Source organism: Caloenas nicobarica, chromosome 2, assembly GCF_036013445.1.
Source record: "Caloenas nicobarica isolate bCalNic1 chromosome 2, bCalNic1.hap1, whole genome shotgun sequence".
In the NCBI taxonomy this organism is placed as follows: domain Eukaryota; kingdom Metazoa; phylum Chordata; class Aves; order Columbiformes; family Columbidae; genus Caloenas; species Caloenas nicobarica.
This window is the reverse complement of record NC_088246.1, coordinates 152,481,843-152,689,593: the sequence shown is the minus strand read 5'-3', so window position 1 is coordinate 152,689,593 and position 207,751 is coordinate 152,481,843. Positions and strand designations below refer to the sequence as shown.

At 44.8% G+C, this 207,751-nt stretch overlaps 5 protein-coding genes and 1 non-coding gene across 10 annotated transcripts; 3 read left to right on the top strand and 3 right to left on the bottom strand.

Moving 5' to 3' along the window:
• The first annotated feature begins 5,985 nt into the window (after nucleotides 1-5,985).
• C2H8orf76 (chromosome 2 C8orf76 homolog) lies at nucleotides 5,986-14,942 on the top strand. Its single transcript, XM_065630193.1, has 6 exons — nucleotides 5,986-6,099; nucleotides 6,188-6,283; nucleotides 9,698-9,841; nucleotides 10,637-11,154; nucleotides 13,420-13,552; nucleotides 14,684-14,942. The coding sequence occupies exons 1-6, from the start codon at nucleotides 5,986-5,988 to the stop codon at nucleotides 14,888-14,890; spliced, it is 1,212 nt and encodes a 403-aa protein (XP_065486265.1). The 3' UTR covers nucleotides 14,891-14,942.
• A 5,303-nt stretch (nucleotides 14,943-20,245) lies between these two features.
• FAM83A (family with sequence similarity 83 member A) lies at nucleotides 20,246-34,387 on the bottom strand. The gene is made up of 6 exons (XM_065628802.1): nucleotides 34,119-34,387; nucleotides 32,860-33,877; nucleotides 32,024-32,630; nucleotides 28,974-29,141; nucleotides 27,467-27,591; nucleotides 20,246-22,345 (listed from the first exon to the last, which is right to left on the bottom strand). Exons 3-6 carry the CDS (start codon nucleotides 32,594-32,596, stop codon nucleotides 21,799-21,801), a joined length of 1,413 nt encoding a protein of 470 aa, XP_065484874.1. The 5' UTR covers nucleotides 32,597-32,630; nucleotides 32,860-33,877; nucleotides 34,119-34,387; the 3' UTR covers nucleotides 20,246-21,798.
• Nucleotides 34,388-34,512: 125 nt separating this feature from the next.
• TRNAM-CAU (transfer RNA methionine (anticodon CAU)) lies at nucleotides 34,513-34,585 on the top strand. Its single transcript has one exon. It is a non-coding gene; the product is annotated as a tRNA-Met (tRNA).
• Nucleotides 34,586-35,839: 1,254 nt separating this feature from the next.
• Nucleotides 35,840-60,339, bottom strand: TBC1D31 (TBC1 domain family member 31). Of its 2 annotated transcripts, none has more exons than XM_065628083.1 (22): nucleotides 60,243-60,339; nucleotides 58,376-58,522; nucleotides 57,705-57,820; nucleotides 55,655-55,833; nucleotides 53,240-53,391; nucleotides 52,666-52,825; nucleotides 52,238-52,438; nucleotides 50,874-51,050; nucleotides 49,959-50,038; nucleotides 49,710-49,856; nucleotides 49,306-49,439; nucleotides 48,179-48,312; nucleotides 47,403-47,582; nucleotides 45,364-45,596; nucleotides 44,592-44,744; nucleotides 43,303-43,438; nucleotides 42,697-42,789; nucleotides 40,241-40,381; nucleotides 39,064-39,258; nucleotides 38,304-38,454; nucleotides 37,281-37,397; nucleotides 35,840-36,145 (listed from the first exon to the last, which is right to left on the bottom strand). In XM_065628083.1, the coding sequence occupies exons 1-22, from the start codon at nucleotides 60,317-60,319 to the stop codon at nucleotides 36,003-36,005; spliced, it is 3,246 nt and encodes a 1,081-aa protein (XP_065484155.1). In that variant the 5' UTR covers nucleotides 60,320-60,339; the 3' UTR covers nucleotides 35,840-36,002. The 2 variants fall into 2 exon arrangements, with proteins under 2 accessions (XP_065484155.1, XP_065484156.1); XM_065628084.1 differs by having other exon boundaries at nucleotides 38,364-38,454.
• Nucleotides 60,340-60,892: 553 nt separating this feature from the next.
• DERL1 (derlin 1) lies at nucleotides 60,893-77,840 on the top strand. The gene is made up of 8 exons (XM_065628407.1): nucleotides 60,893-61,230; nucleotides 63,115-63,226; nucleotides 66,089-66,153; nucleotides 68,930-68,956; nucleotides 71,261-71,356; nucleotides 72,042-72,094; nucleotides 73,252-73,362; nucleotides 75,134-77,840. Exons 1-8 carry the CDS (start codon nucleotides 61,078-61,080, stop codon nucleotides 75,270-75,272), a joined length of 756 nt encoding a protein of 251 aa, XP_065484479.1. The 5' UTR covers nucleotides 60,893-61,077; the 3' UTR covers nucleotides 75,273-77,840.
• Nucleotides 77,841-91,370: 13,530 nt separating this feature from the next.
• On the bottom strand, nucleotides 91,371-166,701 carry ZHX2 (zinc fingers and homeoboxes 2). Of its 4 annotated transcripts, XM_065629932.1 has the most exons (5): nucleotides 166,359-166,448; nucleotides 136,275-136,367; nucleotides 135,674-135,745; nucleotides 97,815-100,507; nucleotides 91,371-92,618 (listed from the first exon to the last, which is right to left on the bottom strand). In XM_065629932.1, exon 4 carries the CDS (start codon nucleotides 100,315-100,317, stop codon nucleotides 97,819-97,821), a length of 2,499 nt encoding a protein of 832 aa, XP_065486004.1. In that variant the 5' UTR covers nucleotides 100,318-100,507; nucleotides 135,674-135,745; nucleotides 136,275-136,367; nucleotides 166,359-166,448; the 3' UTR covers nucleotides 91,371-92,618; nucleotides 97,815-97,818. The 4 variants fall into 4 exon arrangements, with proteins under 4 accessions (XP_065486004.1, XP_065486006.1, XP_065486005.1 ...); XM_065629934.1 differs by lacking the exons at nucleotides 136,275-136,367; nucleotides 166,359-166,448 and adding an exon at nucleotides 166,647-166,701; XM_065629933.1 differs by lacking the exon at nucleotides 136,275-136,367.
• Between the last annotated feature and the right edge of the window lie 41,050 nt (nucleotides 166,702-207,751).

Below are 207,751 nucleotides of genomic sequence, written 5' to 3'. Positions count from 1 at the left end.
GAAAGCCAAATAGGAAAAAAACATAATTGCAGTGAAGCCTGTCTTAAGGGACTAACATGGAAGAGGGCCCACAAAACAGCCACTAATAATGACGTGTTCTGAACCAGAGGAGATGATACAAATAATATTGCAATTGTAAGTGCTTTCGGTCCTGCAGTTTCATCGCCGCGGCTGGCCAGAGCCGCCAGGGGACGTCCAGCTCAAGGATTCCTGCGCAGGCATCGCTCCCGCCACCCACAAAGGCCAGAACAGCCCACAGAAGCCCTGTGATGGAAGTGACTCCTTTTTTTCAGCGACACCACAGAGTTAAAAACAGCATCGCTGACGGATGTTTTACGGTGTTCTTTGCTCTAAATTCATTTCACTAGCAATGATTTGGGGAAGGGAGCAAGCGTGGGCAAAGTCCGTTCTTTTTCTGCATTTTGTTTGCGTTCCTTCATTGAGCAGCGCTTTCCCTCCGCTTCGCCTCACGCTTTCTGCCGGCACTGATACTTGCACAAGGCAAATATGAAGCCATAGAAGCCAAATTTAATAGCAGTTTCCACTGGTCCTTTCCAGCAGTGCAAAAGCTGCATGGGAAACGAGGCACGGGAGAATGGTGGAGGCGGCCTCCCCTGCCAGCCTGCTGTGGAAAACGAGAGCAGGACTGGAAAAGCCCACGAGTTACGAGGGTCACTCAAGGGCAAGCCTGAAGCGCCGGGTATATTTCTTCAGTGTAGCTTTTTTTTTTTTTTTCCCTAATTCTTCAGGTTTGCTTCTCTGTGTTCCTGCAGGACGGCAATATTGCAGGAAGTCAGCTCAGTTCAATGCACGTTATTACAAGTGAGGTCTGTAGCAGCCAAGGTTGTTTACGTGGTGTCCTAGAGGAGGTGCCACCAGTGTTACTTAGTCCTGCCCAGTCGTGGAAACTACTCGGTACTGAAGTTTTAACCTTTAACGAATCTGCTGTGGTCTCCATGGCCTGGTTTCATCATAAGTAGCAATTACGCAACGAGTATTAACTGTGGCCAGGGGAAGTTAATGAGATTTCAGAGACACACTGAAAAAAGGGCATAGAAGGAGGCATACAAACTTCCCCGCACCTGACAGCGAGTCTGCTCGGGTTTTTTCCAGTCGCAGCAGCAGATCGGAGATACCACCGCTTACGATGACTTCTGCATCGAGCTGGTGCCCACAGACCGTCAAGTTACAGCCTCAGTGCTTCTAATACGTGGCTGAGTGAAGCAGGTCAGACAGGTGACTGGCGGCAGGACTGGGAATGTGCAGCCTTGCACAGGACGGTCACTGCTTTAGGATTCTCCCCAGCTTCTGATCCCTTTCTTTCTGTCTTTCCAGAAAGCTTTTTTCCTCTTTTCAACAACATTCTGGTCAAACCCAAGGGCATGCTCATTCTGTTCACCATTTTTCTTACTAGACAGAAAGTAGTTACAAACCCCATTAATAGCTGAACACATCTGTGTGTAGTGCACCCTTTTGGCAATAAGGACTTTATTGGGTTTTGTGAGGCCTGAGGGGGAAGGATTATGGCCCAGTTAATATGGCTTGCCAGGGGTTTGAAAGGTTGCACTGTTTAAAGCTAGAGCAGGCAAATGAACCACCTTTTGGGGGACTTGTCCTCTCCTATCTGTCCTAAGGACCCCTAAAAAGCTTTTGGCTTCTGTTACCAACAAAGAATTCTTACTCTTTGATTTCTATGATTCATGACCCTTCATTCCCCCCACTCATTTTTGTCGTGTGTTACTAGAAGCGTGGGGTGGCTTGCTAGTTTACAAAGAAGGTGTTGTTCCATCATTTTACTCTTCTAAGGCAAAAGGCGACTCCCCGCGCGCGGGGCCGAGCGGCTGGTTGGAGCGGTGCTGCTGCTCTGGCTGTGTCCACCTCCCTGGGCACCTCTCCCTGCCTGGGTTTGTGCCTGATGCTTTTCTTCTGCTCAGCCACCGGCCCCTGCGCTCTCATGTTAATTCTGCTCTGGTTTCAACATACTCTTCTCCTTCTGCAGTGCGTGAGGGTGCCAGAGCACTTTTCCCCTTTCAGAGTCATTTTGGTTCCCGCATTTGCCTTTCCTCAGTCCTGGTTTTACCTTCCTCAGGAAAAGATCTGGATTTAGCAAATGGAGCGTCCTCTTGGTCACATTAGGCGGAACTGGTCTCTCAGCTAGCTTGAGATGGATGGAGGTTCATGCCAGTTCTACCAGCACTTGTTTAAAGATGTACTGAGTTAGAGACAAGTATTATTTTTCCAAAATTTGGTTAAGTAGCTTCTGGGAGCTTTGGCTCGGGGGGATGGGCTTTTGCTGCCCTCACTGTGACAACTTACCATTCCAGGAGGATTGCTCTTGAGCTCTGCGGTTGCATCTCAGACCATCATCATAAGATTTGCTAGAGCTCATCTGAGCTCCTCAGAGCTTTAACTGCAGCCTTGCGTGCAGTTTGTAGTGGCGATAACCTCTGTATGCCCCTAGTCATGAAACGTTATTTGTATTACCCTCCTGCCTTAGTCATGGACATTATCCCCTTATGTGTGATACCTTGCAAAGAAGATGAAAGATGGTCTCAACTATAAAGAACCTGTGATCTAAATAAAAGGCAAGAGGCAAGGACACGGTGAGACAATGTCAGCAAATAAAGAGCTGCTCCTTTTCATGACCTTGTTTAGGGAAGAGCCTATGTTATGACTGTCACAAAAGACAACTAATCTTCTTCCCTAAAGGTATGAATATTTCACAATGTCTGGAAGAATCCACTTAATGACTCAGGGGCCACCCGTCCTTTGAGGAATGCTGCCTGTGCTGCAGACAGCTCTGCTGCTTTGAGCAGGGAACTGCTCTCTCTATTGCTTCCTTCCAAGGGCAGCTCCTTTCCAGCGTATTTTAATAAAGCTATAAACCATGGGAGAGCTGCATTATTCCTTAGCCGACGCGTGTGGGTAGTGCCCACCAAGACAAGGCCCTCATTGCCGAGCAAGGTTTCTTGTTTCTACTGCGTGTGCTTGATGGTGGTGTTGCCTTCTGGCACCAGAGTGGCCAGGCTGTGGTGAGGACCCATGGAGGCTATCACAATACAAATAATAACAGCAGTAATTAAAGTAGCACTGGGGGAGAATTCTTCTGAATTAATTTTGCCTCAAAGTAGATTGGGAAGCAGGGCTGGGAGAAGGGCTGGCGGGTGGGACCAAGACAAGCTCTGTCGGCCATGCCGTATTTTCCTGGCCGAAAGGCTCAGGCAATAGGGCAGCGTCACAAATTCCTGCCTATCGCTTGCATTGTCTTCACTGCCCAAGCTTTCTCTGGGCTCCCCCTGACTGCAAGGTGAAGCACGCCAGCCTGCCCCCCGTTCACCGAGGCTGAAGCTCCATCACAGCACCTCACCGCCGGCGTGGCGAGGCACGCTCGTGTGAACAGCTACAACAGCTTTGCTGATGCGCAGGAGCTTGCTCAGCGACCGCAACTTGCTGGAGCCTGCTAGTTTTATTGGTCTGATGTTCACATAATGAGCCGGTGGTTTAGGCGGGCGGTGGCGTGGGACCTTGGCTGCCTTTAGGAAGAGATTCAGCTACAGCTTCTTCTTACCCCCGAAGCTGGCTATGCAGAGCAGCTGCAGCAGCGCAGGCTCTCATAGGGCTCGTGTATCTGTGAGCCCCCTCAAAGCTGCCTCTTCCAGCGACGACATTTTCTCCTGCGTGCAGCCAAGGTTAACAGCACCATGGCAAATCATGCCATGCAAACCCAGGCAAACAGCTTTACTTAGGCACAGTGGGAATTTGTGTTCTGGCAGCTACACTGATGACTCGGGTCTTAGGGGAGAAATTTAGCAAATCTCTGGTGCTGACAAGGCACTGGAATTTCTTAAAGTTGCATTTTTTCATTTCTGTAACTAATACACGAGGAGCCTTTTAAACATCTGAGGGGAGGCAAGGGAGGGCAGAGCCAGGCAAGGGAGGAAGAAAGAAGAGAGGCAATATTATCCCCGTGACTTATGACAGAAACCATGCAGTCGGCTGCTAGGCCCCCCGTGTGGTGCTCGGGAATTGCTGCTCTCCTGTCACTGATTTACCAGACAAAGGCATTTTCTGCATTGCAACACAGAGCCTTTGCAGACCACGTTGGTATCCTCTGAGGTGGCGATGGCTGAAACCCCCAGCCCTGAGGACTCCGCAATCCAAGCTGGCAGCCAACCGGCTGCTCTGGGATTTGCCCCTGGGAGCGCCTTGCTCTTTGTGTGTTTTACTTCAAGCTGGGGCCACATTTCACTTTGATTACTCATGTTGCTTTTTTGGTTTTTCTTCTCTTTGATTTGCTCTTAATCGTCTTGCTGGATTTTTGTGCTTTGCTCATTCGGCTGATATGTTGCAGCGTGACCGGCAGTCCTGGAGCGGGAAAGGAACACGTGTGTCCAGTGCACGTGAGCAGAAGCGCAGACGCTGTCACCGCTCAGACGCTGCTCGGCTCCGCAGCCCGACTCCTGCGCGCTCGGCCTCTGTACCGCAGCAGCTCGCCGCGCGGGTCTGCAGGCAGCGGGAAGCCAGATGGTTTTGGTGTGCACAAACAAGCAGCTCTGACTGCGCTCGCCTACCTTGACGCCTGTAACAAGAAGACTGAATCATGTCAAGCAAACTGCTGTTCTCTCCAGACTTACACGCTAAGCAGTTTCCTGTGTTCAGGAGGGCTTGTTTGCCAAACAGCAAATTTAAAGGAAAAGAAACCTCAATCCCCTTTTATTTTCTGAGCGAATCTACTTGTCAAAGTTGAGTTTCTACCCAGGGATTTATGCCAGCTGGTGCTACATCCAGTCATAGCTATGCTGGTATGGAAGGACATTTTGAGCATGTATCCACTTAGAACAAATAAACCAAACCCAGAACCTGTATTTTATATTTCTATTAGAAGGAAAACTTTAAAATCATTGACATGAGCAGTGCTTTGGCCTGAAAAGCTGTTCTGGTATAGGCAGGTTCATTAGTCCATTTTTCAGGTTAAGGAAGCACAAGGATGGCTTTTCAGCTCCCCTTCTCCAAACCTGGATGGTGATCAGACGGGACAAAAGGGACCTTCCTGGATGAATGGGTGGGCAAGGAAGAGAAAGGAGACAGCGCTGCAGGGCACTAACAGCTCGGCCTGTGCATGGTAATGGGAGGACGGGTGTTGTACAGCTGGTGGGTACAGCTTCACCGGTAATGGGAGGACGGGTGTTGTACAGCTGGTGGGTACGGCTTCACCGGTAATGGGAGGACAGGTGTTGTACAGCCGGTGGGTACAGCTTCACCGGTAATGGGAGGCCGGGTGTTGTACAGCCGGTGGCTCCAGCTTCACCGAGGACTGGTGTGCCCGAGAGTCTTTGCCTTGACAAAGCTCTAGGATCAGTCTTTACTTTGCCATGTGCCCTTTTCCACCAGCACAGTGCGGGGCCCTTCGGGAAATCCTGTCTTGGAAAGCTCGAGATTTCACAAGTTTCCTCTTCTGCTTTGGGACAGAACCAAAACCAAACGGAACAGTTACCGAAATGCACTCCCGCCCGCCCCCGCGCCGGCACCGGGCCCAGGCACTGACAGCGCCTCTGCAACCGCGCCGTTAATTTGTCCAGGCACGGGACACTTCGGTTCAAGCGTTTGTTACAGGATCTTACAACATTTCCATTACAGCGGCTTGTGACCGGACTCCTCGCCGCAGCCGGGAGCACAAACCCGTTTAAGCACCACGGGCAACCTCCGGGAACGAGGCGCCACACGCTGCCCCGGGCGGGCCCCCCTCGGCTCCCGGGCCCTCCCGGGCTCGCCCTCGGCCGCCCCGGCTCCAGCCGGCGCCCCGGCCTGGCGGGCGGACAGCGCTGCCGCCGCCCCTCACACCGCCCAGCCCGCTCTAGCCCGCGCCGCCGCCAACTCGCTGATCCCCGGAGGCTCCCGCCGCCGCGCCGCCGCCCGCCTTGGACCTCCCGGAGCGGCGGCCCGGCAGGGGGCGCGCTGCCGCCGCGCAGCGGGCGGAGCGGCGGGATGGAGCCGCTGCCGGGCTGGCAGTTCGAGGAGTCCCTGTTCGCCCCGAGCCGGGAGCGGGGCCCGGGCGGCGGGGACGGGCCGCCCCGCGGCGCCAGGCACTGCGAGCCCCGCGTGAGGAGCCGGGGCCGGCGGGGGGCGGCGGGCGGGAGCGGCCCCGGGGCGGCCCGAGCCCCCTGACGGGCCTGTGCTCTGCCCGCAGTGGTTTCGCAGCGAGGCGGGCGGCGGGGACGGCGCCGGCGGGCTGACGGGCGGCAAGTTCCGGGCGGACTGGGCCTACCGGCAGCGCGACTTCGAGGTATTTCCAGGCCTCTCGCACGGGCTCGGGCCGGGGAGTTGAGGGGATGTAAACCGGGGTGATCTGCGGCCCCCGCTGTGCTGGGGGAATGTGTGTATAGTGTATATAATGAGGGAATGTGTGTGTATATAGTGTATATAATGAGGGAATGTGTGTGTATATAGTGTATATAATGAGGGAATGTGTGTGTATATAGTGTATATAGTGTATATAATGAGGGAATGTGTGTGTATATAGTGTATATAATGAGGGAATGTGTGTGTATATAGTGTATATAGTGTATATAATGAGGGAATGTGTGTGCGTGTAGTGTATATAGTGTATATAATGAGGGAATGTGTGTGCGTGTAGTGTATATAGTGTATATGAGGGAATGTGTCTGTGTATATAGTGTATATGAGGGGATGTGTCTGTGTATGGTGTATGTAATGAGGGAATGTGTGTGTATAAAAGCTTCCCGGCTGAGCCACGGCCCGGAGGTGCTGGAGCCTGTGTCACGGTCCCGTGCAGCGGGACGGCTCCTGGTTTGTGCCGAAGGGGTGACAGCCCCGCGGGAGCCACGCCGGCCTGGGGAAGAACCGTCCTGCTGGCTGAGTCACAGAATTAATCACAGAATGGCTGGGGTTGGAAGGCACCTCTGGAGATCATCCAGTCCAACCCACCTGCTAAAGCAGGTTCACCTGGAGCAGATCGCACAGGAATGTCTCCAGGCGGGTCTTGAATGTCTCCAGAGGAGGAGACTCCACAACCTCTCATCATTTTGGTTGGAAGAGACCCTTAGGATCATTGAGTCCATGGGCAGCTGTGTCCTGGCAAGCTCCCCCAGCCAGATGTCTCCTCTCTAGGAGTCAGCGTGAAGTCAGTGTGAACTGGCCAGAAATGCTGCCTCTGCACCCGGCGCTGATTCAGATCGGGCTTGCGCATCTGAGAGGTTCTGCAGTGAGCAGAGCTGGTGTTTGTGTTCATGGAAGTCATAGCCAGAGTTAAGCATGTGGATTTATCTGCTCCTGGGGATAATTCCATGTCCCACACAGGCTGTCACATCGCTGGCAGACACCTGGCTGCCACTCACCTTTCTCAGAGCTCCCCCCGCTGTCAGGTGAAAGCTGAGTGTAGTTGTTGGGCTCCTGACGGGTGGTTTATGAGCCTCATCGCTGATTTGTCCCACCGCTCTGCTGCCTCCCCCCATTCTGGATGGCTGGTTGTGCCTTTGGGTGTACTTATGTTCCCTGTTTCTGTTCCTGCTGGCTGTAGTCCTACACCCTGTCCTCACTGCCTACTTTCTGAGCCGCATTCACAGAATCACAGGATGTTAGGGATTGGAAGGAAGCTCGAAAGATCATCCAGTTCAATCCCCCTGCCAGAGCAGGAACACCCAGATGAGGTTACACAGGAAGGCGTCCAGGCAGGTTTTGAATGTCTCCAGAGAAGGAGACTCCACAACCTCCCTAGGCAGCCTGTTCCAGTGTTCTGTTACCCTCACTGTGAAGAAGTTTCTTCTCATATTTAAGTGGAACCTCCTGTGTTCCAGTTTGTACCCATTACCCCTTGTCCTATCATTGGTTGTCACCGAGAAGAGCCTGGCTCCATCCTCCTGACAGTCAGCCTTTACATATTTATAAACATTAATGAGGTCGCTCTCCTGCCTCTGTAGTTGTAGTTGCAGGATCCAGTCTTTCGTTACCTTGTTTCCTGGTTGAATCAGCCACTTCTGCTCTTATTTCAACTGCAATAGCTTATTGTTCCAGGCTATGGTTTGCATTACAGGCTCCCTGATTGCAAAACCCTCAGGCTAACTTCTGACTCCACTCCTTTTGCCTTGCCCACTGAATTTGTGGATCTTTTTGTACCTCAGTTGGCACTGACTTCTTCTTTTTAGTGTTATTCCAGCGCTAATGCTGCTTTGTCTGTACCTGACAGATGCTTTCCAGTCTCAGCTGAGACGCCCTGAAGGGATTCATAAAAGTGTGCTGAGAAGAAAGATGCCTCAGGCTGCGGTCAGACGTGGCTGCTGACCCTCAGGAAGAGCAGCCTGCTCCTTGCTGTGTGCTGTGGTGCCCTCCCAGGAGAGAATGACACCCCTCAGGCCTGCTAGTGGAACAGGCTGTTGCTTTCTAACCCTTTTGTGTCGCAGGGACCCACGTTAAAAATGTCCAGTCTTCAGTCTTATTGCTAACCTGGATCACTGTAATGGAGCCAGAAGCAGAACTAGACTGTACATAAAATTATAGATTTTGGAGCTGACCTTAGAAAAGGCGCTGGAAATAAGTAAATGGAGGTAGTAATCTTCTCACTTGTGAACACTTTTTTACGTCAGCCTAGGCCAATTGATAGGAAATGCCAAGGGCAGCAGTGATATAAGCTGTGCCCGTTTCTAGGATATAGATGACTGTAATCTGTTTGGGATTCACGATGCCTGATCCTTGCCAGGCCATATCTCTTTGTCACATAATAAGGCAAACAGGGGTGTCCTGCAACCCTCCTCTGATCCGTTTCCACCAGCAGCTGCTGCACTCGCTGGGCAGAGGGGAGCTCCCTCTTTTGCATGAGAAGGAATGCAAGCTTAACAGCAGGGAAGAAAAATATTTCAGCCATTTTGCTAGGAACTATTTAGGGCGTATTGCCTGGAAGCTCTTTCTGTTATAACCATTCAAGATTGCAAGGAAAAATTAAATATTCATTTTTAGAGATGGCGGGATGAGCACTGCTCTTTAGTCTTCTGGTCTGAGCACTCGGAGGCGGAGGAACCAAAATTCAGGTCTTAGCTTCACTGAATACTTAATGTATTTAAATAATAATTGGAGTCCTGTTGAGTGCCCTGAGCATTAAGCTGCAGAAGTATTGCTCATTCCTGTCTTTTTCCTTAGCTCAATTAATACTTAATTATTTCTTGCAAATTAGAACCACCCTACAGGAATGATGGAGATTCACCTTCCTTGCGGTGTTCTCTGACTTGCTGATTTCTCATGTCAGGTGAGGTTCTTGCAGGTTGAAACCTTCCTGTGAAGCATGTCACTGATTTGAAACAAAGTCCCCCAAATTTAGGATGAGTGCTCTGATCATTGAGTTGGTAGCAGGGGGAGAGATGCCTTGTGCCATATATTGCCCAGGTTGGTAGATGATCCCCTCTGGATCAGCCCTTGTTGGGGAGGGGTGGACAGATGTATGGTGAATCCTGCCAGAGCTTAAACACGAGTTAGGACTGAGGTTGCTCATCACCGTCTGGACTTGCATGTGTAGTACTGGGGTCCTCGTGTGCTGCTGGAAACTGAGTCTGGAGAAATGAAAATGTGGACTTCAGCTCCTGAATTCCCTTTGTCACTGTAGTCATAAACAGAACATACCATCAGGCTTGCCTTCAAATGAAAATCTCTCACTGTTTTGTTTGGTTTTTCTTTTTGTCGACGCTACTAGAAAGCCCTGTGTGAATACTCCAACTGCTTACTGCTCTTACCTCCCAGTAACATTGCAATGAGACGGGATGTCCAGGAGGGCCAGGCTCGGTGTTTATCTCGTCTGGGAAGGCACAAAGAGGCACTGGATATCGCAGAAAAAATGGTAAATAATGCAAAAATCTTTATTTTAGGTTTCGGACACCAAAATATTGGCAGTAGTTTTTTTATATGGGCATTTTCTGGAAAAATAATCTTCATGTATATAATCCTTCAGGATGTTCAGTGCTCAGAGTATTTGGTAAACAGAGGGTAACTGTCACTGCAGATATAATCACTCTTTAGAAATCAGAACACCCTGTACCACAATGAGCTCTCTGTGCAGGGAGGCTGGTAGTCCTGGAAGGGACTGAATATCATGCTCTGCCAGGCAGAATTAATGTAATGTAATAGGAATTATAAGAAAGGGGATAAATGAGTGCTTAAATCTTTCCACTGTAAAAGTGATGGTTCAAAACTCCCTTTTATTTCCATCTACTTGCTGCCAACCTGCCACCAAGAAGAGTATCTAATCACAAATTGGGTTTTTCCCATAAAGGAAAAAGTCCAGAGGCTCTGAAGTCTGCTAGAATTTTACTGTTGCTGTTTATTTTAGATAAAAGGTGTTTATACTACAGAAGAACAGCAGCTGTATAAAAATCTGAAGGCAAATAAACAAATAACAGCATTCAGGGCCTTCTTGCTTTTCAGACTGGGACAAGACAGCTAGAAGGAATGCTGTCAGCTTGATCATGCATCATCTGTATCATGTTGTATTATTTAAAATTAAGAGCACAGTCTTGTACAATTTAAAAATTACTTTTAGTGATATTTGTGTCGTTATTCATGGAAACATATTCTCAGGCTCTGAAGGGTGACTCTGTTCTGCTCCTGTTTTTAATCTGTTCTCTTTTGTTTCTAGAGAAACGGCGCTACTAACACAGATCACTTAACGACGGTTCTCAACCTGCAGTTTGCCATTTACCAGGGTCTGGAAAATGTAGAAAAAAAGATCACGTGTCTGCAGCAACTGATCTGTTTACATCCTTTCAACCCTTGGTACTGGAAATTGCTTGCTGAAGCTTATGTGAGCCTTTTACAGAGTTTGTCTCCGCTAGCTGCTCCAGAAACAAATCTGAATCAGTCTGAAGAGGTTAGTGTAAGTGATAGTAGCTTCAAAACATCAACTGGAAGAGAGATTAATTTGCAGCCTCACAGATCAGAGAGCCAGAAAGAAGGCACTTGGTCCAGCCTTGCTACAGACACAAAGAGGCAGGATGCAGTGACTTGTCGGGGCAGCCGAGCTGCGCAGGAATTCCTCAGCACTTCGGAAGAACCGGAAAGGACGGATGAAGGGAAACGTGCAGCCTCCAAGTCCTGGGAACAGAACCTGTCACAGGAGGTTGGGGTGAAGGCATGTGCCTCATTCATTAGAGCAAGGTAACTAAACGTATTCTTAGAATAATGTTAACTTCTCCCAGTCGAGAACAATTTAAAGCATACTTTTCCCAGCCTTACTATTTTCAGCTTACATTTTCAATTTAAATTTTTGTTTCAGTGTTGGCAACACTAACTTAGAAGTACCCTGCTGTTGCTTCACATCTAAAAAGCAAAATCCACTGGCATGGTCGCTGTGAACAACCTAAATCTGAGTGTACAGAATAAACCGGTGTCCTGCACTGTTGAGAGGCATTTTTTAGTGACCTTATGATATGAAACTTGACAAGTAATGGCTGTTTGCTGGTGTGGTATTACAGATGCAGCAGCAGAAGTGCCCCAAAGGGAAGGCCAGCCAGTCTTCCTTCTGCGAGTGCCACCTGGCTTATTTGCTTGAAGCCTCATGCTTGAGCAAAAATGTATTTTATAATAATACCCCAAGCTGCATAATGCATGAGGTTGAAAAATGAACTCTGTGACAGCTGATTGACAGGGCTGCATTAAAATGCTCTTTCCTTTTCTTCCCTCTCTTCCTAAAACTCTTGTACACAACAAAAATCCCTAAAACATAATCTTTCAAAGAGGTAATTAGGAACTGTTTTTGTTAAAATAGTCTTGGATTTTTTCCCTTGTTGCCTCTCAGTAAGGTATTAGTCACCAAATGTATTTAAAGCCGTTTTAGGAACTTCCAAAAATGTTCACAGAGAACACTTTATAACTGTTCTGTTAGGGCAAGATTTAAGAAATGTAAAAAAAGATGTAGTACCTTTTAGCTGTACTCAGACTAAAAGGTGATGACTTTAATTGCTACTTGGGAGAAGTTAATAGATGTAGTACAGATATTGAATATTAAAGCCACATTCATATTAAAATAATTTCTGTTGATTGTTTTGGTGGGTATGGTTCAGCACAGAGACAATTATAAATTGTGAGGTTTCCTTGCTTGGCTGAACAGTTTCACAAAGTGTTATTGCGGTTTATATTTGCAGATACGCTTGTCCAGGATAAGCTTCTCCCCTGCCCAGGGCTTATGCATTAAATAGGTTGTCTAATATTTTCAGGTCTGTTGGATTTTGAGTGAGATGCAGATGTTACATAAACACATGTGCAGGGTAAATTGCACCTGGAAAAGGGATGTTAATATCTCTTTTTGTAGGAAATAAGGTTCTGTGTTAAAGCATCATGAATAATTGACTTTTCTAGTTTTTTTTTAAAAAAAAGGAGAAATGGTTTTGTTTAATTTTCATTCTTTCTTACATTATATTGATGCAAAATTTGAAACAAAAACTCTTTACAAATGAAAAATAATTTCTATTTTGCTTTGAATTTCCCAGTAAAAACTTCACTGAATTTGCACTGAGTTTGTTGACTCAGACTTGTAAATTTTGATGCTTATAATGCTCAAATGAAAACTTTCATCTAAGATCTTAAGTCTTCTCTTCATAAAAATATACACCTTCATTGTAACACCTGCTTCATTTAACTTTGGTAAATGTTATAAAAATATTTGTTGTTGTTCTTTATGAGTAAAGCTTGAATTAAACATAGTTTCAGTAGTGATACTACTAAGTCTAGTGGTCCTTTGATTGAATATATGTAGATATCTCCTCTGCTGACCTGTTTTACAGGCCTGGTGTGAGGAGGACTCTGGAAGCTGCTCTCTGCTGGAGCAACTGGTGATGGGTCCCTCTGTGACATGAAGCCACGTTGTGAGCACAGCGTCTCACTTTCACCCCATCGTGGTGGTGACTTCTGGGGCACTGACTGGAACCTAAAACTGTGATGAAAGATTTTAGAAAATATTCCAGGGTTGGCCTGTGTGGGGAGGATGTTTGACACTTGTCCAAACTCCCCAAAGTTCTAGCTTTTCAGGTGACAATCACTGCCAGAGGCAGCAATGCGCTGCTGTCCTGTCAGGCCTTCCTAAGGCTGTGGGACACCTGAGGTCCTGCAGTTAATGCTCACGGATCTGAGCTTCACTTTTGAATTGCGACATGAATACACGAGGAGAAAAGTGTTTGCGCAAAGCAACCGGAGATACTCGGCATGTTGTTTTTCAAAAGTACTTCTCTGTACATTTGTCATATCACAGGTGTACTGTACACATAGTAGATTGATACAGGTATATTTGTTTCTTTGAAGTTTTTTGCAGTTGGCAAAAGTCAGGAAGAAGAGCTGTTTTTAAAGTATTATATTTTGTTTGGGTTCAGGTCTGCTGGCTTACTCTTTTGCCAGCTGTGCCTTTTTTAACTGCCTTTTTCATTTCAGGCTTTTACTTCAGCTTACCCAGTTGCAACAGTCGTCCTTTGTGCTAGAGAGCAACATAAAAGGCCAAAAAGAAATTGATGACCAAGTGGCACGACTTGGTTTCAGTGACAGCTCCTTGCTGTTGATGACCAAGGTGAGGGGATGTTTCATTACGTGCAAGTTCTCAGGGGCTGGTTGAGGTACCTGAGCTGGTTCAGGCACAAAGTCCTGTAAGCGTGACAATCCCCTGAGCTAATTAAATATGCTAGGACACAAGGTAAATTAGCTGGGGTGGGTTGCCCTGGTAGCGTGTTATCTGGAACTGTCAGTGATACGTATGGAGCGCTGGCTTGTGTCATGCAGTTGGATCTCTGTTCTGCTGAGATCCTCCTTTTGGGAATGTGCAGGGTTGTTAAATTTCTCACTGGAGTTGTATTTGCAGCTGCGTCATCGCTCTGCGTTTCCGGGGATGCAGCTTTTATCTCAGGAATTTCACATGCCACAAAGCGAATCACAAGTATGAAATGGGAGTGGAGATTACTTTGATGGCCACAGTAGTATTGAACACTTCCAGGAACATACAAAACGTATTCAGAAAGAGTCAGAGACATCCTTTTACATGATTTCTTCATTCTGTTTGATGTAATGGTTTCTAGTTTTTAAGAAATACAAAGGAGTAGAATAACATCGCATGACTTTATTCATAGAGATTTAACATTTTTAGTGCTATTTATAGAGTTTCTGACTTTTAAGGCACAAAAGGAAGCCAGCGAGATTCTACCTTTGCTGTCAGTATTATGGATTTAAGTGAGTAGCAGCCGAGCCATTGCCGGGCTGGCAGCTTGTGGGATTCCCTCCATCAGAGGGCAGTAGCACGCAAACTATCTGGGGTTTTGAAAAGGTTGGGAGAAGAAACTTCTCTCCTGGCTTCCCTTGGTCTGACACCCCTCAGGAGGAGATCGGGGTGTTGGTGCTGTCTCAAGGTGAGCACTGAATACAGAATTGGTGTTGAGATTTCTGCTGCTATTCAGAGAGTAAAAATCCCCCTGTACTAGCGTAGCCAGTTTGACGGGGTCGTGCGGCCATGCAGCTTGGGGTCTCAGAGAGAGAGAGCAAGAACACGGCAGGCAGACAACTTGGTCGTGACTTGGAAGCTTCTCCTGCTTGGCATGTGGTTCATGTGTCAAGGGCTTTTCTTGTAAATATCTGCTATCAATGTCCTGTTTGCTGTTTTGTCTGCAAGTTATTTTCTTGTCTTCCATCTTATTTCTTACTCTCTTTGCAGGTTATGGGGCAGGATCTTATACCAGAAAAACTAAAAGAGGAGTTTCAGAGTGAGGTGAAATGCATAGGCCCTTCAGCACTGTCATCATTGGTAACTGCATCAGCCGCAGAATTTGAAATCAAATGGTTCGGTAATCTCCAGGATGATTTATGTCACTTTGACAGTCAATTTTACTCAAATATAGATCTCCCACCTTCACTAACTTAAAGGTTTTGTTGTATTTATTTTTGTATCTCCAAATGATTATGGAACGATGTATGCAATAAAGTTCACATTACATTTTTTAAGAATTCTTATTGTGTATCTTTTAAGAGTATACATGAATCTCTGCATTTAAACTCTTAACATCTCATCCTTTGCTGGATGTTGGTCTCTTCTCCCAAGTAACAAGTGATAGGACTAGAGGAAATGGCCTCAAGTTGCACTGGGGTGGGGGCTAGATTGGATATTAGGAAAAAATGCTTCACAGAAGGGGTTGTCAGGCATTGGAACAGGCTGCCCAAGGAAGTGGTGGAGTCACCATCCCTGGAGGGGTTTAAAAGACATGTAGATGAAGTTCTTGGGGACATGGTTTAGTGGTGGACTTGGCGCTGTTAACAGTTGGACTTGATCTTAAAGATCATTTCCAGCCTAACAATTCTATGATTTTCTTTGTTCACTGGTTTGTTTGTATTTAAAATAATAAGGAATCCAGTATAAATTCAAGCTTTCAGTTCAGCTCTCAGAGGTAACTTTTCTTCATAAGCCTCACCATGCCATGCTTGAAGCACCTGTGATTTTTTGGGGCCTGCGATGCCGGTGGGATGGAAGGCTTCCTTTATGATGTCCAGTTTGAAAGTTCCTTGGTTATCAAATTCTACATTGTTGCATTTAGAGCCATGAAATCAGCCATTTTCTTAATTCATTTTTTTAATACTTCTTGATTAATCGACATTATAGCAATTTCCTGTTCAGAGCTGGATAGCTAGAAATCTAAAATATATTTATGATGAGAAACTGTCAACAAGAATAATTCCATATGTTTTAGGAAAAAAATTAAGTGGTAAAAACTTAGAACTGGAAAGAGATTTTCTTTCTTCAAAGTGAAGTGTTTTGTTGCAGGCGTCGAACTAACTATAGTCTTCAGTGTGCTTAGATGAGGGAGGAAAAAAACTGTGAAGGGTGTTTATATGTACTGAAGAGTGTTTAGTCAGATCGTATCCTTTCTAAACCCTGCAAGGAAGATGCTCTTTGCTGTGAAAACTGGCAGTGTTGTTTCTGCATCACATAGCTCCTCATGTTACGCTTTCAGCTGATAATGACACCACTTTGCTTTATTTTCTGAAGCGTCAGTGCTACATGCTTTGGGCTTCCACAGAAAAAGGCCGAGATTATCCTGTAGTTTCTTTTGCTTGGAAGAATTTACATTTGAGGCAAACAAGGCATGCTCTTCCCTGTCTTCTCTTAACCGAGACACTTAAATGCTTTGTAGCTTTCTGTAAAAGTGTTCTTTAATGGATACAGTTTAAAACCAGGAATCTCTTAGACATAATTTGCTGTGCCTTTTCTTCACGTTTTCCCACGTTTGCTTTCTGAAGTATTAAAGAGTGCTGAAACCTTAAATAACTCAGAATTGAATGGTAATTCATCACATGTGAACACACTTTTTCTCTGCTACTTTGAGGTGAATTTTAAAGCTTTAAGATACTAGTTAGGGAACCTGTCAATAACCCTTGGTATGGTATAGCTCTCTGCTAAGTTGACTGTGAAGTCTCTCCGGAAAAATGGAATATCGCCTTCAGCCATGTCAAATTATCTTTGATAGTTTGGTGACTTAACGCGATTAAACCACATCCTGGTCAGCTTGTTACGAAAGATGATGACTTGGCAAGTATACTTGGGGAAGCATTCATGCACTCATTATGTGTTACAGAATATTTGGTTTAGTCATGCTTGTGCTTTGCTAGGTGGGAATTTTTGTGTGTGTGTGTAGAGCATGATATTCGGATGACCACGAACCCCGCCTGAAGGACTAACTGCTGTCACAAGTTTTCAGTAGGGACTGTCCATAATGCACTGTAAATTAATTACCATGTAGCCATCAACAGAGGATGTCTTACAGCAAAGACACGGAATGCTTTATGTCAGCAAAAACCGGAACAGGGACTTCTCACGGTTTCTTCATAGACTTAAGGTCCTGAGTAGCCACATACAAAGGCTGTAATTTGTTTCTCCACAGCTCTCGAGTAGGTTCAGCAGGTAGGACACCAGAACATGACTTCTGTGGAACCAGGTCTGTATAGGTATTTAATGGGAACTCGCCAAATGATTTGGCTCCACAGTTGAGAAAGCAGAGGTCGCTTTGGAGCTGTTTCGGCAGCAAATTAAATACTTGCCCAATACCATTTTGTGAGTGAGATGTCCAGAAAACACAGCAGCTAGCCAAGGTGATTTGGAAGTTTCTTGGTGTGTGTGCAGATTGTTTGACTTGAGGTTGTCTCTTAGACTGGCAACACAACAGTTAACTCCCTGCTGGCTCTGGGAGTGGAAGGCAAGTGGCAGTTCTTAAGAACAGGCAGTATTTTGTCGAACATAACGATAAAGCAAAAATGTTGTTTTTAACTACTGCGAAGAAAACAACATGAATGTTGTTCTGAATGTGTCGCATTCAAATTGTTCCAAATAACCCGTGTTTATTGCACTGGGGCTATGAAATATTCCTTTGTCCCATTTGTGCCTGGCTATCTCTCATCTCAGCTACTTCAGTTCCTCCTTTTTTGGCCTGCTCCTCCCTTTTTTGGCATGCCACTTCCAACTACAGTTTTCTGTTTCTGATTGTATCTCAGGAGGGGCTTTGCCTTTCCATCTTGCATTTGAATGCCTCGTTGTTGCTTCTACATTCTGCATAATTTTACATCTGCCTCTAATAGATTTCTTCATGTTTTGGCTCTTACGATATTATTATTAGTACATGCACCAGTACTCCACACAAATTTTAGTATTGCAGACTGCGAGAACCTGTTAACAGTTACTGAGGTTTCATTTTGTTATTTTATCACTTGCTCATGTTACAGACGCTTTGGGAAGGACCCTCTGACCCTGTTTGTGATGCTTCTGAAGTGATTGCCATGTACAAACACCATCTAATTGCGCATCTTGCTATTGAGTGTTTGGATACTGCTGGCTTTGAGGTGAGACAGCACGTTAGTGCTGTAACTAGCAACACTGATACAGTTTTCTGCATCACAGAATAGTAGAATGGCTTGGGTCAGAAGGGATCTTCAAAGATCATCTAGTCCAACCCCCCCTTGCTATGGGCAGGGACATCTTGCACTAGATCAGGTGGGTCAAAGCCCCATCCAACCTGGCCTTGAACACTCCCAGGGTCAGAGGGAAAGGGAGCCCCAGGCACATGGCGCACTCTAGTTCTTCCTCATTGACCAGGGGGAGGACATGAGGGAGTGGGATGGTGAACCCACCATTGAGCTGGAAGCTCATGTATGCGAACTGAGATTCGGATCCTCACCCGGATCCTCACCGGGGCCTTTGCATTTGTGGAGATTCACCTTTAATCAGACAACCTAAGAACAGTGATTCAGTCTGTCCACTATAATCCATAATATGGAATGAGTAATATCAGGACCAGAATGAACTGAGAGCTAGGTGACATTCATATGTTGGTGTGTGTAACAGGTAACAGCTGTTAAGAAGGGGCCACCCGAGAAGTCTGTCAGCTTAGTTGCTGTAGAGACACAAGAAGGCAATCAGCAATCTCCCAGACACAGGAGGACTGAGATTACCTCCCTTGATCCTGGTGAGGGGACTTCTGGTCTGGCACTGAAAAGGTCAGAGTGAAAACTCCAACCAAGAACAGGACTAGAGGGTCCCTGCCGTTGGCCTGGAAGAAGAAAGGGATGACCAGGTGTACTGGATTGTGCAGATTCAGTGGCCTGGGTTGTGGTTTAACCTTGGTCTGCAACTGAGCCCCACACAGCCACTCGCTCACTCCACCCCATTGGGATGAGGGAGAGAATTGGAAGGGTAAAAGTGAGAAAACTTGTGGGTTGAGATAAACATGGTTTAATAGGTAAAGCAAAAGCCACATGCACAAGCGAAGCAAAAAAAAAAAAGAGAATTCATTCACTGTTTCCCTCCAGCTGGCAGGTGTTCAGAGCCCTCTCCAGGAAAGCCAGGCTCCAGCACGTATAATGGTTACTTGGGAAGACACCATCACTTTGAATGTCCCCCCTTCGTTCATCTTCCCCAAGCTTCCACTGCTGAACATGTCATATGGTATGGAATATCATAGAACAGTTTGGGTTGGAAGGGACCTTCAAAGCCCATCTAGTCCAATCCCCCTGCAGTGAGCAGGGACATCTTCAACCAGATCAGGTTGCTCAGAGCCCCGTCCAGCCTGGCCTTGAATGTCTCCAGGGATGGGGCATCTACCACCTCTCTGGGCAACCACAGAAAAAAAATAATCAGACAACGGGACTCATTTCTGAAATAACCTCATAACCTCCTGGGCCAAGAAACACGGCACTGAGTGGGTGTGTGTGTCACACCCCCTGCCAGCCAGAAGCCTCTGGAATGACAGAGGCATAATGGGCTGCTAAAGACCATGGTGAGAGCATTGGGCAATGGGGCATAGAAGCAGTGAGATGTAAATTTAGCAAAAGCCACTTAATGTGTTGGTAAGAAGGGTCCTTCTGGGTGGCATCGCTTCCCTCAGGTGAATCAACTGCACCACTCAGCTTGGTGTCATCTGCAAACTTGCTGAGGGTGCGTTGTGTGGGAGCAGCGTTCATTCCAGCCCTTCCCATGCAGCAGATGGACGAGGTCTGGCAGCATCCTGGGTGACCTTCCTGCCAGCTACTTGTGAACACGTTCCCCTCATCACCGAGCAATCAACCTTGTGGGGCCTGTTGGGATTTTTGACATAACTCATTGCTCAAACTGTAAACTCTGATTGTTTTCCATCAAAACTGAAATTCCAATCATTTGATGTTCTAGTTCAGCTGTTGTCTGAACCAGCACAAGCTGTATCCCTGATGTGGGGCTGAAATCAGCTCTTCTCAACTCACAGTGCTCGTTCTGAGTTACTAGCTTGTTCCTGCTCTACTTTTCATTAGCCATGTTCTCCAAAACTTCCGCAGGCAAACTGCCTGACCCCCCAGAGATGAGAAAAGCTCCTTCATGGGTTTCCTGGGTCATGGCCTGAGGAAATGGCGGCTTCAGAGCCCGTAGCCTCCTCTGTGCCACCCCTGTTGAGCCACAACAGTCAAGGAACTGAACCAAATAATTAAGAAAAATCTTAATTAGTCTGAGGGGACACCTATATTTAGTTCTGTTTCTGCTGATTTCAGAAGAAACAAATGTGTTTCCTCTTCACCTGGGCTCTGACTGCATGGAACTCATTTAGCTCTTGGAAGAGAAGAGAGTAAGATGCACAAGTCAAGAGAGTATGAAGAAACAAAATGATTCTCAATGGGATTTTAATTAAAGTCTTCTCTTTTATTTGAAGGGTTGCTATATTTAGATAATTAAGTAGAATTGTCAAAGGAATGAAAATCAACTTCCACTTCTTCCCAAGGAATCCTAAAAATGTTGCTATGTACAGAATTTACAATTATATGCAATAGGTTGTTGTTATTCTGAACTCTAAAACTTGGTATCGCAGGTAAAAACGTCCACACCAAAACTAGAGCAGGATGTGTCCATCCTGTTCTTTTCAAAATGTTCTATAAAGTTCACCGGTACACCTTCAAAATGATTGCTCTTCCAAAGACAAGAAACTTTCCTCACCTGAGATCTTGCTGCTGCATACAATTTTCATCATCCGCAGACTAAATAATGAAATTGCTTTCCCTTTTGAGCAGGTGAGGTCAAGCAGAATGGGCCAGATCTGCAAATATTTTCAGGTTTCTGGTTTCTGTTGGAGTCAGATGAAAGATGATACAAAGCAGGTGTAAAAAGTAATCTACTGATAAATTAATAGATGTTAGGCATCTAGTAACTTTGGGATTTGGTTGGAAATCCTTTGTTTCATGAATTTTCTTACTATTTTTTGCCTTTCACTTACAGAAGCTTCCTTTGTTTCCATGGATTATTTGGCAGAAAGATTTTCTGCTTTTGGTTCAAGCTGCTGAACCTCCATAACTTCCTCTGTACCTGTATTCAATGGGCACTACAGACACCCAGTTTCTCTTCAACAATTAGAAACCTCGAAGAACTCTGAAATAAAGTATCATTATCTCTAACTTAACATTCCATCAGATGACCACTGAGAGGATTTCTGAGATCCACGTCCCATTAAATGAAAAGGGACTCATTCCTGGGAAAGTGTGTTACTGGTATGACTTTGCTTCTTTACTCAGCTTCACTTTCCAGTCTGAATCTACACAGCTGCTCCACAAAGAGGAAAATCGAGCTGGTGGGATTGGAGGTTTGTAACAACGTGTGCTGGAATGAGCCTGTGGTGCTAATGAGTGGAAGTGAGCATATGGTGCCAGCAAGATGGTCTCTGTAACCCGAATTGTTGGTCTTGGTCCACGTCACGGTCAGCAGGTCCCTTCCTAGAAGCCCTGTGAGCAGATGTCCTTGCTGCGCACCTCATGCTGTCAGCTCTGAGACGGTGTGGTGGCAGAACCTGTGCTTCCCTGTCAGCCCTAAAGGAGTCCTCCTAAATCCAGAGTACGGTGTGATGACAGCGCCAAGGTAAACAGCTGCTGCCGGCACTGCCTCGGTTTGGCACGGAAATCTCCCTCAGTCTCCTTATGCAAGTGCAGAAAATACAGAGTGATAAACTGTGACTGATGCCACTTTTACGTGTGTAGCCATATGAAAAACAGTTAACGCTGAAACCAAGGGCAGGTGACAGGCAGCAGCAGTGTCGCACGGTGAGCTGCATTATTTAGGTGTCTTCTTCCTGGGATCGTGATGCACCCAAGGTTTACATGTTCGCAGGCTTGTCTTTTTAATTAGGGAAACGAAGCATTCACAAAAAGCAAAACAAAACAAGAGGCTTGAAATCATCCTCATTTTGTATTATACAGAATTTCTATATTCATCAGTATACAAGCGATTGCTAAACAGGTCCTCACTGCGTTCCCTTGCAATTCAAAACGAGGTGGTTATTATGCAAACAGGTTAGCTTTGTGGAGGCATCTCCAGGGTGAGCTTAACCCTGTCCTGTTCGGTTCCTCCTGTCTAAGTCTTACAGGTCTGTAAACATTCATGTTGTTATACAGAACAGCGGAGTTATCACCCACGTAGTGCGGCTGGTAGTAGTTGGCCTGGATGGTCTTCGGTGGTGGTGGGGGTGTGAATGAGACGAAGCCGTGGAAGGAATTAACTCTGTGCAGAGGTGACGGGGGGGTGAAGTTGCTGCCGAACATAAGAGTTCTTGGGGTTTGCTTGGTCTGGTGGGTGCTGCTGGCTGAGAGGCTGCTGAAGGGGTCGGACAGGGTGTTGGCGCTTCCCTCGTCGCTGTCGGGGAGGCTGCGCTGGGGCGCCCAGCTCTTGCGGAACAGGAAGGGCATGGTGCGCGGTGGAGACTTCGGTCCCCTCACGGGCTTGGACAGCGCGTAAAGGTGTCGGAACTCCTCGTCAAACAGCTCCACGACTTGACCCGTGAACTTGGAGAGGAGGTTGCGGTGAACCTGGCCACATAACCACGTGAAGCTGGGAGGAGAGACAAGGTGAGCGTTAGCGATAACCTCAGCCGTGAGGAACGGGAGATCCCCGCAGGGGTGGTGTGAGAGGCAAATGTGTTTTACTGCTGAAGCTTCTTGTCCAAACACAGGATGAAGATGGTGTCGCAGTTGAATTTCAGGTCAGTTCACATCACTGCTCTTTGCCTTGGATCAAGCTTTGTTATTACAGCTGCCTCTAAAACCTTCAAGAAACCTTGTGAAGTTATACAACTTCCTGAAGGGAGCAGTGCTACAGACCCACTGCAGGACTGCATGTCGGATACAATACCCGCTGCCTGGGTGTCTGCTCCACGGGAAGGAGTTTAGACCCCGATTTTGGGTACCTCTCTTCCATGCACAATGATTAAATTAAGGTCTTAGCCTGTCTTGTCTGCACACACATCAATTGTACCTTCCCTGCAGAATGCTGTACCAGTTGGTAACTCTCACCCACTCAAAACTGACATGAGAAAGACTAGCGAAAATAACCATGCTTTGTTTTCATTTTGCTGTACTTCTTCTGCATTGGTCAAGAGAAACACGTAAAAACCCAACCTTCCTGTCACATCCCACTCCCACAAAACAAACTGCCACACCTGACAAATGGGCTTTTTCTACAAAGAAAATAAAATCATAAATATTTCCTACAGCCTTTCCAAAAATAAAAATGCTACTTTACTATAAAGTAAGGGAGAAACACCACAATAGTTTTCACTCTTGTAGTCCAGCGACACACCTTAGGATACCCCATAGTTTTAAAATTATTTTTCTTTTATATGCTTCCCTAATTCACTTGGCAAACAGAAATTTGTGCTCTTCTACAAAACCACAAGCCAGCTTGATTGTGCGGTGCAGGCTGCCTTGTCTGAGCAGCAGTGGCATCAATAAAATGAGCACAGTTGAGAGAATGAAATGTAATTACTCCCTGAGCTGACCGGGGCTCAGGCTGAGCAGCAGAGGATGCAGAGCAGCGCTGGATTTGAACCCGAGGTTGGCAAAACTCTGCCCCAGTTATTCCTGCGTGACTTTGTTGGCTACGCTGGATTAGCACGAGGACTGCTGAGAGCTGTAGGTTGGTGCACTTTACGTCTTGTTCTTGTCATGTTTTGACACAGCTCCAGTGAAACTCTGTGGGACTGACAGCCTGAGCTGACACTGAGGGAGTAAAGACAGATGATTTGCATCTGCTGTTCGGGGCTTTCCTAAAGTGGGCTGCGTTTGGGGCACTCAGTGGTTTTATACTGTTGCTTCAGGAGCAACAGGAGGAGTGAAGAAATCACTAGTTCAATGCCACCGGGCAACCTTACAATATATACTATACATTTTATGATTAGACATGAAAATATACAGTAAGTTACTAGAATACAGGTACTTCTCAGCCCCTTTCTTCATTCTAAATACTGAGAAAACCTTGGGAGTCAAGGTCAGCAGCACAACAAGCTTACTCTCCACTGTGTGGGTAACATCTGCTGTGCCAGCTCAACATCACCTTCATTTACTAGGAAGCATGCTCTAAACCTTTGCATGTTCTTCATCTAACTGTTAAGGAGATGATAAGTCAGAAACAAATACAAAAACATACACAATTAGTCTGGGATATCTATGCTGAAGGTTACAAACTCACGAAAGGGCTGAGGCTGCGGGGTGACAGGGTTATACTTCATGTGTTAGAGATGTCTAGTTTATAAAAGAAGGTTTAAAAAGAAATCAAAATCAATTACACTTACAAATGGCTTTAAAAAAAACACACAAGAAACTGGGAGGAAAAAACTGTTGGGCCTGATTTTTATAATTTACTCCCACATGTAACTTTGTGGAAGACCTAATGGACAGACATTCTTTGTGGCTCATTGATCTTAACTCTAACCCTTGTAAGCAGAGAAATCTGGATCAAATTAATAGCCCAAAGATTCCTCATGGACTGATGGCAAACAGGTCAGCTGTAAAGTTACAAGGTGAGATCTGTGTGATTTGAGAGAAGCTTTGGTGGACTTCAAGTAGTGAGTCACAGCAATTTGCATCCTGTGCACTCGGCTGGAGAACAAAGCAGAACCTGACATAAAGACTTAACAGGTTTTCATTGGCTTCATCCTAAGAGGAAATTCGTTGTATAGGTTTTAGGCCCTGTTTTGCTCCTTAGTTTACAGTTCTGAGAGCTCTTTTGAGAAAGGCTCAGAAATCTGTGATTGTCACTATCTGCCCAGAAGGATCATTTTTCTATCAGGCCTCTTTGAGTGAAGCTCATCAAAAAGAAGAGAAAGCACACAGAAGTACTGCGTAGCTTGGGGCCAAAGCTGCAGCACAAATTCAGTCATTAATAAATACTTCTCAGCCATCTTTCCAGGTCTTTGTCCCAAAACCTACATCCTATCCCACACCCTCTCATTTATGATTATCTGAATCAAAAGCCACCTCTCATGTGCAATCTTTATTTGCACTGGACTTGTTTTTTTATTTTCTGAGTGTACCCTCTGCATTCCTGCAGCTGCAGCTCTCATCCCTGGGGTTTACAACGCTACAGTAACATGTAGCATCACACACATTTAATCTGAAATGTTTTTTTTTCAGCTGAGCTTAGGTTTAAATTAATTTATGGGTTAGTGTTGCCTGCAGGTGGGATAACCTCTGTGGCACAATCCTGCCCCACCTGAACCCGTGTTCTTGGCAAAGCACCCCGGTGTTAGATACTGGCTCTGAAGAGGCTGGTGGCTTTTGAGTGGCAGCTGGGGACTTACTCAGCTGGCCCTGAGGATCACAGTCGTAGAATCATACAATAGTTTGGGTTGGAAAGGACCTTCAAAGCTTATCTAGTCCAACCCCCCTGCCATAAGCAGGGACATCTTCAACCAGATCAGTCTACGCTTTCTGCTGTTTTCATTTTGCCTTCTTTAGGAGAACTGAGTTCACACACTATCTGACTTTGAATTCATTTAAAGTAAAAAGGAATAACATCAGTTATCATGAGATGGGGTAGAGTAACAGAGACAGCAAAAAGAAATACTACATCTGAACCCCACACATCGGCAATAAAAACAAGAGGAAAACTGTAACTTAAACCACTTGCTCATGCCCGCGCTTGTGCAGACACATGGCTGGAACAGCCTTCAGAGGCTCCTCAGCTCCAGTCTGCCCCATGCAGCAAGACCATACTTATCCCCACTGGCCCAAGCAATGGCTTTTAAATGTGGTTTTAAAAACACTCCAGAGTGGGAGATGCCACAGATGCGGTGGTGGTTCTTTTGCCTCTAACTAGTAACCAGCTTCAGTCCTCTTCGGTGTTCATTAGGCAAATATATTTTCTCCCCAAACAGTTCGGGCAGGAACACTGATTCAGGGTCCCTTTCAGAGCAGTACGGCCTGAAGGGCCATTTTATTTCCTCAGTCCGTGCCTCTCCCCCCGTCCTGCTATTACAAAGTCATGCAGAGCACAGCACTTAGGTGAAATGTCCTTGTTATACTGGTTTCAAGATCTTTTGTATCGTCTTAAGATCTATTCCCATCTGATTTCCAATAAATGCATTGCAGAAGAGTTTGAGTCTGTTTTACTCAACATCATTCTTGTTTTTACCTGCAGAGATGGGTGGATAAGATTGAGGGATAACAGAAAACTTTCAGATTAGTAAAGTGAGAGCAGCAAGCCTACAGAAATGCCATGTACTGACAGCCAACTATAATCCCTGTGACTCTGCAAACTGGTTCTGAGAATGCTGAAGTTAAATAGTGCAGAGTTGTTCCTCACCACCCTCTGCTTGCTTGCTGGATAGGGGATTATATGGTTTAACAAGGCTCTTGACGTTAGAAGATATTGCAACAGCAGTAGGGAATGACAGAAGTGACTCTGCACAGGACTTTGAGGGTTGGTTGGTTTTGGTTTTCTTTTTCAGGACTGAGAAGCCGAAAGGAAGTTTCTTGGCTAAAGAAAACAGATCTTGTTCTGTCTCTCTTCTCCTACACATCCTTCACTTCTACTCTATACTAATTTGCTGTTGCATTTCTACACGTCTCTGGTGAGGGATTAAAGAAACCCTGAAAGAACAAGAAAACCACAAGCCAATAAAAAAAACACTCTAGGTGTTCACTCATTTTTGTCTGATGGTTCATTTGGAAACTGAATAAACACTTGACTTGCCTCTGTGAACAGCTGAGCTCCTGCAGCCTATGCTAACCCCACATATCCATCTTTACATTTGTTACTGCAGTTAAGTAGTCTTCCTGGTGGCACAGTTTTATTGGACTAGAGGTGTTTCAGTTTCCAAATCATAAACTGGGATTAAGAAAAGCAATCTTATCCTTTTAATTAAATAATTACCTCTGTAGTTTTTTTCCTCTGGTCTTTTTGTACCTGGATTTCTAGGACACACTTTGGTCATTTGTGAAGCTTATCTATGTAGCCATGAGGCTTAGGAACTTCATTTATTTGATGCAGGTTCAGAGTCTACTGAAATTCCCTGATTTGAGGATCTTGATTCTTAATTAAAAACCCAGTTACTGTGATGCTGCATCTTCTATCTGAAATAATTACAGCAGCACAAAAGTGGAGAGCATATTACAAACTCAACTCACAGGAAAAAAAAAAAAAAAAGAAAGAAAAAATAGGGAAGGTACAACAGTTGTGTAGACACACACTGCCTGCCTGTTAATGAAACACAAGACGAAACCAGAAGTCTCTGAAGTATTTCTGTTTTCCCTTTAATCACTAAACTTGTCACATGGAAAACAAATCCCCACATAAGCTGAGTGACGTATGCTACATTAAGGGATCCCGAGGGAGATGGAAATGTATCATGTCTCATGATCACATCATCTGACGACCCAAACAATGAGGAAAGCACAATATTAAGCTATACACATTTCCAGTTCTGCTCCAGGGCTGCACCAGTAAAGTTGTGTACATCAGTTTCTGAACATTTAATTTAAATACCACACTCCATAAAGAACCAATATCAGCTTTAAAGCAACTTAAATGGATTATTGAAAAATAGCATATGTTTGAAACCATGAGGGGTTTTTGTTCAAAGAAACTTCTCACCCCTACAAAAATTTCTGTAGCACTGTTTTTGTGAAGTGATATTAAAATTCATAACAGAGCACCTGAAACAGCTTATCTCACCTGTAAGATCCAGAGAGCACATATTTCCAGTCAGAGATAAGAAATTTTTCTTGTATTTGCCCTGAAAATTTCCTGCCTGATTTTGCACAGTAAACCTCTCCAGTAACACTGCGAACTGAAATATTCTGTAAAGGAAAAAAACAAAAGAAAAAATAAGAGAGTCAATTACATTTTTTAAAAATTAAAAATCAGAAGGAAAAGGCCCTTTTCCCCCACTGCCTTTAGCTCAATTCCCCAATGTCTGCTACGATCCGTTCGCGGACTCTCCAATGTTATTTTTGAAGGTTTGGGGTTAGAGGAACCTGAGCTGAGCTCTCTCACCTGCCACAGGGTTATTCGTTTCAATGGGGATATAAACCTGCGTAAGCTCTCTCGTTTTACGTTGGCTACGGCACAATGCAGTGGGGCAAAACCTCTGCTCTTCCAGTCCAGCTGGGCTTGCAAAGGCGCACATGCTGCTCTCTAGCGCAGCCCAGACGAATCCTGTCCTGCAGGATCAGACGCAGGCACACGAGTGAGTGGAGGAGCAGGTCAGCTTGGCCCACGCGATGCTCTGCACTGTCCTTGTACCTCAGCGGGAGCATTTAAGGCAGACCAGGCACCCAGACCTGACTCCGTTGTCCCTACGTGCACTTTGCAGAATCAAGGCCTTAGTAAATGAGTGGCACCAAGGATTTAGCTCACACATCGTCGAACCCTGTGTATTGTAGCAGCTTACTTATAAAAACAGCACAGGAGTGTTCTTCCTAAGGAGTGGGGGTTTACAGACATGCAAACGTTGTTATGAGCATGTTTTATTAATTTCAGTTTCTTTGTATGTTTGAGGTGGAATTCAGCTGTTGAAACGCAGGTGTCTGGTGCATATGAGATGCTCTCAAGCCTCCTGCACACCCTCCAGCTGCTGTTCCCAAAGGCTGTTGCCTCTGCGGTATCAGCCATCTGCAAAAAGATGCCACAGGTGCCCTACAGCATCTCAAGCAAAAACTGAAATGGTCCCTAGGAAGTTATTTTTAAGGTCAGTTCCCTCTGGCAGAGATGAAGGCAAGCTAAGCTAACAGCCAGCTACATTTGAGGCAGTATCTTTAAAACAGAGCTTTAAAACCATGTTTTATCAGAAATTACCAAGGTATTGCCATGCAAAAGAATTTTGTGCACCCGCTACCCATCGCTGCCAAACCACAGCTGCAACAGAGCTGTTAGACACAAGCAGTTGTAACGTTTACGTTACATACCTCTATTAGGGGTCTTAAACTCTGTTTTAAGACTTCAGGGCCCAGAGTAGTTTCATCTAAGGACCTAATGGAAATGCCTTAACTTCCTATAACATCCATGGAAAAATGTAGGCATCTTCAGAGGGGAATTAAGTGCGCTGACACTACCTCTGGAAATCTCTTGCTCCCTTTTAATTACAAGGTGGACTGACCCTAGCATCACCACGCGTCTACCTCAGACTGCCTAAAGTTAGGCAGACGAACCTGAGCCTAAGAGCTTCACAGAGCCACAGTACCTTGAAGAGGTCCTCAGCAATTTGCAACTTGTCACACATCTCCGAGAAGAGATTTATATTGCCATGATCAAGCAACAGGTAGACAAACACCATGCGCTTGTTAGCTGCCTCCAGGAGGTCACAGAGAATCTCGGTGTCTGTGAACACGTCCATCACGATAGCCAGCACCTACGGGAAAAAACCAGAGGCGTCAGCAGAGTTAGTTTACATAACTTAAGGTAGCCTGTGAGGCTGCTGAAATGTAGTTTAATAAAAAAAAAAAACACACAACAAACAGGAATCTTTGGAGATATATTTCTTCTGGTTTTCTCCCTGAGTGCCTGAATCAGTAAATTGCTGAGACACGCTGCATCATCATTTTATTGCTTGTATAAAGCCAATATAACATGCAACATACATACTTCGGTTAAGCTCTTTTAATCATAAAACACAAGATTACCTAAGAATTTGTACATGAGATTTCAGCACTAGGAAATATATTGAACCACTAATCAGAGAATAATAAGGACATAGCTAAAATAAGAGACTGCAGCCCTTGCCAAATGGCTGACTAGCTTTGGTAGGTCGCATTTAGGAAGAATCACTGGATGATGCTTTCTCTGTTATGACTTACATCTGGAACGGTCCTGGCTTTAAATCTTCATTCTGCCATTGGTGCTGGGGTGACAGACTGCAACAGCTCCAGCTTTTGTTGGTTTTTTTTTGTTTTAATCATGATTTATAAAATGTCTCACTTTAACCATACATTCAGGTATGGTTACATTCAGGTTTCCCAAGTCCTAACTGGCAGAACACTGTGTAAAAATCTCATGACTGGGCATGAAAGCCCCAATAGCTACTTAACTGCACATCCCCCAGCCAGCATGGATCGAGGGAACAGTAAATGTGATATAAACCCAGTTCCTCCATGCTCCAGCCCTATGCTCAGTACTGGACATGGCCTCATGAAGGTGCTGGTCCTTGATGATGGCTGCTGTTGTCCATGGGAAGGGTCATCTCCCCAGGGCAGTTCAGCCCAGCTCACACCTGATTTGTCTTCAGAAGGTGCCTGTTTCCCCACTGACTAGCAAGGGAACCCTCGATAATTGCACTCACGGGTTATCACCTTCAAACAAAACAAACTTTGCAGTATCTCTGCAGATCTGTCTTACTAATTGCTTCCATCTTGCACTCAATCTTCCTCCAAAGCCTGTGCCCACACCTGAGTTGATTCCCTTCACCCCGCCTAGGAAATCCCACAAGACCCAGCACATCCAGTGCTGCCAGCACCGTGTTCGGGCAAGCCAAATTATTCATGGCGTGGCGAGGATCCCACACCTTCCTTCTGCTGCCAAACCACGGTGCTGCAGAAAGGGCCTTGCCAGCACTAGGTAAGTGGTACAATTATGTCCAATATATCACATCCGCACGTACTGTTAACTCACCTCAGCTTTTTAAAACGGCACAACACCGCATCCAGCCTCACCATAGCTCCAGACCACTCGCTCTAGTTCTGCTTTTTTCACCAGCTGTTCCCAATTTTTATTTCTGCACCTGAATTTCCTCTCCTACTCGCAGTACTTCTTGCTTCTTTTGCCCAAAGTTCATTTTATGATTCATGCCTATTCCACAAACGTGTTAAGATCATAGCACCACTCTCCAGTTCTTTGCAGCTTGATGTCATCCACAAACACAGTCTTTATTCTGTTGTTTACAGAGATCTCAAATACAAGGCTATCCAGGATAGACCCTTATCAGAGCCTAATTAATAAATGCTGCCATTGAAAAACTGCACTCAAAAAGCAGTCGCCCAATTTATATTTTAAGTGTTGCTCTAGCACCCTCTTGTAATGTAAATTAGATGGTTAAGAAGGTCATGTGAACCATGGATTTATAGTACATTTCCCACTTCTTCCCCTACAAGTTTTCTCCTCTTGGGACCGAAAATTGGCCTGGGTCGATACTTCACCTGATGCTTATTTTATTATTCCAGAGACATTTCTTCTGTTACACTATCTTTCTGATGCCGCCAACTTAAAATGACTGATCTATAATTCCCCTGATGTGCTGTGCACTTGTAGCCCAATGTAAATTCTCCTCCCCTGCAGTTACACTCCGGGTTACCAGACCCAGCACTTGCAGGAGAACAATAAAGCAAAAGTCTGTAACTCCAGCGGGCCTGTGCCGCGCAGCAGGCACTGCCACCTGGGCTTGTTCCTGACCGTTCCCCTGTGAAAACACCAGTGGCCTCTCGAGTTTATACAGGGGGAAAACTCCCGTATGATGGTAAACACAACCCTGAAATGTCAACTATTTTTTTTCCAGGAAAGGAGGCGAGCTGCCAGAATGCACAAGACAGAAGCTTTTGTCCCCCTCCAGCTGCTCAGCTTCTGGTTTCCCAGCGCGCGGGCAGCCTGGCTTGTGGCTGGCACCTCTCTGCAACCCCCCAACGCTTTGGTTGTCGTCAGGAGCATCATCCGCATCTTTCCCAGGTGTCAAGTTATGCTGCAGATCCCCTACAGGGAGCCCACGTGGCATTTTTAGTGACACTGACAACATACTAGGGATGAAAGGTCTTTTTTTTTCAAGAATTTCCTTCCTCTGGGGACAGCTGCTGGCACACCAGACATGTGCCCTTCTCCAAGATCCCCTTCACCCACAAATCCCCTAAAACAACCGCTAATGGCTCAGAGCTCACTTTCCTTAACTTTCATTACTGGTGCAATGTTTTGAACGCAGCAAACTCTTCTGCTGGTGATGCAGAAGAGACAGAGCCCAGCTGCCCTTTCTATGGCACATTTGCTCCACTGGCTTAATAGGAGTTTAAAAGGAGAGGAAATGCCTTTTTTTTTTTTTTAAGTCATCAATATAAAAACGTGTTGGTGTGAGTACAAAAAAAAACCAAAACCAACACTGCCTGTCTTCAAACACAGGCTTGTTACAGCAACTTTCTAGAGCGAAGCCACAGTGCAACACAACAGGCTGGCCCAGATCAAACACCACGTTTACCTGATCTTTTTAAGAGCAGGAAGACAACAGAGCACAGAGGGAACAGCAATTCTCTCCCGTACCTGAGTGGACTTGTTGATGTACCGGCGTATGATGTCTCTAATGTTGTTGTTCTTCTCTGTTTGGAAATACACGGTGGCGGTGGATTTTTCCTTTAAATAGGGCTTCTCCGCTGTAATCCATGTGTGCAGCAGAGCTGGCTCGCTGCTGTCAGAAATGGTGGGGAAATAGGTCCCTGAAGGGAGTGACCCAGCATCGTTCTGCTTTGGTGCAGCCGCCCCGTCGCCAGCCAGGGACTCCTGTGCATAATAAGACTCCCTGGCGTGATCCTTGATGTACTGAGCTTCCACCGAGGAGAGGAAATCCACCTCCCCCTCTTTGCTTAAAGTTTCCAGGTAAGAGGCTGTCCCACCGTCCAGAAAGGCATCAGTGGCCAACCTTACGCTTTCGTTGTGGCTGAAATCTGCTTTCGTCGACTTCGAGGACTTGTTCTTGATATCCTCCAGCCTTTTCCTGATCTTGCCCATGTGTTTGGAGTGGCTCATGGCTCTTTGTCGCAGCAGCCGCTCTGCCGAGCAGGCACCATGCATATGGGTGGCACAGGCAGCGCAACCGTCCTTGTTTGGAGCCTGCATTCTGGCGTGAAATCACCTCGGCTAAACGAATTAACTATGAATAAAAATAAAGAGATCTTATTACCTCAGGCAAATTCACACTCCCTGATTTTGTTAGTACAATTATCTTCAAAAAAACCCCGAAGGAAGCTTGCTTCTCAGCTGGTGGTGTACTTCGGCAACAATCTGTTTCCAGATGGGACAAGTGCAAAACCAATTAGATTGCTTATCTGAGAGGCATCCACCTCACCCCCAGGGCTTTCGAAGGATTTGAGTCCAATTACCAGTGCTGTCCGATTCGGTCGTATTTCCCTTCCTGTTGCATCCTGCGAACTGTGAGGGAGGAAAGCGCTCAAGCAAAAGCAGGTAGGCTCCCAAGCGTCATTGCACAATCTTCAAAACAGCTTGAGGCTTCTCTGTCTTCGCATAGTATGCATTGGGAAGCAAAAACAACTCTGACATTGAACTGCGACAGAGACATCGGCCATGTCCATAGCTTCAGAACAGCAGAAAGGGTCACGGACTCGTCTGCACCTACATGCTGCCAGGCAGGCTTAAAAATAGACTTGAACTTCGTCACTGTGCCCCGTTCGTAGCATGTTGCTATTACCATAGACGATTTACTCATTTATTTCTTTAAAGCTCTGTGACTACGCCATCCTATTAAAAGAAAACTACCCCTTCCTAAACATCCTGAATATTATGTGGAGGGAGGGTTGTGAGCTGGCCTCAAAGCATCAGAAATACAAACACTCATCACTTGATTGTGCACACTTAAGGCTGTTGGTTGGGGGTTTTTTTTTCGTTTTGTTTTTTTTTTGTTGTTGTTTGTTTTGGTTTGGTTTTTTTTCCAGGCAGCAGCTTCTGGAGTCACGTTGTCCCTGTGGCAGCTGGGCTGCTGTGTCATTAGCAGGACAGGGGCAGGTCGGCAGAGGGGAGAGAGGCGCAGCGCCCCGGGGGAGCCGGGCCGGCTGGGATGACTGTGCAGGGGCGAGGAGAGGCAGGGCGGGAAGGCAGCCTGCCTGAGGTTGGCCATGCATACCTGCGTGCGTGCTTGGACGCAGAGGCACGTGTTTTCTCACGCAGGTTGAGTTCGCCTTCGCCTTGTTCGGTGCTGCATCCATGAGCCGGTGGGGAGCGCAGGACGAAGGGGACACACACACAGGTCTGGGCTCCTGCACGGGGTCCGGGTGCTGAGAAGGTCCCGTCGCTCCGGCCAAGGCGCTCGGGCATGGGCGTCCTCGGGGTGACACAGGCCCAGGGCAGCTTCCCACATTTGGGGTCTGTGTCCATGTCAGATGCCTTATGGGAGGAAAAAAAAAAAAAAGTATAAGTAAGGGTGACACAAACGTATATGTGTGACAAGAGACAAGGGTGTGAAACGGCTCAGATTTTAATCCCGGAGCCGCGGAGGGCACGAAACCCCCACGCGGGGCGGGCGCGGGCTCTGCTGGGACTGTGGGAGCCGCCGCGGCCGCCCCCCGCCCCCAACATCCGCCCGCAGCCGCGGGACGCGGCCGCAAGTCACTAATTGTCCGCTGACCTGTTCCGCGCAATTAACGCCGAAAATGATGCCGCCCAATTAACCCGACGTGCCGGATCGCGCCCTGTCAACGCCGGCCGGGGCCTCCCTGCGGCGCGGCCGGGGCCGGCGCTGCCACCTCGGGTCCCACAGGGTTACCCGCTGTCCCACACAGTCACCCTCGTCCCCACAGCACGGCCCCGCGCAGGCCACCCAGGCTGTCGCCATGGGGTCCCGCACGGTCACCCCGAGGCCCCAGGCGGCCACCGCGGGGCCCTCCGGCAGGGAGCGCGCTGGAGCAGCCTGAGGAAGGGCCGGGCCGCGGGTCGGGCTGAGGCGGCCGCCGGGCACCCGGCCGGGGCGGGAGGCGGGAGGGGCAGCGGCGAGAGCCCGCGCGGAAGCCCTGTGCACAGCCGCCTCGTTAGCGCAGTAGGTAGCGCGTCAGTCTCATAATCTGAAGGTCGTGAGTTCGATCCTCACACGGGGCAAAGGCGGGCGACTGTTTTTCTTTCCGTCCCCGGGAACGGCGGGACGAGCTGCGCTGGCTTGGGCACGTTTGACATGTGAGGATTTTATGAACCCCAAGTGTGCACACGTGTGGGCGGAGGTGCTTGCCGACAATTAAACAGTATTCCCTGAAAATAAAAAAATGAAACAAAGAGTTTCAGAACAAATATGAGGCCTCGGTACTTATTTTAAAATGTTCTTTAAGCTTCAATGATTGTTTGCTGCTACCCTTATCTACAGTCATGCTGAATATAGCTAAATGTTAAATGTATCCACAAGGTGTTAATGTCTACATCTTATTATTTGCAGTCTCTTAGAGAAAGCAAAAGTAACTACAAATAGCGCTATGCCAGAAACTGCTTTCTTGACCAACAATGTTGCTTCAGCATGCAATGAACTGGTTCATTCTAAAGTGGCCACAGTTGTTGACAAGAGGCTTTGTATTTGAATACGGCACGTCTTTTGGTCCGTGTGAAAACAAGCTTGAATGTTAAATATTTTCTGACACTTTGGAGTCACTGTTGCTCTTCTCATTTTCTTTAGGTCAACATATGGTTCTTGGCAATACTGCACAGGTCTGAAATCTCTTTACAGGAAGTAGTCTGGGGTGCGACAAGTAACATGCGGTTCACCTCTACGCATGTAAACTCCCACTCATCAGAACAAGGCTCTTTTCTCATCTACTCCTTCTGCCTCCCTCAGATGATCTTTGCCTGTTGTGATTTTCTCCTTTTGAAAAGGAACGATGCTTCTTCCCCACGCTCTGCCACGAATTTCTGTGGATCCCCGTCGCTGCTAATGTGACTGGTTCTAGACGCAGAGGACGCTAACATGACAGCCAGTGAAAATCAGCCTAGCAGCACAAAAATGATTATTTAGATCCTTTGTCCTCTTTATCATTAAATGTACCTGCTAATATATATAACAACTATATGTATCTCCAGCGATGGAGCTTCCACAGCCTCTCTGGGCCTTATTTTCAGTGTTCAGCTCTCAAGGGAAGAGATTTTTTTTTCTCTAATTTCTCATTTCCCTGCTGCAACTTGTAGAATCCACTTATACATCACTGACAAAACCAACATTTTAACAGTGGTTTGTTTCTTCAAGTCATGGCATTCACCAGAACAAATAAAGTACACAAATACTGCAAGTGTAATAAATTAATGGTATAAAATGAGTTTATTTTAGAATTTAAAGAAGTATTACAGTTACCAGAAAATAATGAGAAGGTTACAAACAACACACGTTTTTCTAGCTAGCATTTTATTTTTATATAAAAATACTTCCAAAAACCTTTATAATAAACAATCTATGATCAGTCCTTAATCACACTGTACATATTTAGCATTTTACTGATTACTAATTGGACAGTACAGATGAGGTTCAGAGCAAACCACCTCAAGGTGTCCACTTTGTAGCTTGGAAACGTGTTGGAGGCCGCCCAGCTCGAGCCTGCGCGCTGAGCTTCTGCCGGAGCCGCCGGACTTCTGCCATCAGCTCCCGCTCCTGGCACACCAGCTCTTCTCTTCTGATTAAAGACACTTAAATGCAAGAAACTCGGACTTAATACTGCAACTAACAGTTTTCCATAAATATCATGAATGTTTCTTGGAAAAACTGATACTTCCTGCATAGAAACGTGATGTTTCGTTGGTACCACTGTATGCGAGACAGCCCTAAGACCTGTAGCAGTAAGGAACAACTCCTCCTAAATGCTTTGAAAGCAGTACCCATGTTTTGTGAAGGGTCAGATGCCGATGGGTCGCTGTGTGCTGGAGCACAAATCTTGTGAGGAGCAGCTGAGGGAACTGGGGCTGTTCAGCCTGGAGAAAAGGAGGCTGAGGGGAGACCTTACCACTGTTTGCAACTACCTGAAAGTAGGTGGTAGCATGGAGGGGGTTGGTCTGTTCTCCCAAGCAACAAGCGACAGGACAAGAGGAAATGGCCTCAGGTTGCACCAGGGGAGGTTTAGACTGGATATTAGGAAAAAATTCTTCCCGGAAACGGTTGTCAGGTATTGGAACAGGTTGCCCAGGGAAGTGGTTGAGTCACCATCCCTGGAGGTGTTTAAAAGGTGTTTAGACAAGGTTCTTAGGGACATGGTTTAGTGCCAGAGTTAGGTTATGGTTGGACTCAATGATCCTGAGGGTGTCTTCCAACTGAAATGATTCTATGATAAATTCTATGGCAGGTGCATAGATACACGTTTCCCACTGCATGCGGTTTTGCACATAAGATGCACATGATTTTAAAATGTGCTTTTTCCCTGGCTGTAACAGCAATGACAGCCCAGAGGAAATGATTACAGACTCATTCGTGACTATAATTCTCAGTAAGATTTTGGTGAAAGACAGTTCTACATCTTCTCAACATCCCTGAATCATGCAAAGACAGAAATAGGATATGTAAAATGATCAGGTCAGAATGAGATTAAACTAGGCTGAGGTTTAATATGACCATTCTTACAATGTGACACACTTCAGGCACTTCCCATCTGTGCTGCCCCGGTAGTGAAGACATTTTTTAAGGTGTGAAATAGAATACAACAATAAACTGGTTTACTGTCCACTAAACTCCTACACAACTAATGATGACTCAATCGCACAGTGAGGTGTTCCAGTAACGCTTCTGAAATTAAATGTGAAATAAAGGAGGGTCCCAACACTAGAAACTTACTGTGTGATGATGACTCTGATGCCGACAGATCATTCAGACAGATGTTTCCAGACCTTGGCACCTGCTGGAGTTCTGCCCCTCTCTCTGGACATCTGGCCTTTAAATCACGCAGTCTCTCTGTGGGAAATGGAGAGAAGAATTCTTTGTAAATGAAAACTGTTTAAATTTCTAGTGAATTTTTCTAGCTTGAGGTGAAACAGTTTTTCTCCAGGAAGCAAAACTGCAACAATCACTCACTCCAGCTAATGGCAAGTACAGTTTGCTCAGAATTAGAAGTCAGTGTTTCTACTCTATGGGTCAAAGGTATGTATCACTGCATTTCATTTTAAGAAATTACAGCTCCACATGTGCTATATCTTCCTATATAATTAATCTCCTGACAAATGGGCCACTACAATTGTGTGGAATATGGCTACTCCTACTTGCAGTTTCATGAGGAGACACCCATTTTAATAATCTGCTGTTGCAAATTACTCTGTATTAAAAACATTAGGCAAATAAGAGCAAAGTCTGAAAAAGTTCACCCAAAGGAATATTAATCTCCTGGTCTTGTGTGAGCCTTGCAGAGATGGGGGAGTAGGAGAAATATCTGTAAAAACACAAAAATGCAGCATTTGAGAAGGATGTACTGGCCAGTTCTGGAAGCGCAAAAATGTTTTGTTTTGGTTTGTTTTTTTTCCTGTGAACAAACACTTGGCAAAGTGACTTGCTGGCAGTGAGTTTGCGGTTCTTTATATTGACAGAGGATTTCTAAGGGATGTGACTTTACCATCAGCTAAGCTGATCTAAACCTGTGCTCCTACCAAAAAAGCCATTTATATTGCTGCAGCTGACAGATACCAAACCAAGAGTCCTTTCCAAGTCTGGCCTGATCCACTGGTTTCGTGAAAGGATACTACCAAAAAGTACTTACGTAAAAGAATTAAGCTTAAGTTTATCCCTAATACTGGACACTCATTTTGTATTCAGTTGCCAAATGCTTCATACCAACATCACACAGAACTGCATTATCCACATGCTCACCAAAACAGACATCTTCTCTTTGAAACTTTTCAGTCAATTCCAATGCGTCATTGATTTCACCTTCTAAAAACTGCTTCCTGTGCTCATCTGCAGCAGCAGCAGCTTTCTGTTTTTCTTCCAGTTGTGCTTTTTTCTGTATAACTTCTTCCCACTGTGCAACAGAGATATTAAGTGTGTCCTCAACAGATGTGTTGCAAGGAAAAAGCAACAAGTAAAACCATCTGGATTATTACAGACTAAACTTCGCCCTTAAATCAAAATATAAGTTATTAAGCTGAGTGAATGTTTCTTTTGGAAAAATTTCTCATTCAAACACCTGAAGACAGGTAAAAGTCTTGGGTTGGAGAAAAAAAAATGAGAGGAACTTACAGGATTAAGAATATGCTGTCCTAAGCCTAAAATCATAGAATCATATTGGTTGGAAGAGACGCTCAAGATCATAGAGTCCAAAACCATAACCTAACTCTAGCACTAAACCATGTCCATAAGAACCTCGTCTAAACGCCTTTTAAACACCCCAAGGGATGGTGACTCCACCACTTCCCTGGGCAGTTTGTTGCAATGCCTGACAACCCTCTCCATGAAGAATTTTTTCCTAATATCCTCACCGATGTGCTTCTAGAAACTTCCAATCAAAACAGGAAAGGAGATTCCTAACAAAATATTTCAATACCTTTCAGATTTATGCTTTACTATGTTATGGGAAAAAGACAGCTACGTTTGTGCCAGTCCCACTTAGAAAAAGAAATAATGCAAATACCTTTTTTTCTTCTGCTTCCCTCATGGCATTCAGCAGTTCAGCTTCTTTCACCCTGTTGTCGTGCAGTAGCTTGGCAATCTCTTCATAACGCTTCTCACGGTCCCGATCATCACGTCTTAGTTTATGCAACGCTTGCAACCTCCAGTCGGTGCCAACGCATTTCTGCTCTGCTTTGGCTAAATTTTCTTCAGACACCTAATAAAACATCTTCCTTACCAGGAATCCGTTCACTCTAGTTCATTGATGTACAGATAAGGTAAGATGAACTGAAGTGTTCTCCAGTCTGGGAGACTGCACCTGCAGTGCCACTCCTCCATTCATCACAGCGGGCTGTCTCCTCTACCAGGGCTTTCTTCTGCTTCTCTATCCTTCTTATTCTTTCCCTTACTGAGGGTCTTTTTTTAATATCTTTTGGAAAGAGACATCAACTCTCTCCATGATTTCGGGGATTTTGCTTTCCTAGCATGGATTTAATATGATTTACAGGTGCAATTAACATAAGATTGATAACTCGATGCCAATACTTCCACCCACATCCATCTGTTTCCAAAAATCGAAGGCTGTTTACAAAAATTCAGACCCATATGTTTATTTCTAGACAAAATATAAATGCAGATGCCAAGCATATGGGCGGTGGGCTAGCTGCAACTATTTTTCCAACTGTGCAGTTACAAGTTCTGAGCTTGAAAATCTGAACAATTCCTAATGTCAAGCTATATGTTCATTACTGTGATCTAGAAGACAGCTGAATTTCCTGCCAAGTACTACCAGCTGAAAGTTCATTTGAGGTTTACTTTTGTTTTATTACGGTTACAAATAAAACATGTTCCTTAACAGGAGGACGACTTATTCTGAAAAGTACTTTTGAGTCTTGTGTGCCTTCTAAGTTCTGAAAAGTAATGGAAAGTTAATATTCATGGCAGCAGGCCCAGAGAATTTCAGTATTACTGTTTGGATAGCTGTTTGGATAATTCAGTTAGATTTTTGCAAACCTCAAAATTTTAAGCATACTATCATAATCGATTAATATGGGTATCTAGACAATAGATCTCTTTAGAAAATATTTTCAGATTAACTTGAACTAGATAATCGCAATTAAAATACTATTAACTAGTACTACTTGTACTAGTTAGCATACTAATTTCCCAAAATATATGTTAAAATCCAATCATCTTACTATCTGAGCTTTCTGGTTTTCTTCTCTTTCTATTTCCATCAATCTCTGAACAAGATGATCTTCTTGATCCACCTTTCTTCGATGGGCATCCACCTTTTCTTTCATTTCCTTTGTAACTGCCTCTTGATCTTTGATTAGGTGCTGCAAAACACACAGACAAATTATTGTTGCTAAGCTACTAACCTACATTTGTAATTCTGTCTCTTTAACATTTATTAACATTTCATTTGAATATATCCATACATCTCATCCCACTACATATTATAACTGTCCAAGAAAGTGATAGTCCCTGCTGTTTTATCCTCTTGGAATTACACTAAGCCTGAGTCATCACAGAGTCATCACAGTGGTCTCACAGGTTGATACTGATGTAATTCCATTCCCTGGATTACAGTGGAGCATAAAAGCAGAATTCCAACTTAAATAAATTAGATTCATCGTGAAAATATTCTGCACTTTTATGGCATATTTTAGCCAAAACCTCAAAACGTTTCACAAATATAAATCATGTTTCATGGTACAGGGACTTATAATAAACACATAAGCAGCTGGAACGCAGAGATGATTTGCCAAAGTAGTATAAATCACCAGTAGACCTAGAAATAGAATTTTAACTCTCACCACCTTTTCTTCACATTCATCAGGACACATCTACAGCTTTCTGCAGAAGACAGAACCCCTTCCCAGGCCTGCGGCAATCTGCTGAGCTGTGCCAGCAGGGCACTGAAGCAAAGTTAACACACAAGCCTTCTAAGCTTGAATACAGCCCCCCACTGATGGCAGGAAAACAGCCAGTCTGGGGCATGGCAGGGAAAACCTTTCTACACAGACTCTTGTGGGCAGACGTTTATCCTCAGTTAAAGAATCGCTGCCTTTCTAGCCTAAAGAGGATGATCACTGTAGAATTAGTTCTCTTAAACAGCTGAATTTACATGTACAGGAACACAAATGAGCTCGGCCTGGTTTGCATTATGTAGTCACAATACAGCCGGCTGTGTATTTAATAAATAAATGCTAAAAGAAATTTAGCCCAGTTATGCTTAGCATGGGTTATAAAAAGTCTACAGCCAAAAGCTTCAAAAAGCCAAATACAAGCAGACACATGCTTCAAAATCAGGGTTAGCTCTCTGGATGTCCACTGATGCTTGCATTCCATCGGATCTGCACATATGCAAGATGGGCACATGTAGCTGTGATTTCTAAACCCTTAATTTACTATTTCCAACCAAAATGGACATTACTAAAGCCTTCCATTGGCAGCCTTGCTTTTCAGTAATATATAAAAATTATTTATAAAAATTAACTCATAATTAGCTTTAAGCAGTACTATTGATTAAAACCCTTTATTACTGTACAGTGATCTTTCTGATTTATAAGTCAATCATTTGAGAAAGGAACTGCACATTCCCCACGAACCATCCATTCCTTTTTAGTTAATGATGTTGTTGGCAATTAGACATTTTTTCATCACCTACACCAATCTGCTATACTGTTCTTTCCAGAAAATGTAGATATATCTGGATATCACAGATGAAAAGGTGGGAGTTTCTGGGATGAGGAACATATTGCTACAGACTTATTTCTTATTTCTTATTTACACATTCTTCGCTTCTCTCAACCAGCTGAGCACACAGCTAAACCCTGCGGAAACCAAGCGATACCTCTGCACAGGAGAAGAAAATCACAGAATCACAGAATCACAGAATGTTAGGGATTGGAAGGGACCTCAAAAGATCATCTAGTCCAATCCCCCTGCCAGAGCAGGAACACCTAGGTGAGGTTACACAGGAAGGCGTCCAGGCGGGTTTTGAATGTCTGCAGAGAAGGAGAATCCACAACCTCCCTGGGCAGCCTGTTCCAGTGTTCCGTCACCCTCACTGAGAAGAAGTTTCTTCTCAAATTTAAGTGGAACCTCTTGTGTTCCAGCTTGAACCCATTACCCCTTGTCTTACTGTTGGTTGTCACCGAGAAGAGCCTGGCTCCATCCTCGTGACACCCACCCTTTATATATTTATAAACATTGATGAGGTCACCCCTCAGTCTCCTCTTCTCCAAGCTAAAGAGCCCCAGCTCCCTCAGCCTTTCCTCATAAGGGAGATGCTCCACTCCCTTCATCATCTTTGTTGCCCTGCGCTGGACTCTCTCCAGCAGTTCCCTGTCCTTCTTGAACTGAGGGGCCCAGAACTGGACACAATATTCCAGATGAGGAATGGGGAGAAAATGGGGAAACGGAAAATGGGGAGAATACAGATATTTTCTCACAGAAAAACAAGGAACAGTGAGTTCTACTAATGCTTTTATCAACAGAGGGGCTTATTGTAAAACAGATATCAGAGAGAAAAAAAAAAGGCCTCCTTTTTCCTCACAAAGTCCAGTTGAATTAACACAACCGAATCTGAGAACCGCAAAGGATGAACCATTAAGTATCAACATCTGTATAGTTCCCTAGTAATTACCTGTTCAAAAAGCTGTCTTTGTGATTCAAGTTCCATCCGTCGTACCTCTACATCTTGAAGAGTAGCAGCTGTTTCCTGCTCTCTTATGGATGCCTTGAGGAGAAGAGAAACACATGAACATGCAGTAAAGGAGAAATTCCCCCCTAAAAAACTCATATCAAGAAGAATGTCGAAAACCCCAAGCCACACCCTACTTCTAAAATCTAGTTAACCCTCTGTCATACCATAAATACTGGAAAGTATGGCCACTGCAGAGGCCCTCAATCAATGGCAGAGTTAATTTGTGATCTGGACATACAGCCCATAGACAGCTGAGAATTCACTAGTCCTTTAAGAAGCTCATCACATTTTTGAATGCTGCCAATATACAGATGAATTTGGCTTTTCTCAGGAATTTTGCCAGTTGAAGCAAGCCAGTGGCACATAGTAATTGCCAAACAAAATGTTAAATTATGCAATTACCACTTAAATTAGTCCATCTCATGCTAAACACACCTCTGGGCTCACAAATCACAGTATATCAACTGAAATTTTAGTTATGCTTTTTTCCTTGTTTATTTTCACTTATAAACCTTCCAGAAAAGAGTTGCTTGAGCAATACTCAGCCTTTCTCGCAATTTCATCGTCAAGACGTTTCAGTTCCATTTGACGCTGATCTTGCTGGTATTTCAGAAAACGCCTTCTTGAAGCATCTAGAAATTGTAGTTCCTTTACTTTCAGCTCTTTTTTCACAGCAGCTAGTCTTCAAAGCCAAAACAAACAGAAACAAGGGAACTTGTATATCCAAGAAGTCAGTACCAAAGAGCGCACACTTGCACTGCAGTTATCCATCAGTTACTATGAGCTAATCTTTAACTTATAAAGCTTAAGAGAGTTGCTTTCATTCTTGTAGATGATCCAGTTTTCATTTTCAAGACAAAATTAAATTCTCAGACACACAGATACCATCTAATGGCTGTGTCACTAAATTAAGCTTTGAAGTGCTCTGTTACTGTTCTATTTTAATAAGCACTAGTTTACTCTCGCAATGATCCAGAACTGAAAACTATTCCTTAGAATAATTGCTATTATCTCTTTCTGCACAAAATTAGTCCTAAGTTTATTTGGAAAATACCAAACCCTTTCACGAACAAAACCACAGACTCAAGAATTAGTTTGCAAAGAAAGGCTCACTGCCCTCTTTTTTTTAAAAAACAAACTAACTAACTAACTAACTTATTCTGTAGGCTACAGAGGTTTAAGAGAAGTGCCTGTAGATGTGGCACTTAGGGACATGGTTTAGTGGTGGACTTCGTAGCATTAGTTTAACGGTTGGACTTGATCTTAAGGGTCTTTTCCAACTTAAATGATTCTATGATTATTTGTAGTTGATCTAAAAAAACTATGGAGATATTGAAATTTTCTTAAACCTTCACAACTGCAAAAAGTACAAACTAACAGTTCAGCTTCAGTACTATCACAGCTCTTTCCTCAGCAACTGATACATAAAGCAGTCTTTTCCCTAAATCCACCACAAATACAAGAATGCGTACAGTCACTGATACAGTGACTTCTCTTTGCAGTGTGAGTCTGACCACAGTGCAAGCCTGAAGCCTCAGTGTGCAAACACAGCAATCGACTGTTTAAGAGCATTCACAATCCAAAGAGAACAGACAAAAGGCTGAGAGCTGAGACAAAAAAATGAAGTGACTTGGCCTCTAATCTGCTGTATTCCCTCAGGCAAGGCAGTAATACAACCCAGATCACTTCATTCCCACACCAAAATCTGACCCACCAGACCACACTGTTTTCCCACATTACAATTTATACAAATTAGCAGCTATTTCTCCTTTACTCATGGTCAGAAATATAATAACAGGATACGGTAGCCAGGTCCCTAATGCTTCTTATAATACCTCTGCCTCTGTTCTGCCAGCTTCTCTTCTTCTTCCAGTAGGATTTTTCGCCTCTGTTCTTCAGCTTCCCGAAGTAATTCCTGCTTTCGATACCAGGCTTCTTCTTCTGCTTTCCGCTCCTGTGCTTTAGCTTCTAATTCATGCACTAATTGTCTAAAGGGAAGGAGAGCACACGTTAATAATTCAAGCCAAGTATCAAGAAATTACTTGATTACTTAGAAATGGATGACTGCACTAGCAATGACCTGCTGAAATGCAACGTCATGGAAGAGTGTGGCATCCCCTTTATGTAGGGATAAAGTACATGAGGAAGAGTTACAATGCTGACTGTTACAGACAACAGGGCATTTCAGATGAGTGCAAATATTTTCTTCCTCGCATTCTTAACAAAACCTAGTTTCTAAAGGTGCCCTGGCGTCATGGTACCCACTGACTTCAACAGTGAGCTGAGAACTCCTGGCCCTTCACAAAGTTGGGCACTACAAGGTCAATGGAGGTTTAGGCTCTGATTTAAAAGCTTTCAAGTTTGAAGACCTGCAGCCCAGTATTTTCTGTGAATTAACAAACTTTTTTTTTAAGATAAAGAATACCAATTTAACTTAAAAATGTGTCAAACCAAATAACATCTTAACCTTTAGCAGCTATTTAAAGTCATCTTCCTGAATTTTCTTAATCGTCTCTCTTTGCAACATACCCATTACAACAGGAAAAGGCAACTGTGTCCACCTGTCCCCCCCCAGTCTGATACTGTCTTCAACTTTCCCATCAATACCTTTCTCGTAAGTATTCAATTTCATCCTGTCTGATCCTCTCCCATTCCTGGATTTGATAATCCACAATGAACTTGGGATATTTATTAAATACAGGATACTGTCCTTTTGTAAGTGGTACAAAGCCATCAAGCATACGTTGTGGATGGATATCTAATGGTGTAGCCTCCATTAGATGATAAGCTTCCTTAATCACGACGTTGATGTCCAGGTTGTGACGATGATGGAAGAAATACTGTAAGAGACATGCTTGCACTTACATTCTGTGAAAGATTAAGCCAGTTTTTACTATACCTATTTCAGAATAATAAGGTAAATTAGCAAGATCTATGTTCAAAAAGTTGTTTTAAAAAGGGATTATTAAGTTAGCCCTACTAATTAGTAAAATATCATCAGCTCAAATGACTTGACCCAAACCTCTTTAAGTTCTAAAAGGATGTTCTGGTTCTTTTTCTTGTCTTCAAATGGCAGTTGTGTGAGGGATCTGGAAAGCTAGGTGTGAATCGAGACTGTCCAACTGCCACACATGCATTCCTGCCGGAACCCTTTGTTTGACTACAGAGATGTTTTCATATGGGAAAAAACTCCTCCTCCCATGGGAAGATAAACGTAAGGAAACATTTTCCTTCAGCTTCAGAGACAATAATACTGCCTAATTTTGCAAATCTGAGAGCAAAATAATGAAACAATGTGACAGAATGACTGTGTCTGGTCTCCACAAGCAGAAGTCCATATTAGATCCCAAAAAAAGAAGCAGAATTATTTTGTGCTTGATCACAGAATCATAGAACAGTTTGGGTTGGAAGTGACCTTCAGTGGTCATCTAGTCCAACCCTCCTGCAATGACCAGGGACATCTTCAACCAGATCAGGTTGCTCAGAGCCCCGTCCAGCCTGGCCTTGAATGTCTCCAGGGATGGGGCATCTACCACCCCGCTGGGCAACCTGGGCCAGTGTCTTACCACCCTCATTGTAAAAAATTTCTTCCTTGTGTCTAACCTGCATTTACCCTTCCTTTAGTTTTAAACCATTACCCCTTGTCCTGTTGTAACAGGCCCTACTAAAAGTCTGTCCCCATCTTTCTCATAGGCCCCTTTTAAGTACTGAAAGGCCACAATAAGGTCTCCCCGGAGCCTTCTCTTCTCCAGGCTGAACAACCCCAACTCTCTCAGCCTGTCCTCACAGCAGAGCTGTTCCAGCCCTCTGACCATTTTTGTGGCCTCCTCTGTCTCCTCTCCAACAGGTCCATGTCTGTCCTGCGCTGAGGGCTCCAGAGCTGGACACAGGACTCCAGGTGGGGTCTCACCAGAGCGGAGCAGACGGGCAGAATCACCTCCCTTGACCTGCTGGCCATGCTCCTTTTGATGCAGCCCAGGGTACGATTGGCCTTCTGGGCTGCCAGCGCACATTGCCGGCTCATGTCCAGCTTTTCCTCCACCAGTATCCCCAAGTCCTTCTCCACAGGGCTGTTCTCCATCCGTTCATCCCCCAGCCTATATTGATACCAGGGGTTGCCCTGACCCAGGTGCAGGACCTTGCACTTGGGCTTGTTGAACATCCTGAGGTTTGCAGGGGCCCACTTCTTGAGCTTGTCCAGGTCCCTTTGGATGGCATCCTGTCCCTTGGGCACGTCAACTGCACCACTCAGCTTGATGTCATCTGTGAACTTGCTTAGAGTGCACTCAGTCCCACTGTCTATGTCATTGACGAAGATATTAAACAGTACTGGTCCCAGTATGGACCTCTGAGGGACACCACTTCTCACCAGTGTCCATCCAGACATTGATGAACTATTGACTTTTACAAAATGGCTTTCAGTGGCATTAGAAAGCTTATGAAAACTTTTAAACATGTTCTTGCATGAAACTGCAGGATGTTGTTCAATATTTACTCATTTGTTGTATATTTGTCAGGTACTAGGTAATGTTCAGAAATGTAATAATGGAACATCTCCTTCTTGTCTCTTTAGCAACAAATGCCATGTTTTATACACCTCTGCAGGTACACTTTCACATGACCGGCTTAAATATGAAGATGTTTACCTCAAAATCCGCTGTTTGATTACAGTGAAGTAAGGGAGCTCTGGAACATATAATGTAGGCAACAGCAACCATTAGAAAGTATGAAGGATGGTTTGAGAATATATTGTCAAAGACTTTCAGCCATTCTTCTCTTGTTAGAACCTCAGAGAACAGTGTTTCTAGGAGAGGCCACGCGTAAACCTACATTATTTGAGCAAATTGACAAAATAATCCATTAGTACAATTTTACCATTCGTTTTAAAGAAATAATATGACATTTTCTTGCCTTATATCAAGAATCTACTGATATATGAAAGAAGCAGTAACTAAATCAGAATATTTGAAGGTAAGTTTTATCACCCACTATAAACATTCAAAATGAATATGGGGTGATTATAAATATATTTCTTATTTCAGTGGACGTCTAAATCTTGTGTTTAGATTTGTGAAGCTAAAATCATCCCTAATGATAAACAGAGATTACAAAATTAATTAATCATACCTACGTCCACTTGAAAAAAATTAAAGTACATTTATAATTTGATGAGTAAATATTCAAGCAATGTAAACTTGAAAGCAAAGGACTTCTAAGAACTACAGTGGCACATATGTGAGATTTATGATCACAGAAAAGGAAAAGCTGCAGGAAACTAATGATGCATTCTTTACTCTCGTGTACCATTCACTGTTATTTAATGAAACCTCCCCCCCAAAAAGAATTATGTCAAAATAAAGGACTAGTGCGCTATCAAACACTGTAGTGACATTTTATATGCGAAAGTTGGCTAGAATATTACCTGTGAAGTCACACTGTATTTTACTAAATGCTGAAGAAGTTCTTTGTCATGATGTGCCAAAACATTTTCCATCATACTAAGGACATTAACTGGAGGATTGGGAAAATACTCAAACCAGTGCTGACAAAAATTAACTGAAAGAGAATAAAAAAGCCCAACACAATCCACTGTAATCGAGTGACAGATTCTTGACAACCTTAAGGTTTGGCTATAAAGGCTATGAACTTCAGAGGTGATTTTAGGCAGCAAAACCTATTTAGGATATTCCCATCTCTCCTTTCCCAGCATTTATTGCTCAACCACTCCCACAGTACCCTGCTCCTCCAGCTGCACTGGCATGAGTGTTTGTGTCAGTACACTGTGAACCAGACTGGGGAACTAATCTGGCTCAAAAATAAAATGAAAAAGAAGTCTGTGTGCTGCGGGACTAAGCAGTTGGAGGCAGATGGGAATACTTAAAACTGGTATTTCTGTCTCATGAAACTGCAGCCTGTATCAAGTAATTTTTAACATACTAAGAATAATTTCTGTAAACTTGGATACTTATTCGCTACCAGCATGTGTTTGCAAAGTGGGTATGTATGCTTGGCAGCACATATCTTCTGTAGACTGAGTAGCAGCTGCAACAACTAATTTAAGTGTAAAACACTTTAATTTAGAATGTTTCTTCAGAAGACAGCCATAGCCAGCTTTCAGCCAAATGTCTAATTTTGAGTTACCACATGCTTAGGACAACTAAACACAGTGAAACTTCAAAAGAGATAATTCCCTTTTGACTGGGAATGGGTGAGGGGGGAGTGTGACCACTTATCCCATTTCTCAGAGATTTTAGTTATTATGATATTATTATGCTAGATACATTTGTCTTTGCTGATTAGACTTTATGAAAGCAAATGCTAACTTTCTGCTAGAAACACTGCAAAAGGAAGTCTAGTATCTTGCTTTACCTATAAGCTGTTTTTTGTTTTAAGCATACAGTTGCTACATATTAATTCTGGCAACACCTTTAGAAGAGAGCTTGGTGACCTGTTAGGAAATACCTCATTAATTTCATCAGGGAAATCTCTTTTGCGTGGGAAAGCTTAAACATACTGCAGCATATTTGAGTTTTTAGAATCATTGCTTACCTACTACTGTAGCAACAACTTCAAAGCAGATCAGCTGGTTGTTCTGGAATAATTTTACAAATGGGAATGCTAGCAAAGGAATATAAGGTGTCTCAGCAAAGATAGCAGACCAGTGAGCTAGAGCTGATAAGGTCCTATAGGCAAAGGCAAACAAAGGCTTAGAAAACATCGATTCAAAACCAAACAAAAATATAATATGCATTTTAGAACCACAACATAGAAAGACTGTAAACTTCAAAACAGATGCAGGATTATATAAGTTATAAAAACAAACCTGCATGAGGGCACTACTATTTCATTTCAGAATTTTCCTTACAGCTGATTCCAGCTATTAGATACATTTCAGATGACTATCTGAAAATAAAAGTCTATAATATTTAAATAAATATAAATCTATATTTTACCTCTGTAAAACTCTTAGCAGTTTCCTACTTTTTATGGGATATTCATTTTGAATATTCACAAATGCGCTGTGGGTACCTTTATCTATTAGGCTACTGAATGCCAGGTGGTTTTCAGGAAGTTGTAATAAGGAACGCCAAACAAACATCCTGCAATTAAAATGCAGACGTAGTCAAGCAACTTCTCCTTCATAGGCCAGTAAACACAAGCAATTTCATTTTGTGCAAGCATGAACATGCACACAAACATACCTGTACTTTGCTGGATATTCTCCAAAGCCTTTCAATAAGGCCCGCAGACGTTTCTTGTTTAACCCACCTGGTAATTCGTTCTACAAAATAGGGAATCAACAATAAATGTAAGCATTTGTCTTTCATAAGCTATTTCCTTGCACTCTGACTGATAATTGCTAAATACTGAAGTTCCTAACATAATATTTAAAAAAATATTAAAATATAAACTACGCACTGCTATAGGTTACATAATTCTAGGTATTTCAACAACAAAAAAGATAATTCAAAAGATCATTCACCTACCAAACTCAAAGAACAGCTGCCATTGATTCCAGCCAGAAGCAAATCGGACCCTAACTGACTAAACTATAGATAATTAAATGATGGATATAGCCACACCATAAAGAATATTGGCATAAGAAACAGATCATATAGTGAACAGGAGGATATATAGATATATGTAAATATATGTGTGTGTGTGTGTATATATGAGAGTACATATCAGATGCAAGATAAAAAAAGAGAGAAGATGGCACAGTGATGACAAGGGAAATAAATGTAACAGTAATGCATCTTCTAAATAATTAATAAAAATCGAAATGGCTTCTAGGCAGACATTTTAGAGGTGCCAGTTTGCTAACAGGGAAGCAGATCAGATTTAGCAAATATCCAAATGTGTTACAAGTTGCTTGAACAACTTCAGAGATACCCCAAGCTGACTGGAAGCAGTTCTGGCTGTGTCACAAAATTCTGGAGTATGGACTAAACTGAGAGAGGAAATGGTACTAAAACTTCCTCGATCCCCTCTCTGCTCAAACATCCAAGTGAATCAGTGTCTGAACTTATTCTTCAAAGTAAGTGGCTAACTATTTTTTTGCAACGAAATTTAAATCCTGCAGACTGGAGAACAAAATATTTGCAACTTTCTCCTACCTCTTTGTTTTCAAGTGATGTGTTCGTTTGCAGTTTCAGCAATCTGGTTTGAATTTTCCTTCCTTTAGATTTCCAAGGTTGCTCTGACCTTCCTGAAGTCACTCTCATTGTCAGTGTATTTGCCTCTGATGTGCACTTGGACCCATTGTCTACTACTTTGAATGTGGGTGGTGGAGGCTAATATTAAGTGAAAATACCTCAGTTAACATCTCATAAGACAGATTAAATAACACTATAATTTGATGTTTATTTTAGATGCCATATTTTTGAGTTAGATTTTCATAGCAAAAAGAACAGAGACATATTTATACCATAAATAAATATATATGGACTGTATACTCCTCAACAAGTGTGCCAGTGAATAAAACTGCAGTAATTAACTAGAAAGACTGTGAGAAGGTTTATGTAACTTCCAAACCAGCTCAAACATCATGTTATTTCCTTGTTTAGCAAACACTAAAATATAACCGGGATGGTATAAATGTGTATCATGTACTGTTCAGGTTATTTACTTTCCTGTGTTTCTCAATGTCACTAAAATATTTTGCATTTCTACAGCACCAGTTAAAAATAATACAAAAGACCTTTACAAGCTTTAATTAGTCTTCAGTGTCAGGGAGGTATTAATTCAGTGTTGGAGATTGGGAAAGCAAGTAACAAAGTGGATATCCCAGTTCATGTCAAACCGGCAGCAAAAGTGCCAATGGAATGCATGTGTGACATCTTTACACATCCTTCCTCAGCTCCAACTCCATCATTATCCAAAGGTGGTTACTGTTTACTTCAAAGACATGGTGATTAAAGATATATGGAATTCTGGATTTAGAAACCCGACTCTCATTAATAAATTACTTTAATAAAATAAGAACTGGTATTTAGAATGTTTGTTATTGTATTTAGGAAGGATTAGGAGTATGATTGTGCCATAATGATGGATGCTGGTATCCAATAACACAGTAAGAAGAACAAAATCACAGTAACAAAAACACCATTCATGCCTGCAGTTTAAGATGGCATCAGCTGTGACATGTTTCCCATAGGAAACGGAACAGAAGTAGCACAATTATCCTGTTTCCATCTCCCCCAAAATGTCATTACAAAGGGAAATTGGTCCATACAAATTGCTTTAGAAAGAAATAACATCTCCAACACCAGAAACACCGTGATACATATACTTTAAAAACATATTACCTGACTGGCTGGAGTAACTATGAAAGGAACTCTACAAACCATTTTTTATTTATTTGTAGTGTTAAATACAGCACTACAACACATTTGCAAACTACTGCTGATACAAACGTTACATAGACAAGTGTCAACTTAATGAGATTTACTGCTGTTTTAAGAAATGTAAACCACTTTACCTTATTTTCTTCTTGAGTCAAAGCTTGGACACTGTATAAATTAAGGCTACCATTTTCCATTACTGATGCAATATACCGTCCATTGGGGCTAATCGCTGCTGTACTAATTCCTTCCTCATGACTCCCAATGTCAAAAAGAAGTTTGCATGTTTCTATATGGATAAATCGCATAATATTATCTTGACTTAACACTCCAAGGACCTATAAGTTAAAAGGATTCATCAGTTAATATTGTCAGTGTAAAAGAAAGAGGAATACCGAACTCAGCTATGACATTCCATTAAGCTAATAGAGCAACTGAGCAAACATTTAGCACAGTAATTTCCTTTGGTATGGTACAGGCCCATATACCCAGTGTCCCCCAAAAGTCCTCAAATTATGTGTGTTAAATCAGCTCATTCAGTCTTAAGCTTTCTGAGAAAACTGACCTGATTGGAGCCCCCATCAAAACTGTCCGGGAGGAATTCCAGGTGACGGACAGCTCGTACTTTTGCAGGCATCTGGATTATTCGTATCAATTGCCTTGATTCTAAACACCACAAGTGAAGATGATTTGATTTTCCACCAGCTACAAAAATCCGGCCATCTCTGAATCACAGATGAGGGGAAGTTTCATCAGAATACTATAATTTAACTTAGTGTTAGCTAAAAAGAGAAAGATCGTACATTTCCTTTTATGCCCTCAAATCACATCGGAATCTGTCATTATTCCTGTCATACTCTCCTGAAAGAACAAAATAACTCCTAAATAATAAAATGGGCTCTTGTAAAGGATAGTTTAAACCTTATTTTAATGGTCATTAAAAATCAACTTATTTTATTTCAACTGCTATCAGACTGTAATAAAACTTACTATTGATCCTTCCTGAAACTATCAGTTACAGCAGAGTTCAAAAGCTTATCATAGTATATAACTCAATACTTCCATAAAACATTACAAATAAGGAAAGAAAACTACACTTTTTGTAGTCTGCCCTTAGAATGTTTAAAATAACAATTTACCTGGTTACTGCAAAGACCTTATAAAGTAATACAGAACCTTCTACAGGAGTTGGCAACCGGTATTTACAGTGAAGAGTATCAAATTCCCATGCAAAAACAGAATTATCTTTGAAACAGCTGATGATGGTGTTACTCAATGGAAGAAAAAAAACCTGGAAGAATATGGAAAAGAAAAAAAATGGATCATGTTGTCAAGGAAGTACCCTTTAAATTGGACCAAAGTGCATGATGGAATAAAATCCAGCAAGAAAGCAGGACAGGATGGTTATTGCTGTGCAATGCAGCTGCAGCACAAGGCTCAGAGCCGACGGGCAGCAGGTCCCTTCCCTGTCACAGCCCAGGCAGTCCTCTCTGCCTCGCACCACTTCAGAACTCGTTGTACCTTCTGCTAAGCCAGTTTCACTCACCAAAATGACACAAATCTTTTTATGACTGTTGAACTTCTTTTGGAGGTTTCTGAGGAGTGCCAGAGAGGATCATCAAATCATAGAATCATTTTGGTTGGAAGAGACCCTCAAGATCATCAAGTCCAACCATAACCTAACACTGTCACTAAACTATGTCCCTAAGAACCTCATCTGTACGTCTTTCAAATCCCTCCAGGGATGGTGACTCCACCACTTCCCTGGGCAGCCTGCTCCAGTGCTTGACAACCCTTTCTGTAAAGAAATTTTTCCTAATATCCAATCTGGATGTAAAATAAATGGTAGGAACGTGAACCCAGGAGGAGGAGGGGATGGGAGAACACAAGCCAGAACTGCTCACTGAGCAACTGCTTGTTGCATCTTCTACAAACCAGCCTCAGCATTCAAGCAGTACCAAGAGCCTGAAAATGCACTCTACGAAGCATTCATCTTTAAACTCCTTAGTTTTCTGTACAACTATTAGAGGTAAAAAATATTGTAGAAAGTTTAACAATGTATTCTCCAACTACTGTGAAGATGAACGAAGATAAAACCAAAAAGCCTGTAAATATATTTTTTTGGTTATTCTGAACATGTTTATGTGTAATCTCTTTTGATTAGAAAAAAAATTGGATTCTTCACATTTTTGGATGTCATCAGATACATTCTTGCTTAATGACAAGGAATTTGTTCAGACCAGAAGTTCTATTTTGGCAGCAGCACATGCAGCTTCAGCAAATTCCCTGTACTTAAAATTTTGAGGGTTAAATTGAAAATGTCTTTTAGTATCTGAACATTGAGGGACTACTGAAAGGACTCACTGGCTGAGATTTACAGTCAGCACTATGAAGTTCAGAGTTTTGGTCTAGAATGGTCTCTTGAGGCCTTGAAAATCTGTAAATCTGGACACGTGTGATGGGATTCATCTTGCTGCATGTTAATGACTGAAAGTTGGATATTCAGGCCCAATTAGTCACTTGACAGTGAGCAAAAGCTACCTCTTTGGAGGGAAGACATGATAATTATTTTAGCAACATGCACGACACAACGATTTTAATAAAACAAATAAACAAACAGAAATTTATGCATGATCTTCCATAGCAATTGCTAGGTGACTGTTTCAGGCTGACAAAACTTCTGCCTGACCTAGAACACGGTGAAGACACTCAAATGAATAAGCCTTGTTCTCTGCAAAATCAGCATGGCTTTTGAGTGCTGATGTGAACTTTGGTTTGAAGTGGTGTTTGTAAGACTATTCACCGCAGGGCAGCACGTGTGTAAGCAATGCTCAGGCACGGTGTCAGTACTTGCTGTAGCACTCATGCCAAAGTTTGACATTTGGTGGCGCAGGCAGACCTGTTTAAAGCAGCATAATGCTAAGGAAGATCTATTTAAACCACTCCCTGACATAAACATGTCATCCCTCTCATCCCCTGTGTTGTTCCAGTATAAATGTATGTGCAGTAAACCTAAGCAAAGAAACCATGAGGCTGACAAGCAGTAATTTCTTTTTGCTGAGTTACTTTGCAGCTTTGTTTGTTCCCACATTCAGCGCTCAGCATGCACAGAAAGAAGAGCAGCTTTGGAATAAGCAGCTAAATGGGGTAGGTGGTGGTGACTGAATTATGACTACCAAAACTGTTTTTTTAACAACACCCTTAAATCCCAGGTTGGAATCAGTCTCCCTAAGTCCTTTGAGCCCACACCCAGGTCAAAGCAAGGACAACCTAGAAGGCGGTTCAAATTTCCAGGTTAAACTGGGTTAGTCAAGGTCATATCCAACCAAGTTTTGCGTGTCTCTAAAGATCGGGGTTTCTTAAAAGTTTCCAGCAGATCTCTGCAACTACTGAGTCGTGATTCCAGGGGTCCAGATAACATGACAGGAGGACAGTTAAGTGAATTGCTCAAAGAACATAGAAAAGATTCAGCTGTATTTTAAAAACATTTTAAAGTAGTGTGATTTTAACATGGTTACTCCTTGTTCACCCTTTAGCAATTGCCCTTCACTCACCTTCTGTATACCCACAGACTGACGAACGTTCAGCTTCCTTTTTCTTTGAAAGGTGTCCAAGTCCCACAGTTGTGCCGTATCAGTAGATGTGGTGATGGCGTACCTGCCCGAGCCATGGACAGAGATGGAGGACACCGCAGAATCGTGTCCCCTCATCCAACTAACAAGCTCCTTTGTTTCTGCAGGAGTTGATGGAAAAAAAGAAAAGGATATGAAAGCCATTCAGTGTGAAACAACTATGACTTTAGACTTTATTGCCAACACTATGCTGTGAAAGAGACTTTTAGGCATACCTAGTATACGACCATTTACCATCACAGCCCAACAAATAAGTAACAAAGGTGTCAGTCTTCATGGAGTTACTATACCTTAGAGAAACATAACCATCTCCTCAAGTAACAGATTTCGTAAGTTATTCTCAGTTCCACACAGAAAGCCAACTTGCACAGACTTGTTTAATGTAGCCTAAGAATTCAAGCTTAAAAAGTCATGACCACTGTGATCAGTTAAGTTCAGCATGCCTTGTAGGCAGATTATCCAATGTGAACACCTGCACTAATCTCTACAAGTTGAGACTGAATGTTCTTGTTAGAACTCTCCACTTGTTTTGACTTGAGGACAATATGTACAAATGATTACTCAGCTGTTTACAGGTGCAAGGAAGATTTAATGACAACGGCCCATGACTATAGAAAGGCACAGTCAGAAAGCAACACCTCATTAATTCTTTTAGAGTCCAAAACATTTTTATGCTGTGCACTAAGGAAATGTTTCCTCTGACTACATCATCTCCCACTTGTGACTGCACGACCACTAATCTTCCCTCAGCAAACAAACCGTATTTGTGGCAGTTACGCTGTTTACGTTGGGTACTTCGCCTGACAGCCCATCGGTTGGTTCTAGCTGACCTACTGCTGTGGCACCAAGGATAGGAAATGGCTATAAAGCAGCTCGTAAAGCCCAACAGTCAAACTTTCTGCTGTGCTTTCAGAAAATTAAGTGCTTAAAGGTGTCGTCACATGGTGGGATGACATGTGATTACAGGCTATGGCTTCTAAAGGAGGGGATGGAGCCCACCAACTAAGTATTATCTAATACATCTCTAAAGATAATTCACCCAATACTGACTTATGTGAAGAGCATTTATATTTTAAACCGTTCTTCAGTATGACTTGGTATCTGGGAACAGCACCATATAAACATGTAGAACTCCATGGAGTAACTGAGAAGATTCCTCTAAGTGCATTGCAAATCTAATTTGGGTCTTACTGTGCTTGAAAAGAGGAGAAAAGGCAGAGAATTTCAGACCCTAACTATGACTCTTTCTCTTTTGGGAAACAGTGTGTTACATTAAAAACTTGTCTAATAATATCAGACCCTCAAACTGCAGATGAGTGATTCCCAAGGCTTTTAAAAAATATTTAAGTCCAGATGATGAGAGGCACTACAACTGCACTTTTTGATAGGTTAAAATTAACTTAAGAAGAATGAATTCTCAATGCCTTTTACCATTTAACTTCTAACAAGACAGACACATAGCTGGTCAATGAAGTTAATTTTCGATATCGCTTTTGAATAAGGATACAGATCTACTTGCATGCTCAAAAGTACTGTCAGTTCTTTTAGTATACATTGTCACTTTGTTCAAATATGTTACTGTAAATATAGTTAAAAACTGGTTCAGTTGCAAACTAAGATACTATTGACAGGTTTTGGTTTGATTTTACATACAGCACCTCATTCTAAGCAAACATGAAGAACTGCTTTAAAAAGGTAACATATATAATTGGGATCCTGTGCTGGACTTCAGTTAAACAGGCACCTGTGTGATTCAGTGGGAACAAAAAAGTTTGAAAAGCAAAGGGTTTGTTTACCCACAGGACCATAACCCCTATGGGCCCAAACTGTGGGTTTTTTGGGGGAAGAACAGATGCCACGAAATACACAATAGGATTTCCATCAAAAAACTTACCAAAAAATTGAGATCAAAACTAAAATGATATCGTTTTTTAGAACAAACCAGATAGTAAGCCTTTCAATTTCCCCTTACCTGTATCAAAGCACTTGACGGAATTATCTGCCAAAGCCACCAGGAATTCTGTCTTTCTGCGAAGATTAAATGCCAAAGCAGTGCAAGCCTGCATGGTTCGCTGAACAAGGTTGAATCTATTCAAAAATGTAAGTTCTCATTGAGTTTGGAAACTTTGGTTCATAATAACAAGTGAAGTAATAACTTAATCAGTTTCAATATATTTCACTGAGAGAAAAAAATAACTCAAACCAAAGTAATAATATCTAACTATGATAAATATAAAAATATTAAAACTCAGTAGTGTAAAATTGAAAAGACTGATTAATATATTTCTGCAAAGGCCAATACTAGGTCTAATTTATTATAATTCATGGTTCATTATTAATTGATTGGTGTTGTTCAAGGAATGACTTCTTGTGCTAGTATTTAACCACTTACGTTCTATGAAATTGCTGTTTCTTCAGCTTAGAGTTACAAACTATGGAGCTTTTGAAGCAAGTAAACTAATAAAGTAATATTTAGGGAGCCTAGAGGGGCTTGCAGTTTCAGTTCTGAGAAAACCAGTGTCTGTTTGCACATTCATGGAAAACTGAGGGTTAAAACCCGACCTGTGGCATGCTGTCCTGGCAAAGTGAATCATGCATCTGAATGTTAAGATAATTAAAATGTCTTGCTAGAAATGCTCTTACCTGTTCCCATTCAAGTCAAAACCATATATATTCCCTTGTTGGTCTCCAGCGAGTAGAGAATCTCCGGAAACATCAAAAGCCACGTTCAGAAAACGTACTGTCTTTGAATGGTATCCTTTGACGCTATGAATTATGTTTACTATAACTCTGTGAAGAAAGCAAGCAAGACAACCATGCTTAGAACTGCTTTATTATCACATATTTCTCCAAGATCCAGGAATAAAATGTTCCTACCTTATGGTTTTACAATACTAATCATTCACAGTGTTCTATGAAAAATCTTCTTCCATGAAAAATACATATTTCTAATATAAAAAATATACTAAACAAAGCAAGCAATTCACTATGTTGGAAGGTAGGAGACATGCAAGGCAGAAGGGAGAAATCCACCATTCATGATTCTTTTATGTGGCTCATAGTTACCTGATTTTGAATTATATTAATGAATAACACTAACATAAACGCTGATGTATCATCTACCAACATATCTGAAAGCCCAAGTCAGCACTCAGCAAGGAATCTAGCTCTTCATTATCGCTGTGAATAAACACACTAGAAAACTGAGAAGCCATCAATTACTGTAAGAAACCACTTGGATTAGATTGGAGTGGGAGAAAAAACAGTTTTAATACCACTTCTTTCCAGAGCCTTCAAAAGCCTAAAGCAAGCCATTTTTATCATTATTCTCCAAGATATTATGGAACAAAAGTTGCCATTTTTTTACATTGTATCCTTGTACCGCTCTGTTAGTATAAAATTGAGCTGGATGTAGAACAAGCTATAAGAGGAAGGCTTTTCGAGGAAGCATGATATCAACATTTGGGAGAGGTGCTAAACTTGGACTTCTCAGATAGCAATGGTCTAACCTATTATTTTCTATCATCAGTTGGATGTAAATTTAGAGTCTAAAACTGCACAGGATGTTGGCAGGCTGATTAAAGACTGCAGGGCACTCGCAGAAGACTGTGACCATTGCCATATAAGATGATGATAGCTATCTGAGCCAGCAATGCCAAGGGAGTAGAATAAGCAACCAGCGTGCAGCTGTTGGCATATGTACAAAGTGCAAGTGAATCACAGAATCACAGAATGTTAGAGATTGGAAAGGACCTCGAAAAGATCATCTAGTCCATGCGGCCATGGTACAGACTAAACTAATTTTACCTCCAACTGCTAAGACCGTTCTTTTCTGCAATGAAACCGAAGGGCCATAAAAATGAAATGAGAAAGATGTTAAGCTAATTTGTTTAAATTATAATTAAAATTTAGCAATGCTAGGATCTTTAGGGTCATAAAACACACAAGCTATGATTTCTGATTCTAAAAGCACACTGAGATGTGAGTACTTATCAGTGTCATTACAGCGTCTCCCAGCCTTAACACTGCTCTCTGCCTTTCAAAAGTTCCTTCGCCACTTAAAATAACCCCGGAGAGTAAAGTCGGGAGTTCACAGAGCTACATCCAGGTCCCCTGCGACAAACACTCCCCAGGCACTCCAAAGCAGCATTCATACTGCGGCCAGACATTTAACATTTTAATTAAACTCTCGTGGAAATTCACCTATGGTATTTTGCTCAATGCAATTAAAGAGAGGGAAAAAAAAAAAAAAAGCTAAATCGGGAGAGTTGCGCAGGCCCTTGCCCAGCCCAGGCGTGAGCATCTCTGAGCACGGAGGTGTCACAGCCTCCCTGGGGATCTGCTCCACCTCCGTTATCCAACTGGGCACCCCCGGGCTGCACCTCCAGCCTGCAGGACCTCAGCTGGGCCTCGGTTGCCCCTGCCCCCCCTGCCCCGGGCCTGCCCGCTCCCTCCGCGCCTCAGCGCTGGGTCCGGCTCTGCCCCGCCGTCACCCCTGCCCCGCCGTTACCCCCGCGGCGCCGCCGGGCCGGGCCTGCGGTGCCAGATGGGGCCGTGCTGGCGGCCGCCCAGGTCGCAGCTCTCCATCCTCAGCCCGGCGCCGCCGTTCCCGCGCCCGCCGCTTCCCCTCAGGGCTCCTCCAACGGCCCGCCCGCCGCGGGGGGCGCAGCACGGATGGTACAGTCCGCTCCCGCTTCACCAATGGAAGGCAGTAGGAAAGAGGCGGGCGCTTTCCCCCCCCACCTGCCGGAGAATGGAACCGGCGGCCCCGGGGCCTGCCGGGAGTTGTAGTTTCCCTGGCGGGCGCCACTAAGGGGACGGGATGGGAACAGAGGAGCGGAGCGCGACCAGAGAAGGTTCATAAATAAAGCGTTTCATAAATAAACTGGAGGCCACGTCTTGTTAAAAAGTATATTTTTATAAAATAATGTCGCGTCCTATCGGGCAAATAGCGTAATGCAATAGGACACTTAATGCGTTTTTTGTCATGGTGAGCGTCGGTTCGCTCGTGTCACCAAGGCCCCCACGGCCCCGGGCCGGCTGCAGGCCCAGCCCGCGGGACGGCGGCGCCGTCACCCGGCAACAGCGGGTCGCTGCCCCGTTCGGAGGCGGGACTTCCGGCGCTGCCGTTGCCCCGGCAGCCGAAGGGGCGGGGCCGGAAGTGGCGGCGGCGGCTCGGCCGAATTCGGCAGCGCCACGTCTGTTTGAGGGCTCCCCTCCCTTCCCGGGGCGGCGGCGGTGGGAGCAGCGGGCGGAGCGCGGCCGGACTCTCGCCTCTCTCTCAGCGGCCGGTTGGTAGCGAGGCCTCGGCGGCGGCGGCCGCGGCCGGGCGCGGCGCCGGCGACATGTCGGACCTGGGGGACTGGTTCCGGAGCATACCGCTGATCACCCGCTACTGGTTCGCCGGCTCCATCGCGGTGCCGCTCATCGGCAAGCTGGGCCTCGTCAGCCCCGTCTACCTCTTCCTCTGGCCCGACGCCTTCATCAACCGCTTCCAGGTACGGGCCGAACTACCGCTCCCGGCGTGCCCTGCGGCACCCGCGCCGTAAGCGAGCCGAGTCCGGGGCGCGCTCGGCATTCTGGGAGTTGTAGTGAGCGGGGCCGGGGGTGCGGGCGGGGCCTGGCCCCCTCCCCGGGCCTCCGTGGCCGCTTGGGAGGGAACCGCGCACCGAGGCGGCCCTGAGGAGCGGCCCCGGCCACCGCCAGCGCGGAGCCGGGCCTGCCTTCCTGCTTAACATACGTAAGGCCTGCGGGCCGGGCCCCGGGGGTAGCAGGTGCTCTGTCCCCGCCAAGGTGACAGGGGCGGCGGTGTCTGGCGCTGCCGGCACCCCTGGGGGAGCCAAGGAGGGCTGTGGCCCTTGGCAGGCCCTGTACTTCGTCTTGTGTCTCATTCTGGTGCCTCTTTTTCAGAAGTTGTTTTTCTGGGGAGTGTTCTGGCTGGTGCTGGTGGTTGTGCCCAAGTGCTCTGTACCCATAAACCTGTGGCTGTGACTTCAGGTGACTTGCCTGGCCTCTGTTGTGAGATTGTTGCGCCAGGGGGGGTTTAGATTGGATATTAGGAAAAATTTCTTCACGAAACGGGTTGTCAAGCATTGGGACAGGCTGCCCAGGGAAGTGGTGCAGTCACCATCCCTGGAGGGGTTTAAAAGACACATAGATGAGGTTCTTAGGGACGTGGTTTAGTGCCAGGGTTTGGTTATGGTTGGGCTTGATGATTTTAAAGGTCTTTTCCAACCAAAATGATTCTGTGGTTCTATTGTGTGGGCCTGACTTTGGGAACAGGGGTTACAAGCAGGTATGTGACTGTCCTACACTGCACATGGCTCTGGAGATGTTAAGGCAGAGCTAGAGAAGTGTCTTCATTTTTTGCACCTTCGTAGTGTTTCTTGCTTGGAATCTGAAAATTCTGTTTGAGATTGTCAGCTTCAGTGCATAGATGGTTGACATAAACCAACATTTGAAATCCAGACGTTTCAGATGCACAGTGTTTCTGGCTGCATTAGCAATATCAAAACTGGTACGAACTGCACATAGTCTTTTTCCTTGCGCTGGGAGGTGACAGGTTCAGTGTTTTGGTATGCAGGTGTGTAGAAGGAAAGTGCCCATTGGATGAGCTGAAAAAGAAAGTGAAAGAAGAGGGAAGATCCCAACCTTAAAATGTCTATTATTTGTGCTGATTATAGCTTCAGCGAAAAAGACTGAGTGCAAAAAAAGATAGCTCTACCTGTAGTTTGTTTCATGTATTGTCCCCAAGATTTAGTAGCTTAAATGACTGATTTTCTTCTTAGTTCTATTATTTTTTTCTGGAATGGTGATGCCCAGGATCTCAGTGATCTGTTTGGAAATGTTGGTGGTTAAAGAGCTCATTCATAAATGGCCAGACACTTTCTGTCCCTGCTACATGCTGCCGTGCAGTTGGCTGTGCCCGATATTGATAACTGGGAGACTCTGTAAAGCAGATGCAAAATGCTCACAGCAGTACATGCTGTCTGGAATGGTACTTGAAAGGCCATTGTGTGAATTCCTTGGCCTCTGTACAACAGGCGAGAATGGATTCTGTATGGATGGACTCTTTTAAAACAGGGGAGCATCCTTGCAAGTGTATCCCTTTTACACTGCAGTAAAGACTCAGTGCTGTGAAGATGGAGGGAAGAAATCTGGGAAGTTGTGAGTGATTTCTGTTATAATCTTAATAGCTTTGCTTATCAGATTAAAAAAAAACCCAAACAACTGTGAAGGCTGCTGAAGCAGCAGTAATTGATTTAAAATTTCTTGCTTGATTTTGCAAATAATTGATGACAAATGAAAGCAAAAACCTATGCATATGAGTTCATTCTACAGTATATATTGATAAATATATCTTTCTCTTTTGATCTGGACAGATCTGGCGACCGATAACTGCAACTTTATTCTTCCCAGTGGGACCTGGAACAGGATTTCTCTACTTGGTGAATTTGTATTTCTTGTATCAATACTCATCACGATTAGAAACAGGTATGTTATCCATGAAATTGTATGTACATGGCAAACTCTGCCTGGAGTTGACAGAGACTAAGTATTGTCAGATTGAGCTGTTCGGAATGTTTGTTGTGATGGGGTTGTGGCTAATTCAGACAGAATCATGAGAAAGATGGCTCATCTCTGTGCCTGCTCACATCGGTCGATGGGAAACTGCTCTGAAAACTGATCTTTCTGTGAGTGGCTCCTTCCCTTTGGCAGGGAGCCTGTTCATTTAGGATCTGAATGTGTTGCTTCTTCCAGTGGGAGGGTCTGGTGTTTTCTTTCAGTTGTTGGGTTTCAGGAAACGAGGGAGAGAGACTAAAAGATGACATTACTTCTGTTTTCTTGTGCCTGATGTCTTTTAACACGGAAGGATGATAGAGCATATGCAATAGTGGGTATATCAGTCCAGAGAAAATAAGTGTCAGTTTTTCCTTTCTTTAAAAGGCAATGATGCTTACCTGTGTTATTCTATCGGTTATGCTGAATTGAGAGATACCTTGTCCAAGTGAAGTGTACCCTCTGTCAAATAGAAATGTGAAAAAGTTAAGGAACTAGTTGGATTTTCAGCTATGGGGGGAAAAACTAAGAGCAGAAGAAAGGAGATCAGATAATGGATCATTTCTCTCAAAAAAGAGATTGTTGTTATTTTGAAACTGTTTTCATTTTGCATTGCACGGTTCATTAAAGCTAGACTAAAATTTTTTCAGTTGAAATAAATAATTAAAGTATTTGCGAAGCCAAGCTCCTCCTGGAAGCCTTTATGAAAAAGAATGTTGGCGTAGTTCTGATGGAGTCTTAGAACTGATGGTGTAAGTGGTAATGCATTGCACAGTCCCACAACAGAGAAGAGATCCCCAGTAAACTTGTCATCCAGAGTATTATGGAGTCCCTTTTAAGTCATAAGAAGAATAGCAGGCAAAGGGAAGAGTGTTACCAGATCGTATTTGATTGTTTTCTTACTGAAAGCAGTAGTTCAATAGCTAGAAACAGTTCCTCTTTCTCTTTGAGCCTTTCTGCAGTAGATTATGAACACAGGAGAGTGCTGGCAGTTATGACATTCTACTGTGTAAAGCTATGTGTAGTAAGAGTTCCTGATTAATATTTGCAAATTATAAGACATCGCTGCTTGTATGTGAACTTACAGAACCCTCCAGTTGTCTATGCTGGAAGGAAGTAAATTCTTTCCGCAGTAAATTTATATTTCTGCTGTACAACACATCTGGATTTTGAACCTGGGAAGTCAGCTGTGATGTTGTTTGAATCAATGCGCTTCTCTATAGTACAGTCGTTTTTTCTGGGTATAAATGAAGGTTTTTGTTAGATCCTTCCTCTTTATGAAAAAAAACTTGAATCCTTCTGGAAGTGGGAGCTGTGGAAGTGACTGTTAATATGTTTACAGGTGGAAGTCAGCATAGGTCTATGCTTCCTTTTGTCTGTGAAACTGCAGAAGTGAAACTTCTGTTTTCAGGGTTGTGTGTCTTTTTTGACCACACACTGGTGTTCCACACTAGCTTCAAATTGTGCTGTTAACAACATACATATGGGTTTGTGCTGTGCATATGCTTTTTTAACAAGCTGACCTCTGACTTCCTGAGGAAAAGGAGATCGATGTGTTTTTGTTTTGCTTCTGTTGGAGAACACCACAACAAATAGGAACAGGAAAAGCAGAATACGCAGGGTACACTCTTTAGCAGACTGAATGATGAGGTCCTGAGTCTGCAGCTCTTCCCTGATGACTGGACTTTGTTTTACATAGGCTGAGTTACTCTAGTTATTCAAAAAAGCTAATGCTTACAAATATTTATCTTTCTTTAAATTTTTCGGGACATGTAAAATAGTTGTAGGAAGCCGAACAGTGCCAACATTAAGCTGTGTCCTTCTTTCTAGGCATGTTTAATTATGAGCATGGAATTCAGTTTGGTGGTGGTGTGCTGTGTTTGTCACTGTGTGGTCTGGGTCTGTTTCAGCAGAATTCTCAGGTGTTCGTTGCCTGCGTGGAGCAACATGAACGTTGAGACAACTCTTGCTCAAATGCTGAGGTCTGTGCCAGCCTTTTACCACAGTTTGCAGGAGCAAGAGTTTATGATTTTCACATTTGCAAGGAGTTGTTAGGGGTTTTGTGTGGTGTGGGTTTGTTTTTTTTTTTTTAACCCTTCTATCTGTCAGGTCCCAAATGCAACTGGACATCTAAAGATAATTTCATTTAGTGTGACCCACAGGGAGTATTACTCTATTGTTTTGTTTCTGCTGTTCTGAAAAAAATTGACACGTTTGAAATGAGGCAAACAGTTAAGCTTAGATGAAGGAACAGAAGGCGCTGGATGTGTGTACCCTCCTTGTCATCTATGTTAATTTTTCTGGAGTGTAAAAACTATTGTATCTCTTGTGTCTGACTAGATGATGCAAAGAGGATGCAGTTTGCCTAAGTACGGACTGGTTTTCACATGACTCAATCACTGAACTTTGTGCCTCTGCTGTGTATTTCCTTACTGTGTGCTTCTGACTGGCAGCTTCATTTGACGGATGGGCTCCAACTGCATTTTGAAATCTTGTGAATTTAAAACCACTTATCTCCAGAATTAAAGTGTGTTCTTTTTTCAGTAGAGCTGCTGTGTGTGCACTTAATGCAATAGACTGAATGGTTTGTTTTGGTGGGTTTTTTTTTTTGGTCCTGTAGGTTGTTCTAAGGCCTTTTAAAATTTAAAAAATAAAAATCATAAACCATAGACTACTTATAGGGAAACTGTTATTAACTGAGCTTTTGTTAGATTCCTAAAAGTAAAAAAAAAAAAATAAGTCTTAATTTCTTATTGAGATTTCAGTGCATTTCTTAACAATTCTTTTTATTTACAGGGGCTTTTGATGGAAGGCCAGCAGATTACTTGTTCATGATCCTGTTTAACTGGATCTGCATTGTTGTATCCTTCTGCTCATCATCAAACTTTCAGAATATTTTGGTCGTTCTATTTCTGTCTAAAATATGTTCAAAGACCAAGTTTTGGCAACTAACAGTTTTAAAATGTAGCAAATGTTCACAGGTGAGTTTTTAATCTTCCTGGAAAGGTACTGAGTGGCTAGCAGGGGGAATACTAATACGTGTGCTAATAGTATGTAATCTGGAGACTAGAGTTCTGCTTATGTAAAGCTCAGCTCATCCTCTGTGAGCCTCTGTGGTGTTTGCTGTGTTGTCTCACTTGGCCCCTTTTGTGGATTGCTAGAGGGGCTGAGAGTGAATTTCTTGTGTTTAAGATGCCATGTGCAAATGGGTCTGATCTCTGCCAATCCCTGAGCTGGAAATTCAGGTACTTCATGGTGAGATCCTTTACCTGCTGGGTACGAGTCGGCTGAGTCTGTGAGAGCAGCGTTGCAATGTCTGCACTGAGCCAACTTCTTGAAGGAGCTGGACTTGTCAGTTTGGGAATGTTGGGAAACAGCTTTTCCATGAGCTGGGCTGTTCTACCCAAATTTTGTTTCAGGTCTCAGATACAAAACTGGGAGGAGCTGTTGATAGACCAGATGGTTGTGGTACCATTCAGAGGGATCTTTAGAGGCTGGAGAAATGTGCTGGTCAGAAATCTCTTGAAACTTGGCAAAGGGATGTGCAGAGTCCTGCCCCTGGGCAGGAGCAGCCTCAGGTACGAGGACAGGCTGGGGAATGACAGTCTGCAAAGCATCTGGGCAGAAAAGACTCTGGAGTTCCTGGTGGATCCCAAGTTGACCAGGAGCCAGCAATGTGCCTTTGTGGCAAAGGTGGTCACCAGCCTCCTGGGTTCTGTTAGGCAGAGCATTGCCAGCGGGTTGAGGGACGTGATGACTCCTCTGTGCTCAGCCCTTGTGAGACAGGCAGGGGGCTGCGTCCAGCTCCAGGTTACCAAGTACAAGAGAGACATGGGACATACTGGAGTGAGTCCAGCGAAGGGTCACAAAGAGGATTAAAGGGTTGGAGCATTTGTCATAGAATAGTTTGGAATGGAAGAGACCTTCAAATCTCATCAGTCCAACCACCTGCCATGAGCAGGGACATCTTCAACCAGATCAGGTTGCTCAGAGCCCCGTCCAGCCTGGCCTTGAATGTCTCCAGGGATGGGGCATCTACCACCCCGCTGGGCAACCTCTTCCGGTGTTTCACCACCCTCATCATAAAAATGCCTCCTCATGTCTAACCTGAATCTCCCCTCTTTTAGTTTAAAACCATTACCCCTTGTCCTGTTGTAAGAAGCCCTGCTAAACAGTCTGTCCCCATCTTTCTTATAGGCCCCTTGTAAGTACTGAAAGGCTACAATAAGGTCTCCCCGGAGCCTTCTCTTCTCCAGGCTGAACAACCCCAACTCTCTCAGCCTGTCCTCACAGCAGAGCTGTTCCAGCCCTCTGATCATTTTTGTGGTTTCCTCTGGCCCCTCTCCAACAGGTCCATGTCTTTTCCTGTACTGAGGGCTCCAGAGCTGGACACTGTATCCATGTGGATAAGTACCTGATGGGGAAGGGAGTAAAGGAAATGGAGCCTGACATCTCTCAGTGATGCTCAGTGCTGGGACAAGAGAGAACAGGCACAAAATGAAGCACAGAAAATTCCATTTATATGTAAGCACGATCCATGTTACTGTAAGGGCTGTCAAACACTGGCATGTATTGCCGAGAGGGGTTGTGGAACCTCCATCCTTGGAGATGCTTGCATTCTGTCTGTGCTGTTGCTTATTCCCTGTAGCAATTTGTGGTGGCACAGCACGTGATAAAAAGGGAGTGGTGACACCACAGTGAACCATATACAGCTCGGAGACCTAGTGTGTAGAAGTGCTCTCGCCTTTATCAATAGATGAACCATCTCTAGTCACATTCCACTGTATGGAGGGAATTGCTTTTCCTGCCAGTCCTGTTGAGCCACAGCAGTAACCAGTCAAACATCGTGGGTTCAGCTCTGTTGTTCAGAAAACCATCAGCTTCTTTGTGGTTGCAGTCAGCTGGCTGTGAGTGATTAGATGAATCTGATAGTGACTTGGCTTTCAAAGTGTTTGTTTCACAGCTTCCAGTTGCTTGTTCCCTATATGATGTAAGGAGCAAGCTGATGCCTGATCTGGGAAAATGCTTGGTGCCATTTTATATGCATTGATGAACTGTTGAAAGCATTCTCATCGTAGTGAAATTCTTCAGCAACTGTTTCTACTCAGCAGTTACTACATTCAGCAGATCCTTTGGGTTCCAAGGTGGGAGAGTAGTATTAATGAAATTATTTATTTTCTGTGACTCAGTGGCAATATATTGATTTTTTTGTTTGTTTGTTTGTTTTAATGGTCTGGTATTTCTTTACTTAGAAAATCAACATTTTGGTCTTTAAAAAACTAGTGAAAGAATCCAGCTCTTAAACCTGCAACATACTTTTATGTAAGGACTGACTGAGTTTGTAGTTAGATGGTTTCGTGATGGAAGGTCAGTGCATCCATCAGCCCTCAGGGTAATGACTTGAGCTGGTAGCTTGAAAGGCTGCTGAAAAGCAATTATTGAAATTAAGTGTGTGAGTCTCTAGATCATTGGAGGTTTTTTGGTTTTTCCAGTGGTTAACTTAATACTACACAAGAACACTGTTTTTAATTTTAAACATTAAAGGCCTTTGCATGTGTGTTCAGTGTGCGCAAAGCTTCTCTTTGTCATTCTAGTCTGTCAGGTTTTGCTGCGTTTTCCTTAATGATGCAATGACAGATAACTGGCTTGGCAATGGACATGCAGGTAAGCACGGTACAGTTTTTAAAATAATAATCTTATGGAATTTTCTGACTACTTACTGACTTTATAGAGAGCATATAGTGAAGCTGGGCTGGCTTAGTTGATATCAAAATGAACTGCTGTGCAGGTGTTGTTAGTTTTTTAGTTCAAGTCAGCCTCAGCTAGTGGCACAAGCCTGTATCCGACTGTGCCACTCCCATTTAGGAAGTCAAGGAGTGGAAATTGGCTCTTTGTGCAGTCAAGAAGTGTTCAGCCTTTTACTAAAATGGACACAAGATGTCACCTATGCACTGTTTCCTCTAATGAATGTGGATCTGCAGTCTTAATTTTTAATCTAAAAATGATTCTTGGGTTCATTAATCTTCTCAAATTCAGTGTGCCTTTTACTTGCCAGCAAAAGATTTTTTTTTTGGTGAAAAATGCAACTTCGGATTCAGATCAGAACTCTGAAATGCAAAATCAGCACAAGAATGATTAAAATAGTGGTTTAAGGAACCGGTTTCAGTGATGTAGTTCTTATGACTCCAAATATTAAGGAGGGAAATGAGGGGGTGTTTCTTAGAGACAAGAGAGTATCAGATAACTGCATGTCTTTAGCCTGCCTGTGCTTTTCTCATGTTACTCCATCCATCCCCCAAAGCCCGCATCAATATCTCAAATATTGTGTACCATATTATCTTAGCATTTATTAGATCACTTACCAGGCTCCTCTGTCAGGCAAAAATAGCACTCATGCATCTCTAGTCAGGACTGAGGTCTGTTAAGGGCTGTCCATAACTTCGCACTTAAACTTTCTTTGCTGTGGGGAAGACACCACAAAATTCTTCAAAAGCATGCTGAAGTCACCCATACCTTGTATGAATTTTAGACTCATTGTGCTGATTTGTGTCTTTTATAAAAGGTACTTAAGATGGTTTTATATCTGCGTACAAAGCATTGCTTAAAAGATAATCAGTTGTTTGAGGTACAAATGTGTTTTTCTTAGTAATAAGGTTTTTTTGCTTGTGTTGAGTGGCCTGCTTGAAAGTGAGAAGATAGAGCAGGATAGCTGAGCCTCCCTTCCCATGTCAAATACTTTCAGAAATTAGATATTACTTTATTTTTCTAGTAAAATAAAAATGTTTTTAATAGAGACCCTAAGGTGCTTGTGTGACAAGTCAGACAGCTGGTGCACGGGCGGGCTCGGGGTGCTGGTGTGCCAGCTTTATCGTGGAACCTGTTCAATAGCGGCACCCCCGAAGGGGTGAATTTTAACCTCTCTTCCAAACACACAAACTGGTTTGTAGTGTTAAACCAGTTTGTGGAAATGTTGCTGGCAGAGTCTGCCTTCAGTTCAGAAATGAGCAGGTGGCTAAAATAGTGTTTTATATTTGTTGCACTAGAAATAGTCCAGTCAGCTAATACACAGTCACACTAAGGAGGTGTTTGAAAGTCTCACCTGCTGGCATGGAATACGGGTTAATTCCGAGCTCTACTGAGGTGGCTTTGCTGGGTCTGGCAGCGGTCCTCTGAAACGGTGATGTGCTCGTGCACCTTCCTGCCATGCTGCTCTGAGGAGGACGTAGCTGGCAATTTGATGGAGTAACACTTAGATTGGTAGAATCATAGAATAGTTTGGGATGGAAGGGACCTTCAAAGCTCATCTAGTCCAACTCCCCTGCAATGAGCAGGGACATCTCCAACCAGATCAGGTTGCTCAGAGCCCCCGTCCAGCCTGGCCTGGGATGTCTCCAGGGATGGGGCATCTACCACCTCTCTGGGCAACCTGGGCTAGTGCTTCACCACTCTCATAAAAATTTTCTTCCTTGTGTCTAGGCTGAATCTCCCCTCCTTTAAGTTAAAACCATCACTCCTTATTCTGTCTTAACAGGCCCTGCTAAAAACTCTGTCCCCATCTTTCTTGTAGGCTCCTTTTAAATACTGAAAGGCCCTGGGTTGTGAATGGAAATGGTTGTGGCACAAACACATCACTGACTGTGCTGCAGGGTCCTGCCGAGCAGCTGGGGACAGGGGAGATGGCCACAGCTGCGCTGTTACTTGGTGCAGGTTGGAGCCCTTTGCTTTGGCATGGTCTTTGCAAAAGAGAATGACCAGGCAGGTTCTCCTGTGTAGCTTTCCCAATAGCTTTTGAACTGATCCGTGATACATGGTGGCAAAGGTTATGGGGCAATCTGTAAAGATTTTGCTGATGGGTCATGCTTACAAGTCATTTTTGAAATGTATAGCTCCTGATGCCTCTTTAAGTTTCTCGAGCTTCTGTGAAAGTGATGGTAACTTTTTGCCCTTTTTTTTTGCTAAACATTGCAGTTGCTTATGATTCCACTCATCATGTCAGTACTTTACGTGTGGGCCCAGCTGAACAGAGAGATGATTGTATCGTTTTGGCTTGGAACAAGGTTTAAGGTATGTCAGACAGGATATTGGAAAGATTTCTGCCCAGAAGATGCATATGAAAGGGGTGGTAAAATATAAATATTTTCTCTTATTAAAGATGTTGTATGCTTTCAAATAGCTATATACTCCTTGAGATGCAGCAAAGACACATTTCTGTATGGTCTTCCATATGCTGTCAGTCAGTGTGGCTTTCCTGAAAACATGCCCTGACAGCTGAAATTCATTGATCTGAAAAGAGGAAAAAATACCTGATAAATATTAACCTGGATAAAAGCTGAATGTAGCAACACCGTAGAGAGAAAACGTTGATAAATTGTTCTTTCCTGTGCGACCTCATCTGCTTCTGCCAGATCTTGCAGTGAGAACTCTTTTGATCATTGTTTCCAGACCTTTTCAAAATCAGAAGTGTTAGGACTTTGTTTCAGATGTAAGTGTGCTGCGGAACATAGAGTGCAAAACAAGCATCTACTTATAGTGTTTAACTGGGTGTTGTCTAAAAATTTGTTACTGATTGCTCACTTTGGGGTATCCTACCTTGTGAGGTAGCATCTGCATAAGTTAATATATCAGGATTTGTGGAATGCCAAAACCACTGAAATTACGATAATGCTTATTAGCGCAGTGGGAAGTTGAGCAGGTTTGTGTTCTTAATTTGTACTTAGAACTTCTCTGTCTCCATTGCCTTCTTTTTCAGGCCTGTTACCTTCCGTGGTTCATTCTGGTATTCAACTACATCATCGGTGGATCGTATGTATTTATTTATATAGCAAATCTGAAGTTATAAAAACTTCTATGGCTGTTGAACTTACTGCTGAATTCAGAAAGAACATTAAAATAAGTCTTAAAGTTAAATAATCTGGCTGATAATGCTCAGTCATCTAAGATAAAAGCAAAGAGGAGATGTGCGTGTGAGAACTAGATAATGTAGGTGAGGGGAAAGTAATAAGAATTTGGTTTATTTTCTAGTAAATCTATGCATTAGGCCTTTTCCTTACCTAAAGAGCAATGCACAGTAAAGAAAGATGTCATCCTGTATGACCACCCGTCATGACTGGTGTTGGGGTCAAATTTAGCTTGACTGTGATAGTGCTGCTGCTTCTTTCCCTCACAGTCTTGCCCAATGTGATCCATTTTTCCACATGCAGAACAAGGGAAAATGGCAAAAGCGAGCCCACAGGGTGCTGTATTAGCACTGGCTGAATTCACTGGTCTGTCTTGCATTTCTTTGACTGAACTCCGCGATACAGAAATCCCCTCTGTGCACGGTCTTTCCCACCAGTGCCCTGCGTTGGTTGGGGCCTCTTGGTGCCGCTGTAACACAGTTAGTGACAGTAACAAGTTACGGAGTTGATTTATAAAAGGAGGAGATAGTACAGCAAAACCAAACTCCCTTTCCTGGCTCTGCCTCCCACTGACTCATCCGTCACTTGAGAAAACTGCTTGCTGTTCGATACCTGCTGTTTCTATGCATGACGGAAGATACTCAAGGGCCTCCATTCAACAGTGTTTGTTGCAAAATTGGGAACAAACCAGTTCAGTACAGCAGGAGTCACGTTGTCCAGTGAAAACAGCAGTAACTTCTCAAGCTCTGCAGACTATTATTTTAGACACTAATAGCTGTACGGTCTAATTCCCTGATGTAAACAAGTACTTAATTGCATTTTCAGTGCAGACTGTAGAGAAGGCTTGGAAGGGAGGGCGGAACAAGCCTGTTGATGCGTTGGCACTGAAGGCTGGCGCTTCGAAAGAAGTAGCTGCAAAATGCTGAGAGAAGGGAAATTTTCTGTGGCTCACGGCCCTGGCAATGCCTGTGGCAGGTGAACAGGAGTAACTGCCAGCAGATGGTCACTTGTTTATTTTCAGAGAAGACAGCATGTGAAACAATTCTTTCTTTTGCTTTGCAGAGTCATCAATGAGCTGATAGGAAATCTGGTTGGACACTTGTATTTCTTCTTAATGTTTAAATATCCAATGGATTTGGGAGGAAGGAATTTTCTGTCCACACCTCAGTTCCTGTAAGTTGGCTTTATTCTTTACCTCACCGTTTATTTGGTCCAATTTTCTGTATTGTTCAGCAGACAAATATTTGCTGGGATTATAAGGTGTAAAATACTTTGCTAAATCAACCTGCTTCAGACTGTCACATTGACCGTGCTGCTGAGTCATCAGAAACGTTGAGTTTCTTGTAAATGGCCCATGTGAAAGTTCTCTGTAACTCTGATGCATGGCTTGTGTCCTTTACCCACTCTTAAGAATGAGAGTAAAGTCATAATTCTGCTAGTGAATTGAACTGTAGTAATGAGAACTCCCTAAGAATTATCAGATGGTATAAAAAAAAATTGGTTTCTCCTGTAAATGATCTTTTATCTGTTTTTCAATGTATCATTACAACAGCTGCCAGTTCAGCAACCTGTAACAATGATAGGAGTCAGCTGCAGATTTGTTCAGGGCTATCACATGTGTTCTGCTTTGCAGTCAGTACCAGTAACCTCGACTGAGGCTGCAGGTCTTGGCTTCTGAAATACTTTTTCTTGCAATTTACGCATTGTTTTGGCATTGAAATTCTACAATCAGAAGCCAAAGTTTGTATCATCAGTTGCCCTTGTCCTCCTTCTTTTGGGTTGTAAATATTTTTTTCTCTACCAAACTTTAGTTGGCAACTCAACTCCTTTTATAGTATAAACTTTTAATTATAAGATGCAAAGTTGAATTACAGTTATACTTCATGTACGATTTCTAATGAGTAGAGAAGTTTTATGTTCTACTTTTGTGTTTGGAAGCCTTCTTGGTAAACCTAATTTTCCATAAAAGACTAGAAGACAAAAATGTTGTTTTAAAATGTCTTTCAAGGTAACAACAGATCTGAAACTGCTGTCAGTCTTGTTGGTTATGTGCAATTTTCCTGATTCCTTATATGTGTATTTAATTTTTCCTCTATATTTGAGAAGCAGGAACAGAAGTATTACAAACATCGCTAAAAAGGGATAAATTCTGCCTTTGCACTGTAATGTTTTCTTAAAAAAAAAATACCGTGATGAATTACAGCTATCTTTAATGAAGTAATGAAGAACCTTTTCTAGACAGAATCATTATTCTTTTAGAGAGGAATCTCATTTTTATGTCTGGGCCTCGGATTTTCGTGGTCAAATTCAGCAAGGGTTTTGCCTGGTGTAACTTGTAGAGCTGAAATGACTCTGCATTGATGGCATCCCTTGCAAAATGCAGAAGCTGTCTTTTAGATCACTCTAAGTTGGATGATAAGGTCTTACAGCTCTGATTTGCTTGAGCTTTGATTTCAGACAAACTATTCGCTTGTATCCCTTAGTCTCTTTGGTCCCCAGTTCCTCAGCAGCGTTTACTTGCAGAGCAGTGAGATGGCTGGATGCTGTGATAACAGGAGCTTTATAACTATTGAGAGAAGCTCAGAGTGATTTGGATTTTTAAAAATTATTTTTCCAGAAGAAAAGGGAGAGAAATTAGAGGAACTAAGTTTGTATCACAGCATTTATTCTCAACAGTAGGGCTCCTGTTATCACGTGTTTTTTCCCTGTGTTTGGATTGTTGTATATAACTGTATGGCAGAGATGGAAGTTCCCCAGAATTCCCATTACTCAGTGTGCCCGAGGGCTTAGATTTGGAAAGAATTCTGTGAAGTACTGCTGGGAAAAGCCAGTTGTATTGAAAAGTCTGGCAGCTAAAAGGAAGTGCATGGAAAAGTAGTCTGGCATTTACCCCCAAGGTACAGCTGTTTATCAAACTCTCTCCTTCTCTCCTGGCTTGTCCCAGGTACCGCTGGCTGCCAAATAGGAGAGGAGGAGTGTCGGGGTTTGGTGTCCCACCTGCTAGCATGAGAAGAGCTGCAGAAGATCAGCGGGGTGGTGGAAGACACAACTGGGGCCAAGGTTTCCGGCTGGGTGACCAGTGAAGAACTCCTGCCCTTGGAAAACAGCAACTCTTTGGTTTTAATTGGATGTAGGACGGACCCTTCCTGGTGCAGAGCATGCTTAAGAACTGAGCTCTCTGTAGTACTGTTGGATTTAACTGATTAGAAAGAATTTTTCTGCTTCAAGAGAAAATTAAAAACTCCAGAAGGGAAAAACGTAGATCTTGCTCCAGGTTAGCCAGTAGTGTCCAATTTGATTCTGCCATTAAAAAAAGCCTTCTTTATACAGTATTGTCTGTCTGTCACAATGGGCATCCATTATGCCACCTTGTTCCGTGATGCGATGGAACAAGCTAATGGTTTCTGTCTCACCTGGCAGATTAAAAGCTGCTTTGACCATGGTAAGGTAAGAATTCAGTGTGAGGCAGATGGATCAAGCTAACCCCAAAGTTAGGAAGCTGACTTTTTCCATAGCTGCGCTTAAGTCCCAGGGTCTTTGGAAACATTATTTAAGTGATATCTCTCTGCTGCACTCAAAAAGCAAAAGGCAAATGTTTCATTTCCATTACTAAGCTGTGTTTTGACAGGAGTTTTTTCTTGCCATGCAGCATTTGTCCTCCCTGCTACAGCATGGGATGGGCAAGACTGAGAATAAGAGGGTTTTAATTTGAAATGGCAATAACAGATACTTACAGAATTGAAATATCTCGACTTGTCATGGTGTATTACAAGGCTTGCTCTGATAAAGCTGAAGTTGTCTGTCTCAGGTTTTTGTTTGTTTGTTTTTTTCCCCCTGAGATCTGTGAATTCTTGGCTTCAAGGTTTCTATTTTGATTGCAAAATTGGGTAGCATAAATACTACTTAAACTAGCAAAAGTAACATAGCGTTGTGTTAATGTAACGTAAGGTTAATGTAATGTAAGGTTAATGTAAAGGATACTGATTGCAGCATTATGTTTGTTAACTGATCTTCAGCTTTCTCTTAAAAGCTTTAAGACATCAAGGAATCAAAGCTGGAAATAAACTTGTCTGGGGTCAAGATACAATAGACCAGATTGCTTTACTACAGGACTCTTCCATTGTCAAATAAGAAGTTATATACACTGTTCATTAATATCTGGACGTTTTTGGTAAAACTTTTTGACACGGAGAAGAAAATGATTCTGTACAGTAGTTTTCCTTGTACTGGGTTCCCGTGGGCAGAGCACAGGGCTAAGATGTGGGAAGCTGTAACGCTACTGACTCACCACGTGGACTTGAGCAAACTTCTTATCTCAGTTTTCCCAGCTGTCAGGAGGATTCATGCTTGTTTCATAGCACTTGTCAAAGGTATAATAGCTGTCCCCAGCTCCTCTAGGTGGGAGCTGCTAGTGAGCGAGGTGAGGCTTAGGCCACATAAATGACAACACTTAAGCTAGGAACACAATTACTCTAGGCTTAACCAAGGCTTCTAAGTTGGAATATAGTTGCTCCCTTTTTGTTTTATAGTTGGAGGAAGAAGAGCACCGTCACTAGGATGAGATTTGAGTCTTTGAATTTCCCTTTAGCTTTTATCTATCTTTTTACTGGGTAGATAGGGCACAGAAGGCTGTCCTGCCCCAGCTTAGGTATCTCAGGTATCTATAAGTAAGTGAAGTGAATCTGGGCAAAACATTTTTATTACTACTTTGTTTCTTCACTAAACCTGGGTTCTGAAGGTTTAAAAACTTGTAAATACTACATGATGTGAAACTTGGGGGGAAAATAAGCAGTCAGACTGGAAGTTTTCAACTGGCTTGCTTGAAAAAAACGCATGTTTCTTCACTGCAACTCGATTTTGTTGATCTGGCTTGCGGAAAAATTTAGAAAACTGGTTATGATCATATTGTGTGTTTAGGTTTTACAGGAACTTGAGTTCAGAAATCACCTGCCATTTTTGTCCGGCGATGAGTTTTAAAGATCCTGTTGTCTTTTTTGTATAAAATGGTAGGTAGAAAAGAGGACTGCAGTGCTGTAAATACTAATCTATCATTGACCGATAGCTGTTATTTGATGCAAACTTGAAAAGTCTGAGAACCATCGTTTTTATAGGAGTCAGGATGCAGCTGTCTTTTTAGTCATAGTAATATCGCTGTCTCCAAAGCGTTTGTCTTCATTTTGAGCCAGGACCTAACCGTTAAGTGAAGATGCAATAGCTTGCGATTCAGCTAAATCCTTGGCACACTCAAATTGCAGCACGTTTTGTACAGAAGGCCAGGAGGAAGGTTTGGGTGGGAGGAAGGGTGGTGGAAATTGTTGTCCTGGCCCACTGTGCTGGGTCTTGCTTTCTAGTCCATCCTCCTCTAAATTAAGAGGAAAAGGTTCACAAGGAAAAGAGACTTCTGATAAGTCTTGATTAGCTTGTGAACTGTTTCAAGTCAATTTACTTTGGTTTATGAAAAATTCACTTCAGAATTGCATATTACGAGCTCAGTTTGTTCATTTTTCACTTGTTGCTTGACCTGAAGCACTGTTTGTCCTCCAGTGTACACTGACAATGGCAGTCTCTTGTTAAATGGGTACCTCGTTTCTTATTTTGTACAGATAATTTCCCTTTTTGTAATCAATTTTTTTTGTTGGCAAAGTTTTAAATTAAAGTTTTAATCTCTGTTACTGTCTCTGTTTTGCTAAATCATATTTCAGCTTAAGACAAGCCTTGTGGTCTGCACATCTCTGGGGAGTGTCTGACAGCTGCACTGTGACGCCACCTCCTGCTGTTGATAAAAGTACTCAAGAAAATGACCTGCTTTTGGGTGAGAGGCTTGTCTTCTCTGATGGGTTGCAAAACTGTGAAGGCGCTGTCTTTGTCTCTGTTTATCTCTGAGTTTTGACAGTCTATGTCCTTCCTGGGCTATTACCATTTTACAGCTTTTTTTTCTATACTAGATGATTCATTCTTTATTGCCCTGTGGGAGGAAGTATCCTTCTGCTCACGCTCAAACTTTGTGGGAGTGATAGAGCTCACTTACTTCTCCCAGGGTGAGCCTGGTATTCTGCAGTACCGTCCCTGTCCAGCCAGATGTGCACAGCTGTCACAATTCCTTACCTCAGCTGATTTGGAGACACACTGAGCATCCTCTGAATGACTCTTCTGCTCCTCATCGTTCATGTGACTGCACTTTTCCTGGTTGGTACCAGCGAGGCACCAAAGAAGGTCACGGCTGTGGTACATACGGCACCGCATGAATTTGTTGTGCTCCTCAAACTGGAAAGTCTTGGTCCGTACTAAGTGCACCAGGCAGAGCAGCATGGCCAGCGTGTGCCTCTTGATTTTGGCTCCAGCTGCATGAACAGTCGGCAGAACAGCCAGGAATATGACACCAAATGCTTCTAAATCACTTCATCTTTCATTGCTCTTGCATTGTCTTGGCAACAGCTCCTCTCTCAACGCAACTTCGTAATGTGGTGTTGCCAGTGGCTTAATGAGAAACTGGACCTGTTGCTTCATTGTGCCATCTAATTTTCGCATTAGGAAAACTGAGAGGCTTTAATTTTCAGAACAGCATACTGTTTGCAGTGCAGCACAAGGTTCTTTCTGTGTTTATAGATCATGGTGTACCTTATCAGGGAGGAAGACTGCTGTGCCTTAATGGGTAAGGTAGTGAGCTGGAGAGAGACACACTCATTTACAGTCTGTAGCTTCTGATATCACAATTCACCTAATGGCTTTCTAATCCTGTTCTGCAACTATAAAATGACGATGATTTATATTCTCCCTTGTTCTGTGCTAGGATTAGGATTGATGGATCAATTTTTGCTTGCTGTGGTATGGCAGAGCACTAATTTTGGTGAAGGTGTTCTTAGCATTGCCATTGCTAAATTGGCTTTTCTTGTTTTGTGCATCTCTAGATTCTTATTTTGCTATGGATGGTAGTAGCAGTGCAGCTTGAAATCCAGAGTTGAGTCTATTGTCATAGCTTTATTAATTAAGTTAACTATGCATATTAAGCAGAAGTACTTACATCTAAAAGGTGATGATGTGCTGTTTTTGAGGACTGAAAAGATGAAAACACTTCAGCTGCTTATATTTTTCAAGCTCACTTTTTTGGAGATGAAAGGGGTTCTGTTCACAGCAGTAGCTCACCCTTTTATCATCTGGAACACAATCCAGGAGGAGTGATTACACCACTTGTGAGCAAAAGTTGCATAAAAGGAGCTGTGACTAGGGGATGCTGGCAAAGCCCCTATGGAATCTTGTTGATGTTGTGGGGAAAAAAGTGATAATGAAACCTTAATTCTGGTGCTTGGAGGTGGGGTTTTTTGCATTGTTTTTTGTGGATTTTTTCCCCCTCTGGAGGACAAATCCCTTGCAAAATGCTGTTAAAGCTCAAATCAGCTCTTAAGGCCAGGTTTTCTGAACTGCCAACCATCAGCAAGAGATGTCTCATGATGAAGACGGGGGCAGCTGGAGGCAGCATTTAAAAACAAAACCGCCACAAGCAGTCATCTTGCATCTCACAGAATCATAGAATGTCCTGAGCTGGAAAGGACCCACAGGGATCGAGTCCAACTCCTGTCCCTGCACAGGACAACCCCAGAATTCACACCATGTGTCTGAGGGTGTTGTCCAGTTGCTTGGACATGTAAAAATTCACATGTTGGCATCTGGATTACATTTGTTTCTTAAAAGGAACGTGTGTATTTAGCACGTGGCCTGGCTATGGCTTACGACACAGCAGGTTGCTGACTCAAGTCTTCGCTTGTTCACAGGGATGGATTTGCTCCTCTCCAGCTGTGCCCACGGCTGGTTTGGCTTCAGGTGTCCAAGGTGCACGTGGCTGGGTCAGCAGCTCCCCAGGGAGACCAGTGACCTAAACACAAAAAAAAAATCTGTGGAAACTGAGTTAAAGAGGAAGGAGAGGAGCGCCAGGCATGACCTGACAGTCAACTTTCTCTATTTGACTTTGCACAGTTGGCTGTGTTGAGCTGGTGGAGTTGCACAACCCAGAAGGGAATAGGACAGACGAGGATGAACATGTGGCCAAATTGTTTTGGGGAGGCCCTGGTTTGGCACCTCTTGGTTACAGCCTTTCCCAGGTTGCTTCAGGGGCTCTTGGGATGTAAACTGCTGTTCTGAAGGCTGTGGAGGGGAAGATGTAAATCTCCTGAAATGGAAATAAAGGGGAAAAACCTTGCTGTGTGGGGAGGGAAGGTTCCTGGCTGGTGATTGCAGCATGTGCAGGTTTCACAGGAATAGTTTTGGAAATAAATTGTGTGTGCGTAGGGGGAGTTTTTGCAATGTGAGAATATTTCATTCGAATGATACTGATGAGGATGAAATGCTTCAGGTTTTTATTTCTAAAATGACTTTTCTGTTAGGTTAGAAGATACGGTGGGTTTTCTGTTTGCTTTCAGAGCTCAAATCAATCTTTAAAAGCTGAAATGAGAGCCTGCAGTTTTGATTGGGACAAAACGCTTCTGCAGCCTCTGTTTCTAGAAATGTGGTGGTGGCTTTTCACTGTAATATGTAACAAAAAAGAAAAAAAAAAAAGATATTTGTGGCTCTTGCCTGAGACAGGAGTTGCATGTTGGAAAAAGGCCTAACTTGCATCATTGTCAACACTTTTTTCTGTCTCCTTAGCTCTGTAAGCAGGGAGTACCCGGAGAGGTTTAAGAAGCTATAGCTTCAGGGAAGAGAGTTTCTTCATTCCTGGTGAGAGCCTCCTATCACGTCTGCCGCTCTCCTTGGGGTAGTTAAGATCCGATTTTTAGTTTTCCTGTGTATTTTAGTTAGAGAAGTATTATTTAAACCTGAAACTGCATTCAAAGAATTGGGTCCATATTTAGTGTTTCACAATAGCACAGGAGGAAGAGGAGAGGTATTCTCTGCTCTACTGCATCGTACCTGCACCCGTTGCCTGTGTTCTGCAGAGGCAGGGAAAACTTAAAGGAACCATCAGATGCACCTGCAAAATGTAAATCCTCATCAATTTAGAAGGCCTGAGCAGGCTGCAAGTGACTCCATCCGTGACAGCTGTCATATATAAAGAAGAGCTCCAAACCATTTTCAGAAGTTGAGTCTTGATACTTAAAATCATGTGCCCAGTAGCAATATTGGTTTTATAGTAATTCATAATCTTTTTTTGCCTCCTCTCTTGGCTGTCATACAGGCAGTAAATTACCCATCTCTCTTTTTTTCTCCCCTGTAGGTTATAACCAGTTTAATACCTCTTCCCTTGCTTACATCCATCTCTGTTTTCCAGATATCAGCTGCTTGTTCCCTGAGATGGTCTGATGAATGTAAGCAGTTGTCCTCAAATGCCATACGTGCTTTCTGGAGCCTGCTGCTGCTATTTCAGAAGAGCTTTTCTGCTTTTGGTCTTATTCATGTTTTCTCAACTGTGTTAACTCAGCATCTCGTAAATTCTCTGAACCTCCTTGTTTCTGTTCCTCGCAGCCACCCCATGAAGACACACGTAGGCTGTTTTGGGAGCAGAGGGAACTGTGAAGGACCGTGGCAATGTTTTGTCATTGCAGATGTACCAGTCCTCACAAGCTGAGGGGAAGCTGTCATCAACCAGAGGGAGAGCTCTGCCTGCTCCTGGGCTCTCTGGCACTGGGATGTCTCAGCAGGCTGGGAAGACCTTGGATGGTCGGTTGCCTTCACAAGAGATGGATTTTTGGGGTTCATAGAGCCACCCATCAAGAAACAGCTTGTCTCATCTCTAACAATACATTTTCTTCCTCTCTTGCACCACCTACTTTGTCCTTTTCAAATAATGGATTCTTTTGTGTCATACACTTTTAAGAAAAGAAGAAAAAGCAAGAGCAATTGATACAAGTTGATGCCATTCAACCTTCCTGGGCAAGGTGATAGTAGCATTGAAGGGAAAAAATCGTCTCTCAGAGGTGTACATGGTGTGCTGATATTGCACTTGAAGGTCTAGTAAATCTCTAAGAACCGTATCAGCCTAATTTCTTGAAAGCAGACAGATAACAATAGGCCCTACAGCTGTATTATTTGGTTGAGTAGCTATAATAAGTGGATAGGGGGTTGTGTTACCTGAATGTGCTGAAGGATCTCAGGTCGCTCTGTAGCTGCTGTCAGAGCACAGCTCACCAGAACCAAACAATGACTGTATAATTTAACACCAATACAAACAACATAAGCTAATGTGTTTGCTCCCCTATAGAAATGCTTTGTCCTCTAAATCTGCTCCTGCCAGTTCCTCAAAGTCATCTTAAAATTTTCCATGTCCCCTCGTGCATCTTAAATGAGATCCGTGGCTTCCTAGGCTGGCTCTGGAGGAGCAGCTCGCTCCACAGAGCTGCTCTCTGAAGCCGAAAGCGCTGCAATCCTCAGGAAATCCTGCTGAGTAAGGAGAGGTTCTGTTAATGTGTAATCGAGTTGTGATAAGACCAGCTAATAAAGATAAGGTTCTCAACAAGTGGCACGGGACAGTGAGCAGGGAAATGGGGTATGGAAAACTCTGTGATTAATCACAGAATCATAGAATGTCCTGAGTTAGAAAGGACCCACAAGGATGATTGAGTCCAGCTCCTGTCCCTGCATATGACAGCCCCACAGTTCACACCATGTGTCTGAGCGTGTTGTCCGGTCTCTTCTTGAACACCGTCAGGCTTGGGGCCGGGAGACCTCCCTGGGGAGCCTGTTCCAGTGTCCAGCACCCTCTGGATGGAGAACCTTTTCCTAATGTCCAGCCTAAACCTCCTCCGGCACATCCTACCATTCCCTCGGCTTCTGTTGTTTGTCGCCAGAGAGAAGAGCTCAGCACCTGCCCCTTCTCCTCCTCCTAGCAATAGATACGATGTGGGCATAATTTTTTTTTTTTTCTGCCATCCATGTACATCTGCCTTGCAATCTGAACGGTGATGGCTTTAAGAAGCTGGTATTCTAGGTCATTGTGAGGAAGCTGTAGACCGCAATGAGGTCTCCCCTCAGTCTCCTTCAGGCTGAACAAACCAAGTGACTTCAGCTGCTCCTCAAACCGCTTCCCCTCCAAACCCTTCACCAACTTATCATGACTGCTGGCTGCATTGTTCAAAGAAAAAACCCAGAGGGTGTGTGGGCATGTTACTGGGTGGAAGGGAGAGCAGGAGGCAGCCAGGGAAAAGAGTGGCCAGCAGGAAAGCGATGTAGCTCTCTGGCCACGCAGGCAGCACCCTGACCCTGGGCAAGGCTGTCCGAGAAAAGTTTAGTCTTGATGCCTCCACAGCCAAAACACCAGAGGGAATTTAATCCCGCTTGTATGGGTTGTGTTGGTTGGTTGGTTTGGTTTTTGCCCTTTTTTTTCCTCTCTGATGCATGGAGATGGTTTTGTTCCTACTTGCTCTCTGTGGGGGCTTCAGAGGAAGGCAAGGGGTTGGGCAGTGGGGGAGCTTGGGGACCACCCTGCCCTGAAGAGCCTGTTGGTGGGGGCAGGACCGCATCTCACACCGCATCTCCTTTTAGTTGGTGATCTTCAACTTGGCATCGTTGCCACTGCTAAGGTCACTTGCGATGGATATGTACCTCGCTGCATTGCTGCTATTTTTTTGACCCAAGGTGTAAATTATTCTGTGGGCCAAATCACTATCTGGCCTATAAATCTTTAATCTTTTCTCCTTTCAGAGGAGTATCTTAAAATTGCAAGCTGTTTTAAAGTAAATGCTGAAAGGCAAGCTTACTAACTCTTAGGTGGTCCTTGCTGGGCGGGGAACAATCGTAAACAGTATGTTGCCCAAACAAGGGCAATTCTGTGGACTTGTATTTATTTCTGCTTATGCCACTGTGTGTCAGGCTTCAACTTTTCTGCTACGTGTTTGCCAGAAAGCAGCTGTGCTGACTGGCACTGCAACCCCAGGAAAGAGCTGGTGAACACGGGTGGGACGGGAGAGGGTTGGAAGAAGTATATTGCTGCCCTGGACCTGCAAGCCCTTTCTGAATAGCTGTAGTGACAGATAGGATGTGGGCATAATTTTTTTTTTCCGCCATCCGTGTACATCTGTCTTGCAACCTGGACAGTGATGGCTTTAAGAAGCTGGTATTCTAGGTCATATTCGAAGCATTGATTTAGTGTTAAACAAGCATAAGTGTCAATTAAGAAATTGCTATATGCACATGATAATTCAGGAAGAACATAATTCCAAAGAAGTGCTGATCTTCCTTGTCCGTGAGTTTGGTTTTTGGCTCGCTTACGTACTGATGACTGTGGTTCATGAGTAGAAAATTAAAATCTGTTATACAAGGCATGGGAAGTAGAGCAGTTCTATTTCACATCAAGAAATGCAAGGTAGAAAGCCTGATAAGCTCTGAGTAGCTCTTACATTTAATCTTATGCTTGTTACATTAAAAAAAATACAATGCTGTGATGATGAATTAAGGACTTGGGTGTGCAGGATGCTGAGAAGACGTTGATTCTGGCTCTACCATCAGAGGTGAGGGATGCGGCTCACTGAGTATTGCTGTACAAGTCTGTTAACAGCAGGCCAGCAGCAGCGGCTCTTCATGTAAAAACTGCCCCATCCCTGTGTCCTTCAGCTTTTTTGCAACTGTTTTAGGTAAATCAGAAGCTTCTGCCAAAAAGTTGGGATGAGGAGAGCTGGGAGTTACGACTGTGGCAGGCTGCAGCTGCAGATGGCCACAAACGGTGGCTCTGCGAGAGGTGGGAATTGCTCCTTTTCAGAAGGGGTGTCAACACTACAGTGAAAATTTAAAGACTGTGATTTTGCTTGTTGAAGGTCAGTGCAGCAGCACCCGCAGCTATCTGGAGTTGGTGGGTGGTGCTTTTACTGAGCGAAACCATTTCTCTCCTGCCAAGGGCCACCTGGAAGCGATTTGTGAGCAGAGGAGGGAAGCTTCAGCAACCTGTTTGACTTCAGTTCCCAAGTCACTTGTATTAAAAAAAAAAATCTCCTTCTGAACAAATGAGGCGGGTAAGAGACTCAAGAAAGGCCAAAGGCATCATCAATAAGCCCGTTCTGTGGCGTGACTTGCTGCTGCCCAGCTGAGGACAAAGCTCTGAAGACATCCTTCAGTGCCACCACCCCACCGCCTGCTCGCTCAGGGAGAGGCGCACTGCACCTTTCTTTAGATGCTGAAATGCCCTTGAAAGCAAAATCCCCCAAGACGAGGCGATTTGGAGATAAATTTGCGTTTGGCAAAACCCCGTCTGTGCTGCGGGGCTGTGACGTCCCAGGGGACGGTGCTTAATGCAATTACACCCTGGCTCTTCATGGCCAGCGCTGACGTGTCCTTCGCTCGTATGGCATAAAATTGGTGTCTGTGAGAGTGGCACTGCCCAGGTTTGAGCGTAGGCCAAATATGAAGAAAACAAGCCAAAAACTCAGCAGCCTCCTGTGATTTAGATGGGCAAAACTCCCATGCCGGAGGACAAAACCACGCTCTTTGGGTAAGCGCTTATCATTTTGGAGCTGGCACAGCAGAGCAGACCATGCTTCAAAAAGCAAAGTAATTCATTCTCCTTGCTCCCAGCCGCAGCAGTCTCCGTTGTGCAATGCTGCACCGCAACCGGGCATGGAGAAACTTTCTTCCCAGTCAAAAGAACTATTCATTTTTTTGCTCTGACACAGCAGGGTTGGTTTTCCTTTTAATATTACTGAAGACAATGACTGCCTTGCCTTTCTGTGACCTTCCGCATGTGGCTTCGTGTTAAAATTTCCATCACCCTACATTCAAATGTTGGCATTAAAAAGGAAAAAAAAAAATTAAATTCCTTTTGTTTAAATCCCTAATAGGGTGCCTCAGAGTATGGTGCCCTCCAGATGCAGGGACAGGGCATGGCTTGTGCTTCTGGCTCTGGGCTCTTCGTCTTCTCCTGGTCTCTATTTGCATCGTGGTCAAATCCATGGACCCCCCACCCCAACCTGGGTGCTCTCTGCCTGCTGCTTGCCCAGCTGTGGTTGGAGCCTGGTGGTAGCTGAATTTGGGCTGGAGAACAGGGTTGGAGATGTGCTTCCTCAGCCCGAGGTACTTCTGCTCTCCCTCTGTATGATGGGGATAACGATGCCAAAACCACTGGCATCCCAGTTCTGCCACAGCTGCTCCAGATGTGTCCTTCACTCTTAGTGTGTGCTGTGCCTGCCTCTGTCTCCAAATGTGGCACAAGTAATAATTAATAAATACATAAATCAATCAGATTTAGTGCTGATTTAAATTCCTGGTTGCAGGGAGCCTCCCTGGCTTTTCAGAGCCAGCTCCCCTGCTCAGCATCCTCCCCTCACCTGGTAGTGGTTTTGGGGGACAGGATGGGGGGAACACGGCCCTTCAGGTGAAGCAGCAGCCCATGGGGCTCAACAGCTGAAGCCATGGCCGATCCAAGGGTAAATGTTCAAAAGTGCCTTGGGAGGACCTGGAGCAGAGTTGTAAACAGACCATGAGAGAGCAGCCAAATAAGCCTGAATTTGTGTGAAACCCCAGCTACAGTGAAAGGGCACTGGGGAAGATCCTGCTGTGAAAAGGTGTAAGTCAGGTGATAAGACATGATGCTACTGTTTAATGCACATCTTGGGAGCACATCACAGAATAGTTTGGGTTGGAAAGGACCTTCAAAGCCCATCCAGTCCAACCCCCTGCCATGAGCAGGGACATCTTCACCCAGATCAGGTTGCTCAGAGCCCCGTCCAGCCTGGCCTTGAATGTCTCCAGGGATGGGGCATCCACCACCTCTCTGGGCAACCTGGGCCAGGGTTTCACCACCCACATTGTAATAAATTGCATCATCATGAGGTGGAGTCAAGTATCTCCACCTTTCCAGAGAACTGAATTGTCCTTCACCAGCATTAGCTGAGGGACCCAGCACTGAGATGAGAGGGACTGCCAGGGCTAGAGGATGACAAAAAAACCAAAATATGTCCGATTTGAACATTCAGATACAGATGTCTGTTAAATGCTACCATGTGGCCAAATATCTTTTGGTATTAGTGACTTCACATGAGCAGTTTGGAGATGCTAAAGAGGCTGAACAGCTCTGTTGTTCTCAAGCTGAGGAGATAGTGATGTTCTTAATACCGAGAGGGATTTAACCACACGTGCATGCTCATATGTTATAAAGTACCCTGGTTATAAAGAACCCTGGCCCAGGTTACCCAGAGAGGTGGTAGATGCCCCATCCCTGGAGACATCCCAGGCCAGGCTGGACGGGGCTCTGAGCAGCCTCATCTAGTTGAAGATGTCCCTGCTCATTGCAGAGGGTTGGACTAGATGAGCTTTGAAGGCCCCTTCCAACCAAAAGTATTCTATGATTTTATGATCTATGGTTCTATGTTAAGGTAGAGATTTAAAGGTGGAGGGAGGCAGGTGGAGGGAATGAAGGCTGGAAGGTGTCAGCTTTCTCCAGATAGCTGTGCTGGGGAAGAAGGTCTCCTGGTGGGATCATGCAGGATGTGGGTCCCTGAGGAGCCCTAGCCCAACACTTTATACCCCTGTGTCTTTGCCTCTTGGAAAGGGAAAGGCTTTGGGTGAAAGAATAAGAAACACTGATGAAACGGCAATGATTTCATACAAATATAAAATGAAGCTTCCTTGCTGGGAAGTCACGACAAGGCCAAGCTGAACTCCAGCTCTTGCCTTTAGAACATTTATTCTGCAGGCTTGTGAATAACCACAAACATCTCAGTTTTTCTGTCCATAAACCCAGGTTAATGGTATTATTCCTTTAACTATCTCATGGATATATTGCAAAACCAATTATTTTTTAGATTAAGATTGTTGTACACTAAATTTTACGTGATCTATTGCACTGGGATGATCTAGACTTTTAAGAAAGACAAAAAGAGCAAGGAGAGGATGAGTCCGTGTACTGAAGCAGCTTCATAGATGTCCCATTTACTGTGCCCGAGTCAATCTGCTGGCTGCGTGGTTTTCTCAGTACACTTAAATTATGAGAATTGTAATAGAATTAGAACGACCATTTTGGGACATCAGGTCTGATGGAAAGAAGAAAACAATGGGAAAGAAAAAGCCCTGCTTTTGCTTACTGCACTCAAGATGTGTGATTAGGTCTGACAATTACCGGGTCACCCGGGTCCCACCTCCAGCCTCACTAGAGCTTGCAATAATCTGATTGGGATATGGTTCAGCTGCATAAGACTTGGTTCGTATGCTGCTTTGTCGTTCCTTTGCTGTGTATCTCACATTCTCTTGCTCTCAGTACATTCCCTTTTCCTGCTGTACTATGAACATTTTCAGAATTATATTCAAGAGCCACAGGCAACATTCATAACCGCTTCCCTTCCTGATTACACGAGCACAGAAGTTCTCCCTTTCGCTGATCTAAATGGTCTCAGGTCTCTCTTTTTCTTCAGGAGATGATTAAAAAAAGTTCCTTTCCATCACTGGTGTGCTCGCTCTTTGCCATCAGGCTGCCAAACAGCCTTCCAACAATGTTGCCTTACATGACTTTGTAATTAATTGTTTTTCCTTCTCCTGTTAGCTAATAAGATTTCGGGATGTCTCTTTTTGCTACCCAACAACATAGGAGGGCTACAAGAAGATGATAGGGAAAGTTTCAGTGGTTAAAATTCTGCTAATGGCAGATCTAATGCACAAATATTACTTATTGTGGTTGCTGTTCTACCTGTGCATTTCTCTGGATTTTAAGTTATCACCACATAATTATCATTATGCTTATAATCACTCAGATTTCCTGCATAACCCAGCACTTCCCTTCCCAGCCTGTGATGGTCCACGTGGTGCTGGGACACCCCTTCTTCTGAGTGATGCCTGCAACTGCTGGGCTTCACCCTGCAGACGCAGAAATTTATGCACTGAATAAAATTCCCAAAGGTCAACACTGGATATTCGAGGTTAGAAATGGTGCCACTGAAGCAATGTGGTTGAAAAGATTTTTTTGTCCTTTGTTTTTTTAAAAAAAGGATTTGCGAAAAACAAATCATTTAGACTGCAAAGAGGTTCACATGAGCTGAAGATTCTGCCCCAAAACTTCCCAGGGTCAGGTTGGATGTGTCTTTGTGCAGCTTGATGTAGGGAAAGATGTCTCTGCCCATGGCAGTGGCATCGGATGAGATGATCTTGGAAGGTTCCTTCTGATCCAAACCATTCTGTGAAGCTGTTATTCTATGCTATCCAGGTGGTCTCTCACCATGATCACTTTTCATAAGGTTTGTCTGACCTGTCCTAAATTGTACGTGAGTTATTACACGCTTGTAGTCCCCACATCTCTGACAGCAGTAAGGAGCTAACAGCAGCATATTTACTGAGCAGCATTCTGCTCTGCATCTTATGGACCAGGCAGAAGTAATGTATACGTGTATATAATGAAAAACCATCCTCTTGCCAGCATACAAGACGACTAAATTATCAAAGTAGAGGCCACCTAATTCAAGTTGTTCCTGACTTCCAAGTTACCGATTTTTCTACAAGCCACAACATTAAAAAAAAGGATTGCATTGGTGCAAAAATCTGATTTTTTGTGGTTTTGTGTTAACTAGATTTCTTCCGGTTAGAACATTTCAAGGGACTTAGGTTAAAACACATTGTGAAAGATGTCGATCAAAACCGGAGCACCAGGGCCTGCAGGTCCCAGGGGACCCTGCCCAGGAAAGGTGTCCCCAGCCACCCCCTGGCTGCAGGGCTGCGCCGTGGTGCAAACGCCAGGCTGGCGGGGAAACTCGGTGTCAGCAGCCTATTTTCATCTGTGTGCAATGAACCCCCACGGCCAAGGCCGTCCCTCACGGCCGCCGCATACAAACAATGCCCCGATTGTGCCTCGCCGGTTGGACTCTCCTAGAAACGCCGTCACTGCGTCGGTATTAATTAAAAACAAAGGCTGCTGGCAGTGCCCGGTTTGTGAACCCGCTCCGGCAGCCACACTGAAGCAATCTTTGTGCAGACCTGGGTTGCTTTAAGCTAAAAAAAGGGGCCACCGGATCGGCTTTCCCCACTAAAACCTGGCGTCTGAAGGGTTGGTATCGCACCACAACCTGCACAAACCCACCCGGTGCTGCCGTTCTGCCGCCAGCAAAGGCCGTGCCAGCCTTTTGCAAGCCCTTTTGTTTGCTGTGGGAGAGCTTCGGCTTTATTATCTGTGCGATGACAGACTCCAGGGCCCCTGCTATTGTTTTATTTGAATTGCAGAGATGCTAAAGCATCCTGGCCACTCATCTCACTGTGTCTGGGGCTCTACACAGAAAACCCAGGTGGGTCTTTTTCTTCCTAAACCTCCTGCTGAGCTCCCTGGGAGTGCTGCTGGGGAAGCAAAGTAGGTCAGCGCTCCAGACACACAGACGTATGCGCACATCAGACAAGGGAGATGCCAACGGGAATATTAAGCCACCAAGTGGCTGTTAAAAACCACGCGCAAGGGCAATTAAAATATTAGCATCCTTTCATGTAAGCAAAGCAGACAGAAGTGGCAATTAGTTTCACTTACACCTCTGGAGTCCCGCAGGAGCATCCTCAGAGGCATTTTCGTTTTGGCCACCTGACGCTGGCATCCATCAATTTGACAACTTGCGCAGGGGGTATGGACGTGCCTGCCTGGGCATCTGCCTCCACGCACACAGGAGCACGATGTGCAGCCCCGAGCGTGACGGGACGTGCACACTCACCCTCCAGCTGCCTCTGCCCGCAGAGGAGCTGCGGTCGCTTCCCCACCTCTTGCTGTTGGCCCGTGTTGTGCAAACACAGCCACGTTCAGTTGCTCCTCTTCGGAAACGAACTAGACGAATTCATTGCAAGGAAAGTCAGCAAGCACTCGCCCCCGCCCACTGCAAACCTCCCTCAACACTTAAATGTTGTGCTGATGATTAATGAAAATAATTCCATATGGGTGAGTCATGGGGATGGTTTCATTCATTCATTCATTGAGCTTGTGACTGCAACCAAAATAAAGGTACCCCCAAATCCCCATTCCCAGGTGCTACCCAGACCCCTGGCACAGGTAACAGCCATCTAACACCAGGGAAATAAATATCAGTAGTTCACCAAGTTCATTTTAATCTGGTTAGTGTTTGCCAAGCTGATTACTGAAAAACCAGTTAAAACTCTAATCATGGCTCTAAATACACTGAGTCCTTGTGCACCAGGGAGAGCTGGTGGGGCCTGAGTTTGCGTTTTAAATGGAATAAAATAATAATAAATAATAATAATAATAATAATAATAATGAGACAAGAAAGAGGTTACCAAAATGTTTAGCCTTCGTTTTATTGAGTTACAACAAATGAGCAACAAGTTAGAAAAGTTGGATTTATTCAAACTTCCTAGCATCATATTTGTGCAGCGTATGAAAAGGTGGGCAAGTTTTCTGAACCCAGCTCGTCAGAGGAACAAACCGGACGGCTCCTGCACCCGCTCACCAAGGCACCCACGCTCCTGCTCTCCCTCCTCCGCACACATACATGGACAGACACCCCAGCGCACTCGGGAACCTAGGATTGATCTAAAAATTTAATGGCATGGGTTAATCAGAAATTTCTGTTGTGCGCTACAACATCTAAAGCTGGAGGACAGATTGTTGGTTATGGTGTCCATTGTACCAGCCAAAGAAACACAAGTTCGGATTATAAAGCATTTGAATTTCCTCACTCCAGCCCCTCTGGGGGTTGTACTGCACGTTTAAACAAATGGTGCTAAAAAAAAAAAAGGAAGAAAAGAAAAAAACCCCCACAAAAACAAAACCAAAAACCAAACAGGCATTCTAGCCAAATCTTCAGAGAGCCACAGTTGGGGCTGGCTTGTGAAAAGCGAAATACAGGAGCTGGAGAAGACTCGCCTTGTAGAAACACAGAAAAACAGAGACTTAAATACTTCAACCAGTAGCAGGCGGCCATAAAACAACACAAAAAAGTCAAAACAACAGGAAAAAAAACCATCCTCAACGACTCCAGAATGACCCTCCCCAACTCTATAACATGTTTAAGTGGGCTGAAATGTAAACTGGGGTGGGGATCTGGGCTCAGCTGTTGACTCCAAAAGATTGCAAATCTGTTTTAAAATACTTCAGAAAACAAAAACACTCCCCTCCTTCCCCCACAAAAGACACTTCCCACCCCAAACCAACCCTCAAATTTTTGCAATGGCATTATATGCAAGAATAACTTGCACCTATTAAGAAGTTAAAAAAATTTCCACATTGTACAAATCTGTTCCAGTAGAGGAAGAGGCTAGGTAGGAAAGTGGGTGGGAGAGAAGCTAAGGAGAAACCTATGTACAAGAACCCTTTTCTCTTTCTTTCTTTTCTCTTTCAATGCAGTAGTAGGACTTTGGCACTATAAACGATCCCATGATGATGCTCCATGAGAGTATTTCTCGCTGTGCCCCCGCAAGCGCGGTTTGAGACTTGAAGTTGGAACATGCTATCTCACCCCAGGCAGGAAAATAGAGTTTTCTTCTATTTTCGTACAGCGTTTCCCCTTCAACATCAGGACAGAGCAGTGGAGGAGTACCCCTGCAAAAATTAGAAAGGCAGCATATTATTTTTGGAGGCACTAAGAACTATCTGAGCTGTCAACCACCACAGCGTCCAGTTTACATCCCTGCATGCACAGTAGTACTGTATTTTGCATTAACTGTACCCTGAAGCCTGCCCTGTCACAGCCTAATGCTGCGGTAGGGTGCTGGATTTCTGTTGTATATAACACCCAGCTATCATAAAACCTCCTATAGATTTCTAACAGGGACATATAGCCCAGCCTTGACTCTGCTGATCCCTCACCTACTGCAGATCTCGAGCAGAATTTCATGTTGGCTCAAAGACAACGTGCACGTGGGTTGGGGGTCGCTACTTTGCGACAGTGGGATGGATGCTACTAAAGGCAAGATGACTTCAGGTCTTTCTTCCCCAGTAAGTCCTCTCATTAAATACTCTTCTTTGCACAACTTTAGAAAATAATTATACAAACTGCAAGACAATGGAAAAAACTGCATGTGCCTGCGCTCTGCAGCGCAGCTCCCTGGCTCCGCTCTGACTCCTGCACCTACGTAAAGGCTGCACCACGGACCAGAGATTAAAAAATAACCCCGGAAAGCCCAGCCTTCAAATACCTGCCTACACATATCCCCAGTTCCCAGCGCAGAGCAAGGGCTCTGTGACAAGGATTATGTTCAGTGTGTTTTTCCCCCGTTGAGGTGAGAACACGCAAGAAGTGCGAGCACCCACTCAGGCCCCAGCCGCGCAGGGCGGCTTTCCTGCACCATCCTCCTCCCTCGTCCTGCAGCAGCGCTGACCGAAACCTGAGCTAACCCGCTATTTCACACCTTTTACCAAAGTTGTTATCTGGTCTGTCATTTCTCACAAAAGCACTAAGCTCTGTCTGGCATCTACAATGCAGAAAGTCATGCAGTCGAGCCTGGTAAAAGGGTACGGGCTTGCACCAACACCTAAGGCGACAGTCCTCCCCATCCTTTCCTCAAACAGCCTCCTGCTACTCCTAATTAGCTGGAAAATTTTAATTGCTGCATTGGGTTTTGTTCCCTCCTCTGAAGCCCTTCATTGCATTACAGCTTGGGTCCCTGACATGGCTACTGGTTTCAGGGGAAATGGCAAGTCCTCCACACTTTGGCCTCATGCCTTGAAATGCTTTAGGCTGACCCAAGTTCTGCAAAAACCACTGGTCAGTCCCACACTGACTTCACGACAACACCCTGGAGCCCAATATAATGGGCACAATAGCTGGCTTTACGGATGAAACCTTAAATCACAAGAAAATCGAGAACTTGGACAGAAAAGGAGGGAAAGCCCTGTGCTGTTCACTTTTACCAGTTTTGGTCCCCAAGGAACACACTGGCCCACCAGGAACAGAGCGATGTCAGGTCCCACAGTCGTGCGAAAGGCATTGGAGAGGCCAAGAGGACCCAGACCACCTCTGATGCCCAGTGTAATGCACACAGCAGAAGCAAGGGGCAACTTCCTTCAGACTTTTCCCCTACCCCGCAGTGTGCCATCTCCCCAGACATGGTTTTCTTTGGCACATCTCCACAGAGCAGTGTCACTGCCATCAAGAGCCAGGGCGCACATCTTCTGGGGTGTCCACCTACCTCACTCCCACTGTGAGCTATGGACCTTGGTGCCTACATCTTATCTTGCAGGGTTTGGGCTTAAAATGGAGGCCATGAGACAACTCTAAAAAAGAAAGCTTACGGCAGAGAAGGTAGTGGTGGGGGAAGAAAAGGATGTTTCTGAGAAAAAAAAAAGCTCTGGGCTAAGGAAAAACTGATCTTGGGAAAACCCATGGGGAGACAATGCTGTGAAGAAAGCCAGCGGTAGCTGCCAACCACTCTGGCACACTCCAGTCCCACTCTCGTGTTTGAGCCACAATTTGCTGTATTTAATTTAGGACCAGTTTCTGTTTGTCAGGCTTGCCCAAATGGGGACAAAAGACCTAATTTTGACCTGTGCTGTCAGAAGACGGGAATATCTCTATTGATGGAAAGGGAGCTGAAGCTCTCTCTTGATAGAGCAGTTGGGCCTTGTTGCAAGCACGTGGAGCACTTTCAGTGATGGCTTTAGCACACCCTACAGCAGCCACTCGGCATCTTGAAGGCCCTGGTATCCTATGAGGACAGGTCTGTCAGCCTCACTGTTCAGGAAACCTGACCTGCTCTGTGAAAGAGATCCAATTTTGCCAAAAGCTTCAGATACGGACTTAGTAACAGAGCCTTTTCTTAGGCCAGCGATGGTATTTCAGAGCCTAGTGCGAATCCTGCTCTCGTCAAGGCCAGGCGCTCATGAAACTCCCACTATCTGCAGCAACAGCAGAACGTGCTGAACACAGATTAGTTTCAAAAAACTCAGGTTTCTAAGGCATAAGGTCTGTCTAGGCTGTAACACAAGTACTCCCTAATAGTTTCAGAAGCTCCTAAAGCTACACACTGGAGCAGAGTGTGACTGAGACAGTCTGGAACAGCTCAGGTTTTACAGAAGCTGCACACAAATTTAGCCATCAACAGGATGGAGATCGACCACCAAAAAAATGTTCACTTTAAACTATGTACGTCGAGCTGAGAAAACAGCAACACCATGAATATCAAAGGAGCATGCTTTCGCATGTGTACAGTTCTGCAGTGAAAGCTAATATAATAATGACTCTGGCTCTTCAGTCCACCTCTTACATGTGGCCATGACAGTGACATAACCCCTTTGAGGTACTGAGGAGTATGATGTTTGGAAAAAAATCAGACCTTCCTATGACAACAGGCAGAAACAAGCTGTCAGGTCTTATGCAGTCTTCACTTTTGGGTCACACCCTGGATGTCACCTAAGCTAACACCTTGTTAATTTAACACCAAAGTTTTAGTTAAAAATTATGTAAGATAAGAATGAAAGCTTATCCTAAAGGCAAAAGGAGACAACAGCCGTGATTTTTCTACAGGTCCTATCAATGCGTGGTATAAAGCTTCCAGCTTTTGTGTCACAATGCCTGTGACAATGCTTCCATGCAGGCACTGGAGAGCAGGCACCTTGCGTTTCTGGGCTGAGACTTACAGGGAGAATAAGGGAAAATGAAAAAGACTTTGGGCTTTTGTCAAGTCCCCAGGTCAGCATGCTGAGAAACGGGCAAAGATCTTACTACGTGGTCTTGGCAGCAGAAGCTCCACTCGGTGTGTTTTACAACCAGCCACCAGGAAGCTCCTCATCAAAAGGATAACACAGAGAAAAGTTTAATTGTGATCAAGGTTCTTATTAAAATTTCTCTCTGATAACACTTGAGCACCTCCACAGCCCTGGAGCTTTTATAGTCAGCATCTGCCCCAGGGCACAACGGCAGGAGGTTCACCCCAACATCCCCTACATCGCTCACAAGCACAAAAATGCAGGCACCAAACCTACGCTGCTGGAAGAGGGTTGTTGCAGAGCTTGGGTTTCATGGTACAAGAGGTTTGTACAGAATAATGGTTTCAGGCAAGCCCTCCTTCTCCTGCCCTCCTCCCCATTCCTGCTCTGCTCCCTCTCCTCAGTACAAATGTTCACAGCTGGAAGGGGGGAATGATCTGGATTAATGACCCCCAAAAATATCCCACAATGCATTTATTCATCATGCATTTGATTTCAAAAGGCAGATCAGATCCTGGCTCTCCTTTCTCATGTGGCTGCACAACCGTGGCAGCCCAGTGTGCCTCCGGCTGACGTTCCGTGTCCTTCCTCCTCTCATCTCTGCCTTTGCCACACAGATAACACCACCCGCTCCTCACATCCCTAATTACCAACTTCTGCAAGCGTAACGCAGGAACGTGCCTTGCATTGCACTCCAGAGCTTTAAGAGACTTTGTGATACAGATGCTGTGATAACATTTCTGAAAGCTTGCCAACAGAATTCATAGTTCAAAATAAAGCCACTGCAGGGTTTCCTTTTTCACCTCAAGAGAAAACATCCAGGAGACTTTTGGCCAAGTATTGCACAAGGAGAAAGTGGAGGCCTCTAGGCTCACGAGCAGGGCTTGGTAAGAAAAACTGCAACAGATTAATAGTTGAAATACTGCCAGCTGCAATAGTAAAAGTCTTCAGTGCAAGTGTGGAGGGACTTCTATTAAGTCCTGACTTTTTAAAAATTATTGTTATTTTTTCCAAATTTGTATATATTTCTTTTAAAGAAATGCTGAAGTATAGTATACTTATTAGACACCAGAAAACTACTAACTCTTTCTAAAATAGGTGTTCTCTCATTGTGGTTGTTAGTGCAGAGTGCTGAGCTTTATGTGGGATAAGTTCTAGCTTAAGGAGACTCCAGTTTGGGAGAGATAGACTTGGTTATACTGAGCACAAAATGTTACAGGCTCCAGTGAACTCAATTCAACATGCAAGTCAAAAAATGCTGATGATGCTTCCTCCAGATTTATACCTGTGCAACTGTGATCAGAAACAGGCTTCAGGTCTCCAAACAACACATCCTTCCACACTGTGAAAGATCGTATAAAACCCCCTTAAAGAAAGGCCCTGCAGCTTGCTTTTAAATTCAAGATCCTGTGAAGAAGAGCCGCTAAAACACCCACACAGCTTAGTCTGGGGCATCTCCTAAGCCTCTAGGGTGAGCAAGCAGAACAAAGCGAAGCTGGAAACAGTTCACACCTGCAAGAGGAAGAGAGCACATTTGCATGAGCCATTTCAGTCCCTACAACTTTTTTTTTTTTTTGCTTGCTTTTGCATAAAGAAGCATTTCTGTTCTGCGTCCTTCCCCCAGTGACCTTTTATTCTGAGCAGGGCAGGATGCTGCAAAGGAAGAACTCAAAGTGCAAAACCAGGCACAGCCTCTATTCATGGGAGACCAAGGATGTTAGCAAGGGGGATACTGGCAGTGAGTGTTACCTACTATTTCTTTGAGTGGCTCAACTGGTATGTTTCACATCAAGCTCTGCAGAGGTTAAACAGGTTGTTTAAAAAAACCTCACACCCCAGCAAACTCCCTTATCCAGGACTTGACCCACAAGGAGACAAGAAACAAGGCAAACAGCACTAACCCCTACCCTACCATAGCGTTGCTTTAATTTGCAACCAGGACGGGTCTCCATTGTGTTCAGACATCCAGCAGGCACACGGATCCGGCAGGGATGGGCTCTGGGGATTTATACTGAAGAGGGACTATGGGATGCTGGAAGCACACCCAGACAGAGGCAGGCTCAGAGAAAACAGGGCACCATCAGCATTTACCTGTCTATACATGAGAATTGTCTCCAGATATACTTTCAGAGTCAAAGTCCGCCAGCTCTGCCTGGCCTTCAGGTGCCGTTTGGCTCCAGCTGTCCGTACAGTCCGACGCAGCATCATCCTCGCCCACCGTCACCTCCACCCAGTTGACCTCTGCCGGCTCCTCGTTCTCCTCGCTGCCATGGCCGTCGTGGCTGTTGCACTCCAACCTGTCCGTACCTTCCGCTTGATTCCCCAACAAAGAGTTTTTCAGTGGTTCACAGTCTCTTTTTGCTCTCACCACTAGCTTGCCCCCATTCTCTTCATTCAGTTTTTTATGTTCCTGGTAATGCTGCCGAGACACCTCATTACCATTCTTTGGACTCTCGATGTGTTTTGATCCCTTTTTCTGGCTTTGCTCGTTATGACCATCAACAATGTGCTGCTGCCTATACTGGTCAATCCATTTAAGCGACCCTGTTCTTAGTGAAGACCGGTTTTCCTTGAACCAGCGAACTATTTCGGTTCTTGTGAGTCCAGTCTGAGATGCTAACTGGTCATACTCCTGGGGTGATGGCCACTGGGTCCTTGCAAATGTGCTTTTCAGTAGATGAATCTGCTCTTGGGTTTTCTTAAACGTGGTGGAGGACCCAGATAAAGCACCAGGGAGCTGGGAGCTGCTCAGCAGTTCTGCCTGGCTTATTGCACCATTGGGAGTTCCTTGTTCTTTAATTTTTCTGTACGATCCCATTGAATCCAAGACAGCTTGCTCCATGCTGTCCCGTATCTTTCTCCGCTCAGAGAACCATGAGTCTATCTCTCTTCTACTCAGCTTAGTCTCCACTCGAAGCCTGTCCAATTCTCCTTGGGTAGGAAAAGAACACCTTAAGAAACTCTCCTCAAGGGCCCTGAGCTGCTCTTGAGTTTTCTCTTTGAATCTCTGGGGAGTAAAATCTGTGTATGGGTGAAATGAACGGCCATGACGACCAGCTGAAGGTGCTATTTGATCTTTCCCTAAAGCCTCACCAGGGATGTGCACGATGCCCCTTTGACTTCTGTACCTGTGGTCACTGAACCACTTCTTGATCTCACTCCTGGAGAGACCCGTTGCCTCTATCAGCCGGTAGACTTCTGTGTCATCGGGAAACTGGCTTGCCATGAAACTGGCCTTCAGCTCCGCTATCTGCTCCTTCGTCTTTTTTCGCTCAGTGGCTGGTGTCAGCGGAACAGCAGTCAACTTGGCAGGAATCTCAGGCACCTGGACTACATGAGGACGCTTGGCCTCTGAGGCGCTCGATAAGGTCTGTATCGTCCTCTTTTGCCCCTGGTTTGGGGCAACAGCAAGCGTAATTGGTGAACAAGAAACAGTTGAACCATTTGACACAGGAGTCAAAACCAGACCAGTCTGGCCCAGTATCTGACAAGGCAAAGCTGTCTGGATGATGGGCTGGGGCATTTTTGCAGTTGTCAAAGGAGCTGGCAGGACGGTGATGGTTTGGGGAACTGCCTGGATAGTGCCATTGAACATCTTCTTTCTGGCCTCCTCCACTTCTTCGGGAGACCAACTTATACCATGCTTCAAACGCTGCGTAGCAAACCAGATTCGGATTTGTTCTTCCGGATGTTTTGATGCTGCTGTTAACCACGACAGCTCTGCTTGTGTTGGGTAAGGAAATTTATTAAAGGAGTTGATCATGGTTGCATTAGTGTCCAGTGCAGAGTTGTATTTGGTACTGTTCAGTGGTACCGGGACCTTGGGGACAAGGTTAATATTTGGTGGCAGCTGTACAGAGGGCATAATGTGGGCTAAAACATCATGGAGAAGGTCTCCATTTATACAAGCAATCGCTTCAGTGGCTTCAGTTATGATGCGAGGGACAGTACCACCCACGTGGTTTTCCTTAACTCCCTCTTCTGGCTTTTTGGGACCCTTCTTGGTTTCCCCTTTAGGTTTTCCTGGTTTCATCATTGGCGTTTTACTTGCACTAATTCCCCCATGAAGTGAATCCTCACACTCTGCATTTTCTAGCCCACCGCTTGTGACAGTGACATCGTTAGCGGTGGTCTCAATGGACTGCTCTAAAACAGTCTGATTATTGCGTTTAATTAATTTCAGTTTAAAGTTAGTCTCTCCTGGGTGATATTTTGTGTTGTGGTCAGATAACGAATCGTATTTTTTGGTTGTGAAGTTGCATTCAGCACAGACATACAGGGGGTTGAGAATGACATTTGGATGCTGCGTGTCAACATGCTCTGTAAATTCATTTAAGTTCTGTGTTGAGTAAGGGCAGTATTTACACTCATAACCACCCTGGGGTTTCTTAGACTGATTTTCAGCTGGGGGCTTTGCCTCAACCACTTCGCAGTCTTTGACTGAACTTTCTGAAGGCCAATTTTTTTGAGAGTCCTGCTGTGGTGCGCCAGCCCCCTTCTCTTTAGGAGCCTCTGCACCCTCGGTGCCTTCCTGCTCCATGACTTCGGAAGTTCGCACCATGCAGGGAGTTGTTGACTTTCTTTTGCTGGCCATGGCAGCTGCTGGCAGTGGGCTGTAGTCCCAAATGGTGACTTTATTTTGGACAGGGTGAGCAATCAGCTGAATAGATCTTGCAAACAGCTCCAACCTTCCTTTATTATTTTTCTGTGTTTTGTTTAATGAAGAATTTCTGCCCCGGTTGCGACCATCAGCTCTGCCAGTAGACCTGCCAGCTGCATGACACCTGTGAAACAAAGAACATGTCATTAGGCACTGATCTACAAAACACAGATTTAGCAGAAAGCCACAGCTCAAGATACGTGCATTTACAAGGCATTTTGGACAATGCTGAACTCTTCCTTCCCCTCATCATCAACTTAAAAGAGTCAAAAATCTCCCCACAAAGAATAAAAGCAGTGGGCAATTTGCAATGAAATGCACCACAGGTAGAAAACGGCTCTGAAACAAGTAAGATGAACGGACAGGGGATTTTAATCTCCACTAGACTCAATGTGTTTCGCTGGAAAAGAAAGAAGATACTGCTATAAATACTGCATCTTTTTATAGAAGCTGCAGTTTGTATTAATTCTTATTTTGAAGCCTGCAGATTTGAAATTAAGTGTGATTTATATTAAACTTAATTACTTCCCACTGTCACTTACCTTGTAAATATGTCTACTAAATGATTCTTGTTACTAATGATGGGTGATTTCTAAATAAAGCTATAGGGCCTGCCTTGATTATAAAAGTAAAGGCAGAAAGAAGAGTTAATGCAAATAAACATTTTCAAAGGTCTCTGTCTTGATCAGAAGTGGGTTCAAAGAAACCGCAGCAGATCTATGGAGGCCTATCAAGTCTTTTCTGGAACAAAAGTTTCCCTTAAAACACCACTTTTTACTCAGTATTGACAGAGGTAGCTAGCAAAGGTCACAGAAGCCCTTAGATCCCTTTTAAACAGGGTCCCTTCCTGTGACCCTGCTGGAATTCCCATCAAGCCCTGATCTTCACTCTCTACAGAATTGAAAAAAAAAAAAAAAAAAAAAATCTACTTTAAAGCATGATTCATGTATCGAAGTGGTTTTGGCAGCTCCCAAATGTAAGAATTTTGTAAAAAACATATTTTTAAAAAGATCCGAGGTCAACATCAGTCATCACAACCACAAAGGAAAACTACACCAGCTGTCTTACAAACTACTCAAATTCACTGAGGTGGAGGGAGGGGAATTTAATTGTTGTAACAGGCATCAATAAAAAGGAAACCAATATCAATCTCCTATTTGACAAGATGACTTTTCGAATCAAGGCTTGACTCCAATTTGCTCCTCTTCCTGATCAGATGGGCTCTGGATTCGTAATACTTCCAGGCCTGACATAGAACTCATCTTCTACAATCAAGGAGTCCTTGGGATGGGTTGGGGAAGGCACCAGGGTTTACAAACTGCAGAAGGATGGAAAGTGGACATTTGCAGAGTAGGTAAGACCTGCACTGATTTTTGTAGAAGCGCATTAAACGGAGAATCTGAACTAGAGATCTAATGGAAGATGTCCCTGCCCATGGTGGGGGGGGATGGATTAGATGATCTTTAAAGGTGCCTTCCAACCCAAACCATTCTGTGATTCTATGATCTCATGTCTAACCAAACACACATTTTCTCATTGTGAAACTTGTAAATAATGAGCTTTATCCAGCACCCAGCAGACACAAAGACTGAAAGAGATAAAAATCCCACTGCAGCTACATCTGGACACATCCAACATCAACAGTTTATAACCACCTCAGTGCTGTCCCTGAACCTGCTCCTCTCACTTGTGCATTGGCACAAGAACCAGAAATAGTTCCTGTAGAAGCAGCTGTGAACTTCTCAGTTCTGTTTGCAGCTGATGAATACTCTGCGAGTCTCTGGAGTGTGTTTCTGCTACTTTGCCCATCACAGATCATACCACTCCTGTATATATGGAAACCCCAAATGATAAACCGCCAGAGGAAGCAGCTCCATCTGGGGATAAGAGAAGCGACAGCAGCTTTCAGCTCCATGTACTCAAAACCCAGCATGAAGCAATTCTCCATCAACAAAACACTTCATACACAAATTCCCCACAAAACACCTTCATGAATAAGGCTCTCGTGGAATGCAAGCTGTGAAACACTAAACACACAGCACGGAGGAGATGCCGTGCAGAGACGCTATCTGTTGTATTGCAGATGTAGCAGCCACGGTGCTCTGTGTTCAGTCACCACCATCTCTGCACCTCTCAGCCCCAACAGAGACCGGGGATGCTCCCACATACTCACTCCAATTTGGTGAAGCACTGGACCATCTGGTTGACTTTCAATGATGCATTTAAGCTCCAGGCATCTGTCTGAGAAATGGGGTGTATTTGTGCAGCCCCACGGAACGAGGATGGGGCTGCCCATGGGCTTATGGCCCTGCCTCAAGCATCTGGCTCGGTCAGGATGACACAGTGCCATTTCTCTCTAACCTGGTATCACCGACATCATTCCCCAAAGCATTAGCACCTCTAAGCCAACATCCCCTCTTCCATTTTCTTTTTCCTTTTCTCTTTTAATAATAAAGCAAGCAAATGAACACAGTGGAACAAATGATGCCTGTTTTTCTACAGATCTGTGCTGACTGACCTTTACATTGGATTACACTGAATATTCTCTATTATTTCCACATATTCCTTCACAATTCTCTTCTACTTCCCCTCACAATCGTCCTCCCGCAGAGTATTTTGGCTGTGATCTGTGGCTTGCTGTGTCTCACTGTAGACAAGATCAAAAGTTAGCGACAAACACTGTCCAAACACCCATCTTCCTGACCACCCATTTTTAATGACTCTTCCAGAGAATTAATTGCATTTGAAGCTTCTTTCCTTGTAACAAATCTGGCTGAAATGGGCCAAAAGGTGCAAGAAGGGGGCGGAATGGGCTGTGTAAGCCTGGCTGCTGCAAAGGTGATCAGGTCACCTCACTCTATCCTACAGATTCCACTACGCTTGTGACTGATTTTCACGGACGAGGGAAGGGAGGCACAAGGCAGGGCCCTGGGAACGGGTGGAGAAGATGAGGACAGATCTATGGCTCCTGGGATGCTCCTCGGGGGCTCGCTCTCCCCCCCAGGCCACACAGCTGCACCTGATGGTCTGCTCCTTTTCTACCATATGACCTTCTTCGTGTGGCAACATCAGCAAAAGGAAGAAAGATCAAAAGCCATCAGAGCAAGGCTTATTTATATTTCACTGAATACCCTCGCTCTGCCCAGGAAGAAAGAGCTGGGAGAGAAAGAGTAGAGAATGAGAAACAGTGAGGTTACAACTTTGAATCAAAGGTTTCTTTAAATTAGACTAAATGTTTTGAATTCCCCGCTCTCCAGAAGCTCAGTGAGCTCTCTGCCAGATTGGGTGGTTGTGCTGAGCTCCCGCCTCTCATGGGGACATGGGGATCAGCCCCAAGCAAGGATGCTCTGATATGGAGGAAACATCAAGATCCCTCCAAAACAGATAATAATGGGTGAGTATATGAAAAATTCCGCCTGCAACAGTTTTACTAGAATATTGTACAGATTGTTGCTTCTGTTCTCTTCCCTGTCCTACTCCACAGAGCATTTTTCTGTATTTCTAACTACTACTTTGATAACTCTGCACTCTGAATGGTTTTTCTGTCACACAAGAATCATTACCCACTGTAGAAACCAAGCCCAAGTCAAATACTTCTTTTCAGAGGTCAGTAACAACAACAAGAAAAGTTTCAGTCCAAGATGTGCAGTTTTGGGAAGCAGAAGACTGTGACCAGCCAGAGGCCAACTTTGTCCCTTTGACCAGTGCCCTGAAAGACGGGGAGGAAACAAGACACAGCACTTGCATGAGTGAGGAGAGTTTACTGGGACTTCCAAGCCATCAATCCTCCAGGACCTTGGTAAGGATGTCATTTGGGATAAATCAATACACGGTTGCTACAGAGGATGGACACCCCCCACCACGGCACATCTCCAGGAGCTGCACCAGGTACACTTGCCACATCTCATCCGGGGATGCAATAGAAAGCACCAAGAGCATCTCGCAGCTGTCAAACATGAGCTGCTTGCTAGAACATCAAAGCCCCATCAGAGAGCTTGTAATACACGGTGTGGCTCCTAACAAAGCTGCTAAATGATGCCGCTTCAGCACCTCTGATTCAGTAGCGAGTCACCTCTCCCTGGTGAATGCTGTGCTGGAGTTTGGCAGGCAGAGGAAAACAAAAGCCTGGCCTTCCAGCCTCTGGATTTCACCTGCAGATGGCTGATCCTCCAGCTAGCACTGACTCCCAAAATTTGGTGGGAGGGAGAGAAGTTCCCCCTCAGAAACAGCCAAGGCTTAGCAACCAGTACATCATGATGGGAACCCAAGCTACACTTTATCACCAGAGGCCTGTCCATGGCACACACATCCCTCCAAGGGACAAAATTCACAGCTGGCGCTCAATGAACAAGGCTGCACCAGGGACAGGACAACCTCTATCCCTACAGCTGGCCCGGTTCACTGTCTGTGTTTCATTACAGATGGGACCCCAGAAAACTGACCTCCTTTTGGGGCTGCTGCGGTGGGCTGGCCACAGGCGCTGGGCTGCTGCTGGCGCCTGCCCCATGAGCCGTCCTTGGACACACGGAAAGGAGCCCTCAGCCCTCCAGCTCACTCACCTGCCGTGTCTCCTGCTTGTCTTGCCATGCTGCAGGACATTAAAAACAAACGTTTAATTTTTTTTAAATGAGCAAACCCACAAAGCAGCAAAAGGCAACCAGGTGAAAAACAAAAGCTCTCGGCTCCGAGCAGACAGCTGCTGTCACGAATGAGGTCCAAACAAAACCACGGGGAGCCCGTGTGCAGGTACAAGAGCTTTCAATTTGCTTTGCTTCAGCAAAGACATCGGGGATGGAAGCACACAGATTAGAAGCAACATGTTCTTTTAAACCAATCTCCTCAAAAGCGCATCACAGCAGTTACGAGTGAGGCCCTAGTCTGGTTTTGTTTAATCTCCAAAAATCATTTAATTAATGAAATAATCCAGCCACAGTCATCTGATCTTTCGAATCGCTGTTAAAATGGCTCCAGAGCATCTGACATGAGAATAAAGTGGGACCTAATTTGGCAACTCTGTGCATGACTGAGGAAACATCACATTTCCTACCTGGTCACCTGGCCCCAGACTGGGGAAACCGTGGAGAACCACACAGGGAAAATAAACCATGCTTTTAGGTCTGGCTGGCACTGGAAAATGTTTGCCTGTGTAGCAATGCCACCTTCCAGCAGCAAAAGATAACTGTACGGTTCAAGCAAAGGGCTGGAAAAAAATTAATCGAAAAGCTTTCTCTTGCTGAACAGTGAAATCTTTCCACTCTTTCCCATCTTTCCTGTGTGCACGTAGTTAGTTTTATACCACTTCCTCCTCCACTCTCTCCCAAAAAAAAGGCAAATATTTGGGTGGAGACTGAAGTCCTTTTCTGCAGTGCTGTTCCCACATGGGCTCCTCCGAGGTGGTGGCAGAGTGTGAATTTTCCATGGCAGCTGGGACACAGCCTGGTCATACAAAGGATCAGCCAAAACCCCGCAAGCCATGGCTGGGAGGTGGTAGGGCAGCGGAGAGACATGGCAAGATGCTGTCTGTCTTCTCTCATACCCCAAAACATGAGAGAGTCTGAAAAAGGCTATCCAAAGACAACCAAATTTGAAGGGACAACAAATTAAAAAGCAGGGAAAACATTAACTTTGGCAGAAAGGGAGAAGTGCACCAGAAATATCACCACTCTGTGCTGCAGCTTGCTTCCAGCTCAGGGCTGGAAGAAAGTAATACAGAGGCTGAAACAGGTTGAACCCCCTGACCCAGTGCAAATGTGTCTTTATTTCCACAAATATACCTTGCCTTTTTAAAAAACGAACCAAACAAAAAGCAGTAAGAAAACCACTTCAGTGACACTTGTGTGGTTTGCCAATAAAATCTTCCTTATTTTTCATCTCAGTGCTTCATTTGCTCTGCCCTGCGCTAGCAAAGAGTTCCCAGCACCTGGCTTCATCCAAAAATGAACAGCGGGGAAACCACCACCACGAGGATAGCTGCAAATCAGTGCAGAAATAGAGAGAGTTTCATTTGCAAGGGCCCACTGATGTTTAAAGAGGGAAGAGGCATTTTGTTGCTTTGCTGCTCAGGAGCTCAGTCTCCATGAACAGGATCCTCTCTGCTACACAGGACAAGCAACAGCAAATGATTCTCTGGTAATTTAAAAAAAAAACACCCAACCACTCTAACTTCCCAAAACCCCTCCTCCATGTCTGAACATGATGTTTAATACCACAAGGGCACAAACTCCTCCTCAGAGCTTTCCCAAGTCCCTCCCCCAGCTGGGGGACACAGAAATAACAGAGACACACAACACAGCACCAGCTGCATCTCACTTGAAAGGACTTGTCAATTAAGTCTTTAAGTCCCTTTTTTTTGGGGATACTATCCCACTTCATCACGCAACAAGCGGACCTCAAACCCCAATGCAGATGCCATGTTCTGCCCCCAAATGCCAGCCAGGCCCTGCTGCCCACCGCCTTGTAAACACTGCAGGCTGCTTCTGAAGCAGAAACACCACCTGTACCCACGTCTTCCTTGAGCTGACAAATTTACCACCCCTACCAGGACATATTACCAACTACACCACAATGCTGCATCTCTTCTACACATCAGCAGGTCCATTCATTTGTGGCTATGTTCAGCAACGGTCCTCTCCTTCTTGTAAGCTTCCAAGCTTGTGGGTCCCTGGCTCCCCCAGGACTCAAAAACGTGTGTCCCTGGGAGCATCTCTACTTTTAACACTTCACTCGAACCTATGTGGTTGCCCAGAAGTCATGCCCATAGAGTTTAGAGCAGAAAAGGGTTGTCAGGCATTGGAACAGGCTGCCCAGGGAAGTGGTGGAGTCACCATCCCTGGACGTGTTTAAAAGGTATTTAGATGAGGTTCTTATGGGTATGGTTTGGTGCCAGAGTTAGGTTATGGTTGGACTTGATGATCCTGAGGGTCTCTTCCAACTGAAATGATTCTGATTCTATTCTATAACTGATACTACTTGACAGCATCATACCCCCCCAATCGTCTGCTCCTCATCCACAAAGGCTGCAGTGACACAAACACGCAGCACGGGGCAGAGCTACCATCATGCTCCATAGCAGGGGCTCAGCTCACATTCATTAATGTTCCAGTAATGTTATTCTCCTACAAATCCAAGGATGAGAGGTGACACACATATTTCACGGAGCAACAAAGGAACATGCCTAGGGTGATGTTTTTCTTCCTTACAACTGTTTTTAGCATGCAGCTGCTACAGTAATATCAAAAAGCGCATCAGCTAGCACAGCAAAAAAACCCGCTGTTGCTCTCCACTGTGATAAAACACTTAAAAACATTGCTTAATTATATGCAGGAGACTAAGCAGAAGCAAACCAGGGCAAATACTTCCTGCATGATGGATCAGGATTGCAATGATTTACAAAAGAAAACAACAGAAAGGCAAGCAGGTTTTGTGAACTGCAAAGCGGAGCTTTTAAAACAGCATTTAATTCAGAGCAGCCTAGAGCTCCGACACTTCTGCAGTTCTTTGTAAGCTGAATAAAAACAATTAATGAGGAGGTATACAGATCATTACAGCAATAATTTTTTGCAGACACGTGAAAAAATAAATTTGAAAGTGCTATACATTTTCAATTTGCGCATGTTGCTGTAGACATTTTTAATTAGAAAGAAAAAACAACCCACAGACGTTTGTGGCAGGGCGCCGTGGCCAAGAAGTTTTGTCTACTGAGAAGCAGAAATTGGTAATTTTTATTTCTTTTAAGGACCAGAGGCTCACACCTTTCAAAGGTGATCAGCAAATCAAACTGCCTCCAGGACTCCCAACTCCACCAGCAACACATCTTGTGAAACTGGATGTCAACACATCTGTGAACTGGGGCAGAAGCAGATCCCACCTCTGCCTTGCACCCCCTACAGCATGGTCACTGGGAGACTCTAAAAACACACAGATAAAACAAAAATCACAGAACAACAGAATGGTTGGGGTTGGAAGGGAACCCTGGAGACCACCTAGTCCAACCCACCTGCTAAAGCAGGTTCACCAGAGCAGGTGAAATGAGGGTTGCTGATGGAGATGGGCTGAGGGTAGGATGAAATAGGGTTTCAAAAGGCACTAACAGTAGTAGAAAACCCTGGAGAACTGCATGCCCAAGCCCACCCACGTGCAAGCTGCCTCTTTACATTAACAGCTCAGCTGTGATGTGACCACTGTGTAGAGATAAAGAAACTTATTCTGGAAAACACAGGTATTCTGTAAAAACAAACAAACAAACAAACAAACAAACCCCCAAAAAACCCCCCACCCTTCTGTAGGCTTTACCAGAACAGGTTGTGTCAGGCAGTACCATGCAACAGGCATATTTCAGAATACACCGTTCACAGACTGTTCTTTTGAACTGAAACATTCTCATTTGTGCTGCTGCGAAGCCAAAGACATGGGAAAACTAGTGGTTTTTCTGTGCTGCATGCTGTACAAACGCAAGCGGCCAACCCTTCTCAGAATAGGGGAGGTTGAACATTGAGTGCTCTGAATTTTCTGTTTCAAATACTCATCTGCAATTGCTGGTTTGTAGTTCCCTCCCTTCTTTAAATGCATGCTTAAGTTTAGTTGCTAAAATCCCGATTAGGCCTGATTTCACCTTTTTTCCCTCTTTGGAAAATAACAGAATAATCTACCCAGGATGAAATACATCACCTCATAGACTAGTTCATGCCTCGAACCAATATTTATATTGTAGCAAGAGTCGCTTGTCCCACCCAAGACAGTGGCCTTAATCTCAGGTCCACCTGGAGACGGTCCCTCTCCAGGAGAGCACGCACTGGAGTAGATGGGCAAGGAACGAGCAGGAGGGACAAAATGAGACAGGGACAAAATCCAGGTTTCCCTGCTTCCCAGTCACAGCTTTCTCCTCTGGAAAAAGGGCTGGCAACCCACAGCTCACACACTAAATGCAGCGTCAGGCCACTGCAATCGGCATGTGAGGGCTGCAGCTCACACCAGTTTCTGAAGTTGGCACAGTCTGGAAAAAGCTTTATTTCCTTGTAGTCTGGGCTTCTGCCAGAGGCACCTGCGTTGGTGTCCTGCTCAACACACAGCTTAGCTGGTGACCTCTGCCAGAGCTGCAGATGCTCATGGGCAGAAAGGGACACAAAGTCCCAGTGGTACCTATGACTGTGCCCACTCAAACCCCAAAGGTGTTAGTGGGTATGCACCTGGGGCATTGCTCTCTCCTTTGGGAAGAAAAATACAAACTGACCTCTTCTAGGCAAGAAGATGTATGAACCACCCATGCAAGATACAGCTGGGTACATCAGCAGATGTTCTCAGCACCCTCAGGGGACTTGAACCTCTGTCCAACACCCTCCCATCAACAGCTTCCAGGAGCAGCGAGCTCCAAAGATGCATCATGTACCATGTCAAAATTATCTCCTTTAATCAGTGGTGTGTTTACTCCTAGGGTGGGTACTTGCACGATCATCAGAGAGAAATAAAGACCAACAGATTTCTTAAGAGAGAAATAGAAACACTATAAAAACATTCATTCTAATTAGTTTAATTACTTGTCTGTGCAGCTCACTAAATCCTCATTGTTGGACTGGAATAAAGTCACTGGATTTAAGTAATTCTTCATATTGAGTTTTTGTCCAGCACCATGTGGTGGGAGGACAAGAGACTCACAGACACAGAAGAAAAGTTATCTGTAGACACTTCTTCAGCTACATGGCTAAAACCTGGACAGATCCATCTTTGATTTTACACAGGAAAAAACAGTTTAGTCTGTTTCACTATTCATTGCTTTTCAGGTATGCTTTTAAAGAGTCAACTCTTTCGGAAGTGAGGTGTGTTAAAAGCAGCACTCTTTCCTCAAGCAACTCTTAGTAATAATCATTTCCCATTTGTTAAGATCAAACATCTTAACAGCAACATCTGGTCCCCTTTCTCCTTCATGTCATCATTCCCTGATGCTGCCACCCAGACAGGGTACAGATGTACACATTTTCTCTATTACCATGTATTTTACATATTATTACATATTATCTCTCTTCAGATTTATTGTTATTAATAGGGACACTATCAGTTAAATGCCTCCAAAGCAGGAAGAAGATGGTTTTTCACAGAATCAAGACATTCGATTTCTTTATTCCATGTGCTTACAAAACCTAAGGAACAGTACAGAAGTTTTGCTGCTTTAGTACTTCTCACACTGCTTGTCTCCCTTCACACAAATTTTTCTGCTCTGGAAACCACCGTGTCAAATTTTTGATACTAGAGCATCAATTTTTTAAGTGACATTATCAAGGCACTTACAAAGACTCTCGCAGGTGAACTGCAAAGGGGGAAAACAAAATAAATATTACATGCATACATTGGGTGTCTTTCTTGCAGGGCTACAGACGAGCTATGAGCTGTAACTTTCTGAAAGACAAAAAACCAAGAACAATAACCACCCTTTAACTTCTCAAGAAGTAGCCCCTCAAGCCCCACACCTCTTGGCTCAGGCAGCACATGGCACAGCACGAAACAGAGAGAGAAGTGCCCAGAGAACCTGATGGAGGGGAAGGAGCGAAGGCTGAGGCCAGGAGATTATTTGGTCACCACTTCTCAGAGGAGTTTAGATTTAAGGGGAAGAGGAAGGAGAATAAATCTGTGTCACCAGGATGTCACATCTGAACAAGACAGGCAATACAGGCAGACTTACGGGATGCCCGGCCAAACCTATTTTGTCCAATATGAGGAGCAGCATTTGCATCAGCCTCACCCAACGCAACAGCAGCACTGAAGGAGTCTACAGAGCTCCCAAAAGAGAGGAAGAAGCTCAATAATTAACACAAAACATTAGTAACCTGCATGTGTCTATAGCTGTACACCTCCCCCTTTGACTCATTCATGATGTGTTAGAAAAATGCAGATGGTTTGTGATTTATGAAGCTGATGAGTCACTGTACCTTTTTCCTTCCCCCCTCCCAAAGGCTTCTCTGTGTATCTTCACGTTCCCCAATGAGAGGATAATAAAACACTACAATTAGACTAGTGTAAGGTCTCCCTCCCACAGGACAGTTTTAATCGAGCCCCCAAAACACCGCTATTCTTCTCTCCTGCCCCCGTTTCCCTCTCCACTCATCTACGCTCCAGTGAACTCCACGGCTATCGCTGCAAGTCATCCAGTTTGACACTGCTTATGCAACCTGAACCTTTGCACTGCTGGGAAAAGCTTCAGTACACAATAATTTCCCCCTTTTAAAACATTTGGTCTGGCTTATAACGGTAATACCTAAAAATATTTGCTTCCTGAATGGAAAGCCTGGAGCTACAGTGCCAGACGCCATTGAAGGAAGCCTAAAAGGAGGATCTGGGGTACAAAGCAGTGTCTTGGAGCTCACCACATTGACTACTTGCTCAGCCACGCAATGGAAATATTCACCTCCACGTTTCCAGAAGGAGGAATTTAAACACACATCCTTCAAAACCAAATCACCCCTGTAAACCACGAGAAATATTTTCGCAGGACCTGAATACTCAGTGTCCTCCAAACTCAACCAGAGGATAGCAAAGAAATCTGATGTCCACGGCGCTTCAGGGCAGCTCCAATTTTAAGCACATGAACAGTCAGCCGTTGGCCTAACTCACACGGTTCAATACCCTGATGAATTGAGGAGGCAAACCTCAGGCGTCCCACATCAAAAATGCCACGTTTCTGTCTGGGGGTGCAAACAGAGCCCCATGCATGTCCCGCTGCTGGCTCAGGGGAGCACACTGCAGACATCCGTGCTGCCTGTGCCCAGAGCCAGGTCAGGTCTCTTGCTCGCTAGCCAAATTCAGATGAATGACCTTAAATTGCTGGCAGATGACACACATGTGTTTCCCAGCCTGCATCTTTATTTTGGTGACTCTTGCGATACAGATAAACTGCTGTATTGCTGGGAAAATACATCTCCATCCTCAAACCTGCCAACTTCTTCCCAGCCATAGCTGGTGCCACTGTCCCACCCAAGACAGAGACAAAAAGCAGGTATATAAGGTCAGGAGGCCACATCTCTGCTGTCCCACCACGCAGGAAAGGTGGCTGCTGCTGGTTAGGAGGAATGAGGTGCTCAGAAGAGTACCTGCCTCTGCAGCGCTTTGCGTCTGTCTGACCTCCTCAGCTCCCTCTGGCCCTGGTGACGAGCAGATTTGGTTCTGCTGAGGGGCTTTGCAAGTACCTTGGTGTAAATAACATTTACTCTCATGTTGTTGCACTTTACACTAAATTTTGTAGTGCTCAAATGAAAGACTGTTTCAAAAGTGGCCTTATATCAGACCATGACAAAACGTAGTTCCACATTTAGAGGCTTTTCTTCTCTAAAAGCAATGACATGTCCACTGACTATGTAAAATGGGTATCTCCCCTCATGCAGGGGTCTGCCTTAGATAGTTAATGACCTGTGGTGATCAGAGGATCCCCCTGGCCCCGTATCTGGAGGCTTTACAGCTGTTAAGACACTTATCTTCACAGCAGACCTGTGAGTTAAGGCACTGCTATTATCCTCATTGCTCAGATGGGCAATTAAGGCATGGAGAGAGTGTGGCTGAGGCTTCATTAAATGGCCAGGTCAATTTACAGCTTGCTGCCACCAAAAGGAATGGGGTAGCAACAGTGCAAAAATCATGCCTTACCCAAGGTCTTCAGCAGGGCAGGAAAACGCATCCAGGTTTTCTGTGCTACAGGCTATTGCTCCACCTTCCAGTAAATTCAGGTTATTCTCCTGGCTTGCAAGTTGAAAAATATTTAACAGCCCCTGCAAGAGGAGCTGGTACTCTTAGATTAGGTCCCAGCAAACAAGCACCAAAGCCACAAAACCACCACAACTCTCACCAGCAGGCTCATGGGAGGAAGCAAAAGTCTGAAGATCAAAGGTCTGAACTATCTCCCTTCCCTCCGAAATCAGTCATCAGGCCAGGTGCACGTACACAGCAGAGACGCCCGTCTGCTTCTGACAATGCCAAACCTCCCTCTGTCCTTGCCCAAGCTAAAAGTTACCTTCCTCTGCAGCAAAACACATCGCTAGCAAATTCACACCAATTCCTCCTGGTCTTCCTTTGCTTCAATGCTACAGTTCAAGAACTCCCTCCTTTTTTTTTTTTTCCCTAAAATCTGGAAAAATCCAGTATCATAAGGAGCACTTTCATGTGATGGAGACCTTCTCATGACAACCTCACCTCATCTAAAGTTTGTGAACACCATCAATATACTCGCACTCTTCTCTCTTTCTGGCTCTGAAGGTGCTGGACAACTTGATTCACACGTCTCAGGCAAGGGCATATTTTTCCTGCTGTTGGTAATACAAACTGATTGTTCCTAGCATGCATCACATTACCCCTTCATCAGTTCTTCGGTCAGCTCTGAAGTCAAATAATGAAAAAGTGACCCTCTGGAAGATGCTTAGCTACTCTGTTTTCCACCATCTTAATCACATGCTGTGTCTGCAGAAGTTGATTTACTACATCTGCTGTACTTCACCTCCTGCAATTCCCAGTTAGATCACCTCTGCACATCATTTTCCCCTTACTGGCTTCGAATTTTATCTCATCACTCTGTTTTCAAAGTGTATTTAATTATCTCTCCTTTTCTTAGTAAGCACCCAGACCTCATATCCATGCAATACACTTCACTTTAGTATAATCCTATAGAGTGTGTGACAGAGGACCTGTGTTCAGCAGAAGAGGCAAAGAGACAACAAATAGCAAAGCCAACAAGATCCTTTGAAACACCTGCATGCTTTTCCTTTGCTGCAGGTCACAAAACACTTTCACCAGCTTACTAGGTGTTTAAGGCATCTAAAACAAGACTAAAATCCACCAACTATTGTCCATCATTGGACACCAGGAGCAGCATCACTGATGTTCCAGATGTCTACACCATTTCAATGCTAAAATTAATAGTTATTTGGAGCTTAAGTTATTCACCAAGTAATACTTTCCTACTCTGTACCACTGTTCTAATTTCTTGTCATCCAACAAATATGCTCCTAATCAAATATTTGTCTTGCTCAGGATAATCACAGATTATACACACAATTTTAAAATCAAAAAATGCAAGGAACAGAGTCAGAAAGCCTTTCAAAACTGTACTGGCTTATGGGCCTGCCTTGCCATGAGGTACAGAGATTTTAGGAGGGGGTGTACAGTTTATTAAGCGTCCCTACGAGCAAGATGGCAAACAAATGTATTTTGCCCCGGGGATCACGGGAGCGAACGAGCTTCCCCTTCCTCCCCGCAGCACCCGTTGCTGCTGCGATTTGTCACAGGGCAGAGCCGCTGCCCTCTGTGCACAGTCACAGCTTTGCTGTTGGGAGAATTTGGCATGGCCACAAAGGACCTTTGTTCGTGCCAGAAGCTGGGTGCACAATGCAATCCTTCCCCCTTGTCACACAGAGCTGGGTTTCCACAGCCAGGTTAGAAACGCTCCCCGACTACTGCAACCCACAAACCCAAATACCGTCCCCCTCCCCAACACGAGATCCTTCTTCCCACATCAAGTGCTGCAGGACGGAGGAGACAGGGGAGCGCTTGCTGCCTTTTGGGGCATTAATTCCTGCAAACTCTAACCTGAACTGCAGTAAAGATGGGTCTGAGGAACTGCCGGAGTTCTGCCATCAATCTCTTTGCAGGACTTTTGCTACCTGGATACTATGATAGTAGCCTGAATAGAAGGCTCTCCGATTTCCAAGTATATTCTTGTCCTCAAGAGGCCAGAAACATGGCAGATAGATCTGATCTACCAATATGCAATTCCTTTGTGCCATATTTTCCCATTTATGCTTAATCTGCCAGCCTGCATGCATATATGTATATACTTATTTATTTCATTGCAGCAGCTCTGGGCCATTGCTCTGAATCCAGCCTGTCCCATCTTTCCCTCAACCGGCCCTTGCAACGAGGGTCCCTGGGCCAGGAGAGGAGCTGCCAGAACCCAGGAGCTCCAGGAAAGGACACCAGTATGGGGGCGGGGGACAGAGGGTGAGCACACCCTGACACGATGCTGCTGGAAAAGAGTGGGATTCAGCAGGACGCTGAATTGCGTCTGTATTTTCATTTCACCCAGGAAATACAAAGAGGAGATGATTACTGGATCATTCACAATTGAATATCCCAGTTCAAAAGAAGCAGTGCTTCTTCTGGAAATACACAATGGAAGAAAGTGCAGAGGATCTTTGCGAGTAAATTAAGTGTCATAAGATCTGATTATGTATTAAAAATAATCATAATGGACACACTTGTAAAAACAATCAGATTAGCACAATCTGCGCCTTTGCAGACCTTTGCCATCAAGTACGCCACAAACAAGGACACATTTTGTTTCTTCTAATTTTAAACATCAAGGGATGCAGAACAAACCAGTTCCTACTTCCAAAACTGAGTTTGATCTCAACCATCCAAAGCTTGGACACGTTGGCATCCGCCTGGAATGCCCCTTATGTTCCCAAACCACAAAGGGACCATGTTTCACCCAGACAGATTATTGCTACGCTGAAGAATAAACTGCCAAGGAAAACAAAACCAGAAAGAATTGGCAAAACCCTCCATTCATTTATTTCTTACCAGCGGAAGCGTTTGCCATCAGAACACCTTACAGCGTGACAAAGTACACTTGGCGGTTGCCTCGTCCCACGTGTTTTAATCGGGGTGAACTTGCTATTCCCAGCATGGGGCATCGGCCGCTTTGTCTCCCTGGTGCCTGGATTCCCCCGCGGCTACTTCATAGCATGTCCAGATGAACAAACTGTAACAATGATGCTTGAGCAATAGTTGAGAAATGCAGAAAAGGAGGAGAACTGCTCCTTAAAACAGTTTCTTACTGAAGGATATTAATCTATTTTTTTTTTCTTTTTGAAACTGTGTTTCTAGTGAGTAGGAGGGATCTCGCTTGAAAAAGCAAAGGCTGGTTCATACACATAGAAAACATCTCCCTAGGGAAACGTGTCATTGTTGCCTCTCGTGAGGTCCATCAATTATTTCACATTGCCTTTTTGGTATGTCAGAAATTGCTGAGCAATTTTGCTCCATTAAAGAGTATCTGAAGAAATTATTTTTGAAGAATTTCGTATACATAATTGATTCCTTCCCCAAATTAAAAAAAAAAATTGAATAGCTACTCTCCAAAAAGATTACAGTGCAATGAATAAAACACAACACTGCCAGGAAGCCATGAGGCAGGAGCATGAAAACAGGAGTCAACACAGAACATGGTCACTCGCCACTATCGCGGTCAACAGAAGAAAAGCAAGACTCAAGCTTAAGTTTGTAACATTCCATAAGCCTCATTAGTTGTGTTCCTCTTATTTCACATTATTCACGTTCCCTTCCCAACCCACCTCCCCCTCCTGCTGTGAACTCCAGAGCTCTGCTGGTCTCGTGCATCATCATCTTGCTATTTTTTCCAAAAAGGCCAAAAGGAAGGTGGAAGGAAAAGTGTTAACCTCTTTCTACCTGTACCTGTGACCTGTGCTGGCTCCAGCCCTGCTCGTCTGCCGGCACAGCCCGGCGAGGTCTGCAGAGGGAAGGTGTTACAGAAGTGTTAAGTCTCACTGTTTCCGAAAAAAAATCACGTCATTTGGGCAGCCTGTGCTGCCTCTCCAGCCAAACGGAGCTGGAAATCCTGCAAAGCCCTGAGCGTAACCACCACAGAAAACGTTCAGGAACAGCTCATGAAATGTTAGAGCCAGGAGAACCCCCAAATTTGGGATCAACTGTATGGTGTGGACTCAGAAATCACCTCCAGTGTGCTCTCAGAGTCAAGTTTTACAAGAAGTTTGAAGGCCCATCTCCTTCAACATGGCATGTTAGTAACCCGTAACACTGCATGCCAGGGCCACGGAGAAGGAAAGGCAGAGAAGTGGCCAGGACCAGGCTGCAGCAGCGTGCCCAGGACCTACACTCACTCCCCCCGCTCCAGCAAACCCTCCTCCTTCTCCCTCTCTGCTCTGCAGAACAGCATCCAACCAACCAGTCATCAAAATCCAGTATGACACTAATATCTAGTATTCGTTTGACAAAACACGTGTGCTCCTTCCAAGTGAAGGGAAAAAAAAAAAATCCTCAATGATATAATTTCAAGAGCCATACATCTTGTGACTGGCTAATGTTTGTGAAAACTTCTCTCTCAAAAAGAAACAGCCACCAAACACCCCACTATGAACTCGGTGCGATGTGGCAGCTCTTTCCATGGCAACCCACCATCACTGAGCCTGCTCTTCTGCTTTTTCTGCTGTGCAGCGAAGGAGGGCAGGGAAAGAGCCTGACAAAAAGCTCCGGCTGTCGACTCCAGCCGGGCAATCCTGCTGCCCCGGGGAGCCGAATACTCTGGGGAAAGGCAGCACTTCTACAGACTTGCTGCTGAAATGCGTCTTAGCTCCAACTGGTAAACAGCTGCTGGGTCATTTGTAGGCTGGTTGGTTTGGTTGCTTTGTAAAGCATGGCCAACGTATTTTGTTTCCTAAGCGGGACAGAAAATTACTTTTGTAGTCGCAAAAATGTTCTCTGCACTAGTGGGGCTCAGCAGCTGCCTCCAACAACCAATGCTACAGGTTGTACCTGATGTTCTGCTACCACCGGCCTGCTGCTGCTGCAGCACCAGTGGAACATCCTATGCTCTTAAGCTTGTCTCTGCAACCACAAGCTTTCCTCTAAAACATCCTCCCTCCCCAGTTCTTTGATGAATACCTTAGAAATTCAGCATGCCCAGGCACATGTGGGAGCTAGGACCTCCAGGCACATCTTGCCTTTGGCTATTCTTCAACCCGGCCACATAGCCAAACCCTTTGTGTAACTACTTGGATCCAAAGCTGACACACAAACCAGCTCCTAAGGATCCCCCTCCCCAGCCCTTTTCCCAGACACATTCCCTCCCTATCACCTGCAATACTCTGCCCTAAGCACTACAATTAGCTGGACTGGAGTGGTCCGGGGTTATTTCTCCTGAGGCTTTATGTGAAAGTTTAGTTGCACAACAGTTTCAGAGGTTTAGGAAAAAACCAATTCCCACAGCAAGAGCTGATTCTATTATTTGAAGTCATCCAACCCCAAAATCTAAATAAGAAGGCGGGAAGGCGAGAGACAATAATTCCATAGATTAATGCTGGAGGACGGCAGAGACGTGAAACCACGTCTCAGAGGAGTGTTAATCAGTCATCACCTCTCTCGAATGCAGCCTGAGTTTCAGACACCTCTCCTGACAAAAGCCTTGGCAAAACACACATTTATCTGAAGAGCTCCAGTTCAAGCAGATCAGCGGCTTTCTGAGGGGGAAATGTTTGCTCATGAACATCTCCTGAAGCAACTCCTGTATCAAGACTTTTGTGATATTTAGAGAACTAGATCAAGACTTACTGCATGCTCCACACCTGAAAGACAAACCCAAGAAGAAAACATGAATTCTTGAACTACTTCTGTCTTTTCTCCTCGAAGTTGTTCTCTTCATGAGTTGTCTCATGGACGTGACCTGCTTCTCATCCAATGCCTTTTGCCTTCTCCACCCCCACAAAAATGTTCGAGGGATGAAGATCAGGCAGAAGAAACCACAAAAACTGCTCCTGATTTGTGTGGCCTCTGGAAACGCTCCTGAGAGGCAGTCCCTGTGGAGGAAGGCTGCTTCTGCTTGGGGAGGAATCGGGCCCAATATGACCTGGTGCATTCAATTCCCCTGGTATCTCCTGTGGCCTCACAACAGTAAATTAAGGGTAAAAATCGGAGGGGAAAGAGAGGGCACAAACAGGAAACCCTTAAAATGTCACCCCACTCATGCAGGCCACGGGCCTCTGCTCTCCTTTTGAAAAAAATATTTTCTAAAGCAAAGTTATCCCCTGCACAGTACTGCAAGAGGAGGAACGACATACGGGAAGCGTGAAAAGGCCGTGGAGCCTGTAATGGAAAATCTTCAGTCACTGAGCAGTCCTCTCATAACACTTACTAAAATAAAGTGAATATGATGAAACCCAGCCCAATTGCACCCAACACTGCTGAGAAATTGGATCCGGCTGCTGAAATCAGCTCCCAAACCCCTCCTCTCCAAATACTGGCGGTTCACATCAGTTAACTGCGTCCAAACCACCCCCGGGCAAGAAAGGATGCGAGAGACAAGACAGGACGGGTCATCCCATATTTGATTCATCTTCAGAGCAGCGCTGGTGTCTAAATCTTCACTGGTCTCTTTTGTCACTTGCCAAGGTTCAAATACAGCATCTCTAGCAGTTTCCTAAAGATGAAAGGTGGCACTGAATAAAAGAGTTCAAGGGCGATGTCCGTGGGATGTTTTAGCTGTTGCATGAGCAAGTGAGTAAAGGAGCCTTAATATTAGGTCTAGGAGAGCAAGTTTAAAAAAGGCCCCTGTGTTTTCCTGTCATAATTTGTTTTTAATTCTATACCTTATTCTTTCAAAACTGAACGCAAACAAGAATAGACAGATTTTACTCCTTTTGTGGAATAAATCAGCCTAACTGCTGAGGTCAGTTTTTTCAGACCAATACATAAAAGCAGAAGATCCAGCTGAGGAGATTCAGTGCTGGCTGATTCATCCTTTAGAAAATATCGAGAACAACCATCCCGGCACTTCAAGTTTGTTCCTTTGAAAGCAAAACAATTTAGCACTGGTATCAGATAGCAGGTCCTGAAGAAAAAACCCTTTCCAGACTGCCTCGAGATATTTTTTCAGGGCTTCAAATACTGAACAATGGGATAGCCCCCATGGTCCATCGAGCTTGCGGTGAACCCAAGTGATGTGAAAGGCATCCTCTCCCATTCGCTTCTTGGCATGGTGGCTTAGCACCACTGCTCCCCTTGTGTTTCCTGCCCCAGACGCGCAGAGAGAGACCAGGGAAGCAAAGCGGGAGGAGAACCACAAATTCATTAACCCACCGAAAGGGGCTTCAGATGGGATCCACGCCTCATGTTTCAGAGGAACCAAAGCACTGCCTGAGGCTTGCATAAACAAAAACACCATCGCCATCCCTAAAACCACACAGCAACAACCCATCAAAAGCATACTCTAGGAGTGTGGGGGAAAAAAGTGCAATGAGACTTCATCCAGATCTGAAACAAGACATCAAGATGGTGTTGGTTAAAAAAAAAGTCCTCCTTGGACAGCCCCATTTCAACATGCAGGAGCATACGCACACAACACATACCAAGCCATACAAAACCAGCACACACCATTGCTGTTTCCTTAGGATGTAAATATCACCAGGAAAAAAAAAAAAACTTTTGAACTCATTCCTCTGTTCGCTTCCAGTCCCAAGTGACTCAAAAGAAGGGCTGTCTGAAGATGCTCAGTAGCAGGTCAATCTTTCTCAGCAGGTAGGAGAGCTATAAATCAATCACTTTAAAATAATAAAAAAAGCCCATGCCACAACCTGAGGCTTGCTAGGAAGAAGTAAAATTGGGGGTTGGAAAAAAAAGCTAAAGATGAAAAGCACCTGTAATCTCTTTAATGCAGCACTGAAGTTCTTATGAAGAGAAAGCACAGAAATGATAAGAAAAGGAAAGAAAGAAGAAGAAGAAGAAAGCAGCCCATTGACACCAGCTACAGATATATTTTTTTAATGGGCATTAGGTCAGCAGGGCATTTTGCATCTGCCCTGCTTAAACCAGAGCTTTGATGATGTTACATGTGTGATTTTAATATGGCCCCACCAGGATAAATGCTGTAAGTTTGGTTTTTGTGTCTATATGTGAGAGTTCATGGATGACAGCACAGGGCTCTCCGGAGGGCAAGAAGGGTGATTTGTAGGCAGATGATGAAAACAGCAAGTGTTGGGTCACACCTCAACTGGATTTTGGGTTGACTGACAAGGGGAAGGGGAGAGAAAATAATAGGCAAAGGGCTACAAGGGCTTGGAGAGCAGGGGAGAATAAATAAGAAACAGCTTTGCCCTCAGCCTCCTGTAGTCCTGAATTCAACTCAAATGGCCAAAGACCAGCCTTGCTGCTGCCAAATCCCTCCCGGCAGGGCATCTTCCCTCTGCCAGTGGAGCCCTGGGCAGGGGCTCCAGGCTTTCCTCTCCACACCAAACACACAGGAGCTGTAACGTACCCTCGTTCCTGCCCAATTTTTAGCCCAGCCTACAGTCATGCCCATCTCAACTCTGATGGCTCAGCACGTTGGCGAAGGCAGCAGTAATAAAACACATTTGTTGCTGTATTTTTACTAGCAATTCGTATCTACACGTAGATGAAGACGCCCCAGGCTTCCTCCTTCAAAAAGACTACAAAAAAGGAAAGATCACAAATCCACATTCTGCTTTTCTTCAAAATTCCACAGTGCTTTTCCAATCTAATTCAATAAGGACTGTGAAAACAGACTGGAGTCTGCAAGAGGTCCCAGTGAATGAGCTGCTTGACTAACACGCTGGAAGTTAAAGAAGGCTGGCTAGACGCTGAAGTCAACATTTAAAACACAGACTAGGGACAGACTGAGCAGAATTGGAAGCTGGCTTTCAGAAAACCCTACCCTACAGTCTTGACAATCTCTTAAGTTTAATTATGATTAGGCTACCATAATTAGACTAGATTATACTTTCTCTTAAGGTGCAAAAGATCCTAGAAGAACATCACTGTTTGTGCCAGCATCAATTCACAATGCACTTAACCGCAGGCAATGCCTTTTAGTTGAAGATATCCTATAAACCTCAAACAAGTCCAGAGAATCTTCTGTCCACTACAATACACAGAGCAGCAGTGTTACCCCAAATGGTCATTGTTTCAGGAGACCCAAAGAACAGCTGGCAGACATGAAGAACAAAGCAGAAGACGGGGAACCTCCACCACAGGCAGCACAGGGGCGGTGATGCTATAGATGGTGCTTGGATTCACTCTGCCCTTGGGCGGGTGAAGGTGGGGTAGGAAGAGGCACTGAAGACCCAACAAGAAGCTTAACATTCACAACTTCTTGTAAGAACAACCAAGGGGTTCATAATTTCCAGTGGTTTTACTTTACAAGAGGCAAGATAGAAATGGGGATACATTTTCAAATTTAATTTTGCATTCCCTGAGGATTATATTCCAGGAAATTACTCTGTTATGTGAATATTGTTACTGCATGACATTTTGGTCCCATTATCTCAGACTCTTTTTGGCATGTATGTCAGATGTGATTCACCATATGTTTAATGACATGCAACACACTGGTTCAAATATATCCGACTAATGCAATAAGCCAAGGGGACCTTTATTTTCTTATGCTTCAAGTTACAATTTCGCACCAAAATGCCTCAGTTGCACAGTCTTCATCCAATTTTAGGATCTCCTATGTAGATTTACAGAACTTTAAACAACAAAAGAAAACCTCCTGAGACAGATAAAACTGGTTTTCATAAATTTGAGAAAGACGGGATTCAGTTTAACTGTTAGCACTAGAAAAGTCCCAATCCCTATACATTCTCCAGCCTTTTTGAGCTATTAATGTAAAGTGGTTTATCTGTAAGATTACTAGGCAGGAGTTTTATAGCAAAAAGGCTTTTCCAGATCAACACCTGAACACGCTGTAATGCTCAATGAGCCCCAGGAGCCTCTGAGGATGCTACAGCAGGCCCAGAGGAGGCCACAGACAAGCACTGCAGGGGGCAAGAACTGATGCATTTTGAAGGCATCATTTATTGCAAAATTTCGGGCTTTGAAGGCAGGGTAAAAGCAGCATGTTTAAGGGAGGCTTTTGATAGCCAGTGGGTGGCTGGTATGGTGTCACCTCGGTGCTCAGGGTGTTGGAAAGGGGTCTTGGAAAGGGACTTTGCAATTTTCCAGCAGCTGTCATGCTATCGCTGCCGTATGTCACTCAGTGCTCATTACGTTGATGTTACCTCTGCTAAGTTTACAGGCATATATTTCAGGCAGCCACGGAAGAGGACGTGACACCTGAGCACAGTGCTCCATCTCACTGACACATCCCAGGGCACAGTAAACAGATAGAGGTTTCTAGGAGAAGTAACAGCTTCAATCCATCTCTACGACTGGCCAGAGACTCGATGGCATGGCTATTTAGTCACTAGGAGAAAAGCGACATGTTGCAAAAGTCAGGTGTCAGGAGCAGGGACTGTGAGTCACAGGGATAACTCATGAATTAAACACAGCAAATATATATAATATAAAATTAGTAGGTGCCACTGCCAGTGACACAGTAAGCCATCTCCTGCAGATGCAAGACTTCTGGGCAAGGAGAGCACAGATGGACAAGCAGAGAGAAGCGCTGGGCAGGTGTGGAGCTGAGCTTCCATGAGCCTGAAGCAAACCAACACATTGGAACGACCCCACAGCTCCACCGCCTGCAAGGGCTGCACTACACAGTGCCCCCAACCCGGGGATGCTGCTTGGAGCAGCAGCCCAGAAACTCCCCGCCCTTATGAGACTTTTTTTCATGTTTATTCCTTTTGCAACTAGCTTGTGAAGCCCTCAAAATACCTTGCTACTTGTTTTGCTATTCAAATGCTCCTTTTGAGTCATCTACCCCTCTACCAAAACCAAGAGCAGCAGTTTCCTTCCCTGCTCCCACCACAGCAACTGTTTGGAGATCACCGTCTCTCTCCTCTCCATTTATCGTGTCCCTGAGCACACAGTCGTGCATGGAACAGACACACCATGACTGCAGACTGGTGCTGAGGCCACCTTGGTAGCTGAGCACAGGATTGTTTTTTCACTTGGTCGGCCTCAGGCTTAAGGACACATTAGAGCCATTCTCCGCTGGGAATGTGGATGTGCAGCACCATCCCCTTGTGCCTACCTGTACCACCACTGCGGGCACGCACTACGTGCCAGGGGACACAAACCCGACCCCCGGCCTGCCCTGCCTGCTTCCTATGCTCAAAAATCCTCTCCGGGATCCCTGAAGGTGACGCATGTTGTGGCGGGCTCTGGCAGCTTTACAGCACTTTTAACATACAGGGTGTACCTCCAATCTCACTGCCACCTCTGGTGGTCAGGGCTAGTGCAAGGCATGGTCAGGATTTCATTCAAATGACACGAATTGCTGGAGAGAGTTCAGAGAAGGACAACAAAGCCGGTGAAGGGTCTGGAGCACAAGTCTGATGAGGAGCGGCTGCGGGAACTGGGGCTGTTCAACCTGGAGAAAAGGAGGCTGAGGGGAGACCTGATCGCTGTCTGCAACTGCCTGAAAGGGGGTTGGAGCGTGGAGGGGGTTGGTCTCTTCTCCCGAGTAAAGAATGATAGGATGAGAAGAAACCGCCTCAAGTTGTGCCAGGGGAGGTTCAGATTGGATATCAGGAAAAATTTCTTCACAGAAAGGGTTGTCAGGCATTGGAACAGGCTGCCCAGGGAAGTGGTGGAGTCACCATCCCTGGAGGTGTTTAAAAGACATGTAAATGAGGTTCTCAGGGACATGGTTTAGTGCCAGTGTTCAGTTATGGTTGGACTCAATGATCTTGAGGGTCTCTTCCAACCAAAATGATTCTATGATTCTAATTACTCAGCCAGACTCTGCTGGAAAGAGATGCTCAGAGATCCTCGTGACATGCACAAAACACATCCTTCAGTTTTTCACAGACAACAAAGTAAGGTGCTTTTGGATCTTCTCTTATGAAAAGTGGCCAAACTTCTATAGTAACAGACCAAAACTTATTGCTGCAACAGAAAGCACGACATATTAAGCTACTGCTGCAGAAGTTTCTTTCCTTTTGATAACATGCACGAGAAGGAACCTGTTCATAGTGAAGCAATCCCTACTCAGGCTGCGCTCCCGTCCCCCTTGCAGGCACACAGGGGCTGCTCCTCACCTACTCACAAGTACTGTCTCCAAGTGCCTTGGGAGTTATTTCTACAGGGGCTGATTCTGGCTCATTGAAGTCATCTGAAATTTTGCTACTGACCTTGGCAGAAGCAAGATCAAAGAAGAAAGCTGTTCCTTCCCTGCACTCCTCCAGTACCAGAGGAAAGGCCTGTCCACGGCCACTCAGTGGGCTCTTTTACTGAAGAGATAAACCATTGGAGAGCAAGGTCACATCAGGATTGGGATCCAACAGATTACAACAGAGCTAAAAACAAATGCAGTTCCTCTTTGTATTTATATAGTATATGTTAATATATGATCATTAGATATGATAAGCATATATTATATATAAATAACAGATATTTATATATAATGTTAGTAACAGTAAACACAAGACCATTCCTCACCCTGCTGGAACTTAAGTCTCCTCCTGTAGTAGATCCCAAGTGCCACACTTGCTCCTTGCCCTTTCTACACACTCTCCCAGCAGCATCCGAAACCCAGCCGCGGCGAGCACTGTGGGGTTTGATTCATCTGTATCAAGCCTGGCTGGATTTCAGAGCGTGGCAAACTCAGTTACAGTCTGCTTTGAGGCATGCGAGCAGAAGACTGTGCTTAGAGATGTGCAGACAGGAAACATGCCAGATTGTTTATACCTGAGTCATGACTAATGTTGACAGTGAAAACCAAGACAACTCAGAGACCACTATTGTGCTCAGTGCATACGTGATGCTCTACCCTAACTCCACCAACAGCAAAAGTGGGACTAAGCACACATTACCCATGCAAATATCACAGATGCATTGTGTGAAACTATTCACGATGCAAAGCAGGGGATATTCACCCCCATTGCATCTGCTGGGTTAGGAGACCAGAGCATCTTCTCCAACACACGAGCAGACTTGCATGTTCAAGCACTCCTGCTTTCAGGATACCAACCACCCCCGATTTCCAGCAGACATCCCAGCAAGCGAGCAGCCACTGAGAAGACATCACCACCAAAAACTACCAACGGCAGCAAAAGAGAAAGGAAAGGTCTGCTGCAGGTAGAGATGGGAAGCTCCAGGCAAGTTCATTGCAATTTTTGTTGCTTCCCATCTGTCTCTTTTCAATTTGCCTGACTCCCTATTCCATCTCTTGATGTTCTTGCTTACCAGGCAGACATGGAAGTAACAGCATGTGTTTAAATCAACTAGGACCACTGAAGAGGAAAGCTAGCAAAGTCTGGGCTAGCTTTAAGCATTGGGAGTGAATGTTTGGCTGAGAGGAAGAGTTCCCCTGCTTGGTTACATGAGGATTTTGACAGATCACTGGCTTGCAATACAAGGTGTGTGCATGGATCCTAAACCACCATTAAAAAGAAAAAATAAAGGCCCACAGGCTTCATTTTGGGGAGTCCTTGTTACTATAATATCTCTGAGCCCTCATTCAGGAGAGATGTACCCTTTACTCCTACTCAGGGCTTTTTGCCAGCTTAGATCCACCCTTATCCTCAGAGGTGGTAAAGTCAGATCTGCCAGAACGCACATCATGCCTTTCCAGATGACGTGCCAGTCCCAAATTACTGTAAATTGAAAACCTACATAGCACATACGGAAAGGCTGAGTAGTTGAGGGTGAGCTGGAGACCTGGGAGGTAAACTCTTTGACACCAGTCTGTCTTTGCAGCAGAGCTTTTATTTCCCTTTGCAAATCACATTTCAGCTTTTCCAGTACGACTCCATTGCACATCTACCCAAACAAAAATACGGGCTTTCATCTCCTACTTTTTTTTCCTCCTCCTGACTAAACTGGTTTCCCTCAGGAGCCATTTTCCAGGCAGATCTGACCATCTAGACCTGCCACCCATCACAACACTTGGGAGCAATACACAGCAGGGATTCCCCAAACCGCTCACAGCCGGGTCTGCTCCACCACGCAGGCTCCAGGCACAGCCATCCCTACTCACAGCCCACTGCTCGCCCCCGCACGACGTCTGCTCGGGGACAGCCGTGCTCCTGACTGTCCCTGCTCTCCCATCTGCTCTACTGCCCATATTTTGGCTATCGGCCACATCTCCCTCACCCGTAACCTGGGGGCACTTCTCCTACATTCCAGCACGTAGCCCAAGCAGGATTGCTATCCTGCACCATCTTCCTCTGTATCCTTCTCAAGATTTTGCCACAGAATGAATATTTCAGGTAGAAATATTATTTTTCTGCCTTCTCACCACAATTCCCATTTCAGCTACTTAACCCTCCACCCTCTAATAGTTAAAAGCACCACTGCTCAGACCCCTACCCACACCAGTTACCATCAACAAACCTGTCCCCCCTCCTCTCAGAGAGCAGCTCCACAGGCTCCCCTTGGTCAGGGCGTTCGGTTCAAACCTCTCAGTCCTCCTTGCCCCTCTGCAGTTGCCTGGTTGTGTTTGTTAACGGAGCAGCACTCATCTCTGCTCCACCGGCAATGCCAGCTTCATCCACCTGCTTGTCAGCTTTCCTCATGCTGCCCCTCCTGCACAGCAAGACCTCCCGCCATCCCTCTGCAAAGCCTCACAGAGACCCACATTTGCTATGAAATCAGTCAAATTTTATTTTTGCAGTACATTTCAGTTCCTTGCTGGTGGGAAACAGAAAGGATTCCTTCCCAGACCTCTCAGGAACCAGCAGCTGACCCAGGTGGTTGAGAGCATGATCTGCTCTGTGCCTGTCGTTGTCCACCCAGAGATACTGTTCCCATGACAGCTCCCATCACATCCCAGGATCACCTTTGGACTCCTCAAAGTTGCAATCAGCTAGCAGAGGGGTTTACGCAGAGTCCAAAACACTTAGCATAGTAACAAGTATGAGATGCAAAGAAGGATGCTTTAAAGAACCACTTAACACACCCATACTATTCACAATATTGCTGCAGCAATATTATCACTATAATTTTGGTTGCAACAGTACACCTCCAGCATAAATAGGAAGGAAAGCCTCAGTTCTCTTCCTTGCTTGCTAGAAGAATTTAGGCAAATCTCCTGCACCTGAATTTACATGCCTAGGGACCAGGTTTGCATGTCCCTCTGAGCTGTTTAATCCTGGGTGCCCACCTGTGAGCAACGTGCAGCAGAGATTATCTGTGCTGCTTTGGAAGGGGACCCGACACTGTGTGACCAGAGCAGTGTAACGACCAAGGACATCCACCAGCCCAGGACACCATTACAGACCCCTAAAGAAATCGGTATAAAAGATCTTCGGTGCAGGACAGCACTTCTCTGGCCTAATTTTCCCCACCTAATTTATGTCTCAGAGCAACTGGGGAGAAATGGGCAATTTTGAGGGTCAGCGCCTGTGACCTGCCTCAAATATCTGTCCCAAAGCAGGGTGAAACACCTCTGCAAACGGTGCAGTCTCGCAACTGCTCCCAGGAGTGGTTAGACAGCTACCATAGAACAACCGTGTGACCTACAGGCAGCTGAGGTGAAACACATCCTAGTGCATCTCTCTAGGTCTGCCCTTCTCCATTTATAAGGTGGGGTAACAGCACCATCCCATCGAGATGCCAAATACATCAATCCCAAGGACCTGGCGAGACACCACAGTGATAAATGATGGACATATGTATAGCCTCAAACTCCTCGGCTGTGCTGGTTTGACTGAAAATCAGTTAATTTTCTTCATGCAGTTAGAAACCTTTCTTTTTCATAACTAGCTCAGTCATTATTTGGACTTAGTTTGAGAACAAGAGGACAGGACAGAACCCCAGGACAGAGTTAATGTTTTTACTTGCTCTGGTCTGAAAGCCAAGGACATTCTGAGCGCTCTGCCCACAGGTGTGAGGCATCGAGGAAGGGGGGCATGGATGGGGCAGAGCTTGACCAACACCCAGAATGATCAATAAGAGTGTTCCATCCCATTAGCGTCATGCTTCAGATGTAAGGAGAGTCAGGATCTTCCTGTGCGCACTCTCTCTCTCACTGGCTTTTCTTTTTGCTCTCGGAGACCTGTTTGAGGGGGTTCTGTTTGGGATGTTTAGTTCGGCCTTTTTGCCATCCTGCCATTTTGCAGAGGCCTCTGGGCCTTCCTGCCTTTTTCCTCTTCTCTCTTTGGGATCAGCTGTTGGGATCAGGTGCTGTTTCCTGGGACTGGCTGCTCCATGTGGATGAAGTTCGTGAGGAATTGCCTTGAGTATCTTTTATTTTATATTCTATTTCCATTTTATATATATATTTACTAGTAGTGTATTAGTATTTTGCTATTTTATTAAACTGTTTATTTCAATCCAAGTTCCTCCCTTCCCTTTTGATTCTCTCCCCTATTTGGGGGGTGAGTGAGTGGCTATCGTGCTTGTACTGCTAGCTCAGGTTAAACCACAACATCAGCACAAGTCAAAACACTCAAGAGCCTTTCCATCCCTGCAGGAAATAAAGGTGTTACTTTTCAAATAAGGTTTCAGTACCATATTAAGGGATGCAACGTGAACAGAGACTACGCATGTGATACTGAAGTTAATCACAGAAAATAGGGGCTGGGAGGGAATCCCATGAGAGCAACACATTTATTTCATTATTATATCACAGATGACATTAAGTATCCACCGTGTCCCTCAAGGCGGAATTCTTGCATAAAAAGCATCCCCATTTACCAAGCATGATAGAACGTGCAACTGTTCTATAAATAAAGAGTATTTACAAAGAGAGCTGTTAAATATTTATTTTTCTCTAGAGACCGAGTTCTCTGTTCATTTGCCTATGTTGCAGAATCATTCGGTATCAGGGAGCAGAGGAGTTCACCTAAAAAAAGACTAGGAACCAGTCCAGACCCTGATCCTGACACAGCACCAGCCTCTTCTACAAGCTGGTGAGGGAAGAGCATCCAACCTGACACAGACGGAACGTGAAGCAAACAGAAAGGGAATGATCTCATCCAGCAAGCAAAGGTAGAACAAGGAACACCAGCGACAAAACAGCAACTAATAAATGCTGTCATAGCACACCATCCTTACAGAACTGGCTTGGCACTATATGTTAAAGAAGTGACAACATTCAGCTGTGAACAGTAACTGCAGATTTGCATTACATTTGCTTTGGGAACAAGCACACATTTCTCACAACTAATGAAATACTGATTTTTTTTTTTTTTCCCCTTCCCTCTTTTAAAATTTTTTTTTTGGAAGGTGACGGGGGGGGGTAGGGGTGGGGGGGGTGGGGTGTGTGTAACCAAAAACAAACCAAAAAAACCCAAACCAACAAAAACAATGTGGCTCTGAAATAGACTTCACTGCCAACCCTTTGTAGTAGAAATTGTAATAGTTCTTACTCCAGCTTGCCAAAAGCTGAGTTTTAATTAAATATTAAAAAGCTATTTGTTAAAATAATGTTGCCATAGCAACTAGAGAAAGCTAAAATACCCTGGTGCTTCTGACTCACAGCATATTAATCAACCACCAGCTATTAGATAACGAACACCCCCCTGCAAGTGCCCGCGGCACCAAACGCCTGAAGCTGCAGCCCCCGAGACGGGCAGCGCTCGCTGCTGGGCTCTGCCCGCTCCGCGCTCGCTGCCGGCCCCCGGCTCTGCACATCCATCACATGCCCAAATATTTTGGGGAAGCCGTGCTGGAGTGCTCGGGGTCAGTGCGTCCCCATGCGGGCACGAATGGGGACAGTGCTGGGCAAGGGGCAGTTTTGGTGAGGGGCACGGATGATGGCTTCGCACATCCCCGTGGCACTGAGGGGCTTACGCAGCTCCTTCCCAGTGAGCACCAACCACCCGCCTCCAGCGCTCATCTTGCAAATGCAGCGCTTGCACCAGATATATTTCTGTAAAAATTGTTTTTGAAAATTGTTGGAATTATTTCCTGCAGCAGGTGCCTTCCTACCACCAGGGCAACTGTGCAAAACTCCAAAGGAGCGGAGATTAAACCTTACAAGGGTAAACCAGCTCTACCACTCACCCTGAATAGCTTATTCTACAGATCTAAAAAAAAAAAAAAACCAAACAAAAAAAACCAACAACCCCCCCCCAACACATCTCATCCCCAACCAAGCTGATAAAACCATTCCACACCCTCTGTCCACGTACTCCAAGGATAGCAACCTCAGCCAGCCAGCAGCCAAAGCCGGCCTTTTCCACAGCTGACCCATGGCTGCTGCCGGCACTCACTGCCAGCCCTCGAGAGGCTTTTTCCCTGGCATACAGCTTGGGCTAGAGGCGGTGGGACTTCTGTTGCCTTTGTCCATGCTGTGGCATCGCCATGTGGTCTGCAACACTGGGAACTGCTGCAGGAGGGAGTCAAGAGGTTGAGGTCCAGAGCAATGTTGGCTTGAGGGGAGAGGACCGGCAGGGAGAAGTGCAGCTGCATTGCTCAGATGGAGTTGAGGCCAACCTTCCTACCCCTCAACAACTCAAGTTTGTGCTTTTAATGCCCCCCTTCTTTTTTTCAAATGGAAAATAAATACCTAACCACGTAGTTATTAACTGAAAGGAATGTGATGAATATTACAGCATTTGCATGCCAGCTTTGGTTTCCTGCTGCTTTGTTTGGGTGTCACAGGCTGTGACTATGACAACCACAAGCAGTTATTGGACTGATGTCATCTGTGACATCATGCTTAATGGAAAAGAAAAGGAAGAAGAGACATTACCAAAAATAAGAATGTAACAAAACTCACTTTTGCCTCTTCAAGTGCCATCAACTCCTGTCTACGGAATAAGGTCCCAAAGGACCACCACGCTGGGGCTGCTGGAGAGCTGGGCAGCAGAAGACTTGTCCCTACCAAAGCCCAGGCAGCATTGAGCACTTGGGGAAACCTGCCCTCTTCCCTCTCCTTGGCCACAACACAAATTGCGAGTTTGCAGTCACACAGAAAAAAAGAAAAAAATCTCACCCCTTCCCAGGTGAAAGCCACCGTCATGATCCAAAGCCTAAACCTGGCCTTCAGGTTCGAGATGAAGGGAGCAATGGAGGCTTCTGGCTAAGCCTCATCTCTCCTGACTAAATTTCTTCTGCTCTCCAACCAACTTCTCCTCCCCATCTTTGTTCTTCTGTTATAGTAGTATTTTTCCCCCCCTTTTAAAAATAAAACACAGTCTGTTCAACATTTCCCTACAGTTGCCTGACCAAACACTGGAGAAATGTGCACTGATTTTGTGAGGAGTGCACCATTTAGAGGGGTGGCTTTTCTGGTGACAAGTGATGGTTTAAGGCTTTGAGGACTGCCTGAGCTAAAGCCCAACCTCTCACCCCGTGTAAGAGCAAGGAGGCAGCACCGCAGCTGCGTTTCACAAAGCCATCACCGCACGTAGTGCTGGCACTCATTGGACACACCACTGTCAGAGCCTTTCTTTGCTTTGACAGAAAATGTTTCTAAATTCATTGCTCAAGCTGCGAGTAACAACAATACCCCCCTAAAAAAGCAAACCAAACCAAACAAAACCAAAACCCTGAAGCCTCCAAACCCATCTAAATCTTACCTGGTAGAAAACAGCCCACTGCAACAAATATCATCTTTATAGTTACACATCCAGAAGCCTTGACATAAACCAGTTAATTTTTCCAAGTTTATTTTCGCTAAGTTGTTCTAACACATGAAAAGTGCATCCCTGCCCTCCATGCTCTGCTGCTGGACCTGCTGTGCCCCCGCAGCCCAACCCTGCATCCTGCCCTGGGCACCCCAAGGCCCCACCTGACCTGCAGCCAACCCACCAACCTGTCCTCAGGCAGTGTCCCAGGCTGGGGGAGCAGCCACACCACAGTGGTACAGCTAAAGATGCTTCTCCTCAGGCACATACAACCTGAGGGAAACCCTCCTCCTGCATCCTCCCAGAGTCTGGTCCCTCATGAAAAGATAGCTCTGCCTTGCACTGCCCAGAGAACAAAACCCCCATCAGGGGAATCCTGTCCATGAAAAAGTGGGTATTGCTTTTAGACAGCAGAACAGAGATGCTGCCTTACAAAGGGGAGGTGCGTTAAAGCCTAACAGGTGAAGCAACCGCATCTCCCTGCCTCTTTTTGCTCGTCAATGTCCCCAGGCCCACCAGAAGTGGCAGAAGCTCCCCAAATCAGCACATCAGCACTTGGTCTAGGTTCCCTCTGTGTGGACATCAGCTGGAGCCACCCTGAACCACTGCTGCACCCCAGGCTGCCACCCCGTCCAGGGAACAGCACCTCTGGGAGCAGCCTTGGGCAGGTTTCACCTTCCAGGTGCTGGGGAGGCAAACAGAAAAAGAGAGATGGCAAAGAAGTCTCCCTTCCCCTCTATCAAATCTCTCATTGAACACCTGGTCCTGAAACACCTGCGGGACAATGCAAGGGGATGCAGGGACACACAGCTATTGAGGTCTTCCAGCTCTGGTCTCTCGGCAGCTTCTGAGCAGGAGATAGTTTCTCAGTCAGCATCACCCCACTACAGCCTTCCCGAGCTCCTCAGTTCCTCACTTGGGCTTCTGCCACGCAGCCAGAGCGGCAGGAGACAGATAAATGGGAATTTACAGTCTCCTTTCACTGCTGAACAACAACTACATGTCACTGCAATAATTTCAGAGCTGTCTGAGACCATACTTGAGTTACCTGGGCAGCTTCCAAGCAACCTGCTCTTGTTTTCTCTCCCACCCTCTTAATGCAGCCATGACTAATCAGAGGCATCTGGGGACTGCATGTCACCCTCAGCATTACTGCTTGGCTTTGACTTTACAACACAGATAACATCTACCTGGGACTAGTGGTCCACCTTTGAAGAGGAGGAGCAGGTCCCTTTGTTTATTCCTTTTGTAGAAGCAACCACCACCAGGGTGCATTAGGACACAGATTCATTCAGACCTCAGAAACACCTGCCAAATCCCAACACTGCCTACTTAAGAGAAATCAAAAAACCAACCCCCAAAAACCCCAAACAGGCAAACTTTGCTTTTGAGATGAGCAAAGAGCATTTTTAGTGTATGGATATACTTTGAGACACACAATACGTACACACAGCATCTTCCTGCTGAATTTTCTTCACCTAAATCCGTGTCTATTCTTCCCATTACTCCAGAGCCAACACAGACATAAAAGAAGAGGCCAGAGCCCATTCTGTGCAATGTTTTCTAAGTAACTGACGAAAAAGAAACCCCACAGCTTGATTAGCAGGTCTCGTGTGACAGTTTAAACAGCAAGGAGTTCGGAGAAAATGTTTTCGATTCAAAGGGAGAATATAAGCTATTGACCTTATTGAGGGCAGATCAATACAAAACATCATCATAATCTTATATCCTTTTTCTCTCAGTAACTACACCCATTGACAGTATCCTCCACAAAAGGCTAAAAGTAGGATTGCTTATTCCGTTTTTTTGACTACCAGTTTCTGAATGCTTGTTAAGTATTTATTAAGGAACTTTTACATCTTTACCAAACACTGATGGACTTGGTTTCTCTCCTGTTAACAAAACATAGTCCTTTCTTTTTTTCAGGCTGATTTCAATTTGGGCTTTTATTCTGTTCTAGCCTGAATAGATTTGTGTTGCTGTAACAGAAAACAGACTGTAAGCCACTGAAATAAAAATGGAAACAAAACTCTGCTGATTTCCAAGTAATCATAGATTTCCATCACCATAGAACAAGGTAAAAATGGGACAGGAGTTGGGCTGATTTTAAAAACCTCAAAAAAACCACCTTATTCAACCCCTCTGCAAAGAAAATGTACTTACAGAACAGGAGTGAAGCTCAGAGCAACAGCATCCAAACCTCCAATCCAAATTTTAGCCCTGTGGTCCAGCCTTGCACCAGCCCACAGAGGCTGTTCCAGGAGCCCACACTATGCCAGACACACAGACCTGGGCTCAAGGCAGGGCTTGCCCGGGTCGGCTTAGTGCGGCCCCGGCCAGTCCAGCTGGAGAGCTGCAAACCAGCCACAGCTGCTAGGAAAACACAGCCCAGACCCTTTAGCAATGCATAGGAAAAGGCCATAGTGCAGCTGCTCCTTAAATATATCCTTTTATGTAAATATATTTATATATATTTTTTTAAAAAGCTCCTGGCTGAGCTGCTCTGGAGCAAGGGAAGGCACCCTGCATGTAGGTGCCTCCCATGGTGTAAAAGTTCCTCCAAAGTTATTTTATCAGATCAGGGAAGAGATCAATATTGGATGGTTTTCTGTTTTGATGACAGGGCTGGGGTGCTGTGCACACATAAAAAACCAACTTCATGGCAAATCTATGCTCTTCTCTGTTTTCAAAAGATGCAGGTGTTCTTCATGAGGAACACCTCAACTCTCCAGCAAGATTGTGTCTTCCAATGGTTGGTAGAGCTTGAAAACAACAAACGAGCTTCAGATGGTGCTAATGGTCCATTCTGCCACGCATATTCTCAGTTAAATGCATTCATGTGGTTCATATCTGCAGTGAGATAATTATTCAGCCTATGTGGTAATACAATGCTGACTTTATTTTGTGGATTGCAAAGAAGTGCCGAAGGCACACAAGTGGTTCCAAAAGACTGGATTTGCTTGCTGTAAACATTTCTTAGTGTCTTTAAAAAAAACACACCAAAACAAAAAATACCCAAAAAATCTTTCTTCTGTTTGGGCAACCTTGGGTTTCTCATTTAAAGCAAAATAGCAAAAAATACTCACAGCACTGCATTTCTTACATCTTGGGAATCTCAGTGCTTATACTTCTCTGAAGGTGAGCAGAACTTCTGTTACCTACACAAAAGAGAAAAGCTATGTAAGTCAGCAAAAAAGGAGAAAAAAAAAGGAGAAAATAGCAGCCACCTCTTCCACTCTCTGACTGCCAATTTAGTTTTTAAGCCAGCACCCAGGAATGCCGACTGACAGGAACTGCAGTAATTCCCTTTTCCACTGACAGACACAGAATTGGAGAGATTTGGTGCTCCAGCCCTGTTACAGTAACACAATGAATGTTGGGGGCCTCTTGGGGAAAAAAAAAAAATCCACATTTCTTAGGCCAAGCAGACAGTGGAGAGCACTCACACCAGTGTCCAAAGATACTTCTGCTGCAGTTCGGACTGGAAATACCCACAAAACAGCTGCTGCAGCAGACACGTACCAGAACAAGCTCTATTTGGCTCCTGGGAACTTCAACAAAATGCCATCAAAATTGCCCTTCTCTTCTTTAAAGGGACTCACTTGCTGTGTCCCAAAGCTAAAGTTTGCTTTCCTCATGTTTGCCTTTTTTTTTCCCCACCAAAAGAAATGGGAGAGGAAGCTTCACCTTCAGCAGCTGCAAGAGCAGAACCAATACAATTTCCCCCTTTTGCAGTGGCTGTGCAGGTGTGTGTACACACACACCTGAGAATCTCCACGCCTGCAAAGAATAGGAAAAGGGAACATAAATGGACATGTAACCACCCTGACTAAAAGAAATACATGCAGCAAAACACCCTGCTAGTCCCTCAAGAAAAGAGGCAGAAGCTTATGGATTGCTTCAGCAGCACCAAGAGCACAACCTGCATTTTCGGCTCCAGGTGAAGTATTTGAGTTTGAAACTTCACACTGTTGTTATCTGGCCAGAGGAAGGTCAGCTGGCAAACCCCAAAGAAATCACAGAGTCTTTTGCTACTTCCCAGCAGGTTAGGGAGGTATTTTTTTGCTTCTTTTCAAGGGAAGATAAGACTTGATTTCCTGAAAGAGTAGCATGGCTACTGGAGGAGCTGGGAGGCCAGGAGCTGTTACACAACCAAAACCATTTTTTAAGAGCTTAGAATAGAAAAAGCTGCATGTTTATTCATAGATAACAGGGAAGCTGCTTCTCGCTTTGCTCCATCTCAGAGTAAGGCAAAAAAAATGCTAGTTTCACTAAACTGTAGAAGAGAAATATACAGAATAGCTGTAGATTTTGTGCTATTTACATCCACACCTCTTATTGCACTCTGCGGGGTGCCTTCTTCTGCCCTTCCTCCTCTTTCCGGGCAAATTCCCTGTTCTTCCATCACAGGCTGCAAGCTCAGTGCTGAGCAGTTTCTGTATTTAATGGGTTTGTCCACTTATCTTACACTGAACCCAGTATCTGAAATCTTGGTTTTTTTAGTGCTGTGCCCAACGCGTAAAGGTAACCCTACATCTTGCCAACAAGGATGGAAACCACTCTATGAATAAAATGCTTTTAAAGAACAACAAAATTGCATGTAGTGCAACACAGCTTTGTCTTTCCCTCCATCTCTAACCTCTGCTTAGAAAGATAATTAAAATAAATACATAGCTGTGGTGCCACCACTTCTCAGGACTGTATAATGAGCAACAGAATTTTTGGTGCTTTTCCTAAAGACCCAGCTGGTGAAATTTCTCTGAGGATTCCCACTTCAGGAAACTTAAAACAGGAAGAAATCTCCAGGGTCATTAAATCCAGTCCCTTGCTGTTGTGATCGTACTGCACAATCCTCTTCAGAAAGTATGCAAAAAGTTTTCACCCCTTGTGGCTGTGAGAATCTGACTTGAGTTTAGCATAACGCTCAGGAAGAAGTTGGTAATATATACACATATACGTATTTCAGATCTTTAAAACCATTTCATCGTTTTGGGAGATCTGCTACTGCTTTTGAAAGTCTAGAGTTAGGCAACAGTGAAATGAAAGAGTCACAAACAGGTTTTATACAGAAATGCCATTTTTTTTTGGTTTTTTGCAAGAGGTAGGTAATTACTAGTGAAAAGAAAATGAGTCCTGCCTGAGTTTGTCTTAAGCAGCCTCCCGTGGGGCCATGCTTACTCCAAGCCAGCTCAAGGCAGGGGATGCAGCTCTGCCTGGCACGAAAGCATCACTGCCCCGAAATGCATTACAACTCTGGGATCACGAAAATTCAGAGCAGACCTCTCCACTCCACAGGAGAGTATTCATGCAGGTGTCATGTCCTCACCGACATGAGCTGTGCCAGGTAAATGCCTGCACAGTCACAGGCAGGAGCTGGGGAGATTTGTATCTGCTCGCTCTTGCACGGTGTCCTGGTGAGTACACATACGAAACACGTGACAGTGATTTATGAGTTACCACACACTGCCTGGTTTTCAGGGATTGCCTGTGTATGTGTGCGCTGCCCACAGCACGCAGAGGGTAACTCCAGCCACCCCAGCCATCCTTCATTCTCCGCACACTGAGCAGGCGATGCAGCCACCAGCTGCTTCCTTATTCTGGATGCTTTCCAAAAAAAGAGTAGTATCTCATGGCAAAATGAAAACAAAATAAACAACAATATTTTTAAAATACTTTTTTAAAGTAACTTGATTAACATCAGCACTCCACGTGGTTTCTGCAACCCAAAGGCTACAGTACTAACCACCTGAAAATGGGATTATTTTGCTTTGTTCGCCATGAAATTTCTCCCAAAATACGTATTGTTAAGATATCTTTAGTGAGCTAAATGTAAACCCTGAGCTGCTGTTAGGGTATGGAAGAGAGTATTTCTTAGTTGCTTTACAGAAAAGTTCCTTTGAGACTCTCTCAACCTACGGAAACGATCAATTTTGCAAAAGAACGTTTTACAGGGTTGGGAGCCCTGAAAGCACTTCCCTAACTGTGCCTGAGACCAAGAAAAATAAAACCCAAACTCCTCCTGACCTCTTTTCCTGAAAGATGCCCACTTGGTGGCTTAACCCCTGCTGCAGGTCAGCTGAAAGCATCGCTGCAGAGCAGGTCGTGCTGACCCTCTGCAGCCACACGAGGTTTTAGCATCTTGCCCCAGCACCCTGGGTGACCCATTCCCATCTCCTGCCTGTCCCAACGCCCAACATTTGGTGGGACAGGCAATAGGTCAGGGAAAACTTTCTTCATAAAGCTAACAAAAGCCCTGGGATGCTGTTTTCCTCGGCTGCTGGCTCAGCGAGGCTGGGGTGCAGGCTGGGGCACTGGCAACCGCCTGCCATGTCCCCAGAGTTTCTATTGTACTAACCATTTATTAACTTCTCGGTCTAGCTTATACCTTGATTTCCCTAAAAACTACCATGATGAAAATTACCACCTTAGCAATCTGAATTACTTCTAACACTAGACTAGAAATGCCTTCAACCGAATTAAATATGCACAGCTGTGTGGGAAATGGGGGGTTTGCAGCCTGTAGATTGCAGACTGTTATTACAGCACCATTAGCAGATACAAGTGTTCCTGAAAGTCGTCTGTATCCACATGCTGGAAATCTCAGTTATCTCAATGGATCCCAAGTGCCCCAACAGCTCCGCGTTGCCAGTCCGGTCCTTGTTCACCAAGGACCTGGCAGATTTCTGTGCGAGTAACGTGTTCATGAGCATCGTCCACTTCAACACCTTTTTATGAAGCTCATAAAATTAACCCATCCTGTGCCCATCCCTAAGAAAAACACATAAAACACAATCCAGATTTTCCTTAAATACCTGAACACACCGTTAAAAAGCCATTAAAAACACAGAAGTGCCCTGTGGTCTCTGCGTCAACATACACACCCTGTGCAGATGGTGATGCCTGGGGAGGCCTGGGGATATCCCTGCACCTCTGAGAGAGTTGGGGTGTCCAGCCTGGAGAAGAGGAGGCTCCAGGGAGACCTTATTGTGGCCTTTCAGTACTTAAAAGGGGCCTGTGAGAAAGATGGGGACAGAATTTTTAGCAGGGCCTGTTGTGACAGCACAAGGGGTGATGGTTTTAAAGAGGGGAGATTCAAGCTGGACATGAGGAAGAAACTTATTACAATGAGGGCAGTAAAACACTGGCCCAGGTTGCCCAGAGAGGTGGTAGGTGCCCCATCCCTGGAGACATTCAAGGCCAGGCTGGACGGGGCTCTGAGCAACCTGATCTGGGTGAAGATGTCCCTGCTCATTGCAGGGGGTTGGACTAGATGAGCTTTGAAGGTCCCTTCCAACCCAAACTATTCCATGACTGTCTGAATTCATGATTCTATGATTCCCAGCAGCCTTACCCCTATCCCTCTCAATGCTCAGCCACCTCTTTCCAGTCTTTTGAACGAAGCTGAAATGGAGATAGCAGCCCAGCAGCCACCACGGCTGCCTTTACTCCCGGGTTCTGCTCCGAGCCCCTGGCAATATGCAAACAAACAACGTTAACCCCCACGGCCCCAGCGTAGGGCGATGACCCCCGTGTCTCTGCTCAGGTCATACAGCCTTTCTGCACCTCGTTCATTGGGAATCAGAGCACCCAACCAAAATGAAAGAGAATGGGACAGCATTGCTCAAAGCAGATTATATTTACTTTTCAACACATCCCTCAAGCTGCAGATGTCAGCACAGAGAAAGGTATATTACTTTCTTTTTATCTCCTTAACTCTTCCTAGTTTCCTTCAACAAATTGAAGCGTTTTCTTGAAGGGTGAGAAATCTCAGTCTCGTGTACTATTTTAAATTGGCAGCAAGGGCTTTAAAGCAAGGAGAAGAATGTTTGATTGCATAAGAAAATTCAACCAGAGAGAGCGATGTCCTGTAGGGTTCTGGACAACAGAAAGTTCATAATTAATTTATTTGGCTTTTAGCAGAGTTATACTATTTCACATTACTCATCTTAAACCTTGCACTTCAGACTGTCACCCTCTGATTAGTTACCTACTTGCCCATAGTAATGAACATGTTGGAAAACAGTTGTCAGACCCTCCTCTGACAGAACCATGATTGATAACTGTTTTCCGACACAGCAGTTGCTACAGTCGTACTGTTGCAGGACGCTTTTGCTGCCCAACATATGTACAGCAATAACTTTTATTTTATTTTTTAAACAACCGAGCTGCAGACTGTTCATCTGCTAATTAATTTTCAACACCACGGGATGTCCAGTCCCTGTGTTTAGATCCATCCAGGTGTCAGCGTACAAGTTTGCTGAAGAGACGTGGTGCATGTTGTACACAGGGAGCACAGCCAAGAGTCACACGCTCCTTCCTCTCTCCCCCAAATACCCAAGCTCATAACAACAGCAGTGCTAGAAAGGAAAAGACCAACAGAGCGAGAGAGAACGGAAGCAAACATGATATAAAAACATGCTAACCCATATCGGTCCACATGGTCTAAGTGCATATGCCAATTTGGAAAGCATGGGGTCATCATTCCAGACCGCCTGAAAGAGGCATCATGCAGGCAGGTAGGGCAAAAAATGTGAGTAGCAGCCTATCAGCATCACTTCAGGTATACACAATGCTATTTAACCTAGACTGCAGCCAGAAACATCACTAGCTATTTTCACTGCTTAGATCCGCTGTCAGGGTGACACAATTTAAAGCCTCCCAGCACTGCTGTTAGGTTTGGCCCGGTCTCTCCAGTTTCAGCCTGATTTCCTCACCACATGACACAGCCCAACAGCAGACACTCTTTTCTTCTGCTCTTAATTCATTCCCTCTTTTGTTTCCCTCAGCCCCCAAGCTGAAATGAAAAAAAACCAAAAACCAAAAAACAAAAACAGAAAACCAAAACCAAACCCCTAAAAACTTAAAAGGGGGAAAAAAAAAAAGACTGATGAGGCCAGCCAGTGACTACATTTTGCTGTTATAAAAATAAATACAAGAGGAAGGGGTTTCCCTTTTCCGGCTGTTTAGACCTTTACTACTTTTGGCTGCAAGCACCGACGTGTCTGCAAATTCCTGCCAAACAGAGCAGCATCAGTGCAAAAGTGGAACAAGAAACTAAATGAACACAGGGTGTAAACATAAAGCAAGAAGTCACTTCATTCAAATAATGGTATTTGTGCTCCATTTGCTCTTGAAGACCAGTGCCATTAGATGTTATTGAATCTCTTATTTTCAGTAAGAGTGTCTATATCTGGAAAGTGAAGTGAGATGCACCTGGGTCAGCAGCCCCTACACTGGTGCCAGGTGACCTACTTTCAGCTACAAGTAATCCAGGAGCCACAAAGAGAACGTAAGAAAGGCTGCCCCGAGTCCTCTACACATTGCTATATGGTCTTGCTCGGTGCTGAGCTTCATCTGCTCTCCTCACTGCAATCTCCAGAGCATCCCGCTTGAGGTGGGCATCTCCCGGGACACGCTCCTGCTGCTCCACTCGCTCCCTGGCTGCACAGCCCCAGCCCCGGCACATCGAGCCCCGCCGGCTCCAGCAAACGCAGCGAAACAGGAAAGTCTGCAAACACCGAGCACCGAAAAACAGTGCCTGACCCCCAAGGACTGGATGAAGCAGTTGCTTTTGTGGCCTTTTCTCCCTACCCTGAGGACGGCCAGCACAGCCTGGGCACTGTGGCTGCTTGTTCTGTTAAGAACCAGTAACTTTGGGCCCATCCTTCCCCTCTGGCTAGACTTTTTCTTTTTTTAAGGCAGAGAATACAAAGGGATGGAATGAAACTTTCTCCTTACAGCCTGCCAGGCTCGTGGCCCCACAAATCTGTCCTACCAATTTATCATCTTCACTGTGGCGATGCCCGTATTGAACACTGATTTGTTACACCTCTGTGTCCACAGCCTGGGATGTTTTTGGAAGCCAAAGCAATACAGGTTCAGGCACTGAATGTCTGATTCCCGCAGATTTAAGTGCTGCACTTGAATCAATTTAAGAGCTGGATCCTATTTATATGGGAATACATCTGTAGCAGCAGATGCTTTTTACAGCTTTCTACCCGATTCAGGATCCAGGGCATAATTACATTTCTGAGAGTGGATCCTGCTACTATTTGGATACGCCTTTGCCACTCAGTCCAGTAGAAGCAGGTTTTAACCAAGGAAGATAAAACGCAATTCACCCTACTGTGAGGAGGAGCAACGCACTTTCACATTTAAAAATCAGACAAAACCAGATTTCATACAAAATTTATCCTATCCTTCCACATAACCAGCAACATAACATTAATTTCTTCTGCCTCACGATATATTTAATGAGAAGGAAAAAAAAAGGTACACGTGCACACTCCTTTCTCCAGTGCTCCTTGTTATTCTTCCAGAACAATTCTTCAAAGCTGCTGAGATCACTGTATGTTACCTCCTTTTTGAAGGATCAGATACATTGCATCAAAAAGCATGCAGGAAAAGTTCTAGGGCATGAAACCAATTTTTGCGCACTTTTATCTGGGTCAGCTTTTCTACTGATTCTGCAAATACCATATCTTTTTTTAAAGCTAAGGGTTTTTTAGCTTAAAAAGAAGAAAAAGAGAACATTAGAACTTAAGTCAAACATCTATCTGAGCCAAGGATTAGTTTTGTTGGGTGACTCCAAATCAAAAAGGTAGATTTTTAAAAAATAATAAAATCTAACTAACAGTGAAAGGGCATCTGGATTGATTTCCAAATTCAGTAAATGCCCCCTTCACATTCTGCTTCTGTTTTTATTAAATGTTATTTAACTTCTTTGCTGTTAGGCGTGCAAAACTTAGACAGTTGACAACATCTAGGAAAGCTAACCTGAGACAAAAACACTCGCACACACATTTTAGCATTAATTCACCCCTCCCCTTCTCTGCCCCTCTGCCAAGTTTTCCTCCATGATTATGAACTATTTGTCACAGCCTCCAGCTTTGTTTTATGTCATTTCATCAACCCCAATGTGTGCCTTGAGGTGCCCTGAAACAGAAATAATAAATAAAAACTGGCCTTGTGTGACAAAAGGCTGGATCCTGTTTTAGGAGGAGGAGACCTGTTGCAGACATCTTGAAGGTCTCAAATCAACTTAATTTGTACACACAAGTGGGAAATGGAGAAAGGACACTTCCAGGAGGATGCCTATCAACAGGTGGCTGTAGCAGGAGTGACTCAGAAAATTTGCTTGCAACTCCAAATGTCAGCAGAAAAAAAAAAAAAATAAAGTAGTCGGTAAGTCTAATAAACTCCCGGTGAAAACAAAGAGCTCTCAAGTGATTTGCCAGGATGGAGTCCTTTTGCTTCTGAGAGATGCTTTTTGCACATTTTGGTGGTGGTGTTATGCTGGGAATAGCAACACATTGCCCAGGCACCTGAATAGTAAGTGTGCTGCTATGGGAAGCGGGGCGCCCGCTTGGCAAGACCTTGCTCTGCAGGGACCTGGGGACACGGTGAGTGGGGCCATTTGCACGTGTGCTTGAGTCAGAGCTCCAGAGGGGTCTGAGTAAGCCAAGCATTTCTTTCCTGGCTCTGGGATGCCTGTCTGGCATACTCAAGATCCAGAGGATCATCAGGATGGATCCCTCAGCCTCTTTATATTCTGTTTTCCCAGTCTGAAGAGCTAGGATAGCAAGATGAGTAATCGTTTCCACCACACCAGCTGTGTAACGCAAACAAACCCCCAGCCTAACAGCTTAATGATTTCTGATACGCAAATTATTAAACCCCAACATTTTCTCACTGCGATTTTACCCAATTAAGCCTTGTCTTCATTAGGGAAACAGCGACGGCCCTGCACTAGGCTGCTGGGTGCTGCCTCCAGCATTGCACATCTATAACCAAAGAGCCGCAGACGAGCGAGATGTCCTGACCACGGCAGGGCCGGAGGTCCCCTCGCCCAAGGGTGACCCTCCTTCCAGCACCCACCACACCGTACTCCATCCATGGCTGACAATACATTTAATATACTTAGTATACTTATAATTGCAAGAATTACTGCTGTATCACACCCTGACTTCTCTCTTCCCCCATGCATTAACTGGTTGCTCGGAGCTTCGCGATCTTTTGAAGAAAACACCTTGAAAAATGAGACTGGGGAAGCTGACGTTAAATAGGGAAATGAAAACGCGTTGCTAGCTACCCCGAAAAAACTAGGCCAGGCTTCTCTGGACCAAATCTCCAGGTATCTCTGAGGCAGTAACGGTTGGCACGATTCTTAAAATACGCAGAGGCTGATTAAAGGCTGGCTTACAGCGCTTGGTACACTTCAGGCATTACCGGTGAATTTTTAAATCAGACAGGCAAAATGATTTTTGAAAGAAACCCCTCCCTGGCTTGATCTCCCACCTCAAAACACACCGAGAGGTCACCTTGGGAAAGACAGAGGCACCAAACTTGGTAGCAACAGCGGTACCAACGCCTCGGATGTTGGTCCAAATTGAAAACAGTGGCTGTTCTAGTGCTGAAACAGGGTTGCAAACTCCAACATTCTGGGGCTTGTGCCCCCCCAGCCGCCATCCTGTTCCTTCCCGTGGGCCGGGCTGCGGTGCCGGCCTTGCCGGGAGATGCGCTGGGGATGGCAGAGGGGAAAAGCGAGGGGCTGAGCGGGGACAACCGGCCGACAGACCTCCCTGCCAGCGAGGCAACTGCAGAGGAGATTTTAACACAAACACATATCCCGCCCTAACAGGACACTTTCCCTGGAGGGATGTTGGGTTTTTTGGGGTTTTTTTTTTTTGGTTTTTCTTCCCTGTGCACCACATCCCAGACCCTCACCTTCATCTGCTCCCCTCACGCGGAAAAGCTTCATTAGCAGCGAGGAGCTGAGCTCTGTGCTGCCTTCCCTCCTCGCTCCACTCAGTGACCGTAAAACGCAGGACTGGGCAACCTCTCGGTCCCTCACACCGGGAGACAGAAGAGCTGCTTTCCTTCAGCTGCCTTCCCCACCTTCTCGAGAGCACCTTCTCGCCATAATGAACTTACAGGGGAAATGTTTTCAACCTCTCATTAGTGAGACTCAAAGTGAGACTGACAGCTCAGATTTACGTTTTTTTTCAGTTTAAATTAAGGCTGCGGCTTTGCAAGATCGCTAATCTGGCGCTGTCGTACTCATGACTTGATTGAGACCATCATGTCCCAGCAGTGCAAAGCGCTGCCTGGCTACGTCCCCCCGGCAGAGCCCCAGTGCTGAATGGATGGCGGCCCCGGCACCACATCACCCCTGCAGTGACCAGTACCTGCCCTTTCTGTACTGGTCTCTGTCAAACCGGACAAGAAAATACAGTCAGATGTCACTGGAGAAAGCAAGGAGTGATGCTCAGACTTGTATTCAACCTCCCAGCGAGGGAAAGAGTGGCTTTGAAGTATCTTGTATAGAGCAAGGTAAGTAAAAACCTTTAAATAAAGCTCAGCAATCCTCCAAATCCAGGCAGGGTAGTTATGGCCCTCTTTAGCTTGTCCTTCGTGTATCTTCAAAGTTGTCTGTGAAATCAGTCATAACTTTGCCACTCAATTTGTTCCCTTTGCAAGACTTTACTACATCTGAGTAACTGGGAAGCAGCACAGCGACATCAACCAGAACATCCTTTGCAGTCCAAAGGCAAACTGCAAAACTTAGACTGAACTTGGGCTTTGATTTATTTGTATTTATGTACTTGCATTTTCCAGATTAAATGTGTGGTCTAAGTATAAACCTCAGCCAGAGACTCTATTACCTTCATCCAAACCCACCCATGAGCTCTCACATGTCCCACTTTCAAAAACAGGACTCTCCTTGGGCCCAGAAATCCCTTTTGGAGAGCTATGCCCTACAAGAAGCTTTGTAATGCTCTGTTCAAAGATGAACAGTACTCAAAAGTTCTATTCTTCATGGAAGTTGTATTTAAAATGTTTTTCTACTGTCCTCAGTGGGATTTCACATCTTGCATGTGTGACAAAGCAGGCACAGTCTGCAAGAAGCTATAAATCCTGACTGCACAAAACAACCCTAAATCTAGAGCCTCCACAGACCAAATATGACCCCTAGAATCAAGATGCTCAAATCTCCTCTCTTGCTAAAATAAAGGCAGAATTTGGTCCTGGAAGCTGAAGGTCGCTCCTCAGTCTGCAGCAGAGCCTAACTAGAAGTCTCTCACGTTTCCAGTCGGTACCTCAAATAGCCTTGTCAAGTCGTACACTTGGCAAGAAGCAGCCAAGGCAGAGTTCTGTTTTCAAGGAATTTAAACAAATAGCAGGCAGTGCTGCTCATCTATCTCAGGTTGGTGCATATAATTTTAATTAAAGCATTTATGTAAATACAGATGCAAATTAGGTTCTGTATAGCACCTGGCAAATTACTATCGGAGCCCTGAGGCTACTGGCAAATTATCAGCACGAGCTTTCATGATATGAAGGTACCAAACCCAGTCTTGGTCCAGACACTGTATATTTTATTTGGCTAAAATTGGCAGTAAAACACCATATTAGTACACACATAAGAAGTTAAATAGTCTTCCATTTGAAAAAGAGCTCTTAGGTGGTAAACCAACATCATTAAAATACATCCTTCAGACAGTCTATGTCTAGCAAGAAAAATAACCCTTTTGCATTTCTGCAAAACCTATCAAAGGAACTCAAAAGCATCTCTGAAATGTTAATTAATCCATATATTCCCCAAGGGATATCTATTTTAAAGATGGTTATATGGAGTCTGCATTAATCTCTCATTTGCCAAAGGCTCGCAGGAGGGAAAGCCACAGAGATCGAATCTGGACCTAGGAGCCTTGATTCTGTGCTCCTCCAAATCCTCATCACAAGACCTTCCTCCCCAAAAATCACAAGAACTTGCTCACACCAAAGAGGTGTGAACCTCTTTGGCCCAGATATCACTGCCTCAAAGTAGTGTTAACTTCAAAACCGTGTTAAAACTGCAAAGCCGACTACATAACAAGAAAAATAAGGGAAGAAAAAACAAATCACAATGGGAAAAAAAAACCACTTTTGAAAATCAAAGGAATCTTCAGATCACGCTGAAAGGATCTTATCTTTGGAAAATGAAAAGGTATAACCAAGGTAATGTTCACAGCAATATCAGCAACTTCTCCTGACTATTCCCCCCGTCAAGGTGCACTTCCATCTTAGGGCCCTTGCAAGTGGAGATCAATTCCCCTTCTTTCAGAACCCTCCATTAAGACCAACACTTGGCAATAGCTCCTAAAGCTTAAGAACACACTTAACTAGATCAACATCAATGACGTTTAAGCACATGCTTAACGTTTTCCCTGCAATACCCTTCCTAACTTCCCAGGGTATGAATTTCCCAGTGGCACTGACTGAAATGAAATCACATTTCCAATTTATTCAGAATGGATGCAGAAGCTGACTGGAAACAATGGTTGTTACTGGTGAAGAAGAACACGAGACGGAAACGCAGTAAGGTTTGGAGTTGCATGGGCACATTCACAGCATGGCAAAACATGACACACACATGACATATCATCACTATGACAACACAGTTTGGGAGACATGTGTAACCAGCATTTTGCAAGCATATGGTCAAATACTTGCCCCTTCTTGTGCTCAAAATTAAAAACAAACCAGAGGGATGGGAGCTAAAAGCATCAAGCCATGGACTGGCCTGTTTGCATTCCTTCGCCCTGATATCATTTATAATGACTGCACATTGATTTAAATGCTTTTCTTATTGACTTGTTTGTTTTGTCTTGAGCATTTTGCTTCCAAAAAAAACCCCCAATAAACAGGTAAAAATAGCAAGTGTTGCTTCTGAATGCTGGGATGTTGGTGTGAATTCCTACAGTAATGGCGAGTTCCTGGCTGCAGGGAGAGCATGGAAGAGGGGGAACAGGGAAATGAGACATGATTAAGGATATTATACTGAGATCCTGTGTACTGTGATCTGTTGGAACAAGCTAAACATGAGACCTTCGTGCCCTGGGAAGCCGGGCATCCCTGCTCTCCACAGCTATGAAGAGAATTGGCACACATATATAGGAAATTTGCTGGAGAGCAGCAACATTTCAGGCTCAGCTCCTCCATAGCATGTTTGCATATTGACTGTAGCCTGCTCTAGCAAAATAATTTTCTGGGTCCCCTTTGCAGGATGAAAAAATGCTGAGTTTCACTGGGGGGCGTGGTGGGTAAAGACTTATGAAAGATGAGGCACTTCCCATTCTTTTTTTGGGGAGAAAACCAAACCAAAATTACAGCCTTGCCATGCATTTGTTTCAAGTCAGAACCCACATTCCTCATGGAGGCCAAGCTGGCAACGCTTTCTTGTTGATAATCGCATCTCAATAGACTTTTATCTGATCCGAGACGTACTTGGGCAATTCCAATAAACTGAATGACTGCTCTAGTTTTGCCAAAGGCAATAAGTAACTTTAAACATACAAGTAAACAGATAAATAAGAGACTCGCATGTCTGACATGGCCTTTGCCATTTGTGGCACTCAGCTGGCACATCCTTGCGGACTTGTTTGGAAATCAGTGTGTCCTATACTGTGCCAAGAAGCCAAGCTATTCAGATAGTGACTCATAAGCTAGGGACATGGGTATACCAAAGGAAAGGAGAGGTGAGAGGGTATGGTCCCAGCCAGGCTATGGGAGAGGAGGTTTTAATTCCTTGCCAGAGCTTGCGTAAACCATTTTTGTTCTTCAGTGCTTCTACACCTAATGCCTGTAACAAAACTCTCCTGTATCACAAATACTGGGACGGAAAATATGCAAGCACATAGCAGGTGCTTGTATTTTAAGAGAGATGGGATTAAACAAACACCTATATACCACTCTCTTCCCTGCTTCTCCAATGAGCCTGGGGATGACCTTGACGTGTTTTTCTTGAGTGAAGAAATGTGTAACTCCAAAAGGCTGGGGAGGGAGAGAGGAACAGTATTTCACCACAGGACCTGTAGTAGCAGTGTAACAACATCAGCTCTTCAAGGGAGCCAAGGATTAAAACTCAGTGTGGGAAGACAGAGTAGGTGGTAAAAACCCAACGGAGTTATCTGTCTTTCCAGGCTCGGGGGGTGAAGCTGTGCTTGGAAGAGGGAAGGGAGTTGCACTGCCCAAGAGGTAAAATTGTGCTTTGTTTCTTCTGTCTGCATATTTTTCCACTTTTTATTTTTGGATCTTGCAACATTATCCAGCGTTAGATGGCACATAGCTAGAATAACAGCTGCCGTGCCTTGCTCCGGAGCACGGTGGGAACACCAGAACCACCCCACAAAGAAGGACGACGAGAGAAGACCCGCATCATTAAAATGTGCCTTTTGTCTCTGTTTTACTGAGGAGGTTTTGAAAACACCCTTTAAAAATGTACAGGAACGAAGACCCCAGAAGCGCTCCAGCAGCAGACAAATACCTGCCTAAACTTGTCAAAACACTACATGGCAGATACGGCTGTCACAGCAAAGCCCTGGTCTACAAGAGCCCAGCTCAAGTCCCTCACAGGCTGGAGAACAGGTGGTTTTCCCAGCGGATGTGCCAGCACGGCCACGTCACCGGGGACTCACACCTCTCCATGCTTTTTGGCCAGGACAGCACAGCACAGCTTAACCCCGAAGTATTTCCAGAAGAAGGCAAGATGCGAGCTAACTTCCCAGAGTACATGAACAGCTTTGTTGCAATACAAAATTCAGCCTTTGTGCCTTTCCATACAGAGCTCCTCAAGCCACTGGAGGCAGGGACCGTCGGATGCTGTCAAGTAAGAGTCAAGATGCTGATGCCATGAAATAAATGGCTTTATAAAAAGCCCAACAGGACAGTTTTTATCAATAGGCAAATTCTAGATGAGCGCTGGTTTGGGCCCTGTTGTGTCACGTTAGTGCCGAAGAACCCAACTATGTGAGCATGGCAGTTGCAAGGTGACTTTGCACTGCTTAAGACAAGGCAAGCGCAATACTTAAACAGCATCAGTGGCAAAAATGAGAAACTAATAAATCTCAAAGGACGATTAAACCCTTCTGAAAAGACCAACTTTAGCAGGCCTTGCAGGACAGCTTCAGGCCAGACTCAACTAGAAGCCACTTTATTTGGCTGGCTGACCTGCTCACCCATTTCTACCCATGAACTATGAGGCTGCTTTTGCCCTTTCTTCCTCTTAATTTTAGGCTTCGATAACATTTTTCAGAGTAAGAATTTACTGTAAACCAAAGCAGCTGCTGGCTGGAGTACCCACCAATCTAAACACACATGGAAATTTAAGCTAACACTTCCATACCTGGGTTAACACTCCAGAGATACAAGGCAAACATGGATATAGCTAATGAACAGCTGATTTCTACCAAAAATGCTGGAGATCCTCAAGTCACAGTGAACTAGTGATCACTTAGATGCCAAGATGTCACTTTAAAGGCTGGACTTTGCACCATCAGGAAAGGAAAATTAATAATGAGTTGCAGCATCCTCTGAAGTGCAGTCCAGTCCTCAGTCTGCTGAAATGGGGAATCTGCCCAAGAGTGCGAACAGACATGCTTTTTTTCCTTGGAAACGTAACCCACAGCTGAGTGTCATGCAGAAGACACATCTGGAATTCCTCTGCTGCCAGAAGGTCTTTCAGTTCACGTTGTGACACGAAGAACCGAAAGCTGATATTTCTACAGGAAACCCCTCCCTCTTCCAGTCACTTCATGCGATACCGTAAGTTCCTACTTACTGAAAATGTTAATTATCGCTGTATTTTCTCACATCATTGATACTTGATAATTGATGTCTTCGGCAGAGATAAGACACAGCCCCCAACATTTGGAGTTACACTGGTGTTCCCTCTGCTCAGGAACAGAGATTTTGCAACATCCCTCACTTGTGATTCAACCTCAAACTCAGAGAGAAGTAACAGGGTCTGTTTTGGGCAGACTCCTCCTAATTACCAAGGAAGAAGCGAGGAAAGAGCTCCCAAAACTTATGTGGAGCTTCATGCTCTTACTGGGACGAGGGGGCAGATCTTCCACAGGAAGAGAGCAGCTCTACAGAGACGTAATGGCACCATTGCTAACTAAAATATAAGGCAGATCTGCACTGCAGCCTCCACTGCAGCTGTCTCTGGAAGAGCTGCATCAGCCAAGAGAGAGGGACTCGAATCCTGCATGTACCCATTTTCCAGCTTTTGGAGAAATTGCTTCAGTAAAGAGTGACAAGCATCGTTCAAGATCTGGATGCCATTCTTGAAGCAGCTGAGTCCCCAAAGTCTTCCCCAGAGACACTTTTGCTAGTTTTGAGGGCGAACTCAAATGTCATTCAGCATGTTGCTGGGATATTCCTGGAGATCAATGTGACAATGGAGTCCCACCAGGGTCTGCTGCAGTCATACAGGACACAATACGGCCATGTTCTACCACTGCATTGTGGCTACCACCAAGATACTTGAGTAGGCTTTTCACCTTGTAGCAGTATAAAATTAAGGTGTTAAGATAAACCCTTAAACACTACGTCGGTGAAGGACAAGACTTCGAAATTTTGCCCTGAATCCATCATAACTTCATCCCATCAACTAAAAGGAATGGCTCCAAGAGAGAAAGCAAGGATCTCCTTGTAATTTGATATGATGTGGGATAAAATATTCACACCCTGTAAGAAATAATAATGAGAAAGTTGTGCTAGGGAATGCTCCTGATATGGATCTATTTTGCCGCCTGGCTCCACTCTGATGCTATCTGCAAGTCCAGAAGCCTGAACAGCATTAAAGGCTGGTCATTCCTGACACAGCCCGCACCTTCCAAACACACAGGAGCCTTTTTAGTCTGAAGGCCAGCTGCACATGAAAAAGATGTTAAACTCTGTAGACCAGTCCTCACTTCTGAAGTCATACCTGTTCGCTTTAAAGTATATCTCCCTACTTTACAAAAAAAAAAAGCCTCCCACATGTATTTACACTAATGTTTGCTCTGCAGATGGCTGTGGGAAAGAAATATAGATTTTAATCTGCCTGGCACACCACCAGCCAAGCTGCAGTTGGGATTTAGTGGACAGACTCTTTATTGCTGGTAGATGTAAGAGTCGGGAAGAACACAATTTTATCTCCAAAATCTGGATGGAGGGGAAAAAATAACTTCCCTGCTGCTTCTCGGTACTAAAACAACTGGCACCTTCCCAGGGAAACCACTACTTCATGCTCCTCTCTGCAATCACCTACGAGCTCCGTTTGGGATGCGACAGGAATGACTTGTAGTAATGGCTTCAGAGAAGGCTTGGTTAGCGTTCCCCTCTTTTACACTAACCACACTTAAATCAAAAGTAGCATTACAGTTTTGGGCAAAACCGCTACTGGCTTCTTATTGCCTGACTCCAGGAATATCATTCAACTTTTGTACCTCAGTTTCCTCATCTGTTAAACAAGAGTAACAAAACCTTCCCTGGAGGTATCATCTACACCTTTGTGCTTGTAGAGCACGATGCAAAGGAAAGCACTACAGCAACTACAGATCATCAGTAAAGCAGTCAAGATTCTACTAAGGAGGCAGAAGACCAGACACTAGATTAGGTCAGTCTGGTTATGAATCTGCTGTGTTACAGGGGGTTGCCTGGAGTAACAGCTGCCAAGGGACCAACAGAGCCGCCGATGCTTCAGCAAACCACCAGCCCATTCAACCCCTACAGCCAGATGTGTAGTTCCAGTTTGGAAAGCCAAAAAAAAAAAGAGAAGCTGCCAGCTTCTTCATATTCATGAGCTCTTTAATAATGCCCAACAAAACTTGCAGGCATGTTCTCTGCTGTTGCTCTTGCCCTTTTGCACAGCGAGCAAGTCATAAATATTTCAGAGGAAGAGTCCAGAAAATTTGCAAGATTGGTCCTAGCCTTTTACAGCATTAATGAGCAGGCCATTAATAGTTAATGAAGCAGCTGCTGGTGATCTCAGACGTAAAGGCAAGACAAGAACTGCAGTGTTTGCCCAATCATTACAATGTGATAATGCAAAGGAACATCTTGATCCTTTTATCAAATCCTCCCCATGGCGGCAAGACCCGGGAGCTGATCACAGGACCTGCAGCAGACCCACACCTGACCCTCCTGCCCCACCGCTGTCAACCAGCAGGGATGGAGACCACTGCAAACGGTCTGAACTCACTGTCCTGATGGTCCGGACACATCCGCGGGAGTGCAAAGGCCTCCATCCTGCACCTCACTTAAACACACGTGCAATGCCCTAAACACTTACCTGGGCAGGAGCACGCAGTGCAGGTGTGCAGGTGCATGTGTGCACCCTGCAGTGGTACATATGTAAAAATGCCAATAAAAAGTGGGGGTTTGGGTCTTTTAAAGGTCTGAGCTGCTTGTTCAAAGCCAAATTCACAAGACGATTAGGCAGCTGACTTCAAAGAACAGCTCCTGTGATTTCAGCCTTGCATGCAGCGAGGACAACAGTGAAAAGGTATTTTCGCTGTGCTTATTCTTTCATAACTCTGAGTTGACATCACCTTGCCTGCACCCCTGCAGCCAGGAGGCACGAAGCGTCCCTTGGCCATCACCGTTTGTAACTCCACTTGCCCGGAGCTTTGCTGAAGGGCACTTGGTGGCTACTGTTCAGCCTGGAGAAAAGGAGGATGAGGGGAGACCTCATCGCTGTCTACAGCTACCTGAAAGAAGGCTGTAGCATGGAGGGGGGTTGGCCTCTTCTCCCAAGTAGCAAGTGATAGGACATGAGGAAACGGCCTCAAGTTGCGCCAGGGAAGGCTTAGATTGGATATTAGGAAAAAATTCTTCACAGAAAGGGTTGTCAGGCATTGGAACAGGCTGCCCAGGGAAGTTTTGGAGTCACCATCCCTGGAGGTGTTTAAAAGGCGTTTAGACGAAGTTCTTAGGGGCATGTTTAGTGCCAGAGTTAGGTTAGGTTATGGCTGGACTCGATCCTGAGGGTCTCTTCCAACCGAAACGATTCTATGATTCTACTCCTGCCAGCCAGGCTTCTGGGAGCAACTCCAGCCTCACAGCCCAGGCAGGGGCAAAACAGAACAGGGAGAGCAGGAAGAACTGGGTGAAAGTTTGGATGTTGCCAAATTTAATTTTCTTCTTTTTACCACCATGGTATCACTGATTTAAGGGATATATGAGGTTGGTTTCTTGCTGCCTCTATGTTCGTGTGTAGGTGGGTCTAACAATCCCGGCATTTTGTAGTTGTTTTGTTTTGTTTGTTTGTTTTTTTAATTTGCTCACTAAGGTCTGTCACATTTGACAGAGGTGAAAATCTTGACGACATCAGCTTCCTACCGGTCTCATGAAGACAGGGTGTGGAGCAAAGATCCCCATCACTGATGCCATGAAGGGGTTAGTCTGACCCCTTTCCCAGTGCAGGCAGGAATTCAATCTCAGAAGTCAAATGCACTGGAAAGCGGTTTGTGTCAGCCCCGATGGCCCCAGGAATAATCAGTCTCCTGGATTTCAGCTCATATCACATCTGGATTGTGACAGATGAAGCTTTTTCTGCTCAACAACTGATAGGGGTCTGCAAAAAAAGCCAGGATTTGTAGCAGAGAGACTCCCTGAAGACCCCCAGGTGGACAGGGACAGTGCAGACTCGTGCTCTTCAACGAGCTCATGAACTGAGGGGGATTTGGATGCAATCTGAATATCACCCTTTTATGTAAGTGTCCTTAGCACAGAGTGCAAAAGTTTTGCACTTCATCTGTTTGGGCTGTAATGCTCAAAGCTGGCAGTCGAGGGCCTTGCATTCATTGGGAAAAATAAAAGGAAAAGAAAAGCTTAATTTCAAGTTTACAGTCTTAATTCCACCCTCCAAAGCAGAGGATGTAAAGTAGTGCAGGAATCAAAGGCAACTGTAGCACTGGGCCCTTTGTTAAATAATTAACTTTGATTTGCCTAATCTATCTGCAAGTACTCACTGAAGATACAAAAAACTTCCCCATCAACACCTGACTCTCACCTAAACAGGGGGCTTCCAACAGGCACTTCCTGGGATGATCATCTTCTAGCTTTTAACAAAACTGGCCCTTGGCTTTGCTTGCCTTCAAACAAGACTCTGCCTGCCAACTTTCAATGCAGATCAAAGGTGACCTTAAAAAATCCTCATTGCATTAAGACCTAGAAAATAAGTTTATTATGTTAAATTTCAAGTAACTATTCTGTAATTAGGTTTAAAACTATCATTTGCCAAACATGGCTTGGGAAAAAAAAAACCCACCAAACATCACCTACTTGGACTTAATAATAAAGTACATAATTAGCAATGAATGTATATTGCTTCCTTTTTAAAACCCATAGCATGTAACACTCCTTCATGCTTTAAGTGGGGATTATCTTAAAGTTGTTATAAACCTTGATTTAAAGACTTTAGTATCCTGAACTATTTAAATCACATTAAGGATGAAACTTCACGTATGAACAACCTTGCCAAACCCAGATGTGCATTGGGCTGTTCCTCACCCTCACACCATCTATTTTACATAATTCAAGAACGGATATTTAAAAACCACAGACAAGTAAAAAAAAAGTTTAATGAGCAAAAAAATCTACCCAAATTCAAATGTTTCTCAATCAGCTTCCTATTTCTTGTCTGTTTCATTAAAAACAAAACAAACAAAACAGTAAAAACAAGATTCTTGATATTTTTCCTCCTCTAGCTACATTGTCAGTTTCAGTACTGTGTTAAGCTTGCTGTTTCTAACTTTTGAGTACTTCATACTGATTTTAAAACACAGCAAAAGGACAAGAGCCATTCACACACTTGCCAAAAGTTAATCAAGCTGCAACCCCAACTATGCCAAGTGGCCGCGGCGAAAGGTGAAGAGTGTTTGAAGATGAGTTATCTGTAGGTTGTAAAAGACCAATAATAAAGGGTGGCAAATCACAGTCTTTCTGTGCTGCTGTGCAGACCAGCAATCCCGAATTTGTGCAGAAGAAGGGTCTCCTGGCTGATCCGTGCCAGGAAGTTGGCGCAGGAGCTCTTCTGAAGGATGCCACTGCAGTGCCTAGATGCACAAACCAAATCCAACATGACGGCGATCAAGTGACACACAGGAGCACCCTGAGATTCAGTAAAATGGTCAGGATGAGAGTGAGAAGGAACAAATAAACCCCCCATCTACATAGGCATGAGCAAAACACAGGCAGATTAAAAAATAAAATAACAAAAGCACATTCAGTGAAATGAGATTAGCCTGTCTGAGCGGTCCTGCAAAAGCTGCATCTACCATGGGGTACTGCTTGTGCCAGTGAGAGGCAAATATGAAAGGATGCATCAAGTTCAAGGCAGCTAGCAGAAAAATATGATCAAATTTCAACCCTGGCTGCAGAAACTGATAGAGAGGAGGCTCATGTATGAATTCGGCAGTCCGCTACACACTGATTTCCCATGCAAATACACCATTTCCAAAATGGGGTGCCAATCCCCATCTCCTCTCACTGCCCACTACCCTCTGTAAGTAAAGCAGCTCCCAAACAGCCACAAATCCTTTGCCATACAGTACCACATACTGTCCACCACATCACCACCGATTTTGGGGTGCAGCAGTTCTAATTTTAAATATCCAATATCTTCCTTGCAATGTACCCTGCGCACCAGGGGGTGCTTCACATTTCACAGCACATTTCAAAGCGCTCCATCAAGCACCACAAAAGCTCTTCCTCTGTGGATGGAAAGGAGCCTTCCCTGCCCTGGGAGCATCCCGCTGGGGCCGGCGCCGTGTGGGGACACAGACAGACCCCTCCGAAGAGATGGCAGGGTGGGAACTGGCAGGTGGGGAGAGAGGGGAAGGAAGAGGGTACTGCAAAGAAACTAAAAATGCAAAACGTGACCTCAACAATGTACTTCCTCCTAAACTGGGGACAGGGTGCAAATGGGGGTTTGTGGCTTTAAAAAACAAAAAAAAAGTATTTAAGTCACTTAGACATTTTGTGGGAGAGGTTCGGAGGGCCCAGCAGGGAACTGGGGCCAGCTGGCGAGGAATGTGGTGGTGCCCAGTCAGCCCTGCACCCCAGCGCCGCAGACCCGGAGGCTGAAAGCACTCGCTCTCGAGCACTTTGCAGGGAGGCTGTCTGCTGCTCACCCAGAAGCAAGAGCAGAGCAAACAAAAAGGAGTTCAGATTTCACGAGATTAACTTTAAATCCACCGACTCGATGCTCTCATCTGCTGCTGGAGAAAAGATGGGGCCAGAGCTAACATCGTCCCTATGCAGGAGCTCTTTTTAGCATAAGTAATAACTTGGGAGACTCCACTCTTGGCTCAGACACACACTGAGCGTTCACACACTTTCCAGAACGATTGCACAGAGGGTAAACACATAAAAATAATGTAAAACACGAGCATAAGATACTTAAAGATAAAGGCTAAGATCCAGGATAACAGGACAAGCAAACAGAATTTTAGGCTTCAAGTATATTTAGGCTTGAATGCAAAATATTTCAGAGAGCTAACATTCTTCTTCCTGTATCTGATTAATCATGGATTTTGAAACTTGTGTTTGCCTTGTGCAATATTTCCCAAATCACCTCTATCTCCCCGACATAACTGCAAGGCATACAGCTGAGATGCCATCAGATACGTGTGGGGGATGTCCTGTAAAAACTTTTAACAACAGCAGAATTGCAAGGATGCTCTAAGTTTAAAGAAAGAGAAGATGCCAAGTCAAGAGCAATTAAGAAAATAGTTCTCTCCAAGCACATCGTTCTTCCTGGTCACTTTAATTGCTTTAAAACACACATGGAGCCTATTCCTTCCTTAGGCCAGAGGATCCCAGACAGATATAGGGACTCCCTAAGGCAGCAATTTCCTCCAAAACTGCTTGTGGATGACATTTGCTCATCACCACATCTGCACCTGGAAACTTCCCACCTGCAGCTGCTGAGCAAAATCCTGCAGGTCCTCAGCAGCCACCGGGCAGCAGGCTGGCACGGCCGTGACGGGGACTCTGCCATGCAGCATCCTCAGGGACCTCCCCTCGTTCAAAAACCCCACACGAGGCTTTTCGAACATCTTATCACTGTTGACTTCCCCCAAAAAATTAAATCTAACCCTCAAAATGACAGTACAGTGGAGCTGGCGCCTTTTTGGCAAGATGCTTGTACCTGAGCACAAGTTGGGGAGACCCATGCCTCACGTTAAGGCCCAGGTAAAAGGGCTTCTGGCTCTCAAAGCGTGAAAAAAAAACCTGGCTGCCCAGTCGTGAGAGACGAGGAACAGATCCCAGAAACCTGCAACCGCAAGGTCACGACACCTCCTGGTACCGAGCAGCACATGATGGTAATAAAAAGTGGCACCATAAATGTGACAGGCTGCAAGAAATGCCACGGCGATGCCGGGTGGTGTCAAGGGAATAAATGAGTGACAAAGGGCTCTGTAACCACCTCTGGCTGAGCAAAAGGAGGTGCTGGTGCAGCAGTTGTCTCCTCAGGGGTGGAAACAGCAACAGCCACGTGGAAGTTCAAACAACTTCCTCACCTTTCAATCATGTGGAAAGAAACAGGTCCGACCCAACGCCGCTCTTCTTAGAAGACCAGCAAGGGGAACCTCTTTAGAAAAATGCAGGGTGTTTACTCGGCTTCAGGGACGAGCACAATCCTCTGGGATAACCTCACCTTCCACGATTTTCAAGGAAACCACACCAAAGCCTGCAAGAGGGAAAGCACCAAAGCCTGCAAGACGGCAAGCACCGAAGCCTGTAACAGCAGCATGCTCCCAGCATATCATTTAAATAAATCAGTTTCTGGAGAGACAAAAGACAAGGAAAAACTCCCTGTGGTGCCTGACAGTTCTTGCTGAAGAGGATGCTGGAAAAAAAAAAAACAAACACACCACAACAAAACATATTTACTTTAGAGGTGGGAGGTGAGAAGACGGGTGGGGAAGGCATCTCCTCAAAAACACTTCAGGCCAGAACCATCAGGACTTTATTTTGTGTGAGAGTGAATCAGCAGCGCTCTGCCAGCCCGGCAGCAAAGCTCGGAGATGCCGGCGCTGGCTGCTTTGTACCGGCTTCCTCCAGCATGGGAGGACCGAAAACCGCCCGGCACCCTTTGAAATCCAACAAAACTTACTACTTCCAACTGTTTACTCCGGGATTTTCTCCTTGCACATAAGATTTTTAAAAAGAACAATTATTTTCCCACTTCTGCTGAGTGAAAGGCAACATAAAGTCACTGAAACTAATAAGCATGAAATTAGAAGTACTAAAAAAAAAAAAAAAGTCAAAAACTTGGAGAGTGGGAAAAAGGAACCCATGCATCGGAGGCAAGGGAAGGGGCACTGAGTTCTTGAGAAATACTATTTTATTAAACCTCTCTGAGGGCACTTTTAGCAGCAGCTCAGAACCTGCTTTTTTGAGGATGTTATTTTAAAAAAAACCCACAAACAAAAAGATTGTGTTTATTAATCAAAAGAATGGAATCACATTTTTCCCTATACAGCTTTGCTCACAGGGCTTCTTCCTCCACTCATGATACATGACAAAAGGTTAAATAATTCTGAACTTGAGGCTTCTTTAGTTATTGTAATTGACTCAAAACAAGCATGAAAAACTCTTTCCGTTTGTTTCTGTTTGTTTGTTTTAAGCTCCAGCCAACGAAATATACAGTTTCTAACACTTACTAGAAAATTGTGGGAAAAACACATAATTAACAACAAAAGAAAAGCCAAAATCGACAGGTAATTTGAGGCTGCAAGTTTAAAAAAATATTTCGCATTTAAGAGGGGAAATAAGGTCAGGAGAGGAAGAACAGGGGGAAAAAAAAGGAAGGAAAACTAAGATTTCAGGCCTATGATGGAGCATAGAAACCAGTGCGAGAAGTTCCCGTCCCACCCCTCCCACTGCTTGCATGAAGTAAATCGTCCCCTCTGTTGGTGCCACTGTAAACCACATCACCGAAAAGATGCAACTTAAAAAATAACACTAAAAAAAATACAGAGATATATATATCTCACTTAAGAAAGGAGAGAGTGAAGCAGAAGTTTGCTTCTTGCCAAGATTGTTTCCATGCAAACCCACAGCTAAGAGGACAGTGAGTGGAGTAACACAAGGTAAATAACTTCATTTTTCAGCTCTGCCACATTTTTCCAGGACGGAAGATGAATTTCAGACTGTGGAGGAGTCTCCCATGTGAACTGAACTGTGTCGTGGTTGGATAACACCGGTCTGGATGAAACTCCACAACATGCACAGAGCGACTTGTGTCTGGGCCAGGATGCAGCCGCTCCTGTGCCCCAGAGCCTCCAAGGCCTGCTCCTGCAAGGAGAACTGGGCTTAACTTGGGCTTAACTCAAGCAAGTAAGAGTTTCCCATAGAGGAGAGTTGATGTGCAGACATCAGGAGCTGAACAAGTATATGACAGCAGACATCTCTGCATGGGAACATCTCGTGTCAGGTCTGTACCACTCACCACGCGGATGTATCAGCCCAGGGCAGGACATGTCACTGATGTAGCTGCGCTGGCAAAACCCCTGAGCAGAAAGGTTGTTACACCAGCAAACGGGCATTTTTTGCTAACGCTGCTTATCAAACTCAATGCGTAGGGTTGGGAGGATAAACCCACAACCAGCAAATTCACCTAAGGAGCAAGTTCTTGGCACGGTCGTGGGATGCTGACCCAACCAAAGTGCTCATGCACTTCTAGGCTGTGGGTTCCCTGTGTAATGAGATATTAAGTAGTCTGAAATATATACATGCTCATTTTTTACCAAGGCCTGTAGTGATGGGACAAGGGGCAAAGGTTTTAAACTCAAAGGGGGTATGTTTAGATTGGACATAAGGAAGAAATGTTTTATGATGAGGGTAGTGAGAGACTGGAACAGGCTGCCCTGAGAAGCTGTGGATGCTCCATCATTGGCATTGGTCAAGGTCTGGTTGGATGGGGCTTTGAGCAACCTGGTCTAGTGTAAGACATCCCTGGTCATTGCAGGGGGTGTTGGATGAGACGATCTTGAAAGGTCCCTTTCAACCCAAACCCTTCTATGGTTCTATGATCCTATGGATGCTGGGCTGCCCTTCAAGCCAGAGCCCCAGGGTGGGCAGACTCACACTTCCCCATCTGCAAGACAAAGGGCAGCACAAGACGGAGAAGACCTGCATCACTTCAGAGCTTGTGAAATGATGTAGATGGCAAAGGAGCCCAAGGGTGAGCCTGGACCACGGCCCTGCTTAACTTGTAGTCTATGGGGGTGACGAGGGAACCGCAAATTCCTCCCAAAATGTCTGCAAGAGTTAATTTGAGACACAATCAAGTGGTGAGCAGGCCTCACTTTGCTAGATCAGGTCCCTGCTGGAAAGTCTGCCTGGGGGGCACAACCCACAGAAGATATAAACTGTAGATGTAGCTGGGGAGGCTCTTTGCCAGAGTGACACTGAGTTTCTCACACACATCCTGCTTTCACCACCCGGCACGCACCCCGTGCACCGGGCTGACGTGCAAAACGTTGTCAAAACTCGCTGAAATCCCCCCCCTCCTCTCCCGACGTGTGATTTCTAAGCACGCAGGCGTTACAGATCACCTCCTTCCCCATTTGCTTCCCGACCCTTCCTCTCTTCTCCGTCAGCCCTCCAGATGGCCAACGCTCCCCTGTGCCAAGCGCCGGCACCAGCCCCGCTGCCAGCCCCGCTCGGGGCAGCTCGGGCCCCTGCCCTCTGCTCTGAAAATTCGAGGGGATACAGCACCATAACCCATGTCCTCAGCTACCACAACAAACCCCCTCAAGTGCACTTCTTAAATGTCCCCTCCCAGTTACCAGTGTCAAAACCTCCTCTGCTTGCCCGTGCCATTCTCCCTCTGCTCACTAATAAAAACCCGGACTTTTAAAGGTTCCTCAGTCCTAAATACACAAAATCTTTTCACACATCTCCCTGAAAAACCCTGTATCACTCAAGTTGACTGGATCTCCCAGCTGCACCAGCAGACTCAAAATACTGCCATTTTATGTAAACTCCATATACAGAAAACTCACTTTTCCCTTTAGGAACAGGTTTTAGGTCTCATGGTTAAAGAGAAAAGCTTGCCAAGTGCACCGCCTTATATCCAAACTCACATCATTTCTTGCAACAACCCAAAGTGTATTTTTTTTAAAACAAAACAATCAATCAAACAACACTTCTGAATTGCGAAGGCACGGTGGTTTTGGGGAGGGAGAGCTGGGCTGGTGATTTCCGAACTGCCTCCGGATGGCAAGGATGGAACTGAGCTCTTTTCCCTTCATCTTCCAAGGGCCAAATTCACTTCATTCCCATATTGCGACACCTTTGCAAACCAAAATCTGGAATACTACCCTGTATGAAAAGTATACATGACATTCCAGAAATCAGCAGCTCTTCTAGCTTTTACAGAAAAACAAACACAAACCCAAACTTATTGCTACCCTGGGACTGAACCGAATCATGGCATCAGTATTGAGTAAATTTCAGACCTACCTACTTTTGAGGGTTTGATAAAGTAAACTAACAACACAAATATTAGTTTCAGCTGACAGGACACATGTAAACACATCTTGACAGAAGACCAGCAATTACTTTAATGGCTTTAAGTTAAAGCCTTTATAGATTATTTTAATGCCTACTTTTGTTTATTACCTACTTTCTATACGAACAGATACCATCATGCAGATGTGCATGTTACAACCTTCAGTTTGCATCAAAAAACACACTTGCTGAACTGTCCTCACACTTGAAAGTAAGTCAAAACTACAATTACACTCTGTCCACACTAAAAGCAAATGCAGCTTTACTGCAACCTGACAGCCATGCTAAAATCTCAGGGAATTCAGTTGTGAATTCAGCTGTTCATTTCTAAACACATTCTAATAAAAATACTATTTTGATTAATTTTCAATGGATGTTTTCAGTTGTTGAGTTACATGGACATGCAGGAAAATAATTTAGACACAGGTCAAAACACCCCAACCAGAGGAGACTCCTAATGATATCTCTGAGGATCATCCTAGTTAAGAGCAAAGCTAAAAGGAATAAAACCCAAAGATGTTGGACATGCAAACACAGTGATGTCATGCCTGGCATTAAAATCTTCATCTTGTACAAGGATGAGCAAAACCTGCTATGTCCTCATTCCAGCCTGCACCAGTTTGAAACTGGTTTGAAACTGTAAGAAGAATCAAGTAACTTTGCTGAATTTAATGCTAGCTTTTCTTTCTTTTAATAAAAATACAATAAAACTCCACAACCAAAAAAAAAAAAAAAAATCAAAATGTGATGCTGCCAACTTGTGCTGTCTCATATAATGGATTATTGATTTTACAGACACTGTCTAGAAATTGTTGATTGTAACTAGGGTAAAAAGGAAAAAAAAGTGTTGCTTGAAGATAAAGCGGTCAGAAGGAGCGTGCTCCTTTCAAACCCGGACAGCAGAGATGTCCTGTGGGATGAAACTCTGACAGGAGAACTTTTGGGGTGGGCAGGCACAAAAAATGTCATTTTATGATGGTGAGTAATCAATCACACAGGCTTCGGGCTGATAACTGAGCTATGCACATCTGTAAGCACTTTTTGGCACTGAGTTCACCACAGGTACAAGAAAAGAAGACGAACACGGGAGAGCTCTTGGCCATTCGTTTCTGCAGATACACTGCAGAAGTCTGGAAGGAGATAAACATGCACACAGCTGCTGAAGTAAAATAAGGACTGGGCAACAACTTTAAAAATGCATGGGCTTTTTAGCATTTATATTCTTCCGGTTGCTGGCCAGTACCTTGCTTTCCCTGACCTAGAGACCAATTTGCAATTCTGTGTTTCAAAGAGCTGCCGAGTTCCTACAACAGACTGAAGCCACATCTACATTAGAAAGGCTTTACCGGGACAGGAATATATTACACTGGCAAAGCACTTCGGTCACAGATACCTCTTAAAACAACAAAATTACTCCTCCTCTGGTCTACTAAAACCACGGCAGCACACAGCCGTGTCACTTCACATGCCATTTCCGCGGTAAGGATACACACAAGAGGTTTCTGCCACAGACATCAGACCCCGGCCAGTCACACCTGCACAACTATCCCAGCCCCAGCCAGGAGGGACAAACCTGGAGCAAAGTTTAATCTATAGTTTAGAAAAAAAAAAAAAAGGACAACTCATTGACCAACTACGTGTGGATTATTTGTGGGTGAGCTGGATGATGAAGCAGAGAGTGGCAGTGATTTACCATCATTTGCTGTAAAAGAATTAGGTTGAGGCATTTGACATTTTAGTTCTCAGCCCTGATTTGGAACGTTTTTTTTGGTTGGGATGACTGTCATTGCTCCACTGAAGGATGTGCTAAAATCCCTTCCCGGACTAGGATCCTGACACCCGTGGGACAAAAGAATCCAACAGGAAAGCCCAGCTTTGCCTAGCAGACAGCGTAACGGCATTGCTCAGAGGGATCCCCGGTGCTGCCAGAGGTGCAGTGTCACCCGGCACTGCATGCTCCGTCACCTTCACCTGCTGCTCCCCGCTCTGCTGCCTCGGGACCCGCTGGCAAGAGGTGCTGACACCCACAAATCCTCATCACCAGGTCACCTTCCCACCCAGTAAAAGTCCTCCTCTCCCCTCCCATTCCCACTCCTCTGGATGCATTCCCCCTTTCTGCTCTCCACCTTCTGACCCAAAACTTTTGCTGAATATCCCTGCACGGCAGGGCCCTCGCAAGCTTCCAAGGTTTAAAAGAAGCACCTGCACGGAGGGGATGGGGAGCCTCCATCAGAGAGGTGCCTGGGGATCCCAAGGGAAATATGAGGGCCGCGTCCCCCTGCCAGGCTCTCGCCCTCAGGAGGGATTCCCAGGTGCAAAGTGAAGAGCTCAGGCAAGAGCCAGGCAGAGGGACACCCCAAAGTCATACAGGCGCATCCCAACTCCACTTCCAAGTTTTATTCCTAGCAAAGAGGGGAGGAAAATGTGTGTTTTGCTGTCTTCCTCATCCCAGAGGGAGAGAGACAAGGAAAAAAAAAAAAAAAGACAGTTGTGTGATGGCTTTGGAAACCAGCTAAAACAAAAGGGAAAAGTCACCCCTCCTAAAAAAGAAAAAAAAAAGTGGGTGCAATGTGCCAAAGGCCAAGTTTCTCCAAATCTTCCTATCCCGGAGAAAATAGAATGCTATAGGAAAGCAGAGGCTCCGGCAGAGGCTGCAGGAGGATGGAGCGGCGCTCCCGGCTCGGTGCCGCCCGCCGCTCCCCGCAGTTACCGGCAGCGGCCCCCGCGCCACGGCCACGGCGTCACGGGGGAACAGGCGGGGGAGGGGGGGGAAGCAGAAGGAAGAAAAAAAAAAAAAGAATTAAAGCAGAATAAACTGCTGCCAAGTCCGGCCGCGGAGCCACGCGTGGCGGCGGCGCCCGGGCCCCTCCTGCGCCTGCAGCACCCTCGGAGCGGCCGTGCCCCCCCCTCCCCTCCCGGGGAGCCAGCGGCTCCTTTTTAAACACCGCACTGACAAAATCGCCTTGCTCGCCTCTACGTAACGCCCTGTCGAAAGCGGACGCCATATTTTGTGTTGCTGATGTCGACATAGACAAACGTAGACATGTTTTTTCCTCCCCCCCCCTTGCGCTTTCCTCCTCCTCCTCCTGCCTTCCTCCCTTCACCCAAACTTGCGATCGGGAGGCGGCGGAGAGCGGGGAGGAAGACGGGGTGGGGAAGGAGGTTGCATGGCCAAAAATTTAAAATATACGTAAAGAAATTAAGAGCCCACCCCGAACAACCCTCCCGGCTCCCACTCCCCACGCCGGTCTCCCCCGTCCTCCCACCCCCGCCGGCGTCCCGGGAACCGGACAGTTTCTGTGGGAAGAAAAGTTGGGTGCGAGCGGCCGGGCGGCAGCGCCGGCGAGTGCATGTGTGCAGGGAGGGGGGGCGGCCGGGGAGCGCCGCGCCGCCGGGGCTGGGGGGGGGGACGGACCCGCCTGGGAAGTTTCCTACCTGCGCCCAGGGCGGCGGCACCGACTGTCCCGGCCGGAGCGGCACCGGCTCCGCGCGCCGCCGCGGCAGCCCCGCGGCCGCGGGACCCCGCGCGCCCCCCGCCCGCGCCGCGCCGGCCCGCGGGGAAACACGCGCGCAGCGCCACGCGCGCACGCACGTACGCGCCGCCCCGGCCCCGCCGCGGAAAATAAAAAAGAGGAGGGAAAAAAAAAAAAAAAAAAGGAGGAAAAAAAAAAAAAGAAAAAAAAAAAGAGCCCTCGATCGGTGGGGATCTACGCCAAAACCCACATGATCTCTGACGTCAGCGTGCGTATTTGCATACGATACCACCGCCGGCGCGGCCGCCGGGGTCCCTCGGCGCGGCGGAAAGTTGCGAGCGGGGCCGTGCCCACCCCTCCTGTCATCCCCCTGCCCGGCTCCGGCCGCTCCTCCTCCGGCTCAGCCCCACGAATTTTCCGCGCACCCCCCCCCCCGCCCCGAGCGGTTCGCGCGTGGGCTCCGCCGGGCGCTCCACCGCCCATGCGGTGACACCGCCGGCCCGTGTCCGGCCCGGGCAGTGGCCCCGCCGGGCGCTCCGCCGGTCCCCGCCGCGCCCCCCGTCCCGCTCCGCGGGCGGAACCACATGGACCCCCCCGGCTGCCTCGGGAGGAGTCGGGGTCGCAGCGGGGGCGGCCCCCCTGGCCCCGGGCGGTGCGAGCGGTGGCGGCTCCGAGGGGAACAGACCCTCGGTGTGGGGGCCGGAGGGTGAGGACCTTTGGTCCAAGTCCGCGTGGGCTGGAACTGCCCCTGTGGGTTGGCAGATGCTGGACGCTCGTTATAGGACGTGGGGACGGGACCCTCTTGTCGGCACCGCGGGGGTGGACCCCCTGCTATAGGCACGGCGGGGGCTGAGACCCCCGTTATAGGGACGGTGGGGTTAGACCACCGTTGCAAAGGCGGTGGGGGCTTGACCCCCGTTATAGGAACCGCAGGGTTAGACCCTCGTTACAAGGACGGCGGGGGCTGGATCCCCGCTATAGGGGCGGTGATGGTTTGGTGAGGGGCTGGATGAGGCTGTGCCGCTGCCGTGAGGCTGCCCCTCCGAAGCAGGACAGGTTACCTGGGGAGGTGGGAGGCATTTCCTCATCCTCGGCTTGTGTTAGAGGTTATCCAAGCCACCCGATTTTGGGTGGGCTTCAAGAGATGGTTGTTGACTGCTTTGCAGAAGGTGGGGTGTATTTCCGAGGGATGCTGCAATCTCTGCTCCTCTGCTGCATCGCAGGGATCCTTTCCCCCATTTAAAACTCGTTGAACTCTTTTGCCTCCTTGCCTTTCTTCCAAAGAGATGTAGACAGATAGGACTTAGGCTATTTTCTGTTTACTTCAATGAATTAATTAGAAGAAATAATTTACCGATTGCATCTTGCTTCTAGATAGAATATCTTCCAACAAGTCCAGGCTAATAGGATTTAGGAGTAGCATAATCTCACTGTAACTTCAGGGGTGTGCGATCTACGGTGCAGTATCTTTGATCAGATCGCATTAAATTAATTATATACTTAAAACTCCAAAGGCTTTGAAACTCTACTTGCTCGGGCTCCCGCCCTGCCCCGTGTCCCCAGCGCTGTGACACGCAGGGCAGAGCCCGGCTGCTGCAGCCCTTAACTCCGCTGGAAAACTTCTTGGGCAACATTTTCTTTCCCTTCCCCGTGGAGGGCTGGGAACCGGTTTGTGTTCGAGTGTCAGAAGAGGAGCTCGAAATTATTGCAACTGCATAATCGCGGAAGAACGTAAATATGTCAAAGCAGTGTCAAGAGATTTCTTTGCAGGGATACCCTTATCTGAGTAGGCGTGTTTTTGACTGCATGACTGAGTACAGTCTCTGCAAGTGTTTGATAACAGGATGGATTCCTTCCTCTCTGCCACCAGCTCCGAAATTTGTGCTAACTTTTCCTCTTCTTTCTAGTTTGCAGCTACTAGGAAAGGACAAGCATGGGCTTCCTCTCTGCACTTGCTGGGGGCACGGAAAATGACCATTAGAGTTCGCTGATGCTCATTGAATTCTGGTTTTCCTCCCTAGAGGTTTGATTTTTTTAAAATGGAAATTCCTCGTTCTTATAAATACTACTGAATATATTTTGTTTAACTCTTCGATAGCTGTTCAGCCCTGGAAATATTTCTGAATTTTGTAAAATAACAACAAGAATGCTATTTTAGGGACAAAAATATTTTCCCCCGGGATGTACATTTTTTTCCCCCTCACTGTCTCAAATTCTTTTTCTATAATTTGGAGCCCCCCCCAAAAAAGTAAAAAAGAAAAAGAAAAAAGAATATCCGAAGTGTTTTAATAAGAGTACTATGCTTATGAATCTAATATATTCTTGAAGGGGCATATCAATGGAAAAAGAGGTGAAAAATCATCTGCTTGCTCTTGTCCTAATTAACACTTACTTTAAGGCCTCTTTAACTTTTTTTTTGCATTGCCAAATGCAGAAGGCTCTTTGATTGATTGGGTGATACGGCGGCTAATGCTGCCTTTCAAGTGCAAAAAAGGGCCGTCAATGGGAGCCGGGTCCCGGGCTTCAGACTTTTAAGCCCAGGTTGTAACAAAGACAGTTCTAACCTGAGGTCAAAGCGATCCCTGCACAAGTAAGGCCCCCAGTGAGGCTCATCTGCCTTCCTCAAAACCCTGGGTGATGCCACACAAATTAGGAGCTGAAAGGTCATTGAAAATGGAGCATAACTGACTGTATTTAAGATGAAGAAGATGTGGGTTTAAAAATGTAGCAGTTGCTCTTGCCGTCCCAAATAAACAACCTAAGGACAACTCTTTGAGCACTGTGTATTCAATGTTACTGCTAGAGAAGCTGCTCAGACCCTGCAGCTAAGTCGAAGGATACTTGTTACTTTGCATTTTCTTCTGTGTTACTTTGCATTTTCGCACATCAAAGTGCAAATATCCAGTGCACGGCGATCTGTTCTGTGCATGTTTTTCATTGATCATCATGTTGGTCATCATGTTGGTCATCAAATTCCTCCTTTGTTTGTATCTTGATTAGTGGGACCAACAGGCTGTGCGGTGTCTCTAGCCAAATGCTGGCTTTTAGTAAGCTTGTGGTTAGTCAGTTAGCTCTGACTGTCAAATTTAATTGAAGTTAACTGAGAGTATCAAAAGTTTACTCAGGGAAAGGAGAACAGTGCTTATGATTAGAGTTCGTAATTACAAAACCTCGATTCCTTGGGAAATCATGCCCCTCCCCAAAGTATGAGTGATGAATGCAACATGAAGACTTGCTAACTCTAGGTATGTAACTTGTTTATAGAAACTTAACATTAAAACGATGCACATAACAAAATGGAAATTATTTTTACAGAAGATGCAAAAAGGAAATTTGCGATTTTAAACTTCTTTTGCATAAGGCTTCTCTTTTCAATTAATGACACAATGGAAACCACACTGATTACAAAGCACAGTCAACGTGCATGAAAAATTTCCCAGGAAAAAGTGAGGGCAGAGCACTTGCTTACTTTAAATCTAGTGCCCTCTCCATTTCCTCTGTGCACTTTCTCTAGAATTAAAGTGACATCTGCTCCATAAAGCCCTCAGATGAAGTTGCAAACTTGTCTGTGAAATAATACCTTTGTCAGAGGTACTTTTGTGTACTGATATGTATATATGTATTTTATGGTGAGGAGATGAGTGTCTCACATGTGTATTGTCACATACGTTTCAGTCTTTTTCAGCCTAATGGTTTTTCTGACTGTTTAATCCTGTGAAGGATTAGGCTGAGTCAGCATTACAGATTTAATTCCCTCTCTTGCAGGTGCAGCTCTGAATTTTGCTCTGAAGAGACTGTAAATGTCCTCGAAACAAACGTGCATCCTTTAAGAGCCAAAACAGAGGCACGTAAATAAAAGACATGGACAGTCATTTTCTGTTGAGTGCATGGCTATGTGTTGCTCATTTTTATGCTGGCCTAACATTGTAAGATTGATTGGAGTTTTGTCCACAGGATGCAGCAGAAAATGGATGGGCTGATGTGCCAGGTGAGGTTTAGGTTGGACGTTAGGAAAAGGTTCTTCACCCAGAGGGTGCTGGACGCTGGAACAGGCTCCCCAGGGAGGTGTCCCGGCCCCAAGCCTGACGGTGTTCAAGAAGAGACTGGACAACATCCTCAGACACATGGTGTGAACTGTGGGGTTGTCATATGCAGGGACAGGAGCTGGACTCAGTCATCCTTGTGGGTCCCTTCTAACTCGGGACATTCTATGATTCTGTGATTCTATGTGTCAGGTGAACCCAGGCAAGGTGAACCAGCTCTAGGTTGGTGGGCCAAGCTGCTGCCTTAGAGCTCGTTTCAGGAGTAACCACGCTCATCTTCGATTGCTAATTTTACAACTTCCACTCCATTCTTCTTACCCCACACAGGTACAGCAATTCCCCTGCTCCCACTTGGTGTTTTTAATGACAGCTCAATAGTGGAGTTAGGCTTTCTATGCAGTCAGCAGTAGAAATTAAGGTGAAACAAATTAGAAGTCAGCAGATAAATGTTGTTATTTATTCATTTCCTCTCTCTCGAAGATCGTGATCTCTGTGCTGATGGCAGGAAGCAGTGCTTGGCTGGTGGTCAGCGCATCTTGTGCAGACCAGTGGCCAAGAAATAAAGATCTTTAGCCTCATGTGTTTGCCACTCACTCCCCAACCTGGGTGGTTGTTTTGGTTTGTTTTGGTTTGTTTTTTTTCCACCTCAGCAAAACAAATCCCCATATCAAGCTTTCTCCTTTGCTAAAACTCTTTGTTGATCCTACCAGTGTTCTCAATCACAGTGGTGTGCAAATGCAAACTGAGGTAGTGAGCAATGATCAGATGCGCTGTATACAAAGTGAGGTGTTAATATGAATGCACAGAAGAGCAAAGCAATATCAAAGTCTGATCCAATCATAAGAGTTGACCTTATGATTTGTAGTGCCCTTAAGCTGGGGGAAGCTGTCAGAAGGCAAGAAGCTTCCCCTTCAGGATGCAGGGCTGGTGGGGAAGATTAGTTGCTAAGCCCGGATGGAGAGAATCCCCTGAACACAACCTCCCTAAGCATTTGCACTCATCCCCTGAGCTTAAGATGGGTCCTGGCAAGAGGCACACAGGCATCTGTCTTTTTCTGCTTCAAAAACTCCAGGAGAGCTGATCACTTATCACGGGAACCATCTGGCTTATTCTTAGAGAGATCAACAGTTAGTCACTGAACGAACGAGGAACATGCTGCATTGAAGTCTGCTCTCCCCATTAAATATGAGGATTCAGCCAAAGGTCCCTGAAACATCACATGTGTTGCCTGCTGCAGGTGGAATGGGGAGAAATTTAATTCTGCCTTGAGGTTGCTGAGCTGCTGCGATGGGGGAGAGAGCTGCTGTGGCAAGCTGGGGGACACCAGCATCTCTGCAATGAGCCATGGTGGCCACAGGGATGGGGACCTGAGGCTCTGCTTCCTCAAGGTCACCTCTGCTGAGGACAGAGAAGCCCGAGGGGGGAGCAGGGCTGCACCATGGCTATCTGGAAAGCTTGATACTGTCTGCTTGACACTGTCATTTGCTGTTGATATCAGTTCTCAAGTGCAGGGGCGATAGGTGGGACTGGGTTATCGAGCTGTGAGAGCAATGCTGAGGATGCAGGGCAAGGCCAGTGTAGGCTGCTGCATGGGTCAGTGCTGCTGGGCTGTGAGAATTTGGGGGCCAAGGGGTTTCACTGTTACCTTTGAGGGGTAACTGCCATGTCCCTGAAAGGATGCAGGCGCAAGCACAGCTGTGTTGGCTGGGCCCCTCGTGCTGTGTTAAAAAGGGCCACAGAAGTACCTAAGCCAGCTCCTTGCTAAAGCCAGGGCACTACAGCTCCCCTTCCATCAGGTCGTTTGTGTTTTAATAAAGCCTGTGGTACCCTCTGCCTGCCCTCTGCCATTCTTGTCAGGCTCAAAGCGTGACCTGCTTTGAAATGCTCTGATGCTCAGGGAGGCTTCGCTCACCCACTGCTGCTCTGGGCCTCCTGCAGCCTGGCAGGTTCCAGACCTTTTTGGACCCATCAGCAACCCCAAGAGCCAGGTGAACTCAGAGCAGAAGCCCGTCCACCCTCCCTGTGGACGACCTGCAGATCCCACGTGAATCCCATAACCTTTGCTGAAAGAGATGGTTTGGGGATTTTTCTTTTCTTTTTAATGCCTTTTTCTATTGCTCTTGCTAATTACTAAAGCAATTTTTAAAATTTAAATGAGGGCTTCCTCCCTCACAGCCCATCTGCTGTGAAATCATAACACACATCCTTTGTGACAGTTCAAGCATCACCATGGCAACGTGCTGTGATGTGATCAACCCTGAGTTATGACCTCACTGTAGGACTGGGGAGGCCAGGCTGCTTTGGCAGGAGGAATAAAAAGCAGCTTCTGTTGCTAATAAAAGTGGGATGTCTGCTACAAGCTGATGGGATTTGTCCTGGAGCAGACGGGCTAAAGCCCTCCCTGGAGCTTTTTACAGGAGTCCATTGCTATGGCTGGGGCAGCACCTGCTTGAGAAATCATGTATTTCTCAGAGAAAGTTGCCTTCCTTGAGAAGACTTTTCCGTCAATTTATGGTACTTCTTCAATATAATTCCTTGGAATTTTTAAGACTTTTTTTCCTTTTTGTGCCCCCGTGTATCCAGAGATCGCAAGTGCTGGAGACCAAACTCTCTTTTTCATGTTTGGAGGCAGGTACTGCATGGCCGGTGGCGATGCATACTTCACCTACGCTCCCCCGGGGCTTTGTCCCCACCCCATCCAGAAGATAACAGGGCTGGGGCTGAGTGGTTTGGCTTTCTGAGGCATTCATCTCTCACCTCCCCGCTGAGCCTGGCATGAAGGGTGACAATTGTCGCAAGCCTTTGTGGACAACTGGCCTGGATTAGTGACCAAAGACCGCCCAGCAGGTGTCATACCCAGTGTTATCCATTTCCAGTTAACCAAAGACCTGGTTCAGAGCTCCTAGTTCAAAGTAGGGGATTTTTTCTTTTTTTTTCTGTGATTCCTGTGGATTTTGGATCAGATTTTAACCATCAAACTGAGCCTGCTCTTCCAGGAAGCTATTTGCACATGTAACTAATTCACTGAGACAGCTTGTATATTTATCTGTACTTTAGCATGTATTTCAGAATGTGTCTTTATCTGTCCCTTAGATTAGAATATAGCAGCTTTATACTGGTGGTGCAAACAGAACTGATGGGGATATTTGGCAGTTCTAGAAGGACTGGTGGTACAATTTGCCACCTCTGGGGAGCTGGAAAGGTAGCAGGCAGTCTAGTTTGACTATTTTATTTGTTGCTGAATAGACATGGTGCTGCTTATGAGGACTTAAATGATATGTGCCTTTTAAATAATAATTGGTAACAAAGCTGTGAAGTGTTTTGGGAAGGGGAAGAGAGAATCTGTAGAGCTCTCTGCAACTACCTGAAACTACCTGAAAGGAGGTTGTAGCATGGAGGGTGTTGGTCTCTTCTCCCAAATAACAAGTGATAGGACAAGAGGAAATGGCCTCAAGTTGCGCCAGGGAAGGTTCAGATTGGATATCAGGAAGAATTTCTTCGTGGAAAGTGTTGTCAGGCACTGGAACAGGCTGCTCAGGGAAGTGGTGGAGTCACCATTCCTAGAGGGGTTTTAAAGATGTATAGATGAGGTTCTCAGGGACATGGTTTAGTGCCAGAGTTAGGTTATGGTTGGACTCGATGATCTTGAGGGTCTCTTCCAACCAAAGTGATTCTATGATTTAATAAAAAATGGTGCAGTTCCTCAAGTGGCACACTGTGCAGAGGAGAAGTATTAGACTTTCATAGCATTAGACTTTCAAGTATTAAGACTTTGTGGCAACTTCTATATGATGGTAAGGTCTAGGGCACCACAGTGGCTCTGCTGTGCCAAGGTCTGTATGGTGATAGAAGAGCACACAGCCCTCAGCTGCTATAGGTTCCTCTGTGCCTTATGGTGGAGTTGGCGCATGAGGCTTACAGTCCTCACGCGTCTATTCCTTCCCTGTCCGTTTTCAAATATACATAAGCAATATAGTCCCAGTGTATTACTAATCAGGCCACTTCATTTTGCACTGATGATTCTCTGCTTTACCTGACAAGTGAGAAAGCTGGCAAATGGTTGCTGCAGCTTTGTTTTTAGGCCATTTTGGACAGACAACCTTGAAGAACTCCATGATTTTTCAGGCTCATAACCCAAAAGAGGAGAAAATAGAAATCAACTACAATGATTTTCTCCCTCCAAAACTGCCTTTAAAGGTACTCTTTGGCACAGCCTCTTTATGCCATTTTACAGCCTCCAGCAAGTTTTTACAGCTGAGCTACTTTCCAACCCTAGAAAATGGAGCACAGCCCCCAGACTATTGAAGTGCAAATGACTTGACCGTAATCTAGGAAGATTCAAAAGAAACAGGTCAAATGTTACACTAAACACTTGCAGCAACATATTTTGACGGCAGGAGGATAGAAGCATGTTCACCCTGGGCAGGTTTAATGTGAGAAGATTAAAATCTTCTCCTTTCTGAAGGTGAATGTCATCAGTTTACTGGCCTTTGGCTGTACGTACTCAAAAATAATGATACTTCTATAGTTCCATCCATACTGGAGTCTCAAGGTGCTGGAAGCAAGGTGCTAGAAGTTTAAGTTCATAAGCTTTACAGCACGCTCATATTATCAGCCCCTATGGTTACTCCAGTTTATCAGTGGGAAACTGGGACTTGGGGAAACTGGAGATCAAGTTCTCCAGTGGCTTTGGCTGCAACCAAGAATTCATAAAATTTAATACCAGCACGGGGAACCTTGCTACTTTTGCCAACTCCACACAAGGAACTTGTGGCACAGCCAGATCCCCTGAGTCTAAACCTGTTGGCTCAGCTGTGCCACCCATCGTTCATTCCCATTGCTGACACCAGCAGGAATGCTCGGTTTGGTAAATATTTAGAAACTGGCCTGGATCTCAGCAGTGGCATTAGGAATTTTCCTGCTTATGAAGAAAAGTGTACCTGTATCACTATCAGAAATATAAAAAATGGTGTCACAGTGCTCACAGGAACAAATTTGAGTCTTTATCCCACGAGGGCTCAGCCAAGAGTTCATATCATCTTCTTAGTAAGAGTTCTGCCCTTAGGTACTCAGCATATCGGTTTTCTCTACATGCTGAGGTAGCTCCGAGATTTTGTTTTGTTGCAAGGCCATGCTAGTAATACCTCCTGTAAGTTTTGGAAAGCTGGATTTGCAAAGCTGGCTGCTGGAGAACATGCTAAATTACGGGTTAGGCTATGTGTATTTACTACAACTAAAGGAAAATGTTTTTTCCAATCTTGAAAAACCCAGAAAGGCAGCTCTATTGGTGTAAAATATTTTGTCAGAGTAGCCACCTTAAATGTCACCTTGATTCAGTGACAAATTTATGATGACATTTTTCCACAGAGATGGTTAAACTCAACTGAAGTGCTGCCCGTAAAATACTGATTTACTTGCACTCTGAGAATGTCTGGGGAAAAAAAAATGATACTGCATGTAAAATTTGATTTATAAAAAATAGGTGCCTGTTGCTTCAACCCCTGGGTGCATTTACATTACTAGACACAAATTAAATTTAACATCATGCTGCCAACAATTGTGTTTCATTCAGGACTGAGCTGGCAGGATGGGAGCTGGAAGTTGCAATATATGGGTGGCAATACAGGAGAAAGCTTGGAAAAGGCATGGAGGAGACAGACAGAGGGTAGCTGATAAAGGCACATACCTTTATAAAGATTTGGACATGCATTTTGCTGGCTATGAACTCTATAGAGCAAACTGGTTTCTGAACTATGCTTTTTAATATTAAAACATATGAAGATAAGGGATCCTCCTTCCTCTAACCTCTTGAATTTATTTGCAGCAGGTTTTGATTTCCTTAAAGCCATAATGTCAGTGCAGATCTTTCAGAGAAGTGCTGGGATCTACTCTGTAAGGGGGAGGTGGGGAAAGAGTTGCTCCATGTCCAGGCCCTATTCACCTCTTTTACTTACGTCTTCACGCTTTAGTGAAATACGTTTAAAAATAAATGCTATGCTAAGCATGGTGCGATGTGTACTGAATTTGATGGATAGTGATACAAATGCAGATTAATATTAATCACATCTGTATAATTTAATGAAGGATGTAATGCCACCTGCTGTGTGGTAAAAACAAATAACTGCTTCTTTCATTGTTTTTGACTAGTTTTATTAAAAAATGAATTTGGACTAAACCAATTTCCCCTTAATATCTTATAAGTGTAATTAAAGATTCATATGTTGCAACCAAGCATAAATACTGTGTAAAATCACACACAGGAGAGGTCTACAATGTTAACCCACTGCTTCCCAGAGGGTACAGCACCCAACATCTTCTAGTTGAGTTCAGTACTAGTTTCCTTTTCTTCATCAGGGACCTGGAAGACACTCTCATACACTTCCCTGCTTTGTTACAGGTACAAAAGAGATTCCCTTGGAGGCAATAATGACCTTTTATTTATAGAGCAGTGCCAGACAGAGACATATATTCACATGCGTTGGCAAGCCATTTGGCCAGCCCGGATTCAGGGCCACGCTGTGTTGGTTCATCTATTTGGTGCTTGCTGCACCAGTGGCTCTCAAGCTGGGGAGATAATGTGAACCCAAAGAGGGAGCGGTTATGCCTTGGAGCAAGTGTCTCTCCTGGATGCAGACCACAAGTGGCACTAACAAAAGGCACTAAAATCCAGGCAGTGGCTTGGACCTGTTGCCACTGTGGACCTTTCTGAGGACTTGGTGGGGTTTTTTGCTAGTGGGTTTTGTGGCTCAGGATGCCCAGCCTAGGCAGAATCATAGAATAGTTTGGGTTGGAAGGGACCTTCAAAGCTCATCTAGTCCAATCCCCCTGCAATGAGCAGGGACATCTTCACCCAGATCAGGTTGCTCAGAGCCCCGTCCAGCCTAGCTTTGAAAGTCTCCAGGGATGGGGCATCTACCACCTCTCTGGGCAACCTGGGCCAGTGTTTCACCACCCTCATTGTAAAAAATTTCTTCCTTATGTCTAGCTTGAATTTTCCCTTCTTTAGTTTAAAACCATTACCCATTGTCCTATCGCTACAGGTCCTGCGGAAAAGTCTGTCCCCATCTTTCTTATAGGCTCCTTTTAAGTATTGAAAGGCTGCAATAAGGCCTCCCTGGAGCCTTCTCTTCTCTCCTCTCCTCTCCTCACCTCGCCTCTTCCCTCCTCTTCCCTCCTCGTCTCTCCTCTTCCCTTCCCTTCCCTTCCCTTCCCTTCCCTTCCCTTCCCTTCCCTTCCCTTCCCTTCCCTTCCCTTCCCTTCCCTTCCCTTCCCTTCCCTTCCCTTCCCTTCCCTTCCCTTCCCTTCCCTTCCCTTCCCTTCCCTTCCCTTCCCTTCCCTTCCCTCTTCTCTTCTCTTCTCTTCTCTTCTCTTCTCTTCTCTTCTCTTCTCTTCTCTTCTCTTCTCTTCTCTCTTCTCTCTTCTCTCTTCTCTCTTCTCCAGGCTGAACAACCCCAACTCTCTTGGCCTGTCCTCACAGCAGAGCTGTTCCAGCCCCTGGATCGTATTTGTGGCCTCCTCTGGACTCTCTCCAACAGGTCCATGTCTGTCCTGTACTTTCCTGCACAGAGCTCCTGTGCTGGATTGTGCTGTGTCTCCTGGCCATATCTGAAGGCTGAATGGCCTAGCTGCTGGATGGCATATTATATAGGTAGACTGGCAAACGGTGGCAATAAACTAACTTTGTCCCCCAACAAAGTTAATTGAATGAGATTTAATGCTGCTAAGAGATTTGGACTGCATCCCTCAAACTTCAAGAGATTAGGCTGCCGAGCAGGAGGCACTGCAGAGGGGCTGGCATTGTGCCAGTAAACAAAGCTTTATCAGAATGATATGTTAATATTTGTGTGTACTGTAAAATTAAAAAAAGAAAGAAAAAGGGGGCAGGGTGCTGGACGGCCTCATCTGCTTCTCTGGCATAGCTATTCCCATTGAAGCCGATGGTAAAACATTAATGCTTCAGCAATAAAGACAAGTGATTTTGAAACGGCTTGATTGCAATGGAAAACAGATGCCTAATGCAGCCAGTCCACCTTAATCTGTGGTCCCTGCAGATCTTACATGGAGAAATGTTTGTCTTATGAAAGGGCCCAGAAGCCCGAGCTGAAATCAGAGCTGATTCAGTGAGGAGCTTCTTTAGGATGCAACAATGCTGACTCAGCAGCTTGTGGGTGTCTACGAGCTCTCTCTACCTGGGCACCAAGCTGGCCATGCATAGATTCACCGTCATTCGAAAACTGTGCAACCACATCAGTGTCAGGTTGCACTTGAGGTAACAAACCATGATGAGAAACTCAGACTACAGAAAAAAACCCCAATGAACCAGCTGGTAAGAAATACAAGTGATGATGAGGCTCTTGGGTTCCTTCATCTGATGCAATAGGAACTGGGAAAGTGCTGAGAGTGCAGCAGTGGACCTTGCAGGCTGAGAAGCTGCTCCTGAATTTCTTCTAAACTTTGGACTATTAAAACACCAAAGCTGATGTCACAGTGGATTTTTGTGAATTAATTGCTGGAGAGAAGTTAGCTGGAGAAGTTGATGGAGCAGATGCTGAAGATAAGCAACAATGGGATAGTTAAGAGGGAATTTCCTGTTGGTTTAGCTAGCAGTGTGTGCTAGCGTTAGAAGAAATGTTTTCTGGGCATGGATGTCTGTGAGAGGTTTGAGGAGGGCCTCTGGCAGTGCTCCTGCCCCGTCCTGACTTGCTCACCACTAGTAGGTGCTCACCTTGGAGATTTGGGGAAAGTGGATCTGAGTGTGTACATGTGGAAACACATGTAGATGGGTGTAAAGAGTGTCACCACTACAGCTACAGGTTATCTGAATCCCACCAGAAACTCGAGCGATATTTGCATCCGAGGATCACTGCAAGTGTGGTCCATCTGGTGACTGTGTCAGCAAAGTGTAGCAGGTAGTTTTCTCACCATATGAAACCTGCAGCACCTCCATAGGGCACAGGAGAAAGGGGGAAACCTTCAGGTTTCATGAGGTGGAGGTGTTAGAGTTGGTCCGAAGAACAGTTTCTGCCTGAACATCGCCATCATGGACTTGGAGAACAGATGGACTGATAGAAAGAATTGGACAATGACTTGGAGAGAGGCCTGAAGGAAGGAATTGTGTTGTGCAGGTCTCTCCGACCCGGGGGCTAGAGGTAACAATGGCTGCTGGATGGACTCCACCTGCCGCCTGAGCCAAACTTGCCCCCACCTCCTGAGAGGAACTGTGTTACGAAGGCCTCTCCGACCTGGGGACAATTACTACTGTCCAGAAGATGGATTTTCACCTGCTGCCTGAGACAGACTTGCCCCCACCTCCTCCCTGTAACAAAGGCCAACGAAGAAGAGCATGCGCAAAGGCTCGCCAAGTGTCTTGAGGTCACCCAACGGACCAGTAAGAGACCCCTGAACCGAGGTGGCGCAGGCGCAGACGGGTTCTGGCAAGCGAAGCGAGGACTCTTTGGGCCTGCACAGTTAAGCCTGGATTGTGCAACAAAGGCGGAGATTGGCCTCAATCTATGGGAGTGAGGGGGGGTGAAGAAGCATAAAAGACAATTCCCGACGGGACATCATCGAGATCTCCCCACCGAAGGATCCCGGATCACGATGGAGGACTAGAAGGACTCTTCTCACGGGACCTGAGACCAGAAGGACGCCTTTGGAACTCGTGGTGGTAGCTATAATCCTATTCCCCCTCTTTTTCTTTCCTTTTTTTCTCCATCTCTCTCTCTATCATGTGCTGCTTTACGGGAAAATTAATAAAGTAACACTGTTTGATTGAATTATAACCCCTTGGCATTTTGGTTGCCTTAATTTTGCGCTTCGAGATCAAGATAAACAAACCATCACAAGTCCATCACCGAATGGACCATGACAGGAGGACAGCACAGTTTCTACCCACAGAGCTTATTAGTTTCAGCTATGGTTGTAACATGAGAGCTACAGCTCTCCTTTATTGCCAGTAAATAGGTAGGGCCTGGGCTGTCCAGATGACACTTCTTTTCTTCTCTTCCAACCTACTGCCTACTTTCATCAGCACTTTGCCTGAAATCCTGGTCCCAGTGAAGTAAAATGACAAATATCTCATTGGCTCCAGTGGGACCTAATTCTCAGATAGAATGATGTACTAGCCCTGTGCACTGTCTATACTCTGAACTTACACACCCAAAAGTCACATAAAGACAACACCGAGGCTGTGGGAAATCCACATTTTCTGTACAAAGCACAGGACAATTTGTAGGCTGATGCAACTTTACTTTAGATCACTAAAGGGATGGATAAGGCTGGGGAGCCTCGTGTAGCTCAGTCCAGATGCAAGTTCAAGTCTGGCCTGATTAAATGTTGTCTGTTATCTCCACAATGTGGTTTGAATGTGTCTATCTGGACTTTGGTAGACAGGTGTTACGACTACAAGATGTTCCTTTCTATGCCAAAATACCCCATGGCACTGGGATAAGGTACAAATGTGACATTTGTGCTGCTTCTATAGCTGGGCTACAAGCCTGCCCATTGCTACTAATATTCCCTAAAAAAGCCAGACTCCAGGAAATGGGGATGAGGAATGCATCAAGTGTTTATTGGTTTTGTTGTTGATAGCTGGGTGAAGATAAATATTTGTGCAATGGCATGTCCTGTTATCTGGCTCTGGGAATAAAGTGATGATTTGGTCCAAGTGCTTTATCGCAGCCACACATCAGAGGAGAACTATATATAAAGCTTATCTTGGGACTATCTTGGCTTTTGCAGATCTGAATAATTATGTGTATCTGCGTAGTCAGAAGTTTTATATTCCTTTAATGAGGCTTTTCCATCTGAATAGTCAGTTGTTCACACAGAAAAACTCCTCCCAATTCACATTATTTTCATTGCCTTGGGCTGCATGTGTCTAATTCATTTTTGTATCCCAGAGATGGTTTCTCTGGTTATATTTTGGGGGATTCAGCATGACTTAGGACCTGCTTTCTCTAGTGCGAAGGAAATGACCAGGTTTGCAGAGAGCCCTCTGTACTGTACGACAACCACAGCAACTAGGAAGACTAAAGCTAAACTTGAATTCATTCTAGTGGAAATGTTTTTATAATGAATGAACCAGAACGCTGAAGAAAAAGCTGAGTCTACCTCCAAACACCACATCTCCTAGCTCCATAGGAGCTCAAATGAGCTAATCCTAGCAAGTTTAAGTGATGTAAGGTGACCTTCACTCCAAAAGCCTTTTCTCCTGTCAATTTTCTCCATTCAGGACTCTTTCCATGCTCAGCTGGCAGCACCAGCAGAGGGGGAGGAAAATAATAACAACAGCAGTCACTGCCAAAGCAAAAAAAGAAGGTGTGCAATCTTTTTTGTATTTTCCAGAGGAGGAAAGACTATGAGCAGAGAAACTTGTGTCCTGAGTTTAAGATTAATGTTTCTTCTAATAAGCCCCGATGTTGCATTTAAAAAGGAATCTCTAAATTGGTGAAAACAGGCCTTATATTAAAAGTATTGTCTCTGGTTTAAAAAACACCAGTGGAAAGTGCTTTTGTTCATATTTTTCTCCCTCTCTGGGCTGCAAGGATTGATTCATCTGTTTGAGCATGATGCTGGTAGCTGAGACCATCACAAGGGCTGGCTCCTCAAAACCAAAGCTCTTTGTTCCTCCCCCATGTAATCGGCTCACTGGCCACACTGGGATCTTTCTCCATCACTGACAGCCTCCTTCTACTGGGGCTTCAGGAGCTGGGGGAAAGTGGGGAAATGGAGAAGCCAACCTCCTCCTCCTCTGTCTGATTTTAATGTCACTTATGAAGGAACTATCGGAAGTTCTTAGTTTCACATTTTGATCTCATTTCCCATTCGGCAGCTCGGTACAGATGTGGATTTTCCAAGCCATCTGATCTGTTTGGATAATAAAAGCTGATTAGGTCTTTTGGGGAAAAGCTGATATAGAGTTGCCAATATTTTTGTAGATGTTTTCCAAGCACAATTTTCCAACTGAACCCCAGAGGGTGGGCAGGCTGGGAGCTGCTGGAGGGCTGTGTGCTCATTTTCATCCATTTTTAATGTGCTTATTAGAAAGAAAGAAAACTATGCCCTTTCCTACTGACCAGCTTCTCTGAAATGATACAGTTTCAGGGTTTTTTTACTGAAAAATTTATTTTCTAACAAAGTCTTCATTTATATATATTTTGATCTAGAGTTCTGTTTTTCTGCCAAAATGTTAGAAGACCAGCAATATCTTCCCCATCCATGTAATGATGAGAGATACTCATATTTACCTGAATCAGGAAAAACATATTAAAATCCTATATTGTGTTTTTTAGAAAGCACTCAGAGCTGTCAGTTCACTTTGAAATCTGGTACTGGTGGTAAACGTGTAGCATTTCTAGAAATAAAGTCATGGATGGTAATCCATAAGCTCCCGACACCACTTGCCTCTCCTGTGTTTTATGGTTTTCTCCCAATGAACCAAGGTGGCAGTGTTGCATCCACCACCTTGCTGAGCAGTCCTGGAGCGTGTTACGTTCATCTTGTGGGACTTGAAGTGGTGAGAGGCTCTGACCTCTTTTCTGGCACATCTGGATATATTCACAAAGTAGAAAAGAGTGAGTGTCGAGAATAAGTGTGTTGGGTCTGGACTCTCTACTGCTGGGACTCATTCTCAGGAGACCCAGCTGTTGCCCATGGGGAACATCTGGGACATGCCCTGCAGTGCACCATGTGCCACCTTGCAGACCTGTTGTGGAACAGGCGTTTGGCTGAGGAGCTGTACCCAGGACCTCTGTGCTGCACGTCTGCTTCTTACTCCCTTCTGCTGTTCTGAGTACCTCTAGTCTTCTTCTGAGAAACATCCCGTCCTTCTGAAATTGATCTTTTTCCTTTCAATTTGGTTCTCTTCCTCTGTTTTCTGTAGTTCTACATAATAAAAGAATGTGAATTCCTCCCCCATCTTCTCTCCTCTCTTCTTCTTTCTTATGATACCTTTGCCTGTTGAAAATGCAAGTGCAGTCTGCTGCCAGGTCTTTGATACTGCTGTTCATGAGCTGGAGAACTTGCATGCAAGGTTTTGCACATGGACCTAGAAATCAGCGCGACAAAGTGAATCCACGACTCAGCAACACGGATTTTTCAAACCTAAGACTGAGGATGCCATTGCTTTATAAAGCCTTGTACAGTGAGACCCATCAGAGAGCTCTCATTGACCTCAGAAGATGAATACAAGCCTCATCTCAGTAGAGCAAATGACATAAAAGCGGGCTTCTGTTCTCCAAACCTGCTTTGTTTTGCTGTTATGTGTGAACTGGAGAGCCTCCTGTGTGTTATCGAAGAAGGATGATTTATTTTTTTGAATTCTAACACAATCAGAAAGTTTTTCTCTTTGAACTGGAAAACAGCAAAGAAACTTTAAACAAGAGGCAAGAAGCCTGTTACAGGTGACCCATCCATAATTTACAGAGAGACTTTAATCAGCACAATAATATTGAGTATCATGATGCTCTGGCCCTTTTTTCTTCCCTGAACTGTTCAGGTAACGGTTTCATTGGTAACTGTCAAGCTTGTGCTGAATGTTTTTTGCGATACTGCTCTGTCCACTTGAAGGCAAGTGATATAGTTCAGGTTTCAGAAAAATGTCAGTTAGAAAGCAATTTCCATGCATTCACAGCTTACTCAAAGTCTTATAATTTTGCCTGATGCTTTCCACGCTTCTTGCTCTTCCAAAGCTGATCTATTTATTTCTGTTATCTGCTGCATTGTAAACTCCCAAAGAACACACTGTCTCCTTTATTGTATGCCTGCAAAATGCCTGCCACAGTCTGGCTTTCCTTCTTGCTGGGACTCCAAGGTGCTGCTACAATAAATATGAGGATGGAAAGTTTGAATAAGCTCCTTATAGTTGCTCAGAGTGATGAATGTGTTTGAGGAAATCTCCTAGGATTTTTTTTTCCCTATAATAAAGTATTATTTTTCACATTAACGATTCCAAAATAGCTGAACTTTGGCTTGGCCTTTTCAGTGCATGTTTCCCAGAGTATGTGTTCACTAAGCTGTTCTGCTGCTGAGGGTGAAATTTTGGCCTCTGTAAGCCATGCACAGTCCCAGGGAATAGTGGCCAACCCAGTTGTTTTTTGCTGCTTGATTTTAAGTAGTGGACCTTATGCATTTTTTTACTTATACCTCTATAAAGTTTCATATCACACTGTAGCTTGAGCACATCCCTCCAGGAAGCATTTAAAAACACCTGGTTTTGAAGATGCATCTCACGAATAGGTATTTTTAATTGGGTAAGGAAGAAAATGCTTATTAAAGGACAAATATTCTCTTTAGAGGTATGTCAGTGTGGTGGTGGTACAGCAGTAGAACTGCTTAAGGTTAGTGGCTTTTTAGCTTCCTTTGCAGCTTAACAGTGAAAATAAGGCATTGGGATAGGACCTTGGAGAACTGGGCTCAGAAAATAACCTTACCCCATATTTTTGGGGGGAGAAAATCACTCATAATCTCTTGCTACCTGAATTTCCTGTCTGTGAAGTGGTGACTGCAGACAAGGGGTTGCCATCCTGGGCTGCCACTGGTGCCTCTGCAAGTGCTGCACCACCCTGCCCTGGACCCTGGAATTACCCAGGTCCCGCCAGTCTGCAGGAGTGAGGGGCTGCGAGCATTTCCCAGGCAGCTTCTAAGGCAGAGCTCGATAGCTGGTGGCCAGAACTGGGTAGCTGTGTGGTCTGCGGAGGACACTTGATGGAGGTGTCTGCCAGCTCTCTGCATAGTTTGCAACTTGTTTTACATGCACAGTGAAGCAGCTGATTTCTCCAGGGTTTGACACTTCATTAAAACATTATCAGTGCAGTCTCATAGTGCAAGACATTGGGTGTCTCTTGCAACTGTTATCCTCCCAGAGTTTCTTTCTGAAAGTATTTAACAGGGACAGGAAAGCGCAGTGGAAATTGGGGAACATTTAAGAACCGTGGTTGTCCATACAATTTGTTCTCAGTACCCATTTAATGTTCCTAAACTTTGCGTGGATCCTTCTGTAAGACCACTGGAAGGGATCCAGCTAATCTGCAGAACCACATAACTTTTAGCCATTTTCCATTGAAAGCCTGAGAAAAGCTGAGATGAGAAAGCCAGTGGCAGTGCAAGCAATGGGTGGGGTTAAGTGAAACAACTTGAATGTCAAGTAGTAGAGAACGTTTGGAAAAGCCTGGATTAGGCTGTCACTAGGGTATGGCCTAAATCACCAGATATGAGAACAAGTGATATGTCATGAGAGCTTCCTTCGTGTTTGACTTACCCTACAGCACTCTCAAAGCAAATCATGCAAATTGTATGTGGTGCAGAGAGGATAAATCTGAGTTACTGGAGAGAGGGATTTGCTGTTCCTGGGCTCTGGGGTCAGGGATCTTTACCCAAATTTACCCAAGATTATAATGTAAAAACCAACAGATGCTTAACTGTCATGTTATGAATGGCATCACTGTGATTAAATGCCTCAGCTTTTTGCGTTAAATGAGTAGTTTCTTTGAGAATTCACCCCTGAAAAAACAAAATGAATGTCGTATTTTGGAGAGGGCAAAGGGGGAGACTTTACTTTCTTTCCACCTAATGTTGATTCAGCACCTAAAACTCCCCCATTCCCTTAGAAGGACCTGCTGTCTCATGTGTGATGTGGGCAGATTTCCCTGACCTCAAGTCGCATGTTCTCTCAGGAGCTTTAAGGAGAGGAGTGAATACCGTAGTCCCCCTTTGCAGATGAAGGCATTGACAGAAATCCTCAGGTTCAACACCACAACTCAAATGCTGCATCACTGTGTACCTGTGAGCCTTGTTTTTAGGTGACCTGCTGTCCCGTGAGCTCACACCTCCCATTTGGGAATTCACGGTGGGCGTGGGAGCCCAAGGCTGGGATTCGCAGACGTCTTGCCCAGGTGGTGGGAAAGGCCGAGGTGTCGAGTCGTGCTCTTGTGGGGCGCGTCTTTCTTCCAGTAGCTCCTAACTGTGAGTGGGGAAGGGCCCAGCTCTTTCTCCTGACATGTGCAGGATGCTCCTCTGGTTCATGAAGACCCTGGTCCTCGTTTCTTCTTGTCTGCCCCAATCCCATCCCCAAGGTACACACCAACCAGCAGGGCTGCAGGGCAGACTCGGGTTGCCTTGGTTCTCCTGCTGGAGCTGGATGGCTCCATGACCTCCTCTTGCCTGCACATGGCATTTCGTTTCTTGCCAAAACACCCCTTGTAAACGCAAGAGGTGAGGCAAACTTCTGGTCTGGAAGTCTCCTCTAGAGCTACATGCCCATTCTGGGTCTATTTAGGGTCTGAGTGCTACAGCTGAGGCAAAGGATGAACAAGTGCTAGGAGTGCCTGAATGTTAGACATTGCTGCTAAAAGACATAGGTGAAAAGCTCTTGTATCCTACAAATTTATACCCAAAATTACTTCCCAAGGTGAGCAAGAAATTAGCCAGGGTTGGGGTTGCTTGCAGATGCAGAACAGCCTCTTGATTTCCCTCTTTCCACTCTTTGTCTCACTCGTCCTTTTTTTTCTGCCACAGTTCAATGGGGGCTTGATGCTTCCAGCTGCCCCATGGAGACTTGTTCTGACTTCAGTATGCACTATGGAGCCCGTCCAAGAGTTCCTGCATTCCAGACAAAGCAAACACACCTGCATGGTTGTCTTTCTGTGCTTGTTTGCAGGTTGCCAGGCAGGTTTGATGAAAGCTGAATATAAAGCTAAAGCAAAGCAACCCCATTTGGACTGAATTGCAGTTTGGGGGAAATTCTCTTTTCAAACTTCATTATTCTTAATGCATGGTCTTTAGTGGGTTCTTTTCTTCTTGAACCTTCCAGCTAAAACTAAATGGCCTCAGGCCAAGGATCTCAACTTGAGACCCTCTAAGTCATTTAGATTCCCAATGCCCAAGATGAAGCATGGCACCTTATCAGTGATGTTGTGTTTGGGAAGGAAGGACTTTGGCACACGAAGAAGTTAAAACTTTGGATGAGGGGAATTTAAGCACTTGGGCAGGATCTTTGTGGCTCATGTAGAAACCTGCAATCTGGGGAAGGGCTCCTCATCTGTGAGTCCCACAGCTGCTCAGCCCGATTTCAAGCCTCTCCAGGTCCCTCTGAACAACAGCCTGCCCTCTAGCATATCCCACTCCCTGGTTTGGTGCCTGCAGAGACATTCCTCAGTCCATTAGGGGAAGCAAGAAGCAGTGCTGCTCCCAAGGCTGGTCTGAGAGACGATGCCAGTTCCTGGCTGCCAGCTGGATTTTGCACTGCTGGTCACACCTCCTTAGGCCTGGCGGCACAGCCAATTTTCCACTCAACTTATTGTCCTTTTATCCAGCCCATATTGCACCAATCTGATGATAAGGACACTATGGCAGACTGCATGCAAAGCCTTGCAAAAGTTAGGGCCTATAACATCCACTGCCCTCTTCTTGCCCAGGGTGCCAGTCATCACACCACAAAAAGCAGATTTTTATGAGTTCAGGCATGGTTTAACTTAGATGCAAGTTCAGCCAACTTTGCACTGCACTCCCTCCACCCTCCAGGATGTGGTGTTAGTGGGGATCAAATTAATCCAGTCTATTTGCCTCCTCTGGAGCTGACATACCTTCAACATGTGCTCATGCTGCTGCAAAAGCAATTGAACCTGGTACTGAGCGATTGAGTCCCAAATATTCCCTCCAAATATCCAAACCACTTGTATTCTGGGAGAAAGTACAGATGATGACATTCAAGATGGAATAATTATGTAGTGGAGTCTTGCGGTATTTATGTGAAGGGTTATTACACCAGAGCTCCAAATGTTAGCAAAATCACCCCAAGTAAACAACATGCCGGGTTTGCACGCCTGTTTCCCAGTCTCGTAATGCTTGCTCATGTTTATGGACAAACTTATATGGGTTTTTATTGCTAACGTCTTTCTCATTAATAGCCCGCTTGAGTTTTATGGTATACCTTTTTGGCACAAAATCAATTGAGAGTTCGCAATTACGTTTCTGGATAGAAGATGCTGTTTGCATCGTGTTGCTCTGTGAATCTTGGACAAAGAGATCTATGTGGGAGCATCAGGCACGGTGCTGCGCCAAAGACACCAGAGGGTTATTTGCAGGATGTTTATGGCCAAGAGGACAGAGTTTGCTGCCAGAGTTACAGTGTCTTCCCTCAACTGGATGCAACAGCACGACCAGAGCTGCAGCAGGGACGGGAACTTCAAACGGGGTTTTCCCTGAGGCACTGTGGGCTGGGAAATGCATGGGCTCCTTGGGATTTCTGTATTTAGCTGGAGAAGGGCAGGATTCTAGGCAGTGATGTTGGTCCTGCCTGCCCTTGCAGAGGTGGGACCTGCCTCAGTGCAGAGCTCTTTGCGCGCACTTGCAAGGCCTCGTATGGGCACACTTAGTGCAATGTTAGGCAACATGCCACATAAATCACTTTGCAGGCTGGAAAAATGTAGCAACATATGGAGCTGAGTTTGGGGAAAGAGCTGAAAACAAACCTCATAACTTGAGCAGTTTCCTCCCATGGCAGCTGTTCACATGTGCTCTTGATGCTTGATATGGGCCTCCTTGCTCTCTGGGGAGATACCTGGAAGTCATCAGTGGAGTGCTTGCTCTCCAGAAGTCTTTCACCACCTCTGTTTGCAGCTGCTTGGGACAAGGAGTGAATTCTGCACTGACCTGAGGAAAAGGCGGTATCTGCTTCTTTGCATGAGCTTTGTGAACTTCTTGGACAGCATCTCTGCAGCTTCTGAGATAGATTACATCTAAAGCCAGCAGCTATTAAATAATCTGCACTGAGGGTGTTCAGCATGGCTTGACAAAGAACCTTACAACTGGGCTGGGAGAGTTTCTAGTGGACGCAGCATAGACATGTCCACATCTGATTAAAGCTCCATAACTCCAACACAGCCCAAACTGTCATCACAGCTCCCAGCAGGAGGTTCAGCTCTTTCACCAGCAACCACAAAACCTTGCAAGCCAGGTAGAAACCGAGTGGGTGGCAGTCCTTGCTCTAGTTAGGATGTAAGGATAAAGCTCAGGAGGAATGGGTTTTTCTGCTGCTACAGATTTCATATATGATGCTGTCTAGCTGGTCTCTTTGGACCTCAGCTCTCCAGCAAAAAGAAAAGAGAGGAATAGTGCTCTCTGCCTTAGCTAATTGCACTTTGACTTTTACTGTAGGCATGTTACCATACCCAAGGAGATCTAAGTCCTACTCTGGAGACGGAAGCTGCAAGTGAATTAAGCCAGCTTCAAATCAAACAGCTTCAGAAGAGGAAGATAAATACAAGAGTTAGAAAGAATAAACTCACCTGAAAGCAGGAACTCAGCAAGCGTTTGATGGACTAAAACCACAGCATTGCCAATGTTAGAGATATATCTTTTTAGGGTTATCAAGCAATTCCTGTTGGGATATCTACATCGGCGAAACTGCCACTGAAGCTGTAGATACGCATGTCTGGCTCATTTGTCTTCAGCCTGCAGCCCTGGCAATCACAGAGACAATCCATGTGCTGTAGGAAAACCACAGATAATTTTTTATTTTCTTATCTGTTTTTTTTTGCATCTTCTCTTGAAACACTGACGTTGCACTGGGCACTGCATCCCCACTAATGAATGTGTCTGGTGGGGCTAGTTTGAGGTATGGGCATCCTCTGAGCAAGTCACTATTTTTGCCTCACTGACTCAATGCTCTCAGGATGTCTTTTCCCTGTCTCCTCCATGGGAAGTTAGTTACACAAGGCCAGCCCAGGATGTTCTCAAGATGTGGACACTGAAATGAAGAGCTGTGACACATGGTGATATCACTTATTGTTTCTTTGTCAGACGGGACTTGAGGAGGCAGCTTCTGTGACTGCCATAAGGCCAAGGTCCATCTCAGTGCTGGGCGGGCATTACAAGGAGCAGAGGTGTTTCCCAGGCTCTGCTGTTGTCTGAGGGTCTTCTTGTGGAGCAGTTACCTTGCACATCCAGGGACGGGATTAGTTCCCATTTGGGACAAGGCTCACTGCCTTCTCTTGAGCTTCAGACTGGCTTTTATCAAAAGGCAGGGATTTTTGCTCAGGTCACTGCCCAGAAAGTGATGTGACAGGCCCAGTTTTACTGGGCCAGACCAGGGCTCCTCACTGACCCTCACAGATGGGTTTGGTCTCAGCTCGTCTGTAAGGGCTGGGGGGCACAGACAGTCCCTGCCTTTTGTAGATAGGTGGAAGGATTCATCCTCTAAAAACGATGTGTCTACACTCAGCTGGCCCCTATATAGTCAACTGAATACTACTCAATGGGTTGTATCATGAATTCCCTAGACAGAACTCTAGAGAGATCAGATGAAGAGCAGTTCAAGAGCACTTCCTATAAAAGGAGTTGAAGGTGATGAGCAGATGTCAACATCTGTATAGGAAATATCTGCCATTCGGTGAATTGAATCCCAGCATTGTGCCTGAGATCTTGGTGAGATCTGAGCAAACTCTACTCCTGGTCTCATTCTGAACAAAAGTCCTTCATGTGAGGGGCCATGCTGCAAGGAATTAGGTATTGATTTTGTTGACTACTGCTATATCCATGATTATCCTTACTCACTAGGGGCCCTGCTCCAGCAAAACTTGAGTGTTTGTTTAATGCCTAAATGTGAGGGGGATAATTATGTACTTAAAGTTATTTAGTAAATGCTCTGATGGAGCGAGGTGTGTGCAAGGATTAGCTGTGAAGTTGGTTGCGGTAGATAGAAGCCAAAGAGGAATCTGGCCAGGGATTCTCTCACTCATTTCCTTATCCCAGAGCACTTCACTGAGCTTAATGGGCAAAATATGGCCAAGACTATTCTTTCCATAGTCTAAATTTTCAACTAAAAATATCTGTACTCCAAGCACTTTTTCCTGTGACACAGATAGGCTGTGCCTTCTGCCATCTGGGATATGTGCAGACCTGGTAACTCTGATCATGGTTGTTACTTATGTTCCTTTGTTTGTGTCAATATAAACCTCCGATTTTTTTCCCCAGTCACTTTCTGTGGTCTGCAATGTGAATTTGTGCAGGAAGATGTTTCACCATGGCTTTCTGGGACAGGGCAGAGCTGGTCTTTCTGGTGTCCAGCTTATTTTCAAACAGTTGGAATGACTCCCACCACTTTTTGCAGAGACGACTCAGGCATCCATGCAGCAGCAGCCTAACTGTCACGAATTACAGCCTGATGTACTAAAAAATCCTGAAATTCAAGCCATTTTACTGTAATACCCTGTTTTGCAAATGTTGGCAATTCATTCTCAAAATCTTGTGAAGCAGCTGCTGGAGTTTCATGTTAGGACTGTGGTTTGCCACCAGGAGAGATGGTCCTGCTTCTTCCCCACCTCTCCAACACTGATGCCCGTTTTGCACTGCATGCGCTAGAGCTCAGGAGGGGAAAAGCCTGATGACCCACCAGAGACCTGACCCACCAGAGCTTCAGGGACTGTCTTTCCTATGCAGTGACAAACGTCTCACACACAACAAGGAGAACCTGTCTGATAAACAGTGGGGCCTGGTTTAATTCTTATGAAAGCAAACCTGGCTTTTGCAGAGCTGCCTCTGCTCCTCGCAGGGCCACGTTGGCCTCGGGCGTCAATGCTCTGCTGGTGTAAAATGAAGAGTTATTGCACCAGAGGCCTTCAATCTGCAAGTGCAAATGTGACATAAATGGGTCTAATGTGCATGGGGCTTGTAATGGGTGACAGCTTAAGAGCTGCACTTTGAAAATATGGTCCTCTGTGTCCCATTTTCTTTACTTGGCTTTCATTTACTTTCTCATACATGTGGGGGACATTAAGAACAGAGCACTTACTACTCTCCAGCAATTGTGCATTGCTGGTCCTTTCTCTTTCTACGGTAAAAAGAAAGCAGGGGCTATCATAGAGCTCCACCGTGGATTAGCAGATGTGCTGCAGGAATGACAAGGAGATTCCTGATTTTCTGCAGTGCTGCAAGACAGATTGGATGATTTTTGTCATCACCTCAAGTCTGAAATCCGTGAACCCTGAACAGTTTTGGATGGTGCTCTGTGTGTCATGCGTGCCTCTCTTTTCTATTGACTTTTGAGCATCAGTAAATGGGGCGCTGAATCAGAAGGGCCAGATACCCAAAGTGTAGGGTTTTCTGAACACTGGAAACTGTCTTTGCTCTCTGCTCCAAGTCCTGGCAGCAGGCACATGAGAACACTGTGCTTTAATATGCATCAGGAGACATTTCACATGAGGAAAGGGAAAGAGCGAAGTGTATTTCTGTGAGCACTTTGCAGGTGCGAATGAGGTAAAAACAGTGTTTAATTGTTCTTGTCCTCATGTTACGTACTTAGAGTTACTTTTCCCTTTCAAAGACCTAATTTCAAGCTGTCACTAGGTACACTTTCCTAGGAAAGCCAGTTTACTGAAAAGACTGAAGCTATATGGTGCCTTCCCAGAGATGCCAGAACAGCTGTTTCTCTGATTCCCAGTCCTTCCCCTACCTTTTCTTCCTGAAAAAAATAAACACAAATATTATAAGCTCATATTACTTGCAACCAATGAGACAAATGACTTATGAAGGGTGGTATTGCTTTTATTTCTGTGTGTGCTAGTTTAGAGGAACTGTTGATGCAAAGAAAGTTGTTACCATCTTTCCCAGTACAGAGTAATTCCCCTTTTCCTACAGGAACATAGAATCATGGAATAGTTTAGGTCAGAAAAGACCTTTAAGATCATTGAGTCCAACCATTAGCCTGGCACTGCCAACTTCACCACTAAGCCATGTCCCTAAGCATCACATCTACACATCTTTAAACACTTCCAGGGATGGTAACTCCACCACTTCCCTGGGCAGCCTGTTCCAATGCCTGACAACACTTTCCATTAATAAATTTTTCCTAATATACAATCTAAAAGTCTCCTGGCACAACTAGAGGCCATTTCTTCTTGTCCTATCACTTGCTACTTGGGAGAAGAGACCAACCCCCTCCACGCTACACCCTCCTTTCAGGTAGTTGCAGACAGCGATCAGGTCTCCCCTCAGCCTCCTGTTCTCCAGGCTGAACAGCCCCAGTTCCCTCAGCTGCTCCTCAGACTTGTGCTCCAGACCCCTCACCAGCTTCATCGCCCTTCTCTGAACTCTCTCCAGCACCTCAATGTCTTTCTTATGACGAGGGGCCCAAAACTGAACACAGGATTCGAGGTGCAGTGCTACTCACCAGTGCTGAGTACAAGGGGCAATCACTGCCCTGGTCCTGCTGGCCACACTGTTTCTCATACAAGCCAGGATGCTGTTGGCCAAATAGCCATGGCTAAAAGCAATAAGTTTCTATGTACTGAGAAACATTTTGCTACTCCCATACATTAGATAGGAGCAAAATTTGTGGATTATGGTCTGGTATGAAAACTGGAAGCAAAAGTGCTATTTGATTCCAAATTTTTATGGAATTGCGTTTAGCTTAATTTGGTGTGATAAGTCTGCATCTTCCTTATTTTGAAATTAAAAAACCACAGACCTCTTTCTATTTTTTTTGTTTTGCTCAGTAAAGTTAATGCTATTCATTAAATTTAAACAATGGTTAACTTGCCATTCTCCTCAGTAATTAGCTCTCATCCCTTAGGAGAACAGAAACATACACATTTGTAATATATAAAGGCTCATGCCAAACTTACATAAGTAAATCAAGAAAAGCATAGTGTGAGCTGCTTTTGTGATACTCTTAATAACTGAAGGACTGTTCCTCTTAAAACACCTCCCACTCACACAAACATCAAAAGTGGGTCTTGCAATAAGTGTTGCGTACTTAAGTTGGATTCACTTCCTGGAATATAGAATTTGTTAAAGTGTCTTAAATTATTTATTTACAGATTTCAGTTCAACATTCAAATGCTCATTTTGATGAGCTAGTGATGAGATGTCATTATTTGTTCCACTGCCAACCTTTCATTCAATAATTAGCCACCACACTCATAACATTTTTCATTGATCCTATCAAGCATGTATTCACTTTGATTGGATAGAATATTCATTGGCAGAGACTGTGAAGCGGCATGTAATTCTATTTGTGTTCATCCCTTAATCTGTGTGGTTTAAGGGATGTAATAATTCCAACTCTTTTTCACCCTTGATTGTAACTTAATTTAGTAAAATCTCATGCTATATTTTGTGAAAAATTTGAAGACTCCTGAAATGGGCAGCTCTGTTCTCTACTGATAAGAAAGCATTCTGCCAAATGAAAGGTATTCACAAGATTTTTATGGTAAAGAGTATTAAAGTTTAAGCCAGCCATGCAAAAATTACCTTTTTTTATTTATTTCTTTGTTTGTTTTATATAGGAAGAATAAAATTCCCTAGGAAAAACCCTGTAAGATGGTGAATTGTGTTCCTCAGAGCACTTCTCATCTGATCAGATGAAGACGTCCACCGCATTTATGTCTGTACCTGAGCTCGTCACCTAGAACCTCTTCATACTCAATAAATAGCAATAGACATGTCCATTATGTGATTCATGTCATTGCAAAGAAGCTTTCTAAAGTAGTTGGTGTGAACTGCTATTTACTCTCCAATGACTGTAAAGGGATATCGTTCGTCCACACATGTGCATCACGTGCCATTTGAGATGCTGCAGTGTGTTTGACACACCTGCATGGGCCTGGCAGATATTGTATAGGACCTAAAGATCTGTCCCCTTCTGGAAGTGTAGCTGGAGGCAAGCATCTCAGGTGGCACTAGGTGCCCGTGTTAAGTGGCAGAATAAGGACAGCCTGCATAGAAATGGTCCAAGCTGTTCTGGGGTATCAGCTTAGGAGATCATGCTTGATCTCTTACGTTGCTCAGGGAGGAACTGGACATCTCATGGGTCCAGTGCCATGTCATTCAGCTCTGTGTAGATCTCCTGGATCCCCTGGAGCATATCAAACAACATTAGACGGTTATATTTATTTGACAAAATCAAGTCCTGGAGCTGACTGCAATGTGAATTTACACTACTAGTGCATGTGTGGACAGCCAAGTTTCTGCACATGAATCTGAAGCTGAATTCTACCCCAAAAGTTAAGTACCTCTGATTTCCGATCTTTGTCACAGATGGTTAATATTTATCATAGAATCACAGAATCATTTTTGTTGGAAGAGACCCTCATGATCATCAAGGCCATTCACTAACCTAACTTTGGCACTAAACCATGTCCCTAAGATCCTCACCTATATGTCTTTTAAACACCTTAAATTTAGGGACAGGTATGAATGAGATCTTCTCATTGATCTTGTTTCAGAAATTGTCTGTTTGCTAGTAGAGCTCAATTCAGCATAGTGTTGCCGACATGCCCTTTCCACAGGAGACATGCCTGCAGTCATTATCGGATGGTGACTCATTGAAAAACTCTGAATTGCCACAGTTGAGGTTATTTGTCTGTTCTAATGTGAAGATTTGGAATTAAACGCCTTGCAGTAAGAACAGAAATCTTCCCTTAGGGTCTGCCGGAGGTTCTTATGTGCAAAGGTATACATGAGTAGTTAGCTTCATCCCTTGGAAATGGTCTTGCTGAAGACAGTGAGATTATACTCCAGGTAGCCCCTCTTGAGAGCAGGAGGGTTGGACACATGACCCCCAGAGGTCCCTTCCAACCTCAGCCATGCTGTGATTCTAGGATCCTATGGTTATACAGAATTGGACTCTGCCTGTGGGGTCAGTACAGCTGGGGTTAGGTACCTGCATGAACTAGGTACCTGCAAGAATTTTTTCCGAATCAGGATTCACTCAAGCCTGGCTGAAATGGAACACAAGGCTGCCATGAACTGGTGTAGAAGAAGCAAGGCCATGCCTGGCTTTCATTTGGGTGCAGAAATCCTGCTGATTTCACCGAGATTTCTGTAGCAGTTAGTAATGCAAATGCTACTTTGGATCTGGATCTGAGATCAGAAAATATGACAGCTGGAGCCTACCTATCTCCTGCTAATACTGTCTTTATCCATTGCTACTAAATTAGTTTCTACATTAAAGCTATTTTTATGTTTTTTTTTTCTCTCTGAGATTTTAGCAGTTTATTACTAAATCTTGCTGTTTTGGGATAATCCACTGTTTAAAAATTAGATTTAATGCTGAGATTTAATGCAGAGCTTAGTTCAATTTGTATCTGACTGTTGTGCAATATTTTAAAAGGTTTATCCTGAAGTACACGGGACTTGCTCTGCTAAAAAACCCAGGATGGTGAACTAGATGAATCACTGCTCTGATTCAAGACAGCAGTCCTGGGACAAATTTTGACCAGCCCACTGAACGTCATTGTATATCACAATTACCACATAATACAAAAATGTGGCTCTGTAGTCTGTTTGTCAATTTGTTAGACATGGGGCAGTTTGAAAAGACCAATACCCTCTACATTTAATTCACATCAGTTTGCGCGGTTCTGGATGACCCCTCAAAGCAAGGTGTGAGTTAAGAGAGAGGCACCGCAGTGAGTCCAGTGAAACAGACGCTAGAGATGGAAGTAACAGAACAAGTTAGTGAATTAACTCTTCCACTCCAAACAAATCTTCAAAATGAATAGGTACTGTCATTAATATGCCAATAAACAGTGACTTCTTCAATAAAAGGGAGTGGAAAATAAAACTAATGTAATCAGCTTATTTACTGAGTTTCCCCTCATAAATTTTCATGCTAACTTTTAAAACATTAAAAATAAAGCCTCACACGCCAGCCAAAATCCATGTTTAACAAAGTCATGACACTCTACCACTGATGTGGGATGCTGCGAAACCTGCAATGGTAATTGGTTTGGATGGATCACTCCTGTAAGGACGAGGAAACAGCTTGTGGAGCTTCCTTCATTGGGGAATTTTCACAAATAGGTCAGAGAAAGATGAGCTGGGAGGCTTCTCAGGCAGGATTGCTTCTGCTTCAACATTGTGTCCCCTGGATTCCCAAAGCCTCTCTGAGAGAGTGACTCTGTGTAGACTGCAAAAGAGTTTTTGAACTGTGGTATTTCTTTGAATTGGGTTATTCTGTGGTGATGGAGCCCCCAGACTGATAACCCAGCGAAAGTCAACACAGTTGGTTTCTAAGCCCTATCGCAGGCTCAATGTTTAAAGAATGATAATTGACTTAAACTTTAAAATTCATTTCACTTTACTACCATTGGCCTTGAAGTTTTACAGCAACATGCTGTTTTCTTTTTTCAATAGCTCCTTGTACTAACACTTCAGTCTACTCCTCTAATTCTCCCTTCTTAAACCACTTTCTCCTTCACGTTACACTTCCGTAATCAAAACCCCACACTGATGATTTTTTTTTTTCGGCTTTTACAATTAGGACCTGAGCATGCAACATCTAGGGGAGCTGTGAGTAAGTGTACAAATGTGAGCAGACCCATTGATTTCAGCCGGACTGTTTAAGCACAATGGGAGCTGGCAGGAATTGCGTGCTGAGCCTGCAAACACTTTGACCTCATGGTCTGAGCTTTGCTTGTGGATTCTTCTGCCTCTGGGGACACAGTGACTTCACTGGGACCTGCCTGGATGTGGGAATCTCCAGGCACGTGCCGGGCAGCAGCAGTGGGCTCCTGTGAAGAGGAGAAACGGAGGAAAGAATCCAGTCCCCTTCTCAGGCAAGGGTGCTTTTAAGCAACATACAAAATCAATTTTTTCTGAACCTTGAAAGACCTGGGTGACAAGAGGCCGTGACTTTTCTCTGCGATCCGCGTGCCCTTTCCCTGGCACTTCTGCTTTCTCTTCTACCTTGTCATGCTGGCGATGTTTTTTTTCAAGTTGTATCCTTTGCATTTCTGTTTCCTTTGATCTCCCTGTTTATCTGCTCAAAATATGTAAGTTCACAGAAGAATAACAAGTAAAACCCTTTTGCCTTTTGCACATGCTTCTCCTTTGGGTGATGACGTGCCTTGTTTAGGCTGGAGCTGCCTATTATTCCAGCTACCCATTCACATAAAAAAGCCTAGCTTTTTTCCTACAATTCCTAGAAATTCAGGTAATTGTTTTCACAGACTTTCGAGTCTAACATGTAATATCAAGGCTAAAAGATAAATATTGGCTCTTATATTGAAATATAAAACAATATAAAAAATAATTACTAAGGTTTGTTCTTTTGTAAACTCTTTACTAGATTACAGCTACTATGGTAGTTAATGTACCTAGTTCAGTGTACGAATTTTAAAGCTTATTTAAGTAGTATAATAAAGTATAACAATACTGAGAGTACCTTGGGATTTGCAACAAAACCCCTTCAACACATTCAATTTAAGAAGTGGTCATGAGTCTTAGGCTTACTGTAGGTGTTTATAGCTCTTTGTGAATTTCTGTGGAGGGAAGGATTGTTATTGCAGCTTTGCTGACATTACAAAATGTAAAACTTCCTCAGGGTTCAGGGTTTTGTAGAAGTTCCACTTTAGTTCTTAAATTGTTCCTAAGTTGTGGTGGATCTAACACTGATTTTCTTGTTTTATTTCATTATTCCCTGGGACTCTCAGTTTGCTCTGATTGACATTGCTGGAATTTCCAAGGATGAAATTACAGAGTAGAGAGAAATAAGCACAGTGTTGAGGGAATGATGGATTTTGCTCTTACTCATTTAAAACAATTTTATTTGCCCTAGAATCTTAGACTGATTAAAACTGGTGATCCAGCTAACTCTCCTTAAGAACTGAAATTGGTGAGTTGCCCTGATTTCTGACTGTGAAAGAGATTCTTTGAGCACTTGCAAAGAGCAAGAGGAAAGTCCCATCACCCAGAGTCAGTTCAGAAGCAGGCTGCAGTAGTGGGGGAATTTGTCATCATGTAGCTCCAGAAGCTTTCTGGATGTATCCCCAAGTACATGAATTTTAATCGACAAAAATTCTGGGACAGGGAAAATATCCTTGAAATTGTCCAGAGAGAAAACCAGTGTCCCTCCAGTCTAACGAGAGAAATCACTGACAGCAGAAGAAAGATCCAGTGATAGTAATAAGCTTTTGACTATGTCAGGACTCATTCTTTCTCTGTTAATATTGATCGTTTCACAGTCATTGTCACCCATAACCAGGGCACCCTGCCTCACTTTGTCATCTTTGTCCCCAGCCTCAGTTCAAGGATGGGTTTGCCCTTCTAGTTCAACTATTTAGGAAACACAGTCAGTAACAAGCCATCTTGTCAATCAAACATGCTATATAGCGGTCTGACTGCTATATATGTAAATATATATATTTATACATAAGTACATTGGATGGTTATGTTTTCACTATCATCTTGCTGTTACCTGTACTTTATTATGGGTCTATCAGAATTTATTCAATTGGTTTAGCTTCTTGCCTGCTTTTCAGAGCTTTCCCAGTTCTGCGTTGTGTATGTCACCCAAAATGGGCCAATATATGTCCCCTTGACACTTGTGCACCATAGTTGTCAGAAGACAGCTAGAGCATAACTTTCCTGCCTTTGCATTTTGTTAATAGATACATTAACAGTCTTAGATTTGTCTCTACTACTGCCACATAAGTGGGTCACTCTAGTCTAGAAAGAGTTCATACTGACATTTTAGTCAATGGAGAAATACTTGTTGACTTTACTCGTGTGAGGTCAGTGTGCAAGTGCAGGATTGACCCTCAGTGTGCTTTGGTGGATATGCATTTGATATTTTTGTTCTTAGTGAAATCTTCCACCTTTTCCTCATCAGGACAGCATGACTGATTTTCTTGCTCTTGACTTATCAAGTGGTGGTTTCTGCCTTGTGTTGCCTCCTGTTTCCATGAACTGGAGAGAAGGAATGAGCTGGAGGCTGCTGCCTCTTGTACCTTCTTTCTGGACACCAATTTCCCTGGTACAGCGAGAAACTGGAAGAGACCTGTGCTTGATATAGCAGTTTTCTGCTGCTTAGGAGTTCATCTGCTGCTAGAAAAGATTAATGAAGGCAAAGCAAACTTGAACCGTGTACAGCACTATCTGTGGGCTGTGCACGCAGACACTTAGATTGGCTCACCTGGGCATGGCAACATGCAATCTGTCATTAAATGGTCCATATTCTGGAGCCTGGGGAAGGTGGAGGTTTGTCCCCAGGGGACTGTGTCTGCAGCGTGGCATGGAGGTGGGACAGGAGGTCCTGCCTTAGTGCTGGTCTGGCTGGCCCAGGCCCCTGTATCAATGACAGGCTGCAATGTGAGCTACTGGGATGGGGTCTTGGGGTCCTGTCTCTGTGGGATTTGCACCCCGGCTCCTTTTCACCCACCAGGGCGTGGAATGATGTCAGATGATTTGTGTGAGCTAAAAAATCGGTGTCAGCTTACTGCATGGCCAGTGGTTAAGTTTTCACATATCCCTGCAGGGAAAGAGCTGTTAAGTAGATGAAAGGGATGGCTGTGCATCCATCTACATTGCTTCTCTTTGGTTTCGTTGGCAGACTGCTTTCTCTCCAGAGCTGGTTCTACTTCTCTATTTGAATTTTTGTGCTCGACTCAATATATGTTTTTCTTCAGAATGAATGCTACCTGTTCGTTCCTTATTTTTCTTCCAAAATGCAGTTGAAGGCCTGAGGGGCTGTCACAATGTGCTTGTGAAGCTCTGGAAGAGGAGAAGTCCAGAACGAGGGAGACATCTGTAGCAGGATAGGAGCTGCTCCATCTACTGGAACTACCAAGGGACAACTAGTGTGCTCCAGCTTAGATGAGGAGCTGGAAAACTTTAGCATGTCTATGTACAACACATGACAAGAGGTCCTGTTTGGTCTGGTTTTTAACTGCTGAAGTAGAGGATCCATGCCAGGACAGAAGTCCCATTCTCCCAGGCAAAGTACCCACTAACAGCCTTTCCTCATCCAGCCACTCCACTGAGACTGGGAATAGTCAAACATTTACACACCTGGTGAGCATGAATCTGCTAAAAGCTCATTTTATTCAGTCTGCTGTTTAATTTGGCTAGACCCAGACTTGGCCCCCTAACAACTGCTACCTGTAGTAATGCATCATCGATCTGAACCATATGCACAATTAGAATTTATTGTTGCACCTACTGCCTTGGTGACTTGTCCATTTGTAGTGTCACACATGACAAGGATTTTGAAAGACAGCAACAGCTTAGCTGGAATGACACAAGAGCTGCATTCGCAGCAGTACAGCTGACATAGCAGTAGTGACACAGCCAAAATTAAATCACCACTCTGGGAATAGTTGGCAGCACAAGCCTAGATTGGAAGTACCTAATAGTCCTGGTGATGACACAAGTATTTTTTTTTTGTCCTAAAACACTCTAGAACAATGCGGGAATAATATTTCATAAAACGTGACGTTCTTCAAAGTATTGTCCCATGATTCATTTGTTCTGGGTGTGGTAACAACCCTCTCAGTTCCCTGTGTGCTTACGCACTCACTTATCTTCTCCCAGTGGATAATTTCCATCTTCCTTGTAATTATTTGGGGATGGAAAAAAAAATTCCAGATACATCACCTAGCAGGACAACCCCTTACTAACTGAGTAAAGGGAAGACTGAAACCGCAGAGCTTTGGCACTGTGTGGTCTGAAGTCTGTCATTGTCAGTGAGTTCATTGACTTATTAGTGCAATGGGTCCAACCTTCTATTCTATCTGGTTTTAGAAGTGATATCTCTAGTAATTATACTTTCAGGATTCTGGTAAAAGTGCATTTTTGAAGTGTGTACTTCTGAGACAAGTCAGAGTTCCATCACATAAAAGGCGAACCGGACCAGTGTTTCCTGATCCAGGGACAATCCAGTCACTCTGCTTTGAGAAATTCTTTAGGGTTCTGGTTCAAACCTTTGTTAAAGCTCACCATGAACTATTGGCATAAGTTGCTATCTCCTTCTGCCACTGTTGGATGTGATCAACCTTCTGGTGCCTAACTCTGTGAAAGCAGTGTCTTACATTCTGGCATGTTGGTTGATCTGAGGGGTCTTCTATTGGAGCAAGGCACTGGGGAAGACCTACCATTTGGATCCACGTGCTCCACTGTGAGACTTAGCCTGATCACAGTGACCACAGCACTATTTTCTCTGTGTAATACGAATGAAATTTTGAGCAATTTCGATATGGTTTTGATTATTTGAAGATCCTTTCCTAGCATTTGAGAGCTCATTTGATGGCAAATAGTATGGGTGGAGACTAGATCTGCTGTTTCAAGGAAACTCTGATTTTCCATTCCCAACTGGAAAGGAAAACCTACGCTTTCCAAGTAAGTGAAATTCCAGGAAAGCAGATAAATGCAAAAAAAATGTTTGGTCTTGATTTCAATGTTTTGTAACTTTTGTAACTGAATTTCGTTTTGAAAGTCCATTTCAGGAGAAAGAAAATCAAAACTGTCATTCCAAAAGGACAACGTAAGATACATGAACTTCACAATGTGTCATTCAATTTCTTTCTAGGGCAAACTGCACCCTTGGACTGAACATCCAGGCAGATCTTCTGGAATGAGCTTCTCAAATGCACCTGGAGAGTCTAATCCTGGAGCCAAAGCAAGCAAACAGTAGAATCATAGAATGTCCTGAGTTGAAAGGGACGCATAAGGATCATAAATTCCAACTCCTGTCCCTGCATATGACAGCCCCACAGTTCACACCATGTGTCTGAGGGCCTTGTCCAGTCTCTTCTTGAACACTGTCAGGCTTGGGGCCGGGACACCTCCCTGGGGAGCCTGTTCCAGTGTCCAGCACCTCTGGGGGAAGAACCTTTTCCTAATGTCCAACCTAAACCTCCTCCGGCACATCTTCCTGACATTCCCTCAGGTTCTGTCATTGGTCACTAAAGAGAAGAGTTTGGCGCCTCGTAGAGTTACATCAGATCAGGATACTTTGGAAAAACCCCACTGTTTTAAAAGGGGTTCATCTGTTGTGAAGGTTGGATCTTCTTTTTCAATTTTTGCTTTTGGAAATTGTTATCCTCCAATTCGCTCTTGTAACTTACTGGAGCCCTCATCATAAGAAGGACATTGAAGTACTAGAGAGAGTTCAGAGAAGGGCAATGAAGCTGGTGAGGGGTCTGGAGCACAAGTCTGATGAGGAGCGGCTGAGGGAACTGGGGCTGTTCAGCCTGGAGAACAGGAGGCTGAGGGGAGACCTGATCGCTGTCTGCAACTGCCTGAAAGGAGGTTGGAGCGTGGAGGGGGTTGGTCTCTTCTCCCAAGTAGCAAGTGACAGGATGAGAGGAAATGGCCTCAAATTGCACCAGGGGAGGTTTAGACTGGATATTAGGAAAAAATTCTTCCTGGAAAGTGTTGTCAGGCATTGGAACAGGCTGCCCAGGGAAGTGGTGGAGTCACCACCCCTGGAGGTGTTTAAAAGGCATTTAGACGAGGTTCTTAGGGACATGGTTTAGCGTTAGAGTAAGTTAGGTTATGGTTGGACTTAATGATCCTGAGGGTCTCTTCCAACTGAAATGATTCTATGGACTAATTTATATGGCTGCAGCGGAATAGGGATTCTATAGCAACTTCATTTATATTGAAGGATGGAGATAGAAAAGTTAAATAAAGAAATGAATAATTCAGTTTCTAGTGGAGTATGCTGCGTCTATTATGATGTTGCATGATGCTCGGTCTGTGCTCGGTCTGTATAACATGGACTTTAGTACCAGGTACCTCAATCTGCATATCAGAAGCCGGGATGAGCCTGGGAGACAGAAAAATGGGGATTTAAGTCACCTGGATGAACATGGTCAGGACTCTGCCAGATGTGGTGTTTTGGGTAGGCTGAAATTGTGAGATGGAAGCATACATCTTGGCTCCTTCTTTTGGTGAAATATAGTGAATACCTACTGCTTCAAGCACTAACATAGCCTTAGGAGTGTATAAAATCGAAGACTCTAGATCCTTAAATCCCCTGAGTTTCTTATGTTCTTGCCAGACTTCTATTTTTCTTCATGTCTGTGCTCTGGTGTGTATGTGACTGTGAACTACGTGTAGAATGACAGCAGCAATAAACTCAAATTTTAGCTTTGATGGTCAATTTTGAAAATGATTATTTATTTGATAGCATCTGAAAATAAATGAGGTTCTTGAAAGGAAATTGTATGTAAAGGGAGATTACAGTGCAATGAAGGATTTGACAGTTCAGTGAGGAGAAAGTGTGAGGAAGTAAACGGGTTATGGAAATTGGAATATGTGGTTACTGAAGTTAGTGTGGGTGGCTAGAAACAATTTTGCATGTGAAATGTATGTACATCCCTTTTCTGAAAAGCATGTGAAAGAAGTGAATTTTTAAGGATAAAGACTTCTCTTAGAAATGTTATTTGAGATCTGTAGATGAACAAGAACTCAGAATTATTACTTACCGAGGAACAGATTTTTGGAAATAGCCAAGTGCAATGCAATCCTTGTATGACTCCACAGCTTTTGTCTCTTGCACTGACATTTTTCCTTTCTTTATTGGACAAAAATGTGAGCAGCTAAAGCCAGTTGGAATATTCCTTTGGAAATACTGCTTGAAAAGAAATCACTTCATTGTTAAAATAGAAACTGATGTGGAAAATTCCTGTTTGTATTGAAAAAAACAAACACAACAATGTAAAAGCCAAATAATTATTTCTGTTTGGTTTGTGATAACTAAAGGCACAAATGTTTTTGTCTGTAAATTGGATGGATGGCCAAAGACTTTCCTTTTTTTCAGCAGATGAAACTCAAATCTTTTTGTGCAAAACAAAATAATATTTCACTGGACTATTTGTGAGAATGCAAACATTTCATTGTCCTAATAATGCAAATTCTTATGCATCCTCTACAGAAATGGGTGGACATGGCCATGCAGACATGCAGATAACCTAGCAACAGCTGTGAGTTCAGAGTTTACCTGACACAAATAATTGCAAATCGCACCTATTCCTTTATTAAAAGACTTGCTTTAGATGCCATAAAAAACATAAAACGTGGTGAAAAATGCTCAATTGTGTCTTTTACGTTTTGGACATATTGAGATGGCTTTTGAATTTCAGTGGGCTGTAGGAAAGGAGAACTTTGTGTGTAAAGCTCTCGGATATGCAGCACAGGTCTGCCTAGGCCAGATAATATTAATTGCAAGTGAGGAAATTGAGATTCTTTGCCCATTTGTAGATCATCCATCATTTTCAGAATTAAGCCTCTGAGCGGTTCTCACATGGAAGTTAAGGAAGGTGAGTCATCATAATAGTATGTGAGTGTGAGGTAATGAGAGGTGCTGAGGCTCATTACTTAATTACAAGAGATCTACCTGCCTGCCTGGTAGGAAACATCTTTGGCATCCAAAGCGCTGAGGCAGATGGCCCAGCTCAGGGAGTGCAACACCAATCCCTCTCCATCATTCATGAAGACCTCAGGTGCTTTGTGGTTAACCGGACCGGAGACACAGGCCTGGCAGAGCTCATTAACGTTAGGATGTGTGTGCATGGAGATGGTGTTTTCTGACCTGAGCCAGCCTGTGAAGCAGGTGAGCTGTGTGTGCCCGATGCAGAGCCGGAGCTGATGAGACCTGAAAGCGCTGCTGTGGGTCTCAGCATGTACTCCCTGTATGGAGGGTGAGGGAGGACCAGACACAGGCACCCAGCACCACGTGAGTTAGCAAGGCAGAGCCTGCGAAACTAATGTGCAGGAACAGCCAGGCTTGGGGAGGTGCACCTGGCTTATCAGGTACCAGGTGAGCATCTGCTCAGGCTGAGGGATATGTCCAAGGTCGAGATCACCACCACATACCTGAGGCAATACCTGTAACTAGCTGCCCTAGAACATTAAAAAATTTATTTCTGTGACTATAGACTGATTGTATCTCAGCAGACTCATAGTTGCAAGGTTGCAGCTTCTGTTTCAGATTTTTACACCTCACTTGAGTAATTATATATCTCTGTGATGACTGATTAAGCAGAACAGCCATTTAATGCATCTGACCAGACTGAGGCAGTTGCAGAGGGTGTAGCTCTAAGCCCTTGTCACCACTGCCGCTGCCCCATGTGAGAAGGTAGAGGAGCCACCTTTTGCTTTAGGAGATTTCCAGCACTTTGGGACTGTCCTTCACTTGTGCTGCTCCAGGAAAGCAAAGCAGCCGACCCACTCCAGGCAGCGAGGTGGAAAGCAAAGCGCCTTTCCAGGGTCCCACTGTCTCGAGCTCTCAAGCTTGATAGTGTGAGCTCTGCATTGCCCTGTACAGCCAGGCTAATGCCTAATAGATGTTGATAGCACACGGTATCCTTGCTATTACTTCACGGAATCATAGAGTCTTGATAAATGTTGTTGTGAGGGTAGGCGTAGGGAATCTGCATGCTGCCTCCAAAAAGCAGTGAGTTATGTGTTGCACTTTGGGAAAGGGTAAAGCTGATACGAGATCAAATCAAAAGCTTTCTCCTCACTGCTATCCACAGTGAAGAGCTTTTTGTTACTTCTTGATGCATGTTTTGCTGACGGTTTTAACTGATGTGATCAAACTTCATTTGCCTGGGTTTGAAAAATGCACATTGGTGCTGTAGGTAATGGGTTGTAAATCTGTAGACTGTGATGGGTCTATGTATTACAGAGCTGGGCAGGCTCTGGAAAGAGCTAGTGACCCATCTGCTAGCTTTTTAATTGCTGTCGTGACTAGCTGGCTGTTAAGGGAAAATATTTTGAATTCAGGAAAAAAGCATGTTACACTTCATCATATCGAGACATGAAGGATCTTGAACCATGCTTAAATCTCCTGATAACTGTAAAAGGCAGTGCTTCTCCCCATTTTGAACACAGCTCAGGTACTCAACTGGCCATATCTGGGCCAGGTACAGCAAGCATTGCTTGCCATTCCTTTGACAGCACCCCCTGTCCTTCAGCTGACCCAGATTGTCCAAACACTGAATAAGAAATGAAAGAGAGCTAAGAGGCTGGATAGGAATGTCTGAAGCTGCTGTGCTTTAGCCACAAGATGACAGCAACTCAAAACAGAAGGTGGGGAGAGTTAGGGATGCCCAGCTACTAGCACTTTTCTCCTTGCACATAGAAAATGAAATGGTGGTGGACCCAAATGACCCCTGAATCATGAGCACTAGTGAGGAAGGTTTTACATAAAAGTATCTTCGGGAAGCCACACCATGGCATTGTGTTTTACACTTTTGATGAGTATTTGTCTGTATAGCAGCTGTGTGACTGACCTTTTCACACTGACCTATGAAGCTAAGATGGGAACCTGTGTTAGGGTCTGTGAATCATTAACTAACTCTACCAAAGGCACTGAAATGTGTATTACTTGAGTAGTGGGATGTTTGAGTACCTGGATGACAACTACATTTCACTGTCACATCAGTACTAAATACACTGTTGGGTTCTGTCTACAAAAGGATGAGAGAATCTTAATAGCTCAGTCTGTAACATATCAGTGCAGACAATGGCCATCATGAGTGACCATAATGATTTTATGTAACAGTGTGACCCAGCTGTCACAAAT

Bases quoted from the DNA above. Each gene is read 5' to 3' on its own strand.
- C2H8orf76 (XM_065630193.1), top strand. From the start codon at position 5,986: ATGGAGCCGCTGCCGGGCTGGCAGTTCGAGGAGTCCCTGTTCGCCCCG. The intron at 6,100-6,187 runs GTGAGGAGCCGG...CTCTGCCCGCAG, and splicing joins CCAGGCACTGCGAGCCCCGC to TGGTTTCGCAGCGAGGCGGG. The intron at 6,284-9,697 runs GTATTTCCAGGC...CGACGCTACTAG, and splicing joins ACCGGCAGCGCGACTTCGAG to AAAGCCCTGTGTGAATACTC.
- FAM83A (XM_065628802.1), bottom strand. From the start codon at position 32,596: ATGCAGGCTCCAAACAAGGACGGTTGCGCTGCCTGTGCCACCCATATG. The intron at 29,142-32,023 runs GTACGGGAGAGA...TTTTTCCCGTAG, and splicing joins ACATCAACAAGTCCACTCAG to GTGCTGGCTATCGTGATGGA. The intron at 27,592-28,973 runs GTACTGTGGCTC...TTTCCTTTACAG, and splicing joins TTGCTGAGGACCTCTTCAAG to AATATTTCAGTTCGCAGTGT.
- TBC1D31 (XM_065628083.1), bottom strand. From the start codon at position 60,319: ATGGAGAGCTGCGACCTGGGCGGCCGCCAGCACGGCCCCATCTGGCAC. The intron at 52,439-52,665 runs GTCAGTTTTCTC...TTTAACTTATAG, and splicing joins TTGATGGGGGCTCCAATCAG to GTCCTTGGAGTGTTAAGTCA. The intron at 38,455-39,063 runs GTATTTGCATTA...TCTGTTGCACAG, and splicing joins GGGAAGCAGAAGAAAAAAAG to TGGGAAGAAGTTATACAGAA.
- DERL1 (XM_065628407.1), top strand. From the start codon at position 61,078: ATGTCGGACCTGGGGGACTGGTTCCGGAGCATACCGCTGATCACCCGC. The intron at 72,095-73,251 runs GTATGTATTTAT...TTTGCTTTGCAG, and splicing joins AACTACATCATCGGTGGATC to AGTCATCAATGAGCTGATAG. The intron at 73,363-75,133 runs GTAAGTTGGCTT...GGCTTGTCCCAG, and splicing joins CTGTCCACACCTCAGTTCCT to GTACCGCTGGCTGCCAAATA.
- ZHX2 (XM_065629934.1), bottom strand. From the start codon at position 100,317: ATGGCCAGCAAAAGAAAGTCAACAACTCCCTGCATGGTGCGAACTTCC.